The sequence below is a fragment of the Engystomops pustulosus genome, chromosome 4, assembly GCF_040894005.1.
Source record: "Engystomops pustulosus chromosome 4, aEngPut4.maternal, whole genome shotgun sequence".
NCBI classification, from domain to species: Eukaryota; Metazoa; Chordata; class Amphibia; order Anura; family Leptodactylidae; genus Engystomops; species Engystomops pustulosus.
In genome coordinates, this window is record NC_092414.1 from 19,479,794 (window position 1) to 19,768,151 (window position 288,358).

Sequence of the window (288,358 nt, forward strand, 5' to 3'; positions counted from 1 at the left end):
TATATATACACACATTGGTATTACTATATATATATATATACACATTGGTATTACTATATATATATATACACACATTGGTATTACTATATATATATATACACACATTGGTATTACTATATATATATATATACACATTGGTATTACTATATATATATATATATATATATACACATTGGTATTACTATATATATATATATACACACATTAGTATTACTATATATATATATATATATACACACATTAGTATTACTATATATATATATATATATACACACATTAGTATTACTATATATATATATATATATATACACACATTAGTATTACTATATATATATATATACACATTAGTATTACTATATATATATATACACACATTAGTATTACTATATATATATATATATATACACACATTAGTATTACTATATATATATATATATATATATACACACATTGGTATATATAATATATATATAAATTTTAAAAAAATATTGAGTATTTGTCAAATAATAAATTCTGTGGCATAGCATTTTCCCAGGGTGCCCACGTGAATTCCCTTTCCTTAAGTATTCTATGTCTCAGGGCTCTCTTAAATTTCTGCTGTTACGACAGAAAGGATGTTCATAACAAGTTTTTCCTGTGTGATGTCACTGTGCTCCTCGCCTTTATATATACTGCAAAAAAGTTGGGAAAGCATCGAAGCCTCAGAGTTGAGGACAGGAGAGAGATCATATTTCACCAGCATCTATCCCAAGAACAAAAAAAAGTCATGTCCAGCATCAGACAAGGCAATAGATTTGCACTTCTAACTTTTTTTCTGACCAGTCTAAGGGTCAATGTCGCATTTCCCAATTCGTCGCCGATTATCAATTCCGGATGGGGGAGCCCAGACCGACTGATGCACCTGTACACGGCCACCGAATGGAACAGCTTCCACCTGCAGATCAACCATGACGGACACATTGATGGATCTCCCCACCAGACCATCTACAGTAAGTCCGGCTATGAAAATTTAAAAATTCTATTTTTTTTTTTTCTAATTTAAATTTTTTTTTTTTTCATTTTTTTTTAACACTGCATAATTTTGTTCTTGCTCTCTGCTATCGGCAATACCTAATTTTTAATTTATCAGTAGATCATTTTTTAAAATTTTACATTTTTTAATTTTTTTTTTTACCTTATTAAAAAACTTAAGCCAATTTTTATCACTTATATATTATTATGTGGTGTGACATATCACATGGTATTGTAATAACCTCAACGTGACCTCAACTAGTCCCAAATCAGTTGACTAGACAGTTGCCCCCTACCCCAATATTTATTTTTTACTCACTCCTGTTTCTGGTAGATAATGCCCTGTATCATGTATACACAAATGACTCCTTCTGTATTCAGTAATGTATAGACATTATACAGTACAGGCGGTCCCCTACTTAAGAACACCCAACTTACAGACGACCCCCTGGTTACATACCGACCTCTGGATGTTGGTAATTTACTGTACTTTGGTCCCAGAATACAATAAACAGCTGTAAGAGTTAATAAAGATGTCTGCAATGAAGCTTTATTGACAATCCTGGTTTTTCTGACAATCCAACATTTTTCAAATCCAATTGTCACGGAAACCAAAAAAAATTGGCTGAGGTTATAATTAAAAACTATACATTTCCGACTTACATACAAATTCAACTTAAGAACAAACCTACAGAACCGATCTTGTACATAACCCGGGGACTGCCTGTATATGATGCCTATGATGAATATTTTAGGCTCTATACTAAGATACAACATCCCTCATTCAATTAATGATGAATCAATAAATTCATCCAACATTTCAAAGTTTGGTGAAAATTTCCCAAAAAATGACTAAAATTGACATTGGGTCTCAGACTTTAGATATTGTCAGATACCAACTATTTTCTCGGGGTTAATGTTTTCTTTGTGCCTTTTTTTCCTTAGTAATTAAGAGAATTAAAAAAAAAGATTCTTAAAAACAAATAGAACCTTCTATTTTATGGAATGTGGGACCAGGGTCGATCCAAAAAGATCATACAGAGGGAACACAACGTTTGACACCCCCCTCCCCCCCCTGGGGCATTACTTGGCTTATTTAGTGTCATTTCATGTTCTTCACCTGAATTTTTTTTAACATTTAGGGGTTTTTTTCTTGCCTACAGGTGCATTAATGATTAGATCCGAGTCCGCGGGCAAGGTTGTCATTACGGGAGTCAAAAGTGGACGTTTCCTGTGCATGGACCGATTCGGCAACGTGTTTGGATCAGTAAGTAGTAAAATCAACAATTTCTTACATTTTTGTATAAAATCTAATATAACGTGAGACAACCAATCTTTATATAGTTTTAAGGGAACATGTCACCAAGTTTTACCCTATCATACTAGTCATACTGGAAATGTCCTTTCTAGAATTTTCTGTTTTATGTGAAATCTCACCTGTTTACCTTTAAAACTAAATATTCTCCTTATTTGTGTGAAAATGAGCAATGAAGAGTCATAGTTGCCTGTAATGAGTCAAGTTTAGATTCTTTACTTTAGACATCTCTACCTTCCGTTCTATAGCACCTAGAAACATGCTTCTGGTGTCATATTAAAGAGAAAAATCTAAAAGATGAGGATCATGTAAAGACATAGGCGAGAATGTGAGCTAAAGATAGTTCCCACCGCCCCTAGCCCCTAGCCACGCCCCAACCCCGCCCCCTCATGAATACGTTGGACAGCTTTGTAAGCTGTCCGACAATTACACTGTGCCCTGCCGCAGTGTTAGGTAGTGTTACTGGAGGTTTCCGGTAACGCTATCACTCTAACACTGCGGCGTTTGATCAAGCACTAGGAGCTGCTTACTTTAGTAACATCTCCTAGTGCCGATAAATTGGGTGACAGGTCCTCTTTAAAGGACATCTACCACCAGGATCAAGGATTGTAAACCAAGCACACTGACATACTGGTGTGTGCCCCTTTGGCAGGATCCACTCTTCTTTTAGCTTCTTATGCCCTTGTTTTCAAGAAACTAAAGGCTTTAAAATTATGCTAATTAACACCTATGGAGCTGGGAGCCCCCTCGGGCTCATTTGCATAATTTTGCATTCTTTGCATAAGAAGCTAAAAGAAGCACAGATCCTGCCAGAGGGGACATACACCAGTATGTCAGTGTGCTTGGTTTACAATCCTTGATCCTGGTGGTAGATTTCCTTTAATATGCCACCAGAATCATTTTCCTTGGTATTATAGAACCAAAGATACAATCACCTGAATTGATTCTCCCTCTGCAGCCTCTAAATTTGACTCATCCCAGGCAAAATATGACTCTTCCCTGCTCATTTTCATATGACTTTGGGGGAGATTTTAAATAGGAAACGGGGGAGATTTCACATCAATAATAAATCTGTAAAGCGCTACGGAATTTGATGACGCTATGCAAATGAAGATTATTATTATTAATGAGGGAATTCTAGAAAGGACATTTGATACCCTACCTGTAGAGGCTGTGAGCTTAGAGGGGTAAAATTGGGTGACAGGTTCCCTTTAAAATTAGCAGTGATCTAATTGGTTACTGTTGGGATCAATGTAGTCTTATGATGAAGAACAATATCTGTGAAGAACACATTGCAGATGTATGGAAACATCTGCAATGTGTTCTTCACCCATATTGTTCATCACATACTATTGTGAAGAACACCGTTCGGCACGCGTGTCTTCGGATAAGTTAGCAGATGTACGGAACATCTGCAATGTGTTCTTCACTGTGTTCTTTTAATGTGTTCTTTCAGTGCAAACATCTGCAATGTGTTCTTCTTTAAAGTTCTTTCAATATGTTCTTTCAGTGAAAAATGCTCGAGTCTCCCATTGACTTCAATGGGGCTTGTTATTCGATACGAGCACTCGAGCATTAGGAAAAGTTCGACTCGAGTAACGAGCACTCGAGCATTTTAGTGCTCGCTCATCTCTACTGGTAGTAGGTAAATCAGACCAGCCAGGCAAAGCAACTGATCTCCAAGTAGACATGACCATTCCTTGGAGCTTTCTTAATCCATAAACCATTACAACTTCACAAAGTTACCCATATATCTTAGATGTTGTTCAACTGCTCATTTGGTCAAGTGATATGCCCCCCATCTCCCTCGTGTACAAGCACGCTAGATTTGACTAATCAGGTTTATCTTTGTCAATGTGAAGAAAGATCTAAGACACTTCCAAAATCTCCTGATGTGGAGCAGGAAAAAAGCTTTGGCCATGTTGACACCCAACATACCCAGTGCTTATTCCCCCCATTATGGTGGGAACATAACCTCTGGGCTTCCACCTCCATTGCTAGAATATGGGGACCACCGCACTGGAATGACACCTTGCATAGATGGCATCTAGGACAATATGAGTGCAAGTTGTGTGGTCTACAAAAAGTCTAGAGAATGGATCCCACTGATTCAAATATGAATCTATAGCTCTGTTTTTGGTTCGAACAGTTATCATGAATCTGATATCTTTGGAGGCATCACAAACATGTAGATGTCTTGAGAGACCCTAGACACATATGTGGTATTATTTTTTAATTGACTAGGGGGCCTTCTCAAAAATGAAAACAGTCAAGGGTCTGGTTGTCCTAAACTACCATGGATTAGCTACCAGGACTATACTTGATAGCCGGCCATTTTTCGGTTAGACACCATAAACCATAGATGGTCGAGTAAATCCATCAAAGTTGACCAGTTGACATCTAACATGTCAAGTCAACTTCACATTTGAAGAGTTACCCACTCACTCCATATGTGGTGAAGAACTGGGACCCCTTAGGTTGACTCACACGAACATCCCATGTATTATCAAAGCCTACTGTAAGAAAAATTAGGAAATTTTTCTGTAATATTCTTGATAAATTGAGTTATTAACGAGCATACATATTTCTCAGCACTACTTTAGCTATGACGACTGCGTCTTCAAGCACGAAACCCTCGAGAACCGTCATGACGTCTACCATTCTCCAAAGCACAACTACCTTCTAAGCCTTAAAAAGCCAAAACATTTTTTCCGCCCCGGAATGGACTTGCCTCCCTATTCCCAGTTTTTGTCTATGGAGAACCAAATCCCTATCACCAGATTCATCACTCCCGAGCCCGTTCGACATACAAGAAGCGCTGACCTCTATCCAGATCCTCTCAACGTCAGTAGAGGAAAGAAGCCGACTCTGAACTACCCAACTCCCAAGGATGCTCAAGACGTCAAGCCCTCCGACCCTCAAGAGCCTTTAAGACCTAACAAAAATGAAAAGGAAGACCCTGAAGACCCAAGGGGCATTATTATCACAAGGAAAGAAAACCCACGTGAATATTTTTATAAGATAGCATCCCAACTCAGTGGCTTCAACTGATATGTAAGCTTTACAAAACCTAGAGTAGGTACTATAACCTTAAGGGATAGTTTTTTAAAAAAAATCCTCGATAAAATTATCGATCAAGCCTAGTTATTTTTATAATGCCCCATGGTTGAGGTCGAGCACCTCTGATTTTTCACCAATTTTTCTAAGCGTGCACTTGGTTTCCTTGAGTCATGACCTTCAGTTGTCTCATTTTAGGGCATGTGGATGTCAACTGGGACTTCCACATTTTGGGGCCTCCCTCGTTGAGCTTGAAGGGCCATCATGTAACACCAACATTTCTGGCTGGCTATGGCCATTGTCTAAGGTCTGGACAGGCAGTCCTACAGTGATCCACTTAGTATCACTGCATGAACTGACAACTTTGTTGATAAGTAGTCTAGGGCAACTGGGTGACAACTAACATGATGACTTCTTAAAAACAACCCAAAAAAGTATTGACAACCCTATGGGCAACCAAGTATTTTTTTAGGGGTTTCTTATAACTTTATGATGAAATTTTTATAATTTGGCAAAGTTGCAGGTGGGTGCTCTATTCCTATCAATAGAAAACATTCCAATGAAAAAAATCATAAATCCAGTACCTTTAAGTTATCAGTTATAGCCACAATAAAACTTGATGAGGATTTTTTTTTTAAATCTGTTAGTACCAGCCATAGTCTATCCCTTTAACAAGGATCAAGGTTTTTTTAAGGGGATGAATTTATTTTCATTTTTAAGATTGCACTACATTTTTTCGAGGGAATTCTTATGTACGAACTGCCTTAGAGTGGTAGTAGCTTTTTGTTTTCTTTAGCAACCAATTAAAACTAAGCTTTAAAGTTAAAAATTACACTGGAAAAAAAAATATTTTTGTTGGTTGCTATGGGGAATTAGGTTATGTTTGCTCTACCATAATACACGAGACGCATTGGGGATTTATTGTCTTACCTTCACTAGGGGGAGCATGCATACTATTTATTTATTAAACCTAAAAATAAAACACAGTCTACAGTATATTCTATGGCTCCCCCTAGTGGTGGTCACAGATAATCAAAATGTAATATTTATGTCTCTAACTTATATGATTTTTAAAAAAAATATAAATTCCTACAGAATTTTAGCTCTGAACCAAATTCGGGTGACATAAAGCCATCAGATGTATTTATCACCTGCAAGTCACAAGTTATAGGTAGATTATTATTTATGGCTTGTACCAAGGACCAAAATCGTAGTTTTTAAACCCAAACATTCTAATTAGCTATAATTAACAGCAGATTTTTAACCCCCAGGGCCATTAGTTACTGTTTTATGAGTTGTATAAGAGAATATTGGCAGCTTCTTCAACCAAATGGTTAAACTGATGATAACATTTTGCACTATTATATCGAGAGTGTATTATATAGAGTGTGTATTATATAGAGAGTGTATGCCTTTATTATAATGTCATCATGATGACTTTTTGGGGGTATTTTTGTAACTTTGTGCCTTACAATACGCCTTAAAGAAGGATCTATCACCTCCCCTGACATGTATGCTTTAGTAAATACTTGCCTTACCTATGAAATGGCAATTCTGTATTAAGCGATCCCTCAGTTATTCTTCCTGGAAGTATGTACATCCCTTAAGGAGCAGGTGTTGTCAGTAGGGAGTGTCTCTTGCCAATCTGACAATACCACACCCTGTTGACACCCACTTGTCAGCTTCTTTATACATTTCCAGGAGGAATAACGGAGAAATTACACAATGGGGGAGATTTATCATAAGTCTCTTAGATCAGAACTGTTCTACCAATCAGAGCACAGCTTTCATTTTCCCACAGCTGTCTATAAAATTAAAGCTGTACTCTGATTGGTTTCCATGGGAAACTAGAACAGTTTTACCTCAGAAACTTGATGATAAATCTCCCCAAATGAAGATACTGTCCAGAGTTGTCATTTTATGAGGCCAAAAGCTTTAAAGGAATTTTGACATGTGATAGGAGCCATTAGAGGGGATCTAATTTCCTACTTATGCCTTTTGTAGTCAAAAACTCCTTTCTGTTATTTAAAGGGGTTGTTCAGGATAAGGAAAACATGGCAGCACCATATCTGTCCATGAGGTTTCATCTCGTTTTCCAGTGAGGATGTGGTGCACTACCATACACAACCTGTAAAGAGAAGTGGCGCTGTTTTTGGAACAAACATGTCTTCCTAATTTTGGACAACGCCTTTAATGTTGACTTTTCTTTGCATGATGTTTTTATTAAGCTTCAGTACTGAATTCACCACAGATGTTGGACAATATTGTCCTTGGAAGTTTATGTAAACGCAGTGGAGGCAGCCATTTTGTGGCTGGGTTAACATACTTAAAGGGAAAGAGATGGCTGTCACTTTGCGGTCAAATTAGAGTTCATTGGTTCATACCCCTTAACTCTTTAGAATGAGATCCACTTTACTTAGGTTTAGGGTCTGAACTATGAAGATATAATCTTGTCATAGGCAAGAAGGGGGAAGCCATTTTGATTTCTGCTATGGGTTCGTAGCCTAAAATGGCAGCTTCCACTGCGTAAGCACTGTTCTTCTACAAATAAGGATGGACTGGCTTGAATATGTTTTGCTTTTTTTTAATGTAGGATTTTTGTCCTACGGGATAAGGTTGCGATATTTATTTATTTATTTGTAGTGTTGCTGGGATGGGATCATAGCTTTATTTATAGATATTTATGAGGCGTTCCACTAAGACGATGCTTTTCTCCTATGCAAATAAAATTCTTCATCACAACACCATGGAGTGTTCTTTTATTTATTTTTCTTCATCAAAATTAGCATTTTAGTGGGTTGACCACTTATAGAAAACTTTAACAGGGTAGGTATAAGACCCTGTTAAAGTTTCTTGTTCACTGCCACGAGGCTTGGGTCACATGACCACTTACAGCAGGACCTGAGACTTCCTGTCACAACCTGTGTCCTGCTGGCTTCCGGTGGATAGAAGGGGCGGTGCAGACATTACTGTGTGCATGCTGGGTACACCACTCTCATATTACTGGTAAGAGGGGAGTGACAAAGATATCCACACTGATATGGGAGTGGTTATGTGAGTGGTTTTGACTGCACAGCCTCCTCCATCCACCAGGACAGTGTGCACCACAGGAATTCTCGAGTCCTGCTGCCTCGGGGGCAGACATGCGGCTCCCGGCAACTAACGGGAGTCTTTATTAGGGTAAATATGATCCTAATATTAGTCCTATACTTACCCTGTTTGAGTTTACTAAAATTGGCCAACCCTTTTAATATTAGATTGGTTGGGGTCCGACCATGACACCCTCACCGATCACCTACCAAAAATTTGGTAGGTTAGTGACATCAACTTTATTGGTCAATGGTCAGGTTCCAATGAATTAAGGCTGCAGTCTCCCATATTTAACCCCCCTTCCCGGATTTAACGGTCTGAAGAGCAATTCGGGACAAGGTACATTCAAATTTTCATCCAGTAGGTGGCAGCATCACCCACAGCAACAAGGGAATTCATCTCAAGATGCTCTGCTTCATCTCCCGATTCTTGTGTTGCTCCATATTCTGGGAAGAAGGTTCATGGGGTAACGGAATACGCTTCAGACAACGAGTGGCTACCTATGACCACAGGAGATCACTTCCTCCATCACAAGTGAAGTCCTGTGGTCGGCGGAGGTCCCTTTTGGCCAAAGTGGGTCCTATGACCCCCTGAAAATCAGGCGCCACAGACCACACAGTCCTGGAACCACACAGGAACCGTGGGAACTAAGGTGGCCAAGTAAAAGAAAACATATTTTACCTTGTTCAAGCTCCTCGTTCCTATAGTCCATAAATAGGCAAGGGGCCAGGAGGTTAACTGAAAGGGGTAGTCTGGTCACACCTTGTCCAGGAGAACATAGGGGCCTTAAAGTTTTTTTTCCCCTCATGATACAACCATGGTATAAAATATATCCCACTTTGATATATGTTTACATGACAAAGCATAGGCCTCATAGTAAAACTACCCATGGTATTGTAGCAACCAATCACAGCTCAGATTTTATTTTGCCACAACTATTTTAGAAATGAAAGGTGAGTTCTGGTTGGTTGCTATGAGCAACAATAACAGATTTAAAATAAGAGACATGATAGAGTAGGCCTATGTCCTACCTGTGTATATACTGCCCTCCTGTGAGCTATGCTAGAATGACATTGTCAATTACATTAAATTTAACGAAGAAATTGTAGCATAATAACATAAATGTTAAGAAATTGCTTTAAGGAATCAGAAGATTAAACTGCACATTTGACACTATGGGGCACATTTACTTACCCGGTCCTGTCGCGGTCCCTGATCCGGACGGTCCGACGAAGATGAAGTCCGGCACGAGTCACCAAGATCGTGCGCCGATATCCTGCATGTGTCGCTTCCCGGCTGAGGTCCGCCGGAGTTCACCTTCTTCTTCCCGGTGTATGTAAGTGCATGTCTTGCGACACTATTTGCGATGTTAAATTCCGCGCGTTGTCTGAATCCGCCGGATCGTCCGACGGCCCGCCCCCGATTTGTGTCGCGTGAAAGCCGGCGCCGATGCACCAAAATCTGATTGCATGCACCAAAAAACCCTGTTAAATGTGGCGCAACACGGAAATCGTCGGGAAACTCTACGAAAATTCGGTCCGGGGATCTTTAGTAAATGAGCCTTTCCAGGTTGCCAGATTAAAGGGTTTTTTCCCACCAAACAACTTAGGCCCTATCTACACTTAGACGCCCACATATCAGCAAGTATGGATACGGTCTAACTTGTTTGGTGGAAAACCCCTTTAAGACCATAACTCTAGAATATACAAGAGGATTCTCCTCAGACTGTACAGCCCCTTTAAGGGATATTCACAGTGGGCGGATAAGAAGGATTTTTGGAGCGTTTTTTTGCAAGTGGATGAGAAAGTCCTCAACCTGTGACACTAGTCCACTCAGCTGTATTTGGAAACTGCTAACTGCTGTATGATTTGGGGTCCCACACATTTTGGATAAATATTGGAATCAAGAAAGAGAGACCCTTTCTCTGTGTCTCCCAGACTATAGATAGGTCAAAAGTGGAATACGCCTTTAAGTTTTCCAAAATTTCCTTTCACCTTTAAGAGGCCACGGAATTTTCCAGTAGCTGCTGCATATAAAGTAACATAACATTTTGCTTTTATCCTTCTTAGAACTCAGCGATGTCATATATTCCTGGCTTCTTATTTTCATTTTGATTTTATTCCCGCCAAATGCCGTCCCTCCTCATGTTTCCGGCCGTGTGCCATGTGCCCCGCGCTGCCTTAGAAGAGGAACCCGTCATATAATCCAGTTAGGCCAAATATACTTCCTGTGAATGTGTGCCAGGGACGTATTAATATCACTCATATAATTATAAGGAGCGCGGCCGGGGCACCCTGCTATAAATGGCTGCCAAGAGGAAGACTTACCTGCGCACATCTGTGCTAGCGACATGACATCCACTACATGAACGTCCTGCTAAGGGGGCCGAGATTGGTTTTGCTGGTATTGCAATACATGGAGAGGTGTGAAGATGTTTTTGGAAGAAATCACACGTTTTTCCAAATCCAGACAACCCCTGCAATAATCATATAAACACGGCCCTGCATGGTGTGCTCTATTTCCTCTTTTGTCCCTGGCAGTTTGTCCCTCTCTAGGTCTCGTTGGTCTATTCTCTACGTCTAGGCTCTGTTGATCTTCTCTCTAGGCTTATGCTCTGTCATTCTTCTGTCTAGGTCCCGTTGGTCTACTCTCTACGTATAGGCTCTGTGGTTCTTCTCACTAGGTCTCGTTCTCTACGTCTAGGCTCTTCCGATCTTCTCTCTAGGCTTATGCCCTGTCATTCTTCTCACTAGGTCTCGGTGGTCTATTCTCTAGGTGTAGGCTCTGTCGTTCTTCTCACTAGGTCTCGTTCTCTACGTCTAGGCTCTTCCGATCTTCTCTCTAGGCTTACGCCCTGTCGTTCTTCTCACTAGGTCTCAGTGGTCTATTCTCTATGTGTAGGCTCTGTCGTTCTTCTCACTAGGTCTCGTTGGTCTATTCTCTATGTGTAGGCTCTGTCTTCCTCTCACTAGGTCTTGTTAGTCTATTCTCTATATGTAGGCTCTGTCGTTCTTCTCACTAGGTCTCGTTGGTCTATTCTCTACGTCTAGGCTCTGTCGTTTTTCTCACTAGGTCTCGTTAGTCTATTCTCTATGTGTAGGCTCTGTCGTTCCTCTCACTAGGTCTCGTTAGTCTATTCTCTACGTGTAGGCTCTGTCGTTCTTCTCACTAGGTCTCGTTAGTCTATTCTCTATATGTAGGCTCTGTCTCGTTAGTCTATTCTCTATATGTAGGCTCTGTCGTTCTTCTCACTAGGTCTCGTTGGTCTATTCTCTATGTGTAGGCTCTGTCGTTCCTCTCACTAGGTCTCGTTGGTCTATTCTCTATGTGTAGGCTCTGTCTTCCTCTCACTAGGTCTCGTTAGTCTATTCTCTATATGTAGGCTCTGTCGTTCTTCTCACTAGGTCTCGTTGGTCTATTCTCTATATGTAGGCTCTGTCGTTCTTCTCACTAGGTCTCGTTAGTCTATTCTCTATATGTAGGCTCTGTCGTTCTTCTCACTAGGTCTCGTTAGTCTATTCTCTATATGTAGGCTCTGTCGTTCTTCTCACTAGGTCTCGTTAGTCTATTCTCTATATGTAGGCTCTGTCGTTCCTCTCACTAGGTCTCGTTGGTCTATTCTCTATGTGTAGGCTCTGTCTTCCTCTCACTAGGTCTCGTTAGTCTATTCTCTATATGTAGGCTCTGTCGTTCTTCTCACTAGGTCTCGTTGGTCTATTCTCTATATGTAGGCTCTGTCGTTCTTCTCACTAGGTCTCGTTAGTCTATTCTCTATATGTAGGCTCTGTCGTTCTTCTCACTAGGTCTTGTTAGTCTATTCTCTATATGTAGGCTCTGTCGTTCTTCTCACTAGGTCTCGTTAGTCTATTCTCTATATGTAGGCTATGTCGTTCTTCTCACTAGGTCTCTTTGGTCTATTCTCTATGTGTAGGCTCTGTCGTTCTTCTCACTAGGTCTCGTTAGTCTATTCTCTATATGTAGTCTCTGTCGTTCTTCTCACTAGGTCTCTTTGGTCTATTCTCTATATGTAGGCTCTGTCGTTCTTCTCACTAGGTCTCGTTGGTCTATTCTCTATGTGTAGGCTCTGTCGTTCTTCTCACTAGGTCTCGTTGGTCTATTCTCTATGTGTAGGCTCGGTCGTTCTTCTCACTAGGTCTCGTTAGTCTATTCTCTATGTGTAGGCTCTGTCTTCCTCTCACTAGGTCTCGTTGGTCTATTCTCTATGTGTAGGCTCTGTCGTTCCTCTCACTAGGTCTTGTTGGTCTATTCTCTATGTGTAGGCTCTGTCGTTCTTCTCACTAGGTCTCGTTAGTCTATTCTCTATATGTAGGCTCTGTCGTTCTTCTCACTAGGTCTCGTTGGTCTATTCTCTATGTGTAGGCTCTGTCGTTCCTCTCACTAGGTCTCGTTAGTCTATTCTCTATATATAGGCTCTGTCGTTCTTCTCACTAGGTCTCGTTGGTCTATTCTCTATGTGTAGGCTCTGTCGTTCCTCTCACTAGGTCTCGTTGGTCTATTCTCTATGTGTAGGCTCTGTCGTTCTTCTCACTAGGTCTCGTTAGTCTATTCTCTATATGTAGGCTCTGTCGTTCTTCTCACTAGGTCTCGTTGGTCTATTCTCTATGTGTAGGCTCTGTCTTCCTCTCACTAGGTCTCGTTAGTCTATTCTCTATATGTAGGCTCTGTCGTTCTTCTCACTAGGTCTCGTTAGTCTATTCTCTATATTTAGGCTCTGTCGTTCTTCTCACTAGGTCTCGTTAGTCTATTCTCTATATGTAGGCTCTGTCGTTCTTCTCACTAGGTCTCGTTGGTCTATTCTCAATGTGTAGGCTCTGTCGTTCTTCTCACTAGGTCTCGTTAGTCTATTCTCTATATGTAGTCTCTGTCGTTCTTCTCACTAGGTCTCTTTGGTCTATTCTCAATGTGTAGGCTCTGTCGTTCTTCTCACTAGGTCTCGTTGGTCTATTCTCTATGTGTAGGCTCTGTCGTTCTTCTCACTAGGTCTCGTTAGTCTATTCTCTATATGTAGGCTCTGTCGTTCTTCTCACTAGGTCTCGTTGGTCTATTCTCTATGTGTAGGCTCTGTCTTCCTCTCACTAGGTCTCGTTAGTCTATTCTCTATATGTAGGCTCTGTCGTTCTTCTCACTAGGTCTCGTTGGTCTATTCTCTATGTGTAGGCTCTGTCTTCCTCTCACTAGGTCTCGTTAGTCTATTCTCTATATGTAGGCTCTGTCGTTCTTCTCACTAGGTCTCGTTGGTCTATTCTCTATGTGTAGGCTCTGTCTTCCTCTCACTAGGTCTCGTTAGCCTATTCTCTATATGTAGGCTCTGTCGTTCTTCTCACTAGGTCTCGTTGGTCTATTCTCTACGTCTAGGCTCTGTCGTTCTTCTCACTAGGTCTCGTTAGTCTATTCTCTATATGTAGGCTCTGTCGTTCTTCTCACTAGGTCTCGTTAGTCTATTCTCTATGTGTAGGCTCTGTCGTTCTTCTCACTAGGTCTCGTTGGTCTATTCTCTATATGTAGGCTCTGTCGTTCTTCTCACTAGGTCTCGTTAGTCTATTCTCTATATGTAGGCTCTGTCGTTCTTCTCACTAGGTCTCGTTGGTCTATTCTCTATGTGTAGGCTCTGTCGTTCTTCTCACTAGGTCTCGTTAGTCTATTCTCTATATGTAGGCTCTGTCGTTCTTCTCACTAGGTCTCGTTGGTCTATTCTCTATGTGTAGGCTCTGTCGTTCCTCTCACTAGGTCTCGTTAGTCTATTCTCTATATATAGGCTCTGTCGTTCTTCTCACTAGGTCTCGTTAGTCTATTCTCTATATGTAGGCTCTGTCGTTCTTCTCACTAGGTCTCGTTGGTCTATTCTCTATGTGTAGGCTCTGTCTTCCTCTCACTAGGTCTCGTTAGTCTATTCTCTATATGTAGGCTCTGTCGTTCTTCTCACTAGGTCTCGTTAGTCTATTCTCTATATGTAGGCTCTGTCGTTCTTCTCACTAGGTCTCGTTAGTCTATTCTCTATATGTAGGCTCTGTCGTTCTTCTCACTAGGTCTCGTTAGTCTATTCTCTATATGTAGGCTCTGTCGTTCTTCTCACTAGGTCTCGTTAGTCTATTCTCTATATGTAGGCTCTGTCGTTCTTCTCACTAGGTCTCGTTAGTCTATTCTCTATATGTAGTCTCTGTCGTTCTTCTCACTAGGTCTCTTTGGTCTATTCTCAATGTGTAGGCTCTGTCGTTCTTCTCACTAGGTCTCGTTAGTCTATTCTCTATATGTAGGCTCTGTCGTTCTTCTCACTAGGTCTCGTTAGTCTATTCTCTATATGTAGTCTCGGTCGTTCTTCTCACTAGGTCTCGTTGGTCTATTCTCTATGTGTAGGCTCTGTCTTCCTCTCACTAGGTCTCGTTAGTCTATTCTCTATATGTAGGCTCTGTCGTTCTTCTCACTAGGTCTCGTTGGTCTATTCTCTATGTGTAGGCTCTGTCTTCCTCTCACTAGGTCTCGTTAGTCTATTCTCTATATGTAGGCTCTGTCGTTCTTCTCACTAGGTCTCGTTGGTCTATTCTCTATGTGTAGGCTCTGTCTTCCTCTCACTAGGTCTCGTTAGTCTATTCTCTATATGTAGGCTCTGTCGTTCTTCTCACTAGGTCTCGTTGGTCTATTCTCTACGGCTAGGCTCTGTCGTTCTTCTCACTAGGTCTCGTTAGTCTATTCTCTATATGTAGGCTCTGTCGTTCTTCTCACTAGGTCTCGTTAGTCTATTCTCTATGTGTAGGCTCTGTCGTTCTTCTCACTAGGTCTCGTTAGTCTATTCTCTATATGTAGGCTCTGTCGTTCTTCTCACTAGGTCTCGTTAGTCTATTCTCTATATGTAGGCTCTGTCGTTCTTCTCACTAGGTCTCGTTGGTCTATTCTCTATATGTAGGCTCTGTCGTTATTCTCACTAGGTCTCGTTAGTCTATTCTCTATATGTAGGCTCTGTCGTTCCTCTCACTAGGTCTCGTTAGTCTATTCTCTATATGTAGGCTCTGTCGTTCTTCTCACTAGGTCTCGTTGGTCTATTCTCTATATGTAGGCTCTGTCGTTCTTCTCACTAGGTCTCGTTAGTCTATTCTCTATATGTAGGCTCTGTCGTTCTTCTCACTAGGTCTCGTTAGTCTATTCTCTATATGTAGGCTCTGTCGTTCTTCTCACTAGGTCTCGTTAGTCTATTCTCTATATGTAGGCTCTGTCGTTCTTCTCACTAGGTCTCGTTCGTCTATTCTCAATATGTAGGCTCTGTCGTTCTTCTCACTAGGTCTCGTTAGTCTATTCTCTATGTGTAGGCTCTGTCGTTCCTCTCACTAGGTCTTGTTAGTCTATTCTCTATGTGTAGGCTCTGTCGTTCTTCTCACTAGGTCTCGTTAGTCTATTCTCTACATGTAGGCTCTGTCTTTCTTCTCACTAGGTCTCGTTGGTCTATTCTCTATGTGTAGGCTCTGTCGTTCCTCTCACTAGGTCTCGTTAGTCTATTCTCTATATATAGGCTCTGTCGTTCTTCTCACTAGGTCTCGTTGGTCTATTCTCTATGTGTAGGCTCTGTCGTTCCTCTCACTAGGTCTCGTTAGTCTATTCTCTATATGTAGGCTCTGTCGTTCTTCTCACTAGGTCTCGTTAGTCTATTCTCTATATGTAGGCTCTGTCGTTCTTCTCACTAGGTCTCGTTGGTCTATTCTCTACGTCTAGGCTCTGTGGTTCTTCTCACTAGGTCTCGTTAGTCTATTCTCTATATGTAGGCTCTGTCGTTCTTCTCACTATGTCTCGTTAGTCTATTCTCTATGTGTAGGCTCTGTCGTTCTTCTCACTAGGTCTCGTTAGTCTATTCTCTATATGTAGGCTCTGTCGTTCTTCTCACTAGGTCTCGTTAGTCTATTCTCTATATGTAGGCTCTGTCGTTCTTCTCACTAGGTCTCGTTAGTCTATTCTCTATATGTAGGCTCTGTCGTTCTTCTCACTAGGTCTCGTTGGTCTATTCTCTACGTCTAGGCTCTGTCGTTCTTCTCACTAGGTCTCGTTAGTCTATTCTCTATGTGTAGGCTCTGTCGTTCTTCTCACTAGGTCTCGTTAGTCTATTCTCTATATGTAGGCTCTGTCGTTCTTCTCACTAGGTCTCGTTAGTCTATTCTCTATATGTAGGCTCTGTCGTTATTCTCACTAGGTCTCGTTAGTCTATTCTCTATATGTAGGCTCTGTCGTTCTTCTCACTAGGTCTCGTTGGTCTATTCTCTACGTCTAGGCTCTGTCGTTCTTCTCACTAGGTCTCGTTAGTCTATTCTCTATGTGTAGGCTCTGTCGTTCTTCTCACTAGGTCTCGTTGGTCTATTCTCTATGTGTAGGCTCTGTCTTCCTCTCACTAGGTCTCGTTAGTCTGTTCTCTATATGTAGGCTCTGTCGTTCCTCTCACTAGGTCTCGTTAGTCTATTCTCTATGTGTAGGCTCTGTCGTTCCTCTCACTAGGTCTTGTTAGTCTATTCTCTATGTGTAGGCTCTGTCGTTCTTCTCACTAGGTCTCGTTGGTCTATTCTCTACGTCTAGGGCCTGTTGATCTTCTCTCTAGGTTTAGGCCCTGTCAGGCTTCTCTCTTAATCTAGGCTCTGTCTGTTTTCTTACTGGGTCCCGTCCCTGTTAGAGTACTCTCTAGGTCTAGGCCCTGTTGATCTTTTCTCTAAGTTTAGGCCCCATGAGTCTTCTCCCTGGGTCTAGGCCCTGTCAGTTTTCCCACTAGGTACTGGCCCATCAGTCTACTCTCTGGGTCTAGGCCCTGCCGGTCTTCTCTCTAGATCTAAGACCTGCCTATCTCACAATGTCTAGGCTGTACTACTCCTATCTTTAGGCCATGTCAGTCTTCTCTTTAGATCTAGGTCCTGACACTCTTCTCTAAGTCTAGGCCTTGTTGGTCTTCTCTGTAAACTTGGTTCCTTTCAGTCTTCTCTCTATTTCTAGGCCTGTGGGTCACTCTAGGCTCTGTCGGCCTGAATAACTGTAGCCTTTCAGCCTTTGCATTGGGGCTTTCACCCAGCTGCTACTGGGGATAGTGCAACACGTCTTCATCCCCCACGTTGAGGTGGTGATCCACCTACAGCTGCCATTGGTAGTTGTGTGTATCATCTCCACTCAGCTCAGGGATGAAACAAGACATGTTTCTGCCTGCATCAGTGTCGCCACAACATTCACAAGGTATGTTTGGTTCACAATGCATGAAATCAAACGGTAGATTTCCTTAAAATCATAAGAACCATGGGGAACTTACTTGATTTAGCCTTGCGAAGGAATGTCTGATGGGAAATGATCGACTTGTATAAATATAGAAATTACCTATACAAAAAGTATGGTGAAAAGCACTTCCACTTAAATATCTCTCCCTAAAAAAATGGTGGCACATCCCGCATAAATCCAAAACCAGACCCTTTTAGCAAAAGAATTATAAATCTGTGTACTGTAAAGTAAAACTGGGGAACTTCTAAAGAGCAGTGAATCTATGGGAATTCTGGTTCTTTACTGTTAGAGCTGTAAATCTATGCAATAGCCTCACAATCTGGTTCTTTACTGTAATTCTATAGATCTTCTGGTTCTTTCCTGTAAGAGCTGTAAATCTATGAGCCTTCTGTTTCTTTACTGTAAGAGCTTTCTGAGAAAACTTTAGATTCAAAGCTCTTACAGTAAATAACCAGATTGTGAGAAAGCCTATTACTTAGATTCAATCTGGTTCTTTACTGTAAGAGCTGTGAATGTACAGGGGCATCTGGTTATTTACTGTAAGAGCTGTAAATCTATGAGACTTCTAGTTCTTTACTGCAAGAGCTGTACTTCTATAGGTCTCCTGGTTCTTTACTGTAAGAGCTTTGTGAGAAAACCTTAGATTCAAACCTTAGATTCTTTAGAGCTCTTACAGTAGAGAACCAGATGTCCCATACATTCACAGATCTTACAGCAAAGAACCAGATTGTGAGAAAGCCTAATGCTTAGATTCAATCTGGTTCTTTACTGTAAGAGCTGTGAATCTGTACAATAGGCTTCCTCACAATCTGGTTCTTTACTGTAAGAGCTGGGAATGTAAGTAACATGCTTGCCCATTATTTGATTCTTTACTGTACTGTAAGTTCCATTGTATCCATTGGATTTATGGTTCTGCTGTGAATCTAAGCAACAGGCTTCCTCAGCATTTGGAGCTACGAACCCATGCAATGTAGCACCTGTACTAATAAAATATATTATATATATACATACATACACACACACACACACATACACATATATACATACACACACACACACACACACACACACACACTTTTCGCCCCAAAGTGTCCACCAATATGCGATGTAAAGTCAGACACATTCAGGGTCAAATGAGGAAACTAGAGAATGTGATTTTGTAGTCATAAATTAAGATTATTTTTTAATTCTAGGACAATTTACATTATAGAAGTCACACGGTTTTAATTTTAATAATGTTATAATGCTACAAATCCATGCAGTATAGTAAAACCCACATTTCTAAGAGAACTTGAGGAGTTGTGGTTATAGTCCTTGATAGATCTTAGGGGGATCTAATAGCATCTTTATTCAGTCCGTCTCCTAATTTCTGACTACCAGTTGCCTTCAAAACCCAAATACTGACAACTAGAGGAGGTAATATACTGGCAGCCTATATTTGCATTCATACATGATTAAACATCACACGGTATCAGTCTCCCAATATCTAATTGTTAAAGGGGTTGTGACAAGTTTGATTTGTTATCTCGTAGCTCACACAGCCTGCAATACAAAGCATAGCCACCACAAAATGTATGGCGCTGCACTTGGAGTAGTGAAGAAACCAGCACTGCGGTCACTTTGTGTGATCTGATTGGGGCCCGAACTTGATTTGATATTGATGACCACTTTAAGATGGGCCTTCTGCACACAAAAGAATCTATTTGGTTAGGGTTTTATAGCTGGGATACTCATAAATAAAGAACACAAATATCCCAGGAACCTTTAAAAATATTGGCCCGATTAGTTTCACAGTACATATTCATAGTAATGAGAACCACTTGCTCATAATCGACTGTGCAATATTAAATGATAAAATACTGACTACCTAAAGCCACCACTAGAGGGAGCTTCCAGTATACATTTCGCTTAATGATTAAATAATAATAGACAAGACCCGGAGCTCCCTCTAGTGGTGGCTGCAGAGACAGAGAATGTTCTCTTTTAGCTACCAGACCCCCTTTAAACATTTAAAAGGCCAATAATCACAATATTCATCTTGGAACTAAGGATTCCTGTGGTTGTACCTTAGGAGGTCAGACACTTATTCCCTTTCCCATGGGACCATTAGCGTATATGATAGCACAACCTCTTAAAAAAAGGGGTTCTCCAGAAAAGAAATAACCCTTTAAGAACAATCTAAACTTCTAACACGTTGACATCTCGTACCTTTGACATGCAGCACGATAAAGATGCAAAGAGGGTACAAATAGCCCTTTAAAATGATTTACAGTATTCATTTCTTTTACCAATTCTGGAAGAATAGAAGGACTCCTCACGCAGGTTAAAAACAAAAGCATAATTGTTCAGGACTAGGAGACAAAATTATTTCTTTGAACACAGCGCCACATCCGTCCACAGGTAGTGTGTGGTAGTGCAGCTTAAGCCAAATTTATTTGAATCGAGTTGTAATACCACATGCATCCTGTGGAGAAGGATGGCGCTGTTTTTTTTTTTATAGTAAAGGACAACTCAAGTTACTACTCCTTATTAGATCCGTACCCTAGGGCATTGTAGGTTACCGTAAGGAGGCAGGAGCGAGCCCCCAACTATACAGTTCACTTCCAAACATAATTTATATACTGCACTGATATAGAGAAAACGTTGAAAAACTTCACACTACTGCATTACAACAGTGTATTGCTTCCTGCAGACACTGACCCAGCAGGGGGTGTCAGATCCTGAAGACTAAGAGCTTAAAAGGGGGAAACGGAAGACTTTAACCTCGGAAACCAGACGTCTCAGGCCTTGGTGGATCTTCTACCTTGACTAGGACTCCCCTGGCCAACAATAGCAATGGATTGGATTGGCTGTTTCAGCTGTATGGGGGTTATTTATCATTGATTTTCCTGGTATTTTTTTAGAGTTAAAAAATGTCTCAAAGAAGTCACATTGAAGGATTTTCTACGGCTCAAAAGTCTCACAGGACTATATACACCTCTTCATTAATCTGGCCTAAACATAGAACTACTGTGAAAAGCCACATTCATGACTTGAGACTTTTGCAAAAAAAAATCTCATAAAAGTCTCATAGTTCCTCTAGTCCCCTGCTGGTCTATGTGCTGAGACTTTTTATGCATTTTGAGACTTTTTTGGGACTTTTTGAAAAAAAACCAAAAAAAAATCCCAGACAGAAAATAAACCATATGAACACTTATTAAAGGGCCAAAGCCACTTCAATGGATCTGAGGGGCAGTGGAGCTCCAAAAATAGACATAGAACTACCCCAAGGAGCTGGTCTAATGATTAATAACCCCCTATGTCCAAGTCAGGTGGCCAAACCCAAACCCCCTCCATCGGGTCCACTCATCTCTAGTTGCCAATGCTTTTCATCCCACTTTTGATAGGTCCACTCCGAGTCCACCCGAAATCTGTTGCCAGACTCTACAGCGCCACCACAGGAGGAATGAGGCATTACATATTGCCCATTCAAATCAATAGGATGTACCTCATGCGTGGACATCATGGGGTCTCAGGGATGAGAGAACTTTTTAAAGCCTTTCTAGGCTCTGGTTAGTACATGAAGGTCTTTACTAGTCTACCACTTCCCCTTTAATTGATATTCGATCAATGAAAAAAGTTCCTTATAATCAGGATGAGAATAACTTACTATAAATTACACACAACAGCAAGGAAAAGCATAATGAGGCCATCCCCTTCACGACAGACAACTCCCAGCATGCCCTTAGCAGCCACTGAAAAAAAGAGAGTCAGCGAATGTCATACAACGGCGTAATGGCCGGTGTCGGCGTTGAGGTCCGCTAAGTGATCGTGCCGATTGATGCAGATGCACCGGATGTCGGGATGACCGATTTCTCCCGGATTGAGACGGATGATAAAATGGCTGATGCCCGTGTTTGGGCTGACGGAGAGTTCGCGGGACTTCTTCAGGTCGGGAGGAAACGCGAAGCTGAGATCTTCTACAAAGTACTTGATCCAGTTCCTCATGTAAGCGCCGTGGCTGACCAGCAGTATACTGGCGTCGAAGGTGACATCATCGTCTCGGCGCCCATCTTGGGTTTCACCGGTGCGACGTATAAACGTGGAGAGGTCTTTGGCGGTCACTGGCTCGCGGCCTGCCGCACCATGAGCCGCCTCCTCCGTGGAGCTTTTTTCATCCAGGACCATTTGGCAGAGGAACTCAAAGAAGTCCTTGGCCCGAGCTCGGACCTAAAAAAAACAAAAACAATTTCTCAACTACGCCACCCCTGTGCACAGGTTGTGTGTGGTACTGCAGCTACTAGAATGTCAAGTAACACATACAACCAAACTCAAAACAAGCTAAAAATCACATTCCTGGTGACAGGTTCACTTTAACCCTTTGACTGCTGCCAGCCATATGGACATTGACCGTCGTTCCTCATGACTTCAATCGGTGAAACAATGTTCAGATGCTATGACAGCCTGGAGTCTTTGTAAGACTTCAGGACCTGTCATTGCTGACGATCTGTAACAGTGTGCCAGTGTCACACATCTATAGAGAATCCCCCATATACTACACTACAGTAGTATTGCAGGATATACGGTAGTAGGAGCTATCAGGGGCTTTACGGTCACCAAAAGGTCGTACAGTCCCAAAAATGGCAGCAATGGAAAAGTAATTTCATCCTGCAAAAAAGTTATACCTTACACAGGTCCATGGACCGAACCATGCAAAAATTATTAGTGTCACTAAATGGCGAAACAAATGCATTTTTTTCCTACAGGATGTTTTATTTAAAAAAAAAAAAAAAAAAAAAAAAAGGGTGGTTTAGCATCCAAAATCACATTCACTGGTTTCCTTTAAAGGAGTTTTCTTACTTTTTTCTAACTCATTGCTCCCATAGAGTTGAAAGGAGATTGGCCGCGTAACAAACTCTGTTCGGCCTGTCTGCAGGAAGGGACTCTCGTTTTCGAGATAGTTGCAGCTCTCAGAGGTGGGATAGGTCATGAATATCAAATCCAAGAAAACACCTCAGGTGCCAAGGGCTCTCTGCGCCTTAAAGGGGTTCCCCTTTGTTGACTCCTCTAGGTCCTGCACTTATCTCGGGAACAGGAGAATTCCTTCCTGCAACCGGGAATAACGGAGAATTGACCAGCGGCAGGAAGGGACTCCTGTTCCCGAGATAAGTGCAGGTCCTAGAGGAGTCAACATGGGTAACCCCTTTAAAGGAAACCTACAATTTGATTTGATGCATTGTGAAGTAAACATACCTTGTGAATGCTGTAGCTACACTGATGCAGGATCATATCTTGGTTAATCTCTGAGCTGAGTGGTTTTGCTGAAAAACAATTATAACATTCAGGACCCTGGGAAAGCTGGGTCAGCCTGGCTGCCTAGATCAACACAGACACTGAGCTTGTAATTACAAATGGAGGTTAGTCAAGACAATGACTAATCAACCTGAGCTGGATCACTCATACACAGCAGCTGGGGGATGGTGCAGCAATTGATTATTCTGTCTGGCTGGGAGAACAGTGATTGATTGCATCATCCTCTCCTGCAGTGAATAACTCACGTGCTACGAGAAGCACTGAAGGAGCCATAGAAGCGACAGAGCTTCATTATCATAATTTTATATCTGTTTTATCAGCAAAACCACTCAGCTCAGGGATTAACCAACATATGATCCTGCATCAGTGAAGCTACAGCATTCTCAAGGTATGTTTGCTTCATAATGCATCAAATCAAATGATAGGTTGCCTCTAAGGCACAAAGAGGACTTGTCATTAAAGTGGTATTCAAGTCTAATGTGACATATGACACCTCTGGAACGGGAGTCCCTTCCTGCAGTCAGGCAGAATGGAGAATATGACGTGCATGCTCGGCCAATCTCCATTCACCTCTATGGAAGCAAAGGACGTAGGTCAGCATATTGGTGTTCCCATACACCTGTATGGACAGTACCTGCCCATGTGTGAGCAGCTCTCATTCTAATGATAGTTGTGGGCCCCAGAGGTGGCATCTGTAGTTTGTATTGCACAGTGCTGTGTTCCAGCTGCTGCAGAACTTCATTTTAAATAGTAAGACCTCATTGTATATCAATCCATAGTGGGCAATTGACTCTCTTCTACCCCCAAAGAATTACCTGCTGCAGGGTTTCTCCTCCTGGGGGAGTGTATGACGGACACTGCTCTCCAGATTTCTTGGCCATGATCTTCAGCTCGCCCAGAGGCTGCCCCTCTGCAATGCCGTATTTCTACAAACACAACACTTTCATTATAACTTTTTAAAATGCAAAACAGATGATACCGTGTATATCGGGGTATATCACCCTAGTGCCGCAGCCATCAAGACATCACGATATCCACTGACTACTAGTGACGATCAAACTTCCCTCTCTAATGTCCCTCTTTTACTGTCAACTTAGCTGTATGAGGGTTTGTTTTTCTTGTGACACTAGTTTTCTATACTATATTTTCTATATACAATATATATTCTATATATGTACTATATTTTCACTGCACTTTAAAGAAAATCTACCACCAGGATGAAGGAGAGGCTGAAAACCCCTTTTTTTTTTTTTTTTACAATTTATTTGGAACCTTTTGGGATGCAAACTTTTTTGGAGGGGGGCAGAAAAAAGAAAAAAAACACACTGGGGCAGATTTACTTACCCGGTCCATTCGCGATCCAGCGGCGCGTTCTCTGCGGTGGATTCGGGTCCGTCCGGGATTCATCAAGGCAGTTCCTCCGACGTCCACCAGTTTCGCTGCTGCGCTGAAGTTCCCTGAAATGCACTGAAGTTCACGATCCTATCCTGGATGAAGGTAAGTGCAAGCTCCGCGACACAATTTCCTTTTTTAAATGCGGCAGTTTTTCCGAATCTGTCGGGTTTTCGTTCGGCCACGCCCCCCGATTTCCGTCGCGTGCATGCCGGTGCCGATGCGCCACAATCCGATCGCGTGCGGCAAAATCCCGGGGCAATTCAGTTACAATCGGCGCAAATAGGAAATATTCGGGTAACACGTCAGGAAAACGCGAATCGGGCCCTTAGTAAATGACCCCCATTGTTTTTTTAAGAGCATAATATGAATTTTCTTTTATTATTTTATGTATTTTTGGGTTTGAATTGACACGATATTCCACATCTGTAACACCTACTATATACTCTTCCGGTGTTTCCCCGATAGTAAGACACCCCCGAAAGTAAGACGTAGCAGGGGTGTAAGGGGGGGGGTCGTCTAATGTAAGACGTACCCCGAAAGTTAGACGTAGTAAATTGTACCTGCTTCAGGACCATGGACAACATACAGAGGCAGGGGGGGAACCGGAGCGGAGGGGGGATTGGTGGCTGCTGGCTGGAGTCGGCTGGCGGGGGCTCGATCTCGATGCAGGATCCGGGAGCGGAGGGGTGGAAAGCGGACGTATGTGGGGGGCGCGTTGGAGCCGGCTAAAGGGTGGGCGGGAGCTTGATGCCGGCTGGAGATCGTGGGGCCGGGGCATACAGAAACACGCAGCCTCCGTGCCCTCATGTGCAGCCTCTGACTGGACCAGCAGCTCCTTCACGAGGAAGAAGAAGCCACACCTCTACCCAGCACCACAGAGGAATTGATCCGATCGCCATTACGGTACCAGGTACTGCAACCCTATGGGAGAGAGTGTGTGGGATACTGTATGGGGCTGCAACCCTATGGGAGAGAGTGTGTGGGATACTGTATGGGGCTGCAACCCTATGGGAGACTGTGTGGGATACTGCGATCGGATTTTGGCGCATCGGTGCCGGCATGCACACGACGGAAATCAGGGGGGGGCGTGGCCAAACGAAAACCCGACGGATTCGGAAAGAAAAAAAAAAAAAAAAAAGGTGTTGCGAAACTTGCACTTACCTTCACCAGGTATAGGCCCGGTGAATTTCAGGGCATTCCGGCGGGCCACGACGGATGTCAGCGCAGCAGGGACAACTGGTGGATGGCGGAGGAACTACCTTAGTGAATCGCCGGAAGACCCGAATCCACCGCTGGATCGCGAATGGTCCGGGTAAGTAAATCTGCCCCATTGTGTGAATGCGCCCCAAAACTTTCCCTAAAGAAGTTTTGCAGCTTCAGGGATGAGAAGGTTGTGGCGATTAAAGTTTATCAGTCAAAATAAAGAAAACCAGGGACACTTACTCATAGATCCAGGCACTGTGAATGTTATCAATGGCCTCCTTCCATCTAAAATCAAGTTTTAAAATTATGCTAATGAGCATCAACGAAGAAGGTAACGTAAAAAGATGACCACAGTCATCACGGTGCCGGGATCTATGAGTAAGTGTCCCTGGTTTATCATGATACAGATTTCCTTTAAACACTCCTGTGCACCTGAAGATCTTGTGATCCTGGATCACAGCGAAGCGTTTTTACATCTCCCGTTAACTCCTTCTGTTCTGGATTCCATTATCAGGATCTGAAACAATCAGATCCTGATAAGGGCACTAAGACCAGAAGCTAGACATTTCTAGCAGTGAATCCAGGATCCCTGCAGGAAGGGGGCCCTAAATATACAGAAGTTCTGCAAATTGCCCTATATTTACAATACACTTTCAGGAAGGGGTTAATCTCTGAAACATCCCCTATCTGGGTCCATATTTTAAATGGATTTTTGGAAAGAGAGATGGAAACGGTTCACTCCATTCATTGGCCTCCAGGACCGGTGCACCCCTTATCTCAGAGCACTTACCCTCTCCCGCAGCCTGGCATCATACTTTATGTCTACCTCCTCACTCAGCTTATTGTTCTTCATAATGGTGGACGCCGTCTACGAGAGGAGAGAATAATTCAATATTGTAATTACGTGTATAACCTTCCATTATAATCTGCATTATATGATCTGATCATTGCATTAAGGCTCAAACAGAAGCCCAGGTTAAAAACTGCTCCTATGCAGACCTATGTGTCACCATGGTAACAGACTACAAATAAAACTCTGTGTAGTCTGACTCCGAAGTGCTGTTTGATTGTTATCCCCTATCCACAACATAGAAGATAACAATGTGAGCAGGAAGAAAGGGGGGGGGGGGTAATAACTGCTGGGACCCCCACCGATCACTAGATCAGGGATCCTGTTCTCGCCAATTCCAGGGTCGGCAGGTCGAGCATCATTCTGCTCAATTCTATACTAAAGGAACACCAGAAATCTTCAAGAACAATGCCCAGGTTGCATGCTTGACCTGCCGCTCCTTCCGTAAGTGAAAACAGGACCGCAGGAGTACCGTATTTTTACACTTGTAGTCCAGTGCGCCTTATATATGAACCGTACTTACAGACAACAGCTGCCTGGAACTGTGCACAGGTCTGCCACCTGCTGGTCATTCATCCTTATAATCCGCTGCTCCTTATATATGAACCTAGACGTTTTAACAGGCATTTATTGATGGAGCGCCTTATAATCTGGTGTGCCTTATAGTCCGAAAAATATGGTAGATTGTACAAAGGAAGAGACGACTGAAGCATCAGACTACACAGGGTTTAGTTGTAGTCTGTAACCATGGAAACATATAGCTCCACATGGAAGTTGAAGGCACATAACAATTATGCTTTAATTGGCCGGCTAGAATATAATTACCCCATTACTGCTCCCTATGGACATGAATATATGGATTTGAACACTGAGAGAGGTGTAAGTATTGTATATCGGAAGAGCACTTACCTGCTTTGCTCGGATCAGGTCACTGGAGAACACATGAGTGAACCTGACATCACTCAGGAATCTGCCGGCAGCCTCCGCCTGCATGAACCCTATTTCAGAAAGGGGTTCATCTATGCCTTGACCTGCGGAAAAACACAATGCAATTCAGGAAGGCAAAACGGCAAACTTTAGGATGCTCCAAATTTTATAAGTTAAACTAAAAAAAAATAAAGTAAAGTATATTACAAAAAAAATGTAATCATTACCGTCACTGCTTGACTGTTATTATGATATAAGACACGTCCTAGTCAGGGTGGGCAGGGCTTTGCTCATGATTGGCTGCATTCAATTAGAATTTGGGCACATGACCTGATCACAAGGATCACGTGATCATTGGGACCGGTGAAGGTAGAAACAACATACAGAACGATCTTGTGTAGAAGGAATGTGCAGTACATGTCTGATAGATGTGGGTCCTGCACCGAGCTCAGGGTTGATCTTAAATGCTGCATCTACCAGGCATTTACAGTACGTCCCCAAGTAAAATATTTGGGCAGCACGGTGGCTGAGTGAGTAGCACTACAGCCTTGCAGCGCTGGAGTCCTGGGTTCTAGTCCCACCCAGGTCAACATCTGCAAAGAGTTTGTATGTTCTCTCCATGTTTGCATGGGTTTCCTACGGTTCCCCCGGTTTCCTCCTACACTCCAAAACATACTGGTAGGTTGTTTAGATTGTCAGCCCCATTTGGGACAGGGACTGATTTGGAAAGCTTTGTGCAGCGCTGCGTAATCTGTGTGCGCTATATAAATAAAGAATTATTATTATAATAGAGTCATGTGCCTTTAAAACCAGGTTAAATGTCCAGCACTAATCACAGTCTTGTTGCTTCACTGATAGTCGAATGCAATGACACTTATGTATGAGAAGGCAGAGATCCTGGCGCCACGCGGGTCTGACCTTTCCATGTGCCAACTCGGAGGGATCCGACCCCGTGCGGCACCGATAACCTCACATAAACCCGGATGAGTGCGATTATAATAGCAGTAGGGACTGTAATAATACAACTGAGCAGGTCATGTCCCTACATAGTGTTAGGTATACGCACATGCATCTTCATGCTTTGCAGCAAATTAATTTATTTAAAGGGATGGTCTTGTCACAACAAGTTATCCCCTGGTGGGCCCCCCACGGATCATGAGAACAGGGGTCCAAGAATAAACACTGCCGCTCCAATCATTCTCTGTGGCACTGATGAAGGTACCATAGAAGCAGAGAGAACTTCGTCCAGATATTTCCAACAGTACCATAGAGATGTACGACTAGTCGCTCCTTTGATATGAGAGTACAACGCACCCCCGTTCTCCGGACCCCACTGAACAGAAAGTTATATTATAGAAGACAACATGTGGCGACCTTTAAGTCCGGTATATTCATGGTAACGATATTGTATAAACTTTGCAAGTTGTACCCTATCGAACAATCTGATGGCTGTGGGTCCTACTAATGGGACCCCCCAAAAAAGTGTAATCATTACCGTCACTGCTTGACTATTACTATGATATAGGACACGTCCTAGTAAGGGTGGGCAGGGCTTTGTGCATGATTGGCTGCATTTAAGTATTTAGTATTGTGTCACGTGACCTGATCACAGGGATCGCTTGATCGTTAGGATCTGTGAAGGCAGAACGATCTAGTGTAGAAGGAATATGCAGGAAAGGTCTGATAGATGTGGGTCCCGCACCGAGCTCAAGACTCATCCTAAATACTGAATCTACCAGGCATTTACAGCACGTCCCTAAGTAAAATAGAGTCATGTGCCTTTAAGACCAGGTTATGGGGTATCTATTTGACGCTCACAGGCTGTGAATAGGAGGATCTTGCGACACAATTTGAAAGTTAAATCCCGCTCTCAGTCCGAATCAGTCAGATCATCCGACGGCCGCGCCCCCCGATTTCTGTAACATGGAAGCAGCGCAACTGCGCCAATAACTGATCGCGGGCAACACAATCCCAGAGCAGACACTTGTTAATTACCTGTGCATAGTCCGACCTGCGACCCTTAGTAAATGAGCCCCATAGTGATGAATAGAATGGAAGGAAACATGGTGGACCTGACAACTCCACCCATTAGTTGGACCCTCACCAATGAGATTGTTATCTCCTAACTTGTGGACTTGCAAAGTTGATAGAACCCCCTTTAAGGACCAGCCCATAAATTTATGAGATATTTGATCTCCTGTTCTTTCTGGAAGACTCTAAGCAGTCCCCGAACATAATCGGTTCTTGTCCCCATGGGGCTCACAATCTAAATTGTGGGAGGAAACCGGAGGAAACCCACACAAACACGGAGAGAACATACAAACTCTTTGCAGATGTTGACCCTGGGTGGGACTTGAACCCAGGACTCCAGCGCTGCAAGGCAGAAGTGCTACCCACTCAACCACCATGCCACCCATAACAAGTATGTTTTCCAAAATCCCCTCCACTTTCAGTATAGGGTGAGGTGAATTTACCAGGATTGTCGCCCCCTCCCCCCCCGAATAATAATTAACATAATTTCCTACCTTGAAGTAACTTTTCTTTGTTGTATCGCGTCTCCCCACTGAACAGGAAGAAAAAAAATGAATAGTATATTAAATTTACTAATAAGATTCGAATACATTTTATAGTAAAAATCTGATTATTAGCGCAGGTGGGTAAAGGAATGACGCCAAGCTGTCAGCCCATTGCCTTTCCAGCTGTGCCAGGGGAGGGGTCACGACTTCACCGAGGACCAAGATCTGACCTCTGAACCCTGGAAGAGGGCGATCAGGGGTTTGCAGAATTCTGTTCCTTTTTAAAGATGATGAATTTGACTTTTTTGACAGATGCTGCAGTGTAAAGCATGGTGGACTAACTGTACAAGCACAATAATAGATCTATAATCAATATCCGAAAGCTCAATAAAAGTCTCTAGTGTGGTTCAGGTATCGGGTCACATGACGTATAGATGCGACGCCACCCGCTAATGCAACACCGCCCCTTTAATTGACACGATGCCACTGCAAATGCAATGTAGCGCCACCAAAAGGGCATTATTAGCCAATACTAGCAAAATTTGTATATATTTGCATAGGTATATGTGATAATTGATCAATGACCCCTATGATGGGCACATATGATGCCAGTCTACACGCCCACCATAGTCATGCCCTTCTCTGCAGACCCCCAGGCAACATCTATGACCTTTCCCAGCACAGATCCCTGTATATAAGGACCTGGGCATACAAAGGGGACTTACTGTCTGACGATGGTCAATGCAAACCTAGCCATGGCTTAGAGGTCGGCGGCCACCTGACAAACACAGCTCCGCATTGCAGGGCGACTCCGGCTCTGGTACAATGTGTAGCTCTGCTTTCCAGAGAACGGCCAATCATCGCGCCGCTTAGAAGGATTTGCCAGCAGCGGAGATGTTACGCGGCCGCTGATTGGCCAGCGCACACAGCGTAGGGGGATTAGGAAGCTCCTGCGCGCCGCCCTCTGTGTGAGGGAGAAGTGTCTGAGGTAACAGGAGAAGGGACCCGAGGACAGCGCCGGTACACACAGTAACCATGAAAACTGCATTTATTTGCATGTTTTACCTGTAAAATCTGAAAATACACCCAAAACCTGCAGTTTTTATTCATAATGCACCAATTGAAGCTAACCAATCAGGGCTCAGCTTTTATTTCCCCACAGCTGTTCATAAAGTGAAAGCTAAGCTCTGATTGGTTGTGGAGAGCCACACTTTTGGTCTCAGCCGCTTTTGATAAAATTAGTCCCAAAAGTGTTTTTGGCGGAGGAGTTTGACTTAAAATCAGGTGGGGCTGCAAATTTTTGGTAAGTTTTTAAGAAAAACTATCATATCATGAGTAGCGGATGCACGGCGTGACTTTTTATTAAGAAATTAATAATATTAATGTGAAAAAAAGACAATTGTGAACAATGTGTGGTGAGAAATCAGAGCGGAGTATGAAGGCGCGTTCACACGTTGCGCTTAGGCTGCGGTCACACGTGGTATTTTGAACCCGATTTTGGTCCGTTTTTAAGCAGTCCGTCAAAAAGTGCGTGCGTTTTTGAAAAAGCATCTGTTTTTGACCAGTTTTAATTAAGATAATTGGTAAAACCTGTCAAGAATGGATGCGTTTTTTTTTAACGGACGGCTTCAAAACGGCCAAAAACGGGTTCAAAACGCCATGTGTGACATCACCCTCAGGGTGCGTTCACATGTTCCGCTTGCTCCCCATTCATAAGGGGGGCGGGGCTCGGGGCGATTGCATATGGGTTTCCAAAGAAACGCATGCGAACAGGTTATCAATCGCATGCGTTTTTGTCTGTTTTTAATTTCATAAATTTGGAAAACCGGACAAAAACGCATGCCTTTTTTACGATCTGAAAATGCACTAAAACTAAACTAAAAACGGCCCAAAAACGCCCTAAAAACGCCATGTGTGACATCACCCTTAGGCCGTTGCCACATGTGGCGCTTTGTCTGCGCTTGCAAACGCAGACAAAGTCGCGCCCACCGGGGCGGGCCTCGGCCCGATCGCATCGGTGTTTCTATGGAAACGCCTGCGATCGGGAACGAGCCGCCAGTGTTTCACGATCATAGGGGAAAGACTCCCATAAGAAAGTTAAAATGCAGCAGTCGTGCTCAGCGTCCGATGTATCCGTCGCGTAGTAGGAAGGGGTTAAGACTCTGTTAACGCATGCGTACAGGGTTGTGGACACAATATGTTTCGCAATACGTTATGAAATGCAATGCAAGCAAAATGGGGAGGTGCAGATTTGATCATTCCCTTCCCCTCTGCTGTGGGTGACAGCTGTGGTCATCAACCAGAAACCTGCTACTGCACTTACCCCGGGGCAGAGTAGCAGAGAGCCAGGATCAAAGTCCCACAGAGCACTTGGAGAAGCTACAAGCTATAAATCCATAAACCACAATCCTGCTGCTACTAACAACAAACTCAAAGGTATGATTACGCAACTCTCTATTGTCGAAGGTTGCTTTTGCTTGGGTTATCATTGTGTTTTGAAAACCATTACACCAGCTAAGGGTGAAGACACACGTGGCGTTTTTAGGCTGTTTTTGGGCCTTTTTTAGTAGAGCGTTTTCAGATCGGAAAAAAACGGCCCAGAAACAGCCTAAAAATGCCACGTGTGTCTCCACAACTGAAGGGAGATTTGCCTAATTAAACAGCTGTTAACACCTGCGTTTGCAAAACGCATGTGTTAACCGCGATGTTAATGCATGCGTTAACAATGTGTTAACAACTGTAAGCGTTAACAGCTGTTTAATTAGGCAAATCTCCCTTCAGCTGTAGCAATGCGTTTTTAAACGCACCCTAAGGCCGGCGCCACACGAAGCGCTTTGTCTGCGCTTGCAAATGCAAACGCAGACAAAGTTGCGCCCACTGGGCCGGGCCTCGGCCCGATCGCATCGGCGTTTCTATGGAATTAACGCAAAACAGTTTCCGATCGCAGGCGTTTCCATAGAAACGCCGATGCGATCGGGCCGAGGCCCGGCCCAGTGGGCGCGACTTTGTCTGCGTTTGCATTTGCAAGCGCAGACAAAGCGCTTCGTGTGGCGCCGGCCTAAGGAGGGGAGGTTTGCCTCACTTGTTGCTGTAAACATTTGCGTTTACAAAACTCATCCATTGAGGTTGCGGTGAAGCGGTGTGTTCTTGGTCTGCTCTTGGTGCGTCTTTAGACGCATGCGTTTGGTTGGTTTGAATGCGCGTTTCTTCATTTCTGAAAGTGTGAGGCCGGCGGCACACGTGGCGTTTTGAATCCATTGTTGGGCCGTTTTCAAGCAGTCCGTTAAAAAACGGATGCGTTTTTTAACAGACTGCTTAAAAACGGCCCAACAATGGATTCAAAACCAGCAGCTGAGGCCGGTGACACACGTGGCATTGTCATTCCATTTGTGAAACGCATTAAAAGGGCTGAGGAAAGTTGATTTGCCAGATTACTGTTAACATTTGCGTTTACAAAATACATTGTTAACATGTATTTACTGTTAACATGTGCATGCGTTAACATTGCATTAACAAATGCAAACACTAATGCAATTAGGCAAATCACCTCTCCTCAGCTGTTGCTGTTTCAAAACGCAATGTGTGAACGCGCCCTCAGAGCTTTGATATTGGGTTAAAAATTCAAGTTTTTGTTGCATGGATGCTGTTGCAATTTTTTTTAAAAATTCCTTATTTGTTTTTTGTTTTTTTAAATTTAGATGTGGATTAATCTATCACAGCACACGTGGCGTTTTGAACGCGTTTTTGGACAGTTTTTAAGCAGTCCGTTTAAAAAAAGCATGCGTTTTTGACCTGTTTAAATTAAGACCGGTCAAAAACGGATGCGTTTTCAAAAAAATGCATGCGTTTTTTTAACGAGCTGCTTAAAAAAACGGTGCAAAAACGGGTTCAAAACACCACGTGTGCCGCCGCCGCCCTTAGGTTGATGCCACACATGGCGTTTTTGGTCCGTTTTTTATTCTTAATAGATAAACGGGTTGTAAGCAGCCAAACGCATAATAAAAGGTAAAAAACTGATGCGTTTTTAAACGGACTAAAAACGCATGCTTAAAAAACGGACCAAAAACGCCATTTGTGACATCACCCTTACTCATAGATCTGTGGTAATCTTCTTATATGTATCATCCATGGCATTATTCCTTTAAAAAAAAAAATCTACTTTTATCATTATGCTAATGAGCCCAGAGGACTGAGGGGGCGTTACCAGGGCGCCTTAGTGCTATAGCTTCACCGGCTGTTACACTGTGCAGGAGCACTCTCATCCCCCCCCCCCCCCCCCCCACTGTGAGATTATATCAGGCAGAGGTAGGAGGGAGTGGGGTGGGTGAGACAGTGTAACAGTCTGGAGGGGCTCTGGTAACACCCCAGTTTTAACTGAACTATGGAAATGCAAATCACATATGTTGATGGAGTTTGATTGTAGTGGCCACCATAGTGAAACACTGAAAATAATCCGTAGACCCCCACACAATCCGGCATCTATCACTTACGCAGCTCATATAATATGGAAAAAAAACTCATAAAAATACAAAAAATCCATCCAATTGATGTTCACCCTCTACGCAACCCAAAACTGTCTTCTTCTTCAGAAATTTTGCAATGTTAGACTGCCCTCTAGTGGCTACTTGTAGGCAATGCAGCAAGAAACTGAATGTGTTGAAAAGGGAACACTGGGGAAGTGACGAAAAGAAAATGGGATGTTTTATTTTATTTTTTTTAAACCCACCTCGGCTAATTTTGTGGTGCTAAAAAAAAAACCAAAGGTTTTTTAACAAGGGTGCATCCTTTTGTGTCTCTGTAAACAACACGTATATGTGCCTCCTGTGTTGTATCCAAGTGTTTTTGGTTTATTTTTGATGCTCCATGGTCATGGTCATGTGATGTCACACAGGTGTACGGCTCATTATACCCCTGGTCATGTGATATCACACAGGGGCAAGGCTCGTTATATCCCTGGTCATGTCACACAGGTAAACGGCTTGTTATATCCCTGGTCATGTGATGTCACACAGGGGCACGCCTCGTTATCCCTGGTCATGTGATGTCACACAGGTGCACGCCTCGTTATACCCCTGGTCATGTGATGTCACACAGGTGCACGCCTCGTTATACCCCTGGTCATGTGATGTCACACAGGGGCACGCCTCGTTATACCCCTGGTCATGTGATGTCACACAGGGGCACGCCTCGTTATACCCCTGGTCATGTGATGTCACACAGGGGCACGCCTTGTTATATCCCTGGTCATGTGATGTCACACAGGGGCACGCCTCGTTATATACCCCATGTCATGTGATGTCACACAGGTGCTCGGCTTGGTATACCCCTGGTCATGTGATGTCACACAGGTGTACGGCTCATTATACCCCTGGTCATGTGATATCACACAGGGGCAAGGCTCGTTATATCCCTGGTCATGTGATGTCACACAGGTAAACGGCTTGTTATATCCCTGGTCATGTGATGTCACACAGGGGCACGCCTCGTTATCCCTGGTCATGTGATGTCACACAGGTGCACGCCTCGTTATACCCCTGGTCATGTGATGTCACACAGGTGCACGCCTCGTTATACCCCTGGTCATGTGATGTCACACAGGGGCACGCCTCGTTATATAACCCTGGTCATGTGATGTCACACGGGTGCACGCCTCGTTATATAACCCTGGTCATGTGATGTCACACGGGTGCACGCCTCGTTATATAACCCTGGTCATGTGATGTCACACGGGTGCAAAAACCCAGAAAAACCTAGTCCTGTAGGGGTTAAATTGCACACAGAATATGCTCAGGGAGCGTTCACACGTTGCGTCTTGTCCTGCGTTTCATTGCGTTTGAAATGCATTACAACAGCTGAGGAGAGGTGATCTGCCTAATTACATTACTGTTTACATTTGTTAATACAATGTTAACAATGCGTTTACAATGCATTTGGTAAACGGAACGTTAACAGTAATGTAATTAGGCAAATCACCTCATCTCAGCTGTAATGCGTTTTTAAAATGCAACCAAAGCGCAACGTGTGACCGCTCTACACCTTCCTGCAGTGCATGCTGGTCCTGATATGACAGCAGGGACTGTCTGGATTTGACATTGTAGAATGAATTCCTTGAATTGAATTAACATTCCAAACGTCACAATTGTTCAAGCCATCGGAAAAAAAAAAGACCAAACAATTTTTAACATTTTGTAAATCGGCTTTATAAGAAACAAATGAGAAAGTATAAACCTAAACATTTTTTGAACATATATATGAATACTAAGCATTTCCCATACCGAAGAAACCGGGGGAGGACACCAGGGATGGCGTTGGGTCGGCCGGTGTCTGCTGAGGTCGTGGCTCCTGTGGTAGTGATAAGGTTCTTGCTTTTAGAAGGTGCTGTTGTTGACGGAGACGAAGATGGTCCCGAATTCTCTGCAATTGCTGCTGTGAAATATGCTGCCCATGTTCCTGCGTCTGATGGTGACCACTCGGTCCGTTAGGGTGGCCCGAATATACATTCAAAGCCAATGGTGCTACTTTGCAAGGCCCAGGCCCATAATCTTCCGTTTTCAGTACAGTAAGTGGTGAAATCGGTGACCGTGGTGGTCGCTTAACTGCAGAAGGTTGTGTCGGAGAAGGGGCAACCACTTTACCATGAAGGCGAAAATGATCTATAGCCCGGAACAGCTCCGAAGGGTTATTCGGAGGTATTGCCGCCTCCAGCACGTTCATCAGTGCAGTCTGGGTGCTAATTTGCAGCTGATCCGGAACCTTCCATAAATGTGGGATTAGACTTTCAAGAAATTTTTGATGAGCCATGTCCTCCAAATTCTCCTCCGAAGCCAAGAGTTTTCTCTTCTGACCCCGAGAAGAGATTGACTGCAAAGGAGAAGCTCGAGAGGATGGAGGAATATCTGGACCGGCTTCTTCCACCTCTGCAGACTGTTGCATCTCTACTGCCTCAACAAGGCTGTCGCAGGTTCTGCCAAAGAATATTCGAAAAAAAAAAAATTTTTGGGCTGGAGGAGTAGTAAGATCATGGAGGTACTGTGATGCTTTACATCTAAAGAAAGACGAATTGGCCTGTCCTAAAAACGATTGTGAGGGCTTTTTCTGAAATAATGGGGCAGATTTACTTACCCGGTCCATTCGCCATCCAGCGGCGCGTTCTGTGCGGTGGATTCGGGTCTTCCGGCGATTCACTAAGGTAGTTCCTCCGCCGTCCACCAGATGTCGCTGCTGCGCTAAAGTTCCCCGAGGTTCGCCGGAATGCACAAGCCTATACCTGGTGAAGGTAAGCGCAAGTCCTGCGACACTTTTTTTTTTCTTTTAAAAATGCGGCGGGTTTTCGTTTGGCCACGCCCCCCCCCCCCCATTTTCGTTGCGTGCATGCCAGCACCGATGCACCACAATCCGATCGCGTGCGCCAAAATCCCGGGGCAATCCAGGGAAAATCGGCGCAAATCGGAAATATTCGGGTAACATGTCGGGAAAATGCGAATCGGGCCCTTAGTAAATGACCCCCATTGTATACAAAGTACTTACGTTCCGGGCTCCATGATGTCTTTGAGGAACATCAGCTGGTTCAAGTATAAATATGGCCTCTTTTTAGATGTATTGGCGTCGCCTCTTTTAGGCAAAACCTCCCGTCGAAATTGGTCCCGGCAACTACGCCATCTAGTCTGAATACCAACGACTACAAAAGAAGTAACACCAAAAAAAAACGAATTAAAAAGAGAAACTGTAAATATAGGAAAAGTTAGTACTCGCTTACGAGCTGGAATTTGTGCATGTTAACAATCTGTACAATGTCATCACTAATGTCTTCCATCTCTTTGTTATACTATGTTCAATAAAGCTTATTTACCCATAAATATGGGGAAAAGTTATTATAGAAAAAAACACACAAAAAAAAAAAACCAAGGGAAAAAAATGGGGAATGTCCTCATCCAAGCAAAATCAGAGCTTTAAGGAAAAGCGCATGGAGAAAGGCACCATGTAAAGATCATTCATAAATGCACTGGGATTTTTGCGCACCCAATCCCTTTTTGGCGCACCTGCGCTGGCTTTTTTTATGCGTCACAATTTAAGGGGCGGGCCGTCGGACTATCCGAATGATTCGGACTGATCGCGGGATTTAAAATTTCAAATTGTGTTACAAGAACATGCACTTGCATGCACCAGGAAGAAGAAGGTGAACTCCTGCGGACCTGAGCGGGGAAGAGACACATGCAGGATTTGGGGCGCTCGATCTTAATGAATTCCGACACACGGACAATGCCCTTTTGATGAACTCCAGCAGCTGCGTAAGTAAATGTGCCCCATTGTCTCAAAAAACAAAAGGGATCAGGGGGTAAAAAAAAGGACATGATTTCCCCAAACGGGATCGGCATAAACTCGAGGGACAGATACGGGGATTAAAACTTACAATACAAGGTTCGTAGAAAGGCTCACCATGAAAGCGCACCCTCACGTTGGGGTGACTACACAAACTCTAGAGTCAAGCAAAAAATCGAATCTACTCCACATAAAAAGTCCAAACAGGATAATGATACGAAACTGCGTAGACTAAGGTGACATTAAAAAGTTGCTTCGTTACTTACGGAGTTTGGACTTCTCCGCTGAGGTACTTGTGGACCACACGTCTGGCACCAGCCTCTGAGCAACGGCCTCCCAGGCAGAGCCCCTCTTCTTGCGGTCACAATACGATTCTGACCGCTTGTCCCATAGCTCTGGCTGCTCTTGGACCAAAATAATCAATTTTTCGACATCAAATGACATGTTGGCACAAGTGAGTCGTGTGGACATCTACTTTCTTTTTATCCCTAGCAACATCCGTAAAAAAAAAAAAACGCTCCACGCACAGATGTCACGGAAGTCCATAGTCCACAAACGTGAGAAAAATAGCAGTGCTTTCCCAGCGGACGGCGTACGGACGTGAAAAATACCGCGCAAATGAGCACTTAATGATTTACCAGACGTGCTGACGTTTACATGGCCAAAGGTCTCCGAATACTTCTGTGTGCAGAGCGCCCAATACATAGAGATGGGCCTTGGGATTTTCTAATTACCGTGACTTATATATGGAATTTTAAAGGATTTTAATTGAATCAAAAAACCCAAAGGGGACAGGTTTTGTTACCCTCGACCAGACTTTTTGTATTTTTGCATTTCAGTTTTTAACTCCTTGCTCCAAAACTTTATCTTTTTAGATTTTTTTTTTTTCTGGTTACAGAGCCATATAAAGGCTTATTATCTGCTCACTGGCACCTTTTTACCCCTTAAAGGGGTTTTCCCCAGGAACAAAAGTTAGGCCCTATTCACGGGATATACTAGTATACACTAGAGGGGCCGGCGGGCTGTATGCGCTGGCGGAGGGGCCGGCGGGCTGTATGCGCTGGCGGAGGGGCCGGCGGGCTGTATGCGCTGGCGGAGGGGCCGGCGGGCTGTATGCGCTGGCGGAGGGGCCGGCGGGCTGTATGCGCTGGCGGAGGGGCCGGCGGGCTGTATGCGCTGGCGGAGGGGCCGGCGGGCTGTATGCGCTGGCGGAGGGGCCGGCGGGCTGTATGCGCTGGCGGAGGGGCCGGCGGGCTGTATCCAGATTGTCGCTCCCTGATGATGTCACGGGAAGTATCAATCTAAGCCAATATGGCAGCGGCTTTTTACCGCCGTGGGCGATTGAAAGGTTAACAACCACGATTGTTGCCAGCCCCAATCGTGGGTGTTACAATTTTTTTTATTTTTTTTTTACAATTTTGAAGACCCCCTAGAGTACTGTAACCCTTGGTTGTCTGATCCTATCACATTCTACAATACTACAGTATGGCAGTATATGGGGATTTACCACATCATCTATTACAATGTGCAAAATGTAATTGGGTCTTTGTATGACCCGAGGCTGTCATAGAAACAGATCATGGCGTGCTGCCAGCTTTTTAGTGCGGCCAGGACTGGGGGCATACCGGGGCAAGTGCCAGGGCCCAGGGCTGCTGGGAGGGCACACAGAAGGCTAAAAATAAGGAATCCATAGTGGGTTAGGGGGACTTTATATGAAATAACCATGAGGGGATGTTTGGGATGATAAACTAGGGAATATTTTGGGGAACAGGAGACTGTTTTAGTTTCTGAATTTTTAATGCCGCCACTTGAGTTCACTGCAACGGGGCCTACTGAGGCTCTGTCGCCTACTGAAATCTGCAGCTGACCCTTCTGGGGGCGATCGAAGGGTTAACACTGATCACTGGTGTTACTGGGGGGGAGTTTGCTGCAATATGCAGCAAATGCTCACCGGCTGTGGAGAGGGTCAGCCCGCGAGCCCTCTCCGAATAGCTGCGGCCAACGCATGACGCAGTAATACATTAAGAGGTTAGAGGAAATCTACCACCAGAATGCATAATGATAAACCAGGGACACTTACTCATAGATCCAGGCACTGTGACTGTGGTAATCTTCTTATATTTGTCCTCCATCCTTCTTCTCTATAAGATCAACTTTTAAAATTATGCTAATGACCCAGAAGTGCTCTGTGCTTGTTACCAGACCCTCACTGATCCCTAAATTGGAGCAATATGTGCTTTTTCTTGCCCTTCCAAGTCTATGGAAATACAGCACAGAGCCCGATGGTTTACATCAAGAGACTCCTATTTTCCTGGACGTGGACACCCATCATTAATCCTCCTTTCAATAGAAAATAACGGGCAAATCTTTTTTTTAAAGAGAACCCGTCATGCAAAATAACCCCCCTAAACTAAATATATTTTCATACACTGCCATTAGAGAGCATTGCCTCTATCCCTTCATTGTCCCTCTACATGCCTGTAAACCTAAGCAATGAGGTCCTAAAGCTGTATGCAAATGACCTGTGAAATGCCCAATGAAGCATTAGCATATTCAAGCTGTCCACTCTATTCATGAGTGGGAGGCACAGCCACACCCCCAGTGCATGACTGACAGCCTGTATAATGATGTGAGGCTGTATAATGATGTGCTTCCTGGTGCTGGTGGCCACGCCCCCTGCAGCCTGTGTGTGTGTGTATAGGAGAGATACAGCAGCTCCAGGCAGCCATGTTATAGCAGAACAGGTCAGGTACTTGTGTAGCTGATGTCTGTGTCTCTCACCTGTATATTAGGAAGATGCAGCATGTCAGCAGATGCAGCACACACACTAGCCATGCTTTACTATACATTACACACAGACATGAGCAGGGGGAGGAGAGGGGAGGGGTAACAGGGGTGACATCACTGCCTCTGACCATGTGACCAGCCTCATTTACATGATAAAGAATAGATGATTTTACAATGAATAATGTATGAAATAACTAGATAAAGGCTGGGATGGGATCCTTGTGAGCTGCTCCAACAGGAAGAGGTGACAGGACAAGTGACACAGACCTGATGACAGGTGTCCTTTAAAGGACATTTACCATGAGTGTTACTGATTTGTAGACGTGTCCTACTAAGAAGTTCCTGAGGAACATGATGCTAATTAGTCCCGTTCCGATACAGTGCCACAGTGCATAGTGCAGGTACTGGGGCGGGACCGGGGAGACTTGTATCGGAACGGAATAAATTTAAAAGATGAGACACTTATAGTTATATCAAGTTATAATAAAAGAAGTCCTGAGGAACATCATCCTTTAGGATCTTCTTAGTAGGACACGTGTGCCATCTGTAAACTGATGGTAGATATCCTTTAAAGTGATTGGCCACTTATCCTAGTTAAATTTGGATAGCTATTATCTAGTAATAGAGAGGCCAATGTCTGAGCCTGCACCAGCCAAGTGTTATGCCCGTCATAAATGGAGGCCACAGAACCAGCATGTGTCACGCGGCTGTAGTTACAGCTTTTGGACACTACAATAACAATGGAGCCACTGTGCTCCCTGTTTGTGGCACCATTCTTGTTTATCAGTATAAATCCTTGGCCAACCCCTTTAAGACGCCAGTGTTCTTACAGCCGCTTGTCACAGGGAGGCGTCCTACTTCTTCTTCGCGAGGACCGTGCCTTCAAGTAAAACAAGATCAACAAGTAGCCTTTAAACCCTGTATATATAACTTCAAGGAAGCTGACGGGACTTTATAAAGTCTTCAGATAACACGTCGGCAGCACAATGGTTGGCGCAGGATGAAAGCAAAAACACCTTTTTATTGAGCGCACTATCTCCCCAGCGATAATAACCGCGTGGTATAACTGGAAGAAAGGAAGAAGGGAAATACTTGAAATATTTTATCTGGAAAAGGATAATGCGTTCAAGATTTGAAGCAGTTTACTGCGTTGTCTACATATGTCTCGGAGATGTGCCTAAGGGGAGGCATTCTTAAAGGGGCAACAAAATATAGTTTCCATACACCATATAAAAAGACACACATGGATGTTGGTCTCACGTTGCGATTATTTTACCCTTTGGCAAGTGGACGTGGACGTGGATGGGCATGAAGGGGGGTGCAGCCGGTGGTGGAGTGGGCTGCTGAGGGACACTCCCACTCCGAGCATGTACGATCCCTATAGCCTGTGACTATGCAAGCCCAACCATTGTTGGCTAATGGCACAAATAATACAAGACCCGGTGTACAATTGCATGTGCACAGCCCGGCCGCCCGTTTTAGCTCCTCCGAATGATAAATCCCCTCCTTTGTTTGTATCCTCACCATCGGCCTGTTCTATAGTCCGAATTCCAGAACCACATTAACATCAGTCACACTGGGGAACCCAACCGACGGACCCCAGTTCCCAATACCTGGCCTGTGGTCACTGGGAAGACCCTTTTAAAACACCTTTAAAGGGAACCTGTTACCAGAAAACTGTTTTTAGGTTCTCCCACGTCCCCACAGTCAATGCCAAGCATATTCGAAAACAGTTTTCATTGGATTTCTAGCATGTTTCTTTCAAACAATAACTTTTATAAAATTTTCCCTGGCTCCCTGACTAGTCGTCCCCTGCTCAAAGTAAGTGCCCCCTCCACAAACAGCTCCAAAAACCACTCCCACATCCGTCCGCTACATTTCTTCATGCCTCCACCTCCCTTCATACTCTCGTGGAACTGTTCTTTCAACTCGTTGAGCACTGGGTTGAGGCGGCTACGCAACTCGCTACGGAGTTTGCGTACCTGTATCCGCCTCACTGTCTACCAACCCTGTGCTGAACCCGGCGCATGCACAGGTGGAATGGAGATCGCCGGCGCTTCTCCACTCCTATGTGCGCATGTCCGCAATCTGATGCTGACATCGCAAGCGCTAGAATCGCTTGCTCGGTCTGCGAGAGTATGCAGGGAGGCGGAGGCATGAAGAAATGTAGCAGAGGGATGTGGGAGGGGGACGACGATGACCACGCCCAGGGGACGACTATGACCACGCCGAGGGAACGACTATGACCACGCCCAGGGGACGACTATGACCACGCCCAGGGGACGACTATGACCACGCCCAGGGGACGACGAGGCAGGGAGCCAGGTAAAGTTTTATAAAAGTTATTGTTTGAAAGAAACAAGCCAGGAATCTCATGAAAACTGTTTTCGGATATGCTTGGTATTGACTGTGGGGACGTGGGAGAACCTAAAAATGGTGCAGGACTATGACTCACCAATGCCAAGATTAGAGGGGTCCACAACTATCTCAAAAAGATACAGTCTCATCAAACCCAGATAATCAACGCTTGTCGAGTTTTGTCGAAAACGGCGCAGAGCACTTCTACGGAAACGGATACGAACTAACCTCCACTTACGGTCTGGATTTGACTTTCAACCGGGACAGAGAGGCAACACAAGATTTGGAGGTTCATAAAACCTAAATTCCTATCTCAAATAAGTACAATTCTGCTACTCGTACCAGAGAGCAATGCATTGTGGGAGCTGAGCTCACACAATTGTGAAGTTGATTTGTTCGTTTCCTAAAGCAACCAACAGAATAAGAATATTTTGGAACTTTGAATCGCCCTTGACTCTTTTTGTCTCCGTTTGACATCTTGTCGTCAAGTCTTTCGATGTTCCTTACGGTGAAAAGAAAGAATGTGAAGCATTCCCCCGCGAGCAGTGACCCGCCAGCTGCCGACCACTGTCATGGAAGTCATAAAGCTTTATTGACTACGTCCTACATTGAACAAGGCGAGAAGCTGTGTAGACCCAAAGCAACCATCCTGAAGACCACCAACGTACATGATCGCACAAGGCGACATTGACAGGTCCCCGGGCGCTAGGCGATGGGTTAACGCCGATCAAAGTCTTGTCCTTGAAGGAACCTTGTTTTATGTGAAACCAATGCCCCACGAATTTGACAAAGCGGCAAATTAAGCGTCTTAACGTTTTGTGTCACATAGTTGGCAATAACCTGGAGGGGCGCTAAGCAACTGGGAATGTTGTTATTAAAAGTTTTACCCTTTTGTGCACGCGGAGGAAAAACAACAAGAAACATTTCTATAAACCCCCGGAGAAACTTCTGCTGGAAGGAACCGGAATTAATGGCATGGCCAAAAAAATTCTTTTTAAATTCCTAAAAATAAAAAATAAAAATTTTTTTTGGGGGGGGTGAAAATCATCTGAGAGAAACTAAATGCAATGTCCAATCATTATCTATTTTTTTGGTTTTCAAGTGGTGCTAACATTTAGGAAAGCTGAGCTGTGATTGGTTAGTACTGATTCCTACTGATCACAGCCATGGTTTGATGCCTTAGTATCTTCAGACTGGACATGTAATACCGGACCTCCTAAATTGAATGGTTTTCTACACAAAAAATACGAATCTGAAGTTCTTGAAATCAAGTTGGGGGTACAAAATCCAGCAACCCCTTACTCGTAGATCTAGGCACTGTGACACAGTGGTAATCTTCTTTGGTTGCTAATAAGGTCTGAAGGGCTCTGGTGGATATATCCAGAGCTTCCCAGTGTACCTCAGTGCTGTAGCTTCACAGGATGTTACAATGAGCAAAGCAGGACTCCCCCCCCCCCCCCTCCCCTGTACTTCCTGCCGCAGCTGTTGGAGAAGGGCGAGAGCAGGGGGTTTGGTGAGACATGTTCTGCTCATTGTAGCAGCCTATGAATCTGCAGCACTGAGAGTCTCTGATAACACCCTCCGAGCCCTTCGGACTCATTAACATAAGTTGATTTTAGAAAGTAGGAGGCCATGGATAACAAATATAAGAAGATTACCACAGGCACTGTGGCTGGTTCTATGCGTAATGTCCCTGGTTTATTATCATGGTAGATTTTCTTTAACGTGGAAAAACCCTTATAAGATTGTAGCTTAAAATTTAGTGTCACTTTTTTTTTTGGGTTACTGGGACTCTCTAACCAGCTTTTACAACACTGAACTGCCACCAATCTCCGATATGAAATGCAACTGAGCTGAGTCACTTTTTTCTTTAAGTCACTTTTTAAGCTCTATAGCAACTCCATGTTTCTGGTGTCATTGTAAAGATGAGAATCTCGTCTTTCAAAACTAATCTTGTGCTATCAAATTAGAGGCTGCTAGAAATAGATACAAACTGCACCTATTGGGGCTTTCTGGTGCAGATTTTGACCATACGCAACATTTATTACTGCGACTCCACAGAATTGCACGCTCTATGTTAAAGGTGCACCAAAAAGAAGATGGTGCACACTCCCCGAGCAGTGCAAGGGGTGCCAGATAACTGAAGAACGTGCAGCAATAATCTGCCATACCCTGCACATTGGGGAGGGAACCTGCACATCGTAGAGATTGCACTAGTTTTGATAACTGTGGGCCAATGCCTCTACAAAATTTGGAGAATTCTATCTTTACAATGACACCAGAACCTTGGATCTAGCTGCTACAGAATCCAATATAGAGGCTTCTGAAGTGACACCCACGCTCCAGTGACTCTTTTCAGACACATGATGACTCTTCTCAGCTCATTTACATATGAAATAGGGGTGGGGTGTTTTTTTTTTCATAGGTTAAAGGGTGAGATTCTACATAAAAGAGGGAATTCTAGAACAGATTTTTCATCCCTGACCTGAGGGGTTTAATGCTAGTTGAAAGGGGTAAAATCTGTGGTAGGGTTGCTATACAATTATAGGGCGGCAGAGTGGGTAGCACTTCTGCCTTGCAGCGCTGGGGTCCTGGGTTTGAATTCCACCCAGGTCAACATCTGCAAAGAGTTTGTATGTTCTCTCTGTGTTTGAATGCGTTTCCTCCGGGTCCTCCAGTTTCCTCCCACACTCCAAAAACATACTGTTAGGCTGTTAAGATTGTGATCCCCATGGGGACAGGGACCAATTTGACATGCTTTGTGCAGCGCTGCGTAATCTGTGTGCACTATATAAATAAAGAATTCTTCTTCCTTCTTCTTTCTTCTTTCTTGTTCCTTCTTCTTTCTTGTTCCTTCTTCTTTCTTGTTCCTTCTTCTTTCTTGTTCCTTCTTCTCACTATACAATTATTATATATATATTATACAATTGTATACAAACTATACAAGTTATTCCTATACTATTTGCTATGTGAAAGTTTTTACTTTCTAAATTTGGGTATTCAGAAAAATGACGGCATCTGTGGCCAACAAAGGAAGTTTCCCTTATGTAATGTTAGGATTTAGTAATTATCCATTGTCTCCCAGCTCCCCCCCCCGCGCTATTGTTTTCCCAGGTTTTTTCCCTCTAAATGAAATCTCCAGATACAGAGAAATCCTGAATGTGTTTTCCTCAGACTGAAGGGGTCATCGTTCTGTAACAAATGATTTTTCTCTTTGCTTAGTTCTCGTCTATTCCTCCGTTTTCTGCCAGCTGAAACAATACCAACTCCTTGATTTTTTTTTTTTTTTTTTTTCCTCGACAGTTTTGGAAGGGTTTCCTGTTTTGCTGGGAGAATTGGCAATGTCCCCTTAATTCGCAAACCATATTTTGCCTGGAGACTCAGCAAAAGGGGGATTAGAACACAAAGCGGCGGCTGTATCTAGCGATATAATAATAAAAGTGATCGAGAATCTCTGGAAAAATGTAAGCGTGACGCTGAGCGATCCCACCACAGCCAGGAAGAGACACGTGAAGGTTTATTTTTTCGCAGAAGAAATTATACTATAAAGGAAAAGTGCAGTAGCTGCGTGTTAAAGGGGGTCTCCAACCCCCCAAAATCGCCATACATAATAAACCCAACGTCGTGTAGTGCTTTTTATAGGCTTTTCCGAAAATAGCTTTCCCGTTTCAGAACAATTTGTCATTTCGGAAAAAAAAAAAGCCAATTTTTTTTATCTTTATGCAAATGAGCTGCTTTGTGTTCCAGGGGCGGGGCCTTCCCTCCTGGTGCACTTGGTATCTATACTCTGAGTCATCTAGTACCAAGCCTGTACTCAATAATAGGGATGAGCGGACCCAAACGACAAGAGGTTTGGCATTTGGGATTAACGCCACCAGTAACACCCGTGATCGGTGCAGGCATCGATAGTGGGTGTTAACCCTTTAAATGCCACAGGTAAAGCCATTATTTTCAGTATGTTCATCGCTCCGTGTGACGTCTTCCTTGGGGAAAATGGTAGCGTGGATGTGCCGTCAGCATTTAAAGGGTTCACACACCCGCGATCAGTGCCGGCACCGATCCCTGGTGTTGAATAGAGACGTATGTGGTTCCATACCTTTAAATGGCGCCAGTGGGATTCAAAGGGTTATCTCCCATAATAAGGTTACCGGTGAGTACCCAAACCAAAGTTTTGCTTGTAACATGTTTTGTAACTGTCCTCTACTTAAAGGGGTTTTTCCACAAGCAACAGTTAGGCCCTATCCGCGGGATAGGGCCTAAAATATTGATCAGTGGGGGTCTCCGTGCTGAGAACCCCACAGATCACGAATATCTGTGGGGTTGGTCCGTCAGACTAAAGGAACAGATGGCCAAGCGCGGCGCTCGGCAAATTCCATCAGCTCCATAGAGATTAATGGAGCAGAGCGGTCATGCGCGGCCGTCTGCTCCATTAGTCTGACGGAGCGACGAGGGGTCCAAAGGAGGTACGTGGGACCCTAACGGACCCCTTGTTTTCGTGATCTGTGCCCCACTGATCAGAAAGTTGGACCCTAGAACTTTTGTTTGTCGGAAACCCGACTTACAGACAATCCCTAGGTACAGACGGACCCCTCTGCCCACTGTGATGTCTGGTGAAGCTCTCTGGATGTTACTATAGTCCCAGACTGTAATGATCAGCTGTAAGGTGTATGTAATGAAGCTTTATGTATAATCCTTCTTCCAGTTACACCGGTTCAAAAAAAAAAAATTGTCTGCAGTTACAATTATAAAATATAAGGTTAGTTCTGACTTACATACAAATTCAGCTTAAGAACCTATCTTGTATGTAACCCAGGGACTGCCTGTATATCACATTGATAAGACAATAACAGAACAACCCTCCTCCATGGAGTAGTATGGTGCGCCAGAGTATGATGTAGCCCCCCTGCCCTACTGCGTGCTGGACAGATCAGTAGGCTCGGGCCTCCTGAGGTATCCGACCGGTGGCTGCACCCGTGCGCAGTTGTGGAATTGCGCTTTGACCCGCTACTGTTTAGACCTAGAGGGGCATAGTCTATGGTTAGGGGCAGGGACGGTAATGCGCTGTCCCGTCCCATGTTGCAGCAAGCCACGCCCCCCTTCATGCCCAGTTGATCTGAAGGTGGCCTAAAGGGGGGAATTGCGCCACATTTACTTACCTGCTCCTTGGAATTCACAGAAAGTGCGTTGTCCGTGAATAATACACTCTGCCGCGATTCACTAAGATTGTGCGCCCGATATCCTGCATGTGTCGCTTCCCCGCTCAGGTCCACAGGAGTTCACCTTCTTCTTCCCGCTGCATGTAAGTGCATTGTCTTGCGCCAAAAAAAACGATTGTGTGCGACTCAGTATGTGTTCGATACAGGTTTTGCCAACACTTTTTATGACTGGTTTTTATGGCTTTTTATAACAGTAAAATAGACTCTTTAACAAAAACTTTGATCCTGCACCGAGAGTTCCTTTGTATAAGGGAGAAAGTCGTCCAAAGGCGTCCTCCCCGAATTGCCACTTCCTTCATTTCTGTACAGGCAGATTAGTGCCACTTATATGAGTAGATAAATCCTGCTGAAGCTGGAGGGGAACGGTATCTTTACACACCCATATCTTGGGCTTCATAGCATAACCCATAAACCTGCTTCTGGTGTCATTTTAAAGATGAAGATTGCAGTTCCATGTGGCGGCCATAGAGGCAGTTAAAGACTATAAGAATGTAAGCTGTCGATCAATATCCTTATTATGTCTTTAACTCAAATCAGAGGTTTAGAAGCACAAAGAATCAATCAAGCGAAGATTCTGATCTTTGAAATGACACCAGAAGCATTTTTCTAGGTAGTGTAAAGTTCACGATAGCAAAGATCTCTAAGGTGACACTTCCACTTTAAGCTCTTTACCCATTTTATGCAAGATTGGTTTTTGAATTTTTGAACTCTTTTTGCATATTATTTGGATGCAGTTGTTTATTATTTATTTATTTTTGGTAGTTAAGTGGGCGTGCATGTAATGAGACCTTAGAAACGCCTGCTTTGGTTCTAGTTCCTATGGATTAGCAACATACTGGGGGTCATTTACTAAGGGCCCGAATTGCGTTTTTCCGTCGGGTTTCCAGAATATTACCATTTTGCGCCGAATTGCCCCGTTTTTTTTTGGGCGCACGCGATCGGATTGTGGCGCATTGGCGCTGGCATGCATGCGACGGAAATCGGGGGCGTGGCCGTCGGAAAAACCACGGTATTTAAAAAAAAAAATAATAAAGTGTCGCTTGACACGCACTTACCTGCACCCAGCATAGGATAGTGAACTTCAGTGGACTCCAGCGGACTACACCTGGTGGACATCGTGCGCCCTACCTTAGTGAATCGCCGGAAGACCCGAATCCTCGACGGAGAACACGGCGCTGGATCGCGAATGGACCGGGTAAGTAAATGTGCCCCATTATGTAACTATGTTGTGGCCAACTGGATGTTTTTATTCTCTTTGTGGCCTCTTCAAACTCCGTCTTGGAAGATACTGCAACCTTTTCTAACAGCTGTGGAACTATAACTTCATGGCAGCATCACCCCAGCTTCATAGTACCTGAACCCCTTTCCCTCTTTTGTCTCATTTTGTTAGGAATTACACTTTCCAGGCAGACCCTAATCTATGGCAAATGGGAAGAGAAAAACAATATAAAGGTAGGAAATTTAAATTTTTTTTTTTTTTTTTTTTAATTCTATTTATAACTTCACCAAAATTTTAATTAGTAAAAGGAAAATTAGCTATTAGTTCTTATGTTGTTTTGTGTTTTATGAAGTAAATCTCCCCATCTCCAGCATTTCAGAGAGTTTTCCAAACTTCCACTTCAGTTGTGTTGGGGAGCGGGTTAGGCAGGGGCATGAACACCCCATCCCACCACATTTATTATAGTCTCAGCTGGAAAACCGCTGGAGACTATAGCCAAAATCTCCACCAGGTCAGAGCTGGTATAAAGGGGTCTGACCTGGTCGAGATTGCGCCCAAATCTACTAAGAGGCCGGAGATTGGCATTTAAAATGCAAGTCTTGAAAGGTTCCCCCCACTGCACCTTGGATAATAACCTGGGCCATGAAAATGGTTAATATCTGTTATGGTCATCCAACAGCATGTGAACTTTCTTAGCAACAACCTAGACTGTTTTGCATGGTCTAAAGTATACTCTGGTATTCACCCTTACAAGGGTATTCCCAAAAGACAAGTTTCTTAAATGTACTCAGGATAACAAAATAACAAATTCTCTAATTCACTGTGATTCACAAAAATACAGCATTCCAAACTGTCTCTATCAGTCCGAGTGAGCACAATTTTGGTTGCCCATAGACCCGACCCTGGAACAGCAGTGTCGGTAGACATCTTGCTCTTCTATGTGACGCCGCGCTGAGCTCCTCTCTGCCTCCTGCCCCCACCCTTGCATTCCAGGACGAGCTCACACAGACACTGACTTCCTGCCAGCTACAGCAGCACATCAACACATTCTGAGGAGAGTAAAGCTACAAGCTAAAGACAGTTAAGATCTTTAACCAGGGGAGGCGGAGGGAAGGAATATAGAAGATCTGTGTGTGTTATAGGTGAGTTAGCAGAGCTGAGAGTGTCATTGTGTGTTATGTATGATGCAAAAATAACACTCTATAGTTATAGTCATGGATCTCATCATCTCTCATCTCTGATCCGTCTCATCTCTGTGTCAGATACTAGTACAATGTTCAGAAGGTAAATGGAAGTGTATATAAACCTGTACCCTGATAATCTTAACACCTTGTCAGCACACAGAACTAGAGGAATAATGAAGTGTCTGCTTAGAGAGTCCTGGCCAATACTCTGGAATTTTGCGCTGACCATCACTGAATTCTAGGAGCTAAAACAGTAATAAAACTGAGAAAAATTGAAAATTAAGGGATTTTGATGATCTTTATTGCATAAACATCCCTTGCGGATTGAAATCTGAGAATTTTCTTTCATGGGAAAGCCCCTTTAAACCCAACAAGTAGGTATAGACTTTTCTACAGGTTGCAATCTTCAGAAAAGTCATGGATGGGAAGCGGAAGCACTGATGGCACTTGACCATGCTGCTGCTCCAAGTCTGTGGTCTCCATCGGGAGATCAGTCCGAATGTAACTGGTCAGAGGAGAAACCAGAAGAAGCCTAGGAGTAAGTATGAGGATTATGGAAGCAGGGACCAAGCAGAGAGTGTGGTTAGGACCAAGACCACGGTAAGGATCTAACGGGAAGTCAATAGTGATGCCAAAGTAATCAATAGATAGTAGACCTCCAGGCCGGCCATCATCTTCTGGGGCACGTTTCTTGACGCCATCTAGCAGAGCCTGTTGTTTCGACTACATTGAAGAACAAGAGCCGCTGCAGGAGTTGAGGCGGCGTTCGGTAACCTAGCAGCCAGACTATGCCATCGGCACAAACCACCTGGCCAGCACATGGCTCTGGAAGCGAGACGCGGATGAATAACAATATCCAACGATGCAAAACATTACATAAACCAGGTTGAGCAAAATACTGTACAAATCGGGGGCCAATCTGACCACTTTGAGAGCCAAAATTTTAATTCTTTTTAAGTTGCCAACTAATAAAACCAACATAGACTTTTATAGGAAATAATGCAATTTTCTAGGCACGTTGACTACCTGACTCGGGGGATTTGTCATGTCCTAGGATAAACTAATGTAATAATTCTGAAGATCTATATAATAAATATAGAAATGAGACAGTACAAATCCTCGCCATCTTTTTGAAAGTTGTCTCGAGCCAAGAGTTTGAAACGCTAATTCAATTTACCAGAAATTGTACTGAGCTAAATTGTCTCTTTTTGAAATTGTCAGCGAAAGCCAGGAATCTCCATTATAGCTCCCAGTGAAATAAAACACAAGTCGGATTGTGTTATATACCTTGTATTTCGGGCAGTACATTTCGATCTGCCATTTATTTCCATAGATGTTGGACAGGAAATATTAAGCCAGGTTCTGCGATGAATAACAGTCCAGCCCTGTCTGAACTTGCCCGTTGCCAATTTGGAGCCACAAAGGTGTCTAAATTAGCGGAGGAGCTGAAACATCGACACAGGAAAAGGCAACCGGCTTATTAAACAATATATCCTGTTTTTCGTGCCAGGAAATTGTGAAAAACCCCTATCACTCTTACTTTCTAGATGATAAAGTTTTAAAAGTCTTGTGTTATGGTCGCAAAAATTTCCAGGAGAGGTTTCCAAATTTTGACTAGTCGGGGCATTGTCTAAGCGACTGGTGTAAAGCTAAAGAGCCGTAAGCGGAATAGAGTGGACTAAATAATGTAGCGTCAAGAAGTCAAGTCATAACAATGGAGATCTCATATAAAGAGCAACGGATGGCGTCGACCCTTGGGAAATGTCATCTCGTAGAAGTCCATGGAAGTGAAAGTAGAACCTCGGTGAGTCAAGTAATACTTTTGGTGCCACTTGGCTCCAGGACCTTATTTCACCCCATGGTTTACGGAAAAGTCTTAAAGTTGAAATGGCTCATAAAGATTAAGATAAGACTTTTTTTGAGGTAGTTTGGTGATGCGGCAATCTGATGGAAGGGATGTGGGCGTATTGATGTGTCTACAGGTTGCAGCGTTCACGTTGAAAGGTTCTTCTGGTTAGAAAAGCTCCTTCATGGCCATAACGTTAACAAGTTTCTAGGAGAAGTTTCCAAAAAATTACCATATATGTACTTGAGTATAAGCCTAGTTTTTCAGCACAAAAAAATGTGCTGAAAACCCAAACTCGGCTTATACTCAAGTAAAAAAAAAATATAAAACCTCACTTATCCGTCTTCCCCCGCTGCTGGCTATATACTGGGGCAGGGGGCTGGCTATATACTGGGGCAGGGGGCTGGCTATATACTGGGGCAGGGGGCTGGCTATATACTGGGGCAGGGGGCTGGCTATATACTGGGGCAGGGGGCTGGCTATATACTGGGGCAGGGGGCTGGCTATATACTGGGGCAGGGGGCTGGCTATATACTGGGGCAGGGGGCTGGCTATATACTGGGGCAGGGGGCTGGCTATATACTGGGGTGTATGGGCTGGCAGGCTATATACTATGGGGCAGGGTCCGGCAGGCTATATACTATGGGGCAGGGTCCGGCAGGCTATATAATGGGGAGGCTGTGACCAATGCATTTCCCACCCTCGGCTTATACTCGAGTCAATAGGTTTTCCCAGTTTTTGTGGTAAAATTAGGGGCCTCGGCTTATACTTGGGTCGGCTTATACACGAGTATATACAGGTAACTAAATTGGGATATTATCTAAATGGCTAATGTAAAAGCTGTAGGGATGTAAGTTGAGGAACAGTCAGTATAAAGTTAGGAACCCCACACGGTGTCAACCGAAAGAAGTCATCAATTCACGGAACTGGTGTTTGAACCGTAGTGGTTAAGATTTAGATGCCACCTGGCTCTTGGACCACATAGTTTATGGACAAGTTTAAAACTAATTTTTGACAATGGTGGTTGTATCTCTCCATGGTTAATGTTAGATAGACATTTGGATCCTCTGCTACTCTGCTTCTGAAGATGCCTGGTCATGTTGCTGCTCTTCTTGGTCCAGTAATGACATCCTGATAGAAGGGACAGTCGTCGGCGCTGCCGGTTTGTGTTGGGACATGGACCACAAAATGCAGAGCGATGGAGAATTGGGTGGTGCCGAACACAGAATGATCATATAATACATACACTGGTTTGGCTATTACTCTGCACTATGCATACTATGCATGTTATTAGGTTTTCTGGCATACTTCTTATGTTAAAGAGGTGGTCTTACAAAGCAAGTTAGGCCCTATCCACAGGAAAGGGGCTTACTTGCTGATCGGTGGGGGCTTCAGTGCTGGGATTCAGTGCAGTGTCCGGCTGCTCCAGTCATCTTGAGGTGCAACAGGAGTACATCGAATCACCCGTCCCATCACTGAGACCCCCACAGGGCTGCTTTACAATGTAATCTAGAGGTAATGTTTTCCTCGGCACCTCCCCAACCGGCCTAGAGGGCGGAGAAGTTGCAATTGCCAGCTCTGTGTATGGAATTGCAATTAAATTGTGGTTTGTACGCCTATTTTCAGGCATACAAGCTGTGATAAATGTGGCCCAACGTCCATTCTAATAAATTTGGTCGAAAGTCGGGTTTCATAAATTTTTTTTAAAAAATTTATACTGTAGAAAACCTCCATTTTGCGTTTGTAAAATTAATGATTCGTAATTTTCGATTCTGATTAGACCCTAAACCATTGGCAAAATGGGGGCTAAAATTCCCCTGCCTTCAATGGGTGAAATGACCCAGAATCGACTTTTTTTTTTTTTTTACGTCCCGAAACAAAAATTTCATTTTCTGGTAGAATGAGGCTTTTTTTTTTTTTTTTGTGTCCTGGTTATTGAGTAAATCTTTATTGTTCTTATTGCTTGAAGCTGAAACAATTCGGATAATTCTCGGCTGTGACTTTGTAGTCATAGATACCTGATAAGAAATGTACTTTGAAATGTTGTTTGGCGACCGACGCCTTTTATAAATGCCAAAGACACAAAAGGAGCAATTTGAACTATTGGCAGCCGTGCATCACCGCGCGTCGTCACTGTCGAGAAACCAGGGTTTATGCAGGTGATGGCGTTCCAACTGGCAGCGCTGTGTGACCGCTAATGGGCTTATTCTTCAAGACAAGGCAAGAAAAGTTGACCTGTTGCACATCCCCCTCTGTACCCAATTACATTGTCTAAATTTCCAATTCCAGGCCACATCATTGAAGAGAAAAATGTCCATAAATTTTAATTTATTCCTTATTTTTTGGGGCACTTAATAAGCAAGACACCACCAATATCATAAATAGTACATGGTAGGAGTGGGCCCTTTTATCAAATTTGAGATGAGTAACTTCCAGTTCAACCATTGAGGGTTTCTTAGTATCTGCTACGCAGCGGCTTCCACAGGACGGATGAAGGTAGCCGAGCAATAGAGTGGCACTACGCCTGTTGTTCCGTCTAGATAATGGTCCCTGATCATGGTCAAAAGAGGTCTCTGGTGTGGGTGGGGGGGTTGAGAGTTTCATTGTTTGGAGATAACAATGGGGCAGATTTACTTACCCGGTCCTGTCTCAATGCTGCGGTGCGTTGTCCGACGTGGATTCGGGTCCGGCGCGATTCACTAAGATCATGCGTCCGAGTTCCTTCCTGTGTCGCTGTTGCGCTGATGTCCGCAAGAGTTCACCTTCTTCTTCCTGGTGCATGTGAGTGCTTAATCTTGCGACACAAAACCTTTTTTAAATTCCGCGGTTTGTCTGAATCTGACGGGTTGTCGGCCACGCCCCCCGATTTCTGTCGCGTGCAAGCCGGTGTGCCAAAATCCGATCGCGTGCTGCAAAATTTGTAAATATTCGGGAAACCCAACGAAAGTGCGGTGTTCAGACCCTTAGTAAATGAGCCCCAATGTGTTCAGTGGAGGTCCATCATTGATGAGGAGAACACCACATACCCCGCAGTTTAAGGGGTCCAGTTCTCACTAATAAGAGAGTGATTCTGCCGCTCCATTCATTTCTATGGGTGCTCCCAGAAATTAGTTAGCAAAGCTCTCAGCCATAGACGGTGAAGTAGTACCAGTGCTCCCGATGCATGCTCACCCTTCTGCTTTATCCAATTAGAGAGAAGGGGATCCTATTTTGTGAACTATGAGGGCCATGCTACGGATTACGGGGTTCCCAGCAGTTAGACACCCATGGACCAGATGATTTAATAACAATGAAATATGGGATAACCCCTTTTACCACTATCTTGTGGGTAGCAGGTAAGTTGTTTTCATGGTAAAACTACTTACCAAAATACTCAAATTACCAATTAACTTGGTGTACTTTTGATTTATTATATGTCCATTTAGGCCGCATGTTGCTTCAACTAATGGGGCACGCCTATGGAGAGGTCATTAGTACTTAGAGAGCCTCAGGGATGACTTCTCCGAGGCCTGTCCTGGTATACAAGATGAGGACTTCATAGCAGTCACATTTGCAGGAGGAACAGGCCAGAAGTTATGTGTGAATACCTCCCACCATACACGAGACATCAAAGATTTGCATCGCCCATTCAGCTGTCAATCAGATCTCCAATCCGCGAAATGTGAGATTTCAAAAGGGATTTCTGGTCACCGCTGATGAATTTTCGACATAGTGGATGATCTTGGGTGAGGGGAGAGAGAAAAGCCCTTTACAAAGAAAGCATGAAGCTTCTCAGAATGGCTCCTTTCTAGCTCTAGTTAACGAGATGTATTTCTTAGAGGAAACTATTGTTGCCCTTAAATGCCCCCTATGTGAGCCTTCAATTGATCCCCCTATTCCAAAGGTGGACTTTTACGGCAATTTCTCCTTTTGCAACAATTATTTTTTTGCTATAATAATGTTTGATGTACACAGCTCCCATGCAGACTAATGAGCATTAAGTTGATGCAGCTACCTGTATTTTTACACAAAGGGAGTCATTTACTAAGGGTCTGAATCGCGCATTTTTGTCGGGTTTCCCGAATTTTTCTGATTTCCGGCGAATTGCCGCGGGATTTTTGACGCACGCAATCGGATTGTGCCGCATCGGCGCCAGCTTTCACGCCACAGAAATCAGGGGGCCGCGGCCGTGGGAAAAAAAACCGCAGAATTAAAAAAAAACGAATTGTGTCGCAAAATCAATCACTCACATGCACCGGGAATAGGTTGGTGAACTCCGGCGGACCTCGGCGCAGCAGCAACACCTGGTGGACATCGGGCGCACAACCTTAGTGAATCGCCGGAAGACCTGAATCCTCGCAGGAGAACACGACGCTGGATCGCGACAGGACCAGGTAAGTAAATGACCCCCAATGTTTGTTGTTTCCCTCTATGATAATCAAAGAGGGGGGGGGGGAGGGGTTCTGTAATTTGCATACAAGTATTTGATCCTATTCAGGTGTATTTGATGTCCACCATGGTCAGGAATGTTGAGGTTTCCAGTGCTCAGACTCCCACTAGTCAGACTCTTGCTGTAGAGACCAGTGGGCAACCAGAAGTCTTGGGCAGTTGTTGTTACAACATCTATCCGTGTACACAGATAAAGGTTTTTTTTTTTTTTTTCCACCACCTTCGGCACATTCGGCAAAAAAGTGGCATAAAAGAAGGCTAAGGTCTCCGTCGGCACCATTGGCCTCGATGGATGCATGTCCTGCCGAGACCCTATAGAGGTTGTTAATGTGCACCATCAGTCTTAAAGCCTATAGAACCAGTGAAGCGTGTGCATAAAACTTGACGAGGCACATATTTCATCATAAATTATCCATTTACGCTCAAAATATAGTGCGTAAAATACGCTGGTCATGATACATACCACCGTTGACACCCCATGGCCACATATGCCAACAGAAAACCAAGGGTAGACTTTGGTCATCTTTCACAAGTTATTTAGCGTAAAAGATAAAACCTGGCAGGTTTCACTAAAAGGTAGTTTTGCTACCTGCCCAACCCCCCATTTCACTAGTGAGGTGGAATACAAAAGAAGAAACCATAGTATGTGGATGAGATCAGTGTCGGACTGAGGCTTCTTGGGCCACCCACCATACCTGGTCCCATTGGGAAGTAGACCATCCTAGCATGAAAATGTGGCTTCCAGTGTAATCTGGGATCCACTATTGTTCGGAGTCTCGGTTCATCGGGGGATCCTCTGGTAGGCCGGTTCCACAGTGTCGGAGATGGATAAATACATGGGCAAATGGTGAATTTTTGTACAGCGCAGCATGAATAGAATTCAAATTCCCATAGTAGGAATAAAAAATGTATAACTACGGCCGATGTAGGGAGATTGGGTGTCGGGTCAATGTGCCCTGAACTAATATATTACATGGCCTTGAAGTTTTGTTTGCGATAGCCCTGAAATCCACAGACTATCCCGAGATCATTGGCCGCATTCCTCAGCACTTAGGTGATGTCATAGCCATGTATTTATCTATCTTCCCGTCCGGGATATCCATCAGAAGATCGCGAAGCGGCTGCCAAATCCCTCTTGTTGAGATAATTTCTTTTATTTGCTCAAGTCGAGGGCCTTTTATAGAAACGGCGCGAATAAAAAAGCGAATGGAGTCAGCTTAGGTCAAGGTGTATTTATTGCCCAAACAGCATTCTTGTTCCCCTCCAAAAACACATTTCATGAATCCATCTCGAAACTAAGTCAATTAACATGTTAATAATAAAAAAAAAAAAAGTAACCACTTTTAACACTGAACAGACAAGACCTGTGCCATCATGTAATAGATCCGACTACAAAGCCATCAGTCTTCCCCCACCATAGGAAATCTCACGTACGTTCTAAAAAGTTCATTTATTTAATTTAACCCTACACGTTCTATCGTTCCCTGACCATGTCATTGTCACAACTTTTTTTTTTTTTGACTTCTTAAAATTTTTATAAAGTACATTGTGAGAGAACATAGACTTGATATGGCATCACACTCTATTAAAGCAACGAGGAAATGAGACGGTTGTGCAGAGTGATTGAGGTACTTGGTGAAAAATAAATTAAACAAAAACATCCACTTGCCAATGGGGGGAGTGTTTAGGGCCATTGAGGACGTGTTTTGAAATTAAGAGGAGACAAAAAATTGTGGCCAGCAGCATCACCTTCCTCACTAAGGTAATATTTATTATTAGGATTTAGCTTATAGCCGTAGAATACTGGTCACTGTGGAACTGGCCTTCGGAATGTCAAAAACTGTTGTGTTTATCATCAAAGTCCTTAAAGGGATTGCCACAGAATCGCCTAAGTGCTGGATAAGCGATGAGTGTTCCATCACAACAACAGAGATCTGATGTCCTGTGTATAAATAATTCAATGACCACCCGTGAGGTGGCTCTTCATTTAAAGGACTCCAACTTCAAGCCTATAAGCCACCTTTGCCCCTACTTTCCCTTAGGCTGCATTCACACGACCGCAAGGGGGACGTGTATATATATACACGATATAGACGGCAATGGGCGCGCAACGTGTGCGGCACCGTACCCCGTGAAAAAATAGGACATGTCCTATTTTTTCAGGGCATACGGCGCCGTGCGCCATGTATCCCTATGGAGAGGGGCGGGGGTGAGCAGCGCTCTCCCCCTCCTCCTCTCCCCGCGCGCTGCCGTGTGCTACGGTACGGCGGGCACCGGTCGTGTGAATCCGGCCTTAAAAGCTAAAAATATTTCTAAGATATATATATATATATATATATATATATATATATATATATATATATATATATATATATTAGATCAGATTGGTGCAAGGTTCAACACCCAGAACCGCCAAAGATCAGCTGTTCTCAGCAGCCAATAAACAAATAATGTAACAGGAAAAGAGAATAGCGGACCCAAAGTCCCAATTCGGTGTTCGGGTTCAATTGGCCAACCTGGATGTCTTGCCAGCTAAACAGCCAATCTGGCAAATCCACACCCCTATTTCCCAGCCATGACTATAGTTGGCCAACGGGAGTTCATTTTCTGCAATGCATTTTCTGAATTGGCTGTTATGCGTTCGGACGTCAGGTCCGCTAGTCTATAAACAGGAAGTAGGCAGTTTGACTTCCTGTCTTGTAGTCAGATCAGGTTACTGTAGTTTAGATTCAGATGCAGAGTCTGTTTCCTGTTCCATTCAATGGTTATCAAGTTCTGAAAAAAGATGATCTGTGCTGGGAGTGGGACTACTACCAATTTGATATAAAACATCTATCCTAGATCATTAACATTTTAAACCTCTTGGCAATTCTGGGACAACCCCTTTTGAAGAAGTTGGCCAAAAAGAATACTAGGTCTACTTGAATTCCCGGGGGTTTGTCTATGATTTTGCAACAAAGTGGGTATTCCCAGGTCCCGACCCTTATACAGAATGTAGCTTCTAGTTTTTATCACAATTTTTGTGTGACAGGATGTGCGTTTATTATTTTTCTCTACGCAGTAATTTAGGTTTTTTCGAAAAGTTCATAGGGAAAGAAAGACGTAACTTCCATGCAAGAAAAATCGGTCTTTCGTTTCGTTATGTCCCCAATGTTACAGAGCGAATGTAATGTGACCGTCAAGTTGCCCCCACCATGATCTGATCGTAATGTCAACATTTACCCCCCCCCCCCATTAAAAAAAAAACTCCACAGACTGGGATAACATAAGGTTCTTGGCAAATGACACGTGTCTTTAATGTGCTTTGGACAGTGGGTGCCATTACATTTGTACAAATCAATATTAACAAAAAAAAACATCAACTTTGGAAACAAGACAGAAGGGAAATCGTGCACAAACATTCCCCCGTTCCTGCCCCGTAAATACACCTAAAATGGGCGTCGGCAGCTTTTTTTTTTTTTTTTTTACATTTCCAAAATATTTGGAATTTGGCATCTAGCCGCCATTGAGTTACCAATAAATAGCGTGATGTCATATGAAGATCTTTAACACCCCCCCCCCCCCCCGACTGCTATCGTTTTTGTAGAGTAAGCTTTGGGATTTCTATTGTCTTTTAGATTACTCCAGTTACAAATCAAAGTTGTCATGAAGAAAAAAAAAAAAAAAAAAAAAAACATTGGTCATATTAGTTTTTTTTTTATACCATATGACGCCTGCTGGAATTTTATTATTTTTTTTATTATTTTTTAATTTTTTTTATTTTTTCCCATTTCAAGCAGCATTACAGAATAGCAGTCTTATAAAATCAGCCCTCGGACAGCACGTTTCAGGAGGTCAGGCTTTGGCAAACTTTTTAAGGTGTACCCGTCGTAATACCGGCAGTGGGGAGGCGGCCATCTTAACTGCAGCACTAATGGAACCAAATTTATAGCGATTCCTTTATAACCGCTGCAATTTGTGGCCCGTTTACCGCCACTGTGTGTATATACAACAGATAACGTTTTCATGAAATACTTAAAAAAAAAAAAAAAAACACAAAAAAAAAAAATTCTAATTTTTTTTTTTCTAAATTTTTAAATTAAAACATGTTTTCAGCATTTACACAATTACCACAAAAGTCTAGTACATTTTATAATGTCCTAAATTAGGCTATGGCCACCCGAAGTTCACCACAGCTATGGAGGCCGATCCATAAATCTCTCTGAGACGTGTAGTTCGCCAACAGCTGATTTAAACTCAAGTTCGTTACTTGTCTCCTAAAATACAGGACTTCCTGCTACCTAATGGTGAATAGGCCACAGACAAAAACAACAAAAAATTAATAGACCTCGTTTCTATCGATTTAGATCCAATAGACAAGGTTATTGTGCTGGTGTCATTAAAATAACAAATTCAAATACCTTATATTGTCACTTTCATGCTAATTAGCATAAATTTAAAGAGGACACACATTTTGCATCACTTTCGGTAAACACCCTTTAAATCCCAGATCATGGTGTATCGGTACTTGCCCTACAAGACTTCTCCAACTGAAATTTGTGATCCATGTCTGGTTACAATAGACCAAACGGGAAAGGTCATGTACAACCGAAGTCGTTTGCCGCCCCTCGGAGGGCGAGACAATACACGCGTCTCTTAACTTCCGTACTACCCTCCCTCTAGAGTTCACGTGGCAAGATTGGATCTGGTTTGTCTAGCAGCTGTTTTAATAGCTACATACACGAGTACATAACTAAACTTCTTCCAATCCAGAAATGCACAAGACGCAACGTAACTGTCCATTTTTACAAAACAAAACAAAAAAATTTCAAAATTTGAAAATCGATCAGTTTTAACTGACGCTATTGCTCACCAAAGCGGTTTGTGAAATGCCATACATATCCATAAGAGCGTGAGATCAGAGTATCTTCATGCCTTTTAATATACACGGTATGCCTTTCCCTTAACTCCCAAAACTAAAAATATTTTTTTTTAAAAAAGGTGATTTTTCTTTTTTTCTTACTAAATACCATAATGACGATTTTTTTTTTTTTTTTTTAACTGAAAGTTGAACCTTAAAAAAATGGTAGTATAATAAAAATAACAAAAATAATGAAAATAATAATTCTGGTAAGCATGTGCTGCTCCTCAATCCATTTACTCTCGCTCTTCCCATGATCTAAAACCCCGAGATTTTGGCTGTATTCCGAGTTTCGTGGGATTCCAGACTACTTTAAGGGGCACCCCACCTATCTAAGTACCTTTTTAACTTTAATGTCACATTAATCCAAAATCGGGACACGCCCTACTATGTTTACCACATGCATAAGACAGATGGTGAACATGCTACAGTGACCTGGTTGACATCATCTGGCCCAGCCTTCAAAATGGCCGCCTTAAATGCAGCAGAAGAATTACGTGGCTCATTCCAATTGATCGTAGCCTCAACAATGGGGGACACCTATCAAGACAGTCTTTAAATTCACTGCTCAGGCGCCTTCTTTATGGTGAATGGCTCCGATAGCCATGTGACTTTTTTATCTACACCCAACTCGTAGCCGGCGTAGGTATCAGTCAACAAGTGGTGGTTGGGTCTTAAAGCCCCATATGGAAGCATCCAGACCCATTAATACAATTTTTTAATTTAAAGGGGCACTTTGGTAAACGCCGTTTTGCCAGAATGAAGGCCCCCCCACTATGGTCACTGCAAGATGTTTGTCCATCATGACCAGTCAACACGGCCATTTTTATTTTCCATCTAAAAAAAAGATGCAATTCCACCGTCCCCTTCTAACCTGACAAAACCTTAAAGGGAATGAGTAGCAAGACGTCAAGCGCAAACACAGATCCCTGCTGAATTTGCACCATTGCACTAGGCTCCCAGAGGAAAAACTGTAAAGTGTGAGGTATTGTGAGAGCAGGAACCATTTTGTATCCAGTAAACCTGAGGTAAGTCTACCATCTTTAAAAGGGTGTGATCAGAAAAAAAACAAAAAAAACAACCCACCGACACGGCTATTAGAAGAAAAAACAAAAACCTGTACAAGGGCATTTCCAGTAATCCAAAACAAAAAAATCCTCAAACGTCCAACTTAACCATCTACTTTACTTCAGGATTGGAAAAAAAAATTTTAAGCAGTAAAATAATATATTATAAAAATGTTTATAAAATAGCAGCACACTCAGTGAAACAATACAGCTAAGTACTGTTAATGTGAATAAGAATGAAACAAATCAGAGCTCCTTAGCAGCGCAAAAAAAAAAATAATAAAAAAAATTATATATATTCACTTAGTCCTCACCTCGCCACATAACCCCATTTAATTGTCTTGTACTTTTTAATTGGAAAAAAAAAAATTAAAGATAAAACTTGCAAACATTTTTAAGCAACAGCTCAACAAACGTGTCAAATAACTGTGCGGAGAAAAAAATAAAGTTGCAACAGCATTAAAAAAAAAACAAAAAAAAAAAACTAACAAATTGCTGGAGAAAATAAATTCAAGTACAACGGTGTAACAAGATAACTAGTTGTCTACCGTTTCTCGCGCAAAAAAAAAATAATTTGAGTCTTAACGTGGATCGATAATGATCGATCGATGATCGAATGATCGATAAAGACAACCGAAGGGGCGGGGCATCCTTCAGGATCTTTTTTTTTTTTTTTTTGTGTATGTATTCGGAATGTCGTTCAAGGAATGTCATCCAAGGCAGGTGTCAAAAAAAAAAAATCCAGCAACACCGTAACATAAAAATCGGCAGTGGTGTGCGCAGAGGCGGGACAAAGGATGCCACGTGGTCAGCAAAGTTTTCGTAAACCATCCCATCTTATCCCTTAGGAACAAATTACAAAGTGCTTTTATGAATGGAATGGTTTACAATAATGCTAATGGCGGACCAACCATATAAACCACTAGTGAAGACAAAAATTTTTTTTATGGGAACAGGGCATATTATATATATATATATTTTTTTTTTAACCCCACTTTTTTTAAGCTACACTTAACATGTAGCTAAATGTCCGGCCATTAACGAGCAGCCAAAACAACATAAAAAATTAAAATATTTCAAAATGGTCGGACTAGCTTTGTACGGTTATGAAAATTTTTGGGATGCGTTTAAAACAATTTCAAAAAATGTATTTAATTACATTTTTTTTTTCTATGCTAACATCTAATATTTTTCCCCTAAACTTTTTGGAATGGGAATTTTTTTTTATAAAAGATAAGGAGGTGTGAAGGAGTACCTTTCTTTGTTTTTATTTAAAAAAAAAAAAAAATTTGTTTAGCTCACTGGGACTTTTCAAAAAATTAAAAAAAAAAAAATCTAAAATTCTAAATCTAAAATACATTCTTGTGTAGTTTACATGTCCACAGCTGGCTAAGCGAGCCTCCTTCTAATCCCAGACATGCTTATAATAAAAACACTTGTTTAGGAACGAAAAAAAAACTATAAAGTAACAAACAAAAAATCATTTAAGAAAAAAAAAAACAAACACCTGCCTAAGGCTTGCAAAAAATAAAGCATCTTTTTTTCTTTTTCGGTAGCAGCTACCATAGACAGCAAAAGTAAACAGAACTAAATAGGAGATTCAGAAAGCACCTCTCTTTTAGATTTAAAACAAAAAATAAAATAAAAAAAAGTTACATCCGATCCCAAATCATTCAAAAATAAGCTTCAGTCTAATTTAGGGATCGCACCTCCCGTTGCCCTCTAGAATCCATTAGTCTTTTGCTTTGCAATCTAGATATATTTGAAAACCACATACATGGCGCCCACTCCTCTCTGACATCTAGCGAGAGGTGTAAGCGACTACAAATAGAAATAAAAAATAAAAATTACCTACGTTTTCATCCCACAGATGCAGGCTTACACTTTACTCTAGCTACGGTTTTATGCTTACATAAGCACTTAAATTTAACAATATATAATAATAATAAGAACAGCAATTATCAAATATATTGTGGGATTCCCTTCTAAAAGGACATCACAGGCACCGAAAAAAACAAAATACTTTTTTTTTCTTTTTTTTTGTATTTAAAATAGTTTTTAAATATTTTGTTTTTGTTTTTTTTTATCTAAGTGGGAGAGCAGATATAAACAGGTTTTGTTCTAGAAAATACAGAACAAGGGTGAGAGACTCTTTCGCCGTAAGAACTCCTCACAAGTTGATGTCCCGCACGTCTGTAGGGGTGCTGGCCTGGTCCAGTTCGTCCACAGACTTGACGGCGTTCCTTTGTTGGGTCGGCGGTCTGTTTTGTCTAAGGCTGCTGACTAGAACGGACTCGATCTGTTCTTGACAAGCTTTAAGGCAATCCTGGGGAAAAAAAAAAAGAATTTATGTAATTAGTATTTTATAAATCAGATAATTTTATATTTAATATACATTTGACTATGGGCTAGAATTTTTTTGATTACACTTCTTGGATATACTCTAGGAACCGCACCGATCATCGAATATGTTTCCTTCAATGCTAGGTGTTGGGGGGGAGGGAAGAAAAACTAGTACAGGCAGTTATGTAAAAGGTTCCATAGGATTGTTCTTAAGTTGAATTTGTATGCAAGTTGAAACTGTAAACTTCATAATTGTAGATTCAGACAAAAAAAATTTTTTTTGCCCCATTGACAAAAATTTGGTCAAAATTTTTTGCTGTATTTTGACCAAGGATTATCAATAAAGCTTCATTACAGACACCTTACAGCTGATCACTGCAGTCTGGGACTATAGTAAAACATCCAGAGAGGTCACAGGGGGCAGAGGGTCTGTCTTTAACTAGGGGTCGTTTGTAAGTCGGGTGTCCTTAAAGGGAACCTACCACCACGAATCTACCTATAAAAGGTTGGTGGTAGGTGGATCAATAGGACGCGAGAATAGCCCTTTTAGCCCCAGTAGCCTCCTACTCACAATCTTCAGTGCGCCTGTGTGATCACTGCGCCGAAGCTGCACAGTGGGCTGGCCTGCTGTTCTGTGCATGCGCAGACGGCAGGTTCGTCAGACAAGGGCGCGCAGCTACGAGGAGCTGCGCACCGAAGATTGTGAGTAGGAGGAGTAAAGAGGCTACTGGGGCCTCCAAGCACCAGTAGCCGCATAACAAAATTTACATATAGAGATAATAAAAGTTAGAGAAACAGTGCGGGATGTGAGGATTAGCCCTTACAAGGGCTAATCCTCACGTCCTATTGATCCACCTACCACCCGATCTACCTTTTATAGGTAGATTCGTGGTGGTAGGTTCCCTTTAAGAAAGGGACCGCCTGTAGTTGTATTCAACATGCCCAATCCTTTTGGTTCCCCATAGAGATAAGCCAACGCCAGAGGTATATGGCAATGAACGTACATCAGTAATGGAAAGTGGGTTTGAGGGAAAGTTCTCCAATGGGTATGGCAACAATAAATGGTGGTTTCAAAAACATCTATATTATGACCTCTTCAATCAAACACAGACCATCACAGAACCATATAGGGTTCTAATTTTGGTTGACCCCCCAACCATAAAAAGATGGCAAAAAGTACTAGAGGGAGTTACAGACCAAATGTCTGGGACATGTTGAACAACATTGGCCAGTGTGAATCGGGAAAAAATTGAGAATCGATTCAGTGCCAGAAAATCGGCATATTCGTAGAGAATTTACAAATTGATTCACTCTTCTCTAGTCGATGGCGTTTGGATGAACAGCGATCACTCGTGAGCCCCTCATGCACAAGAAGAACAGCCTTTGTGAAAGCGTATGTTTAACAGCACCCAAGTCTTCTGGTAGAAGATCATCTCCCAACTACACGAGGATCGGGCAGCTGAAATCCAACTTGCACAATCCACATTTTGGGAAGATTGGGAACACCCCGATGCACATTAGATGAGTGGCCAAATCTGCATAAATTGGATTCTAATGTGTTCCGATTCTGATCGAGGAATTCCGAGACAAACAGGAAACGACGTAGAGTGTGTCACAATTGAACTCTATAGAGGTCAACTCTGCACCTAAATTGGGCACCATATTTCCATAGCCGTGCCATATGAAGTGTAGCCACCATCCGGGAAACCTCTAGAAGTCTACGGCCGCCGTTGTGTGTTCGCTAACATTGCCGGCGACAAACTGAATTTGAGGTACTTAAATCCATCTGCACTCCAACCTCCTAAAGCAAATAATCAGTTCATTTAAGATACATTTAGACAATTTAGGAAAAGGAAGCCGAACAATGGCGGATAATCCCTCCAGCGGCCAGTTATCGCGGATCCATAGAATAGGGAGGATTAGGTATTGTGCGCCTGACAAAATACTTGATATTCTATTGAGACTTGGTATAATCAGTCTCTTCCTGCAGAATCCTCTCGTCTTTCCTAAGGAGAAGTCGGTCACACTATACGCCCCCCCCCCCCCCAAATTATATTTCATTATGTGCCTCGTGAACCTCATTATGTAAAAAACAAAAACTACATCACTTTGCCAATCCTCCGTTTTTTTACCCCATAAGATTTTTGACAATAAGAATCAATTGTTTTCCACTCCTAGACAGTCATAAAATCTCCCTCCACCCTTGGGGTTGGGGGATAAGAGTAAGGGGGGGGGGGAGATGAGAGGGGTAATACCTACTTTTTGTAACCCATTGGGTTCCAACAGTGCCCTAGAGGCATTGCACAGCAATCGATGCCTTAAGGATAGGGATGGAGCTGAAAGAGTTAAGCATCTGACATGTTTTGCATCAACTTTCATGGTACAAGATAAATGAGATTCCAGAGATTCTTCAGCATTATTTGCAACTAGAATGGATCTTGTGAACTAGCGTGGGAACGGTGCTGTGTGCACAGCTCCCCAGACTGCTAGTTTAACAACGATTAGGGCATGGAAAACACTGAAAACCTGCTGGTTTTCTCCTGTGTGTCTCCTAAATGTAGAAGAAACACGAAAATGAAAAATGAAATATTTTAATTAAAAAAAAAAAAAAAATAGTTGGCTGACTAAATGGCAGATAATAAAGAAAATTAAATATTTTAATTTAATTTTGAGAATTTCTAATATTACTTTACAGTTTATATTGAATTTTGTTCAAGCGTGTGTGTGTGTGTGTGTGTGTGTGTGTGTGTGTGTGTGTGTGTGTGTGTGTGTGTGTGTGTGTGTGTGTGTGTGTGTGTGTACGCGCAACAGTAGAAGGGGATGCCCCATACATTGGTGTGCACGCAACGGTAGAAGGGGTTGCCACGCACATCTGTGCACGTGCAACGGTAGAAGGGGATGCCACGTGCACATTGGTGCACTCGCAACAGTAGGAGTTGCCACACACATCAATGCACGCACATCGTTATGGGGTTGCCGCACACATAGGTGCGCACGCAACGGTAGAAGGGGTTGCCACACAAATAGGTGCGCACGCAACGGTAGAAGGGGTTGCCGCACACATAGGTGCGCGTGCAACGGTAGAAGGGTTTGCCGCACACATAGGTGCGCGCGCAACAGTAGAAAGGCTTGCCACACACATTGGTGCGCGCGCAACAGTAGAAAGGGTTGCCACACACATTGGTGCACACGCAACAGTAGAAGGGGTTGCCGCACACATTGGTGCGCGCGCAACAGTAGAAGGGGTTGCCGCACACATCTGTGTATGTGCAACAGTAGAAGGGGTTGCCGCACACATTGGTGTATGTGCAACAGTAGAAGGGGTTGCCGCACACATTGGTGTGCGCGCAACAGTAGAAAGGGTTGCCGCACACATTGGTGCGCACGTAACAGTAGAAAGGGTTGCCGCACACATTGGTCCGCGCGCAACAGTAGAAAGGGTTGCCGCACACATTGGTGCACACGTAACAGTAGAAAGGGTTGCCGCACACATTGGTCCGCGCGCAACAGTAGAAGGGGATGACGCACACATCGGCACTAGACAGAATCATGGTGGTGAAGATGGAACCAGCCGAAATGTGAGGAAGAGGCAATTAACATCCCAAGTATGTGATTTCGGGCTGTGACGTCATGGCTAGAGGCAGTTAAGTCACCCGTTATGGCTAGTTATTTCTTATATGCCTATCAGGATCTACTTTATAACCACTTTCCTAGCTCTACCACATAAATGTCGGTCCATGGATCCCTTTGACACCATCATTGAAAAACTCAATAAATGCCCTTCAAGAAGATGGGGGAAGATGGGGGATGGTCTATCTGTGAAAAGAAGCAATGACCATACCGGTTTTCATCCAAATTTTCCAAAAATATAATAAAAATTGAAAGGATTTGCAATATTAAGCCCCAACATGACTGATAAGAGTCATACGCTTTCTGCTGTATAGCCTGAGACACTGATTCAAGCAGGATTCAGGAGTTAGGACGCCCACCATTGTGATACTGATGATCTACATTGTGATGATACACAACAACAATCTGCTGTAATTCCAATTAAAAATAAAAACACACAGAATGTGACAAATCTATTCCGTGGTAAGAAAATGCTCAATTTCCATGAGGAATTTTTCCTTTTTGGGAGCACAGGGAACAGTCACCATGAGCTGTATTGGAATTTTTAATTGCCAATGTACACAGTTATTATCCAGAGTCGGGTATACACTGTACCAGTGCCTCAGCCCTACCACACACACGTTAATCATACAGCTTAGCCTTGCCCACCAGCTGACTCGCAGCACATACAGAACGGGTTGCTCATGCCATAAATGCCATTCTTCATTGACTTATTTCCTTGTGAAATGCCAGTGGTTTATTTGACGCGTTTTATGTGGTTGCGGTATGATCCTCGCTTTTAAGCCAAAACACAAGATTGTAGAACGTTCACACACGCTGGATACAGTAAGCAGTAAGTTCTATAGCCAAGGACTGGATTAGAGATCTCTTAAAGGGGAGGTCTAGTTTATTTTTCTTTTGGAGGACTGAGTCCTTCCACACATTACATTGACAGCCAGTTGCAATTCTCGAGCTCTCCTTTAGGGGAGCTGTTGGAGAACTGAAAACTTATTGCCAACCTCACGACTAGGGTTAATCTACAGTGGAATCTCCCGTGATATTCTGATTTGGGGAGAATTGTTTGATTTAAGGGATAGTAAATATTGGACAGCTCTGCTCTACTCCCTTAACAGGCACCTTTAAGTGTCAGGCAAGGCACTCACTGACCCCCTTCAATCAGCTGTTTGGTGGGTGGGCCAGAAATCACAACGATATCCTATACTCAACACTCTCTTCTTTTTAGAACTTTTTCACCAACTCTTTGACCCACTTATTCGTGGGTTGCTAGAGATTTTTTTTCTCACTGGCGGTAGTTTTGGCCCCCATATGCTAATTCAGCTAACTGGGCAGTCGAAAGATGGGACTGACATCCTGTGACCGCCCACCTGTCAGTAGAGAGCCTAATTAGAATATTGGATACTGAAATTGACAGCACGGATCTATTGGGAACGGTGGGGGCTAGAGATGAAATTCCAACTTCTTCAGTATCACGGATGTGATCCCGATTTATGAATCTGAAGAGTTGGATTTGGTCGAGTCGGTAAAAGTTAAAAAACGTGATATATAATTGAAGATAATTTGATATAGAAGAGCAAAATTAGCAATAACTTCCTTTACAGATTCTTCCAATCCCATTAAGAAGCCTTCCGGTCACAGGAAATAACCACTATATTGCCAATGATTGGCTGAGCTGTAACTTCCTGTGTAGTGGGAGGGAACAGGAAGTAGAAATAGACGGGAGAGATGGAAAGTGTAAGAACGGGAGTGAACGATATATATATATTTTTTGTGATCTGATCTTACCAGACAACCCTCTTTCATCTGTATTATGTCATTGCATCGGGGCGTGTCCAGTGTCTTAAACAATTGATCATCCCATTTAGAATAGTCGAGATTGTAGCGCTGCGTATTCCCCTGTGGCAGGCGAAGAGGGTTAGACAAAGTGCATGGGAAATGCTAGGAGGCTTCAATATCCTGTTCTAAGATCACAAGGAAACCATGCGGCAGGGCTGTGAAGCGGGGAATGTGATTTGCTTTCTCCTGACATTCTCAAATTACTGCTAAGTGCTCTATTATTTCCCGATATCACAGATCCTCTGAAGTGCCGGGGTAACATTGTTCACCTCACTTTATTACCTTTGCCAGGGAAGAAGTGAAAAAAAACAACACCGATTTGTCCCAATTAATTCTCACTGCTTTAAAAAAAAAATGTATTGAGTTACAAAAAAAAAGACTCAGAAATTGTCCTAACATGCACCTGCCGGTATCGGTGATCTAAAGTGAATACCCATCAATACAAATTGGTCCAATATTTTTCATAAATGGTTATGGGCAAAGTAGCTCCATTTTTACCTAATAAAGGGCTTCAGATGACACAGAGTTATAATAATGGAAGGTCCTTGAGTCTTCATACCGACCCATCCACCGATTTATAAAATATCCATTTACAAAGTACTGATAAAATAAATACCGTATATACTCAAGTATAAGCCGACCCGAGTATAAGCCGAGACCACTAATTTTAACACAAAAAACTGGAACAACCTATTGACTCGAGTATAAGCTGAGGGTGGGAAATGCATTGGTCACAGCCTCCCCAGTATATAGCTTGCCAGCCCCCAGTAGTATATAGCTTGCCAGCCCCCAGTAGTATATAGCTTGCCAGCCCCCATCAGTATATAGCCTGCCAGCCCCCATCAGTATATAGCCTGCCAGCCCCCATCAGTATATAGCCTGCCAGCCCCCATCAGTATATAGCCTGCCAGCCCCCAGTAGTATATAGCTTGCCAGCCCCCTGTAGTATATAGCCTGCCAGCCCCCAGTAGTATATAGCCTGCCAGCCCCCTGTAGTATATAGCCTGCCAGCCCCCTGTAGTATATAGCCTGCCAGCCCCCAGTAGTATATAGCCTGCCAGCCCCCAGTAGTATATAGCCTGCCAGCCCCCAGTAGTATATAGCCTGCCAGCCCCCAGTAGTATATAGCCTGCCAGCCCCCAGTAGTATATAGCCTGCCAGCCCCCAGTAGTATATAGCCTGCCAGCCCCCAGTAGTATATAGCCTGCCATCCCCCTGTAGTATATAGCCTGCCATCCCCCTGTAGTATATAGCCTGCCATCCCCCTGTAGTATATAGCCTGCCAGCCCCCTGTAGTATATAGCCTGCCAGCCCCCAGTAGTATATAGCCTGCCAGCCCCCAGTAGTATATAGCCTGCCAGCCCCCAGTAGTATATAGCCTGCCAGCCCCCAGTAGTATATAGCCTGCCAGCCCCCAGTAGTATATAGCCTGCCAGCCCCCAGTAGTATATAGCCTGCCAGCCCCCATCAGTATATAGCCTGCAGTCCCTGCCCCCAATATAATGCTTGTAAAAAAACCAAACCGTGTACTCGCCTTCCGACGCCCCTGGTAAATCCTCTTCTATCCATCGCGGGTCCAGCATCGGCTCCGTGTTCCTGCGCCGTCCGTTGCAGGCACCATGACGTCAGCCGCTCGCTCACATCATAGTGTGTGCCGATGCCGGCGCACATAGTAGAACATCAGTGAGTGGCTGACGTCACGATCCCTGTGACGGACGGCGCGGGGACACGGAGTCGATGCCGGAGCATCCCTGTATAGAAGAGGACCTGCCAGGGGGCGTCGGAAGGCGAGTACACCGTTTGTTTTTCTTGACTCGAGTACAAGCCAAGGTGAGGTTTTTCAGCACATTTTAGATATAGATATTTGATGTGAGAGATGGATATAAGATTGATCATTAAATGGATATTGGATATATGATCAATCATCTATTTGATATATATTAGATTGATAGATATCTATGTCTGATATCTATCAAATATCCATCTATCTATCCATCCATCTCTCTCGCCCTCCCGATCTATTCATCTATCTAATCCGTGTATCTATGAAATATTCCCCCATCTATAAAATCTATCATATCCAATATCTCTGATAGTCGCTTATGTCCTGCAAAAATTTCCATGAAAGACGGAATGAGTTGTTTTTGGGGGCCCAGGAACCTGAATGCATCTTTAAAGATGATTAATTAAACACTCCGGTTTTCTAGAACCGAGCCATCTGGGGACCTGCATTTAGCCTCTGCCAAAAAGCTAATTATGCTAAAAATAAAACTAAAAAGTTTATCTGGATACAAATCTCTGCTGCTTGTAATAAATGCTCTTTGTCAGCGCAGAGAGAAGGCATCTGCTGTGCTTGTCATAGGGAGCCGCCGATTGTGGCGCGCTAGTAGATCATGGGGCGGAAACAAAAGTATGTGTACTGCCGCTCATTAGCCGGGGCCCTTACTTCCTCTGCTTGTTGGCTCCGTCACAAGCCATGCACCCTTCTCTGGACTTATGAATGGGGACGACGGATCTCCGGCATCAGACTGCCGCGTATCTGCATCACCCCATTGTAACCACACACGCAAAACACTCACGGGGGAACAAAAAGCTGAATGGACTTGGAGCAGCTGCCAAATCAGGCAAAAAAAAAAAACAACTTTAGGAAACTATCTCATTATCCTTTTCTCTCTGGGGCTATTCTGTCTGATGTTTCCTTGCATACAAAATACGACCCGACACCGGAGGCAGTATACGGGCTTTTAAACATGGCCGCTCGCTGATGCCACCCACCGTGGACTTCATTATGGGAGGTTCTCCATCATTGACCATTAATTTTTATTTTTTTTGGGGGGGGAGGGATATCTGATAATCCAGAATTTTTGATTAGATTAAAGGAATTTAGGAAACAAAAATTTAGTTCAAAAAGAGAAATTTTTTATCTTTTCCCTAATGTGCACTATCTACCATAAATCCTCCTACTTAAGACAAAAGATATTACCAATACTTGCCCTCCCCCCTTCCCCGCCACTTCCTGCTTCACTGTTGGTCTTGACTTCCTGTCTCAACACACAGGAAATGTCATTCAGCCAATCGGTGGCTTTGGTGAGACACCACATTGGCGAGTGATTGACAAGGTGGTACCGTATATATACGGTCCTTATAAATCGACCAGCTGCAGTCTCTCTTGTTATATATATAAAAAAAAAAACAAATACTCACCTCCGCTGCTCCATGCAGCTCCTCTTCCATCTTGGTTTCCCGTGTAGCAGCACGGTTACAGACAGGTCCATGCGCTCTGCCTGCGCACACACACACACCAGGACGTCAACAGGCAGCAACAAGGTCGCATCAGTGACTGTGGGCAGAGTGCAAGGACCGGTCTCTATCCGTGCTGTAACACAGGAGGATGAGAGGGAAGAGAAGAACTGGAGGCAACTACTAAGCAGTGCTGAAAAACGCAACCAAACACAGCATTTCCTTTGTGAGTAGGCAGAAACAGGAAGTGCTGCAGCGGAAGTAGTTGGGGGGGGGGGGGATGAAATTAGTAAATTCACTTACTCCATCATCAATGGAGAAATATTATGCAGATGATAGATATTCTGGGTCAATGGTCAGCTATAGCAGAAACGTGTGGAATTTCTTTAGAGACCCTCTCCGGTATCTCTGGTAATCTGCCCATGATGCAAAAAAAAAAAAAAAAAAAGTTGCATGGTTGGGGTTTTAATGTTGGGGAAAAAAAATAGTGGCAAAAGGGTAAAAAGAAATTTTAAAAATCTATATTTTACCAATGCAAGTCATTCCCGTTCCAACATGGTCAAGATATTTGCTAGTCTCTAGCTTCTGGTCCTGTATTAAAGCACAGGAATTGCCCACCAGTCGCTGGTTGTAGTGGTGACCCTGCTCAGCCAGTGATTGGCTAACTCGCACTGCATGTGTATGGAGGCGGGACAAGGAAGCAGAGCCAGTTGGGACCAGAAAATTGGCAAAACGGGAGCGGTGGAAGGTCAGTATTATCTGCTTACTTGTTATAACCTATTCTGGACACACTGCTAACAATCCTTTTTACATTACAGAAACCCTCAATTTAATTCTAGCAGATTATCCGATACTGTGTTTTTGTGTAAAATCTTGGAAAAAAAATCCATAAAATTATTTTGTTTATATTGCACAATATTAAATAACCTGCATCTATCCTTGATACTGGATTAAAAGGAATTTCAAAAACATATCCCTAAATTATATCCTTAATATTAGACTTGAACAGGAAGCAGACAGCGCCATTCTCTGTGTAGTGGCTGAAAGAGTAACAACAGATTAGCCTCTATTAACATAAATCTGCACTAATATAGTCTGACCACAACACTGAGAATGGCGCTGTGTGAACCCCATCAATACAACATCGAGGACTGACTTAAAGTCTGGGAAAATCCCTTTAAATGGCATCTTTGCACGACTAGATGTGAATAACGACAAGAGTAAACCACACAGGATATGGCGATATCAGTACACGCTGGACTTGTTGCCACACAACAACCAGATATTTTCTTATACTTGCATAACAACCAAGTTAAAGGGGTTGTCTTGTTCCAAAATAACAGTACACCTATGCAATGCTTGTGTGTGGTATTACAGTTCACTTTAAAAAGAGCTAAACTGCACTACCAGACACAACCTGTGAACATAGGGGGGCGCCAAACCAGATTCAAAAACCTAGCAAAATCTTGTAAAGGTACAGTTTAGACCCATTACAAATGGTGCTATTTAAAAAAATGTTTTACATAAAAAGAAACCAGATTTGGCCGGAAGGCAGAGACACAGTTAAATTGTTTTGTCACCCCCCCCCCCCCCTCACTCTTGCGGAAAGGAGTCTCTGAAAGATTAACAGCTGACTTTATTTAAAACCCCCTATGAGTCAGTAATACAGTATGCCGTTCTGTTCCAATAAAACTCTGCCGCTGTACAGACCCATCTCCGTGCAGAGGCCGATGTGAGAGTCCGAAATCTAGTCAGCCCAGTAACACACAGGGAAATAGGTGTCGCGGGCCAAATATTGGGGCAGATTTACTTACCCGGTCCAGCGGCGCGTTCTCTGCGGTGGATTCGGGTCTTCTGGCTATTCACTAAGGCAGTTCCTCCGCCGATTCACTAAGGCATTTCCTCCAACGTCCACCAGGTGTCAGTGCTGCGCTGAAGTCCGCCGAGGTCCGCCAGAGTTCACGATCAGTTGCTGGGTGCAGGTAAGCGCGTGTCCAGCGACACTTTTTTTTTTTTTTTTTAAATGCGGCGGTTTCTCCGAATCCATCAGGTTTTCGTTCGGTCACGCCCCCCGATTTCCGTCGCGTGCACGCCGGCGCCGATGCACCACAATCCGATCACGTGCGCCAAAAACCCAGGGCAATTCAGGAAAAATCTGCGCAAATCGGAAATATTCGAGTAACCCGCAGTAAAAACGCGATTCGGGCCCTTAGTAAATGACCCCTAATGTCTCGCCTACAAATTCCTAGATCTTGTACCTAGTTTATTAGTGATCGGGGGTCGCTGTGTTGGTGCGGGTGTTGAGCTGACCACCAAAACCGCTACGATATTCATATTACAGCTGACGGTAACATTAGGTTGTCCATTTTCAATGAGTCATTGACAGGAAGCAGCCTACACTGTGTAAAAATAAAAAAACACACACACAAAAATCTATATAGAGCAGCAGTACGTCGAAAGAGACCAGAATTTCCAGGAGTTCGGGACCTCCCCCATCGGTATGTGGTGAAATTTTTGGTTTCACAAGTAGCTCTCAACAGATGTTACTGAGAAATGCGTTTAAAGATGCATTCACACATTATGCCCAAAAATACAGGACAAACGTTATCAAAAAAACATCAAAATGGAAAAGAAATGATAAAATATTGAACATAATAAGTAAACTCATCTTAGCGTGTCAGTTCATCGACACTCGGCCGATGAACACACCCAAGAATATGAACTTCTACGATCCTGGGCATAAGTTTCTGAGGTAAAACTTTTCAAATTTTGTAAGAAAAAACAACTTGTTGGCTTAAAGGGGATGTCTTGATGTCAGCAGATTAATTTAAGCACAATCTGGGCCGGTCAGACATGTTCACCGTCTGTTATGTAACGTAAAGACAGTTGAAGTTCTCGAAAATGGCCAGTTCAAGTTTAGGGTGAAGGACATCACTATGACATCCATTCACTTTAAAGGGAACCTTTATAAAAGGTAGATCAGGTGGTAGGTGGATCAATAGGACGTGAGGATAGCCCTTTTAAGGGCTAATCCTAACATCCCCGCACTTTTTTGATAACAAAATTTACATATAAGGCTAATAAAAGTTATGCGGCTACTGGGGCGTGGAGTAGCCGCAGCTGGGGCTACACGGTGCGGCTTCTCCACACCCCAGTAGCCTCTCTACTCCTCCTACCCAAAATCTTTGGCACACAGCTCCTCGTAGCTGCCCGCCCTCGTCTGACGCATTCGCAGAACAGCAGACCCGCACCTACATGGTCACTGTTCCGAGGCCGGAGATTCACAGGTTCCCTTTAATTTTTTCTAATTCTAACCCCTTTATCATGTTATACCAATTTCCACCGGGAACAACTTCTCACCAATCTCCTATCCTTCAGTTAAGGTCACAAACCTTCAAAAAGTTCAAAAGTTAAATAACTGACGGAAGATTCCAGAAGGAATGCATAAATCTTTATCATAGTCAATCCCCGAAAAATGCCCAACAGTGGTTGTAAAAAAAAAAAAAACTTGATCTGTGGAGGAACTCCTTTCTTAATTATCATTGGTTATATTCCCAGTAGAGGCAGTTTCATGACACCATGACAGAATGGGTGGTGTTCCCCTTTAACGGTATACATCTCTCTCTATAGGTCAACAACATCTAGTCTCGGCCCTTCAACAAAGGAAGCTAATTTTCCCGTAACCGGCATCACCGCCGGTTCTCGGGAGGAAAAAAAAAAAACTTTTGAAGGACCTTTTCAAAGTCAGTAGAACCTTGATAATGAAAGCCAGGCGAGGGACATTTTTTTTTTCCCCCGGCCTGCCAGCCGCACTCTACCAATATAGACATTTACCTCACATGAACCGCGCGCTCCTCCTCGCCAGTCCTATGACAGATACAGTATTCAAAAAAAAGGAATACAAACATTTTGCCAATTAGAGAGTCGGCCCGTTCCAAGAATGATTAGAATTTAACATCTCGCAGGCGCTCGGCAGCGGCGGAGATAACTTTCATGTGATTTTACTTCTTGTTTTTTTTTTTTTTTCCCCTGTGAATTTTTTTTTAAATGTCCGTCAACGTCACAATGGACGGATTATCTACATAAAGGAGAGCGATGTAAACTGGAATATTTTATGTGTATTTATTCCTGGGTTGGCATGAGGTTGGCCAGAGTAAATAAAACAACCTTATAGGGTCATCTATATCATATATACATGGGTAAACTTCCCCCTTCTGCATGGTGGGGGGGCCACCAGTTTCGTGACCCTTCGGCAACCGCCTTCAGGACATCCTGTGTCCTATAGACTACCAGGTGGTCGCGCGCTCATTACTGAACTCCAGGACATCCGCACGACCCTCTAATCAGGGACATGGCAGTAACGTTCCCAGAGGGGGGCATACGCACAGTAGTAAACAGCCCCTAATCGTAAGTCTGGAGGACACTAGGCGTCATAGGGAGTGGCCACTGGTAGGAACCTATCACCAGGCTGACATATTATGAGGATGAATGGGTGACCCTATTAGGGGATTTTTACTTAACCTGATAAACTTTTTATATGGCCTACCCCTTTAAGGGAGAAGTCGAAAGGAAGAAGGGGATAGCCACCATTATCCACATATGACATTACCAATCCAAGGCAACCCAAAACGGTGTATTCTTTTGATGGCAATCTTGCCAAAGTTCAAGGCACCCTGTACAGTAATACCTTCAGTGGGACAAACACAGCAGGTCAGGGATCCATTCTTCATAGTCAACTCTTAAAATTTGCAAACACTCCCCCCCTCCCCTTTGGGTTTTTAAGGAAGTCACCCATCTCGCATAACAACGTGGGCCAAAGAAAAGCATTACAGAGAGGATTTTATTCATAACAGGTCACTCTCTTGGGCAGTGATCTCAGGATGTTCACTAACCCGTGGGGAATGTCCTGAGCGTGAATCATCCAGTCTTCGTCTATGGAAAAAATTTCTGTACAAAAAGATCTGATTCACACAAGTGGCAGGGTGGACAGCAGGTAACCTGCAGGAGTGTAGGTGGGGACCCTACCTGGGGCGTAACTGTGAGACCCTGTACCATATTCCATTACAAGGATGCCGGAAGCACTCGTCCTAAAGTAAATGCCCTATTCCCATCTACTTGAAGGGGGCTGGTTGCCAATTTTAAGAGGAAAGGGGTCATCTAAAATTAGGAGCGAATGCAAACAAACTACATTGTGGGAATCAAGAGGTTACTGTTCAAAAGGTCAGATCTAGGGTAGGGGGGAAGGGACGCTACAAGACTGTAGTTTTAATCCTGGTAATAAAAAGAACCCCAGAATTTAATGCTTTTACGTCAACTTCTCCACAGCGCTCTGCTTTAGTTAAAGGGATCCTGTCTGTTTTAGTAAATATTTGTATTCCCCATAAAATAACACATCCAGTGGGTGTTGTGTACATAGTTTGTAATTCCTATTTGAATAAATAGACAACTAGGCAGCGTTCGCTATAGGTTTCAGTAGGCCCCTTAGCTCGATGGGCCCCTTTGCAGTGAACTCACATGGCGGGATTAAAAATTCAGAAACTAAGACAGCCTCCTGTTCCTTAAAATATTCCATAGTTTATCATCCCAAACAGCCCCCTCATGGTTATTTTATATAAAGCCCCCCTCAGTTTTATGTGGCCCCCCCCCCCCCCCCCAGCAGCTCAAGGCCCTGGCACTTGTCCAAGTATAACCTGCGCTGGTGCCGGCCCTGCGACTAGGTGTGTCCCTTAGGGGCATATATCCATATAGCATTGACAGTGTGATACCCAGAAATGTGGTAATGCCCGTTTATTCATAGTTTCTCTAAGGAACATAATAGGATAATTTCACGTCACATATTCATTAATAAAAAACTAAGTTAGGAGAGGTAACCGATCCTCCTTATAGAGGTCATCTAGCTGAACCATAGGGCTCAGGGTAGAACTGGGTGATTATTAGAATTAATTTGATTAATAAGCCGATTCAGAGTCGCTTGATTCTAATGTAGGGGGCAACATAGAAAGCAGAGGGGCTTAAGGAAATAAGTAGGGGGTGACAAAGTGCAGTGCACAAACTCAAAATTGTATAGAAACATCACAGATACCGTCCTGCCCTGCTCTGTCAATCAATCACCAGGTAACTTCCTGTGTGTGATCATGTGACCAGGAAGTAAAGCATCAGGGCTTCGGTAAACAGAAGAAACAAGGAATCTGTTTGATAAACTCTTACTAGATTTTGCTGTTAACACTTCCCCAGTTAATTTTATCATAATTATTTTTGTATCCCAGTGCTGCCCCTTTAAGTCCACACCGCTTACAGCTTGAACAGAAAAACCGTCCCAAATTCCTCTAAATACCAGTTGGTGAACCGAGCTTCTAACGCGTTTTGGAACCACATGTGACATTCCAAGCACCTCGCTCCGTGTGACGTCTTCAGGCGCACGGGCTCCCAACTTGGCCGGCGTTCCCCTTTAAGCGTTGGGTTTTGCACAGGAGACAGTCTGCGCTAGCAGCCGGCCGCTCCGTGCCAAATGACAAATGCTCTTTTAAGGGCATTGATTCAGCAGTAAGAAATACCGAAGCTAAACAAAACTCTTAAGACTCATCAAAAACTTAAAGTGGCACAAAACAATCCCTCAAAGCAGCAGCAGCTGCGGCGGATAGAAGATGGAAAGCGAGAAAGTCAGGGGAATTCCAGAATTTTTTTTTTTTTTTTACTCCTTCGCATGAGTTAATATTTTTCCATGAATACTGTTAACTCTCGAAATTATCATGAGGGGGGGTAAAAAAAAAAGAAAGACGGCTACTCACCACATCTGTGTTAGTGATCTTAGCCAAGTGCTCCGTCAGGCTGTCACCGGAGAGGTCGCTTTCTGCGTCGTCCAACTGCAGCCCACAGATTGCGGCTCCCACGCTTCCAGTCGCGATCATAGACGGTGGGTACAGGGCAAAGTTAAAATCTGCAAGAGAACAGGATATACAGTCAGGAAGCGATTGCGCCGTGCCAAGAGGAGGATTAAGCTTTACTTCTAGACTTTATAAGGTTTTTGGCTCAACTTTTTTTTTTAAAGGGATGCTTTTCAGAGGGGAGTGGGTGTATAGCACAAGGATTAGTCTATAAATGACCAAAAAACTCGTGCTTATGCCCCGCCTATTTATATAACACATACCCGACCTAAACTATGGCATAAAATTATGACCTCTCCTTCAGCGCCAAAGTTAAAAAGACGTTACAGACTACATCCCTTTTGGATAACTCATAAGCACCTCAACTTTTTGAATTAATGTAAGTAAATGTAAGACCCCCCATTTAAGGTAGAAACCCACTAATAAACATTGATTTCTATACTTCAAGTGTCGTACGATTAGAATGCAAATTTTGGTTGCGCGCCAGGAGTCACGTCAAATATCAATTTGTAGCTCCAGCATAATTATTAAGAACCAAGACCCCCTCCATCTGCAGTATATAGACCCCAAACCCCTCCTTTATATCCATTCCAAACAAGCCCATAATGGCCAAGCACAGTGGTGGCGAACCTATGGCACGGGTGCCAGAGGTGGCACTCGGAGCCCTCTCGGTGGGCACCCAGGCCATCACCCAGCACAAAGGTCCGAATTCAGGACTCCTCCTCCTGCAGTCACAGGCAGCCTAGAACGTGCCATGTTCAGCACTATTTGTCATTGAAGCCCCTTCTCAGGGCCTGTGATTCATCCTGTTAAGGGGACCTTAGAGGGAAGCTGCAATAATAATCCAAATTTCTCCATCTTTCTACTGTATTGGTGTCTTCAGTACGCCAATACGTTCAAATCTGTGACACAGCAGGGAGCAATAAGTTACATTAAACTGGCATTTGGCACTTCGTGAAAAATATGTGGCTTTCGGTTGTAATTTGGGCACTCAGTCTCTAAAAGGTTCGCCATCACTGGGCTAGCATTTCCCTCATCCCCAGACCACTGAATACCAGCTGGACTGAAGTGTTTCAACTAGGTCAAACTGCAGGTCCCATAGGATGCCTCTTATCCATAGGAATGATAATGATAATACAGACTATAAGCCCATGCCCTACAGACCCAAGACCAGACTTCTACGCTATACAGACCCCAATCCAAACCCCATGATTTGTCAAACCTTACACCAGACCAAAGCAATAGACAGATCTCTCAACAAATCACTCCATCTGTGAACACAGATCTAGTGGGTGTAGTGTGCCCATGACAGGCTGGGAGGGGAAGAAGATTTTCAATGGGGGGGGGGGGGGGTGTTGGAGAATACCAAGTTTAGGTGGTTTCCAAATGATGGGTTAGAGAGGTTTATATATGGTGGTAAGGAGGAAATGTATCCTCCTATGTATCACAAACAAAAATAAGCTGTAGTCGGGGGGAGGAGGTGTTATACATTCAAAACATGGGAAATGTGCCTTCTATTGAGGGAACCCAAAAAAAAACTTTTTTTCTGGGAGATCTTTTGAATATTCCAGGAGAGTTTTCAAATACAAAATAGGCAGATCGAGTGTAAAAAAATTTTTGTAGTGGGAGATGGGAATTACCTTACAAATAAAGTTTCAAATCTGAAGTTTCTTGTGATGTTTCGGAGAATTGTTATCCATGGACAACCGGATCGGCTGTGTCGAAAAAAAAAATGTATGGCCAATCTTCTGCAAGAGTTTTGATGATTACGCGTCGTTCCTGAATAAGGAGGGGTAGGTAATGGTACCCACTGTGCCCAGCCTGACAAATGTTGTGCAGCTACATTTTATACATCGACGTGAAAAAAAAATACTAAAATTCTTTACAGCTTTTCTTGCTTATGCGAATCTTCATGTTACATGAGAACGTGTACGCCATCGCCGAGTCCTGCCAAACGCCATGCATTATAGGATATGTAACTCGCGCTGTAATTCTCCTTTTGGATAAAGAATCTCAGTGCCCATGCCAGCCAGCACTGCTGTAGGTCCCGCTCCACGTGTGGTCACAAGAGACCCCGGGGCAAGGTCCAATCACCTAGTTATCCTCCATGTAATGTCATTCCGAATGCAAATGAGACAGTGAGTGAATGGACGAGAGGCCCCGGAGTGACTGAGGGATCAGCATTCACAAAGTCCCTGCTTCTCCTCCAGCTAACCTCTCCAGGCAAGCGCCATAAACTTGGCCATCAAAAGCTCTCGTGTGCATGCCGCCGCTTTGTATAACAAAGGGGCTGCGATTTGTATTGGTGGCTCTAATTTTTTTTCTAGCATATTAATTAACTATTACGAAAGGGGTGGGGAGTGTCTTCAAGTGTAGAGTGTGTCCCCTACTGTTAAGAGCCCCCTCTTCTCCTCAGGCCATCGAGAGTCACATCTAAGACCTCCAACCCTACTAGGTCAGACTTCTCCATATATCAAGGCCAAAAGATCAGTTTAAATTGAAGACTTCATCCCATTGTGCTGCGAACCTTAAAGGGGTCTTGGGCACCTTTAAGAATTTGGAATTTCTGAAATACCACATGAATACCGCCGGCAGCTACAATATTATGCCCAGGGCAATAGTGAAGATTTTAGAGTGTCTCAAATTGCCAAAAAATCTGGCAGTCGACGGGTATTTATTTGTGGTTAGAATTGCAAAGTTCACATTTTTTTACCAAGGAGACACATCAAATTAAAACTTCAAGTCTTGTATATTTCATGCGGATATCAAAGGAAACTGTAAAGTACTGGGGATGGTATCCTTCCCTATAATTCACATTTAACAAAGCATCTCTCTTTTTCTATCTATATAACTAAAAAAAAACAGCCACGGTGTAATAATAAGCCTATAAAGCCAAATTTTTGTGCTACCGATTTGCGAAAGCTGGGATGTTCATAACGGCATCCAAAGAGATGGTCACCCAGATTTATTTTGAAGGCTACGTCAAGGAAAAGTCGAAGAAAAAATGTAAAAATTAGTAAGTTTTTATAAAATAAGTTTTTTTCTTGTAAAGGGGAAGCTATTTTCTACCTAGCAACAGTGCCTAATGCCAGTAAATGTGATGACGGCGTACGCAGCTGTAGATTTTTTTAGCGCTTTGTATGTGTGACATTTCACAGTAATCCAGGAAAATGAAAAAAAAAAAAAAGGTATGACTAATCTAAAACACAAATTTTGCTCAGCACTAAACGTGCAAGTTTGGTTAACACCGAGCTCCACCTTTCCTTACAAAGAAAAGAAAAAAAATATTGAGCGACACTGAAAGAAAACGTGACAGGAGATATGTGCAATCTTCCATCAGCTACAGCTATTAACACCATATGATTGCCCCAAACGTAGGGATTTGGGAGTCCAATGTATGGCCACAATTCCTTGATCCAAATTGAGTTGTGGTCTTGAATTGAAGTGACATTACTTATCTCCTCGCAGATATCCGCAAGTATCATATTGGAGGAGTGACATCACTAATCTCCTCACAGATGTCACTCCTCCAATATGAGGTGATGATATCTGTGAGGAGATTAGTGATGTCACTCTAGTGATATCATCACCTCATATTTGAGGAGTGACATCACTAATCTTCTCACAGATATCACCACATCTCATATTGGAGGAGTGACATCACTAATTTCCTCACAGATATAATCACATCTCGTATTAGAGGAATGACATCACTAATCTCCTCATAGGTATCATCACCTATCATATTGGAGGAGTGATGGAGGAGTAACCTCACTAATCTCCTCACATATATCATCACATCTCGTATTAGAGGAGTGACATCACTAATCTCCTCCCAGATATCATCACATCTCATATTGGAGAAGTGACATCACTAATCTCCTCACAGATATCATCACATCTCATATTGGAGGAGTGACATCACTAATCTCCTCACAGTTATCATCACCTACCATATTGGAGGAGTGACATCACTAATCTCCTCATAGATATCACCACATCTCATATTGGAGGAGTGACATCACTAATCTCCTCATAGATATCACCACATCTCATATTGGAGGATTGACATCACTAATCTCCTCATAGATATCATCACCTATCATATAGGAGGAGTGACATCACTAATCTCCTCATAGATATCACCACATCTCATATAGGAGGAGTGACATCATTAATCTCCTCACAGACATATCATATTGGAGGAGTGACATCACTAATCTTCTAGTCAGATATCACCACATATCATATTGGAGGAGTGACATCACTAATCTCCTCACAGATATCATCACATATCATATTGGAGGAGTGACATCACTAATCTCCTCATCGATATCACCACATATCATATTGGAGGAGTGACATCACTAATCTCCTCACAGATATCATCACGTATCATATTGGAGGAGTGACATCACTAATCTCCTCACAGTTATCATCACACATTGTATTGGAAGAGTGACATCACTAATCTCCTCATAGATATCACCACATCTCATATTGGAGGAGTGACATCACTAATCTCCTCATCGATATCACCACATCTCATATAGGAGGAGTGACATCACTAATCTCCTCATCGATATCATCACATCTCATATTGGAGGAGTGACATCACTAATCTCCTCACAGACATATCATATAGGAGGAGTGACATCACTAATCTCCTCACAGATATCATCACATATCATATAGGAGGAGTGACATCACTAATCTCCTCACAGATATCGGCACTTATCATATTGGAGGAGTGACATCACTAATCTCCTCACAAATATCATCACGTATCATATTGGAGGAGTGACATCACTAATCTCCTCACAGACATATCATATAGGAGGAGTGACATCACTAATCTCCTCACAGATATCATCACATATCATATAGGAGGAGTGACATCACTAATCTCCTCACAGATATCGGCACTTATCATATTGGAGGAGTGACATCACTAATCTCCTCACAAATATCATCACGTATCATATTGGAGGAGTGACATCACTAATCTCCTCACAGATATCATCACACATTGTATTGGAAGAGTGACATCACTGATCTCCTCAAAGCCATCAAATATTGTATTAAAGGAGTGACATCACCACTCATAAATATGATGTCATAAATACATTTCTCACAAAAATTACCCACAGCAAAGCAAAAGTAACCCAGTGGTTAAATAAATGAAGAAGTGGTGACTCACAATACCCAGATTAAAATATCTCAGTTTCTTGGCTAAGAATACACAGAAAAATCTTGTTTAGTTAGTGCAGAGAGGCCTGTGACATTTTATAGATCCCCCAGCACTTCAAGGAACTTCACACAAAACATGTCCAGTGGACTCCACTGACCTCATCTACAATTAAAATAAAATGCCTCAATTATGGCCAAATGTCATCACTATGTCATTGTCACATGCACAGAAATAGAGAAAAAGGGGCTATTTTTAGCCAAATGTGGGGTCATGCAGCAGAAATAGATGATATGCTAGTACAGAGTAAAATGATGGGAAGTCCTTAAAGGGGTGGTCCATCGGTTAACATTTTTTTTTTCTAAAGACTTAAATTCTAGAAAGATAAGGGACACCTCTTAGAAATCTTCAGTGTACAATACCACCATTGTCTACAGAAACAAGTCTACCGCAATACCCCAACAACAATTTCAAAGTCCCTAAATAAAATGGCCATACAGTGCCCTAATATAATACATGCCAGAATCCTGAGTCAAATTAATTGACCTATCCACAAAAAAAGGGAGTGTCACATCTTGAATGGGCGTGGCTTAAAAGGTGGCGTAGTCTGGCTGTAAACTTTGCAAAATGGTATAATAGATGGCCTTCTGTGTCTCCATCTGTAAAATTTGGCAAGAATTAAAAAAAATGTACAATTATGCAAGTCTAAATATCCAAGCACCAGAGACTGGTTTCACACAGATAAGTTTGGGGCCGGGAAACTCAATTCGTATATCATGTGTTTTTTCCAGGCCCAATGCAATATTGTAAAACTGTCCTAAGGAAGTTGGTGGACGACCTCTAATGGTGGGAGCCGAGCCTCTCACCTGATGTTTCGGTTCTTCCCTAGGTCTCGGGGAAGGCCAACACAGAACTGCATAGTCCTTCCTTAAAAACATTTTTTCAAAAAAAAAAATATTGAAATGCCACCGGTCTCCCTTGGAAACAGACTACGTTAGAAAATCAATCACGTGACTTTAACCCAATGTCTGTAAACTGTCTCGTTGGCTCCCAAGACTCACTTCTCCCTTGTAATAGGGAAGTGGCAAAGATCTAAATGGTGTTTTGGTGGCAAAACTCCAAAAATTTATCCCATTATTTTCAGTAATAATTAGTCCAAAAGTTTTATTTTTTTTTTAACTCGATGATGATTAAAAATGGTCTTCCGAAAAAAAAATTTTTTTTACCTCAAAACAATGAATTCTCCGACGTCTAGAGAGATGCTGCGGTTGAATACAGTGATCGCATTCAGTAAACAGAACGAGGGTCTCCAGACCACCGGAGTGACGCAACCAGACGTCTTGCGGGTACTCAACCGGTTAATATTCGGAGTGCCCATAATATTACCTTAATAGAGCCCTTGTCAGCAGATATTCTCCTGGACGGCAGTCCTCCTTTCCAGTGGGCACATTTCCCAGTAGAAGACAAATCTCCCAGTCCATAATTTGTTTTATGAAAAACCACGAAAACCATAAGTGGAAAAAAAACATAACTTGTTGACAGTAAATCAGCTGATAGAAAATGGCAGCTTGTTCTTTGCTCCAGATATCCAACAAATCAGACGCATTCATAAAAAGGTCCCAATAGCTACCAGGAGAATCTGGCGCACTGGTCCTGACACGAAAAGATGGTGTAGGCCATAACTACCTAACTTATTCCCACTTTTACCTCAAATTTACAGAAAAAAAAGCTAGAAAAACCTCTAAAAATAAAATTCCTGTGTACTGACCCATATCAACAAACACAGCAATGTTCACTTATTCTAGTCATAGGTGGGGGAGATTTAAGTCTCTTCGAGCAGAACTGTTCTAGCTGCCCATGGCAACCAATCACAGGTCAGATTTAATTTTCAAACAGCTGTTTATAAAATGAAAGCTGAGCTCTGATTGGTTTCCATGGGCAACTAGAACAGTTTTACCTCAGAAATTTGATGATAAATCTCCCCCATAGTGTCTTTTTTTTTTCCACACAGACAACACCACATCTGACACAAACCATGAACAGACATACAGTAATTGTTGTCTCGGTAGTGCAGCCTCAGGCTTTAGGCCTGTAACTAGTGTGCTCAGACACAACATTTTCAAAAATAGCTTTCACTTTAGAGAGAGTAAATGCACATTTTTGGCCTCTCCTACAAGAAAGTTAGGTTCGGTTTTTCTGTGAGGGCCTTTCAATCAGTGTTCAACCTCAGAAATACCCCAAATTCCCGCCAGCATTATCCGAGGGTCGCTGCGTGCTATCAGCATGACATAATTTACTTTCTTTTAATACCCCAGAGGACGAGACATCAAGTGTCATTCTTAAGTTCATAAAATATTGTTGCCAAGAGATCCCAAGGCAGCAGAGGCCAGATACTGCTTGGCAGAAAAATACATTATCTTGGCAAGGCCTTGGCCAGGGGGTAATACAACTTAATGATCCAATATTGGCACTGGATGAAAATCTTGAAAGAGATAACATAATAAAACATTACTTACAACTCCATAACCCCTGTCTTCCATTATCATAGATGGTCTTAAAGGGCCAGCATCAAATTTACATCCTGTATTATACCCCAGAGCAGCACTCACTATTCTGCTGCTGCAGTCACTGTGTACATACATGACATGACTTATCCTGTACTGATCCTGAGTTACATCCTGTATTATACCCCAGAGCTGCACTCACTATTCTGCTGCTGGTGCAGTCACTGTGTACATACATGACATTACTTATCCTGTACTGATCCTGAGTTACATCCTGTATTATACCCCAGAGCTGCACTCACTATTCTGCTGCTGGTGCAGTCACTGTGTATATACATGACATTACTTATCCTGTACTGATCCTGAGTTACATCCTGTATTATACTCCAGAGCTGCACTCACTATTCTGCTGCTGGTGCAGTCACTGTGTACATACATGACATTACTTATCCTGTACTGATCCTGAGTTACATCCTGTATTATACTCCAGAGCTGCACTCACTATTCTGCTGCTGGTGCAGTCACTGTGTACATACATGACATTACTTATCCTGTACTGATCCTGAGTTACATCCTGTATTATACCCCAGAGCTGCACTCACTATTCTGCTGCTGGTGCAGTCACTGTGTATATACATGACATTACTTATCCTGTACTGACCCTGAGTTACATCCTGTATTATACCCCAGAGCTGCACTCGCTATTCTGCTGGTGCAGTCACTGTGTACATACATGACATTACTTATCCTGTACTGACCCTGAGTTACATCCTGTACCGCGCGATCGTGACAGGACAGGGTAAGTAAATCTGCCCCACTGTGTACATACATGACATTTAGACTAAGCCCCTGCAAGTGCAATTTCACGACAACTTTTTTGGGAAATCTTTGAAAGACTGAGAAATGATTTCACTTCTAGCTCAGCTATATAGAAATTTTGCAAACTCATTAAAAGGGCAATTCCATTTTTGCAGGCTGGCATCAAACATGGCTACCATTTTCTATAGCATTTTCACTGCTTTGAAAACCCATATTTCTATCGGTAAAATGGAAAACGTGGGTGACAATCGAAAACTACAGTAGGCCATACTGGTCGTCTCCAAGGTTCTCAGAAATGTTTCAATTTTTTTTTCCCCTTTTTTGATAATGTAATCTAGTTCAATGAATTGTGAAATGAAGGGCAATTGTGTAAAAACAGCAGGTTTTCCCCTCGGGTTTATTAATATGACATTTTTTAAAGGCCAGTGTGGTGCGATGTCGTCACCTCTGACATGCAAATGTGGTCTGTGTTTCTCTGAACTGTCGGGCCTCGTATTTAGACTTTGCCTGTAACCAAAGTTTAACATACACCATGCACTTTACACACAGAAATGCGTCTTTACAGCCTCGCTTCATGTATCGATGTGACTCGAGTTCCTCGCATGATTACCATAAAAAGAAATACATGACCAAAGGTATAGACCCCACGCAAATTCCTTTATCTGTACGGCTGTATCCACCTTGAGCCACTGTGTAGAGTACATTACTTATCTGCTGCTGTGCCTCAGTTAAAAGAGCTGCATTTAGTGTTATACAAACTTCAGAGCAGAAATCTCCCAACACGCCCCCCATTCCCCTGGAGGTAGCGTAAAAGGGGAAATAAATCGCAAGTGCTAGCAATAAGCAATTATTCAGGGCTTCTACCCCAGTATCTAGACACAGAAGCCCTGATAAATACCCAGCAGCAGAATAGTGAGTGCAGCTCTGGAATATAATACAGGATGTAACTCAGGATCAGTACAGGATAAGTAATGTCATGTATGTACACAGTGACTGCACCAGCAGCAGAATAGTGAGTGCAGCTCTGGGGTATAATACAGGATGTAACTCAGGATCAGTACAGGATAAGTAATGTCATGTATGTACACAGTGACTGCACCAGCAGAATAGTGAGTGCAGCTCTGGAGTATAATACAGGATGTAACTCAGGATCAGTACAGGATAAGTAATGTCATGTATGTACACAGTGACTACACCAGCAGCAGAATAGTGAGTGCAGCACTGGGGTATAATACAGGATGTAACTCAGGATCAGTACAGGATAAGTAATGTCATGTATGTACACAGTGACTGCACCAGCAGCAGAATAGTGAGTGCAGCTCTGGAGTATAATACAGGATGTAACTCAGGATCAGTACAGGATAAGTAATGCCATGTATGTACACAGTGACTGCACCAGCAGCAGAATAGTGAGTACAGCTCTGGGGTATAATACAGGATGTAACTCAGGATCAGTACAGGATAAGTAATGTCATGTATGTACACAGTGACTGCACCAGCAGCAGAATAGTGAGTGCAGCTCTGGGGTATAATACAGGATGTAACTCAGGATCAGTACAGGATAAGTAATGTCATGTATGTACACAGTGACTGCACCAGCAGCAGAATAGTGAGTGCAGCTCTGGAGTATAATACAGGATGTAACTCAGGATCAGTACAGGATAAGTAATGTCATGTATGCACACAGTGACTGCACCAGCAGCAGAATAGTGAGTGCAGCTCTGGAGTATAATACAGGATGTAACTCAGGATCAGTACAGGATAAGTAATGTCATGTATGCACACAGTGACTGCACCAGCAGCAGAATAGTGAGTGCAGCTCTGGAGTATAATACAGGATGTAACTCAGGATCAGTACAGGATAAGTAATGTCATGTATGTACAGTGACTGCACCAGCAGCAGAATAGTGAGTGCAGCTCTGGAGTATAATACAGGATGTAACTCAGGATCAGTACAGGATAAGTAATGTCATGTATGCACACAGTGACTGCACCAGCAGCAGAATAGTGAGTGCAGCTCTGGAGTATAATACAGGATGTAACTCAGGATCAGTACAGGATAAGTAATGTCATGTATGCACACAGTGACTGCACCAGCAGCAGAATAGTGAGTGCAGCTCTGGAGTATAATACAGGATGTAACTCAGGATCAGTACAGGATAAGTAATGTCATGTATGCACACAGTGACTGCACCAGCAGCAGAATAGTGAGTGCAGCTCTGGAGTATAATACAGGATGTAACTCAGGATCAGTACAGGATAAGTAATGTCATGTATGTACAGTGACTGCACCAGCAGCAGAATAGTGAGTGCAGCTCTGGGGTATAATACAGGATGTAACTCAGGATCAGTACAGGATAAGTAATATCATGTATGTACACAGTGACTGCACCAGCAGCAGAATAGTGAGTGCAGCTCTGGAGTATAATACAGGATGTAACTCAGGATCAGTACAGGATAAGTAATGTCATGTATGTACACAGTGACTGCACCAGCAGCAGAATAGTGAGTGCAGCTCTGGAGCATAATTCATTATGTTAATCTAGATCAGTGCCAACATACCGAAAGTGTAAAATAGTTGGTAGAAAAGCTTAAAAAATTTGCCTTAAAGCTATTGGATCAAATAATCAATTCAAACAGCACTTGGTAAGACGTAAATACACATGACTTCACAGCATATAATAGTCATATAAACAGCAGATAGTGCCCTTTAAAGTGTGTCCATTACACAAAAACCTGCCAAAATCACATCATAAAGGCTTTACATCATCAATGCAAGGCATTCCAACATAAATCTCGTCTTACTTGTGTTATATTGATCGCTTAATTTTTAGACAACACAACGCTTCGAAAAATACTTCACTGATCTACCGGGCTGACACTGAGCTACGGGAGGGTAACCACAGAATGGCCCAAACAATCTGAATTGCCGATTTGCATATTACTCATAAAATTTACCAGAATTGCACTTTCCCAACAATGTAAGGAATTTTTTTTTTTAAATAAAGCAGCCTCTACCACAAAAAGTACAAATTGCTCTTATTCTATCCCATAAGGGTTAAGTTTGAGGAATGGCAAACCTCAGTTTCATATGTGGATAAGAAGTCTAGGTGTGGTAGAGAAATATGCGCTCGCTCCGCCACACCTAGCCATTCTCATAAAGTTTCTGTAAGCTGCAGTCAGACGCCTCCTTCTCCAGAGCTGAAAGTCAATACGCCGCCGCACATATACAAACTCGGACGACGCCATCTTTCTTGACCAATACTCCAATTCCCACGACCGATCGTTGTAGTTCCCTGACACCCAAAAGATAATCAACGGTGGATCATAGGGATTCTCTACTCCTATCTGTGGTACCTGCTTAATTTTTTTTTTTTTACTGAAGAAATTGACAAATGGGTGTCACCTTTTGCCAAAGTCTGTCAACACTGATTGGACGATGCAAGATAGTTTAAAGGACAAGCCCCAAATTGTTTACACCCATGTTTCTATGAATTTCGAAGAGAATATACAGAGTTATAAGAAAAGATGAGGTAAAAATTTTTAGATTTTTGATTTTTATCATTATAATTTAAAACATGCAAGTCTAGAGTCCGCTTTAAGCCCCTTATTGAAGTTTTCTGTGAAAAACCCTGGGCCAGGAGAAAGGAAAAGCTCTGTGCTGCGGCAGTAGGTGCTTAATCTATCGACTCCCCTGACTGGCCACACAGGTCATGTGACTGCCGATACCTGCGGACCAGCTGGAAGTGGCAACAGATCCATTCGAGAGGATTTTCAGACAATATCAGAACATACCATTAAATACACATGGAAAAATTTGTAGGCAAAACCGTAGACCAACCCCTGGCGCTTACCTGTAGCACAGAGTGCAATAAACGTCTGTGCGTGCTTCCGGACCATGAGCAGTTTATCTTTAGGTAATGGCAGCTTTCTTAATATGTGTTCGATAAAGTCGTGTGGTGTAACAGCAGCAAGGTTCCACTTCAATTTTCCTAGCACCACCAGTTCCCACTCCTGGAAACCAAGAAAAAAAAAAAAACTAATTTCAGTTTGGTTTTTATCGAATATATTTATTCATATATATTATTTTTTGGCTTTATTAAATTAAAAAAAAAAATTATACATATATCGATAAAAAAGAAGTTACTACACCTATTTGGTTTGCCCACACAAAGGTTTTGCGTTTTTTTAAAATTAAAATAATTAAAAAGAACGGACGGAGACATTAGGCCCAATGTACATCAGTTGCCCATTGGGTTGTCCAGTAGGTCCTACCATTGTAAATATCTTTAGGTTTTTGCTAAGACATATCCATCTATATAAGCGACAACATGTATACTATATGTGACAACGAGCCTGTAGGCCAATGCCTATGGCCCATCATAAAAGTGAGGCCTATCAGATCTTCAGACCTTATAGACATGGGGCCCATAGGTCATTGCCTATGGCCCATACAGAAGTGCGGCCTATCATATCTTCAGGCCTTATGTAAGTGGGGACAATATAGCAGTGAGGGATCTCAAACCTTCAGGCCTTACAGACATGGGGCCCATAAAGAAGTGAGGGCCATCAACCATTCAGACCTCCCAAAATTGGGGCCCATACAAATATAAGGATTATAAGACCTTCAGGCCTTACAGACTTGGGGCCCAAATAGAAGTGAGGCCCATCGACACTTCAGACCTTGTAGACAAGAGTCAGGTGACCACATTGGTTTAGCTGGTGATAATACATCTCCCTCCAAGATATCCAAAAAAAAGCGACCACCATCTCAGCTGTTTTGAAAGATGGAACACATGTAGGGTTACCACCTGACAAAAAAAAAAAAATTTTGGGTTCTTTGGTCAATAATGTCTTATGCCATCCACACAAGGGGCAGCACAGCACACACAAAAATTATTGGCACAACCTCTAAATAAAATCTACTCCTAGCATCTTCTAGCTGATGACAATTCCTGGGGTCTACTGCAGGTCAACATATTACGTTGGGGTTAATGTGCACCACCAGAAAAATGGAGGCCCGGCCAACAACAAACGATTAAGATTCCAGCTGTAACTTTTTCAAGGCCCGATTGCTACGGACAATCAATAAATCAAGAGCTTTACAAAGGTATGAAACGTGATTGATAAACAGCCCAGGTCTGTCAGGGCAAGAGATGTTCATATGACTGAAGACCACCACCACAGAAATTGCCAAGGGGAGATATTATTTTGTCCATATCTTTTTGCAGCAGGGGGGGTCTGACTAACTGAACCCCCACGTAACAAGAGGATGTGGGTCTCTGTCCCTTTTAGGCCTCATGCACACCGCCGGGATGCAAACGGGTGAAACTGATCCTATTTGGGGCCCGATTCAGTTGGGTGGACAAGGACGTGTGAGCACCGATTACCGGTCCATGACCGAGCACAATAGAAGGGGGTCAAAAATTACGGTGGTGTGCATGAGGCTTTACAGGGAGGTCAGTTGGCCATCTTCAATTTCTAATGGCTGGCGGATCCAACCCCTTATTTTGCCCAATGAGGACATGTGTGGACCCGATGTTCAGGTTTGGCCGGATTGGCTGTTCTCGCGCCAATCTATCTGGTTTGAGCAGCCGTACACCGAAACCTGGATGTCCGGTCCACTCATCTCTAGTTGCTGCCACAAGTGGTGAAGCAGTGAAGAGATGTGGTGGCACCGCTCCCCAGCAACCGGGGCCACCCCATGCCAGGGCCCCGCCACCCAGGGCCCCTGTGCCACTCCCCATTCTGCTCTGTTCTCTCCTTTAGTCTGTAGTTGTTCAGGAAAAATTGCTGAGCACATCCACTGCTGGAGAGTTATTTATTAAAATGATAAAAGCTCCTGGAAAATGCACACAAAGCACAAACAGTTTGGTATTTTGCAACCCGTGGACAGATAAAAATCAGATAACTGTTTATATAAGCAACACTCGCTGCAAACATTCCTACCTAGCTGCAGTCTTAGGCTGGGGGGTCACATCCCGTTTTGTGCCAATACGTTGTTAGGACATGTCAGGGGGAGGTTCCGATGCTTATACAGTGGGATACGTCGCCCAGGCTCCTCTCCTCCCCCTGAATGTGATTGGCTGCTGCTGATGTATGGGGTGTTTCCCCAGTGATGTCACTGTCCTTATATGGACAGTAACCTCCCCAGGTCCCCTCCTACTGCCAAGCTCAGCGATCCTGAGGAGGGATGCAATGCGTTGTATGCAATCCTCATAGGCTTCTATCGCCTCCGCTGAGCCTATACAAGTTTCCTCCCTCCCGTCTGCCGGTATACGCTTAGCGTATACAAAAAACTAAATGTGAACCAAGACTTAAGGTGCCCTGTAAACCAATATTATCCGGAATGTGGACCATTATTCTTGTACTCAAAGACCTTCACTCCCTTCTCTTAGGATACATGCACACTCTGCCAAGCTGGGTTTGCATGTGCATGGGGAGGTAAGAACAGAAGCCATTAGCGTACAGCGTAACAAGTGTTTATCAAAAGATATCAAAGGTTTTCTGGCCACCTTAAAGGGCTCCTCTAGAAGGGTATATTCCTTCTGTAAGCAGAAGGTGGGCAGCTAGAGCCAAGTATGCGCTCTGATCCGGTCCCGCGAGATCAGGACAAAAGCAAAATCACCAATCTCTCCAAGAAATTTACACTTCCAAAGTTACCACCAGTCTCTAATTTGTAAGGTTGGTCAGAAGTCCCCCCACCCCCCAATCTTCATGAAGATTGAAGTCTAAGTGGACTTTTACTACACTTGCCCAGTTTTTTTTTCTAAAATGGCCAGCAGTGTGGTTCAATAGGTAAAATTGAACATCATGTTCAACGTTGTAAGACCGCCCACTGGGTACTTCCACAAAACAGCGCCACAAGCTGTGTAATGGCTGCTCAGAAGAACTGCAACATAACTTCTATGCAAGTCTGAGCCATGTACACTTCGCAGTTTCAATGTGGGAGGTCCATTGGGGGTTCTGGGTGTCTAAAGGCGCCCCATAGCAAGCATGCTGTATAAGTATGGAAAGGAACATACATAACATGTAATATATATATATATATATATATATATTATAGAGAGAGAAATTGATAAATATACATACACATGCTTTATATAAAAATAATTATATATATTAAAATAATATAAATAATCCCATTATATTACCAAAAATGTGCACTGAGAGATCAAGTCCATATCTTCCCAACTTATAGTAAACTTAGCCCAACTAATATCATAAAAATATATTAATAAATAAAAAATAATTAAATACAAAAATAACAAAATATTAATAATGAAATAGCAATCTAAAAAGTGCCAATATAATGAATGTTACATAGAAATTTTTATATATTAAATGTATGTATGTGTATGTATATCTATGTATGTGTATGTATATCTATGTATGTGTATGTATGTGTATGTATATCTATGTATGTGTATGTGTGTGTGTGTATGTATCCATGTATATCCGTATGTGTGTGTATGTATCCATGTATATATGTATGTGTGTATGTGTATCCATGTATATATGTATGTGTGTATGTGTATCCATGTATATATGTATGTGTGTGTATGTGTATCCATGTGTATATGTGTATCCATGTATATGTGTGTGTGTGTGTATCCATGTATATATGTATATGTGTGTGTGTGTATCCATGTATATATGTATGTGTGTGTGTATGTATCCATGTATATGTGTATATGTGTATGTATCCGTATCCGTGTGTGTGTGTGTGTGTGTGTGTGTGTGTGTGTGTGTGTGTGTGTGTGTGTATATCCATGTATATGTGCATGTTTGTACTAGTTACCATCATTGCTAAAACTAGAATCATGGTTATCTATGATGTCATCCTTTTAATAAGAAGATTAAAAAAAATGCTGAATAATTCTAAGCACCACTAGGTGGCAGTAGATACCACAAAAGGAAAAACAGCACTTTATATCACACACACACACTAAAAAAAAGTTCCACATAATGAGTATGTTGTATACCAAAATAAAAAAAAATGTAAAGAAGCATTATTAAGATATGCATAACTATAAGTAGCATACCACATCACTTACATTGCTGACTTACATGTTTACCAATTAATAATATATAAAATTCTAAATGTAAATTTTTTTAAATAAAAATTACAGGGATCTATTAAAAAAAAAGTATATAAATATTATAATAAAATGTAATGGAAAAAAACAGCATAGCTGAAATCCAGATACCTTTCCCATGGAAGAACACAAAAGGCTGTAAATATTTAGTTTAGGAAACAGGGGCTGCTTACCAGCAGCTCTTGGGGTTTGATTGAATTGTCAGTGTATATGCAAAGTTTCTCTGCAGTTAATGGAATAGTCTCTTTGAGTTTGGAGGCTAGGAACATGCAGACAGCCCCCAGGAGCTGCAGATGGCACTTTCTGGTGGGGATAACAGCTAAAAACCTGTCCAGATAGTTCATTGCCAAAGGGAATACTTCCTCCTCACACTTCTGCTCTTCACAGACCTGCAGGAAAAAAAGGGGGTGCAGAAGGGGAAAAAAAAGAGGGGAGAGGCAAAGAGAAATGGGGTAGAAAGGTAAGGGGAAGAGGAAGAAAAATTAAGATGAAAAGCAGAATACAAAACAAAAAAAGGAAAAAAAAAGAAAAAATGTATAAGAAGCAAAAGAATTTTTTTTAATTTAAAATATTAGAAATAAAAAAAAAGCATAAAAGGACATAAAAAAGTAAAGTAAATATTACAGGAATTATTACAGCAGGCAAAGTAGCATGGAAGGGAATAGAGAGGATGATACAATGAAACGGAGGAATGGATTTGGGGTTAAAGGGGTTAAAAAACAATAAAGGGATATATTAATAAGTTACAGAGCAAATTGGGGTTTAAAGGAAGATTCCAGAAATAAAGGAAGAAATGTGGAAGATAGAAGGAGAGAGCGAGAGAGAAGAGGAGAGGGAAGGAGAGGGTTAAATAATGCACTTTAAAATGGCATATAAAGTCATCATATTTTTTTATTAAAAATGCTGAAATACACGAGGGTGGTCCAGATGATGGGGGGTCTTGCAGCTCCACAGCCCCCCTGCACCCCCATGTCCATGAGGCACAGAGAGGAGCCATAGATCCAGGTCACACTCCACCCCAAGAAAGACAAACTGGGGACAATTTCTGATTTCGTCATTTTTTCAAAAAATATTTAAAAATACTTAAAAAATCCCCAGGCGCCCGCTTTTTGCGGGGACACCGACCTCAGACCCTCCTGCACCTTTCCCGACAATTGTGGGGAGGCTCCGACAGCGTTTTGGGGTTCAAAACCATCGATGAAAGGGGGGACAGGAGGTCCCAGGACTGAGGAGAGAGCATGGCTGCCGGAGGAGAGGGGAGGGGGGGCTGGGAGCTTTCTGGGGCTCTTCATGTGGACTAGGGGTGCAGCTAGGGGGGGGGGGTTATTGAGACATTTGGGGGTACACATTGCACTAGTATGGGTCACCCCCTAAATAACAGGCAGACAGAAACTGGGTGACGTACAAGAAACTGAACTTGTAAACTTGCAAAGGCGACCTCCACCCTACACAGGATACATCAGACATTTCCATGAACTTCTGCACCCCAATATGTAACAGAACCCCCCACTTTGCTAAGGGAAAGATTTAACCCTTTCTCTCCCATATGACATTCTACTAAAATACAGAATAGAAGCCCCCCGCCGACAACAACACCAAAGTCGGGGGTGAATTAACGCATGCAAGTTTTGCAGAGCACCCTAGTGCACCCCCAGACAATGCAAGATGGGAGCAGAGACCCCCCTCATAGTGGAGGGGGTGGGGGGGGAGACCACCAAAAGAGCAGAGGAACATGGCGCAGAGCGTGCATGTAGCCTGTGTGCATACGTGGGCATCAGTGCGACCCCCCAAAATATTCTGCAACACGTGTCCCTCTTGTATAAAAGACATACACACATGTCAGGGACTGTCCACCAACCTCCAGCATCCAGGTGGCCACCATCTTCCTCATGAAGGGCTGGATGTCCTTCTGGACACACTTGAAGTAGGAGCATTGGGGCAGATACCTCTCCTCCACTGTCAGAAGGTTGTGCAGGACCCGCTCATCAAACAGCAGCGTGGGGTCAGCCTGAGCCCTGCGGACAGCCTCCACCTCCGAGCACAGCAGCTCCATGTGTCGTTACAATGTAGCAGTGTAGTAGAATCCTGCACAGGGCTCTGTCTGTGCTCCCAGCCTCGCTGCACAGTGACGCAGCCTGCACTAGGGCTGGCCCAGCCACTTGGTCTTATTATGTACAACAGCAGCTGGCCAGACTTTTTAAGTTCTTTTTTTTTCCTCCTCTCTCTCTCTCTCTCTCTCTCTCTCTCTCTCTCTCTCTCTCTCTCTCTCTCTCTCTTTCTCTCTTTCTCTCTCCCCACTCCTAAAGCAAGAAAGCAGGAGGCCCTAGTTCAGGGCACACATGACAGCTCAGCTCACAGGCCCTCCCCCTGGCTGCTGGCTGCAAGGGGAAGAAAAAAAATCTAGGTAATTAAGTCACTTGGAGGTGTTATCAAGAGCAAGCAACAAAAAGAGAAGAAAAAAAAACCTACTTGTGAGAAGTGCAAAGCTTATAAAGGCAAGGGAAGGGGGTGTAGCTGGAGGAAGAGGAGGAGAGGGCAGCTGCTCACTGTACTGCACAGGCTCACCAATATGCTGAGGCATCATCTGCTCTGTCATAGAACAAATAGATAAAACTATATAAATTCCAAAATAATTCTATCTATCTAGCTATCTCATATCTATCTCCTATCTATCTATCTATCTCCTATCTATCTATCTATCTCATATCTATCCATCTCATATCTATCTATCTATCTCATATCTATCTATCTCATATCTATCTATCTCATATCTAATAATAATCTTTCATTTATATAGCGCACACAGATACCGCAGCGCTGCACAGAGTTTTGCCAGTCCTAGTCCCCAATGGGGCTCACAATCTAATCAACCTACCAGTATGTTTTGGAGTGTGGGAGGGCACCGGAGGACCCGGAGGAAACCCACGCAAACACGGAGAGAACATACAAACACTTTGCAGATATTGACCCTGGAACCCAGGTCCCTAGTACTACAAGGCTGTAATGCTAACCACTGAGCCACCATGCTGCTCTAATGATCTATCAGTCTCCTTATCTATCTATATATCCATATTTCTATCTATCTCATATCTATCTATCTATCTATCTATCTATCTATCTATCTATCTATCTATACAATGTGATGCCTAAAAGACTAATAGGTGCATAATAATATATATACAGGCAGTACAGGTTGGTTTGTTCTTCATGTGAATTTGTATTTAAGTCAGAACACAAATAATTTTCCTATTGTAACTTAAGAAAAATGTTTTTGTCCCAATGACAATTGGATTTTCAAAATGTTGTGCTGTAATGGAACCAAGAAATTAATTTTAATAATTCTTTATTTTTACGCAGCGCTGCACAGAGTTTTGCCAAATCCTGTCCCCAATGGGGCTCACAATGTAATTATCCTACCAGTATGTTTGAGTGTGGGAGGAAACCGGAGGACCCGGAGGAAACCCACGCTAACACAGAGAAAACATACAAACTCTTTGCAGATGTTGACCCTGGGACTTGAACCCAGGACCCCGGCGCTGCTAGGCTGTAATGCTAACCATGAAGCCACCATACTGCGATTATCAATAAAGTTTCATTACAGACACCTTACAACCGATCATTGCAGTCTGGGACTAAAATGAAGCATCCAAAGAGCTTCACCAGAGGCCACAGGGGGACAGAGAGGTCCATCTGTAAGTTGGGTGTCCTTAAGTCGGGGACAGCCTGTACATAATTGTATTTTTTCTTCCTCTAGATCGAGATATATATCTTTAGCCTCTAATTCCCACCACTGCCTACTCTGTATTTTTGTTCATATCCTATAGATACCATTTTTTTTTTATCTTGGTATGTTGAATTGTATCAATTATTTATCTTTATGTAAACTACATTTTCAGATAGGGTGAGTGGGTGTATATCCATCTATCATATATAAAGGCAGTCCTCAACTTTAAAAAAATCTCCCATCAAATCCATCATGATAAACCAAGTCCAGGCACTTGGTAATTATCTTATAATTGTTATCTATGTCCTCCTTCCTTCTAAAATCAGCTTTTAAAATTATTCAAATGAGCCTGTAGGGCTCTAGGGGCGTCACCATTAAGGATACCGGACTTTTCCTAGTTACAGATCGACCTCTCTGGATCTCTGGGGAAGATATCTGGATGATGGGGATTTACTGATCTTCAGCCTCAGGCGTCAAATCGATCAAAGTTGAGAGTCCTCAGTTGTTGATACCTTTTATCGGCTAACTAAAAAGGATGATGTTAGTTGCAAGCTTTCAAGGCTACTTGGGTGTCGTCATCAGGCATGGTATCGGTTAGCTAAGTACCATGCCTGATGAAGAGACCTGAGTAGTCTAGAAAGCTCCCAACTAACATCATCCTTTTTCGTTAGCCGATAAAAGGTATCAACAACTGAGGACTCTCAACTTTCATCTATTTATCCACTAACTAACACGGTACAAAGAATCTTTTAGTTTGTAATGAAGCTTTATTGATAACCCTTGTTCCCATGTCAGCCCAAAATTTTCAAAATCCTATTGTCACAGGGACAAAAATACTTTTGAAGTTAAACTGAGTAAAATATACAAGATCCAACTTAAGAACAAACCTATCATGTACGTAACCCGGAAACTGTCTGTACAGTGAAACCTGGACTAAGAGCATAGGTTTGATCCGGGAATGTGTTTGTAATCCAAATAGCTTGTATGTCAAAGCAAGTTTTGCCATAGGAAATCATTGAGACCCAGTTGATTGGTTCCACAATGACGTAATACCTTGGATTGGAAGCAGAATTTGTGCTCGTAATCTAAATCGATCAGACAACATCCAATTTTTTCCATAGAAAATCATTGAAACGGAGGTACAGTACAGTAGAGAGTGGGGAGGGCTCACATAATGTGCTTCAAAGTTACTATGTCCTAGAAATGTACAGTTCTGCTCCAAAGTGGCAGAGCAGGGAGTCTATTGCTTCCTGCCCCACCATAGCTTTACATTTCATGGTGGTTTGTGAATCAGCAACCGCTATCTCCCCACTACCATCTGCAACCCATTAGTTTGGTACCCCCTGATCTGTGGGGCCCCACTTAGTTACATGGGATGAGTTATTAATGAATGTCCCACACGCAAACCCTATGAAGATGTTCCTCCTGATCCGATCCGAAACCAGCACCCCAGAGAGACTTGGCAAAACAGCTAACTATCACAATGTGTACACACAAATACATACATACACATACATACATACACACACATACACACACATACATACACACACATACATACACACACATACATACACACACATACATACATACACACACATACATATACACACATACACACACATACATACATACATACATACATACACACACATACATACACACACATACATACACACACATACATACATACACATACACACACATACATACATACATACACACACATACATACATACATACACACACATACATACATACATACACACACATACACACACACACACACACACACACACATACATACACACACACACACACACACACACATACACATACACACACACACATACATACACACACACACACATACATACACACACAAATACATACACACAATTACATACACATACACACAAATACATACACATATACTAATAGTTAAAAACTGGATGTAAATGAACATTTCAACTATTATAGTGCCCAAATATTATAGATTGTGATTTAGGATCTGCAAAGTTTAGATTCTAGTTACCAATACAGTGAAACCTCTTTGAAACAATAATTTTTGCAAATGGTCTTCTAGATGATGGTCATGACACCAAGAATAATATATAGCGGGGCTGAAAAGCTGTCACAGTGTAATTACCGGTAGCTTAGAGACTTTACTGCATTATATTTCACATAGTACACAGTCTTCTATCTGCAGGCAGCATGTTATAGAGCAGGAGGAGCAGATGCATATAGCATCCTATGTGCAGGCAGCATGTTATAGAGCAGTAGGAGCTGAGCAGATTGTACATAGTGTCCTATCTGCAGGCAGCATGTTATAGAGCAGGAGGAGCTAAGAAGATTATACATAATGTCCTATCTGCAGGCAGCATGTTATAGAGCAGGAGGAGCTATGCAGATTATACATAATGTCCAGCATGTTATAGAGCAGGGGGAGCTGAGCAGATTGTACATTGTGTCCTATCTGCAGGCATCATGTTATAGAGCAGGAGGAGCTGAGTAGTTTGTACATAGTGTCCTAACTGCAGGCAGCATGTTATAGAGCAGGAGGAGCCGAGCAGATTGTACAGCTTACATGTTACATTCAATACATGTATACTTTTTAGGAGGTCTGGAATAAGATTGGCTGCAGTGATGGCCGTATGGTTAGTGATGTAACTTTCTATGGAATATTCAAAACTTGACAGAAGAGGAAGCCTTGGGACTTACGTAACTTCATAATAATGTGAATAAAAAATTCAGCATCACACGATCCTGATGGGCAATTGTAGCCACTAACAAATACAGTAACAAAAAGGCAAAGACATGTAAAAAATCTATTGAATAGAACTAAACAAAAATTTTTTTTAAAAATGAAGATTCCAAACGTTATTTATCAGGTAAAGATGGGTTTTCGCCCTGTTTTTTTAAAGAAATTAGAGGCGCTAGTAACAAATTACCAGGTCGGAGCCTCAGATCATGTAGTCCAGGTCCGGTTTTCTGCTATTCCTAGAGGTCGCAACAAATGTTTGGACAGATAAGAGATCCCGAGGAAATTTTTGGAAATTTTTCTTCCTTTTTTTCAGTGTACCCTATGGATACCCCCTAGGGGTACGTATAACTGCACGTGCCCCCGCAGCTGGGGGCACAATAATCAATATTTAAATCTCAAAATTTTCCTGGTTCTACAATTTGAAATGCACTGAAATTTAGCAAATGTTGCAATTATTGTTTGATTTTAGTGGGAATTTTTAGAAGTTTTTTTTTTTTTTGCTCACCTGCCGCCTGTTACCACTCCAGTCATGTCCTAAACATCTTAAACTATATCCGTTTTTTTTTTTTTGTTATGTTGGGCGACTTTCAACAAGATGGCCGCCATTTCGGCTTTCACACGAGTTGTCAAAGTTTTATTAATTTTTTTTTTTTTTAGAGTTTTTGTCTCCAATTCGGCAGTAGAATCTATATACATTCCATTCAGGAGTCTGGGAAAGCTGGGTAATAACTTCTGTATCATAGGTGACGGGGGTTTTGATTGCTTTCACTCAACTTTCCCTGAAAATTATATAACTGAGTATAGGCAGTCCCCTTCTTAAGGACACACAACTTACAGACGACCCCTAGTTACAGACAGACCCCTCTGACCTCTGGTGACCTCTCTGGATGTTACTACAGACCCAGGGTGCAATGATCAGCTGTAAGGTGTCTGTAATGAAGCTTTATTGACAGCAAAAAATTTAAAAAATCCTATTGTCACTGGGACAAAAAAAATTTGTCTATAAAGTATAAAATATACAGTTCCGACTTACATACAAATTCAACTTAAGTACAAACCCAAGGAACCTATCTTTTACTTAACCCGGGGACTGTCTGTATTTTTAAAATATATTTAACTATTTTAAATTCATTCTTAAAGGGGTTGGCACTGTAAGTTGGAAACCGTTACCAAAAAAAAAAAAAAAAAAAATTTGCTTTAAAAACCTAAAGTGTGACACCCTGAATTATCAGTGCATATTTGTACAGCGGGTATGTAGATTTTGCTAGGTCTAAACATGTCCCCGTTGAGCTGTAACTCTCGGAAGATTGGAACGTTTCCTAACAGATAAACCGGCCCCCGATCCGAAAGAGACAAAAAAATTACATTTGCAAAAATATTCAACCCCCAAGTTGCAGAGCGTCGCTCCCTACACTGCCAGGAGCTGCAGAACGTGGAAATATCACTTTAAGTGTGAGAAAGAGTTTAGCTTGCAGTTGACTCCACTCCCCCTGCTGTATTTGCATAGCCAATAGTTGTAGTGTCCTTGCTACTGCGCGATGATTGTTACCGGGCAGATTTTTTTTTTTTTTTTTTTTGGGAGAAAGCTTTCTCTCTATATCAGTAACTAAGAAGGCGGAGGGAAAAAAAAAAACTTGCTGACTATCAATTGGGTAACACATTAGTTAATCTCTTCACAGGTTAAGAAGGGGAAAAAAAAAACAAAAAGAAAAAAAAAAAATTCAAGGATCGTGGCAGAAAAGCCCAAGTCGGGGGAAGTGACAGCTTCAAAGTCCTATAAGAATTTTTTGGGCATCATTTTATTGTAAAACTTTGTGCATAGAGAAGATAACTTTTTTTTTTTTTTTTTTGGTATGTTCATTTTTTTATTGAAAAAAAGAGCAATTTTTGTACTTTTTTTTTTTTCTTTGTAGGTAAATAGAAAAATGACAATATTCCCATTATTAATAATTAATAATTCTTTATTTATATAGCTTGCCGGTCCCTGTCCCCATGCTTTGGAGTGTGGGAGGAAACCGGAGGACCCATTATTATTATTTTTGATATAATAAAAATATTATAAATAAAATATTTTAGAAAACTTTATTGGTAGGAAGTGACCTACAACAGCTGCAACCCTTATCCATAGCCAAACCGTCTTTTCAAAGTGTTAACCCTTTCGTAGACAGCCAGCTAGATCTGCATTCCCGTCATTAAGAAGACAGAGCTTTACCTATCCACGCCCCCCCCTCCCCATTTACAATGAAACGCAATGAACTTAGACCTACTCGAGCAGCATGCTCCTCTTACTAAAATGCTCTCAAGTTCCCAATTCATTTCCTCGTTCCTGTTGCCTCACTGATCCCATATACAAGGAGTAGGTTGTTTAACACTTCAGTGGAGAAACACTATTGTGCTGAGTAACATCTCAAGCATCGAGTATCGTTTTTATCGTTTTTTTTTTTTTTTGGTAAATTTGCGTTCATAAATAATTATAAAATAATAAAAAAATTTAAAAAGTTATTATAATTTTTTTTTTTTTTTTTTTTAAGTGGCTTATGCCATGTTGAATTAAAATAAGTCGGGGGGGATTGTCTACTCATGTTTACTTTGAAAATTTTTTAAAAATGTAATAAAAATACAGTTTTATATCTATCTATATACGGTATATAATAAAGTAAGTCAGGGGATTGTCTACTCATGCTTACTTTGAAAAATTTTCAAAAATTTAATAAAAATACATTTTAATATCTATCTATCTAATATATAATGTATAGCATATAGTTGGGGGATTGTCTACTCATGTTTACTATGGAAAAATGTCAAAAAATTTTAGAAAAATACAGTTTTATATCTACATATAAAAATAAAAAAAATAAGTTGGGGGATTGTCTACTCATGTTTACTTTGGAAAAATGGCCAAAATTTTAGAAAAATACAGTTTTATATCTATATATAATAAAAAATAAGTTGGGGGATTGTCTACTCATGTCAAAAATTTTTGAAAAATGTATATATAAAATAAAAAAAATAAGTCAGGGGGTTGGTATTCCAAAGTAAAAAAAAAAAAAACTTGGACAGTAACAAATAGGTTATAAATGATATATAAGTAGCCCCCCCCCCTATAGGCTATGTCTGATGACCAATAGGAATGTAAGCAGCAGATGTGTTATCAGTTTGGTCCAGTTCTTCATTTCCCAGCTGTTCAATACAAAAAAAAAAAAAAAAAAATTCTAAAATTGACTCATTAATTCAGCCCCCAAGGCTAAAACAAATCTAAGAAACATTTCTTACAGAGCCAATTGTCTTATGATATTACATTCTGATTCAAATAAAACAGTGTTGAAAGAAATCGGTTAAAAAATAATTTTAAAAAACACTAAAAAAAAAAAAGCTTTTCCCCTTTCCTGGGTGTGATCAGATGACTGTAGACGACTGCTTTCTGGGTGGCAGAAGGTCTGATCCCTTCACGGATATCCACAACCCAACTCTTTGCCAAATAAAGAAGATGATGTGTAGTGACCCTGAATAACAGGCAGATCCCATATTATCTAGAGGCAGGCAAAAAAAAACAAAACCCCACACCTTCTTCCTTTATCTCACCCTCCTGAAGGCCTTCATTATAATTTCAATCCTCAATAGGACCTTAAGACGTGTGTTTGAAGTCTTAGCTAACTACCAAATTCCACTCTGTTCGAGTCTTCTTCTTCGAGAGAGAGAAAAGTCGACAAAAATGACCCACAAAACAATAAAGTTTTTAAAAAAACGAGAACGTGTCACTACTTCTAACCAACTTTTCTCGTTCAAGAACAAATTTCTAATTCTTTACTTTGAATTTTTATTAAAAAGTTGGAAACTTGGTGGTCTGGTGTGTGGGTACTTAATTTTCATAGCTTGTTCACCCTTGGGAGGGTGAGTGTGGGGGTGTGGGGGGTGGAAATAAAAAAAAAACAAAAAACACACACACATAAAGAGACTGGTACTTTAATGAGGTCTGTTTGAAGGAGATTCAGTCCCGTTAAGGCAGTCTGCTCTACGTTTATTTCCTTCCTTTAATCGCAAAAACTTTCACTTTGTGCAACTTCCCCCCACGACCTTTAACTGCTTACATGCCACAGCCCTATCATCTCTCTCTCTCTCTCCCTCTCCCTTACAACAATGCTGCTTTTAAGCATTTTTTAAATTCCTAACCAGGTTCTATCTACCTCCGCTCCACTTCCTGCCCTGTGGTGAAAGTTTTTGTTTTAGCTTAATGCCTTTTTTTTTTTTGTTTTTTTTTTGTTTTTTTTTATATACAATATAGCTGTACTTTATCAAAGATGAAATAAGTCAATTTCCGGAGAATTCACATGGAACCCCCCCACCCCCCTCCCCTAGTATTGGTTTGATTTATCACCTTTTCCATCATTAGAGTCTTTTTCAAACATTTGGGTGGATAAACTATCAACATTCTGATTCTCGAGAGTCTGTCATCTTTTTTTTTTTCTATATTCGAGAAGATCTGTCTTTTACGATATAAAGTAAAAACTTTCAAAATGTAAAGGTTTTTTTTTCTCCAAAGTTTACGAACAAGTTCTGTAATACGTTTGTTATATAACATTATAAATCCCCTCAAAGTAAAAATTTTTTTATACCCTTTTGTGTTGTAAATTTGACATTTTAGGACGCATTTTCATACAAAAATTTTAAATTTTTTTTTGTATAAAAATACATCTTAAAACATAAAAATTACTGCTCTTCTCAGGTTGGCCGAATAGGTAATTAGGCAAAGTGTATTTCGATCAAATTTTTGTTAATCCAAATCTATGATCTCGACAAACTTTATATATATATCTATTAAAAAAATGAAAATAAAAAAGATAAAAAAAAAAGAAAAGAGATTAAAAAAAAAAATTATGCATCTTCCACTACAAACACTCGACAAATTTATGTAAAATTTGTGTTGTCACTTAGTTCCGATCATGGATTTCTAATCTTTCATCGTGAAAAGACAAAGTAAAAAAAACACACACTTTTCTAATCATCCAAACATCCCTGAAATAATAATACAAAAAATATCTAAAATATGTTCAGAGCTTACACGTGATGCACTTTTTAGATATATTTTTCCGATAATTTTGTGAACCATTTTTATGGGCATACATGGTGTGAAAAAAAAAATCTTAAAATAATTTGGGGAAAAAAAACTAAATAAATAAAGGAATAAAATTTTGTTTACAATATTCTAGAACGGGGAACCTGAGCTTGAATCATGTTTTGTATTAAGATTTTTTTTTTTTTTTTTTACACATTTCATTGGCCATTCCATAAGGCCCCAAAGTGAGCAAAGGTCACAAGAAATGCTCTCTAAACTTCCTGGGAAGGAACTTGGAAACTGAACTTTTAACCTTACAACCCGTTTCTTTACCTGTATCTCAAATGTTTGCCTTTCTGTGAAACTTACCAATATTATCAACTGAAAAACATGTTTTTTTTGTTTTTGAAACCCAAATGCTAAAAATATTTGATATGTTCATTAAGAAAAAAAATGTAACAAAAGAAAAGATTCTAAATTTACAAGAAAACCATTGTCCTCTGTATAAGAAATTTGGATTTGTGCTGAAAATTTAACGGGTAAAATATAAAAAATTTCAAAAATTAGGTTCTCAAGTATGTTATAGTTACTTTTTTTTGTTGTCTTTGTCTCTAAAAAGATGTAATATTCAAGTATTTATCCATTAGGTTACTAAGCCGTGCTAAATCTGTGCACACAACGTAAAAAAAGCACTACAAACAGTATAAACAAGATAGTGTAAATTTTTGGGGGGCATTAATAAATGAACCATCTCTCTGTGGCACACAGCCATCCTGATAATACAACTTTTTATTGTCATTTAGACTATTTTATATCCTCTTTTTATCTGATTTGACCCTAAAAAAAAACACAATTTGGCGAATTTAAGTTCCCAGAATCGACAAGGTTTGTCATTTCCTCTTTATACAGTTTGATGTCAATACAGATGATGTGCAGAGATAAATCTATCACTTTGGGGATGCCTAATTTTATATAATTTCATAGAAATAGGGTGATTAAAATCAGAAATGTTACAGGTCGTGAGTACAATATTGTATGCGATTTCTTTCATAAATTGATATCAGGAGGAAAAATATGACTTTTTCCTTTGTAATCCAATACACAAAAAATACCTAAATGTTAGTCATAAACACTCATCTATCATCCTCATACCTAAATGACATGAAAATCCACACCAAAAAAACGTGTTTTTATATCCCTACAAGAGCCATTATTGGAGGCATTACCCCATAAAACAACCTGTCTACAAAAAACAACAAAAATAATATAAAAATATAGGAGCAAACATGACTTTATAGCCACCAAACACACACAAAAAAATCATTTCGGCTAAGAGATAGACCCCACAGTTCTTTGTAGTTTTATTTCAATTGTAGTTTATTGTAATTCGCTTTGGTTTTAATATGATTAGTTTTACTAGTATCACGGTGAAATGTTTAAAACCAAGCTATATAGGAAGACGAGCAACAAACCTAACCAAAAAATACAAAAATTTCCCTTCTAGGCTAATATATGTAGATGAATATGAGTAATAGAAATTATCCCCTAAAATGTTAGTTCCAGTACAAAAACTGGGGAAAATTTTGATTTTAGTTTTTATTCTGTAAATGATTTTATAGTCATATCATGATATAGAACTCCCATGTCAACAGTGTATACATTAACCTACAAAAAATCTATATAAATGTTTATGTTTCTATTATACAGGTTAATGTATATGGACAACAGAATCTGAAAGTTAATTCACTCATGCCAAAAAGCGATTGAGCTGCTTGATTATCGTAAAAATCACCTTAAATTTGACCTAAAAATTGACTAAAAGGTAAAAAAAAATGGCCACCTGTCGTTAGTAGACCGACATTTTACACCTTAATGATAATTAGCAGGTTCCTTACAAAAACATTTTCAATAAATTGCAACAACAGGGAACCAAAATCAGATATACTCAAAAGTGTAGGAAATTATATGTAGTAGAAAATGTTCAAAATTTTACTTCCCGAGCTTCAAAAACAAGACCTTGTTGGGTTGAAAAATGTTAATACTAGGTGTTTTTGTACCCAGTAAGTAATAATGAAGCCTTATTATTAGGAAATGGAACTCAAATCTAGTTATTTTTTATACAAAGAACCTAAAAGAGTTCATCCGAGATCGATTCTTAGACTCCAAAAACATGGAGGTAATAAACAAGTTCCCCAGGTCAACAACTTATAGAGCGATTGTCAAAAAAGTGTAGAATGTACGACAAAATAAGTGTCTACTATCGGTCTCACGGGACATTGTTATCTACTAAGTAATAGAAGCTCCTGGAATTGATCACAAATTTCTAATACGGAAAGGTCTAGCGAGTTGGTCGGAAAGTGTTCAGTTGATTGTTTCGGCAAAACCCAACAACATAGAAGTGAGAAACAACAAGTGAACCTTAAAAAAAATCAACTAAAACACTAAAATGATTAAGAGGATATAACTGATTAATCTATCTGATTATATTTCACCGACTCTTCATTCTTAATAACCAAACAAAATCGTGAAGAAGCTGGGGGAGAAATTATCGAATTTGAGTAAACCCATTTAGTAATAGAAACTTTTTGATTATTAGGAAATTAGGTAATAGAAACTCTTGAATATTAGGAAATCTTAAATTTTTAGTATCAAAAAACTGCATAAAAGGCGCATATGTACAGTTCTTTAGACTGATTAAACAACATAGAGATAATAAGCAAGTGACATAGTTCTGCCATAGATCACATAAAAAACAATTCCTCAATCATCAAAGCCAAAGAAACCGAATATATATAATACAAATTTCAGAATATACACTAGAAAAATCTTTATTCACAATTCACTTCTAGCAAAAAAGACTGAAAACAGTAATAGCAAAAACAAAAATTCAAGTTCTGTCTACACATCGGTTGTATATAGAAACACTTTGGACTGCCACTTTTTGGGCATGTGAGAGCCTTACATTGCTATAAAAACACATTATTATAGCCCCCCCCACAACTTTTATCAATAGACCCCCCCCCTACAACTTTTACCAAGATACCTTCTCGTGGAGCATGGTAGCTATAGAGAATATTGCACATTGAACAGCTCATATCCACCTTCCAGAGCAGATTTCATACATTCAATCAATTGATCCATCGGAGAGAGTCTAGTCAGATAGGATTGATAATACAGGTGACCACTAATATAGAGAAGCAAAGTAATCAATAACACAACTGCTTTGTGCCTGCGCCGAAACATTTACGACTAAAGTGAGATACGACTCAAATCTTAGAATCAATCTTAGAATCAAAAGATGTACAAAGTCAAGCGCTTAGATATTCACCGGTGGCCAAGCCACGTTTCCGATACATTTCCAACAAGATTTAGAACGTACGTCGAAGCCAACCGACAGAAACGTAATAGAAATTATACTAAAATTTACTGTAAAATTGTCTTCTTCTACAAAAAGACTGAACACAGTTGGTCACATATTCTACGGTAAACCCTTGGATGTGTTGCATTTTAGAAAAGATGGACACAGTAACAAGCAAAAGGGGGAACAAAAGCTCAAAACAAAGGTGTGTTGGCTGACCGCAACCAACTTTCAAGAATATAGTACCGGTAGACCCTTCGAATACAGTACCGGTAGACCCTTCGAATACAGTACCGGTAGACCATTTTACAATGCTCTCTAACTTCTTGGTGGAAAACCTCTTCAGTGATCCAAAGAAACATGGAATAAATATCAAAAACATCAAAACGAAGTATAAATTTTCGAGCTATAGAAGTTTGTTTTAGGGCATTCATTAAGGCTAGAAACTAGAGGAGGGGGTTCACCCTTTTTAGCAGTAGCGCTGAAGACCTTCTTGGATGTCAACTTTGTAGGGAGAGTTGTAAAAATCTTACCTATGACTCCACTTATCACATTTTTAATAACGTAAAAAATTTTTTTTTTTACCCTATTTTGAGAATTTCTATTCGGATACTGTGCTTGCATTGTAATATAAGCATCATCCACCTAATGGGTCCCATCTACGTACCCATGAGCGTCCTGTGATCTGGAGAACTTATTAAAAATACATTTTAGCACCTATTGTGTTGTATGGGTTTTAGTCTTCAGGTTTGTCCTCTTATTGGGTCAATGCTGTGATATACAGGCGGTCCCCTACTTAAGAACACCCGATTTACAGACGACCCCTAGTTACAAACGGACCTCTGGATATTGGTGATTTACTGTACAGGCTGCGATAATCAGCTGTAAGAGTTATCAGCTTTATTGTTAATCCTAGTTCTTAACCCAACATTTTTTGAATCCAAATGTCAAAAAGATCAAAAAAATTCGGCTGGGGATACAATTATAAAATATACCGTTTCGACTTACAAATTCAACTTGAGAACAAATCTAGAGAACCTATCTTGTACGTAACCCCTGGGACTGCCTGTATAAACTAATTATCCATCTGCAAATAGATATGACCAATGATATTCCTTGTATGCTTTACTCTCAATATATAACCAGGCATAAAAATCATAAACCGATCGAGTAAAAACATTTCAAAGCTGAATATATTACACTAAAACAAATACATCCTCTACTTTATGAGACCTATCGCCTTTCTTCTAATGCCAAAAGGACCCAATAGTTGGTCAGTTGTTGCTTTGTATATGATATAACACGCAAAGTAACAACAACATTGAAACTGAAAAGCAAACAAAAAAAGCCGACATAAAAACCAAAGCAAAAGTTATAGAAAATGGCAATTTTTTTCGTTTTTGTCCTTGAAGTTAGACATTGTTCATGTCTAATTCATAGTTTATACGGTTGAAAAAAGACACTTGTCCATCAAGTTTAACCAAGGAAGGGAAGGGCTTGGATGAGGAAGAGATTTATGGGTTAAAAATTCTATATTACAGAACCATCAATGTTACTTAGGTGTAAAAAGGCATCTAGACCCTTCTTGAAGCTCTCTGCTGTCCCTGCTGTGACCAGCGCTTGAGCTCAGCTATTCCACAGATTGACAGAAAAAAAATCCCTGTCGCCTTTGAATAAGTTCAGTAGAAAAAGTTCAAAAATACTTTTATAGTAAGAACAAACAAAAGCAAAAACAACAGCAAAAATTCACCCAAAAATTAACATCTAATACAGAAAATCTGAACATGTCGGTCAAGTGTTGCTCCATGACCAATGTTGTGGTATCTAGCATCACAGATGAATAGTACTGTAAGTTATCCAGGTAAACAGTGTATTAAATTGCAAGTATAAATAATAACGAAAAACACTACCAAAAATAAAATTTGGTGAAGATGGAAACAGTTTAAAAACATAGATTTCATACATACAAAACATCAATTATCACTAAACCCTCGAAACATCTAAAATCTCAGCAAAAGAAGGTCAATAAATTCTCCGCATAATCTGGGAGAACGGACATATTTACACGACTGCACCTTATTTTTCCCTCCGACGCCTCCTACAATTGGGTTCCTATGATATTTTTTTTTTTTTATTTACTAAAAACATCACATACATTCCAAAGACGAGGAGATGCCCCCATACTCCTACTTCCAGACGAGTGTTCCTTTACTAAAGAAATAAGACCTCGGATGTGTGAAATAATCCACGACTACTCAACCAAGCAACTCCAGGAAGGACCACATTTCTTTAACACTTCATTTACACCTTGAAACGTTAAGATTTGTATCTACAACTTTGTGTTTTTTTTTTTTAATGGGTCATATATAGTGACTATATGGTGAGCCTTGTTATCTCGTAGAGCCATTCCACATGGTTAACACAGCAATTAATGGTATTATTCCGTCATTCACAGGATCATGACCCCCCCGAAGATTGGGCTTTCCCCGATAATGGAGTGGTGGCATCTAACCAAGTTTGTGGAGTCGGAGTCCGTCTCCACAAACATATAAAAATGTATAAAAAATGTTAAAAATTTCCTTTAAATGTCTGTGCTATTCCTGATCTAAGGATTTAGGCCAGGGGTGAGCAACATTAATTGGTCCAAGGGTCATATTGTCAACTAAACTCAACTATAAGGGGATGCTCCAGCAACCACAGTACAGCACAAAATGGCAACCCAAAAATGATAAACACCACGGTACAAGCAATACATACCATCCCAGAAACCAAATACTTCATTCAGAGCTGACAATAATAGTGCAGACCCCAAAGCAGATAATAATAGTACTGGAGGCCCCCAGAGCATAAAACTACTAGTACTGGAGACCCCCAGAGCATAAAACTACTAGTACTGGAGACCCCTAGAGCATAAAACTACCAGTACTGGATACCCCTAGAGCATAAAACTACTAGTACTGGAGACCCCTAGAGCATAAAACTACCAGTACTGGATACCCCTAGAGCATAAAACTACTAGTACTGGATACCCCTAGAGCATAAAACTACTAGTACTGGAGACCCCTAGAGCATAAAACTACCAGTACTGGAGACCCCTAGAGCATAAAACTACCAGTACTGGATACCCCTAGAGCATAAAACTACTAGTACTGGAGACCCCTAGAGCATAAAACTACCAGTACTGGAGACCCCTAGAGCATAAAACTACCAGTACTGGAGACCCCTAGAGCATAAAACTACCAGTACTGGAGACCCCTAGAGCATAAAACTACCAGTACTGGAGACCCCTAGAGCATAAAACTACCAGTACTGGAGACCCCTAGAGCAGACAATAATTCTGGATGCTCCTCTTGTCCTCCCTCCCCACACTGTAGCTTCTTCTCTTCTCCATGTGCTGCTCTGCTCTGTGTCCTCTGCTGGTTGTATGTGGTGGCATCAGGACCCGGAGCAGAACTGTGTCAGGAGCAGGAGAGGACCCAGAGCAGAACTGTGTCAGGAGCAGGAGAGGACCCGGAGCAGAACTGTGTCAGGAGCAGGAGAGGACCCGGAGCAGAACTGTGCCAGGAGCAGGAGGGGACCCGGAGCAGAACTGTGTCAGGAGCAGGAGAGGACCCGGAGCAGAACTGTGTCAGGAGCAGGAGAGGACCCGGAGCAGAACTGTGCCAGGAGCAGGAGAGGACCCGGAGCAGAACTGTGCCAGGAGCAGGAGAGGACCCGGGAACAGTACAGTGCAGCTGACAAGTACTTACCACCCCCGGGGCCGCTCTGCTCTGGGTTCAGACCTCAACGCATACAACCGGTATCAGGGTGTCAGAGCAGAGCGGCAGAAGAGACGCCGGGAGCAGTGAGAACTTCTCAGCTGCACTCACACCTACCCGTCCTACCTAGTTATGGAAGTGCTCATTGCACTCATTGACTGTCAGCAGGGTATGGACCTCTACTTATGGCTTCGGAGGCTGCATCAGGGCTGTCAGCGCGGCTTGTGCACCCTTAATCCCCCTTTTAGTTGAGATGAATGTAGCTGCACTTTATGTACATGCTCAGTAGTGAAGCTCCTCTGCTATAGCTTAGAGGCATAAGACACTGGGAAGGAAATCCCATATTTATTTCAGCACAGCTAGAGGGACCAGGAAAACAGGACTGTGGAGTCTGAGTCGGTGACCATTTTGAAAGACCTGGAATCGGAGTCGAAGTTCAGGAAATTGAGGAGTCGGAATTGGAGTAGGAGGTTTGGCTTACCGACTCCACAGCCCTGCATCTAACAATGGGCTGTAACAATATCACAGACAAATCTCATTGTACAGGATAATAATTTCCACCATAAACTGCAAACGTGGCGCTCACTTTATGATGTGCTACCCAGATACCCATGCATTTGCCCATTCACTGCACAATCCATCACTTTTGAGGGTGCACTTACATGTTGCGTTTGAAACGCAATTCACCAGCTGTGGAGAGGACATTTACCGAGTTACATTGGTTAACGTAAGTTGCTTTATGTCATTATTATCACGTTGTTAATATCGTGTTAACATTACATTTTGTTTACGCAATGCAATCAGGCAAATCTCCTCTCCGCGGCTGTTGAAAATGCATTGTAAACGCAACATTTGACCGCACCCTCCGAGCAGAAGTTTGTGCTCCAGAGCTGCACTTCTCAATTTCGTAAACCTTTAGTCTGCTCTGCCTTTTGTTAAGAGATTAGGATTCCTTTTTTGCGATAAATGGGCGTCCCATACCCCGACTAGAAGGATCTTGAGTCTTGTTGGGTAGACCTTCTAGTCTGGTTAGGACCGGCTAGCCTATAATTTGTGTAGGTGTTTCCTTAGTACTCTGTGATGGCAAGACATTAGGGGAAGGAAAGACCACCAGCTGGATGTTGTATGCCCGATTCTCTGTAAGCAAATTTCCCACCTCCCCTTGAAGCCTAAACCACGCCATGTTTGGCCAAACAAACATGGTCAACCTTATTCCCATGTGGGCATACCCGTATACAAGTCCCCGGGTTATGTACGAGATAGGTTCTGCAGGTTTGTTCTCAAGTTGAATTTGTTTGTAAGTCGGAACTGTATATTTTATAATTCTAAGCCCAGCCAAATTGTTTTGGTCTTTGTGACAATTGGATTTTAAAAATGTTGGGTTGCCATAAGAACCCGGATTAACAATCTTCATTACAGACACCGGTGATACCTGTTATAGCTGATTATTGTAGCCTAAGGCTAAAGTACAGTAAATTACTAATTACCAGAGATCCGTTTGTAACTAGGGGTCGTCTGTAAGTCGGGTGTTCTTAAGTAGGGGACCGCCTGTTATATAGTACCATATGGGGCTACACAGATAACTTGGGTATATGATATGGATCCAGGGCAGGTCCATGTGCCACCCGATTCTAGCACAATATTCCATTCATTATTTTGAATCCTGGATTCTATGGATCATCTATCCATCTCCAGTTGGTAAATCTTCTTCTGATTCCGTTGGACAATTAGACAAAAATAATTTGGGGCAGCATGGTAGCTGAGTGGGTAGCACTTCTGCCTTGCAGGGCTGGGGTCCTGGGTTTGAATCCCACCCAGGTCAACAGCTGCAAAGAGTTTGTATGTTCTCTCCGTGTTTGCGTGGGGTTTCCTCCGGGTCCTCTGGTTTCCTCCCACACTCCAAAACATACTGTTAGGTTGTTTAGACTGTGAGCCCCATTGGGGACAGGGACCCATTTGTCATGCTGCGTAATCTGTGTGCGCTATATAAATAAAGAATTATTATTATTAACCAATACCAAAGTCTTGAAGTCATCCCTGAAATCCTAATCCCATCCACCGGATCAGAGCTATTAGCGGACAAGCATCTCTTCCTACACAATTACAGCAAGTCGGCTCTTGACGGCCACATTTTTGAGAAAATACTAATATTCCTCCCCCCCCCCCTTTTGAACATGCAAATAAAGGATCGTGAGTCATAAAACTTAGTCATCTGGGCCTCCACCTGTTCCATACGGGCACACACCACACACACTTTTTTGCCTAATACACCGAGGACTATGGAAAGTAGAGGCATCATTTGTGAGCGGAATTTGTACGGTTGATGTAACTTTTTTTGCTTTTCTATTTTTTTTTTTTTTTCTCTCCTTGAGAAAGCAGCACATTCTTGTCAAGCATCTGTCTGGGTGTCTTCAGCCTCTCTCATGTTGATACTGATAGCACTTGAGTTTTTGTGTCAGAGACCAGCTGCTAGCTGATACCACGGCTGAATTTTTCTGTCCTCACCCACCACAAAGCTTGTGAACGGAGGTTTTTTTTTTCTTTAGAGAGATACCGAGAAACCAGCGAAGGTTTGCAAAAAATAAATGCAGCCTGGAAACTTCTGCCAGAGGAAGGTTGTTGTGGCCAGAGGCTTTTTTTTTTCGTTTGTTCTTAGAAACTCCATAAAAGGGTTTCCTGGTGGTTCGATGGCTAAGGGGTCGTTTCTGAAATTCACCGTTTTTTTTTGGGCGCGTGAAGTCATACCACTTCATCAAGACCACTGGGTTCCTTAGCTTAAACCAGATCAACCCCTACAATTTAGATACTAAAAACCTCCACATTGGATTGTCTTCTGCTGGACCTCGGTAATCCATTGTTGTGGTAGACTTTGGGTCAATGAAATAAAGTGGGCGGAGCCAAGCAGGGATAAATCTAAACTCTCTGCTGCCGGAGACGAGTTATTGAACGGCGCCCCCTCCAAGAGTAATATATCAAGTTCTCCATACATTGGGGCAGATTTACTTACCCGGTCCATTCGCGATCCAGCGGCACGTTCTCTGCGCTGGATTCGGGTCCTGGCTGGGATTTATTAAGGCAGTTCCTCCGACGTCCACCAGGTGGCGCTGCTGCGCTGAGGTTCCCCGGAACACACTGATATACACCGAGCCGGGCTGAGTGAAGGTAAGTGCAAGCTCCGCAACACATTTTTTTTAAAAATGCGGCAGTTTTTCTGAATCCGTCGGGTTTTCATTCGCCCACGCCCCCCCGATTTCCATCGCGTGCATGCCAGCTCCGATGCGCCACAATCCGATTGCATGCTCCAAAATCCCGGGGCAATTCAGGGGAAATCGGCGCAAATCGGAAATATTCGGGTAACGCATCGAGAAAACGGGAATCGGGCTTTTAGTAAATGACCCCCATTGTTTCACTATTTTTAGGTGGTTAGGTTCCGCCCCCCCCCTCTTGCTACAATTGGTGCTGCCTGAGGCTAGAGGCTCAACTTGCCTCATGGATCGTGCACCACTGGAGCCTGTGCAACAGATTAAAAGTGGGTTACCTGTCTTACATTATTTTTGGCTTAACAGGCCTAGAACATCAAGTCTCCTAACTCTTCTGGACCAAATGGAAAAGTCCCAGATATTGGAAACTAACTATTACACTGTCCCGGAAAACCTTCCAGATGTCTTGATTGCAACTTTATTTGCTTCTCAACCTATTGTGAATAGAGAGAAGAAACTACATATGTTTGTGTGACACAAAAGGGCACCAGTACTTTAGGCAGGATTGGGCATGTCCGGTTCGTTATTGTACGGGGGTCAAGAAGTGGTTCCAATCTTTTGAAATTTGGGAGGTATGGAACTTGTTTACTCTGATTGTCCATTGGAATCCGCCTGGATCCGACAGGAAGGACCAACTCCATAATAAAAAAATATATATATAACTAATGATCATCAAAATCTTATCTACTGAGGACCATCGTACATGGTCGGTCTACGACAAATATAGAGCACAGAGGGACAGAGACAGAATCTATAAGTGAATTTTCACTTCTCCTTACTCTCAGTACACGATGACTACAAACACTGAGGAGTCCGGTGGCCAGTTCTGATATCAATGGTCTATCCTGTGTATTGATAATTATGATTAAAGGGGTTGTTCCAGGTTTTCCGTTATCCTCTATACACAGTTTAGGTGATAACAATATGATCGGATTGAATAAGACTGCTGGTAGCCCCCAATGAACACGAAAACAAGCCCCCACCAATCCCGAGTTAAAGGGTCCTGTTTGTACTTATGAATGGAGCAGAAGGTTGAGGAACTTTCAGTACTATGGGAGCATCGGAAATTGCTGAGCACAGCACCCGGCAATCTCCAAAACTCTCATACCGGAATCTATATGTAAATTTTCACTTCTCCGTATTCTCAGTTCACGATGACTACAACCACTGATCGTTCAGGTGGCCAGTTATCTGTGGCCACCAGACATCGATGGCCTATCCTATGGATAGAGGATGATTTAAAGGGTTGCTCAAATTGCTGGAAGCTCTCACTGACCATGAAATCGGACCCTCAACAATCACAATATCAGGGGTCCTGCTCGTACTGTTGGACTATCGTACTATCTCTGAAACTTCTCAGTTGTGCTGGAGATACCTGAGCACTGTGCTCTGCCATTTCCGACAAAGGTGGGGAGACTAAGGTTAGGGTCAGAAATTGCAGAGCACAGCGCTTGGGGAACTCTCATAGTTGTACCAGGGTTTATAAGTCATTTTCACATCTGTGTACTAAACTTGACAGGTATAACCAGATATTGATGGGCCATCTTGCAGATAGATATTTATGACTAAAGGGGTAGTTTCAGGTTTGTTGTGATCCCCTATCTACAGTTTAGGGACCCCAGCGGGAACATGTTGTTCCGTTCTTGCTTACTGATGGAGTGCCAGGTTGGGACACTAAGAGAAAATTACAGAGCACAGCGTTCAGCTATCTCCGGAACTCACATAGTTGTACTGGAGATGCCCAAGTTTTGTGCTCGGCCATTTTCGAAACTCCCTTTGATGGAGCACAATGTTGGGACACTAAGAAAGTGCTGTAAATTGCATAGATCAGCGTTTTGGCTATCTGTGAAGCTCTCATAGTTGTATTGGAGATACCCCAGCGTTGCGCTCTGCAATTTCCGATACTGTCTTTGACACTCCATCAATAAGCGAGAACGTGACTCCGTGTTCTCATGATCAGTGAGGGTCCCAGCAATCAGACTCCCACCAATCAGATTGTTATTTCAGCCATAATCGCCCTATAAACGTGAGATGTCCACAAGCCGATGTTAAGTAAAGAACGTAAGGCACGTGCACCCAAACTGCAAAAATATGGAGGAGGGGAGGGGTCCGCGATACGATAAAACGAGTCTATGTTCATTATCCGGGGAGAACGTAACCCTACAGACAATACAATCCGCACGAGGGGTCCTGTGATTTACACCGCCGGCACATATGCACCTAATCACCGCAGAGCCGGAGACATTGGCGTATTGGGGGGGCGGGAGGCGAGGTCGGGGTGATTTCTTTGCGCACAAAGAAGCTATTATTACCCAAATTCATCAAACTTTTGTTTTAAATCGGCTGCAGACGTCTCATAACCTGCGAGTATTTACTGGGCTGTGAAAGTGCTGAGCTGGCGCTGGATCAAAAGGTGTTTACTTCTGCTAAAGTTCCATATCTGTGGCTGGGAAAGCTGGGTGGGTATCGTTATGGCTGCCTTTATGAGAGAGAGAGAGAGATTTTTTTCATTTATCTCTATAACTGAAGGACCTGACCCTCATAGGCCAAGACCCGCTTTTTACTCATTGTGTGTTTTTATAGTGATGCTTGGATCTTTTCTTACTGTAGATAGTTGGATAGATATCTATTTATCCTTCCAGCAGTGTATCCCATAACGATCTATCCATAAATATCTCCTATCTAACTATCATCTATTTTATATCTATCCATCTATTAATCTAGCCATTAGTCTATCAATCCATCCATCTCATATCTATCTATCTCATATCTATCTATCTCATATCTATCTATCTATCTCATATCTATCTCCTATCTATCTATCTCATATCTATCTATCTCATATCTATCCATCTATCTCATATCTATATCTATCTCATATCTATATCTATCTCATATCTATATCTATCTCATATCTATCTATCTCATATCTATCTATCTATCTATCTATCTCATATCTATCTCATATCTATCTCATATCTATCTATCTATCTCATATCTATCTATCTATCTCCTATCTATCTATCTATCTATCTATCTATCTATCTATCTATCTCATATCTATCTATCTATCTCATATCTATCTATCTATCTATCTATCTATCTCATATCTATCTCATATCTATCTCATATCTATCTATCTCATATCTATCTCATATCTATCTATCTATCTATCTATCTCATATCTATCTATCTCATATCTATCTCATATCTATCTATCTATCTATCTCATATCTATCTATCTATCTCATATCTATCTATCTATCTATCTATCTCATATCTATCTATCTATCTCATATCTATCTATCTATCTCATATCTATCTATCTATCTCATATCTATCTATCTATCTCATATCTATCTATCTCATATCTATCTCATATCTATCTATCTATCTATCTCATATCTATCTATCTATCTCATATCTATCTATCTATCTATCTCATATCTATCTATCTATCTCATATCTATCTATCTATCTCATATCTATCTATCTATCTCATATCTATCTATCTATCTCATATCTATCTATCTATCTAGAGTTGAAAAGTTCAAGCAGCACACATAAATCAAATTAAATTCGGCGGGTGCAAGCTGTCAGGACTGGGTGTAGGTCCTCCATTGGTATAAAATTTGAAAATAAGCAGCACTCCAACATCCAGTAAAGGTGAAAAAAAGTGGTTTTCTTTTTATTCCATGTGTAGCAACGTTTCAGCCCGTGAGAGCCTTTGTCAAGCTAGCTTGACAAAGGCTCTCACGGGCTGAAACGTTGCTACACATGGATGTTGCTTTACTGGATGTTGGAGTGCTGCTTATTTTCAAATTTTATATCTATCTATCTATCTATCTATCTATCTATCTATCTCATATCTATCTATCTATCTATCTATCTCATATCTATCTATCTATCTATCTATCTATCTCATATCTATCTATCTATCTATCTCATATCATATCTATCTATCTCATATCTATCTATCTATCTATCTATCTATCTATCTCATATCTATCTATCTATCTATCCATCTATCTCATATCTATCTATCTATCTCATATCTATCTATCTATCTATCTATCTCATATCTATCTATCTATCTCATATCTATCTATCTATCTATCTATCTATCTATCTATCTATCTATCTCATATCTATCTATCTATCTATCTCATATCTATCTATCTATCTATCTATCTATCTATCTCATATCTATCTATCTATCTATCTCATATCATATCTATCTATCTCATATCTATCTATCTATCTATCTATCTCATATCTATCTATCTATCTATCCATCTATCTCATATCTATCTATCTATCTCATATCTATCTATCTATCTATCTATCTCATATCTATCTATCTATCTATCTATCTCATATCTATCTATCTATCTATCTCATATCTATCTATCTATCTCATATCTATCTATCTATCTATCTATCTATCTCATATCTATCTATCTATCCTATCTATCTATCTATCTATCTATCTATCTCATATCTATCTATCTATCCTATCTATCTATCTATCTATCTATCTATCTATCTATCTATCTCATATCTATCTATCTATCTATCTATCTATCTATCTCATATCTATCTATCTATCTATCTCATATCTATCTATCTATCTATCTCATATCTATCTATCTATCTATCTCATATCTATCTATCTATCTCATATCTATCTATCTATCTCATATCTATCTATCTATCTCATATCTATCTATCTATCTATCTCATATCTATCTATCTCATATCTATCTATCTATCTATCTCATATCTATCTATCTATCTATCTCATATCTATCTATCTATCTATCTATCTATCTCATATCTATCTATCTCATATCTATCTATCTATCTATCTCATATCTATCTATCTATCTATCTCATATCTATCTATCTATCCTATCTATCTATCTATCTATCTATCTATCTCATATCTATCTATCTATCCTATCTATCTATCTATCTATCTATCTATCTATCTATCTATCTATCTATCTCATATCTATCTATCTATCTATCTATCTATCTATCTATCTATCTCATATCTATCTATCTATCTATCTATCTATCTATCTCATATCTATCTATCTATCTATCTCATATCTATCTATCTATCTATCTCATATCTATCTATCTATCTCATATCTATCTATCTATCTCATATCTATCTATCTATCTCATATCTATCTATCTATCTATCTCATATCTATCTATCTCATATCTATCTATCTATCTATCTCATATCTATCTATCTATCTATCTCATATCTATCTATCTATCTATCTATCTATCTCATATCTATCTATCTCATATCTATCTATCTATCTATCTCATATCTATCTATCTATCTCATATCTATCTATCTATCTATCTCATATCTATCTATCTATCTCATATCTATCTATCTATCTATCTCATATCTATCTATCTATCTATCTATCTATCTCATATCTATCTATCTATCTCATATCTATCTATCTATCTATCTCATATCTATCTATCTATCTATCTATCTCATATCTATCTATCTATCTATCTATCTCATATCTATCTATCTATCTATCTCATATCTATCTATCTATCTATCTCATATCTATCTATCTCATTTCTATCTATCTATCTATCTCATATCTATCTATCTATCTCATATCTATCTATCTATCTCATATCTATCTATCTATCTCATATCTATCTATCTCATATCTATCTATCTATCTATCTATCTCATATCTATCTATCTATCTATCTCATATCTATCTATCTATCTATCTCATATCTATCTATCTATCTCATATCTATCTATCTATCTCATATCTATCTATCTATCTATCTCATATCTATCTATCTATCTATCTCATATCTATCTATCTATCTATCTATCTATCTCATATCTATCTATCTATCTCATATCTATCTATCTATCTATCTCATTTCTATCTATCTATCTATCTATCTATCTATCTCATTTCTATCTATCTATCTATCTCATATCTATCTATCTATCTATCTCATATCTATCTATCTATCTCATATCTATCTATCTCATATCTATCTATCTATCTATCTATCTATCTATCTATCTCATATCTATCTATCTATCTATCTCATATCTATCTATCTATCTATCTCATATCTATCTATCTATCTCATATCTATCTATCTATCTCATATCTATCTATCTATCTATCTATCTATCTATCTATCTCATATCTATCTATCTATCTCATATCTATCTATCTATCTATCTATCTCATATCTATCTATCTATCTCATATCTATCTATCTATCTATCTATCTATCTATCTATCTCATATCTATCTATCTATCTCATATCTATCTATCTATCTATCTATCTCATATCTATCTATCTATCTCATATCTATATATCTATCTATCTATCTCATATCTATCTATCTATCTATCTATCTCATATCTATCTATCTATCTATCTCATATCTATCTATCTCATATCTATATATCTATCTATCTATCTCATATCTATCTATCTATCTATCTCATATCTATCTATCTCATATGTATCTATTTCCATAGATATAACCATCTTTTGCATAAGGCAGCCCTCTAAAAATGTGATCAGTGTAATACGTGTGATTATTGCCCCTGATGCAGGTGATGATTCAGTCTCTATTGATACCTGTGGACTTTCTTTTTGGGCTGTAGGGTCTGTGGTTTGCACCCATGAGCTATTCTGCGGTCTGTGCCTCTGTTCTTTTTCCAGGTTATCTATGTATCTATCCATTATTTCCTGGCATTTCTCATTCGGTAACATTATCCCCTTTGTTGGATAACGATTTGCTCATGTTGTTTCATGAGATCCTGTGTAGAAGTGTGAAGGGGTTAAAAAAACATCCGATAGAGATAAAGCCTGGTGGTGGGCGAGTGTCCCCTTTAATGCCAACGCCAGGAGTATACGGAGCACAGGAGAGCTTTGATTTCTACAAGGATACGATCAGACGACACATTTTGGGCCAGAAGGTATCTAGATTAGGTGGCGCCTGCGGGTGACATGGACTGCGTGGGTGGCGGAGAGTTCACATTGCAAAAGAAAGGTAAGCAAAAAAAAAAAAGAAGGTGATAGTATTGTTCTTACTTCTCTTTGATCTCAAAATCAAAAAATCTCAAAAATGGTCTAAATTTGGTGTGTAATGAAAATATAAAAAAAAAAAACGGAAGATATTTGATAGAATATTTTGAGATCAAACAGTTATTCTATTAGTGAATATGGAGGTAATATATTGGGGGGGGGGGGGGTCCTGGGTAAGAGGGTCTCCGATCCCCTCTCCTATTAGTCAGAGAATTTGAGCCGCCCTTCCTCTGGAGGACTGTCCTTGTACCAATCCTGTCCAATTTGGTCACCAATTCTTACTGTAGTCAGATGTAATACCCCATTTCGCCACTAGTGGCCTCTATAGGGAAAATTCTCAGCCAACTACAACTAAAAAATCGGCTTTTTTTTTTTAAGAAGGTGGTCCCCATACCATAGAGATTACTCCACGAGATGACCAGACCTAAACAGCTAGCACCAACTATCTTATGATAATTGGGGTCCAACAACTTTTCAACCAAAAACTCTTTTAAAATCTAAAAGAACCACATGGATACCAAACGACACCCCCTGCTGCAGCAGTGTCAAACCTCAGAAGTTTGGTAGTTCGCAAGCCCCACTAATCACTTATTAATGACCTATCTGGATTAGTCGTTTGTATTATAGGAGACCAGAAAACCATATTAAGTCATAAAGAGCCATGTGGATTCCCAATCAACACCCCCTGCTGCAGCAGTGCCACATCTCAGTGTGTTACGTGAAGTTGGGCATTTGCAGCCCCACTAATCAAGTATTAATGACTTACCGGTATATGGATTTGTCATTTGTTGAATAAGAGCCCAGAAAAATATTTTAAGTCATAAAGAGCCATGTGGACCAACCAACACCCCCTGCTGCAGCAGTGTCACATTTCAGTGTGTTACGTGAAGTTGGGCATTTGAAACCCCACTAATCACTTATTAGTGCCCTATATGGAAAAATTATTTGTAGAACAGGAGCCTAGAAAACCCTTTTATACCTTAAAGCCATGTAGATGGCAGCCGACACCCCCTGCTGCAGCAGTGTCACATCTCAGTGTGTTACGTGAAGTTGGGCATTTGTAGCCCCACTAATCACTTATTAGTGACCTATATGGAAAGGTTGTTTGTAGAACATGAGCCTTGAAAACCCCTTTAAACCTTAAAGCCATGAAGATAGCAGCTGACACCCCCTGCTGCAGCAGTGTCGCACCACAGTCCGTTGTGTGAAGTTGGGCATTTGTGGCCGCATTAATCACTTATTAATGACCTATATGGATTTGCCATTTATAGAATAAGAGCCCAGAAAACCATTTTAAGTCTTAAAGAGCCATGTGGACCAACCAACACCCCCTGCTGCAGCAGTGTCACATCCCAGTCTGTTACATGAAGTTGGGCATTTGCAGCCCCACTAATAACTTATAAGTGACCTATATGGAAAGGTTGCTTGTAGAACAGGAACCTAGAAAACCCTTTTAAACCTTGAGGCCACGTATATATAGCAGCCGACACCCCCTGCTGCAGCAGTGTCACGCCTCAGTCCGTTGTGTGAAGTTCGGCTTTTACGGCCCCACTAATCACTTATTAATGACCTATATGGATTTGTCATTTATAGAATAAGAGCCCCGAAAACCATTTTAAGTCTTAAAGAGCCATGTGGACCAACCAACCAACACCCCCTGCTGCAGCAGTGTCAAACTACATACATTTGGCATGATGTTTGGTTACATACATTTGGCGTGAAGTTGGGAATTTGCAACCCCACTAATCACTTATTAGTGACCTATATGGAAAGGTTGCTTGTAAAACATGAGCCTAGAAAACCCCTTTTAAACCTTAAAGCCACGTATATGGCAGCCGACATCCACTGCTGCAGCAGTGTCACAACTCAGTCCGCTGTGTGGATTTGTCACTTGTAGAAAAAGAGCCCAGAAAACCATTTTAAGTCTTAAAGAGCCATGTGGACCGACCAACCAACACCCCCTGCTGCAGCAGTGTCAAACCTCATTCTATTGGCATGAAGTTTGGTTGCTCTCAGACCCAGTAATAACTTTATTAATGATCCTTTACATAATAACAGTCCCAAAAAAATCCCTGTAAGTCTTATGTATGGATAGGTTGTTTGTAGAACATGAGCCTAGAAAACCCTTTAAAGCCTAAGAGCCACATGGAAACCAGTGACACCCCCTGCTGCGGCAGTGTCGCATCTGACTTAACACAACAAGTTTCTAGTTATTTCACCCAGTTTATGAAATCCTAAAGAATCCCTTTAAGGCTGAGGGGCCCCTTATGGTATTTGCGTTCTCCTCTGGCCCCCGTGGCAGTAGTACAAGCTGTGATATCAGTGGAAGTGTCCAGGCCCGGTTTTATCTCCTCACCAGCAGATAAGTCGTCCATTGCTCAAACTTTATACGTATTTGGAAGCTCCTGTGTGCTCCTCAGCGTCCCCTAAGCAGGGTTAATAAACCCAATTATTTCAGCCTTTCTTAATAGGTCATATGCTCCAGACTCCTAATCATTTCTCTGTCTGTCCTTTGGACACGCTCCAGTTTATCCACGTGTTTCTGTAGCTGCGGTGCCCAGAACAAGGCAAACGTTCCAAGCGAGGCCTCACCGATGCTGAGCCTAGTGGAAATGTAACTTTAATACGTTCCCCCTTTTTGAGGTCTTCGGACAACAGATGGGCGCTCATACAAATGTAGCCGAGCCGAGGTCTCGAGATATTATTGTGATTGTGGCAAATGACAAACTCGGCTCTGCTACATCTACATACGCAACGTGTTGGGTTCCTTTATTCTTTATTTTTCTTAGAGCCACCAGCATAAAATGTCGCGTTCTGCTATGTGCCACTGAACAGGAAGCGAAAAACATCCAGTGCCGGTAACCTATCGGGATGTTTACATAGTCGTGGAGAAATACGAGTCCTGGGTTAAAGCTACTGGGCCCCGATGAAAGAGTAGGACATAACTAGAACATCCATATTATCACTTAGGACATCTACAGAAGACTCAGACTACACTATGACTCTATGTAGTCTGTTACCATGGAGATCTGGCATGGCATACCTCCCCACTTGTGGCAGTGAAAGAGGGACAAAAGATGTGCTAGGCCTGTGGCAAATTTATTTTATTTTGCCCTATGCAACACCTTTTGCTCCGCCCCAGTACTCCACCCTTACAAAGTATGATTTCCCCTTCGTTGACCTCCATCTCCCCCTCACAAAAACACAAATGGCCAAAATGAGAGATGATTAGTATTTTGCACCATTTTTCAGTTTAGTTTGATAACATTGTAACACTTTAGCAGTTATGCCTTTTGCTCCGCCCATTAGACCAGTCCTACACGATATAATTTTCCCCTTCGTGCCCGCCAACTCCCCCTCACATTGGGGCTCATTATTTACTAAGGGCTCAGGGGCCGCACTTTCGTCGGGTTTCCCGGATTTTTCCGCTTTGCGACGAATTCCGTCAGGATTTTGGCGCACGAGATCGGATTTTGGCGCATCAGCGCCGGATCTCACGCAACAGAAATCGGTGGGAACGTGGCTGTCGGACAACCCGACGGATTCGGAAAAAACACGGAATTTAAAAAACGAAATGTGTCGCAAGATCAAGCATTCACATGCACCGAGAAAAAGCAGGTGAACTCCGGCGGACCTTGGCGCAGCAGCGACACCTACTGCATATCGGGTGCACGACCTCAGTGAATCCCGGCAGAACCCGAATCCACGTCGGACAACGCGCCACAGGATCGCGACAGGACCGGGTAAGTAAATGAGCCCCATTGTGTCCCACCAGCTCCCTGTCACATTGTTGACGCTTTGATATTGTGCCCCCCAGTTCCGGCTCATATGAAGCCCCGCTTATTGTGCCCTCCAGCAGTGACCCTATTATTGTTTCCCCCCCACCAGCTTCCTCTCGTATTATTACCCCCACTGCAGTTCCCCCTCGTATTTTGACCACCACAGCAGTTCCTCTTCAAAATGTCTCCCCCCACACTAAAATAATAAACACAGATACTCACCTTTCCCGGTTCCCCCATAGCAGCTCTTGCCTCCTCTCCTTCTGCTGTATGTAGCTCTGAAGTCAACAGGCAGATGACATCATCACATGGCGCCAGCCGTCTCTGCTACACAAAGTAGAAGCACAGGGGAAATACAGGGAGGTCCCAGCTCTCTCCACTATCACTGTGAACTGTTCTGTTGAGGTCTGGATGATGCCACCAGAGTTGATCATTCTGGGTCATTACTCCCGATGGGTAGGACAGCTGGACAGAGCCCAAAAACGGGACTGTCCCGCTGGATCCGTATGTCTTTGGTCTAAAAAAGAGCTGCTTATGCAATATGGCAAGATATTCCTAATAATCAGTATCTGTCAATCCCCTTAGAGTATTCGGAAAATTAATGTTCTCCAGTAGTGTGAAGACCCTGTAAAAACATTTAAAAATTAGAGGGTCAAATTTCCTTTTTTTTTATTTTTTTTTTTATACTTTTGAACTTTTTTATACTTTTGAATGTAGTTCTTCAGGTATGCTGGAGTGTTCCAGGGTTGCAATTTTTTTTTATAATTGGCCCCACGTGATATAAAAATAAATAAAAAGTTCAGAAGTTTACTGTCTTTACCTCCGGATGAGGATGGCTCCTCCCATAACCACCAGTCTGTGTTGGGATACAGAGGCTCAGCCATGGGGTCATTTTGAATGCTTCTCCCACTATAGCTTGTTGATGTTGACAACCTATGTGTTATCTAAGCCATTAGACATTTGCCTCCTGCTTCTCCCTCTCCCCTCTCACAGCACGCAGATTCACAGACACAGAGAGAATGACTGCAGCTCCATCCCCCTCCTCTTCCCTATATGTTTTGTTTAGCACTGACACTAAGAAATGACATTACCACCACCCATGTTTCATCTACACTATTAGATATCTTCCTACCCTCCCACACAGAATGCACTTTATCCGACACAGTAAGATATTGACTGCAGCTCCATCTCCCTCCTCTCCCCTCCACATTTATTTTGTCTTCTATTTTCTCTTTTACACCACAAATCTTCTTTGTGGAGCATTTAGAGAGACCTGGCCATCGTGGAAAGTTGAGGAAAATCCTCTAAGATGTTGTTCCACAAATTTCAGGTATCCACATGTACGACAGATATAGTAACAAAATCACACAGGTATCATCAGTAAGCAATGTGTCCCGATCCTGACGGTAATCTCTGGGGCCTCCAGGAACGGCTCTTTGATCGAGTCATCGACTTGAAGGGGGTTGGCATGGTAACAGATTATAAAAGTGAAAATAATCGCCAACTTGATGATGGATAGGGGCCGCCATGACTATCACCAAAAACATCACATGTTTTCCTAGCAACAACGTTCTGCCATTTCCAAGCATCTGCCTCACGTACGTGATAGGAGTCCATATATACGCTACAACTATTTCAAGCATTGGAAACATCTTGAATATCCGGCTTCCTCCATTTTTAAAAAAAGAAAAACCCGATATAAAAGCTGCGGAACGTCGCTGGTGTTTTACATTCCGCAATTAAAATTGTTTTCATAGATGAAGCGTAAACTCCCTCGCTTTAAACGTTCTTCGCGTCTTTCTTAGAACTTAGAAAATCACATAAAAAAAACCTCACAACTTATTACATCAGCCTCCGACATCTGCAGGTGTGCACTCACTGAGATATCGTTCTGTGCCGATCCACTTTTGTATTATTATCACAGCTCTATTTTCCCCATCCGGAGCTCCAAACATGCGGACACAGTCCTAAAGATAAAATGTCAAATTCTGCTGCCACTAGCATTCAGTTTAACCGACACAGTAAGATATTGACTGCAGCTCCATCTCCCTCCTCTCCCCCCTATTTTTTGTTTAGCACTGACACTAAAGAAGAATTGTTACTATAGTCATCCATGTGTCATCTACACTGTTACATTTACCTACTCCCCCACACACAGCATTCCGTAAACCGACACAGTAAGATATTGACTGCAGCTCCATCTCCCTCCTCTCCCCCATATTTTTTGTTTAGCACTGACACTAAAGAAGAATTGTTACCATCACCATCCATGTATCATCTATACTATTACATTTACCTACTACCCCACACACAGCATTCCTTAAACCGACACAGTAAGATATTGACTGCAGCTCCATCTCCCTCCTCTCCCCCCTATTTTTTGTTTAGCACTGACACTAAAGAAGAATTGTTACTATAGCCATCCATGTATCATCTACACTATTACATTTACCTACTCACCCACACACAGCATTCAGTTTAACCAACACAGTAAGATATTGACTGCAGCTCCATCTCCCTCCTCTCCCTTCCACATTTATTATGTCTTCTATTTTCTCTTTTACACCACAAATCTTCTTTGGTGAGGTGAGGAAGATCCTCTAAGACAGTGATGGCGAACCTTTTAGGGACCGAGTGCCGAAACGATAAGCAAATGCCATATATTTTTCACAAAGGCCAATTTAAAGTAACAGGTTTCAAATGTGTTGGCGCCCCGAGGACACCAATACAGGAGAAAGGAGGAAAAATTTGTATTATTATTGTAGTTTCCCTCTAAAGTCCCCCTTAATAGGATGAATCACAGGTCTAGAGAAGGGGCTACAATGATAATCAAGCTCTGTCCACACCTCCTTGATTCAGGTCTTGAGTCCTGAATTGGTGACCCTTGTGCTGGGTGATGGCCTGAGTGCTCACTGAGAGGACTCCGAGTGCCACCTCTGGCACCCGTGCCATAGGTTCGCCACCACTGCTCTAAGATGTTATTCCACAAATTTCAGGTATCCACATGTACAACAGATATAGTAACAGAGCTTACTTTGTATAAATAGTATGCTTTTAGCTCCTAAGCTCCCCCTGGTGGTGACTACATGAAAACAGGATTTTTTTTGCTTCACTATAATCTAGGAAGGGAAGTTCAAGCTTTATTATAAAGTTAGTACTGAATATCATATAATTTATGTATCAATTCATCTTTCTCCAAGATATTTGGTTGCAGGCAATGAATAAAAACATCGCTGTTTATCAGAAGACTGAAGCTTTATCTTGATCATCACATCTGTCGGCTCTCAATCCGATATAAAACGCCCTGGCCTCTAAAGGAACACTCGGTAGATACAAGTTTTAAGCTTTATGTCAAAGACCACTTTTCTATATATCAAGATTTTCATTCACACGCCCCTATCTTTAGCGCTGTAAAACCTAGAAACATGCTGCTGGTGTCATATTATAGGTAAGAATCTCATCTTGTAAAATGCATCAGGACTGTGGTTCTGTAATTTTCAGAACCGGAGATGCAGGCAGTTAAAGAAAAGGTGGGAACTGGATCGTTATCAGCAGCTCACAATTCCAACTACGTCCTCAACTGCCTGTATCTTCGGTTCTGTAGATCACAGAACCACAATCTTGATGCAATCTAAAAGATAAGATTCTTAAATAGGACCTGTCAACCATAAAAAAGCACTAGGAAATGCTTACTAAGCAGCTCCTAGCATTATCTCAGCTGCAACAGAACCCTCTGATAACGCTAGCAGACACTAGTACAATAGGAACGCCGAACCACACACAAAGTGGTCCTCCGCATTCATGAGGGGGCGGTCCAAGGCACTGCCTCTTCCCAGGAGCGCCCCACCCACTCGATAAGCCAGCGGTGACTGCTGAGCTTCATTAGGCAGTCACCGCCTCCTAATCCCGCCCCCTCATGAATATGCCAGACCGCTTTGAGCGCAGTCCGGCGTATTCATGAGGGGGCGGGACTAGTAGGCGGTGACTCCTATTATACTTCGCAGCAGTGTCTGCTAGCTTTATCGGAGGGTTTCCGATAACGCTAGCAGTGTAACACTGTTGCATCGGAGATAGCTCCTAGTGCTTTTTTATGGTTGACCGGTCCTCTTTAACTTTAAGCTGACACCAGCAACATGTTTGTAGGTTCTATAGCATGACCCTCCCCCTGCAGCCTCTTGACTCATCTTAGACAAATATGACTCTTCTCTGCTCATTATAAAATGACTTTGGAGAGTTTTTATAGGCAAACAAGTGAAATTTTATATAAAAGAGGGAATTCTAGTAAAGACATTTCATCCCCTACCTAGAAATTAGTATTTTTATTTTCTGAAACAGTGCCACTCTTACATACGGGCTATGGCTGGTATTGCAGGCCAGACCAGATTAGGGGAGGAACGGAGGGAGGAAATTCTCTGTTTTCGAAAACCCCCTTCAATATCCTCTGGGCTGTTATATGGGGGCTGCTCTGAATGACTGGAAGTCAGAGCTGGTAGCTGTAGGACTAGATAACATCAGGATGACAGATCCAGAGGAAGACACCAATTATGCTAGGTATTAATTTTGGAGAATGCACTGAAGAGGGGCCTGTGTTATCTACCTGCAGTGAGTGGCTGGGAACATACTTGGAATTCCTCAGGGTGGAGGATCAGAAAGCGAGCTGCACCCTATTGTCTCTATACGTCTGATCTGAGGCTTTAATGGCTTTAGTGAAGGAAGTATTTAGAAGTCCTGGAAATATCTGTGTCAGGTCGTATCCTTTTGTCTGCATTGAATCATTGCCTGGGAGGCAGGGGCACCGCAAGGAACCCCACTCACCGTAAGGGTCAACGCTTAGATGGGATGAAGACATCCGTGTGATCTTTCCAGGAGCTCACATGAAGGATTTGGTTGCTGCTGTCACTTTAAGACATGAACACTTGTATAGAGTGTTGGGGGGGGGGGGGGGTGAGAAGTTGTCGGGTGGCTTCTTTGATTTTTCGGGCCCCATTGAAGTCTATGAAACTTTATAGGGTCACGTGACCAGGAGCGAAGACAACACCAATATGAGACGGCCCTAGATAATGGCCTTAGAGATGTGGTGTGATGTCACTCCGGGAGTCACTGACCCATAAAGTGAGGAAAGAGACAATTATTCGGATTGTTGCTCAATTTTCCCATTTAAATACATGATCGGTGTCTGATCTGCATGTGATGTCAACAGCAGATAAAGCCAAGGGGGTGTCAAACTAATTTTCATTGGGGTCACATCAGCCACACGGTTGCCGTAAAGGGCCGGATGTCATTTTATTACTGTATACATGTATCTACTCGATCCATTTGAGGGCAACCTAAAGCTGGGCATACATTTAAATAGCATGGCCATTATGTGCCCCTAGAGAAGCAAAGTCACAGTGTCCTTACACAGTAGCAGAGAGAAACAATGCTCCACAGTAGCCAATAGTCACAATGCCGCTAACAGTAGTAAATAGTCACAATGCCACCAACAGTAGCAAATAGTCACAATACTGCCAATAGTCACAATGCCCCCAACAGAAGCCAATAGTCACAATACCGCCAACAGTAGCCAATAGTCACAATACCGCCAACAGTAGCCAATAGTCACAATACCGCCAACAGTAGCCAATAGTCACAATACCGCCAACAGTAGCCAATAGTCACAATACCGCCAACAGTAGCCAATAGTCACAATACCGCCAACAGTAGCCAATAGTCACAATGCCGCCAACAGTAGCCAATAGTCACAATGCCGCTAACAGTAGTAAATAGTCACAATGCCGCTAACAGTAGCCAATAGTCACAATACCGCCAGCAGTAGCCAATAGTCACAATGCCGCCAACAGTAGCCAATAGTCACAATGCCGCTAACAGTAGTAAATAGTCACAATACCACCAAGAGTAGCCAATAGTCACAATACTGCCAATAGGCACAATACTGCCAATAGTCACAATGCCCCCAACAGCAGCCAATAGTCACAATACCACCAACAGTAGCCAATAGTCACAATACCGCCAACAGTAGCCAATAGTCACAATACCGCCAACAGTAGCCAATAGTCACAATACCGCCAACAGTAGCCAATAGTCACAATACCGCCAACAGTAGCCAATACTCACAATACCGCCAACAGTATTCAATAGTCACAATACCGCCAATGGTCACAATGCCCCCAACAGTAGCCGATAGTCACAATACTGCCAATAGTCACAATGCCGCCAATAGTCACAATGCCCCCAACAGTAGCCAATAGTCACAATGCCGCTAACAGTAGTAAATAGTCACAATACCACCAAGAGTAGCCAATAGTCACAATACTGCCAATAGTCACAATACTGCCAATAGTCACAATACTGCCAATAGTCACAATGCCCCCAACAGTAGCCAACAGTCACAATGCCCCCAACAGTAGCCAATAGTCACAATGCCGCTAACAGTAGTAAATAGTCACAATACCACCAAGAGTAGCCAATAGTCACAATACTGCCAATAGGTACAATACTGCCAATAGTCACAATGCCCCCAACAGTAGCCAATAGTCACAATGCCCCCAACAGCAGCCAATAGTCACAATGCCCCCAACAGCAGCCAATAGTCACAATGCCCCCAACAGCAGCCAATAGTCACAATGCCCCCAACAGCAGCCAATAGTCACAATACCACCAACAGCAGCCAATAGTCACAATACCGCCAACAGTAGCCAATAGTCACAATACCGCCAATGGACACAATGCCCCCAACAGTAGCCAATAGTCACAATACCGCCAATGGTCACAATGCCCCCAACAGTAGCCAACAGTCACAATACCGCCAACAGTAGCCAATAGTTATAATTAAAAATTGTAAGAATTTTTTTTCAGAATTTCTAAAGCCCTTCATCTAATACATCTCAGACGAGGCCTGCCTATGACTGTAAGACATCTTTGCTCTAGCAGGAGCCCTCCCCCACTCCTCTACCTGCTATACGAGACCTTCGAGCACCCTTCAGTAAAGCTCCATGCCATTAGGAAGAATTAACTCAACAATTGAGCAATTAAGTCACGTTCTTAAAGGGAAATGGTCATCAGGTTTTGCCCCCTCAGTTAAAGTATAAAATGTCCTTTCTAGAATTCCTTCTTTTATGAGGAATCTTACCGATTACCAATAAAAAAAAAAATCTCCAAAGTCAAGAAAAAATGAGCTGAGAAGAGTCACAATTGCCTGAGATTAGTCAAGTTAAGAGGCTGCATGGAGAGAGTCACTTCAGATTCCCCTATATTTAGTTATATGGCACCTAGGACCATGCTTTGGTGTCAAATTAAATTAAGAATCTCATCTTTAAAACTGCATCAGGCTTGTGGCTTTGAGATACAGAGCAGGAGATACTAGAAATTGAAGACAATGTAAGCAGTGGATAAAGGTTCAGTTCCTGCCTATTTCTTTAACTGTCTGTACCTCTGGTTCTGTAGCTCAAGATGATATTCTTATCTTTAATATGACACCAGCAGCATGTTTCTAGTTGATATATAACAGATGATACAGGCTGCTGAAGTGACTCTCCCCCCTGCAGCCTCTAAACTTCACTCATCTCAGGCAAAATATGACTCTTCTCTGCTCATTTTCACATGACTTTGGTAAAATTAGAAAGATCTAGATCTAGAGCTTGTGGCTCTGAGATACAGAGCTGGAGATGAAAGGAACTGAAGACATAGTTAGAAATGCGAGCAGCGGATAGAGGTTCAGTTCCTGCCTATTTCTTTAACTGTCTGTACCTCTGGCTCTGTAGCTCACAGAATGCCTTAGGTCAGTGGTGGCGAACCTATGGCACGCGTGCCACAGAGGGCACGCAGAGCCCTCTCTGTCGGCACGCGCATCGGCCCCGAGGCACAGGTTCAGTTCATAAGCAGAGCTCCGGCCAGGCAGGAGATGCTACAGCACGGGCGGAGCTGCAGAGAATCCCCGGGGGCCTCTCTGTGCTGTTAACTGTACTGGTGTCCCGTGACACCAATGAACTTAAAATAAGTGGCAGCACATAGTTATACACACTCTCTGCTGCTGCCACTACACACAACAGCATATGATACAAGTAGAGAGAGGGGAGAGGACTTACGGCAGCTCTTCATGATATCCTCCGGGACCTTCCTTCCCTGCTCAGCATGCCTTCCCATCAAAGCATTGCTACAGGTGTCAGTGCTTCTCCTGTGACATTGAATATGTGCTCCCAGAGCAGCACTGACAGTGATTTCCTCCAGCAGCAGTGGGGTAAGTGCACGCTCTGCCTCAGTGCTGCGCCCTGCCCCCTCATCCTGCTAGCAGCAGCCTCCCGGGCTGGAGCTGTACAGCTATACACACAGCAGTTCCCTGGCATCCACCCTCCTCCATAGACTACAGAGAGTGGCAGGGGATTATAAAGGTGAGGAATAAGGAGATACACTCCATTTCTGGTTACTATTCCTCTTTTCCTCTGTGTATCTATAACTCCCAACACTCCCTTAGGGACCTATGGATCTGCTGGGAATTGTAGTTTCCTTTTCTGCAGACCACCATGTGAGTACAGCAGTTATGCCCACAACAGCACTGGCTGCTGGAAGCTTATTCATACTTGTATTAGAATTTCATATAAAATAATTAAAAAACCTATAGTCACTCCAACACTTTCCTAGTCAATCCAGCAGAGATCAACACTTTCCTAGTCAATCCAGCAGAGATCACCGATTTAGACAGTGGCCATCTTATACTTGGCAATGATTGCGGCTAAAAGTAAACAATGACAGTAAGCGTGGTTCTGATACGTGATTTTGCCACTATTTCCCAGAGCTGTTTTTATTATATGTATATATATGGCCGTAACATATATCCCTTTATATATGACAGCAATATTTATCCCTGTGTGTATGGCTGTAATATTTACCCCTGTGTATGTATAGCGGTAATATGTATCCCTGTATATACAACAGTAATATTTATTCCCGTATATATGGCAGTAATATTTATCCCTGTGTGTATAGCTGTAATTTTAATCCCTAAATGTATGGCTGTAATATTCATCAGTGGTATTATTTATCTCTGTATGGTTGTAATATTTATCACTGTATTCTGGTATTATTTATTCTTGTATAGCGGTAAAATGAATCACTGTTTGCTCTAGGTTAGTTATATTATTTTATTATATTATTTGTATAGTAATCTTTATTATCAGTATTGTGGTATTTATATTGTTGTAATGGTGATGGTCATCATGTACCAGTATTATTTGGCCTTTGTATAGTGATATTGATGGCAATATTGGGCTAAATTCCCGTGTTGGCACTTTGCGATGATTACATGGACTTTGGTTTGCAATTTGGGCACTCGGTCTCTAAAAGGTTCGCCACCACTGCCTTAGGTGATCTCAAAGATGAGATTCTTATGTTTTAATATGACACCAGAATCATATTTCTAGTTGATATATAACAGAAGATAGTGACTCTCCCCTGGAGCCTCTAAACTTCACTCATCTCCGGCAAAATATGACTCTTCTCTGCTGATTTTTACATGAATTTTTTAATACGTAAACGGGTGAGATTTCACAAAATGAGTTCTAGATGGAATATTTCCTCCCCTACCTGAGGAGGGTGGGAGGTTAATTAGGTAAAATCTGATGACAAGTTCCTTTTAAAGAAGTGAATAGAGATATTCCATGGAAGAAGCAATCACACACAGTTCGGTGGATATCCAAATTATCAGAAGGATTCCTAAATAATAAGCTCATCTTAATAATAAACGCAGCCACATTTGCTACCTTCCCTTGCAGTGCCCCCGCAGGTGATATAGAGTATTACACGATGAGTATTGAAATGAATAATAAATTATATAATGTGAGTATACAATAAGTCCTCCAGGGTGATAGACGTCGTAAACTGTCCATCCTACAATGAGATGGGGCAACAACACAGAACCAATCCCATTTGTGACTCTAGTATGTAATGTATATACATAAGAAGGAGATCATGACAATGACTTCTCCTCCAAGTCGCTTGCGGTAACCTTGAAATCTTCAGAGGAACATCTGCCCGGCTTCCTCTTTCCTAGCAGACAATCTGCAATGGTTCTCTTCTGGCGCTGTCATGTTCTTGGACCCGTCCAGGCAGTTTTTGGACACTTCAGTCCAGTCTTACCCCACCCATTACTTGCCCTTTCGGTTTCCTGGGCTGATTGCACGCTGACCGATTTCTAACAATTGATGGACTGTGTTGAAATCGCCTCCTTTGGAGAAGAGGTTATAGCGACGTGTAATGTAACAGACCTCTTCTGCATTTCTCTATTATTTCATTTTTTTGTTTTTTTTGCTGATTTCCTGCCTTCTTCACATCCGTCTGCTTATAGAAAAATACTACAATTTTACCATTTCCCACATCATATATTATTGTGGTGGTGAACTTCCCTATATGTGTACTGATCCTGAGTTACATCCTGTATTATACCCCAGAGCTGCACTCACTATTCTGCTGCTGGTGCAGTCACTGTGTACATACATGACATTACTTATCCTGTACTGATCCTGAGTTACATCCTGCATTATACCCCAGAGCTGCACTCACTATTCTGCTGGTGGTGCAGTCACTGTGTACATACATGACATTACTTATCCTGTACTGATCCTGAGTTACATCCTGTATTATACTCCAGAGCTGCACTCACTATTCTGCTGCTGGTGCAGTCACTGTGTACATACATGACATTACTTATCCTGTACTGATCCTGAGTTACATCCTGTATTATACCCCAGAGCTGCACTCACTATTCTGCTGCTGGTGCAGTCACTGTGTACATACATGACATTACTTATCCTGTACTGATCCTGAGTTACATCCTGTATTATACCCCAGAGCTGCACTCGCTATTCTGCTGGTGCAGTCACTGTGTACATACATGACATTACTTATCCTGTACTGATCCTGAGTTACATCCTGTATTATACCCCAGAGCTGCACTCACTATTCTGCTGCTGGTGCAGTCACTGTGTACATACATGACATTACTTATCCTGTACTGATCCTGAGTTACATCCTGTATTATACCCCAGAGCTGCACTCACTATTCTGCTGCTAGTGCAGTCACTGTGTACATACATGACATTACTTATCCTGTACTGATCCTGAGTTACATCCTGTATTATACCCCAGAGCTACACTCACTATTCTGCTGCTGGTGCAGTCACTGTGTACATACATGACATTACTTATCCTGTACTGATCCTGAGTTACATCCTGTATTATACCTCAGAGCTGCACTCACTATTCTTCTGCTGGTGCAGTCACTGTGTACATACATGACATTACTTATCCTGTACTGATCCTGAGTTACATCCTGTATTATACTCCAGAGCTGCACTCACTATTCTGCTGCTGGTGCAGTCACTGTGTACATACATGACATTACTTATCCTGTACTGATCCTGAGTTACATCCTGTATTATACTCCAGAGCTGCACTCACTATTCTGCTGCTGGTGCAGTCACTGTGTATATACATGACATTACTTATCCTGTACTGATCCTGAGTTACATCCTGTATTATACTCCAGACCTGCACTCACTATTCTGCTGGTGCAGTCACTGGGGGTCATTTATTAAGGGCCCGATTCGCGTTTTCCCGACGTGTTACCCGAATATTTCCGTTTTGCGCCGCTTGTACTTAAATTGCCCCGGGATTTTGCCGCACGCGATCGGATTGTGGCGCATCGGCGCTGGCATGCGCGCGACGGAAATCGGGGGGCGTGGCCGAACGAAAACCCGACGTATTCGGAAAAACCGCCGCATTTAAAAACCGAAAATGTGTCGCATAAGGACCGCTTACCTTCACCTGGTCCAGCTCGGTGCATTCCGGCGCGATGAGTTTACTTTCAGCGCAGCAGCGCCACCTGGTGGACGGCGGAAGAACTACCTTATTAAATCCCGGCCGGACCCGAATCCAGAGCGGAGAAGCCGCCGCTGGAACGCGAATGGACCGGGTAAGTAAATTTGCCCCACTGTGTACATACATGACATTACTTATCCTGTACTGATCCTGAGTTACATCCTGTATTATACTCCAGAGCTGCACTCACTATTCTGCTGCTGGTGCAGTCACTGTGTACATACATGACATTACTTATCCTGCACTGATCCTGAGTTACATCCTGTATTATACTCAAGAGCTGCACTCACTATTCTGCTGCTGGTGCAGTCACTGTGTACATACATGACATTACTTATCCTGTACTGATCCTGAGTTACATCCTGTATTATACTCCAGAGCTGCACTCACTATTCTGCTGCTGGTGCAGTCACTGTGTACATACATGACATTACTTATCCTGTACTGATCCTGAGTTACATCCTGTATTATACCCCAGAGCTGCACTCACTATTCTGCTGCTAGTGCAGTCACTGTGTACATACATGACATTACTTATCCTGTACTGATCCTGAGTTACATCCTGTATTATACTCCAGAGCTGCACTCACTATTCTGCTGCTGGTGCAGTCACTGTGTACATACATGACATTACTTATCCTGTACTGATCCTGAGTTACATCCTGTATTATACCCCAGAGCTGCACTCACTATTCTGCTGCTAGTGCAGTCACTGTGTACATACATGACATTACTTATCCTGTACTGATCCTGAGTTACATCCTGTATTATACTCCAGAGCTGCACTCACTATTCTGCTGCTGGTGCAGTCACTGTGTACATACATGACATTACTTATCCTGTACTGATCCTGAGTTACATCCTGTATTATACCCCAGAGCTGCACTCACTATTCTGCTGCTAGTGCAGTCACTGTGTACATACATGACATTACTTATCCTGTACTGATCCTGAGTTACATCCTGTATTATACCCCAGAGCTACACTCACTATTCTGCTGCTGGTGCAGTCACTGTGTACATACATGACATTACTTATCCTGTACTGATCCTGAGTTACATCCTGTATTATACCCCAGAGCTGCACTCACTATTCTGCTGCTGGTGCAGTCACTGTGTACATACATGACATTACTTATCCTGTACTGATCCTGAGTTACATCCTGTATTATACCCCAGAGCTGCACTCACTATTCTGCTGCTGGTGCAGTCACTGTGTACATACATGACATTACTTATAATGTACTGATCCTGAGTTACATCCTGCATTATACTCCAGAGCTGCACTCACTATTCTGCTGGTGCAGTCACTGTGTACATACATGACATTACTTATCCTATACTGATCCTGAGTTACATCCTGTATTATACTCCAGAGCTGCACTCACTATTCTGCTGCTGGTGCAGTCACTGTGTACATACATGACATTTCTTATCCTGTACTGATCCTGAGTTACATCCTGTATTATACCCCAGAGCTGCACTCACTATTCTGCTGCTGGTGCAGTCACTGTGTACATACATGACATTACTTATCCTGTACTGATCCTGAGTTACATCCTGTATTATGCTCCAGAGCTGCACTCACTATTCTGCTGCTGGTGCAGTCACTGTGTACATACATGACATTACTTATCCTGTACTGATCCTGAGTTACATCCTGTATTATACTCCAGAGCTGCACTCACTATTCTGCTGCTGGTGCAGTCACTGTGTATATACATGACATTACTTATCCTGTACTGATCCTGAGTTACATCCTGTATTATACTCCAGACCTGCACTCACTATTCTGCTGGTGCAGTCACTGTGTACATACATGACATTACTTATCCTGTACTGATCCTGAGTTACATCCTGTATTATACCCCAGAGCTGCACTCACTATTCTGCTGCTGGTGCAGTCACTGTGTACATACATGACATTACTTATCCTGTACTGATCCTGAGTTACATCCTGTATTATACCCCAGAGCTGCACTCACTATTCTGCTGCTGGTGCAGTCACTGTGTACATACATGACATTACTTATCCTGTACTGATCCTGAGTTACATCCTGTATTATACCCCAGAGCTGCACTCACTATTCTGCTGCTGGTGCAGTCACTGTGTACATACATGACATTACTTATCCTGTACTGATCCTGAGTTACATCCTGTATTATACCCCAGAGCTGCACTCACTATTCTGCTGCTGGTGCAGTCACTGTGTACATACATGACATTACTTATCCTGTACTGATCCTGAGTTACATCCTGCATTATACTCCAGAGCTGCACTCACTATTCTGCTGGTGCAGTCACTGTGTACATACATGACATTACTTATCCTGTACTGATCCTGAGTTACATCCTGTATTATACTCCAGAGCTGCACTCACTATTCTGCTGGTGCAGTCACTGTGTACATACATGACATTACTTATCCTGTACTGATCCTGAGTTACATCCTGTATTATACCCCAGAGCTGCACTCACTATTCTGCTGCTGGTGCAGTCACTGTGTACATACATGACATTACTTATCCTGTACTGATCCTGAGTTACATCCTGTATTATACCCCAGAGCTGCACTCACTATTCTGCTGCTGGTGCAGTCACTGTGTACATACATGACATTACTTATCCTGTACTGATCCTGAGTTACATCCTGTATTATACTCCAGAGCTGCACTCACTATGTACATACATGACATTACTTATCCTGTACTGATCCTGAGTTACATCCTGTATTATACTCCAGACCTGCACTCACTATTCTGCTAGTGCAGTCACTGTGTACATACATGACATTACTTATCCTGTACTGATCCTGAGTTACATCCTGTATTATACTCCAGAGCTGCACTCACTATTCTGCTGCTGGTGCAGTCACTGTGTACATACATGACATTACTTATCCTGTACTGATCCTGAGTTACATCCTGTATTATACCCCAGAGCTGCACTCACTATTCTGCTGCTAGTGCAGTCACTGTGTACATACATGACATTACTTATCCTGTACTGATCCTGAGTTACATCCTGTATTATACCCCAGAGCTACACTCACTATTCTGCTGCTGGTGCAGTCACTGTGTACATACATGACATTACTTATCCTGTACTGATCCTGAGTTACATCCTGTATTATACCCCAGAGCTGCACTCACTATTCTGCTGCTGGTGCAGTCACTGTGTACATACATGACATTACTTATCCTGTACTGATCCTGAGTTACATCCTGTATTATACCCCAGAGCTGCACTCACTATTCTGCTGCTGGTGCAGTCACTGTGTACATACATGACATTACTTATAATGTACTGATCCTGAGTTACATCCTGCATTATACTCCAGAGCTGCACTCACTATTCTGCTGGTGCAGTCACTGTGTACATACATGACATTACTTATCCTATACTGATCCTGAGTTACATCCTGTATTATACTCCAGAGCTGCACTCACTATTCTGCTGCTGGTGCAGTCACTGTGTACATACATGACATTTCTTATCCTGTACTGATCCTGAGTTACATCCTGTATTATACCCCAGAGCTGCACTCACTATTCTGCTGCTGGTGCAGTCACTGTGTACATACATGACATTACTTATCCTGTACTGATCCTGAGTTACATCCTGTATTATGCTCCAGAGCTGCACTCACTATTCTGCTGCTGGTGCAGTCACTGTGTACATACATGACATTACTTATCCTGTACTGATCCTGAGTTACATCCTGTATTATACTCCAGAGCTGCACTCACTATTCTGCTGCTGGTGCAGTCACTGTGTATATACATGACATTACTTATCCTGTACTGATCCTGAGTTACATCCTGTATTATACTCCAGACCTGCACTCACTATTCTGCTGGTGCAGTCACTGTGTACATACATGACATTACTTATCCTGTACTGATCCTGAGTTACATCCTGTATTATACCCCAGAGCTGCACTCACTATTCTGCTGCTGGTGCAGTCACTGTGTACATACATGACATTACTTATCCTGTACTGATCCTGAGTTACATCCTGTATTATACCCCAGAGCTGCACTCACTATTCTGCTGCTGGTGCAGTCACTGTGTACATACATGACATTACTTATCCTGTACTGATCCTGAGTTACATCCTGTATTATACCCCAGAGCTGCACTCACTATTCTGCTGCTGGTGCAGTCACTGTGTACATACATGACATTACTTATCCTGTACTGATCCTGAGTTACATCCTGTATTATACCCCAGAGCTGCACTCACTATTCTGCTGCTGGTGCAGTCACTGTGTACATACATGACATTACTTATCCTGTACTGATCCTGAGTTACATCCTGCATTATACTCCAGAGCTGCACTCACTATTCTGCTGGTGCAGTCACTGTGTACATACATGACATTACTTATCCTGTACTGATCCTGAGTTACATCCTGTATTATACTCCAGAGCTGCACTCACTATTCTGCTGGTGCAGTCACTGTGTACATACATGACATTACTTATCCTGTACTGATCCTGAGTTACATCCTGTATTATACCCCAGAGCTGCACTCACTATTCTGCTGCTGGTGCAGTCACTGTGTACATACATGACATTACTTATCCTGTACTGATCCTGAGTTACATCCTGTATTATACCCCAGAGCTGCACTCACTATTCTGCTGCTGGTGCAGTCACTGTGTACATACATGACATTACTTATCCTGTACTGATCCTGAGTTACATCCTGTATTATACTCCAGAGCTGCACTCACTATGTACATACATGACATTACTTATCCTGTACTGATCCTGAGTTACATCCTGTATTATACTCCAGACCTGCACTCACTATTCTGCTGGTGCAGTCACTGTGTACATACATGACATTACTTATCCTGTACTGATCCTGAGTTACATCCTGTATTATACTCCAGAGCTGCACTCACTATTCTGCTGGTGCAGTCACTGTGTACATACATGACATTACTTATCCTGTACTGATCCTGAGTTACATCCTGTATTATACTCCAGAGCTGCACTCACTATTCTGCTGGTGCAGTCACTTTGTACATACATGACATTACTTATCCTGTACTGATCCTGAGTTACATCCTGTATTATACCCCAGAGCTGCACTCACTATTCTGCTGCTGGTGCAGTCACTGTGTACATACATGACATTACTTATCCTGTACTGATCCTGAGTTACATCCTGTATTATACCCCAGAGCTGCACTCACTATTCTGCTGCTGGTGCAGTCACTGTGTACATACATGACATTACTTATCCTGTACTGATCCTGAGTTACATCCTGTATTATACCCCAGAGCTGCACTCACTATTCTGCTGCTGGTGCAGTCACTGTGTACATACATGACATTACTTATCCTGTACTGATCCTGAGTTACATCCTGTATTATACTCCAGAGCTGCACTCACTATTCTGCTGCTGGTGCAGTCACTGTATACATACATGACATTACTTATTCTGTACTGATCCTGAGTTACATCCTGTATTATACCCCAGAGCTGCACTCACTATTCTGCTGCTGGTGCAGTCACTGTGTACATACATGACATTACTTATCCTGTACTGATCCTGAGTTACATCCTGTATTATACTCCAGAGCTGCACTCACTATTCTGCTGCTGGTGCAGTCACTGTGTACATACATGACATTACTTATCCTGTACTGATCCTGAGTTACATTGTGTATTATACCCCAGAGCTGCACTCACTATTCTGCTGCTGGTGCAGTCACTGTGTACATACATGACATTACTTATCCTGTACTGATCCTGAGTTATATCCTGTATTATACCCCAGAGCTGCACTCACTATTCTGCTGCTGGAGCAGTCACTGTGTACATACATGGCATTACTTATCCTGTACTGATCCTGAGTTATATCCTGTATTATACCCCAGAGCTGCACTCACTATTCTGCTGCTGGAGCAGTCACTGTGTACATACATGGCATTACTTATCCTGTACTGATCCTGAGTTATATCCTGTATTATACTCCAGAGCTGCACTCACTATTCTGCTGCTGGAGCAGTCACTGTGTACATACATGGCATTACTTATCCTGTACTGATCCTGAGTTATATCCTGTATTATACTCCAGAGCTGAATTTTATGTGAGCCCTGCCCAATAGAGGGCATTTCTTTGTGGATCCTAGAGGGTGGCACTTTTAAAAATGTTAATATCTAAGTATTCTATCAATTGCATTCAGTTTCATTAAACTGATATGTAAATTCTGTAGCTGATCTATCAACACATATAGATTATTTTATATATATATATATTTATTTTTTTCCCTGGAAAGACTGGGCAGTGGAAGCTTTATTCTCCATTGTAAATGACTGCCAGATGGAAGCTCTTGGTCTATAACCTTGAACTCCCTTCACTCTGTGTAACTTTAAGTGTAGCCAAGATTACTATACCTTGTATCAAACCCAAAAATGTAGCTGTGATATTGCTGAGGAATCCTCTTGTTTAGCTCTAGAGGTGGAAACATCTGTTTGAAGCGGCATGGGGGACTTGTGTATTGGGAAAGCACATCCAGTACTGTCCGGTGGGGGGGGGGTGGAATCAACAACAACTAATCCCAAAATTCCCAGCTCGGAACATTTACTGTGGGCTGCAGTCACAGAGACAAAATAGAACAGACTTGTTTCGTGTTCTGGTCAGTCTATACCACCCATAGATGTATGTTTTCCATAGTATTTTTAAGGAGGAGAAGTAGTCACGACCCCTCCCTTGTTATAAATAAACCCAAAGATAAGCCATAAATGGTAGATGCTGGAAACAGTTACGTCTCTTAAACTACGGTTATGCGGAGGTGCCTTCCGGGGTATGAACTAATAATCTAAGGTTGGATGTATCCTCATATTCATGGCACATCCAAGTCTGGACTTTGAAGATATGTAATAGGGACCACTGCTTCAATATTCAAGCCCTTATCGCGACTCCCATATAGGACTACAGGATGCTTGCGCTGTACCTAACTATGGGGACTGTCAAGGCCATTTATTGACCGAAACGGATCCTGTAACCATGGCACTTCTGGCCAAGATGACATTAAGGAAGATCAGGAGACCACCACCATGGCGGCTCCTAGAGAGGCTTAGGCCTCTTGATGTATCTGGCAGGTGCCTCGTGCCCACCCCCTTCCACCGTCCATCGGGCCCCGCTACACCTCCTTCAAGCCAACCAGAAAACTGGCGTCGAAGCAGTGATAAATCTTCCCCCACAATGTCTATCAGCCTCTACTACATCCAGTAATCCCAATAATCTTCCTTCCTGATCCCAAAGTTACTGGAAATAGAAAGACTGTAAAATTGGGGCAACATGGTGGCTCAGTGGTTAGCATTACAGCCTTGCAGCGCTGAGGACCTGGGTTCAAGTCCCAGGGTAAACATCTGCAAAGAGTTTATATGTTCTCTCCGTGTTTGCGTGGGTTTCCTCTGGGTCCTCCGGTTTCCTCCCACACTTCAAAACATACTGGTAAGGTGATTAGATTGTGAGCCCCATTGGGGACAGGGACCGATTTGGCAAATTCTGTGCAGCGCCGTGTAATCTGTGTGCGCTATATAAATAAAGAATTATTATTATTGTATGAGTGAAATTTTTGTTAGCCCAAACCATCCCTTGAAGACCAGACTGATAATATATCAAAGTTCCCGTCTATCTACAGTTTACATTTCATTGCGTATATACCAGTCATAACGGGAGCAGATTTCTCAAATATACCACACACACGGCAAACGGCGACCAGACACCGTGTAAATAACATTTCACAAAAATTTACATTTCACCAGCCATCCAAAATTCTGTATATAAAAGAGAACTTCAACATCTCGCTCCTAGGGGCACAGGTGCCCACCAGGGAGGGGACAACCAAATCAATTGCGTAAAACAACCAGCTGAATTATGAATGCTGCTCTGGATGTGATTGGAGTAATTCACACGTTACATAATATTAAGGGGACACTTCTAGAATTAGGCTCAAAACCCTCCATATAGAAGAGCTCAGATCTATCAATGTATCTGACATGAAACATTCCGGAACTTTCTTTCTTCATAGTTCATGACTTACTGGAACAATACGACGGCGAATGCGTTTGAAGTGAAGGTGCAGAGGAATTGCCCTGGAATTTTATGAGTAATTATGTTATCTCAGATCATAGTTATAACCTTCATAACTTTATATCACTGCCAGTAACCGGCTCTAGAAACTTCTATCCCCTATACAGCTAATAACACCCCTGAGCAGATCTTAGATCCGACCCCCAGACCAGACCTTAATACTAATTTTTAAACCCAGCCCCCCTAAATTGACTTCAGACCCCAGACTAACCAGACTTTAGACCCTCTATATTAAAATCAGACCTGACTATAAAACTCCAGACCTGCTAAATAAAAGCAGACCCTATCGTATCAATCAGACCACAATGTTAATTTCAGACCCCAGATCAAACTTTCTGAACATACTCAGTCCACCAAAATATTATAGAGATCCATAATAGATCCCTATTATATGAAATCCCAGAAGAGATCTCCTAAATGTATTCAGATCCCTAAAGTAGTTAGACCCAAATAGATTGGGGTTAGTAAGAGCTCTTCGTACGGAGACTTGAAGCTCCTCTTGGGGATTCCACCTCAGATCCAAATAATGATTTTAGACCCCAGACCACCTCCCGAATATAAATATATGACACCAGATTAGAAGGTGTGGGCCAAACATGACCAGGGTAAGTACAAAAGTCTAATAGGGTCTTCTCTATTGTACCAACTCACATTTAAGTACCTCAGTTGCCGGTGGGAGCCGCAGGTCACGTGACCCTACGGCAGCAGGACTCTGAACAGGACTTCCTGTGACATTACGGTTCCCGATGAGGAATTACTGTATGAGCCATTACTGTATGTACGTCCCCGCTGTAATAGCCAATCCCCTATTATTGGTTGGGAGGGCGGATGTCCTTGGCATGCTCCTCCAACCACTGATATGAGAGCTTGCATACCCTAATCCATGGAAGACAGCAGGACATGGGACATCACAGGAAGTCATATGTCCTGCTGCTGGTGGGTCAAGTGACTCTGGACTTCCTGTGATGACCTGGGTCTTGTGGGGACCCTGCAGTTATTACTGTATGTAAGCCCCCTCCGTAATAACCACTCCCATACTAGTGTTTGGAAGGGCATGCAGATTTCCTTGGTATACCCCTCCAGCCACTCATGTAGGAGTGGTCATCACAGAGGGGGTTCTCATACAGTAATGACAGCACGGCCCCCTCCATCAGCTGGAAGACAGCAGGACATAGGTTGAGTCCCGAGTCCTGGTGCCATTGGGTCATGTGACCTACAAGCTGGCGACAATACAACATCAACAATATAGATGTTCCTCTAAGGGTCTTGTACTTTACCTGGCCAACCAGACAAGAGGCCTGTACGAATTTCTAAACCTTTATAATAATATCAGACCCTAGACCTGATCTCCAAAATATATTCAGAGGTCTTAAAGGACATTTACAGTACTACCAGTTTTACTGATGGCAGATGTGTCCTTCTAAGAAGGACTTCTTTAATTATAACTCTATACGGCGCGATTGCAGCAATATAGAGTTATACAAATTATGCTAATTAGCCTGGGCCGCTCCATTCCCGTTATTTACCCCCCCGCCCCGTTCCGATACAAGTCCCGCCCCGTTCCGATACAAGTCCCGCCCATCACCATTTCTATAAACTATGGATGGTCAGGACTTCTTTAGGAACGAGAGGGAGTGAATAAATTAAAATATGAGGCACTCTGAGGCTCCCCGGTGATGGTGGATGTCCTTTAACATATTAGACCCCAGACCTTTAACTTAATCCAGACCCCAGACCAGATTATTTAACTTCCAGAAATGGACCCTGCCACTTATTGCCAGGACACTGTGTGCACTGCCAAACACTACATCCTGACATTGGGCTGGGTCATGACCCAGTGCGGCGGCGCCTGCAGTGGCCCAAGTGTCAGGAGGGTAGGGGGTAGACGGGTTATCGGTTAAATCAATCCAATGAATAGTGGGTAACCCCTTATTTAAAAAAACGTTAAAATCTTTCGTACATGAAACGTAAAGCGCCTTCTTTCTGCTTGTGGAATAGGTTAACACATTCACTGCCAGTGAGAAAGAGAGCAGCGCGTTGCTGGATCACCGGGGGTTAATCATTGGCCCATTGAACAGCTCAGCCGCAGCCTCTTTGAAGTGGTATTTAGTAGTGTAAAGTTCAGGGCTACTGCGGAGATTAAAGATACGAGTGGCAGACGGATCTGCGCATTGCAATGCACAAAAGGTGCATAAAATCCAGGACTCCTGGGAATCGGTCAAAACTGTGAAATTACCTTAATCCGAGGATTCTTACCATATTACAAGCGCTGGAAATCTATCTGCGCCCGTGATAAGCCGCTCACAGCTGAAGAGTGGCAATTTCATTTTTTACAAGCGTGGATATTTTTTAATTTTTTGGGGGGTTTTTAAATAAAAATTCCTTTTGTTTCCATAAGAAAAAAGTTGTCAAAAATTTTTGGAGAATTTTCTTTTTTTTTTTTTTATTAAACTTTGAGGATGACAATACCTCACCCTTCTTTTGATGACTTACTCTGAAAACAGAGCAAACACTTTAGAGTAAACATATTAGATTTTGCAAAAAATGTTCAGTTTTCTAAAGAAAAAAATATTTTTTTTATTATTTCCATAGGCCAATGCAGAGCTTTTTCTGGTGTGAGGTGTACTGTATACCCAAAGCCAATCAGACATCCCTTATTGCTCCCTTTCCCTTCTCACAGCATACAATACCGGGGGTATCCTCTGATGCTCCTTCTCCCCTCTCACAGCATACAGTCCCAGAGATTATCTCTGCTAGTCCCTTTTTATTTATTTTTTTCACAACATACAATCCCAGAAATTAACTCTGCTTATTCCCCCTTCCGTTTCACATGACGCAATACAAGAAATTTCCTCTACTGCACAGCATACAATCCCGAGGGTTTCCTCTGCTGCTCCTTCTCCCCTCTCACAGCATACAATCTCATAGTTATGTTTCTCCCTCTCCACTCTCACACCCTGCTGTTCTAGAAATTGCCTGTGCTGCTCCCTCTTCCCTCACACCAATCAGAGACTATCCCTGCTGCTCCCAACCCTCTCTTCCACTATGCAATCAGAGATTTCCTATGCTGCTCCTCCCCTCTCACAGCATAAAATCCCATATACTTGCTCCATTGCTTCCTCTTACAGCAAACAATCCTAGAGATTTCCTCTGTTGCCCCCTCTCCTCTCTCATAGCCTGCTGTAATAGAAATTGCTTCTGCTGCTCTCTCTTCCCTTACAACAAACAATCACAGCGCTCTCCCCTGCAGCTTCCTACCCTCTCTCCCAGAATGCATTCAAAGATATTTCCTATGCTGCTCCTTCTCCCCTCTCACAGCATAAAATCCCAGAGATGTCCACTGCTGCTCCCTCTCAACATCTCAGAGCGAACAATTCGAGACATTTACGTTACTAGTCCCTCTCCAAGAAACTTCCTCTGCTGCTCCCTCTCCCCTCTCTCAGCATACAATCCCAGAGATTTCTCTCCTTATCCATCTTTATAAAGGGTTTAATAAAGTTTCATCCCACAAAATGGCTGCCTACGTTATTTTCAAGCAAAATTTTATATCCAGGATTTTTATTTGTTCTTTATAACCTGAATTTCAAAATTTAAAGCTAAAGGTTGAAGAGTCAACCAACTTATAATGAAATCCAGCAGCGTTATCAATATTCTTAGGAAAGTCTAAAACTGAAAGTCATTTATGATACGGTGGCCTTTGACTTGAAACAATTTTCACCGCTTTTATTGAAGCTATAAATCACATTTTTATGGTTATTTTCATTTTCTTGGTCGCTATATAAACGATTCGATGCTGGGAAATGACTGAACTGCAATATTTTAATTCTGGAACTTGGATTTGTTAGGGTTAGTAGGTCCATAGACGTAGCTATCATGGTGATGATATGACCATCTGTAATCTGTACATAGGGTCTAACACTTCTATGGCCCTGTACCTCGTTATGTGAATAAATCTTAAACAAATATTCAAATAACAAGTGAATACATGTTTTGACACTGATAGAACTCCCACCAATCAGCTGTAATCTGTAAAAGAACCTTCCACCAAGTGTTTCATATTCCTACAGCTCCCCCGCAGGAAATAGTAAGAATTACACTATGAAATCACTAGTTTCCATATTACATACTACTTGGTCCTCCGATGTGTTAATTAATGTATTTCTTGAAAACTTGACTGGATGTTCCAGCTCATTTTTAAGACCTCCGTTTCCTGTCTGTGAACCAAAACATTCTTGTTAGCATGTAAGAGCTGGAGACCTGCACAGACCTTGTACTTTACATAAAGTTCATCCACGTAAGCAATATGCTGTCAGTATCAGTAAAATTCCCTCCGGGCTGATATCTTTTCACCTAGAGACATATATAACTACCAACATTTGTATATTCAGGACATTTTCGAGTCATTGCTTGGCCCATCGAGAATGCCAACAAACTATTGTGCGATTCCCAATTTGGAATCCAGGGGTGTTACTACAGAGGTAGCAGCCATAGCTGCTGCTATGGGACCTGCAGTGTTAGGGGGCCCCAGCATCTGGGTTATTAGGTCTGTATATGCTGTATGTGTGTGTGGTGTGTATATACTATATGTCTGTATATGGTATTGTGTATATATATATATATGTGTGTGTGTATTTGTATATGTGATGTGTAAATGCTTTAGATGTGTGTGCATATGTCATGTGTATATGTTGTATGTGTGTGTATATACTGTGTCTGTAGTTGGTATTGTTTGTGTGTATTTGTTGTATGTGATTGTATATGTGATGTGTTTATGCTATGTATGTGTGTGCATGTGTGTGTATATATAGAGTCTGTATATGGTATTGTATGTATGTGTGTATTTGTTGTATGGGTGTATATATGTGATGTGTATAAGCTGTATGTCTGTATATGGGGCTGCATGGTGGCTCAGTGGTTAGCACTACAGCCTTGCAGCGCTGGGGACCTGGGTTCAAGTCCCAGGGTCAACATCTGCAAAGGGTTTGTATGTTCTTTCCGTGTTTGCGTGGGTTTCCTCTGGATCCTCCGGTTTCCTCCCACACTCCAAAACATACTGATAGGATGATTAGATTGTGAGCCCCATTGGGGACAGGGGCTGATTTGGCAAGCTCTGTGCAGCGCTGCGGTATCTGTGTGAGCTATATAAATAAAGGAATTATTATTATTATTATTATTATATGGTATTAAATGTATGTGTGTTTGCGTATACATGTATGTATACATGGTGTGTATATACTACATGTGATTGTAAATCACCATTCAAAAGTCTGCTATGGCCTTTCCTAGTTACGCCCCTGTTGGAATCTATTCTGATAGTCAAGAGGCATGTTTTTCCATTCACTGACAGCAAGCATAAACAGGGGATAAAAGTTTGACAGGGTTAAGATCACACTGTCAGATGCTTACAAGACTGCATAGTGTAAATTTGCTAATTAGGCAAATTTTCTTTGGCGCACTAAACCACAAAATAGGCCACACCCTCACCCCCTTAAGCCACACCTTTAGTGGAAGCCACACCCCTTGTGCAAACTTATTAAAATATCTAAAAAGTTTCTATAACATTACCTATAGGTGGCACAAAGCACATAAGGCCGTATTTTGGGTAAAGATTAGACAAAGAATTCTCCCACATTGTCTATTATAAAGCGGCCCCACTTTCTACATGTAACCAGCTCCGGTGCTGGATTTTTATGGCCTGGCTGTGCGAGTATGGCAGGATCTTTTGAAGAATGCGCTTCCTCAATAAAAATTTGATGGAGCTGAATAACATGAGGGCAGAAGTGAAAGCTGTTAAGGTTTATATAGGCTAGGCGCAGTCCTGTAATTTATGTTAATGAGAGTACATTAGCCTCGTGAGCGAGATATCGTAAAGCAGGATCTGCTTCATTTCCAATCTATACATTACTCTGACGTGGAATTAAACAGTCCATACACCTTCAATAACTTATGGCGAGACACTGAGAAATGTCTCCCATTCACCGGTGCGCCCCATGCACGCTTGGTTTGGCTGAGCGTTCATGTGCTTTTTTCATTCAGAGAGGGGGGTGAACATCTGGGAGGAGCTTATGTTCCCTTAGAACAAAGGATCGGCCATGCTGAAATGCAACATGCCCAATCTTTCAACATGTCAACCGTTCCTACCCCAACTGGTCAACTCCTGGTCACTTCCTACCCCGGTCACAACTCAAATTGATCAAGGCTCTATTGGTTAGTTCACAAACCCCTCCCTTGCCACACCCCTAGCCCTGCCCCCAGAGTGCCCACAACGTATAATACCCCACACCCATAGGCCCCCGTTGAAAACGTTATAACGTCCCCCTCCAGTAGCACACCCATTTATAGGTATCCCATGATTCCAGTAGATAGAACACAATGGTAAGACATTACATCAGCAGAGAGACAAAAGCTTCAGTGGAAACTACATTACCTTCTTTGAGTAGATTGGAATTAGTTGCAATACCTTGCACACCCTGTGAATAATGGTGGTGCTGTTTTTACATTTATGCATATATGGGGGATACACATATCTGATGCAGGGTCCAAACACTGGATCGGTAAAACAAGGAACCACAAGTCAACTAGGCTTCTCTATAGGACTTGTAGGATCGACGTTTGTGCAAGCCTGTCCCCGAAATGCCACAGAGCACTGGATCTCACTTCTGGTAGGGTCACAATTCCTCTACTCCTTCCTAAAAAAGGAAAACTTTTTAGTACTTACCAACGGGAGCTTTCATACATCTGACCCTTGATGATGGTCAACTGGTCTTGCACTCCATTGACTTCTACGGGGGTTCCGGTGCCCATTCCAGAAAGTTCCAGGCATTATTGGGCAGCCCAATACCGGAGGTTCCAGCCGTCAGAGGATCTGGGATGGTCGGGAAAGTAGGTCTCCAACTCTTCGACATCTCATTCCACCATTCAGGACCCTACTCTGTACTGATGAGGGGCAAGAACCGGAAACGGTGCTATCTACAAATGGCAGCTGACTGGCAGGAGTTAATTTGCATAGTTTTCATCTCATGAGGCACTGAGACCTTTACCGAATCTTAATATTTTAGAACAATTAAAATAAACTGTAGTAATGGGTGTTGGTGGCCATCCTCTTCTGCCAGTCTCTTTAATGGTTGGACATCAAGACTATGAAATGTTACATTAGGTTTATTTAGATGCCCTGTAGAACACGGCTGAATAGGGCAAAGTCTTGGATTCCAGAGATAGCTCTCCCGTCGTTTCATTCGATTCCCTTTGATCCTTCCTTGTAAAGTGCTGGTAAATATCAGGATATCGATAAACGTTTAGTCAGAAGTTGCCGGGTCACCCCCGCACTGTCCTCTTTGACAATCAATGACAGATACTGTACAGGGGGAATCTCTCCAGCGTCGCTAATCAATCATTAAAAATCTCTTCAAAGTTGGCCAAATGTTAAAGGAAGATTTGCATTTTAGAAGTTAAAAAGTGGCAATTTTTTGAATCTTTTATTGTTTTTTTTTTTTAAAGATTTTGCCAAATTATGTAAAATTTATCATAAGACTATTGTCAAATAAATAAAAATTTGAAATGTATTTTAAAACGGTAATTTATAGGGGTTGCAATTTCCCATCACTTCCATAGTAAAAGCAGTCCCCGTGTTACGTACAAGATAGGTTCTGTAGGTATGTTCTTAAGTTGAGTTTGTATGTAAGTCAGAACTGTTTATTTTATCATTGTAATCCTTTTTTGGTCTCTGTGACAATTGGATTGTCATAAGAACCAGGATTAACAATAAAGCTTAATTGCAGACACCATTTATAACTGTTTTAGCTGTGTATTGTAACCTGGGACTAAAGTACAGTAAATTACCAACATCCAGAGGTCCGTTTGTAACTAGGGGTCGTATGTAAGTTGGGTGTTTTTAAGTAGGGGACCGCCTGTATTCAATAGAATGGAAGGTGAAGCTGCTTCATTGAATTAATTCGTGAGGGATACCGGTCTTGTCAATGGTGGTGATCCGATCTCATGATCGGTTGGGAGTATTTTTGGGCTCTCCTATCCACAGGAGAGGGAGTCCGACTGCTGTGATCTCTACTGATCAACAGAATCTCCATTCATGAGAACAGGGGTTCCATTCTCGCTAATTGAACTCTCGTCACTGTCTATAGGAGTTCAATAGAACAGCAGGTGGATCTGCTTCATTCAATTCGTTGGAACAGGATACCGTTCTCGTGAATGATGGTGGGCCACTCTTGTGATCGATGGGAGGTCCAGTAGTAGGACACTCACCAATAAAAATGGTTATCCTCTATCCTATGGATAACAATAATTCTTATTATTGGAGTTTTCCAGGAGTTGCTCCTGGGTCCGGCATGTGCAGCCAAAAAAATTAGAGAAAGTGCACTTGCCCCGGTCCAGCAGTCTACCGTTCTTCCATACCGTTCTTCCATACCTTCATCAGGGAACATGATATCTACTTTGGCCAATCGCTGCTTCAGCAGACCATGTGACGTTTCTTCCTCTATGTCGTGATCCCAGAACTTCCGTTTCCATCAGAGGTGTGGAAGAATATGGGGGGTAATTACTAAGTACTGCCCTGACCCCCAAGGGGTTTTCCCAACATTTTTAGGAAACCTTGATTAATATTTAATGAGATTAATAAAATTCTTGGATAATTATTACTAATACTATGCAACAATGAAACTATGATTTTAAATTTATAGTATCATAGTTTATACGGGTGAAAAAAGACACATGTCCATCAAGTTTAACCAAGGAAGGGAAGGGATTGGATGAGGAAGAGATTTATGGGAAACAATTCTATATAACATAACAATCAGGTGTAAAAAGGCATCTAGACCCTTCTTGAAGCTCTCTGCTGTCCCTGCTGTGAGCAGCGCCTGAGCTCGGCTATTCCACAGATTGATAGTTCTCATAGTAAAAAAGCCCTGTTGCCTCTGGTGATTAAACCTTGTTTTCTCCAGGCAGAGACGGTGCCCCCTCGTCTTTTGATTTGATTTAATCTGAAAATTAATAGTTTATAATAGTGTTCATGCAATTTAAAAGCAAACACAGACAAAGCCCCCCTACCCATTTTAACAACTATATATATTACATAATAATAAATGAATATGACATATACAGCGATGATCCTGGTCTATGATATTTTCCAGGGGTCATCACCTATGAAGTAACAGATTATTGGCAGCCGCATCAGGGAGGGGGATCAATGACCTCCAGTAGATTGCCGTTGAGGTAAAAATACTTTTTTTTTCCGTGTGACATAATAAAAATAGATGGTTACCGCAGATCCAAGGAATTCTGGGCCGCCGCTCAAACTGAAAATGAAAACGGACTGAACGATGCTTTGTCAGAACACAATGGTAGGATATTACATAAGGAGAAAAACAAAAGCTTCTGCGGAAACGACATTACCTACAACCATATTTTTATATCTTTCACATAAGATAAGACCGAAATGTGATAAGAGAAAGAGATATTTGATTCCCAGGAACAGCGCCCGTCCCTTGTGCGTGGGCGACACTAGGTATTGCAGATCAGACCTCTTTGAATTGAGCTACAATACCTGGCACAGCCTGTGGATAATGGGGGAGTAGTTTTTGGTTAAACCATAGGAGCTATAGAGCAGGGTTCCAAATGAAGGATCTTCTAAATGGACAATTACAAGGTTTTTCTCAGGAAATACATATATGCATGTACGGGGTCTATCAATATCTGATGCAGGGTCCAAAAACAGGACCAGTAAGACGAGGGACCATAAGTGCCTTATACCACACTGGACTTGTAGGATTGGCAGAAGTCAACGGAGATCAGGACAAACTCATAAAGTTTACTTTACATGGGAGAAACTTCTGGTAGGGCAGCAACGCCTCAACTATTGGCCCCCAACCCTCCCTAAAAAACCCCCAACTTGTATGTACTTGCCAACAGGAGCTTTCATAAGTTGGACCCCCCCAATGATGGCAATTAGATTGTGTCCTCCACGGACTTCTATGGAAGTCCTGGAACGCTTAAAAGATGGCCAATCCTAGAAGTTCTGGTTGTCATAGGGATTGCATTCCCCAGTTCTGCTGATCATTGGGTGAACCAATCGTTAGATCTCCACAATCTTTATCCCCTGAAATGAAAGTATAGTAAACATTTGGATTCTGGACATTTCTTTAAAGTCTACAAGTCTACGTAATGTGTAAGATGTTGTTGGTAATCATATCCAGACACACTGCAACTCTTATCAACGAGACGCCAAGCCTAGAGTCACCGTCACCCTTTCGAGAACTTGGGTGGTGGTTGTAATCTTGGTGTAGTATAGCCCAAGGTGTGCCATCAGTAAATATTCTGAACTTCCACTACCGATTTATTTTGACTGGATCTTGACACCTGATCATATCTGCTCAATTATTTATGCTGGTCAAGGACTACTGCCATCAAGCCTGGTAGTGCCGTCAAGCCTGGTAGTGCCATCAAGCCTGGTAGTGCCATCAACCCTGGTAGTGCCATCAAGCCTGGTAGTACCATCAAGCCTAGTAGTGCCATCAACCCTGGTAGTGCCATCAAGCCTGGTAGTGCCATCAAGCCTGGTAGTGCCATCAAGCCTGGTAGTGCCGTCAAGCCTAGTAGATCTACCACCACATTAGAGAGTGTTCCATGGGAAATAATTTTGTAGAATTGGCAGCTACCTACCTATATCTGCGAACCCCAGACAGTACCACAAGGATTCTCAATGAGTCCTTCATAAACAATTCATGGTCTTTAGATAAGAGGTAATACTCTACGTGATCATCAGAGAATCATTCATGACGCACCTACAGAGAAGCAGCCTAGATCCTTCCAACACGAGCATCATGGAGCCCCTGGCAGCCTGGGAACGCAAACAAGCACCAATCACAGCTGACACGAGTCAATATAAGGGCGGCAATAAGCAAGCAAGACCCAGAAGGAATACCTGAGTGACTGGAAAACCAACACAAGATACATCTCAGAAGCTAACAGAGACTACAGATTGGCCTTCAGCTCCATGGTGGAGGTAGGGAAAATCTGCATCCTGCCGGTGGAAGAAGAGACCCCGTTGACCATAGCGGCACAATATGTAACCGCCTGCCATGGGCTTTGAGATGTGATAAAACATGGACTGTTACAATCTACTGCACCTCATCTCCCCAACACTCAACCCCTCTCTCGAATCCCCTATTCTCCAAATGCTACGGCAATGCTTTGTTTCTGCCAATAAAGCTTCTTTGAATTGAAAAAAGTTTCTCATGGATTCCATACCCTGTATAATATGGATCCTTAAAATGATATGGGGTCATAGAACTGATACTAACATTGCTCCATTGACCAGATTGTTGGCCTAAGCCATCTAAAGCTACATATTCCAGGCTTGGTCTCCTCCTGCAGGTCATAGGTGTTTGAGATACCTTCATCAAAAAAGTTGGCCAACTGAAGACGGAAGTTGGTCTTCACATGGAATCTAATTATCAATGACCCATTAGAGGGTGTAGCCTGATTCTATATACATACGGCCAAGTTGATAGACCATGGTCAACCTCATCATGGATACATTTTACGGTTAATGAGATGTTCTCCATATGTTCTTTAGAGGTCGGGCCTCTTCCTACAGACTTTCTGTTATCTTCTATGGCAACACCAGGAAAAAAAAAAAAAGGCCTCTTGGTCCCGCAGACAAAATGTTGCTTGTTCTTGGAATACGTCTTCTGTCATTCTGTGAACCATCATCCTTCGTGCCTGTCTCCAGCTGATTGTTTGGCCGTGTCTTGCCCTGATAGTGCTCGATGTGGTTTCTGGTGATAACTTCTGAGGTGCTATTCTTACTAAGGGAGTTTCCTAACATACAGCTTCATGGGAGGGGGGGGGGGGGACTTCAAACGCGCCATGGCTCCGAGCCAGTGAAACATAACACAACATTCTTTAAAGAAGGAGGAGACCCTTGAAAATTAGTTTGACTTATTTCCTCACATTTGGGAATGATGAAATTGTCCTTGGTGATATCACTTGGGAGAAACGTGGAGTAGAGGAGCCAATCCCTATGCTTTTGGCCCCTATTAGTCATGTACTAATAGGAGATTTGCAATTTACCAACAGCACCCCCAATGGCTGGTCTGTGTAGGTCCTCCTGAGCGAGGGACACTCTTTGTAACCACTGTCAATGGAAAGAGGACCTCCAAGACAAACCCAAAATTAGGACATATAGCACATTTTGTACTGCCTTTACCTGGGTTTTTAAAGCCCAAATTATTTTGGTAAGACAGTGAATGGCGGTATTGCTATTTTTTCATGGTTTTATTGTTTGGGTGTTATATGGGCACTATATGGAAGGATTATTGATATACTGTACGGTTATTACCCACTGTATGGCAGCATTATATGAGCAATGAATAGCAGTGATGAATGGGGGCTACTGTGTGGCTGTATTATTTAATGAATGAAATGAATACGAGCACTGAATGACAGTATGCTTAGTACTTTATAGCAGCATTATGCATGGTATGGCGGTAATATTTAGATACCATATGCAAGTATTATGCATTATTATATTGGGGAAGAATGGCAATGGTATGGCAAGTGTAAGCTAGTACATTATTTTGTGTGGCAGTATTATTTGAGCCATGGATATTAGTATTGTGTGAGCAATGGATGGTAATTGTATTTGAGACATGCATTATAGTATTGTGTGAACACCGTAGGGTAGTATTATTTGAGCCATGAATATTGCTATTGTGTAAGCACTGTATGGCGGTATTATTGGGGACATGAATAGTAGTATTGTACAAGCACTGTATGGCTGTATTATTGGGGTCATGAATAGTAGTATTGTACAAGCACTGTATGGCAGAATTACTGGGGTAATGAATAGTAGTATTGTACAAGCACTAAATGGCAGTATTATTGGGGTAATGAATAGTAGTATTGTACAAGCACTGAATGGCAGTATTATTGGGGTAATGAATAGTAGTATTGTACACACACTGTATGGCAGTATTATTGTGGTAATAAATAGTAGTATTGTACAAGCACTGTATGGCAGTATTATTGGGGACATGAATGGTAGTATTGTACAAGCACTGTATGGCAGTATTACTTGGGTAATTAATAGTAATATTGTACAAGCACTGTATGGCAGTATTATTGGGGAAATTAATAGCAGTATTGTGTGAGCACTGTATGGCAGTATTACTGGGGTAATGAATAGTAGTATTGTACAAGGACTGTATGGCAGTATTATTGGGGTAATAAATAGTAGTATTGTACAAGCACTGTATGGCAGTATTATTGGGGACATGAATGGTAGTATTGTACAAGCACTGTATGGCAGTATTACTGGGGTAATTAATAGTAATATTGTACAAGCACTGTATGGCAGTATTACTGGGGTAATTAATAGTATTGTACAAGCACTGTATTGCAGTATTATTGGGGTAATTAATAGGACTACTGTACAAGCACTGTATGGCAGTATTACTGGGGTAATTAATAGTATTGTACAAGCACTGTATTGCAGTATTATTGGGTTAATTAATAGGACTACTGTACAAGCAATGTATAGCAGCATTGGGGTAATTAATAGTAGTATTGTACAAGCACTGTATGGCAGTATTATTGGGGTCATGAATAGTAGTATTGTACAAGCACTGTATGGCAGTATTATTGGGGACATGAATAGTAGTATTGTACAAGCACTGTATGGCAGTATTATTGTGGTAATAAATAGTAATATTGTACAAGCACTGTATGGCAGTATTACTGGGGTAATTAATAGTAATATTGTACAAGCACTGTATGGCAGTATTATTGGGGACATGAATAGTAATATTGTACAAGCACTGTATGGCAGTATTATTGTGGTAATTAATAGTATTGTACAAGCACTGTATTGCAGTATTATTGGGGTAATTAATAGGACTACTGTACAAGCACAGTATGGTAGTATTATTGGGGTAATGAATAGTATTGTACAAGTACTGTAGAGCAGTATTATTGGGGTAATGAATAGTAGTATTGTACAAGCACTGTATGGCAGTATTATTGGGGTAATTAATAGTAGTATTGCACAAGCACTGTATGGCAGTATTATTGGGGTAATTAATAGTACTACTGTACAAGCACAGTATGGTAGTATTATTGGGGTAATGAATAGTATTGTACAAGTACTGTATGGCAGTATTATTGGGGTAATTAATAGTAGTATTGTACAAGCACTGTATGGCAGTATTATTGGGGTAATTAATAGTACTACTGTACAAGCTCATTATGGTAGTATTATTGGGGTAATGAATACTATTGTACAAGTACTGTAGGGCAGTATTATTGGGGTAATGAATAGTAGTATTGTACAAGGACTGTATGGCAGTATTATTGGGGTAATTAATAGTAGTATTGTACAAGCACTGTATGGCAGTATTATTGGGGTAATTAATAGTACTACTGTACAAGCTCAGTATGGTAGTATTATTGGGGTAATGAATAGTATTGTACAAGTACTGTAGGGCAGTATTATTGTGGTAATAAATAGTAGTATTGTACAAGCACTGTATGGCAGTATTATTGGGGACATGAATGGTAGTATTGTACAAGCACTGTATGGCAGTATTACTTGGGTAATTAATAGTAATATTGTACAAGCACTGTATGGCAGTATTATTGGGGAAATTAATAGCAGTATTGTGTGAGCACTGTATGGCAGTATTACTGGGGTAATGAATAGTAGTATTGTACAAGGACTGTATGGCAGTATTATTGGGGTAATAAATAGTAGTATTGTACAAGCACTGTATGGCAGTATTATTGGGGACATGAATGGTAGTATTGTACAAGCACTGTATGGCAGTATTACTGGGGTAATTAATAGTAATATTGTACAAGCACTGTATGGCAGTATTACTGGGGTAATTAATAGTATTGTACAAGCACTGTATTGCAGTATTATTGGGGTAATTAATAGGACTACTGTACAAGCACTGTATGGCAGTATTACTGGGGTAATTAATAGTATTGTACAAGCACTGTATTGCAGTATTATTGGGTTAATTAATAGGACTACTGTACAAGCAATGTATAGCAGCATTGGGGTAATTAATAGTAGTATTGTACAAGCACTGTATGGCAGTATTATTGGGGTCATGAATAGTAGTATTGTACAAGCACTGTATGGCAGTATTATTGGGGACATGAATAGTAGTATTGTACAAGCACTGTATGGCAGTATTATTGTGGTAATAAATAGTAATATTGTACAAGCACTGTATGGCAGTATTACTGGGGTAATTAATAGTAATATTGTACAAGCACTGTATGGCAGTATTATTGGGGACATGAATAGTAATATTGTACAAGCACTGTATGGCAGTATTATTGTGGTAATTAATAGTATTGTACAAGCACTGTATTGCAGTATTATTGGGGTAATTAATAGGACTACTGTACAAGCACAGTATGGTAGTATTATTGGGGTAATGAATAGTATTGTACAAGTACTGTAGAGCAGTATTATTGGGGTAATGAATAGTAGTATTGTACAAGCACTGTATGGCAGTATTATTGGGGTAATTAATAGTAGTATTGCACAAGCACTGTATGGCAGTATTATTGGGGTAATTAATAGTACTACTGTACAAGCACAGTATGGTAGTATTATTGGGGTAATGAATAGTATTGTACAAGTACTGTATGGCAGTATTATTGGGGTAATTAATAGTAGTATTGTACAAGCACTGTATGGCAGTATTATTGGGGTAATTAATAGTACTACTGTACAAGCTCAGTATGGTAGTATTATTGGGGTAATGAATACTATTGTACAAGTACTGTAGGGCAGTATTATTGGGGTAATGAATAGTAGTATTGTACAAGGACTGTATGGCAGTATTATTGGGGTAATTAATAGTATTGTACAAGCACTGTATTGCAGTATTATTGGGGTAATTCATAGGACTACTGTACAAGCACAGTATGGTAGTATTATTGGGGTAATGAATAGTAGTATTGTACAAGCACTGTATGGCAGTATTACTGGGGTAATTAATAGTAGTATTGCACAAGCACTGTATGGCAGTATTATTGGGGTAATTAATAGTACTACTGTACAAGCACAGTATGGTAGTATTATTGGGGTAATGAATAGTATTGTACAAGTACTGTAGGGCTGTATTATTGGGGTAATGAATAGTAGTATTGTACAAGCACTGTATGGCAGTATTATTGGGGTAATTAATAGTACTACTGTACAAGCTCAGTATGGTAGTATTATTGGGGTAATGAATAGTAGTATTGTACAAGCACTGTATGGCAGTATTATTGGGGTAATGAATAGTAGTATTGTACAAGCACTGTAAGGCAGTATTATTGGGGTCATGAATAGTAGTATTGTACAAGCACTGTATGGCAGTATTATTGGGGTCATGAATAGTAGTATTGTACAAGCACTAAATGGCAGTATTATTGGGGACATGAATAGTAGTATTGTACAAGGACTGTATGGCAGTATTATTGGGGTCATGAATAGTAGTATTGTACAAGCACTGAATGGCAGTATTATTGGGGACATGAATAGTATAAGCACTGTATGGCAGTATTATTGGGGCAATGAACAGTAGTATTGTACAAGCACTGTATGGCAGTATTATTGGGGACATGAATAGTAGTATTGTACAAGCACTGTATGGCAGTATTATTGGGGTCATGAATAGTAGTATTGTATAAGCACTGTATGGCAGTATTATTGGGGTCATGAATAGTAGTATTGTATAAGCACTGTATGGCAGTATTATTGGGGACATGAATAGTAGTATTGTACAAGCACTGTATGGCAGTATTATTGGGGACATGAATGGTAGTATTGTACAAGCACTGTATGGCAGTATTATTGGGGTAATTAATAGTACTACTGTACAAGCTCAGTATGGTAGTATTATTGGGGCAATGAATAGTATTGTACAAGTACTGTAGGGCAGTATTATTGGGGTAATGAATAGTATTGTACAAGTACTGTAGGGCAGTATTATTGGGGTAATGAATAGTAGTATGGTACAAGCACTGTATGGCAGTATTATTGGGGACATAAATGGTAGTATTGTACAAGCACTGTATGGCAGTATTATTGGGGTAATTAATAGTACTACTGTACAAGCACAGTATGGTAGTATTATTGGGGTAATGAATAGTATTGTACAAGTACTGTATGGCAGGATTATTAGGGTAATGGATAGTAGTATTGTACAAGCACTAAATGGCAGTATTATTGGGGACATGAATAGTATAAGCACTGTATGGCAGTATTATTGGGGCAATGAACAGTAGTATTGTACAAGCACTGTATGGCAGTATTATTGGGGACATGAATAGTAGTATTGTACAAGCACTGTATGGCAGTATTATTGGGGACATGAATAGTAGTATTGTATAAGCACTGTATGGCAGTATTATTGGGGTCATGAATAGTAGTATTGTATAAGCACTGTATGGCAGTATTATTGGGGTCATGAATAGTAGTATTGTATAAGCACTGTATGGCAGTATTATTGGGGTCATGAATAGTAGTATTGTACAAGCACTGTATGGCAGTATTATTGGGGTCATGAACAGTAGTATTGTACAACTACTGTAGGGCAGTATTATTGGGGTAATGAATAGTAGTATTGTATAAGCACTGTATGGCAGTATTATTGGGGTCATGAATAGTAGTATTGTACAAGCACTGTATGGCAGTATTATTGGGGTCATGAACAGTAGTATTGTACAACTACTGTAGGGCAGTATTATTGGGGTAATGAATAGTAGTATTGTACAATCACTGTATGGCAGTATTATTGGGGTCATGAATAGTAGTATTGTACAAGCACTGTATGGCAGTATTATTGGGGTCATGAATAGTAGTATTGTACAAGCACTGTATGGCAGTATTATTGGGGTCATGAATAGTAGTATTGTACAAGCACTGTACGGCAGTATTATTGGGGTAATGAATAGTAGTATTGTACAAGCACTGTATGGCAGTATTATTGGGGACATGAATGGTAGTATTGTACAATCACTGTATGGCAGTATTATTGGGGACATGAATAGTAGTATTGTATAAGCACTGTATGGCAGTATTATTGGGGTCATGAATAGTAGTATTGTACAAGCACTGTATGGCAGTATTATTGGGGTCATGAATAGTAGTATTGTACAAGCACTGTATGGCAGTATTATTGGGGTCATGAATAGTAGTATTGTACAAGCACTGTACGGCAGTATTATTGGGGTCATGAATAGTAGTATTGTACAAGCACTGTATGGCAGTATTATTGGGGTAATGAATAGTAGTATTGTACAAGCACTGTATGGCAGTATTATTGGGGACATGAATAGTAGTATTGTACAAGCACTGTATGGCAGTATTATTGGGGTCATGAATAGTAGTATTGTACAATCACTGTATGGCAGTATTATTGGGGACATGAATAGTAGTATTGTACAATCACTGTATGGCAGTATTATTGGGGACATGAATAGTAGTATTGTACAAGCACTGTATGGCAGTATTATTGGGGACATGAATGGTAGTATTGTATAAGCACTGTATGGCAGTATTATTGGGGTCATGAATAGTAGTATTGTACAAGCACTCTATAGTAGTATTATTGGGGTCATGAATAGTAGTATTGTACAAGCACTCTATAGTAGTATTATTGGGGTCATGAATAGTAGTATTGTACAAGTACTATATGGCAATTCAGTATTTGTTTTTGTTTAATATCTCTATACTGTGTTTCGTAATATATATATATATATATAGCAGTATTATATGAGAAAAGAATTGCAGTATTGCAAGGAGACTATATGGCAGAAAAGTATTGTGTGAGAACTATATGGCGGTATTATATGAACAATGATTAGAAGTATTGTGTGGGGAATGTATGGTAGTTGTATTAGAACTATGAATATATCTCTAATATGCAAGTACTACATGTCAGTATTATCTGGATACCAGATGTAGCATTTAATCACTGGATAGAAGTATAATTTGTGCAAAGAATAACAATACTGTATGGATGTATCACATGACCAATAAAAAGCAGCATTGTTTGGTGATTACGGCAGTACAGCATCGTATGATCTTTACATGGCAGTAGTAATGGAGCAAGTACCATATACAAGTATTATGTAGTAGTGTATGGCAGCATTATTTTAGTACTGTATGGCGGTTGTATCTGTATACTGTATGTAATTATTATTTAGACACCGTGTAGCAATATAAATTGAGTAAATAATGGCAATATTGTACGGGGGGCAGTAGAGCAGTATTGTATGAGCACCGTATGGCAGTATTATTTGTACAGACATTCTAGAACGTTGCCTGGAATTCCAGAGAAGTGGTAGAACATGTACCTGCACAATGTGTCACCCACAGATCACCTTGTACAGCCATATAGTTCCCCATATAGCAGCTGTCTCGGCAGCTGTGTCATCACCTTTATCTCAAAGGAAAAGCAAAAACGCCGTTAAAAACCCCCAATTGAGTGAACAGTTGCTTGGCGCGGCACCGCACCTCTGTCCCCAAAAACAGAAAGCAACTAAAATAGCAGTGACTGACAAAAAGTGATCAAAGTGCCTCCCCGCTGCCTCAGGCTACGAGGAAACCAGAGTCGCCGACCTCAAGCCCAAATAATCTAAACTGGAAGCCACGTGCAGGTGGGAGCCGAAGAATAATACCCGTTATCCCAATACAAAGGGCCACGGGTAAAAAATACCCAAAATATTTCAGTTCGTAAAAACGGAACAAAAGAAATGCAGTACAAATACAGGAACAGTATTCTATTATTAGCAACAGATGTACCACAGTGTATAGCAGTATTATATATACAGGGGGCACAGTGTATAGCAGTATTATATACAGGGGGCACAGTGTATAGCAGTATTATATACAGGGGGCACAGTGTATAGCAGTATTATATACAGGGGGCGCAGTGTATAGCAGTATTATATACATGTACCACAGTGTATAGCAGTATTATATACAGGGGGCACAGTGTATAGCAGTATTATATACAGGGGGCACAGTGTATAGCAGTATTATATACAGGGGGCACAGTGTATAGCAGTATTATATACAGGGGGCACAGTGTATAGCAGTATTATATACATGTACCACAGTGTATAGCAGTATTATATACAGGGGGCACAGTGTATAGCAGTATTATATACAGGGGGCACAGTGTATAGCAGTATTATATACAGGGGGCACAGTGTATAGCAGTATTATATACAGGGGGCACAGTGTATAGCAGTATTATATACAGGGGGCACAGTGTATAGCAGTATTATATATACAGGGGGCACAGTGTATAGCAGTATTATATACAGGGGGCACAGTGTATAGCAGTATTATATACAGGGGGCACAGTGTATAGTAGTATTATATATACAGGGGGCACAGTGTATAGCAGTATTATATACAGGGGGCACAGTGTATAGCAGTATTATATACAGGGGGCACAGTGTATAGCAGTATTATATATACAGGGGGCACAGTGTATAGCAGTATTATATATACAGGGGGCACAGTGTATAGCAGTATTATATACAGGGGGCACAGTGTATAGCAGTATTATATATACAGGGGGCACAGTGTATAGCAGTATTATATATACAGGGGGCACAGTGTATAGCAGTATTATATATACAGGGGGCACAGTGTATAGCAGTATTATATACAGGGGGCACAGTGTATAGCAGTATTATATATACAGGGGGCACATTGTGTAGCAGTATTATATATACAGGGAGCACAGTGTATAGCAGTATTATATATACAGGGGGCACAGTGTATAGCAGTATTATATACAGGGGGTACAGTGTATACAGTATTATATACAGGGGGCACAGTGTATACAGTATTATATACAGGGGGCACAGTGTATAGCAGTATTATATATACAGGAGGCACAGTGTATAGCAGTATTATATACAGGGGGCACAGTGTATAGCAGTATTATATACAGGGGGCACAGTGTATAGCAGTATTATATATACAGGGGGCACAGTGTATAGCAGTATTATATATACAAGAGGCACAGTGTATAGCAGTATTATATACAGGGGGCACAGTGTATAGCAGTATTATATACAGGGGGCACAGTGTATAGCAGTATTATATATACAGGGGGCACAGTGTATAGCAGTATTATATACAGGGGGCACAGTGTATAGCAGTATTATATACAGGGGGCACAGTGTATAGCAGTATTATATACAGGGGGCACAGTGTATAGCAGTATTATATACAGGGGGCACAGTGTATAGCAGTATTATATACAGGGGGCACAGTGTATAGCAGTATTATATACAGGGGGCACAGTGTATAGCAGTATTATATACCGGGGGCACAGTGTATAGCAGTATTATATACCGGGGGCGCAGTGTATAGCAGTATTATATACCGGGGGCGCAGTGTATAGCAGTATTATATACAGGGGGCGCAGTGTATAGCAGTATTATATACAGGGGGCGCAGTGTATAGCAGTATTATATACAGGGGGCGCAGTGTATAGCAGTATTATATATACAGGGGGCGCAGTGTATAGCAGTATTATATACAGGGGGCACAGTGTATAGCAGTATTATATACAGGGGGCACAGTGTATAGCAGTATTATATATACAGGGGGCACAGTGTATAGCAGTATTATATATACAGGGGGCACAGTGTATAGCAGTATTATATATACAGGGGGCACAGTGTATAGCAGTATTATATACAGGGGGCACAGTGTTTAGCAGTATTATATATACAGGGGGCACAGTGTATAGCAGTATTATATATACAGGGGGCACAGTGTATAGCAGTATTATATACAGGGGGCACAGTATATAGCAGTATTATATACAGGGGGCACAGTGTATAGCAGTATTATACACAGGGGGCACAGTGTATAGCAGTATTATATATACAGGGGGCACAGTGTATAGCAGTATTATATATACAGGGGGCACAGTGTATAGCAGTATTATATATGCCCTATCTTGAGCTATATGTTCTGTGCAGTTTTTCATGTGATATCCGCGGCTTCTCGTTCCATGTTGTGGGCGCCCGGGAGTATTTCTGCTGTGTCAGACATTGATGAGGAAGGAAGATGAGGAAATGGTCTTGGTCAATAGACTCCATAGTGTTTAGACAGAAGACAATAGTGAATTGGTTTGACAGCTGCAAATGTTGTAGAAGATCCTAAAAGGTTGTGATTTTTCATGCACAATTCCCCAAGATCAGGGGGCCAGGAGCACATTGTGAAAGACTACAATTCTCTCGGGGAAGAAGGGGGGGGGTCACCATTTTTTAAGATTCCAACATGGACAAGGAACTCCACTTGTAGCTAATGAGGTGTCACTCATGGAGTCTTCTAAGCATTCCTCACATAACCCCCTAAATCATCAAAGAGCGGCCATTCTCCAGAGGACTGAACGCTACATTTACAACTGCACAGGCCCCCCCTGACACCATCATCATCATCCCAGACCCGTAAAGATGTCAGAGCACCCGGGTGGTCCAATAATATCCATACATTACCCGGATCTGCTCTGGTATAAATACCTGCTACAGTGCCGTAAATTACAAACTTTTTAAGTAAAAAAATAAAATATTTTTAAACATTTTTTAAAAAATATTATTTCTAAAAAACATTGGAAATATGTCTAAAACAAAAGGATTTCTAAAAATGTAAAAAAAAATTTCCAAAAAAAAAAAAGTGTGTTTCTAAAACATTAGTAAAATATTTAGCAAATATTTCTAAAAAAAATAAATTTGTAAAATTTCTTCAAAACATTTGTAAATATCTCTTTAAAAAAATTGCAAATTTTATTTAGAAGTGATAAATAGATTTTTTATTTTATTTTTTTAAATTAAAGAGGACCGACTCCCACTTGCTGAGATATCTGTCCCAGTATCTGACCATTATAATCCTCTCTACTGTCAGTAAGCAGGGGTTAGAGCAGAGGAGGAGGCATATGTTATGATAATCTTCTCTTACATGTCCCCATATTTGTAAAATTTCTTTAAAACATTTGTAAATATCTCTTTAAAAAAATTGCTAATTTTATTTACAAGTGAAAATAGATTTTTTTTTTTTAAATGAAAGAGGACCGACTCACACTTGCTGAGATATCTGTCCCAGTGTCTGACCATTATAATCCTCTCTACTGTCAAAAAGCAGGGGTGGGAGCAGAGGAGGAGGCATGTGTTATGATAATCTTCTCTTACATGATCGTAACACATGTCCCCTGCTCTGCTCAAGTACCTCCTCTCTGACAGTGGAGAGGATTATAATGGTCAGATACTGGGACTGATATCTCAGCAACCGTGGGAGCTAGAAAGAAAATTTCAAGATGTCCTAAATCTTTGTAGCTGCCCCTACATTATGTATTTTTAAGTATTTTCATCTCCACATGCGTGCTTTGGTGAAAGATTAACCCTTTAACAATAAATGGTTATTCCGTTAGTATACCGATTGTGCCCCAACAGCCTTCTTATGGGTTTGTTAGAGCCAAACTGCATGGAACTGCAATTTTGGGCCTGGGTTTAGACAAAAGCCGCCATTTGTCAACCAAGAAATATGCAAACATACTGATATAACTTGGGAGAGCGCCGGCATATTTCGGGAAAAGGTTGGGATGTTTTGTGTGTGCATTCTAGATGCATCGGAACCATAAAAAGCTGGTTGCAAAAGTATACACGCCCTTTAAGTGCATAATAAACGGCTGTTAGTTGCCACTTATCAGCGCGGGGTTATCTGTGAGGCTGATGGTATGCTTGATGTGGTCACGTCACATGAGTTATAGTAAATCGGATAATACAGGAAGGAACATGAACTAGTTTAGAATATACATGAACCCTTATATAATGGAGGTGAGGAGTCGGCTGTTTTCACACCTGCCAGATACACTTGACTTGTCAACCAAAAATGCAAAAATGTAATGAAGCAGCTTTGGTAAATGGGCTTCAGTCACTCCTGCCGTGCCTGCTGTATTAACCCATTATACTCTTACAATATGCAGGACGGTATATGATACTCTCCACCACTTAGATAATGGCCCTTACTCTGACACATGGGGTGGTAGTAAAGGGCTTTACTATATAACGCTCCCTATAAAATCAGCTACTGCTACTCCTGCACCCCTATAATCATATTCCTGACCGGTGACAAAATTTGGAAGTTGTAGTCAATAAAACAAGGGTTCATGCATTCACCGCACAGACGTAGCCTAAGGGGGTCTGTTATTATCTACATACACCTAAGGAGGTCTGATAGTCATCACATAGCCTTAATCTAAGGGAATCTGATAATCACAGCATAACCGTAGCCTAAGGGTGTCTGGTAGTCACTGGATATCTCTGGCCTAAGGGGGTCGGGTATTCAGCAAATATCCCTGGCCTAAGGGGGTCTGATGGTCATCACATAGCCCCAGCATAAAGGGATCTGGTAGTCACCACATAGGCTTAGCCTAAGGGGGTCTGTATTCATCAGATATCCTTGGCCTAAGGGGGTCTGATGGTCATCACATAGCCCCAATCTAAGGGAATCTGATAATCACAGCATAGCCCTAGCATAAGGGTGTCTGGTAGTCACTGGATATCTCTGGCCTAAGGGGGTCTGATGGTCATCACATAGCCCTAGCATAAAGGGATCTGGTAACCACCACATAGGCTTAGCCTAAGGGGGACTGGTAGTCACTGGATATCTCTAGCCTAAGGGGGTCTGATGGTCATCACATAGCCCTAGCATAAAGGGATCTGGTAACCACCACATAGGCTTAGCCTAAGGGGGACTGGTAGTCACTGGATATCTCTAGCCTAAGGGGGTCTGATGGTCATCACATAGCCCTAACATAAAGGGATCTGGTAACCACCACATAGGCTTAGCCTAAGGGGGACTAGTAGTCACTGGATATCTCTAGCCTAAGGGGGTCTGATGGTCATCACATAGCCCTAGCATAACGGGATCTGGTAACCACCACATAGGCTTAGCCTAAGGAGGTCTGGTCGTCAGAGCATAACTCTAGCCTAAGGGAGTTTGGTAGTCACCACATAGCCCTTGCTTAAGGGGGTCCAACAGTCAATACATAGCCCTAACCTAATGGGGTCTGGTAGTCACTGATGAGGTCAGATGCGTGAAGTCATTGCACAGCTCTAGCCTAAGCGGTTTCGGCAGTCACTAAACAGCCCTATCCTAAGGGGTTTTTGGGGTCTGCTTTAAAAACAACCCCAATATGTATATTTTTCGTAGTGCCAAAACTTCTTCAACCAAATTTCTAAGTTCTACTTAATTTTAACCACCATATTGTGCACCCGCTGCAGGAGGGCGGGCCTCTAGCTACGATGAGTTGTCCTAGAAGTGAACACAAGAGGGGCCTACCCTGCGGACGTACCCCACTACTCCAGAAAATATGGTTCTAATATTGTGTATTAGAAGGTTCTACATGTATATAATCTACCTCTATACCACAGGATTACCCCCATCATCTGCCAGACCAAATACTTATGTGCAAATTTATGTCTGTGACATATGTGACACCCAAAGCCTTCACCCAATGAGAAAGAACAAATGTATTGTATCCCGCACCCCCCGGGGGTCTCGCGGGCCGCATATGTTACATTCTGCCGGAACATTCTTACATTCTATTCTATGGAAGTCATATAGAGACAGCCCTACGTGCCTGACACACTTCTAACAGACGCCCCATTCATTCCTCCGACCGATACAGGATCAGAGGACCACAAAGGGTTTGTTCACCAGCGGGGCTCCGTTCTCCGGAAATGATATATTATATGGTATTTGTCTCACCATATACAGCTGAACGTATCATGTCCACAGGCAACTCTGTATATACGTTATACAACGTGTGCCCGTGCTTAGAAGTATGTATACATCAGTTCTCTATTAAAGCGATTTTTAAGAACTTTCTCCCAGAAGATCTGCATAGAACTGTAAAAAAATGCATTCATATTTCAGTATTTTGGCCAAGTCCTCACCCTGTTGTGCTCCCAGCTCTCTGCAAGCTCCTCCCTCCTGCTGCAATATCCAATCCAAAGTCTTCTACAACTTTCATAGAACTAAGAGCACAGCAGTGTGAGGACAGGCTGCAATCCTGGAATATGATAATATCTTCGGTCTTTCAGACAAAAAAATGCGGACGTGTGATTTCCGGGTTCGGTCGGTATCGTACCCGCATCAGTTTATTTTAGAAAAAGTATGGTTTTTATCACATCTACGAAAAAAAGGGATCTATTTTTTTGCCCTGCACAGTTGGACCGGATACAGAGGTCATCCGTGTGCCGTCCGTTTTTCTCACGGATCCATTGACTTCTATGGAGGTCCGTTGTCTGCTTGTGAGAAAAAAATAGTGCATAGTGAAAAAAAAAACGGATTTGTGAACAGACCCATAGGAATCAATGGGTCACTATGCCATCTGCAAAAAAAACGGTGGTCTCTATGGCAGCCCTGAGGTCCGATCAGGACCTTATAGGTCAGATTATTATTCCAGGGCTAATAACGAATATGGTGCATGCAGGGTCAAACCTTCCCTTTAGAAAACCTGTCACCTCTACTGTCCTTTCTTGCATTTTACCCATATAACAGGGAAACCCCTTTAACAACTGAATCCCACACTCCAGGACATTGTAAATATATTGTAAAATCTTCCAAAAATATTAGCTTTTACTGTATTTGATGTTTCAGTGCTTAAACAAACAAACAGCGCCACCACATATGGTTGTGGCTGGGAGTGGTACTGCAGCACAGCCCAATTGCATTCCCTTATATTATACTGATCAATGGTGGTCCCTGAAGTTAGATCCTCCTAGAATTAGTGAATACAACAATCTCCAGTGATGAACCATCGAGCGAGTCCTGGACTGACCCTCTCCATGGTCCCGAATCGTGTGTATAGTGTCTACGCCCTGGTCATAAGGGCATGTAATAATGTCAGGCTCTCTGGACCATGATGATAAGGGAGCTGTGAAATAACCGTTGAATACTTGATCATATGATGAAACTTAATGTAGACTAAAAAGGGGAAAGGTAGATCAAACACCAAAAATAGCAAAAATCTTCAGACTCTCCCATCGCCTAAATTATACTTATGTGTAAAATTTCCCTGGGAAAACCCAACGGATATTGTGGGATTAAAAATACCTATAAATATAGATATATTAAAAAAAATACAGCAAAAAAGTTGTCGTCCACATATTTTGGGCTTTTAGGATAATAAATTGTTTGGACCTTTTTTCTGTACACATTAGGCTGGATCTTTTTGGCTCTATTTTGCTTTAGTCCGGATTCAGTGGCCCTGCTGTTCTCCACTCCCCCCCCCCCCCATGTCTATAAAAAAGTGGCCTTCCTATAGGCACAGCGGCCTCACCGCACCATGTCCGTGTCTAACAAAAGGCAAGAAAAGGCAGGGCATCATAAATGGGGGGCAGGGGGTATTCAGAAAGGGAGGGCATCATAAATTGGGGGGGCAGGGGGTATTCAGAAAGAGAGGGCATCATAAATGGGGGAGTAGTGGGTATTCAGAAAGGGAGGGCATCATAAATGGGGGAGCAGGGGGTATTCAGAAAGGGAGGGCATCATAAATGGGGGGGCAGGGGGTATTCAGAAAGGGAGGGCATCATAAATTGGGGGGGCAGGGGGTATTCAGAAAGAGAGGTCATCATAAATGGGGGAGTAGTGGGTATTCAGCAAGGGAGGGCATCATAAATGGGGGAGCAGGGGGTATTCAGAAAGGGTGGGCATCATAAATGGGTGGAGATGGTGGTAAATAAAAGAGTGCACAATAAATGGGGGACCAATGGTGAAGGTTGCATTATAAGCGAGGGGCCAACTGAAAAGGTGGTATTAACAGTGGAGGCAAGGGAAATGGGAGTTTTAGGAGAGGGGTTAGAGCAAAAAATGTATTAGGAATGGGGTTACTGAAAGTGGAACTTCATGAAGGGGGCACTTAAGTGGGGGCTAAAATGAAGGTGGACATTATAGTGTACCCCCCTAAAACATTAGGGAGTACAATATATATGGTTCACAAGGATTGGGGGTGGCCACAGGACTGGAGGAATAATACTGATATCAAGAAGGGTAGCATGTTGGGGCCACTAATTGAACTCTATACAGTGTGGATGGCTCACAAGAAAGACATTATACAGGGTGGAGGTGTCACTGTAAGGGGGCATTATACTATCTGGGGGTTACTATGGGAGGAATTTGACAATGTGGGGGCCACAGGAAGGGGGAATTATACAGGGTGGAGGTGTCAGGAAGAGGCATTATGCAGAGTGGAGACCTCTAGGGTGGGTATAATAAGGAATCCTCGGGGGTGGAGTTCCCATATAACAAAGGAATGTCTAATAACAGAGATTTAACACTGTGAGTACCACATCTTATGTCTCTCTCAGTTACAAAAGTTGGGAGCTAGAATTATCTAAGAAATAAGAAAAACGTATGAGAGGTAGAGAGAGGCACGAGGAGACATAGAGCAGTCGGAGTTCGGTTTTAATTTTGTATCTGCAGTTTCTGCAATTCTTAATCCATAAAACTCTAAACTGAGCCTGTCACAACAAAGTCGCCTGCAGACGCAGCTCTTACGGCTCTAACTATACGAAGATGTAGAAACTGGAACCGGCACATCCCCACATTCATTAAAATCACATTTGCTGCAATTCACCATACATGAACTATTCTCCATCCTGAGCCAAAAATTCTATTTTCATTGAAAACATATTTTTTTTTTGTACAGGAAAAGTATTTTAATGCTACATATATTATACAAATATTGATTCAAAGATTTCCAACTTTTAGGATATGGCCACCTTCCTGCATGTCTCCGATTTATAGACGAGAATCCTGGTGAGCGTAAAATAAAGTATTATTAAGAAAAGATAAAAGTCAAATAAAAAAAACTCCTCTTCCTGTGCACCAATCACAAGCTGCGGTGGGTCACTACTCTTACAACTGATTGGCTACCGTTTTCTGTGGTGTTGGAAGTCACATAGGATTGGCAGGGCCGGGACTGGCGATACCAGACTGCTGGGGTGATTGGAAAGACCCCTTTAAGAATAATTTACAGCATCCTTTAATTCTTATGGGGCCCATTTGAATTCATCTCATAAACGGGGGCAAGTTGGGTTTGTTCCATGTAATACAGTATATAACAAACAAACAGAATGGACCTAGAAGCACAGCTCCATTTTCCATATGAAGGTGAAACCAGGTTACTACAACTTCAGGGAATCTGGATCGGGGTTGGAAAACAAAAATAAAGCATAATTACCCATCTCCGTTTCCTGCTGCCCGCTTCGCTCTGGTTACTTCAGGTTATTCGGCCTCCATCCGGCCAGACATTGAGGGGAGTCACAGGAACTGCTGAACCCAATAACTGGACTCTTGTGACCCCTAGACTTCATTGACCACCGGACGTCACTTCCTTTGCTATCCCATGGTCGAGGAGGCAACTCATTGGCAGGAGCTGGGCCTCGACTTTCCTTCACCAACTCCTCACCCCCTCCTTTCCCGAAATTATGGCAGGCCAAAAAATTGGAAGCACTTTTATCCATTTTCCAGATTTTTTTTCTTTTACCCCTTTAAAGGGACTAACTTTAAAAAAGCATAGACAAGTTGCCGTATCAGGCTGTAGGGCATCATTGTCTAGTTAAATGGTGAATTTGGGATATTAAAGGACCAGTTCCTTGACAAGCCCAAAAGTAGGAAGGGCTACTCCACTTAGGGCGTAATTTGCCTAGACCATGCCCTAATCAAGTCCTATGACCAGCCTAAAAGTAGGAAGGGCTACTCCACTTAGGGCGTAATTTGCCTAGACCAGTGATGGCGAACCTTTTAGCGGCCGAGTGCCCAAACTGAACCCCAAACCCCCCTTATTTATCATGAGGTGCCAACTAAAAATTAAAGCAGTAACTTATTGCTCCCTGTTCAACAACTTTCAATCATATTGGCCTCCTGAGGACAGCAACACAGTAGAAAGATGGAAAATTTACATCACTTCTTTCCAGTGTCCCTCTGTACACAGAGAATCATGGGGCCAGCAGGAGGTCCTCCAAAGATAATTCAGCCCCGTCTACTCATTCTCCCTCTTCCTACAGTCCCAAGTAGCGAAGGAAGTATCAAAATATGAATGAAAGCAGCGTCTTTTAAGTTGCTTGGAACTGCAGGAAGATTCTTAGAGTTCTGTCTGGTGCGCTGGGGCGATGGACCGGGTGCCCACAAAAAGGGCTCTGAGTGCCGCCTCTGGCACCCGTGCCATAGGTTCGCCATCACTGGCCTAGACCATGCCCTAACCATGTTCCTATGACAAGCCCAAAACTGGGAAGGGCACCATTCTAAGGTTGTGGTTTGCAAAGACCCTGCTCCTTCATTACTTAGGCCAGGAGATATTTGGTGGAATTCTTCCTGAAGAATCCAGGCAAATCCAGGATCCTCCATAATAACTAGTAATCTAACCACCAGGGACTTCACTGACGTAATCATTTCATATCACACAGTCTAACCCCAAGAGATGAAACCATTCCTATAAGCACCGGTCTGCAATGGTTAAGCGGAGTACACAAGCCATACATTTCCATTGACAGGAATCTATATATACAGTATCCGCCAAGGTCTGAGATAGCGCAGGAGCATATCAACAATAGCATGCAGAAGGAATCCATTCCCATGATGTCATCAAACATGAAGAGAGTCAACCCTGCTGGGATAAGTAATCCAGCATGGGATCTGCTCAGAACATGAAATCTAGATATGGGGTACGTTGCGTCTCAACTTCTGCTTCATTTTATATATACGAAACCGACTTACAATTCCTGCTTCAGTCGCTTCTCCTCTAGTCAGTATAGATGTAGCATCACAACGTAGTTTTAACCCTCAAGGGTGGGGAGCAGGGTTTGACTCCCAATCCCTACCCCCCTCAGAACACAAAAAAATTTCCCAAGGGCCCTTACAATCATTTCCCTTAGTAGGCCAAAAATGAGCAACTCTCCAGAAAAGTCCTGAATGCTCCCAAAGAAGGAAGAGTGGCCAAACCTTGTGTGGAGTAGGCCAAGTGCTTCTGCACGCCCCAGACTTCATAGTAATTTAATGTGTGATATGGACACTAAAAAAGCGTCCTCAAAAAAAACAGGCATGATTAACATCTATATTGCCCACAAAAAGTGGAATGTCATGACCTAAAAGTGTGTATGGCTTATGAAAAACGTGACCAGCCCTTAAATGTGTAGAAGCTTGAGGTGAAGATTTGTACCGTGTTAGCCATAGAGAGCAGAAGAAGATCGAAGAAATCGGGTGAAACCTTTTTTGAGTACATGTCTGAGGGACATGTTGGTCTCCTGATCCCACCTTAGAACATCAAGTACCAGGTGTTGGAGAGTGCGGTGGCTCCCGTATCACATATTTATGGTGGTGGATACTTCCCAAATCTGAGTGTAAAAGTGAAGTCTTCCTAAACTGGACTGGTGTTCCAGTCACGGGCTGAGCAGGGGATGGCCTACAGCTCCATAAACGTAAATGGTGAAGGCCCAAAGCTGGAGCTCAACTAGAGGCGAAGACAGTAGGACAGATTGATAGGAATTCAAGAGGATGGATCTACTCGCAACAAAGGGATGACATATCCTAATCATGTGCCCTCAATTTTTGATAACAGAATGTACCTTTAAGCACTCAAATTTTTGGCTTCTCTAGTTTTTACACAGACGGCCTAATAATGTTTCATTCAGTAGACAGGTAGGTGGCCTCGCATTCAGTATTGCATCATTGACAAATAGTATAGACAAATGAATGCCATCAGAATTTTTTAAAATTTTAGACAATTTTATTTACCATATCAGTAATTTTTTAGGTGTGTGGGTCAATAATGCGTAACGATACTGCAACGTAGAACCAGGGTTGTCAAGAATTAACAAATATGTCCGCCTTCTTCTAAAAACAGCACCAGAGCTCAGAAGAAAATCCAGGTAAAACACCAACACCAACCATTAGACTCAAATTTCTGTACATTAGACCATATACAGAGACTACAACCATCCAAAAGCGAACAATAATAATACTGAACAAAAGATTTCCAAAAACACTGAAGTAGCAAGGCTTTGTCCAATGACCACGCTACACTTTATTCAGCAGAAGAGGAGACCTCCATTTTCCATCCGCCACTTCAGACCTCAAAATGTTCATGGGTCCTAAAAATGACCCCTTCCGTTGCTCTTGAGCAAAACTCTTTCACCTCGAAGAGATCACCAACAAGTCTTTCTCCATGTTCCCCCCAGAAGAAAGATACTTGTCTCTTTAGTACCATCTAATGGAGAACACAACTACTCTGTAAGTCAACGTGCGACCCACTAAAGAGCCTCGAACCACGCAAAACGAGTAAGTAATATATAACTTACCAGTATAGAAGATTGTGCTGAAGACACCTAGATCCATCCCCAGAATTTTTATCCATAACTTGACGTCTGTTAAAAACAAAAGTGATAAGAGGTATTTAAGTTATTGTATGGATCTTGCAGATCTCTTCAGGTGAATAGTTCTACTCCTTAAAAATTGTGACCCACACCGCAAAAAACAAACCCTCATAAACAACATAAACAGAACACAAAATCAGTCAGATAAAGATAAAAATCGTAATCGTATTGTGGAAAGATAGACAGATAGATGGATATGAGAAGCAATGGACTTTTGGGGATCTCAACAAAGTAATGTGTTGGTGGTCCCTCAATGCTAAACTCCGCCCAATGGTCCAGTTTTTCCGCCTCTGAAGAGCACATGAGATTTCAGCAGTAAGAAACAATAAGACTATTAAAAGGAGAACAGAGACACTGGGAAGCTTTGAGCAACATGAAGGGATGGACAAGGAATATAAGGGGTCTACATCTTGCGCCTACTTGGTTCCAAAACTGGTTGTTACTTTAAAAGCCAGTTCAGATGAACCTACATGTCACCACTAAGGGTGCTGTGGCCATTGTGGGTAAATCCACCATTGCATATGAGGTAGGTAGGTGATTCACTACATGGAGTGCTGCTGAATAGATAGATAAGAGGTCAATATGAGATAGATACAAGATAGATAGGTAGGTACAGGGTCGGCTCAAGGTTTCAGTAGGCCCCTGGGCGACAGAGCCTCAGTAGGCCCCTTTGCAATGAACTTACATGGTGGCATTAAAAATTCAGAAACTAAAACAGTCTCCTGTTCCTTAAAATACTCCCTAGTTTATCATCCCAAACAGTCCCCTCATGGTTATTTATATACAGCCCCCTCGCGCCCTATGGATTCATTATATACAGCCCCCATGGATTCCTTACTTTACATCCTTATGTGGGCCCCCCAGCAGCTCTGGGCCCTGGCACTCGCCCAGCTATGCCCAGTGCTTGCCCCGGCACTGGGTAGGTATACACAAAATAGATGAATATGAGATAGATAGAAGATAGGTAGGTAGATATAGAATATGAGATAGATAGAAGATAGGTAGGTAGATATAGAATATGAGATAGATAGAAGATAGGTAGGCAGATATAGAATATGAGATAGATAGAAGATAGGTAGGTAGATATAGAATATGAGATAGATAGAAGATAGGTAGGTAGATATAGAATATGAGATAGATAGAAGATAGGTAGGTAGATATAGAATATGAGATAGATAGATATGCATAGGTAGATATGAGACAGATATTTTCTGGCTTTCTTAAGCCGCACTCCATGAAGATGTCTGTAAATGTTGATCTTCCTATTTATAAAATGCAGAGGAAGGATGTCTATTTTGGGCACATTTTATCATAATGGTACATTTGGAACTCCACAACATTCATCACTTCCTCTGAAATAATTTAGCAATGTATAAAATCACTCAAAAAATCATTTCCTCAGTTATCTAGAATCCCTGACAATAGAATACGTGGAAGATGGCCGTGTCACTAAGGATGGATGAATTCCACGTGGGAATATCCTGGGATGCATGGCAGCTGCCTCCCCACCATTTACATGAAGTCATTTGTACTAGGAAGACTATTAAAAAATCTATAAATATCAGGATCCAGGTAGTTCTAAGAGAAATTCCTGACAAAAACATGGACTTATTTATTTTGTTATAATTCCTTTATTTATATAGCGTACACAGATTGCGCAGCGCTGCACAATTCAGTCCCCATGGGGCTCATAATCTAATCACCTACCAGTATGTTTTGGAGTGTAGGAGGAAACCGGAGGACCTGGAGGAAACCCATGCAAACTCTTTGCAGATGTTGACCTGGGATTTAAACCCAGGACTTCAGTGCTGCAAGTGCTAACCACTAAGCCCACGGTGCTGCCCCTGCTGGACTTAAAGAAGACTTGTCACCAGAATTTTACCACCCTGACTAACAATGCCGGCTGCTAAAGGGTTACAAGTAGAGATGAGCGAACACTAAAATGCTCGGGTACTCGTTATTCGAGACGAACTTTTCCCGATGCTCGAGTGCTCGTCTCGAATAACGAACCCCATTGAAGTCAATGGGAGACTCGAGCATTTTTCAAGGGGACCAAGGCTCTGCACAGGGAAGCTTGGCCAAACACCTGGGAACCTCAGAAAAGGATGGAAACACCACGGAAATGGACAGGAAACAGCAGGGGCAGCATGCATGGATGCCTCTGAGGCTGCATAATCGCACCATTATGCCAAAATTATGGGCAACAGCATGGCCATGACAGAGTGACAGAATGAAGCTAGATAGCATCTAAAACATCCAATAATTGACCCTGACACTATAGGGGATGGCATGCAGAGGCAGCGGCAGCAGCGGCAGGCTAGAGAGTGTCATGGCGACATACCCTAAATGGACTCAGGCTTCAAACCAATGGGTGGCAGAGAGGAACCAAAGGAGGTGAGCAAGAAGCGCTCAAATAATATCGGTACATGATAAAAGTTTGCCAGTATATTTTGTGGATTACACAGCAGGGTGGCGACAAAGTTAACATGGAAGCCATGAAAACAACCCAAAATTCTGCCTGACACAGCTCATTTGATAAGGGGACGATGTATGGAGGCAGTGAACTAGTAGTAGATTAAAGGTGCTGCAGTTAAAACTATGTTAGTTGGATCTTGGCATGGAGCTGGCGCTCCGCTGCCAGGCGAGCTTTCGCCAATCCAAGCCCCTGTCTCTAGGCTACTCCCCAAACAGCACTTCTAAGAACCTTTTGTATAAGATCAAGTGTAGTAGCGTTCTTATAAGTTTAGGATATGCCGGGTGAGGGGAATGTAAACAGATGCGCAAGAAGCGCTGAAATAATATCCCTAAATGGTAAAAGTTTGCAAGTATATTTTGGGGATTACACAGCAGGGTGGCGACAAAGTTAACAACTTTGATGTGGAATGCCCTGTAATAGCTCTTGGGCGGTGTGCCTTTTATCGCCTAGGCTCAGCAGTTTCAGCACCGCCTGCTGTCGCTTAGCGACGGCACTGCTGCTGTGCCTAGAGCTACCGACTGATGGCGCCATGCCCACGGATGGTAATTCGGAGGAGGAGGAGGTGGAGGAGGGGTGGGAGGAGGTATAGTAGGCCTTTGAGACCTGGACCGAGGTAGGCCCCGCAATTCTCTGCGTCGGCAGTATATGACCAGCCCCAGGGTCAGACTCGGTCCCAGCCTGCACCAAGTTAAGTGTAGTAGCGTTCTCATAAGTTTGGGATATGGCGGGTGAGGGGAATGTAAACAGATGCGCAAGAAGCGCATGATGCGCATGGAGCTGGCGTTCCGCTGCCAGGCGAGCTTTCGCCAATCCAAGCCCCTGTCTCTAGGCTACTCCCCAAACAGCACTTCTAAGAACCTTTTGTATAAGATCAAGTGTAGTAGCGTTCTTATAAGTTTAGGATATGCCGGGTGAGGGGAATGTAAACAGATGCGCAAGAAGCGCTGAAATAATATCCCTAAATGGTAAAAGTTTGCCAGTATATTTTGTGGATAACACAGCAGGGTGGCGACAAAGTTAACAACTTTGATGTGGAATCCATGAAAACAACCCAAATTTCTGCCTGACACACCTCGTTTGATAAAGGGACGATGTATGGAGGCAGCTATATGGACGACTTTTGGAGGTAGCAATGGAGACAACGTGTGGAGGCTGCTATGGAGACAATTTAATTTGGATAGTGCCTGTATGTGGCAGTCCCAAACATTTTTCAAACCAGAGGAGCAGGTAGGTGGCCCTCCAGTAAAATGGGATAGATTGAGTGCCTGTATGTGGCAGTCCCAAAAATGTTTCAAACCAGAGGAGCAGGTAGGTGGCCCTCCAGTAAAATGGAATAGATTGAGTGCCTGTATGTGGCAGTCCCAAAAATTGTTCAAACCAGAGGAGCAGGTAGGTGGCCCTGCAGTAAAATGGAATAGATTGAGTGCCTGTATGTGGCAGTCCCAAAAATTGTTCAAACCAGAGGTGCAGGTAGGTGGCCCTGCAGTAAAATGGAATAGATTGAGTGCCTGTATGTGGCAGTCCCAAAAATGTTTCAAACCAGAGGAGCAGGTAGGTGGCCCTCCAGTAAAATGGGATAGATTGAGTGCCTGTATGTGGCAGTCCCAAAAATGTTTCAAACCAGAGGAGCAGGTAGGTGGCCCTCCAGTAAAATGGAATAGATTGAGTGCCTGTATGTGGCAGTCCCAAAAATTGTTCAAACCAGAGGAGCAGGTAGGTGGCCCTCCAGTAAAATGGAATAGATTGAGTGCCTGTATGTGGCAGTCCCAAAAATTGTTCAAGCCAGAGGAGCAGGTAGGTGGCCCTGCAGTAAAATGGAATAGATTGAGTGCCTGTATGTGGCAGTCCCAAAAATGTTTCAAACCAGAGGAGCAGGTAGGTGGCCCTCCAGTAAAATGGAATAGATTGAGTGCCTGTATGTGGCAGTCCCAAAAATTGTTCAAACCAGAGGAGCAGGTAGGTGGCCCTGCAGTAAAATGGAATAGATTGAGTGCCTGTATGTGGCACTCACAAAAATTGTTTCAAACAGAGGACCGGGTAGGTGGCCCTCCAGAAAAATTAAATGCATGAAGTACTATAGCAAGAGCCAGTGGGCCCTGTCAAAAAATAGCCAGTTTCCTCTGCTTTACTGTACAAAGAGGAGGAGAAGGAGGAAAATGAGGAGGAGGAGGAGGAGTGGATCAATTATTCAGGTTGAGCTTCCTTCACCTGGTGGAGATTGGAAATTCTGAGAAATCCAGCCTTTATTCATTTTAATAAGCGTCAGCCTGTCAGCGCTGTCAGTCGACAGGCGTGTACGCTTATCGGTGATGATGCCACCAGCTGCACTGAAAACCCGCTCGGACAAGACGCTAGCGGCAGGGCAGGCAAGAACCTCCAAGGCGTAGAGCGCCAGTTCGTGCCACATGTCCAGCTTTGAAACCCAGTAGTTGTAGGGAGCTGTGTGATCATTTAGGACGATGGTATGGTCAGCTACGTACTCCCTCACCATCTTTCTGTAAAGATCAGCCCTACTCTGCCGAGACTGGGGACAGGTGACAGTGTCTTGCTGGGGTGACATAAAGCTGGCAAAAGCCTTGTAAAGCGTACCCTTGCCAGTGCTGGACAAGCTGCCTGCTCGCCTACTCTCCCTCGCTACTTGTCCCGCAGAACTACGCACTCTGCCGCTAGCGCTGTCAGAAGGGAAATACTGTTTCAGCTTGTGCACCAGGGCCTGCTGGTATTCATGCATTCTCACACTCCTTTCCTCTCCAGGGATGAGAGTGGGAAGATTTTGCTTGTACCGTGGGTCCAGGAGAGTGAACACCCAGTAATCGGTGCTGGAATAAATTCTTTGAACGCGAGGGTCACGGGATAGGCAGCCTAGCATGAAATCTGCCATATGCGCCAGAGTACCAACGCGTAAGAATTCACTCCCCTCACTGGCCTGACTGTCCATTTCCTCCTCCTCCAACTCCTCCAACTCCTCTTCTTCTGCCCATACACGCTGAACAGTGAAGGACTCAACAATGGTCCCCTCTTGTGTCTCGCCAACATTCTCCTCCTCTTCCTCCTCATCCTCCTCCACCTCCACCTCCTCCGATATGCGCTGAGAAACAGACCTCAGGGTGCTTTGGCTATCAACAAGGGAATATTCTTCCCCCGTCTCTTGTGACGAGCGCAAAGCTTCCGACTTCATGCTGACCAGAGAGTTTTTCAACAGGCCAAGCAGCGGGATGGTGAGGCTGATGATGGCGGCATCGCCACTGACCATCTGTGTTGACTCCTCAAAGTTACTCAGCACCTGACAGATATCAGACATCCACGTCCACTCCTCATTGTAGACTTGAGGAAGCTGACTGACCTGACTACCAGTTCTGGTGGAAGTTGACATCTGGCAGTCTACAATCGCTCTGCGCTGCTGGTAAACTCTGGATAACATGGTCAGTGTTGAATTCCACCTCGTGGGCACGTCGCACAACAGTCGGTGAGCGGGCAGTTGGAGGCGGCGCTGCGCTGCCCTGAGAGTGGCAGCATCTGGGCTGGACTTCCTGAAATGCGCACAGATGCGGCGCACCTTCATGAGCAAATCAGACAGATTGGGGTATGTCTTGAGGAAACGCTGCACTATCAGATTTAACACATGGGCCAGGCATGGCACATGTGTCAGTCTGCCGAGTTGCAGAGCCGCCACCAGGTTACGGCCGTTGTCACACACAACCATTCCCGGCTTGAGGTTCAGCGGTGCCAGCCACAGATCAGTCTGCGCCGTGATGCCCTGTAATAGCTCTTGGGCGGTGTGCCTTTTGTCGCCTAGGCTCAGCAGTTTGAGCACCGCCTGCTGTCGCTTAGCGACGGCACTGCTGCTGTGCCTAGAGCTACCGACTGATGGCGCCGTGCCCACGGATGGTAGTTCGGAGGAGGAGGTGGAGGAGGGGTGGGAGGAGGAGGAGGCATAGTAGGCCTGAAACACCTGGACCGAGGTAGGCCCCGCAATCCTCGGCGTCGGCAGTATATGAGCAGCCCCAGGGTCAGACTCGGTCCCAGCCTCCACCAAGTTAACCCAATGTGCCGTCAGCGATATATAGTGGCCCTGCCCGGCAGCACTCGTCCACGTGTCCGTGGTCAGGTGGACCTTGTCAGAAACGGCGTTGGTCAGGGCACGGATGATGTTGTCTGACACGTGCTGGTGCAGGGCTGGGACGGCACATCGGGAAAAGTAGTGGCGGCTGGGGACCGAATACCGAGGGGCGGCCGCCGCCATGAGGTTGCGAAAGGCCTCGGTCTCTACTAGCCTATAGGGCAGCATCTCCAGGCTAAGCAATCTGGAGATGTGCACATTAAGGGCTTGGGCGTGCGGGTGGGTTGCACTATATTTGCGTTTCCGCTCCAGCGTCTGGGGTATGGAGAGCTGAACGCTGGTGGATGCTGTGGAGGATCGTGGAGGCGACGATGGGGTTTTTGTGGCAGGGTCCTGGGCAGGGGGCTGACTAGCAGCTGACACAGGGGAAGGAGCAGTGGTGTGCACGGCCGGAGGTGAACGGGCTTGTTGCCACTGAGTGGGGTGCTTAGCATTCATATGCCTGCGCATACTGGTGGTAGTTAAGCTAGTAGTGGTGGAACCCCTGCTGAGCCTGGTTTGGCAAATGTTGCACACCACAGTCCGTCGGTCATCCGGTGTTTCCTTAAAGAACCTCCACACTTCTGAAGATCTAGCCCTCGCCGCAAGAGCCCTCACCACGGGAGCTTCACTAGTTGACAGTGGCGCTGATGCACCAGCTCTGGCCCTGCCTCTCCGTCTGGCCCCACCACTGCCTCTTCCAACCTGTTCAGGTCGAGGACTCTCCTCCGTCTCAGAAGCACTGTGTTCACCCGGCCTCTCAACCCAGCTTGGGTCTGTCACCTCATCATCCTCCGATCCCTCAGTCTGCTCCCCCCTCGGACTTCCTGCCCTGACAACAACTTCCCCACTGTCTGACAACCGTGTCTCCTCATCGTCGGACACCTCTTTACACACTTCCACTACGTCAAGAAGGTCATCATCACCCACAGACTGTGACTGGTGGAAAACCTGGGCATCGGAAAATTGCTCAGCAGCAACCGGACAAGTGGTTTGTGACTGTGGGAAGGGTCCAGAAAACAGTTCCTCAGAGTATGCCGGTTCAAATGCCAAATTTTCCTGGGAGGGGGCAGACTGGGGGGGAGGAGGCTGAGGTGCAGGAGCTGGAGGAGTGGCGATTTCGGTGACATGGGTGGACTGCGTGGAAGACTGACTGGTGGTGGACAAATTGCTCGAAGCATTGTCAGCAATCCACGACATCACCTGTTCGCACTGTTCTGGCCTCAACAGTGCTCTACCACGAGTCCCAGTAACTTCAGACATGAACCTAGGGAGTGTAGCTCTGCGGCGTTCCCCTGCTCCCTCATCAGCAGGTGGTGTCTCACCCCGCCCAGGACCACGGCCTCTGACCCCTGCAGTAGTTGGACGCCCACGTCCCCGCCCTCGTCCTCTACCCCTAGCCCTCGGGTTAAACATTTTTAAAATGAGAGTTATAACTTTATTTTTTTTTTTTACTTTTTTTTGTTTTTTTTTGTGTTTTTTTTTTTTTTTTGTGTTTTTTGTTTTTTTTTGAGTTTTTAAAACCAAACAATGCTATCCTATTGCTATGGCTATTTTCTAGCCAAGTATCAAAGGAAGCACAGTACTATGCCAGATGAGATGACACTGAGTTATTGCCTAATAGAAATCCAACCCCTACTGAATTTTGCCACTTCGGCCTTTGCTATGGATATGTGCGCCACTAAGCGCAGAACACAGCGGTCGCAAGTCCCACTACAAATTGCTCAGAATTGGCAAGTACATGCACTGCAGAAACTACAGCCACCAGCAGATCAACCAGAAATCAAATATATAGAACGCTACTGTAGGCTTCAAGAAGCTGTTTGTATTCTCCTATGGCTATTTTCTAGCCAAGTATCAAAGGAAGCACACTACTATGCCAGATGAGATGACACTGAGTTATTGCCTAATAGAAATCCAACCCCTACTTAATTTTGCCACTTCAGCCTTTGCTATGGATTTGTGCGCCACTAAGCGCAGAACACAGCGGTCGCAAGTCTCACTACAAATTGCTCAGAATTGGCAAGTACATGCACTGCAGAAACTACAGCCACCAGCAGATCAACCAGAAATCAAATATATAGAACGCTACTGTAGGCTTCAAGAAGCTGTTTGTATTCTCCTATGGCTATTTTCTAGCCAAGTATCAAAGGAAGCACAGTACTATGCCAGATGAGATGACACTGAGTTATTGCCTAATAGAAATCCAACCCCTACTTAATTTTGCCACTTCAGCCTTTGCTATGGATATGTGCGCCACTAAGCGCAGAACACAGCGGTCGCAAGTCTCACTACAAATTGCTCAAAATTGGCAAGTACATGCACTGCAGAAACTACAGCCACCAGCAGATCAACCAGAAATCAAATATATAGAACGCTACTGTAGGCTTCAAGAAGCTGTTTGTATTCTCCTATGGCTATTTTCTAGCCAAGTATCAAAGGAAGCACAGTACTATGCCAGATGAGATGACACTGAGTTATTGCCTAATAGAAATCCAACCCCTACTTAATTTTGCCACTTCAGCCTTTGCTATGGATATGTGCGCCACTAAGCGCAGAACACAGCGGTCGCAAGTCTCACTACAAATTGCTCAAAATTGGCAAGTACATGCACTGCAGAAACTACAGCCACCAGCAGATCAACCAGAAATCAAATATATAGAACGCTACTGTAGGCTTCAAGAAGCTGTTTGTATTCTCCTATGGCTATTTTCTAGCCAAGTATCAAAGGAAGCACAGTACTATGCCGGATGAGATGACACTGAGTTATTGCCTAATAGAAATCCAACCCCTACTGAATTTTGCCACTTCAGCCTTTGCTATGGATATGTGCGCCACTAAGCGCAGAACACAGCGGTCGCAAGTCTCACTACAAATTGCTCAGAATTGGCAAGTACATGCACTGCAGAAACTACAGCCACCAGCAGATCAACCAGAAATCAAATATATAGAACGCTACTGTAGGCTTCAAGAAGCTGTTTGTATTCTCCTATGGCTATTTTCTAGCCAAGTATCAAAGGAAGCACACTACTATGCCAGATGAGATGACACTGAGTTATTGCCTAATAGAAATCCAACCCCTACTGAATTTTCCCACTTCGGTCTTTGCTATGGATATGTGTGCCACTAAGAGCTAAACACAACGGTAGCAAGTCCCCCTGCTAATTCCTCACAAAATGGTAAAAGATGCAAATTAAAATAAAAAAAGTAGAACGTTATTGTAGCCCTAAGAAGGGCTGTTGGGTTCTTTGAGAATCACTCCTGCCTAACAGTAAGCTAATAGAACACCCTAACGCTTTCCCTGAGCAGCAGCAGCTCTCTCCCTAGCGGCATCCAGAGACAGAATGATCCGAGCAGCGCGGCCAGCGGCTAGTCTATCCCAGGGTCACCTGATCTGGCCAGCCAACCACTGCTATCGACGTGTAAGGGTACCACGTCATGCTGGGTGGAGTGCAGAGTCTCCTGGCTTGTGATTGGCTCTGTTTCTGGCCGCCAAAAAGCAAAATGGCGGGAGCTGCCATTTTCTCGAGCGGGCGAAGTATTCGTCCGAGTAACGAGCAGTTTCGAGTACCCTAATGCTCGACCGAGCATCAAGCTCGGACGAGCATGTTCGCTCATCTCTAGTTACAAGTCCTCCCCATATCACCTAAAATTAGTTGCCAGTGAGGCCCTATATCTTAATAATAGCCATTTTTCTGATATGCAAATGAGCTTTTCTGACTCATGTCTGCTGGCTGGTATTTAGACCAATAAAAGAAAAAAAAATCTGTATAATTTATGATTCTATTACATTATTTATTGGAGCACAATGGCTGACCATAGGGACCACTACATAGAAACCCTCCTGCCATCCCTTGGCCTAGGTGCTGCCACCAGGGGGAGCTTAAGAGTTATTTGCATACTGCCTGGAAACAATCCTACAGCAGTATGTAGGAAGCTCCCTCTAGTGGTCATTGGATGAAGACAGAATTTACTACGTCTTTGCAGGGAATTGGTGTTCTGTTTTTTAACAAATATATAAAGTATATTAGTCATGGTGTTAATGTGTGGAAATTCCACTGACATTCAATGAACTTTTTGTATAAAAAAATTATTAGTAATTTTATTGTTCCCAGAAATCTTTAACCCTCAGAACACCTCAGTCAGTATCCCCTATTGTAGGGTTGGGAGACAGAGTCTTATTTTCATTGCACTTTATACATGAGTCAGTAATTATAAAGCAGACGTCATGGCCTTACTGGACACAGGGGAGTATGACTTACCTTATACCAACCCTCTGACTTATCATGATGTCTCTGTGGGTTGGGATATACAGTAAATTTCTACTTTGAGGAGGTAAAAACAACTATTCGCACAAAGGTGAACCATGAACTGGGCCACAATGAAAGCTATGGCCTCCAGCTACTATGTGTAATTTATACCAATTGTCTCCTTATGTGGGAAAGAAGGAGCTTTTGGATAATCTTCAGCTTCTCCGAGTTAGAATTTCTCTTGAAAGTTGAGTACTACTACAGCTTCATCAACCAATAGCTAGAGAAGGGCCACCTCACTCTTCGGGCTCCATAGCAGCTCTATGTTATATACATTCTTCTCGTGATACCTACCAACAGGAATCTTCTTCTTCTTCTTCTTCTACCTAAGTCTTATAGGTTCTCCTACCAGGCTCATTTATCCTAGCTGGTTAGAGGTGCCCTTTGATTCCTTAAGTACTTGAACTTGGCCTCATTTCATGACTACGCTCCTGTCCGGTTCACAGAGGACCATCTTTGGTGCTTGCGTTACTGCTTTTGATCATGACTCTTGGCATCTACTGACTAGGCTCATGCAATGTCTTCTAAATATTATTTCTGGTCCCTGGCTTGCTCCATAGTTCATTCCTGACTCATCCCAAAGTCACATCCTGACCACTCCTCGCTTCCACCATCCATCCATGATCAGTCTTGGTTCTCTGACGTGACAATTCTCCTGCAGCAAAGAACTCAAACATATCCTACTATGCTGCAGTTCTGATGGGTCTTTTTTTCCGACACCTTTCTTGTAGTCCATGTGACTTTGCCATAGTTCCTTACTATGGTCCTCTGTTGTTCCCCAAGTGACATGACTGGTACTTGTAGTACTACTTCTGGTCCTGACTCTGGGTTATTCCTGACAACACTTCTGTCTTGTCCTCTAGATACTGTCCCTGGTCCCTAGACTTCTTCAGGATTCATTCCCAACTCATTGAAAAGCCTATCACATCTTATCTGACAACCACCACCTCTAACATCAATCCATACATCATCTGTGGTCTTTGATTTGACAATCCCTCTGCAGCAATGTCCACAAGCTTCTTTACTCCTTCTTTTGGTGTTGGATATAGTCCTATTTGCTTCTTCCTTCCCAACTTTCTGTTACTGCATTGTTTGAATTGCTATTTGATTTTTCTGGTTCCTTACCTTGGCTTTGTTTCCTTACCAGCCTCCTTTTCTGCCCCCTGAATACTATGCCTGTAGTATTATTGATTTGGTTCTGACTAAGGGCTATCCTTGACTATGTCTATATCTTGTCTACTATGTACCACTCTGGGCTCTTGTAGCATTACTCAATCTCCTGACTACGATTCTGTCTTGTCCTCTTGGTCCCGACTATGATCCTGTCTTGTCCTCTTGGTCCCGACTAAGATCCCGTCTTGTCCTCTTGGTCCCGACTAAGATCCCGGTCTTGTCCTCTTGGTCCCGACTATGATCCTGTCTTGTCCTCTTGGTCCTGACTATGATTCTGTCTTGTCCTCTTGGTCCCGACTAAGATCCCGTCTTGTCCTCTTGGTCCCGACTATGATCCTGTCTTGTCCCCTTGGTCCCGACTATGATCCTGTCTTGTCCTCTTGGTCCCGACTATGATCCTGTCTTGTCCTCTTGGTCCCGACTATGATCCTGTCTTGTCCCCTTGGTCCCGACTATGATCCTGTCTTGTCCTCTTGGTCCCGACTATGATCCTGTCTTGTCCTCTTGGTCCCGACGAAGATCCCGTCTTGTCCTCTTGGTCCCGACTATGATCCTGTCTTGTCCTCTTGGTCCCGACTATGATCCTGTCTTGTCCTCTTGGTCCCGACTAAGATCCCGGTCTTGTCCTCTTGGTCCCGACTATGATCCTGTCTTGTCCTCTTGGTCCTGACTATGATTCTGTCTTGTCCTCTTGGTCCCGACTATGATTCTGTCTTGTCCTCTTGGTCCCGACTATGATTCTTTGTCCTAACTATGATTATGTCTTGTCCTCTGGGTCCTGACTATGATTCTGTCTTGTCCTCTTTGTCCTCACTATGATTCTGTCTTGTCCTCTTTGTCCTCACTATGATTCTGTCTTGTCCTCTTTGTCCTCACTATGATTCTGTCTTGTCCTCTTTGTTCTCACTATGATTCTGTCTTGTCCTCTTTGTCCTCACTATGATTCTCTCTTGTCCTCTTGGTCCTGACTATGATTATGTCTTGTCCTCCTCGACCTGACTATCATTCTGTCTTGTCTTCTGGGTGCAACTCTTGAAACTCACACCATTTTTCTAGCTTCTGACTATTTTTGACTATGCTCCTTTTTTGTTCTGTGACTATGATTATGTCTTGTCCTTTGGCTAGCACTCTAGGTAATAATCACATTACTCTTACTCCTGAATAAGCTTAGGTCTTGCTGTCAGGCACCACCAGGTACTTTTTCCAGCATCACTCTTGCTCCTGACTACACTGCTGCCTTGTTCTGTAGACATAGTTTTTGGTCCCAGAATTACTCCAGAATCAATTCCTGAGCAAGTTGCAATACTCTCGTCAACAATCATCAGCTGTGGTCTCGATAACATCTTGCTCCAACATTTGCCACCGCCAATTCTATGCTACTCTGGGAACTAGAAAGAAGTCAGAACTCCGTAAGGGCGAAGACCAGGGGACTCTTTAGACACAGCATCGCCGTCTTGAAAATGTCAAACGGATTGCACCTTCCACATACCAATACACATTCTCACATCAACAAATCAAGATTTGGAGAAAGATCTGGACCGCACATCTATACATTATACAAAGATCTATTGTCGCTAGGCTACATTAACAAACTAAACTTCTTGTTATATTTTGATCAAATTGTGTAAGCCACTAACCACTTCACGGTGACCTCTTTTAAGTGAGTCCCTACGCTAGTGGCTGCGGCATCACATGGCGTCCACCATAGGAGAAACACAGCGCAAACAGGGACCAAGACCCAGCAGACCCCGCAGTACCCATACTGGCAGGCTAAGTCCCCTTTGCTCTCAACCCTGGTTCCTTATCATGTAGTGATCAGGTAGTGATACTGCAACTACTAGCATAGGAACTCGCAAAAACAAGGTCACCATGAAGTTTTGAGTGGACGCATACAATTCGATCAAAAATGTAACCAAGAACCTCAAGCTCGATTTGTTGATGTAGCCTAGCGGCAATAGATCAATGTGTGAAGTATGGAGGTCCGTTCCAGATCTTTCTTTCACCAAATGTTGACATATGTAACATATATTTCTTCTCGATGACCATGCCAGCTGCAGTTTTTGACTGCTAAAAATTTTTGGAATTGGCCAAAAACGGGGAAGAAGGTGGATCTTTACAACTGGGGAAAAGCAAGTTCTGGTCTACGAAGCTTTCAATGCTCGAACCCATCTCAGACTACACCCTCGCACACAGACTATTGTACAAACTGCTTACTAATAGTCAGCCCTGTCTAAGCAGATTTCTGGCATTTACCAGTTAGGAAAAAATGACGGTTGCCAGTAGAATGAATCAATTGACTCACATGAAATTACCCGCAGCCTTCTGATATTCACGGTGATGATATAATAATAACACCGGTCTTATTATACTAGAAATGTATGAACAAACTAGGTTAAGCCACAACAGTACAGCTAATACTTTCTAGTATGTAAAACATGTTTCAGACAAAAAAAAAAAATCATAGTTTTTAATTTTATTTTTGTATGTAAATTTTTTAGGATTAAAGTTCTTTTTATTACTATAATTATTATTGATGTTGTTGTTCTTTTTATGTACTGCTAAGGAACATGACCCGTTTCCCACCGCTGCCAGTTTGGGCCAGGTTTTTTCGGTAACTAACGTAGTATGACATTTTTGTGAATTGCGCGATGGGTGCCAGAGATGCCTGGTGACTTATAATGGGGGTCTATGGGGCTTATAGGGTCCGAATGCCGCACTTTCATCGGGTTTCCCGAATATTTCAGTTTTGCGCCAAATTGTCCCGGGATTGTTGCACATGCGATCGGATTTTGGTGCATCGGCGCCGACTTGCACGCGACAAATGGGCCGACAACCCAACAGATTCGGACAAACCGCAGAATTTAAAAAAAGATTTGTGTCGCAAGATCAAGCACTTACATGCACCAGGAAGAAGAAGGTGAACTCCGGCGGACCTCGGCGCAGCAGGGACACAGGAAGGAACTCGGACGCACGATGTTAGTGAATCGCGCCGGACCCAAATCCTCGTCGGACAACGCACCGCGGGATCGCGACGGGACCGGGTAAGTAAATCTGTCCCAGTGTGTTCTTTGCAGTCATGCAAGGCCTCTTTACCATAGAGCTAACCCATAATGCTGAGGGGAAGGTCCGCATCTTATTCCTCAGGGGTGGGGCAAAGCATTGATCTATGGCTCCGCCTCTTCTGAAATACTTATTTAAACGAGGAACTGAAACTTTTAGAATGAGCATTCAAAGTGCCACTGACCCACAATAAATATAGTTCAGTTTATAAAAAAGCATAACCTCAGTTGTCTAAAGAGCAAAATGGGATATCGACCCCCAAAATTCCCACAGATTTTGAGAATGCATTAAATTAGACTAGTTAATTCAAGTATTAAAGGGAGGTATCCACTCATATCTACTCAGATAAGCTATTTTACTTATACAAGTCCAATACCTCTTGCTTCTGTAACATTGAACATTTCCAACGAACAGTCCATGGACTGTCCAACTTTGAACAATCCCTTCTTGTTGGAGTAATAAATTGGTCATAAAATATGTGACCCCCTCCTCCTTTACCCAGTGATCAACTGTGTTCAAACTCCTTCCAGAGCCACCACCGGGCAGATAAAGCTTACACATTGCTCATTCAAATATGGATAAGGTAGGTCCTCCAAAGAAGGGTGTAGGAAAATGGGTTTTCCAAAGAAGACAACCCCTTTAACAATTATAATAGAGCACCATTGAATTTACTGTGGTAAAAGTACTGCTTGCAGGATTAAAGGATTTCACCCTAGGGACCAAAGACCAAATGTATGGTCAAGGTTGAGTAGTAGAAACTGGGCAGGTGTGTGTCGCACCTTTTGGCCATGGCGCAGTGAAACAATTCTGTTGATGCATACAGGCTTCTATCAAGGGTATCCCCAATCCACAGGAATGGGGCAGGGGTCGGGACAATTTTCCAATTGATGGGAATCTGCTAGCTGGGTCTCCCACCAATCCCAAAAACAAGGGTGAGTGTGCAAAATCCACCGAAGACCAGACCAAGACCAGACCAGACCAGTAGGGCTTCCAACAGTGAAACCATCATTGATCAGTAAGGTATCCCCTCTACTGCGGATAACGAATACTGTATATACTCGAGTATAAACCGACCCAAGTATAAGCCAAGGCCCCTGATTTTACCACAAAAACCTGGTAAAACCTATATTTTCTCGAGTATAAGCCGAGTTTTGGTTTTCAGCACATTTTTTTGTGCTGAAAAACTAGGCTTATACTCGAGTATATATGGTAATTTAGTCTTTATAACTTGGGCCAACCCAACGAGATAGGCTGCATTATAGCATTGTAAGACAATATGGCTGCCACCATGCTGTGCATGTGTATCTATCAGTCTCAGCAGCTGTTCCAGAGATAATAGACTAACCTACTATGTCACAACAGACGTTGCGGTGATAAATGATGGTTAAATATGGTGTAGTTAATGTTTTACGCCCATAGAATAAATAGGATGCCTTGTTCCTAAATAAAGAACCTTGAGCTATTTAAGGCGGACTGTTCTCATCCAAAGGTGAGACTGTTATAAACAACCTGGACGCTCGGATGACACGCCGTGATAGATAACTTTACATTAGCTTCCCAGAGGAATTTTTCCCACGTACTTAAGCTTAAGGAGGCATTCGCAGTAAGTGATGTCATTAATGGCTCAGCTGGCGTTAATATATGTGGAACCTTTATATCTTCTGCCAGTTAGGATCGCAAACGACTAATCAATGTCATGGAGGATCTCCCGTGGAGTAATGTAAAGAGACACTTTTGCCGGGAGATTGGTGTTCCCTTTCATCTACTGCGGTGGGATTTGTGTATATTAGCGTTCTCCTTTTAGTACTAATGAAAGCAACGCTGCGTACAGATTTATGGCAGAGATATGAAGGAACTTTTTCAGGTTCTTAAATACTGAGGAACTAAATGAAAGGTCAATAAAGGGCTTTTAATAGCAAGATGATACGTGGGCTGGATGAAGTAAAAGGGTGAAGGCCTTAAAACAGGATCAAGCATGGGGAAAGGTGGCCAAGTACGTTGGTTGGAAGTAAGTTGATGGTGGAACAACCATCAATCATTCATTATGTGGACCAGATTTAGAGATGGAATCAATGTAAAATTTTAGGTTTGGATAACAGAAAGAAGGATACCCTTACAGGACTCTAGGAACCTTTATACACTCACCGGCCACTTAATTAGGTACACCTGTCCAACTGCTGGTTAACACTTCTAATCAGCCAATCACATGGCGGCAACTCAGTGCATTTAGGCATGTAGACATGGTCAATTGAGCATCGTTGCAACGCCACAGCCTACCTGAGTATTGTTGCTGCCCATGTCCATCCCTTTATGAGCACAATGTACCCTGTAACATCTGATGGCTACTTTCAGCAGGATAATGCGCCATGTCATACAGCTGGAATCATCTCAGACTGGTTTCTTGAACATGACAATGAGGTCACTGTACACAAATGGCCTCCACAGTCACCAGATCTCAATCCAATAGAGCATCTTTGGGATGTGGTGGAACGGGAGATTCGCATCATGGATGTGCAGCCGACAAATCTGCGGCAACTGTGTGATGCCATCATGTCAATATGGACCAAAATCTCTGAGGAATGCTTCCAGCACCTTGTTGTATCTATGCCACGAAGAATTGAGGCAGTTCTGAAGGCAAAGGGGGTCCAACCCGTTACTAGCATGGTGTACCTAATAAAGTGGCCGGTGTATGTAGGTGCTCCTTTAATTATAAGGGGTTGTTGTAATTGGCAGGAGAAAATTAGAAGGATGCACCATGATCCTTTATCCGGAAACGGGCAGGAAATTCTGACTTTTGGTTGAGACACCACAGAACAAGGTATAGGAAGCACAATGTTCGGAGACACATAGCAAGGTAGGGAAAGAAGATGTCCTTATGGTCATGCCTACACATTGTTGGCCCCAGATTTAAACTTAAACTTGACCAGTAGGCATCTAACCAATGGGTTGAGACACCACAGAAGAAGGTAGAGGGAGTAAGTACCCCTGGAGACACATAGCAAGGCAGGGAAAGAAGTTGGCCGAAGGTTTAAACTTAAACCTGATCACTAAGCATCTGACCATCTGAAAATAATGGCGGTCTTATTCCCTTGTTTGAATGGATCACCAGGTGTTCTGTGTAGTGTACTCATATAGAACGATTGGAACATCATAGTCATGCAAGCTCGAGAAGGGTAGGAACCCTAATGGTCAGACTTCAGCTGATCAATGGTTAATCCAGGCCCATTCCCTTTTAAAGAACTCCACTATTTCAAAAAATGTCCTCTTCCTAACTGACCTGAGTGTTATAAACGAAACCTCTCAGGATAAGGAATCTTCCAGAAGAAGCTCTCATGTGTTGTGCAAATTAAAGAAATTCCAAATATACAACCTAATCTTCTTCCTCCTTACGGAAACATAAAAATTCCCTGTTGACCCAGGATGACAGTCTGATTTCCTCTTGGATAGATACATTTCCTATTTTTTTTTTTCATAATCTATAATACATGGAAAGATCTGCAAACTCTGCATTCGCCAATGTCCTAAAACATGCTAAAAATGGTGGAAAATGTTATGTCTTCTGGATGTCCTCCTCTGGAGGCCACTGGGCCTACAACAAATCTGAAATAGTGACCCCCAACTACCATACATAACTTATGGTGCTTCTCATAAGAGGGAGATGGACCTGTTGGGCTCTGATGGTCTCCAAGGTCTAGGTGGGTTGTCCTTACAGCACCCCCAATGTAATCTCCTCTTCTCCAATTGCTATTATAGTCCATGCAATGTTATATCTTTCTTTATAAACCAACTGCTAGAGAAAAAAAAACTAACTTTACCAGAATTTGTTGGATTCCCACCATCAAAAACCCACAAAGAAGACTTTCTTAATCAAATTTTTGCAAAACCTAAAACTTCCCTAAATAGTCATCTCATTGATGTTCTCATTATGTGTATGAATCATTGAATACACTGTGATATTACTGAATAGTGAAACCATATATATAGCCTATAGTGGTTGTCTGGTCTAGATAAAACTATTTTCATATTGGATCTCTCAGTGTTTCTCTGAGGACCTTCTCTAAGAGGTCCATTGGCATTCACTCTTCTCCCCCTGGTGGGGGGCAGCGACATACCAGCAAGTAACAACCAGGTTGCAACCTCAGTTTAGGGTAGAGAAACTGGTACAGAGCATCAGTAATATCATGATAACTGAGAGAGGTCCACCCACATTAGGTGGTCCGTATGGGACTGCACAGTGGCAGGAAACGAGGATGAGGGGAGTTGGCTGCAGTTGGGTGCACCGGGTGCTATAGTTCTCAGTCAATCACTGTCTAAGCAACAGTGAATGGCTGGGTAGGAACCCAAGTATTGTCAAGCAGGAGATTGTTGAGGGTGGGTAAACTAGAGTCCGAAGAACTAAGCCTTCAGGCAACGGAAGGCAACACTGGACAACCTAAAAAAAATGCTAGATGAATTCAAATGTTTCCGCAGGAATGACTGAGGAACTGTGCCTTGGATTCCTCTAGGACTTGATGCTTTATGGACCTCATTGACTTACTGCCTGGACCATAAGGTTCCAACATGGTTTCAGCCATTTAACAGAAGAGCAGTGCAGCATTCAGCACTAGGTTTCAGTCAAACCTGCTGAGATTGTTCACAGAGGGTCTAAAGAAGTCGGGGTCCATCAGGTTCCTTCGTGAGACAAGCAGAACTAAGTTCTCAGTTAAAAGTCTAGAATCTAAATGTAGATTTGTGGGCACATATAATATCCCTAGAAACCAAATTAACCTTGCGCAACAAGTTAACATTTCTTGGTAGACTATGGCTTTGGTGAAAGTTCTACCTACGATGTCCAGCCATCTTTGGTTACCAGGAAGTCCTCTACTTGTGGCTCCACCAGTTGACCAATGTACAATGTGACAACATGAGGGTTTAATACTATGAAGAAGGAGCAAGTGCGTACGCCACAGAAATTTTTGGAATGTTCATTCAAGGACAAGTCTACCTAACCTCTCCTATCTTTGACCATGAAAATAGCCATAACATCCCAGCCTGGTGTTGATCATTCATGGATGTACACAAGCCCTTTAATCGAAAAAACAAGTGCGCATCGCACTGGCATTAAGATGTTTGATGTCATCATTTGTTATACAGCTTAGAGCTGTCTGGTTCTCAACACTGTATCAAACAAACAGTGAAACGCGTCTGTGCTCTAGCCAAAATACCAGCACTGCCATACGAAGTCAATGTGCAATGTCACCGGAGGAAGTGACCCATTCATAGAATGGAAGAGAAAGAACAGGCAGGGTGGGATTTTACAGGACCAAGAACTGATACAAGGATGTTCTGTAGTCTCGACACGACAATTACATCCAGTTTTACAGTGAGGTCATGTAAACATCTCCACTGTAGACGGAATCACATCAAGTCTTACATCCTGTCTCTATTTTTGGATAGATCTGTGTATAGAAACCATATGTTCCCGAAAGGGATCTTTTTTTGTTTTCTGTATTTCTAGAATATTCAGTCACTGGACATCGACATAAAACAAAAATAAAATTTCACATCCTTCAACCGGGCCTATTTCCTTAGACTGTGCCCAAAAATGAGGAATTGTCCCAGCAGATTCGGGACTATTGGCAAGCATGCCGTGGCTATATATGATACTAATTTTGGTAAAAGTTTTACACAATGGGGATAGGGGAGTGAGTTTGCTGAGGGGGAGGGATTGTTTTTTTACCTCGGAACATAAGCATCAGACATGTTGCAATTCAATGAGTTTAACTTTACCAGAATATATTTGATTCCCACCATCAAAAACCCACAAAGAAAACTTTCTTCATCAATTTTTTGCAAAACCAAAACTTCCCAAAATAGTCATTTCATTGATGTTCTCATTAAGTTATCTTATACAATATTGTTACATTCTACCACCATTCATATGGCATATAAGGTACCTTTAAAGGGTAGTCCAGCCTTTTCGAAAACACTTCACGAGTGAAACCGGTAATTTGTAGGATATATTCACTGGCACCCTGGTGGCCGTTCAACCGTGTATCAGGGTAGAGGAGGGGTCCCCAAACTTTCTACATAGGGGGCTGTTCACTGTCCCTCTCAGACTGTTTAAAAATAAATAGCGTTACATGTGACCACATCCATAGTACACTAGGCACCTCCTCAATTATTTAATATACTGGGAACCCTCTCCATTAATTATTGAATAATGCTTCCTTCACCCCCATTAATCACTAGACTGCCCTTCATAATTATTTTCTATGCTGCCCCCCACCATTAATTATTTTGTATTCTGCCCCTCATTAATTATTTCCTATTCTGCCCCTCGTAATTAACTATTTCCTATTCTGCCCCTCCGCCATTGTTTCCTATGCTGCCCCTGATAATTAATTATGTTAGATATTGGGCCCCCGGCCGCCACAATCTTTCTACTGCCGTTTAAAAAAAAAAAAAAACACGTTGTACTCACCTCAGTCTCCTGCCGTCGTCACGTGGCTGTGCAGCCCAGTTCATGGAGCGAAGTGCGCGGGGTTTTCTTACGCCCACATTGCTCCAGTAATAGTGCTCGAGCGACTGTTTCCAGCTGCATTGAGCACTATACAGTGACAGGCAGGAGCTTCCCCTGCCTGACAGTCGAAGGCTGCGGGGGCCTGGCGGTGGTGCTTTAAGCCACGGGGTGGCGGTTAGAAACTGTCCGTGGGCCGTAGTTTGGGGACCCCTGGGGTAGACAATCCAAAAGTCGAGACAGGGGCATATTACAGTCAAGTTGAGAAACAGCAGTTTGTAGCAACGGGAAACAGTCGGGATGCCGTCTTTTGCCACCAATTGACTTGGCAACCATATTTTATACAGAACCTAAACCACCAGAACCACAGTCCAAGGAAGGAGTTGAAGTAGGAAGACAAAAAGCATTGGGTTTCCTAACAATTAGGTGTAACTGTATTTGAATCTATGGTGGGCCAAGATCCCGTACTGGAATCGGGCATCTTCCACAGAAGACATTATGAGGCTTATTTACTTAGGGTCCCGTGGCCGCGTTTCGGGGATTGCGCCACTGAAACAGGTATTTAGTAGGTGATTATGTTGCACAAGATCGGATTTCGTCGCAATCGCGCCGGCATTCATTGGACACAAATCGTGGGGCGGGCCATCGAATGATCCGAAGGATGCGGACAGACCGCGGGACTTAACTTAAAAATTGTGTCGCAATCCAAGCACTTACATGCACCGGGAGGAAGATGGTGAACTCCCTCGGACCTGATCGGGGAAGTGACACATTCAACAAATCGGGCACACGATCTTCTTGAATGGCGGCACAGTGCATTGTCGTAGGACAATGCCCTTTCGGGATCTCCTCCGGACCGGGTAAGTAAATGTGCCCCTATATGTCCATCACCAAACTTGGGGTTTATGATCTATAAATGATGTTGATATGGGTTTTACGAAGAAGAGAAACCAAGTTTGGTGGTGGTTATGTTGTGGTGGATATGAAAGTTGAGTCTTAAGAATGTGATGGAGGCACTAGGACCTTCTGTAGAAGCTAACTAGATGTCTCCTAATTTTTTTCCTTGCTATGGTGATGACTCCATTAGGCCCTTTGTTCCCGATGTGACTGCTACTGAATTCCATCTATTCTTTTTTTTTCCCCTCTTTTTATATAAGAATAAGACAATCTCAAGTCACAGAAAGTTCACGTCCGATACTCTCCCAAAGAGAGAAAGTCGTCTGCCATGTGATACAGCAAATTCCATGGACTTGAGCAGAGTCTAGTGAATGGATGTGGTTTATGAATCAGCCCGGCCATCTCACCATCCATCACATTTCCAGGACAATGAATAAAACTGCAACTAGCCCTCATGGATACAAAACATTGTGGTGCCGGAGGAGCGGGCCTTCTGGGTTCCTGTAAGAATGTTATAAGTAGTCATGTTTTCTGCAAGTAAACAGTGTAATCTTTAATTCAGTAATGCTTTCCTTATGTTCCTCCTCTGACCTCGTCTTCCTGGTTTTCTCTCCCTTTTCCTGTTTCCTTTCTCTGGAGTTAAACAAAATCATGTATCTGTTTGGTGTGGAAATGAAGAACTTGTGATGTGAGGAGAAGCCAACACCAGACAGACCCAACAATACTGCGGGGAAATCCAGGTTATCTGTATGGAAAGGCCGGTTATGTCATTCTATATAATAGACATCTAGTGGTGTCCATGGATGAAATCACACAGATATCCATCTCTCATAGATATCAATTCTTTATATTCTATCTTCTATCTATACACTCACCGGCCACTTTATTAGGTACACCATGCTAGTGACGGGTTGGACCCCCTTTTGCCTTCAGAACTGCCTCAATTCTTCGTGGCATAGATACAACAAGGTGCTGGAAGCTCCTCAGAGATTTTGGTCCATATTGACATGATGGCATCACACAGTTGCCGCAGATTTGTCGGCTGCACATCCATGATGCGAATCTCCCGTTCCACCACATCCCAAAGATGCTCTATTGGATTGAGATCTGGTGACTGTGGAGGCCATTTGTGTCCAGTGACCTCATTGTCATGTTCAAGAAACCAGTCTGAGATGATTCCAGCTTTATGACATGGCGCATTATCCTGCTGAAAGTAGCCATCAGATGTTACAGGGTACATTGTGCTCATAAAGGGATGGACATGGTCAGCAACAATACTCAGGTAGGCTGTGGCGTTGTACCAAGGGGCCCAAAGAGTGCCAAAAAAATATTCCCCTCACCATGGCACCACCACCACCAGCCTGAACCGTTGATACAAGGCAGGATGGATCCATGCTTTCATGTTGTTGACGCCAAATTCTGACCCTACCATCCGAATGTCGCAGCAGAAATAGAGACTCATCAGACCAGGCAATGTTTTTCCAATCTTCTACTGTCCAATTTCGATGAGCTTGTGCAAATTGTAGCCTCAGTTTTCTGTTCTTAGCTGAAAGGAGTGGCACCCGGTGTGGTCTTCTGTTGCTGTAGCCCATCTGCCTCAAAGTTCGACGTACTGTGTGTTCAGAGATGCTCTTCTGCCTACCTTGGTTGTAACGGGTGGCGATTTGAGTCACTGTTGCCTTTCTATGAGCTCGAACCAGTCTGCCCATTGTCCTCTGACCTCTGGCATCAACAAGGCATTTCCGCCCACAGAACTGCCTCATATCTATCTATCTATCATCCATCTTATATCTACCCCAAATCTATCTATCTATCTCCTATCTATATCCTATCAATCTATCTCCTATCTATCTATCTCCTATCTATATCCTATCAATCTATCTCCTATCTATCTATCTCATATCTATCTATCTATCTATCTCATATCTATCTATCTATCTATCTATCTATCTCATATCTATCTCATATCTATCTATCTATCTCATATCTATCTATCTATCTATCTATCTATCTCATATCTATCTATCTCATATCTATCTATCTATCTCATATCTATCTATCTATCTCATATCTATCTCATATCTATCTATCTCATATCTATCTCATATCTATCTATCTATCTATCTATCTATCTCATATCTATCTATCTATCTATCTATCTATCTATCTATCCATCCATTTCATATCTATCATGTTAGACACAACACATTTTCCTCATTCTGTCTATCAGATGTGTTGCAGCAATCTGTTGTTATCCCCCCTTTGCTAACATTTCCACATATTTCTAGAAAACATTGCTGCATACACAACACGGATACTTCTAGAAGGATATTTATACTGATTACATTACAAACACTTCAGCCGCTAATCGCGATACTGAAGGGTCATAAAACCCGGGCAGAATAAATATCCCTCAGCGGAAAAAAGAGCAGATAAATATAAAGAATGTACAAAGAGACATAATAAACCTTGAAATAATTTGTAGCGTTTGTTTGCACATAACAAACAATTTTAGAATTCCTTCGATGTTTAAGATGTCAACAGAGAGCGAGAAAAAAAATCTAGTCATTTGTCGGATGTTGGGAAGCGATCACGTCTTAAACCTCGCCTGAAAACAAATATCGCCGTCTCCTCATACTTGCCAATTGACCCCCCGACCTCTGCTCAATTTTTGTCTCCCCTTGACAGGTTAATGAACTATAATTTAGCAGATGAAATAGTTTGCAGGTTATGGTAATAACACGGACGATTTCTCTATTTGATCTCTGTTGCTTATTCTCTATTATGTGTCTCTTGCCGAGCAGCTGTTTTGGTTCTTTTTGGGTTGTTTGTAGCCCGAAAGCTAATAATTTTTTGTAAGGAGCTGATCATAGGTTGTCTTCTTACTGTGGTCACCAGCGATCAGTTGTGATCTGCTTGGAACATATGAAGCATTACATGGCCTCCATCCAAATCAAGCTAAGTACTGGGTCCTCCAAGGCAAGAGATACTTTTTGTATCTTAAGGTAATAGAGGTCCTGAAGAAGGGTGAATTTACCCATAATTCAACCTAAGTAATTATTTGGATCCTACACCACAGCAGCAGATTTTCCATGAACTGTTTCCAAGAACTGTCAGAGAAGCGTGTAGTCAATTGACATCCTGCATAAATGTAAGGCTACGCACCTGGGGGCCAATAATCTACAGGCAACATATGTCTTTGGGGGAATAAATCTGGGGGAGTCCCTCCTTGAGGTGACAGGGCTTTTTTACTGTGTAAATCTGTGGAATAGCCTGCCTCAGGCGCTGGTCACAGCAGGGACAGCAGAGAGCTTTAAGAAGGGTCTAGATGCCTTTTTACACCTAAATAACATTGAAGGTTATGTTATATAGAATTGTTTCCCCTAAATCCCTTCCTCATCCAATCCCTTCCCTTCCTTGGATGAACTTGATGGACATGTGTCTTTTTTCAACCGTCTAAACTTTAATATAATGATAAACTATGAACTATGTACAAAGAACTGGGGAGAAATGTGTTGCCAATTTACATCCTTACATCCATGGGACGCCAATACAGTTTAAAGTTACGTAACTAAACAGACATACGAGCCATTACATGGCCTCTGTTGAAATCAAATTATATGCAGACCAGTTGGGTCCTCCAAAGCAAGAGATACATTTTGTAGCTAATCCTTACTCAAGGTAATAGAGATCCTGAACAGGGGGTGAATTTACCAAAATTTCACTCAATTGATTGTTTGGGCCCTAAACAGTAGCAGGATGCAGTAAATTTTCAATGAACTGGTTCAGAGAACGAGAAAGAAACCTGATACCTAGTGATACCCTTAAAACTGTATTGGCCTCATGGGGCATCAATACAGTTTAAAGCTACATATACTCTTTTGCGCTGCCATATGGAACTGAGCTGTATATTAGGGGGGGCTTTAAACATAACTTTGCTTAGGGTCCCAGAAAAGCCAAATATGCCTCCTCTATTAACACATTGGGGCACATTTACTCAACTGCCCCGTTGCGTCCGCCGATCCGGAATGTCCGATGAGGATTCGGAGCTGCCGCAATTCACTTACATCGTGCGCCCGATTTCTTGAATGTGTCGCTTCCCCCGCTCAGGTCCGCCGGAGTTCACCTTCTTCTTCTTCCCGGTGCATGTGAGTGCTGATCTTGCGAATTTCAAATTCTGCATTTTGTCCGAATCAGTCGGGTTGTCCGACGGACACGCCCCCCGATTTGTGTCGCATGAAACCCGGTGCCGATGTGCTACAATCCGATCGTGTACGCCAAAAACCCCTGTGCAATTCAGGGCAAATCGGAAATATTTGGGAAACCCGACGGAAATGCATCCGACGGACCCTTAGTAGATGTGCCCCATTAAGTCACATCAGCAACCAAAATGTCAACAAAACCGTTTTTTTGCAATACAGTATGCAAATTAGCTGTCAATTGGAGCCCCATTTCAATGGGTTGAGCCTAATTAGCCTATCAAACTCCTCCCACCAGCCCATCTTTGAGCTATTTCATGGCATGTCATAGAGCAGCTGTCACCAATGTGCAATTTCCCCTCCCGATGTTAGACTACAACTCTCAACATGCCCTTCGTTGTAGCTACGCACCATCTGAGCAGCTGCAAGTGACACTGTGGCAGTTTGCAATAAAGTTTGATATCTGACAACCACATTTTGCCACTTCCCCTCCCCTGCTCCCTTTCGTAATTCACACAAAGTGCACTCTCCAGGAGAGGGCGCCATTATCAACCAATGGATTTGTTGGGAATGTAAACGGAGCTAACTCCGTATTCCAAGAAAGCTAAAATTATTCAGATCTTTTCAGGAGATGGGACTAGTCGCCGGCACACAGAGCTGTATCCGTCTCTATCCAACACCCACAGATTTCCTGTATGAATCCATTAGGTCATGTGCGTTCCGAAGGAGTTTGGAGAAAAAAAAAACCCTATGTCATCTAATGTATTTTACAGGAGCAGGGAATTTCTTTGTGAATTTAGGGGAAATATAGAAGCCTGTGCTAAAGATGAATCATAAGTCAATCTGGACATAAGATTATTATATGTAGGTGGCAGATTCCTGTGTAATCATACATTTGCTTGTAGTAGCAGCAGGACTGTGAAACATTGATTTATATTGTAACTTCTATTGTGCACTGGGGGATGTGTCCTCACACTGCTGCGGTGAGAGATCTCTACTATGAGCGGCTTCCAGGCCCTCCCCTTCTGCTTTGAGTGACTGCTGTTACAGCTTTTACTCAGAGCCAATAAGTGCTGTAAGGAAGCACAATGCTGAGAGCTAAGAGCACAACTGTGTATGGATCAAACTTGGTGAGTGGTTTTGATCCTCATGGATCCTATTGGTAGTGTACTGGCCGAAATGCAGGTAAGTGAATGGCAGCTGTATGTACGGTGTAGTCAGACAGCCTCTGATTGGTGGAGGTATCCTTTTAAAACCTATGACGATAGGGGGCGCTATGTTTCTTCCTTTGGAACCAGCTGGATTGCCAACTGAATCCCTCAACTAGTAATATGGCCTTTCCTTCCCCCCGGTCTGCAAATCTAATACAGGATGATTTATACTGAAGTCAGGAGACCCCTCCTCTACCTCATGATTTGCGAGAATTTTTCAAGTAAAAGAACTTTTTTTTCTATTCCGCCTGGAATTCTATTCTGTAGGATTGTATCAGCCTGTCTGGGACTGAAAGGTGTTATGTATTTATGTGACATAGCGGCTTTAAGCGGCTGACATTCCCATGTTTTCAAGTCGAGAAGTCGAGCTGGGTTCATTTCCTAGGCTGTCTGGGAGATGTTTGCTCCGAAAACTTCTGCTCTCGGATCTTAAAAAGACAATTGTGAAACTTTTTTTTTTTCCCCTTTCTTTTCGCCTTGTGAGAATAAGGGGGCACAAGAGGCAATGGCTGGCTTAAGTCAGAAGGAGGGCACCCCAGAGGTCAGATTCCATTCAGATGAAATCATATCCTTCTGTTCTGATAAGAGGAAACCCTTTTCATCGGGATCGGAGCTACATAAAAATATACACGGATATTAGAGCTCCCAGTGTATTACCAGTGCATACTGTAATTGCCAAACAAAGAGCTGAGTGACAGGGCGGCATCTGCCAGCTTTCAAGCGGTGGAAGATGGTGTCGGTAGATGGTGACCCACGCTTTCGAGATGAAAGGCCTCTCCTGAGAAAAGGAAGGCAGGGTTTCCTTTCTCCTCGCTAGAATTCCTCGCAGAAGCAGCTGCACTACTACCCCCTGTGTCAACACAAAATTATGACAAATCGGACAAGGAGATGTATCCTTGGCAAAACGTTGAACAATAAGGCACTGAGAGGGACAGAAGGGCCGGGAAGCCGGCTGCCCACATTGTGCTCGCCGAAAAAAGCCAATTCTTAGAAGAGCTCGAAGATGGAATGCGGCAAACGAGAGGCATTGACCACATGTTATTGAGACGCAATAAAAGGAGCCCTCGCTGCTCCACTATGAATAAGGAATCGAGCTGGGCCATCAGATGGCATGCTGGAGGAACCCTCCCCGCCAAAAGCCGTATTTGTCATGCTCCGGCCTGACCAAGTGGAAATGAAGAGAGGGCCTGTCAGAAAAATTAATTAGCATGTCCAACCAGAAGGGAATCCAAGGGGGAAGGAATCTGTGCTAGTATTATACAAAAAATACAAACGCTAAAACAGTTACTGGATAGGTAATAAGACAAATAGAATCTGTTACAAAGAGGCCTAGAGGTGACAAAAGAAATACTCAATGGTAAAGCCCTGGTAATGGGGTCAAAATACGGCTGGGGAGAAGTGATGAATAATGTAGTAGGACATTTTGGGTTTACGTCGTGTAGATAAATCAAACTTTTTGAGACCTTTTGGGTTAAAAATAAGGGGTGTTCATTCGACAAGTACTTAACCCTGGTGCAAAGATTCTTAAATACCCTGACTATACCACCCCTATAGGTGGTATTTGGATCTGATCCAAGGTGGGGGTCTTAAAGGCCTCCGTAATACGCAATAGAGTAAAGTTGACCCAACACACCAATTTCGGCGAGGCTGAACAACTCTTCTTTAATAAAGGATAAGGGACAGAAGAATTGGGTTCTCAGGAAAGCTAAATAGCTTCTTAAGGTAGTGGCTCAATCACGTTCTAAATACATAAGAGCCACGTGTGAATATCAAGCCAATGGTTATGAAACATTACCACCATACTTAACAATTGCGAAGGGACATTTCAGTCAATTTCAGACATGTCCCGATCTGAAAAGAGAGCAGGATTTGTGAAACCACAGGAACCATCCAATTTAGGGGTGAGATTGGTTAGTCAGTGGGCAGGTCTATTTGGTGGGGTAAACACTTTCCCATTTTACTAACTGTAGAATGGGTTTGTTATATGGCTTTGATTGTCTTATATTTAATCTCCTAGCTTGACTATGTACTAGACCAAACTTTGTCTTATGAAGTATCATCCACCTAACTACGATGATGCCTTTCCCTCTGAAGTAGTTGACATTCATGCCGAAAGAGAGACTCATTCCTGTGCCCATCTACTGAAACTTTATGAGAAGTAAATCCTGTGCCAGAAAAAACATATCTTTCTTCCAAATCGGAAAAGCCTGGTAGGCAAGCCATATCAAGCCATAGTGTGCCTCACTAGTAGGACCTGCCTTACGTTTCTTGAAGGATTGATGTTGACCATCACTAGGAAGCCTTGTATATAATAACAGTACTGCATCAATCCTAAAATTGTATACCACTCATGAATTTGTGAACAAATTAAAGTGGGTGTTACCATTCCTACTAGTGTGTCCCTACACAAACTTACAGTACAAGCACTGATTGGACATGGTGAGCAGATGTTGTCAAGTGTCCTATTTACTAAGGAAATGGCAATACAAATTTTACATTTTTTCTGGGTTCCTTTACAATTTTTTATACTATGAAGTATTAAGTATCTACAAAGAGAAAATGAAACTCAAGTATCCTGGTCTCAAGGCAACAGCTGCTATGAGAACTGGGGTGATGACCATATCTCAGAGGGACACGGTCATCCAAGAAGATCCAATTATGTTGTAATGTTCTGGTTTTCGGTCTCTTCCTCTGGTTTCCTTCTAGCATTCTCTACACATTGAATCCATTTAAGTTTAGTTTAATTTGTTCTAAAGAGCTCCTCAGACTGATGACTGGCCACCACCATCCCTGTGACTCAGCCCAGTATTTATGGAAGGACATTCCAGGCTAGTCACCTCATTGTGAACAGTAAGATCATGTTCTGATGATTTGATGTCTTACAGGACTAGAATCAAATAAAATTTGGGATGTTTCGGTCTTCTTACTTTGTCAATGAAGATGGTCTCCGAAAAAGACTCGTACCAAGACTTAACGGGAATGATAAGAAGGATACCGTCTCCGCTGATCTAACCAAGCTGTTATCTGTTGGAAGGGACAGATTCAAACTACATTAGACCCTGGGATCTACATTTTTTTGCCGTTACCTGGACAAAGTACAAGGATCAAGTTTACTAAATCAAAACTGGGTCTAGTTTGTCCTCTCTAATTCAGTGATACCGGTACCTTTTATCGACATTTCTTTTTGATCTTCTCAATGTTATTTTAGAAAAACATTTTCCTCTTCTATTTGTAACCTCACAACTCATCCTACACCCCCAACCAGATAGCAACCCAACATTTTTTGGGGCCAAAATTAAAGTGATTGCCTAACTTTTTTGAATACATTTTAATGGTCTATTGTAAACCATATTCTTTTTTTATGCAAAGTAGATTGAGGCTCTTGCTCTGGTAGACCGGACATCCTGGTGAACTAGGAAATACAGCTCATTGATTTGTGGTGGTACCGTAGGAAAAATGAAAATTTGCTATTGGAATCTCCTACAGAATACCACCCAATGAGTAGACTACTGTGTGACCAACAGGGAAGCCTTTAAAAGGGTTCTCCCATGAGCAACATTAGTCCTACACACACGACCTCCACCGATCACAGGTGGCTAAGCATGCGTACCGCTGTTTCACACATTCATTGATGTTTGGTACTTGATCTAGTGATCAATGGGAAGGAGGTATGAGAATACAAGGAGAAAGAGAAACAAGTCAAAGTATAAAAACATACATTAAAAAATGCATTTTTTTGGTTGAATTTTGACAAAATTTCTCTAGCTTCTTCACCCCAAATTATACTTATCCATGGTTAAAGTATAAAGGTAACCACAGAATGTCTATAGTTTATAGGGTAAAAGTATTCTAGGGTAGGGGGGCGAAACAGGAAGCAGAATGTATTGTGAAAACTCACTTCCTGTATCTACTTTATTTAGTCAATGCCATCACATGGAGTAAGAAACCTCACCTCTAGATCTCCAACCATACTCCAAGATAATGGTGGAAGATCAAAGCAGACATCAATCAAAAATGGTAGGTGGTAAGTACGACAAGCAGTCATCAAGGTGTCTATCACAAGGTGTCTTGTACCACCAAAGTATGTTGCTCTTTTGTCAAGAAGTCAAACAAGTTTATTTTCCATAAAAAAAAAAAAAACATATTTAAGATAGAAAAATACTTCCTGCTATACTGCCGAACCTGGAAAAAATTACGAAGGACCACTAATTTTTCCATGTGTAAACTCCACTAAAACCTCATACCAAAGTGTCCAACCTTATGTTTGCAAAAAAAATCGCTATACTATTGTGACACGTTTGTAAAATGCTTGACAAGCTATAGGAGAAGCTGAATACCTCAAAACCTTATTTATTTTGTACAGTTCCTTATAGGCCGGCTTCTTTGTGATATTCCTCTACTGGGACTCCTAGTAGTCAGGATTAGTCCACCATGGAAAGAGGTAGCACCAGTGAAGTGAAGTGAATGAAATTGACCTCTGATGGTACTGCCTATGGCAGTGATGGCGAACCTTTTAGGGACCGAGTGCCGAAACTACAAGCAAAAGCCACATATTTTTACAAAGGGCCAAATGCCAATTTAAAGTAACAGGTTTCAAATGTATTGGCGCCCGGAGGACACCAATACAGGAGAAGGAAGGTGAAATTTGTATTAATATTGTAGTTGAGTCCTTAACAGGATTAATCACCGGTCCTACAATGATAATCAAGCTCAGTCCGCACCTCCTTGATTCAGGTCTTGAGTCCTGAATGGAGACCTTTGTGCTGGGTGATGCCCAAAGAGAGGGCTCCGAGTGCCACCTCTGGCACCCGTGCCATAGGTTCGCCACCACTGGCCTATGGTATGAAGCAAGGAAGTATCTTCTGATTGAAGGTGATGTTGAATGAGGAATTCCATGTAACCTTCAATTATTCCCTACTAAATTTTTCTCTTAAAGACTACATTTCCTACATTGATTGTCAACATTTAGTTAAGCTCATCTATCTTTTGATGGTCCTATTCACCCATGGACTGGGGTTTTTCTGGGCCCACAATAATGTATTGTTTCCATCTAGAAAATAGACCCTAACACCTCCCAAATTAATTTTATTTTCTGCTAGACCTTTGTTTGAGCATGTGCCTGTCTAATGTTCCTCTGGTTCTACGGTGGGCCAGTATGATCATAGACAGTCCTAAATTGGTGAGATTGGTTCTTCTCCATTGGACTTGTGTCTACTGATTCAGGTGATGGCTGTCCCTGAAGGGTCTACCTTAAACTTGCTGAAATATTCAACTTTTATGAGGGTTCACTGCACCATGTGTAGGGGGAATTTTAAAACATAGGGCAAGCATAGGTGATGAATAAGAAGAATACCACAACCTATACTTTAATAATAATCTCCCCACACACATCGAAGCCATGTTTTTTTCCGCTCTGGCCATAAAAGGCACACAAGAATTCGACCTGCAATAAAAATGGATCACTTAATGTAAAAAAGTCGGAGCAGCATATGTTCCTTACCGAGGGCCTGTCTGAAACGTTCACAGACCCCGGGCCATGAAATATAACAAAGCACAGAGTAGAAGCGAGCGCCATTATATACACCTGCTGCAGACTAACACCTCCGCTTCTGTGTTTGCAAAAGACATTAAAAATCGCAGCCAACCATTCTAATTTATTGTATTTGAAAAGCAAAAGCCCCCGAACACTTACTCAAGGAAAATATTTTTATTCTACTCCGTAATTAACTTGTTGCCATTAAAAACATTTCACATTCGAGGGGGAATAAAATGTTATTAATATTCTTCATGTTTATTTTTTTTCCACTGAACTCAATGGACAAGAATTTACCCAATTTCTCTTTGCCCGTTTTTAACTACGTGAGGTCAAATGTCACAAGGTACAAAAATAAAACGCCAAAATCATACATTTGGTAAAGCCATAGTTCTCTTTTGCTGTTTTAGACTATGTAGCCAGCCTGCATCGCCAACCTTGCCTCCTCCTGTGCAAAAATCTTGACTATCTATCTCAAAAGCTTCCAGCTCTGTAGCATCGAGAGGCCCTCACATGATGGCAGAAGATGCCTGGGATGAAGGAGTCTATTTAATAGCCCTTTTTTGCGACTGTGCATCATCTAGTAATTAAGGTTTCTTCTATGTCGACCCTTTGTGTCATTAATTTTGAATTGGAGTTAAGATGGGTCCTGAACAGTGGTGCATAGCTCCGATCCGACCAGCCAAGGTCAAGGTTGACAGAGTAGCACTGAAAACGTGAATCCAGGAAAGTGTCAGGGCAGGAGTTGCCAGTGAAAAAATTCAATGCCCTGGAGACACAAACCTGACCAAGTACCCATATGGTGAAATAAGGGCAGAACTTTCGGGTATGGCCTACAGAATGTCCCACACAACAGGGTAACTTATCAAAATGACCATCTTGTGACGAGCTCTCTCTCGATGGGACTCATTTATTAAGGGTCCGCGGACTGCGATTCCGTCGGGCTTGCATATTTCCATTTTGCGTCGAATTGCCCCGGGTCGGCGGTGTCGGCTTGCATGCGCCAGAAATCGGGGGGCGTGCCACCGGACAATCCGACAGATTCGGACAAACCGCGGAATTTAAAAATGGAATTGTGTCGCAAGATCAGCACTCACATGAACCAGGAAGAAGAAGGTGAACACCTCAGAGGGGAAGCGACACATGCAGGAAATTGGACGCACGACCTTAGTGAATCGCGGCAGACCCGAATCCTCGTTGGACAATGCACCACGGGATTGCGACAGGACTGGGTAAGTAAATGTGCCCCAACGTCTCACCATGGGAATATGCCTTTGAGTTTGTCATACAGTCATACACTACCCAAAAGTGGCCTGTGAAATGTTGAAGCCCTCTTTTGGCAGGGCCCAGTGTCTATCCAGACCCCACCTGGAATCATTTACCTGTCTGGTAGAGACCTTACTGCCGAGTTTATCACCAATTTCTATTTGAATTAATTTGTTTCATCAATTAGTCTAGATCGATAGATACGGAATAAAGATAGATCCAAAAGAGAGATCCAGGTAGATAGATACGAGTTAGAAAGATGATAGATTTTTAGATAATTTAAATACTTAATAGAGATGTATATCTAAGCTCTAGGCATGTTTAGACCTGTAATCCTCATGTAATCTAGAATCTGCCATAATAGTTTAGTTAGCATGGAGGTGATCATGGAGGGTGGTCTTTTCGAATGGGAGATGGAGGTCAGTTTTGGGGCACGGTGCCTGCCAGCACCATATTTGGCATCAGGATAAATAGTTCCCCCATACCCCAGCTTGTCAACACTTTAATCTTCCTCCTGCGTAAAAAGTACAACTAAAGATTAAAAGGCAAATCAATTTGTCATGAGCGAGAACTTAGTTTTTACAGCGCCTTCACTAAAGCACGTTCTACAGGTTCAGAAGAAAGACAGATCGCGCGGCTAAAAATAAGTAGTGGCCCTACATTCCGGCATCTGTTTCCTCAAAGCTATTATCTGTTTCAACGTCTTAAGGCCAGATGGAGAATATTTAAGGTTCACTTCACCTAAAGGCCCCCGGCTCAGAGTTTCATTATGATGAGGCAGAATGGCAGAGGTGGGATTCTCATGAGCCTTGTACATGACACAAGGGCTTTCCCCGTTCTCCGATTTCCCCTCTGTAGAGAGAAAACATCCTTTTCTTAAAATATTATTCACAAAACCAATATTTCCTATCAGTATCATCCCCATAGTGCTAATTTAACTGGGTCCGTCTTCCGACATATACACAAACATCTACTGAATTGCTCAAGCCAATGACCATGGGTGAGGAGCCTTCTAAGATATGTACAACTCCTCTCAAGAAAGCTCACCCTCATAAGACCATGCGTGGTCAACCATACCATACATGTGCAACCACACACAAGCTTCGCCCTGCACAGTGATCCGGCCATGTATGCTCAGCCTTAACACCAAGACATAATCACTCATAATATTGCCTAGCCAAGTGATCAAGCAATGCATGATCCCAAGCAAACTTTACAACCCATACACAACCACCCGTAATATTGCTTAACCCACTGATCAGACCAGGTATGGCCAGGCTTTCAATCAATTATCAGCCACCCATAAGATTCCCAGCCTATCAATCAGAAAAAATATGTTCATCCATTCCACTCATATGTAACCACCTATAACAGTGATGGCGAACCTTTTAGAGACCGAGTGCCCAAACTACAACCGAAATCTACTTAATTACCGTGAAGTGCCAACATGAAATTTTAAGCAGTAACTTGTTGCTACCTGTTCTTTCACATCTTTCAATTGTATTGGCCGCCTGAGGCCACCAGTTAAAAGAAGGAGGGCAAATTCAGATCATTGTAGCTTATCTCCAGGGTCTCTCTGTAAAGGAACAATGGTCGGGTCCAGCATGATGACCTCCAAAGATAATGCAGTTCTGTCAAAACCTTCTCACTTTTCCCGCAGTTCCAAACAGTCAACGAAGTGTCGAATAGAGAGAGCAACATCCCTTAATTTGCCTGGGACTGCAGGAAGATTGGAAGTGTTTGTTGAAATCTGTCCTGGCCTGAGTGCCCATAGAAAGAGCTCTGAGTGCCCCCTCTGGCACCCGTGCCATAGGTTCGCCACCACTGACCTATAAGATTCACTGACCAGAGAGACGGAACATACATTCAGCTTGGTCAGATCTACGACCCATGTACAAATACTTGGTCTAACCAATGATTACCTAATTTATGGTCAGCTTTACCTAAGATTGCCCAGTCCAGTGATATGACCATTATGAACCCAAAAATCCTCAACCTTCAGGGTAAATGTATATTCAACACTCAGTATTACTGCTCAGAGTTCAGAGGACCACAATAAATCCAATTTTTTCCTATTATACCTCCATAGAGAGAGCACACATGACAAGCTCAAATAGCTAAATATATCAAATCTTTATTACATATCATAACATAATTCATCACAAAAATAACATCTGATAAAAACAACCCCATTAAAAGAGACATAAAAACATGTACAAAAAAAACAGACAGTGTGCAAGTCCAAAATGTATTATAAGAATGTATAGGGCGCTGGTTACAAAAATACAACAACTCTGACCTGGATGCAAATGAGTTTCAGTTGTCACTGCAATTCAGGGTGAATACCGCATCACGGACACAAATATCCAAAATATGCCACCAGACGCCATGTTGTCCCCTAGCACACACTGTCCGACACCCCAACGTACATTTCGCACCCTGCTTCGTCAGGGGGGTAATATGACCATGCATGGTCAACCATATCATACATATACAACTACCCTCAAGACTCCCTAGTTCAATGTTCAGACCATGTATGGTAAAGCCTTACCAATATACAACTTCCCATTATTTTTCCCAACTTAAAGATGAACCCATAAATGTACATCGTGGCAACCCATCAGATGACCCCCCCATAGGCAAACAATGTAAAGTAAACCTTACAAACTATAGGCTTGTTAGGCCCATTGATCGACTTTACCACCCATACGGAACAATCCATAACAATATACAAAACACACAAGCCAAAATACGGCTAAGAGAGTGGGCAGTCTACCAAAATGAGCAAACATCAATATCATGTTTATGTAGATCATATGAGTTTGCCTACAGTCCACTGGAAAGTTCTATGGTATGACCTTTAATGAGTAGTTATGCCCATGATTGGTGGACGACAATGTGTTACTCATTCAAAACAAATCTAACGTCAAGTGATTCCAATCTTTCAGCAGAACACTCATTTCGAGTCATTCATCTTTGAGGTCTTTCATCAATGATCTGTCTCTGAATAGAAGAATGCCATGGAGGGGATGTTTTTCATTTGTCACACTGCTTTCACTCAACCAAAAAAAAAAAAAAAACTTTCCTGAAAGAAAACTGGGTATGAAAAGCTCAGGACAAGATTCTTCTATCTTCCAATCAGAGAAAATACAGTTATTAAGGACAAGCTACCGGGGGGGGGTCTACCAGTATTTGGGCGGTGGTTGTGTAGGATGATTGTCCTCGTTTGTTTTATACATTGAATCTAGCTGTATACCAAAAATTGGTTAGGCTTAAAGTTCTAAAACCTAGTCAGTTCTTTGAATTTTGTTGGCAACACATGTCCCCGAGTCTACAACAAAAACAAATGTATGATTTCCTTAACCATCATTCAGTCATTTATGGTCACCATTGTTGTTCCATGTCAACAGACCTGATGGGTCGATAGGGGCTCATTTTGGGCAGAAAATCTTCCTGTAAAAAAAAATTACCTTGAGTGTTGACATTCTGGTTGGACTGTTTGGTTCTATTTGTATAGAAATAGAAGGCCAATGTCGCGAATGAGAGATTTCGAGGTGCCCAATTTCTAAGGTATGTCAGTGAGACTTTCCTCTCTAGTAGCCGATATAAGAACCCATACTTCTGGTCCAGTGTTGTTAGTCCTATCATCACTGATGCCAGTCATAGGCTTCAGCGGAAACATGCCATCACCATGGTAGGCTCAGTTCCTAAAATTACGAAAAATCTTATCATCCCTTTTAATATCTAGTGGTTCCACGTTGAGGCTCCAATGTTTGGCACATGCCATAGCTGACATCTATCCTGGGATATAGGTGGAAAAGGTTATGACCTACGATGGAAAGGGCAGGGTTTGGCCACAGGAAGGGAAATTCACATTGTGCCCTTGCTCCACGACCCACTCGCCATCCAATGCAGATGCAGATGCAGATCTTGTTTAGATGTGCCTGTGATCTACATAAAATACCAGGGCAAGGATTATCTTCATACTTTTGGGCAGACTGTAGTTACTAAGCTCTTTAGAGCCGCCTGTAATATCGTGTAAGGGTCATTTTAAGTTCCTGTTTAGTGAAAAAGGTTATGAGCTGCTAATGGTAGTTTCTATTTTATGTGGTCCCAGATTTACAGAAAAAAAACCTACAGCAGCGGGCAGAACAGGCGTATGTTTTTGTGGGTGGGTGGGGGGTTGGGGTGTATGGCGAGGGTATGAAAAAGAATGGTAGAATCACAAACGCTGTTAAAATAATGACTCATTTTCCACCTGTTGCGCGGAGAGGAATGTGACATAATGTAGAACATTTTTTTTTTTTCGCTCTCTTTCGAGTCATTGTATAGAAATTTTCGCTGGGTAAAGCGCTTTTACAGAAAGGGATTTTGTACGCGGCTTCACAGAAATTTTAAGTGTTTTGGCAAGAGTCGTACATGAGTCCCTCGTGGCTTGTAACATGGGGAACTTTCAGAATAAACATTATATAGCCATGGTGGATACAATCCTTTCTTTTTATGACCGATGGCGGGATGAGAATTTCTGTCGATGTTTCGGTGGTTGGGTTCACGCTCAATTCATGCATTTTGATAGTAACAACAATCGGACACTCAAGTCGTCTTCTTCAATAGGGCCACATTACCACAACTACTTTCATTCATGTGACCCCCCACTATGATTATGCTATATAAACCTATAAACCATCTTCGACAGTGTAGAGGCAGAGCTATACCTTTGGGGGCCCACATAGCCAAACTGGCCAACAGTCAGCCACAGGTGTTCCAGTTCTTCTCTGGAATCACTTTTCTACGCTGCCACCTATTTTCGGACTCTTAGTTCGTCACAGCTTGATTTGCATATGCAAAAAACTAAGATAATCTCTGTATTGCTACTCACAAAAGTATGTTTCTGCTCCAATAAACTATTTTGGAGGCATTCTGGACACGACAGCCTTCCTTAATATGGGTTACCCTACTACATATTTTTATAAACCAGTTTGGCATCTGATCATTGAGGGTCTAGCTTTTCCAAACCTGGATGACAGTGTTTTCACCAGAAGAGTATAGATATAAAATTTCTCTGCATAGAGTTGGAAGAAAATATGTTGGCCATACCACTGAATGACCATCCATGAAATGCATGGACCTTCCCTCTATAAAAACAGGCCATACAGACCTGGTTTCTGGTCAAGACATACCAGATAGATTGAAATCTACCAGATGGATTGAGATCTTCTCTAATGGAGGTGGAGCAGTGTTGGACATATCTCCATCTTAGTTTCTGGTATAATACATTGGATCAATGTTTGAAGGCTGCCTACATCATGTGCCCATCTCCTCAGAAGTCTAAAGACCATGCCAATAATTGATGTTATCAAAAGCTCTTTCCTTCCATTTTTTTTGTAAGGTTTGTGTATTTTATTTTTTGTTAAAATCACAATATGAGAAGGATACCTTAGTAGGGAACCGAGCTATACAGTTCCTCAGGGTATAGGCAAGAGAAGAACTTCTGTCTGGTTGGTTTGGTAGAACATAACAGACATAGGGTAGAAATAGGATTGATCATAAAGTTTACGAACCATCTTTCGGAAACTGAAAAAAAGATTTGTCCATAGTCCGTTCCAAATGGGTTGTCCTAAGTCCGTTCCAAATGGGTGGTCCTAAGTCCGTTCCAAATGGGTTGTCCTAAGTCCGTTCCAAATGGGTTGTCCTAAGTCCGTTCCAAATGGGTCGTCCTAAGTCCGTTCCAAATGGGTTGTCCTAAGTCCGTTCCAAATGGGTTGTCCTAAGTCCGTTCCAAATGGGTTGTCCTAAGTCCGTTCCAAATGGGTTGTCCTAAGTCCGTTCCAAATGGGTTGTCCTAAGTCCGTTCCAAATGGGTTGTCCTAAGTCCGTTCCAAATGGGTTGTCCTAAGTCCGTTCCAAATGGGTTGTCCTAAGTCCGTTCCAAATGGGTTGTCCTAAGTCCGTTCCAAATGGGTTGTCCTAAGTCCGTTCCAAATGGGTTGTCCTTTAGTGAAGCGTTGAGATAAGTTATGGAACCAAAGCCCTCTGAAATAGTTTTCATAGTAATACCTTTTCTAGTGCCCGACAAAGATCCCACGTTGGGGTTGAAACATATTGCCTATCTTTGGTCCTAAACTTTCATTCTTATACTTGGTTTGGATTCTCAGACATTGGGTCACCAGTGCCCATCACCTATGAGCAAAAACTCTTTGAGACCCTTGACTCTCTCCTTCTTTCTACTTTAGAAGGAAGTGAATATAAGAGAAAGGTTCCTTTCTGCAAAATAGTTCCGTTGACATCTTTCTTCATTTTCAACCCACTGCTAAGCAATGAGCCTGCAAAACTGTAAAAAGAATGTATGGTAGGTATGATTTAAAGGGCTCTGCGGTATGTTCCTTGAGCCGGCACCTCCTACAGCGGCCTCTAGAATTATAGCTGGAATACCGCAGAACATACACCAGACTTGAATGAATTATCCCCACTGTGCAGGAGATAGAGTAATGGATGTTTATTGGGAATTAGAAGGTTTTCTTTGACTTCTTACAAGGGCCGGACTTCTTTGTCTCTCGAGACAGCTGAAAGATAACATACTCATAGCAAAAATGTTCTTGGTATTTCCCTCAGTGAAAACATGCAGAGGTTTATGATACATATGGTCGTGTACGGCTCGGCAATTATGTTAGGATTTCAGGCCTAGAGCCTTATCCATATTGTAGATCTTATCTAGGATGAAGTTGATGACTATGGTTACACCATTGTCCGTGGGTGGAAATATAGAAGGATTAGGCACTGATCAGAAGGTGGGATTTCTTGGAAACGGGTCGGTGGAGGATTTTCTGTAACTGGTTCATTAATATGGACCTTATCTTAAGAGAGTGTTTCCTGATATATCGTTATAAGATGTTCCAGTAGGAATTATTAGATGATGTGAGGTCTGAATCTCACAACTCGCAGCATTGGCAGTGATCAATGGTGGACAATTAATGTGTCTATGTGGTGTCCAGATAACTTATTTAAAGGGGTTGTCTGAGACTGATAATTTGGAGAGGTCATTGAATGGAGATCAATGGAAGACCCACACCCAGACACCACACCGATTTGCTATATCCGTAGAGTGTACAGAGCTAGAAGTAGATGGATCCATCTATGGTGGCCATGCTCCACAGGTAGTTCCCTTTCATTTGAAGGAGTCTGCTTCTGGCTTTGTATACTGGGGTGTAATCAGCTAATCGGTGTGGGACCTGTGTTGTCAGACTCCAACTTATCTCCTTTGTTAGTGAGGACATGTATAAATATCTGATTTCTGGGCGTTCAACTATTGAGACCTTTTCCGATCTTCAGAACAGGGAAGTGAATGTCCCCTTTAACTGTTGTGAAGTACATGTATTCCCAATAACCTCTAGTCCATCTCAAAAAGCCCTTTAATGCAACAAACCCAAAGGTTTTCACTGGTTTGGAGCCCATTACACTCCTGTATCTAAACCAACATTGTGCATATATGACCCCAGTTCCGAAAAAGTGGCTTAGTACCCTACTCCATTGGACCCTCAGCTGTGGTCTCCTCAGTGATCATACGTACCCTATGGATAGGTGATACATGATATTCATGGAATAACATGGCCTATGCTGGGTAGGCCTTCAGTAATGAGTAATATGTATTACAGTGATGTCACTGGTGGCTGAATCGGGGCAAGGCGGTGGAGATGTTGTCTTATCAGGGGGAGCCTACAGATCTACACAAGCTTTTTGCCTGACAAAGATACCAGCGTATGTTTTCTCTGTAAAAGCTCCTGCACAGCGTAACAGCCTGTGAATCTGCAGCATGGAGGGGGGGGGGCAAAATCATCTGATCACGGGGCTCCCGGATGTCAGATCCCCAGCAATCTCCTTTTTATTACCTATTCTATGGAAAAGTCTGAAAAATCCCTTTAACATCTATAGCACTGATGGAGTTATCCCATATTAGCCCCGAAGAAGTCAACAGCGTGGTCTCTCATGTGTACTACTACTCCGGTCACCCTTGATCTTGTGGAGGGTGGACCCCCCCAAGAGATCAGACACTTATTCCCTATGCTGAGGGCAAATGATTTTGGTTGTCTGTAAGAAAATCCCTTTAATAAAGGGGCTGGGGTCTCTGTTCCTGGTCATTATTAGTTGACAAAGGTGGAGAGCTGTTACAAAATTTTATTCTGGAGGACCTGTGCTGACCATTCATTTGGTGTAATACTTAATTTCCCCTGTGGGGGCACTGTAGGGAGGCTGAAAACTTCAGCATTTGGGAGCCCCCTCGGATTCACTGTGAAAACTTCCCTTTAACTTGTGTACATTAGAATTGTATAAATGATACAGTCAATTACCTTTATGTTCTGACGGCGGAATATCCCTTTAAGGGGTTAAAGCTAATGTATATCTTAAATGGTCAATAAGAAGCAGGGGGGGGGGGATAATAAAGTGTAAACAATGATTCATTCCGGTTCCTGGCATTCGTCCATGATGATTGCGCAAACCAAACTTGGATTCGGGTTTATCTGCGAAGCAAAGTCCATCGATGAGATCTTTCACTTTCGCTTCACGGAACTTTGCACGGGAAAATGCTTTCACTTTTGTTTCTTTTATATCGACCTCCTCCTGACCTTCACACTGTGTACAGTAACGAAATTCTCTATCCCCGTCTTAACATAAGCGTCTTGCAATCTCACACAGTCCCTGTGTCTACACCGACCGTATACAGACGACACGATAAAAAAATATATGTATATACGGAAAAGCAAATAGCAATAAAAGTACATAAAACAAATGCAAAATATAGTGTAAAAAATGACAAAAATTATTAGGAAATATACCATCAAAGTCCATGATGATAAACCAGGGACATTACTCGTAGATCCAGGCACCGTGACCACGGTAATCTTCTTATATTTAGTATCCACAGCCTCCTTCCTTCTAAAAAGCAACGTAAAAATTATGCTAATTTCACCAGAGCCCCTCCATGCTGCCGCTTCATAGACTGTTACACTGTCTCCCCTGCTCCTGCTCGGCACTTTGCTCCTCCTTCTGCCTGATATAATCTCACTGCAGATTAAGTAGTTTCAGCACACAGTGTGAGGGGGATGTGCTCCTGCACAGTGTAACAGTCTGTGAAGCTACAGCATGAAGGGGCTCTGGTAACAGTACTCTTCCTTTAAAAGAGTTTAACCCAAAATGTGCTTTCCCTACAACTACTGCGATGCTAATTCCAGTCTTCACCCAACCTAAAGTATCAGGGAAGGGGGGGGGGGAGGGGGTCAATGGACTTTTTGTTGACCAATCCATGGCCTCCCTGGACCATGGGACGTCAGAGGAAGTGACTTACTATTGGCCAAAGACACATTAGAATCATCAAAGCAGAACCTTTGACCCAACGTTACTTCTGGCTGGGTGCAAGTACGGAAAACCGGAATTATCGGTGACGATACGGAACCGAAGTAAGTACACTGTACGGGGGATTTATCACATGCTGCCCCCCTGAACACACCGGATAAATGTAGAAGATCCAGTCTTCTGATATAACCAGCCGGCTACGCTTCCGGACAGTTCTATGCCAGGTCCTGCCTTGTATACAATCGCTCTATAACCTGAGCCTATAGCAAGTGCGCCATCTGACTCCTCTCCCTGGCACACCCCTCCAAGCCCACTTGACATAGAGGTGGCACAAGGAGGGTAATAATCAAAATTCCTGGCCGCGCACCAGGAATTGTGATTATATTAAGGCTTGAGTGCCAGAAAACCGGCAGACAAACTTTAATAAATAACCCCCACCTTTGCTTTTTTTGCCACCCCGGCCCAGGGGTCATCTACAAATATCTATCCCCGCAAGAGGCCATTAATAGTTCATCATAAATGGACTCCCACTAAGCAGATGTAAGATATGGGTTCCTTAAGTATGGTCTTAAAGGGGTTTTCTAAGAATAATGACTCTCACAATTAATAGTTGCTCATGGGCGGGCCAACACTTGGGCCTGTATCCCTCTAGTGGCCAGGAGCCAAAAAGGTGTGGCCCACCAAATCTAAACTGCTGATCTGTGTGGACCCCCACCATCAATCTCGAGAGACAAGACAGGAAAAGTTGAGTCGTAGTCATAAATCTGGGGTGCCCTGTTACCACACATCTCCTTTCGTTATGGAACTACTAGTGACAGCATGCCCTGAGGCATGCTGGGTATTAACGTTCTTCAAGTAATGCGAAATGAGGAACCTGAAACTCAGGAAGAATAGCTTGAGGTTTCCTATGGTTCGTCGCCTGAGGAGATTATGTGGAGGAAAATAATTTTCCCGCCAATATGTGTGGTAGATTTGTCAGCTGCCCAGTGACGTTTGTGATTGGCTATCTAGGAGAGCCAATGCCATCTTGGTTGCAGGGGAGATGTGATATGAAAGAAGTTTATTGGTGACTGAGGTTACAGGGGAGATTTTCCGCAGCAACCAATGACAGTAGTTGATTGGTGCCCACCTCTCGCGAGTCTTATATTGAAAAAAGGTGTGGCAAATACAAAGTAGGCGTGGTCAAACAATGCACTTCCTGACAGAAATCGGAAGGGTGCATCCTCAGGCCTTGACCTGTCATCTCCAACTTAGTATCTATGACCGGTATTAGGAAATTAAAGCTATGACCGAATGTTTAGGTACATTTATAACTCCGCCTCCCTCCACCGCTGCTTATCACTTCCCGAACAGGAACAACACCCCACCCGAGATAGAACATATCTGATTTCGGCCATTAAAGACCATTCTCGTCTTCTTTGATCTGCTTCCCACCTACCTATTATCTAATAGGGCAGCCATGTCCCGAAAAACGCCTGAAAAAATTAGCCAATTAATTGCATCACATAATTTATGGAATAAAAGGGTGTCTTGGGACCCTGTATATGTATATATCATAGAGCATTATCAATGGCCTCTAGCACTCCCGATGGCCATATGGTGCATTACTAGTGTGAGACCTCCAAACCCCTACTAAGTTATATAATGTATATTGCACACAATTACACAGGTTCCCTTTAAGAGCCTGCTGTTGGGTAAAGGGTGTCGTAAATGCAGAAGAAGGTTTTGTTTCACAATGTACCATTCATAGAACAACTGGCTTGTAACGGACACAATAACTAGAAGTCACATGGCTCTGGGTTCCCGTTGGGCAGACGCCAGAGTTGTGCATGTAGTAAAAGTGTGTGTGCAATGCCGCTACTTCCTTTCATGAAGCAATCCAATAAAAAAAAAAATATACAAAAAGATCTACACAAAATGAGCTGATCCCGGGATCGCACGTGATCACATAAAACCAGGGGGAAAGAAGGAACCAACTCTTCAATTTACCCTGCAGCGCCACCACACCCCGGAGCTGAGTACTGCATGGTGATCAATGAAGGCAATAGGCTGTTAGAGTCCTCCAGGGTGATAGAGACATGTAGCATAAGCCACTCTCTGCTCTAATTTTTAAGGTCCCATGAAAAAGTTTCTGGATCGAAAACGAATTAGGGATTTTTGATTAGATATAACTTTCTCGATATACCAATTCTAGGGTCAGTATTAGGGTATTAATGGCGTAACAATTGTAAAACCTATATATCTTGTTATCGGTTCCTCCCTTCTTGAGATAAGCGGCAACGTGAGTGTCATAACACTTATCTCCGTCCTTCCACCAACAATATATAATTGAGGCTAATGATGGCAATGGCAAGGAAGATCTGCATAGTAACTACTTATAGAAGTCTATAACCCTTCCATAGATATCATTCAACAGCTATTCCTCTTGAGTTCCACGTCCACGTGCATGCTCGGCCATGCCATGCGTGCACATGTTCTAAATAGGAAGAGGTTAAGAAAGAATGGGGCAGATTAACTTACCCGGTCCAGTCCCGATCCCGCGGTGCGTTGTCCGACGAGAATTCGGGTCTGCCGCAATTTACTAAGGTCGTGCGTCCAATTTCCTGCATGTGTCGCTTCCGCGCTGAGATCCGCCGGAGTTCACCTTCTTCTTACTGGTGTATCTGAATACTTGAACTTGCGACGCAATTCCGTTTTTAAATTCCGCGTCCGAATCTGTCGGGTTGGCCGATGGCCACGCCCCCAGATTTCTGTTGCGTGGAAGCCGGCGCCGATGCGCCAAAATTAAATCACGTGCACCAAAAACTCGGGGCAATTCAGAGCAAAATGGAAATATTCGGGAAATTTGGTCCCATTGTCTCGCCTGGCACTCTGCTTCCCTTCCTAATGACACTGCCAGGTCAATTTTGCAATCATAGGGGTCACTAGGGTCAGATTGGGTTATCCTGGTGTCCTGCGGATGTCACTAGGGGTCACAGCAGTTAGACCACCACTCGCTCATGGATGACCCATCCTTTGTATATTTCATCAGTGTGTGAGATAAACCAAAAAATTAGTGTTGGGTAACATCCTTCTAAACTCGCCAGTATTCACCTACCACCTATAGAGGGCGCTCAGTTTCATACCACCCACACAGAAGCAGCATATGGCCAGCTTACTCCTTGGCACTCCCTTTCCTCTGGGCCCCACCGTAGCCTCTAGACGGTGACCCTTAGTCGTATAATGTATGTATGAAAAAAGTATAACAAAAAGATTAAAAAAAAAAAAAAAAAGCGCCGTCCCTTTAAAAGAGAGACAATTAGGAAGGAGACTCGAGTCATTATTCAGGAGCTGACAGCCTGGTATATACAAATGATCTCTATTAGGACCCAAATCCTTAGTTTATGCCCCACTGGCGCTGGAAAATAAAACAGCTTTAACTTTTTGACTATTGAAAAGTTTTAGGAGCGCGGTGCGAGCTCCCCCCCTTATCTTATTGAAAAGCGAGCGGCCTTACCCGCCAGCGCGGCCCTGACACTCGTCCTGGCACACTCAGGATATAGAAGGGAGAAACTGCACGCAGAACAGTCACCTCTGTTTTGTGGGTCATTACCTCCTTCCATATCCCATGTGCCCTCACTCGTTTCCTTTTCATTAAAAAAAACCTTCATGCTAGTTTTTTTTTTTTTTTTCTTGGGAGGCCCCCCCGGACCCCCTTTTATTTTGCAAATCCTTAAAAAGGAACTTGATGGATATTAATGCTCTTGCCTTTCATATCACTTTACCAGCGAAACCTTTGATCTGTCAGCAGCCTTTATAGCAACGCCTAATATAAAGTAGAATATAGAAAAAAAACATCTCCAGCCAAAGTGCTCGACAATGAATAAAACTTTTGATAATCCCCCCCCCCCTTACACTTTTTACCGCTTTCCCATTGGTGGGATATGGCATAATAGTTACATTAGGGTAAGGAGACCCTGGTATAGGCTGGAACAAGAGCATTATGATTCAGCACAGAATAAAGGACAGCTGGAGCAAGCTGACTGGCCGACGACCAATGAAACGCCGGCTTCCTGCGACCAGCTGCTGCGCCGGGGGATGAATGACAAGGGTAGTAATTGATTACTAAACTGGCGTTTCAATAGGAAGAAAGGATTACTAAAAAAAAGCAGAGAAAAAGGAGCGAGAAAAATTCACAACTGGGTAAAAAAACGACCAAAAAAAGAAACAAAAAGTTTTCAAAAAGTTATCCTCACTCCCCCCCCACCCTCCTCCACTCCTCGAGAGAACTTCATGAATAAGTAACAGTTTATACAGATATTACAGCACATAAAGCAGGGGGGGGGCTTCCGTGATCAGGCTAAAGCCCTTGCAAAATCAATTAGCATTATTTCGACCTTTGCGCTAATTTGTGTCGCATTAAAAAAAAAAAACAAAAACACAAAAAATGTATTCCATGTTGAATAGTACTTGGGGAAAAATGGGGAGCTAATTGCTTGGGCGATTGAGGGAATTTGCGGCGCCGTTGTCTGGCATCAAAGTTTGTTATACGGAGAGGTGGGTGATTGGACGATGGCGGTCTGCGAGATACTATGTGGTTTTTTTTCGATGTGTGGAATACGCATCTGTGTCCTGCTAATGCATATTATAGACATTGGGGCTCATTTACTAAGGGTCCGCGGACCGCAATTCCGTTGGTTTACCTGAATATTTCCATTTTGTGCCAAATTGCACTGGGTTTTCAGCGCATGGGATCGGATTGTGGCGCATCGGCGCCGGCTTGCATGCGACAGAAATTGGGGGGGCGTGGCCGTCGGACAACCCGATGGATTCGGACAAACCGCGGAATTTAAAAACAGAATTGTGTCGCAAGATCAAGCACTTACATGCCCCAGAAGAAGAAGGTGAACTCCAGCGGATCTCAGCGCGGAAGCGACACATGCAGGAAATTGGACGCACAACTTTAGTGAATAGCGGCAGACCCGAATCCTTGTCGGACAATGCACTGTGGGATCGTGACAGGACCGGGTAAGTAAATCTGCCCCATTGTGTAAGAAATATACATGTTATTAAAAAAAATTATCCACTGTAGAGTTCTGAGAGTTATATGGCGCCACCTGGTGTTGAGAATGTATACCAATGTGCACGTCCACCTGCTAGGAGAGCTTTGTGCAGGAGGACACACATGCACAGTCATTCACCTCATAGCCATCACAGCCACTTGCCAACAGTCCCTAATTTTCAGCAACTTTCTTTACAAATTTGGATCCCAATCATAAAAGTGGGCAGGGCTTGGGATTCTCAACCCAAAGTGAGTATAGTGGGACTTGACTGTAAGGTCCATGGTCAACCCAGGGGTGAGACTTTAGCCTTACTTTTTTGAGCCACCTTTAACATGGTAAGGGTGCAGCATCTGATCACTGCACAGCAGCCAATAGAAATAGCTTCCTGCCCTGTTTGTCAGGACAGGAGCAAAACCTCTGCAGTACACAGTGGTATAAGAGAGAAAACAGTTTCTAAAGAGGTAGTAAGAAGGGACTGTCTGGTCATTTGCCAGAAGGGCAAGAAGTCCAATTCTGGCCGGAGCCCTACCCCCAGCAACACAATATGGGAAAACATGGAATTAGCAGCAGGGACTATACAGGGGAAGAAAGAAGGAATCATACTGTCAGCTGCCAGAGGGGGAAGGAAACTGAATCTATCCAGAGCCTATCACAAAGGCACATGGAAGGAGCAGAATATTTTAATTACATGGTGTTATAGCTGTAGAGATTCCCACTTCAGGGAAAGTAAGAAGGGAGAATATTGCGAGTTGTCAGGGGGAAAGGAGACTGATTTTGTCCAGGGCCTACCTGCGGCATTGCTAAAAGAAACACATACAATTAGCAAAGTCTTTGCAGTACATGGCACTACAACCATCTAAAGACTCCATCTAAAGAGAAGTATAAAGGAATAGTTTTGTCAGCTGCCAGAGGGGGAAGGAGACAGAACACAAGCTTACTGGTGCTTGTGTGCAGACTAATTAAAAAGTGTCAGCAGAGGTGATAGGCTCTTTTTACATTTAAAATGGATATTTTGGGGATTAGAATACGTAATTGATATAACATCAGTGGGGTTCAAGTTTGTAGAACCACCAGGGATCAGGTAGGGAGGAGTTGCGTTGTACCAGCAGTGAAGTCCTGGAAGTCCCCCATTAATCTGATATTAGTCCCCAACTCCAAAGATAGGTGACACAAATTTGAAACAATACAATCTAATATCCCACAGCCAACATCTGCAAAGAGTTTGTATATTCTCTCCGTGTTTGTGTGGGTTTCCTCAGGGTCCTCCGGTTTCCTCCCACACTCCAAAACATTCTGGTAGGTTGATTCGTTTGTGAGCCCCATTAGGGACAGGGACCTATTTGGCAAAACTCTGTAATCTGTGTGTGCTATATAAATAAAGGAATTATTATTATCCTACGATATATCCTTAGGATTGGACATTAGCATCAGATTTACAGGATTGTGCACATTACAACTCATATGACCAGTTGTTCACAGCAGAATCCAGTACAGGAGACAACCAGAAGGACAGGCCCGTTGTCTGTGTAGTGGCCAATACGGGTTACTGCAGATCATCTACCACTCACATGACTACAGAGTTGTAGTAACCCTGCTTGGCCATTACACGGAGCTGTACATCTGGTTCAATTTCAATAGATCCGTTGGCTTATAAAGGTGGTGTTGGTTGTTGGACCCCCAATTACTATGAGGTCAATCACCTATCCTAAGAATAGGTAATCAATAACAAGGAAAATCCCTTTAATATCAGAACATAACCATCTCTTTATCCAATAAGGTTGTGTACATCTAAGAAGAGAAAAATGTGGATCTTGTCGTCTACGGCCTCTGCGTCTCCCACGCCTTGTTAGTTGTGTGACGTCTGGCGGAGCACCGGGCAGAGGACATCTGAGTACAAGCTGCTTGTGTGGTGTAGTTGGGTTGGGGGCTGTGATTGTACACACACTGGGCCTGTGTTTATCGGATATTTAGATGAAGCAGCCTGTTATGAGGCCGGGTAATCACACACGGCACTCTCGCAGAGAGAACATTTGGCAGAATGCTGCTGTATACCGCATGTCGGATTAAAGAAACAAGACGCACACTTTTCAGTCCAGACACTAATGGCCAATCCTTCGAGGAGTGAGGGGCTTTGTGTCCCGGAGTCGAGGCTCAACGTACATGTTATGTTACATGATGCTAAAATTAAACAGGAACAGATTCATTTCAGGACATCTAAGGGCAACTGCGACTTTAAATGTTTGGAATTTTGTGTTTCGTTTCCATATGGAGCTAAGACTATTGAAGGAAAGAAATCACAAAAAATCTGACCTCGAAGAGGTGGGACTCGAAGCCAATGAAAGATCGGTAACATGTCCCCACTACCTACCAAAATACTACTTTACACCTCCTAGCTTGTGCGCACCCTATTGTGCTGTTATCAGAACACCTTCCTGGTTAGTTTAAGGTAGGTGCCTGAGCCATATAGTATCTACTATATAAAGCCCTACAAAAACAGTAATTCTCAGTCCTGACCTCTGCTTGGTTAACACACTCAGGGGTTGGGGAGGAACCCTGCGGTTAACATGCACTGATTCAGCATTTTAACTAGTAATTTAAGGCATTTTGTTTTCAAGTATAGGTGCCTGAGCAAGATTGTACCCATTCATTGTGTCCTACAAAAGTGTTCAGCACGTACTGAGGCTGCAATTACATAAACAAATGCCCTCTGGGTCATAGGCGGATGGGCATACGTACGGCACGATGGTGAGGAGGAGGGGCTATGCCTCCCCTCTCCATAGAGATGCACCCCGTGCATATGGGGAAAGATAGGACATATGTCCCCCCCCCCATACGGTCGTGTGAATGCGGCCTTAGTCTGTAGTACTGCGGCTACATTAACTCCAAGACTGTTCAGTCTATACTGACGTCTGGTTACTGAATTATATACTAGGTACAATGGTTACGGATATCAAACATGTGAACCATTGTCCCTAACACTATGCTGCTCTAGTCAGGAGAGCAGCATGGGGCAGGGTACTTTGATACTCACCTTTCCTCACACCCATAAAGCAGCAGTAGTCTGGGTGCAGACTGGGTGCAGCAGATGCATGCAATGGCTCTGAAGCCGGCAAACATAATGGGGGTCATTTATTAAGGGCCCGATTCGCGTTTTCCCGACGTGTTACCCGAATATTTCCGTTTTGCGCCGCTTGTACTTAAATTGCCCCGGGATTTTGGCGCACGCGATCGGATTGTGGCGCATCGGCGCTGGCATGCGCGCGACGGAAATCGGGGGGCGTGGCCGAACGAAAACCCGACGTATTCGGAAAAACCGCCGCATTTAAAACCCGAAAATGTGTCGCATAAGGACCGCTTACCTTCACCTGGTCCAGCTCGGTGCATTCCGGCGCGATGAGTTTACTTTCAGCGCAGCAGCGCCACCTGGTGGACGGCGGAAGAACTACCTTATTAAATCCCGGCCGGACCCGAATCCAGAGCGGAGAAGCCGCCGCTGGAACGCGAATGGACCGGGTAAGTAAATTTGCCCCAATGACTACTGGCTACCATGTTCGGGTGCTGTGACTACTGGCTACCATGTTCGGGTGCTGTGACTACTGGCTACCATGTTGGGGCACTGTGACTACTGGCTACCATGTCTGGGTGCTGTGACTACAGGCTACCATGTCTGGGTGCTGTGACTACAGGCTACCATGTTGGGGCACTGTGACTACTGGCTACCATGTTGGGGCGCTGTGACTACTGGCTACCATGTTCGGGGGCTGTGACTACTGGCTACCATGTTCGGGTGCTGTGACTACTGGCTACCATGTTCAGGTGCTGTGACTACAGGCTACCATGTCTGGGTGCTGTGACTACTGGCTACCATGTTGGGGCACTGTGACTACTGGCTACCATGTCTGGGTGCTGTGACTACTGGCTACCATGTTGGGGCACTGTGACTACTGGCTACCATGTTCGGGTGCTGTGACTACTGGCTACCATGTTGGGGCACTGTGACTACTGGCTACCATGTTGGGGCGCTGTGACTACTGGCTACCATGTTTGGGTGCTGTGACTACTGGCTACCATGTTGGGGCACTGTTGTGACTACTGGCTACCATGTTGGGGCGCTGTGACAACTGGCTACGATGTTGGGGCACTGTGACTACTGGCTACCATGTTGGGGCACTGTGACTACTGGCTACCATGTTTGGGTGTTGTGACTACTGGCTAGCATGTTGGGGCGCTGTGACTACAGGCTACCATGTTGGGGCACTGTGACTACAGGCTACCATGTTGGGGCACTGTGACTACTGGCTACCATGTTGGGGCACTGTGACTACTGGCTACCATGTTGGGGCACTGTGACTACTGGCTACCATGTTTGGGTGTTGTGACTACTGGCTACCATGTTGGGGCACTGTGACTACTGGCTACCATGTTGGGGCACTGTGACTACAGGCTACACGTTGGGGCACTGTGACTACTGGCTACCATGTTAGGGCACATACTGGCCATGCAGGTATTTCAGGTTATTTAACAATACGTTCAGTGTTGTGGTTGCCCTCAAATGGCTGATTGTAGTGATAATACTCTACTACTAAACAGCTGGAGTAGATACATTTATACATTAAAAGGCAGCACAAAGCTGTTGTGTTCACCAATGAAAATAAATTTGGTGCCACTGCTGTACAAGCTCCACCACCACCCAAGCTTTTGCCTTTTTGGATACCAAGCTGAGAGCATGGGTTGTAGTTTTGTAATGGCTATTGAGCCACAACGTGGGGAGAGTGGAGAACATTCATGAATGGACTGGTCTAGTTTGTGGGCATATTTTTTTTACCATTTTACTGAACTGTACTTCATATGGAAGCTTCTTGGTCGCCAAATACGGTTCACGTTGGCACATCAAATTAAGGTTTCAAAGCTCGACTGATAGCGTCGCCAGTTTGTATGGTACTTTCCAAAGTTCCAGACGTTAAAAATTGTGGACCTCAAAACTTGACCTTGGATCAGATAAAGGGAAATGACTCCTTGTATATGTGCATCTTCTCACTGGGGATCTTAAGAGAAGGTACACATCACCACAATTGACTTCTTAATTTAAAGGGGTTGTCCGAGAGTTGTGAAAAAAAACTGGCTGGAGGGGACTGCTTAAAAAAATAAAGATCTACTTGCCTTCCGGTGCCCTTTGGTGTCCCGCGCTGTTGTCCCTCCGGTCTGGGCGCTATGTAAACAAACATGGCCGCCGGAGCACACTGGACTCAGCTTCCAGCCGGACCCGACAACCTTCCAGCCCCCATACACAATGCTGTGAATAGGGACGGATAGGCGTATCCGGCCACAGCCGTCCGGAAGCTGAATCCAGCACTGCTCCGGCGGCCATGTTTGTTTAGATGGCACCCGGACCGGAGCGACAGCAGCGCGGGACACCGGAGGGCGCCGGAAGGTAAGTAGATCTTTATTTTTTTAAGCAGCCCTCTCCCAGCCACCTTTAGTTTTTTTTCACAACTCTCGGACAACCCCTTTAATAATTTCTTACACTTCTGGACTACTTTTTTTTTTACCAGCTTGATAGAGGCCATAAGCAGGTGCGGTGGTTACTGTAACGGGTCCACCAACACCCAAACTTTTGCCTTCTTTGGATACCAAGCTAAGAGCAGGGGTTGTAGCTTTGTGACAACTGTTGGAGCCACATGTTGGAGAGTGGAGAACATTCATGGTCTAGCTTGTGGTGATAACTCAAGATGGGACCACATAAAGGGAAATGGCTACTACAGACAATGGCGGCCATAAGGGCTCTAAGGATAGGTTTGAAGTGTTTGGTGGAATCTTGGGCAGTATACACCATAAAGATCTATGTGATTGGATACAATCTGGGGGCTATAGGTCAAGCAGATACATCAGGGGGATTGCATATGCTGGATGTACACCATAAATGGTATCAATAGAGCCTCATACATCTCTGTACATCTCATACATTTCTCTTTGTCTTTAACATTGGAGATGTTGGTTATATGTTGGGGCCGCCCCCTGATTTTTAGGTAAAAACAAAGCTTAAACTGGAATCACATGGGTTGGGTTTAGGCAAGTCCTGCCCAATAGTGGTTATTCCCTGATGGGTTGGGGCAAGTTCAAAAGTTTAAACTAAAAGTTTGATGGAGGAGTGACTTCTGCTTCTATCAGTCAATCCATTGGGCAAGGAAGAATGATCAATACCGGTTATGGCAGAAAAAGCATCATGTAATACTACATTTCCCCTGTAGAGGTCACTGCAGAAAAAAAGTGAGTGACTGGTGGCCACTCTGTCCAGTGATCTACTAACTGAAGGGTTTGCATTGGCCAGGGCTGTAACAAGTAGCATATTGCTTAAAGGACACCTGTCATCAGGTCTGTGTCACTAGTCCTGTCACCTCTACCTGTTGGAGCAGCTCACAAGGATCCCATCCCAGCCTTTATCTAGTTATTTCATACATTATTCATTGTAAAATCATCTATTCTTTATTATGTAAATGAGGCGGGTCACATGGTCAGAGGCAGTGATGTCACCCCTGTTACCCCTCCCCTCTCCTCCCCCTGCTCATGTCTGTGTGTAATGTATAGTAAAGCATGGCTAGTGTGTGTGCTGCATCTGCTGACATGCTGCATCCTCCTAATATACAGGTGAGAGACACAGACATCAGCTACACAAGTACCTGACATGTTCTGCTATAACATGGCTGCCTGGAGCTGCTGTATCTCTCCTATACACACACACATGCACACACAGGCTGCAGGGGCCACCAGCACCAGGAAGCACATCATTATACAGGCTGTCAGTCAAGCACTGGGGGTGTGGCTGTGCCTCCCACTCATGAATAGAGTGGACAGCTTGAATATGCTAATGCTTCATTGGACATTTCACAGGTCATTTGCATACAGCTTTAGGACCTCATTGCTTAGGTTTACAGGCATGTAGAGGGACAATGAAGGGATAGAGGCAATGCTCTCTAATAGCAGTTTATGAAAATATATTTAGTTTAGGGGGGTTATTTTGCATGACGGGTTCTCTTTAAGGTTATATAGGTTTATCATGCTACGACAGACTTCATTTACCCTAAAAAAAAAATTTTTTAACGTGGAACAAACATTGACCTTATTTTCAGCCCACAAATATTAGCGGCTGCCGTTGTGGTTTTTTATTCCCAAGAAATTTCTACAATCTCTCTATGATAAAATATATGAAGTGAGAATTGACTGTTTCATATGTAAGATGACTGGAGATCCCAAATATTCTTACATCCTCTTATCACCGAGATACAGGGGGCAGGTGTTTCCTTTAAGAACTATGAGAAAATAAGACTATAATAATATTTATGTAACACCCGCTCATTCATAGATCCCAGATTAAGGGTTTATGTGGGCAATTAATTTTCCCATGAGGCCACAAGAGAAATTGGAAGTGTTTTAGTGGGCCGGACTATTATACTTAACTCAGTTCCACCCAATACCTAATACCCCCTCTCATTAGGCCTCCTTCTCTCGTTACATCCCCATTCATAATGCCCCCTCTCATTAGGCCTCCTTTCATAATGCCCCCTCTCATTAGGCCTCCTTTCATAATGCCCCCTCTCATTAGGCCTCCTTTCATAATGCCCCTTCTCAATGCGCCCCCATCCATAATGCCCTTGTGCACTATGCCCCCATTTATAATGTCCTCTCTCAATATGCCCCGATCTCTTATTAAATGCCCATTCACAACGTCTCCTCTCATTATGCCCCCATTTATAATGCTCCCTCTCATTATGCCCCCATTTATAATGCTCCCTCTCATTGTGCCCCCATTTATAATGCCCCCTACATTATGCCCCCATTTATAATGCTCCCTCTCATTATGCCCCCATTTATAATGCCCCCTACATTATGCTCCCATTTATAATGCCCCCTCTCATTATGCCCCCATTTATAATGCTCCCATCTCTAATTACATCTACATTCACAACGCCCTCACTCATTATGCCCTCATTTATAATGCTCCCTTTTAATATACCCCTATTTATAATGCACCCTCCATTATGCTCCCACTTATAAAGCCCCCTCTCATAATCTCTTATTACATCCCCATTCACATGCCTCCTCAAATTATGCCCTCCTTTATAATGCTCCCTCAACTATGCCCCTTATTATAGTGCCCCCATTTACAATGCACCCTCCATTATGCCCCCATCTATAGTGTGACCTCCATTATACCCCCATCTATAGTGTGCCCTCCATTATGCCCCCATTTATAATGCACCCTCCATTATACCCCCACCTATAGTGTGCCCTCCATTATACCTCCATTTATAATGCACCCTCCATTATACCCCCATCTATAGTGCCCCCTCTTATTACGCCCCGTGCATAATGCCCCCATCTCTCACGCCATCCCCATTTACAATGTCCTCATTTATAATCCTCCATTATGCCCCCCTTTTCTTATGGCTAAGAATGACCACCTCCACTCCATGGGGTCCTCATGGGAACATACAGAGCCCCAGTATGTTAGCAGTAGAGCCCAATGATATCTATAGTATAAAAATTCTACTTCATGGCGACGTTCTGTCTGTGTAGTGGAAACGTTCCAGCCCGAGTATGAAAAAACTCTGAAGAGATCGACATCCGACAATCCAGTAACCTGCTTACTGATGGTTTCCAAATAACCCTAACGACGCGGCAAACAACAACACCTCAGATCTATGACGAGAAGTTGCTCCAATTTTTGGTTTCCATACTATAAAGAGAAGGTTATATGAAGCCGGGGGGGGGGGGGGGGGGTCGCTCCTTACGACACCTTATCTGTCGGCTTTGCAGATACTTAAATGACCCGTGTAACCCGATCACTTATTTTAACCATGATTTGCACTTTTGTTCACAACAGAGAGCGCTATTTATGACTTGGCAGGAGCTGAGGGCCGTCTTTGGAGTCTCCGCAGAAAGGACCTCTGGCAATAAGGAAGCCGGCCTCCCGGTCTTGTTTTTCCTGAATGGAGAAGCTGCTTAGCCGACTGGTTTCTATTCCTCGGCTTCCTATTCATTAACTCACGTCCCACCTTCATCCCTTGTTTCCTGGCTGCAGGACAAGTATCTGTTTGATGTTTGCGATCTCCATTTGTCGAAAAAGCATCTCTTTTTACTCTCCCCTTCCATTCAACTTTTTGGGCAAAGCAGATCTGATCCTCGAATGTGCCGGGAGACTCATTATTCCCATCATTACAAAACACGATTAATAACTAAAAAATCGCACAGTAAAAATTGCCTTCTCAACAGGATCTAGAATGTTATTCATACTGGCTTGGGAATAGAATGTCAAAATGACAGTAAAGACTGACACATTAGAAACCCCCTTGTTAAGCTTAACGGAATGACTGATCAGCCCCTAGATGAGAAGAGTAATTATTCAAAAAATACACTTCCGCAGGATTCCAAGGCAGGATCAAGTCTTTCTTCTGGAAAAAACTTGGGAACCTAGTTCCCCGCAGCAGATACTTCAAGCGAACCTGTCAGTAAGAATGTCATTTTTAGCTGGTGACAGGTTCCAATAGCCGATAATGTGCTCCTTTGTCAACATTCTGAATCATTTCAGGACTATATATAAGTTTATTACACATTACCTGGCTCCCTGCCAGAAGCCTGTGGTGAGTCACCGAGGAGGAGGCAACAGCAGCAGTCTATGTGAATGTATCCCAGTCTCCTCAGAGGGGAGGAGGATGCTGGATGAGTGTGATGAGTGTGGGGGAGGGGAGACTGTGACACAGGCGTACACAGACTGCTGCTAACCCCCTTCTCTGGCCAGGTAATGTGAAATAAAGTTTTATAAAGTACTGAAGTGATTCAGAATGCTGACAGGCATTATTAAAATCAGCATAGCATAGACCAGTGATGGCGAACCTTTTGGAGACAGAGTGCCCAAACTACAAGCAAAATCCACTTATTTACCGTGAAGTGCCAACATGGCTTTTTAAGCAGTAACTTATTGCTACATGTTCGTCCACATCCTTCAATCGTATCAGCCGCCTGAGGCCATCAATACAGTTGAAAGAAGGAGGACTCATTAGACTCATTATAGATTCTCTCCAGGGTCTCTCTGTAGAGGATGGATGGTGGGTCCAGCAGGATGACCTCCAAAGATATTGCAGTTCTGTCCACACCTTCTCACTTTTCCCGCAGTTCCTAACAGCCAATGAAGTGTCACTTTAAAATAGCGCTGAAAGCAGCATCTCATAAATTGCCTTGGACTGCAGGAAGATTTGGTGGATTTGGTCATACTTTGTGAACTTTGCCCTGAGGCAATGGTCTGAGTGCCCACAGAAATGGCTCCGGGTGCCACTTCCGGCACCCGTGCCATAGGTTCGCCACCACTGGCATAGACTATTGGAACCTGTCAGCCAAAAATGACATTTATGGTGACAGGTACGCCGTAAAGGGATATTCACATATTTAATACATGATACATGAGAGTCCCGCCTCTAGGACCCACACCTATTTCGAATACAGGGGTCTGCCGACCGCATTCTTGTGGCTGGGCTGAAAGGACACTCTCCTTTTAGGTCTGTGGGAGAACCGAAAATAGGCAATATTTTCTACACTCCCACAGAGAGTAGGCGTGCACGCATAGCAAACTCTATATTTGGCGGTGAGAAGGACGTTGGCCTATCCTGAGAAAGCCCCTTTAACCCGAATAAATCCCGAAAACTGGGTTGATGACCCCTTTCAAATGGCCAAATTCAGAGTTTGCTGTGCACGTGCATGACGTCTATAAGAGTGCAAAAAATATTGGCTTTTTTGGCTTTGGCAAACTCTCTCCAAACCCCCACCCCACTATCGAGATAGGTGCAGGCCCTAGAGGTGAGATATAACCTATGGATGTGTGTCGAATATATTCAAGATGACTAAAGATAAGTGGACCCAACGTTCGCGTTCTGGGTCTGGGTCTGCCCGGGACATCTCTGGCCAATTCTAGGCATGGCTAGTTGCTAGCGGCTTCAATATTCAGGAATGGCTGTTCAACCGACAATCCAGCAATATGTCCGGGTTGCACAACTGAAACCCAGAATGTCGGATCTGCTCATGTCTAAAGATGAGAATACCCCTTTAAACAGGGTGTGGGCCATATACACTCACCGGCCACTTTATTAGGTACACCTGTCCAACTGCTCGTTAACACTTAATTTCTAATCAGTCAATCACATGGCAGCAACTCAGTGCATTTAGGCATGTAGATATGGTCAAGACAATCTCCTGCAGTTCAAACCGAGCATCAGTATGGGGAAGAAAGGTGATTTGTGGCCTTTGAACGTGGCATGGTTGTTGGTGCCAGAAGGGCTGGTCTGAGTATTTCAGAAACTGCTGATCTACTGGGATTTTCACGCACAACCATCTCTAGGGTTTACAGAGAATGGTCCGAAAAAGAAAAAACATCCAGTGAGCGGCAGTTCTGTGGGCGGAAATTCCTTGTTGATGCCAGAGGTCAGAGGAGAATGGGCAGACTGGTTCGAGCTGATAGAAAGGCAACAGTGACTCAAATCGCCACCCGTTACAACCAAGGTAGGCAGAAGAGCATCTCTGAATGCACAGTACATTGAACTTTGAGGCAGATGGGCTACAGCAGCAGAAGACCACACCGGGTGCCACTCCTTTCAGCTAAGAACAGGAAACTGAGGCTACAATTTGCACAAGCTCATCGAAATTGGACAGTAGAAGATTGGAAAAACGTTGCCTGGTCTGATGAGTCTCGATTTCTGCTACGACATTCGGATGGTAGGGTCAGAATTTGGCATCAACAACATGAAAGCATGGATCCATCCTGCCTTGTATCAATGGTTCAGGCTGGTGGTGGTGGTGGTGTCATGGTGTGGGGAATATTTTCTTGGCACTCTTTGGGCCCCTTGGTACAACGCCACAGCCTACCTGAGTATTGTTGCTGACCATGTCCATCCCTTTATGAGCACAATGTACCCTGTAACATCTGGTGGCTACTTTCAGCAGGATAATGCGCCATGTCATAAAGCTGGAATCATCTCAGACTGGTTTCTTGAACATGACAATGAGGTCACTGGACACAAATGGCCTCCACAGTCACCAGATCTCAATCCAATAGAGCATCTTTGGGATGTGGTGGAACGGGAGATTCGCATCATGGATGTGCAGCCGACAAATCTGCGGCAACTGTGTGATGCCATCATGTCAATATGGACCAAAATCTCTGAGGAGCTTCCAGCACCTTGTTGTATCTATGCCACCAAGAATTGAGGCAGTTCTGAAGGCAAAAGGGGGTCCAACCCGTTACTAGCATGGTGTACCTAAAAAAGTGGCCGGTGAGTGTATTCTAGCTGCATAAAGCCATTTTGACAATTCAGGGGCACCAAACATCCTGGCGGGTTCCCTTTAAAGCAGGCTTTGTTTGCCGGAGAACCCTTTAGAAGAGTGAAGAACTCAAGCGATACCTTTTTGAGGCTACCTGAGTATATTTGATGGTGAGCTTTCGAGAATACTAGTTCTCTTCGTCAGACATGAAGGGTGAAGAACTCAGCCGATACCTTTTTGAGGCTTACTGAGTACATTTGATGGTGCGCTTTCGAGAATTCTAGTTCTTGAGGTTATCATGTCCGACGAAGAGAACTAGAATCCTCGAAAGCTCACCACCAAATATACTCAGTAAGCCTCAAAAAGGTATCGCCTGATTTCTTCACTCTTCTTCTGCTCTCCATGGTTAACACGGTTCAAATCTACACTACTAGAGAACCTTTTAAGTAGCTTCTCATTGTCCATCTAAGTTTTTGGGGCCTTTTAGGGGACCAAACCCCACTGATAGGTTCACTTTATAGTGAGTTTTTTCTAAACCAGAGAACCCTTTTAGTCGCCTATAAAATACCCAAGTCACGAGTTCTTGTGATTTCACATTTTCTCATGTCCCATCTCTCGCATTCCGCTTACAACATTAAGAAGCAGCTGACGTTCACATGAAGAGCCGCTCCGATTGCCAAATGACAAAGGGATACTTCATTTAAGTCTTTCCATACTTCCGTTACAAAATGACATCAGCCCTCTCAGAATTTTTTTTTCTTCTTCAGCTCTCGGATTCATTTAGATGTCAAGCTTAAAATCTTACAAATGTGGCACGGTTGTTAGGGGGCGAACCGGAAAGATTATTTAGCCGAGAGCTTCCTTCAATGCACACTTGGTCCTGTATATAATCTTTCTCTGGACCTTCTTTTGATCAGAAGAGAAAACCAGCCTCCCCCTTGAGGCACATCCTGATTGCTTTTCATTTTCAAGCATCTAAATCTTCCATGCAAACCACCGTCTAAGAAAATCCAGAGCAGAAATATCGGTCAACCCCAAATTAGAACCACGGAGTGAGCTGTGATTATAGGATCTACCTTATATACTCGAGTATAAGCCTAGGTTTTCAGTACAAAATTTGTGCTCAAAAACCCTAACTCGGCTTATACTCGAGTCAATTAAAAAAATAAAGACAAAACTCACCTTTCTGACGTCACCCGTAGGTCCTCTTCTGTCTGAGACAGAAGAGGACCTATGGGGGACGTCGGAAAGATTACTACAGGGGTTGGGCAGGCTGTATGCTACAGGGGCTGGCAGACTATATACTGGGAGGCTGTAACCAATGCATTTCCCACCCTCGGCTTATACTCGAGTCAATAGGTTTTCCCAGTTTTTTGTGTTGAAATTAGGGGTCTCGGCTTATACTTGGGTCGGCTTATACTCGAGTATATACGGTAGATATTTATCTGTATCTTCTGATACATCCGGATGGGATGAGACTGAAGAGACTACCATAGCTCTGAAGATCCGTGTTATTTGAAGGTCATATTCAGCACATTACAAGTTTTTGTTTTTTTTAAAGTTTTTTAAAGGATTGAATGGGTGCTGGGAGGTCCTCTTTTTTTCGGATACCCATCTCTTGGCTTGAATGCAGAGCAGATACAAAGACCATATTACCCTACATTACACAAAGAATTCATAGAATTAAAAAACATGGTGTAATGCATATTTTTACCTGCGGGGTGCTGTAGGAAAACTGAAGACTTCCTGCCAAGTTTCCTCACACATTACAGACAATTCCAGGAGAAACTCAGCAGAAGGAAACATCTCAATGACAACGTTTCCCCTAAATAAGTATAGTCCGGGGGCGTTTTGTTCCTAGTTTTGAGCTCCAGACCTTGTCGGATGCCATAGATTACAATAGTTACTATCAAATATGTAATCTCAAAGTCTAACAAATACATGTTATTTAATGGAAATCTACCACCAGGATCATGGCTTGTATACTAAGCACACTTACATACTGGTGTGTGTGTCCCCTCTGGCAGGATCAGCTCTTCTTTTAGCTTTGTATGTCCTTCTTTTTACAAAAAAAAGGGTTTCAAAATTATGCAAATGTGCATAAGGGGCGTTTGCCTCCATAACTCAGGCTCATCTGCATAATTTTAAAGCCTTTTTTTTCGTAAAAACGAGGGCATTAGAAGCTAAAAGAAGAGTGGATCCTGCCAGAGGGGGCACACACCAGGATGTCCGTGTGCTTGGTTTACAATCCTTCATCCTGGTGGTATATGTCCTTTAATTTCAGTGATAAAACAGTTGGTGATGACACGAAGGGAAAACATCAATGATATAATAAAAAAAATGCAACAAAAAAAGGTATTTATTCCCAATTTTCAAGGAGCAAAAATAAGTAAGATGGCGGTCAACAGTGTAGACTTTCTCTTATCAAAACACCTAATAGTTTGGTAAATTATAATAGTCAGAAGTAAGTTTTCGCAGATTTTTTCCCGGAAAAAAGCCCAACAGATGCCATATTTTTGTTTCACTCATTTCCAGGAAGTCCAAAATTAAGGAATTCAAAAAATTAAGGAATGTTATCGATAAAATCATCTTCCTAGTTACTGTAAAATATGTCCAAGATCACCATCACTCCTTAAAAGTCTAAAAGGATATAAAAGAACATGAATATAAGATGTCTTGAGGTAACAGAAGGCAATGTGAATAAATGCGAATCAAGTCTACAGCATGGTGAAGGATTAGGACTAGGCCAGTGACGTAGACTTGGAGTTGAAGCTTTCCTTTTGAGGTCATGAGGGCATCATGAGTGTCGATAAGCACAAACAAATTGTAACACACCATGAAATGCCCTACAAAAAGCAAAGACTGGAAAAAAAAAAGATTCATTCTACACCCAGATGACCCCAAGAAACACTTGTGAAGACCGAGACGTACTTATCAAACAAAGAAACTGCTGGTGGTCTCAGAATAAAAGACGGGCCACCTCCGAGTCCAGACCTCAATATCATTGAATGTATTTAGATCCCACTGATTGAGGCTTGTAAATGGAAAACAAGTGTCCCGAAAAGAATGAAAGCCGTAGTAAAGACTAAGGATTTATAGGGTTTTTGTATAATTTTTTCTTACAGGTTCTCTTCTTTCGACTCAACGGCAAACAATGGTCTGTCTTAGTTCCCTACATGCCAATCTATGGTGCCTCCTCATGGCTCTTTATTCACAACTAGAATCAATGCTTCTCAATAGAACCTTTCGGTCATTTAGAATCAATTGGAACGTATGCACAAGCCATGATAGAATAAGGGTCCAAGGATATTTATGGGTGCCCAGGCACATTAAATGGGGCTCCAGGGACTATAGTATCAATGACCGATCCATAAGGTAAATCTTCTGACTTCCGATATCTCTCCGATCAGCTACAGACTTGAGGTTTACTAACGTGACCGTTCTCTACAAATGGAAGAAGGAAAGAAGGACGGAGTTTGTCAAATTTTATCAAGAAACTTTGTTCCCAACTCCCCTGAACATCCATGTGCATGTGCATTTAGAAATTGCAATCCCGATGGCTCCAATGAAATAAATGGATTTCCAGGAATACAAATGCACTGGTGGTTCATTCACAAGGTGGATTTAGGGGGACATTCAGTTCCCACCATACCCGATTGATAGGGTTCCCTATGGTTCCCAGTTATTCAGAGCCTACATGTAATTTTTATGTGACAGAAGCACTTTAAGTGGAGGTCATGTCCCTAAAAAGGGCCACAAAGAGTGGGTGTGCTATAGCCCAAAAGTCAGAAGAGTGAAATTAAGTTTTCTACTCCAGTCTTTGCTCGATTTAAAGGGGGTTGCCTTTCAAGGTAGCAAAAAGAGGCAATGGGGCAGATTTACTTACCCGGTCAATTCGCGATCGGCGCATTCTCTGTGGAAGATTCCGCTCTTCCGGTGATTCATTAAGGTAGTTTCCCTGATGTCCACTAGGTGTCGCTGCTGCACTGGAGCTCACGATCCATTGCTGGGTGCAGGTAAGTGCGTGACAAGCGACACTTTTTTTTTTTTTAAATGCGGCGGTTTTTCAGAATCCGTCGGGTTTTCGTATGGCCACGCCCCCTGATTTCCATCACGTGCATGCCGGCGCCGATGCGCCACAATCCAATCGCGTGCGCCACAATCCCGGTGCAATTCAGGGAAAATCGGTGCAAAACGGAAAAATTCGGGTAACCCGCCGGAAAAAACGCGATTCGGGCCCTTAGTAAATGATGTCAGGACTAATGTTTTGCTTGTCCCACCCTGGAAAATATATTTGCATATTTCCCAGAATGCCCTAGTGTAGCATCAATGGCTATAAGTCTTTACACGCCTATAAGGTGGCCTTCATTGGCAAAGTCCCCGTAAAGAGAACTTTCACTTCCTGATTGATGATTCTTGACTGGGACAACAGCTTTGCTCCACCCATCGGACAGTAGAGATATAAAAGAATTGATTTCTAAGGGAAGAGGTGGGCAAGAAAAGTAATTCCAGCAAAACTAGTGGAAGAATGCCAAGGATGTAAAGAGTTGAGTTTGGTGAAGGATCTATGTTGGGTTCCATAACGTATGGCGCTGTATGATGTGGGTAGTTGAATTCTGCATGACTGGAGATGGGTGAGCGCCAATGGAATGAACCTCACCAGGCACCATCCAACGTGCCAATATGTTAATAAGAAGGCCTTGGCCCGCCTATAATGGATAATATCCCTTTCACAGTACAGTCATGGTGATTTTTGATGGACATCTTAAAATTCTCATAAATATCTCTCATAACAAAAATAAAAATTTCTCACGTGTCAACGAACAAAGTCCCAAGCGTCTGCCAGCTGTCCGTACAATGCAAGATATGTCATGAGGCTCGCAGAAGAACTGTATCTTGCATGCAACAGACGTGAGAAAATCACAAGCAAGAGCTCTCCATTTAATAGACCTGGCCCCGGAGTTACCACCTGTCCCTCCTTCTCTTTCTCTGCTATAATCTTATCTCACGTTTCACTTCTCTCTTATTCAGACTTTCCCCTCAGGCTCATTTTTGTTTTTTAAAACTTGAATGAAGTATGAGAAAAATGAAGATACAAAAGGGAAAATTAGTTTTCTCATAGAATCCAAGATTGTAAAGATTGCGATGATACATGGGTAAGACGTATCGTAGATCATGTATGGAACAAGCACGTGATATGGAGAAGTGGATGGAGGCGAAACATCACGCCATGGGGCCCCACTGTGAAAACTATCATTGCAGAACTGGTCTAGGGACAAATGGGTCAAAACCCTTCTGGGCCTTCTCAGGACCAATTTGTGACAACAGCTTTTACACTGGATACATCAATGACATCCATATTTTAAGGATATAATGGAATTCTATGGTCTTCATGTTCACAATATTCCTTTAAAAGGTTACAAAATTTTTTTGTATCCCATTTTAGATAATTTTATGTTCACAGAATTGATGAGGATCCTGGAAGTTCCAAAGAACCTTCAAAAAGAATCATTTGTTCTAGAGGACCCACCATTTCTTCATTTTACAATGGGAAGTGTGTAATGCTTCATTTCACCTGTGGGGGTGCTGTAGGGAAATCGAGCTGCTAGGTTCTTCCACAGGATCCAGCAATCTATAGCAAATACAAGGTACAATAAGTGTCCAATAGACTTCTGTAGACAATGGATGTGATTCATCATACATTTTACATTAGTCCGGACATAGAATTTCTGATGAAAGCTGCAAATTCCGGATGACAAAGCAAAAAGTTGACATGTTGGGTGCAGAAAGCAAGTCTTGACAAATCTCCAACAATGTTTTATATCTATGTTGTTACAGTTGGGTGCAGGATTTCCTAAGGTGGCCAATGATTATCTATCTGCAGACCATCGACATATCCACATGACATGAACACTACTCAACGTTGCCGATTTTGGTGGAACTGACTGACTTTGTGGTTGTCCTGACTCTCCCCTACTAAAACATGTTCAAAAAAGGTCCAATTCTTTGCTTGCACAGAAGATTTGCTGCCGCCAGAGGCGCCCACAACTTATTCCGTTTCCCCTATGGAGAATCTATGTAAAGTTGGTCAAAGCTACTGTCAATGTGTGTGGGGGACATAAAGGGTATGGTCAACTTTGTTAGACGAGACAACTCGGGTGCCTTGAAGGGCTCTCTAGATAGGTTTATACTGGGGTCCATCCTTGATCAACCCTAGTAAATAGACCCTTGTATCTGTCTTCCCTTGTACCCTTGTATCCGTCAACTGTCTTCTGCTGGACCTGTGGTGTCCATTATAGGGTTAGAGCTTGGGCTCTGGAGGATCCTCTGATTTCTGGTGGGCCAGTCCGATATTAGTTCCTATCAAAGGTGGAATCTTGGGGCATAGATAAGTTCTCTATGGAGAGTTGGAATTAAGTTACTGCCAAACTTATGGGATCGGCTCATCCGATAGCAAAGGATTGGGCAAGTCTAAGACGCCAGGTCCGTCGTTCATTGACCTCTACGGTCAAGCCAATGTCAGAACACCACCTTACACATAAGATAGTTGGCCGGTCAGTACAAATTATTGGTCTTGACTAACTCTATTACCATGAACAATTAAACATCTAACATACCCCCTCCCCATTTAAAGGTGATTTATTATATCTATATAGAATAATCGCGCTCTGAGCACCATCGAACAAGAAGTGATAGCGTTACGTTCGATGTGCGCTTGACTACTAAGCCATTTGAATGGGGAACTAAACTCCTCATAAGCTTCTCCGCGCCCAGATTTTTTTTTTTAACATCAGACAACCCCTTTAAATGTATTTCCCCTCAGGTTACTATCCCCAGGTTGTATGACATATCCTACAGACCACACAGAGAAGGCCCCGGCGGCACAATTTACACAGAATAGATTACAATGGAGATAAATGGATGCATATAGTGACTGGGTGGCGCACTACATTACGCTCTATGATGGGGCGTCTGTATGCCGAAATGTAAACACACAATTAAAAACCTGAGGTGTTCTCTACCGGGGAGGGAAATGATTTGCAGTTATTTAGTCTCAGGAGATGAGGAAGCATCAAATGTCGGTGTCTGCAAACCATCAGCTCATTGTGATTTCCCTTCCTACGGCCTTTTCACAACAAAACGGCTTGTCCTCCCAGGATGCACTGGGAGGTTGATTGCGGGCCAGGCATCTTTAAGTGATCCCCTCTAATTAGGAATATTTGTTTGGCTTGAGTTAAGAAATGCCGAAATTTTAAGTAACACCACAAGGCTAACTTTGTATTCAGATTTGTGTGCGAGCCATCTAATAAGAGATGGGAAAGCAATCATCTGTGGGCGAGCTGCGATTCCAAAATCACCTTTAAATCTGGGTCCTTGGGTGGTCTTTTTTTTTCACAAGTTATTAAAGGGGTTTTGTCATAAAAAAATATTTATCACATATCTACAGAATCAGAGACAAATCATCATTGCCTGGGACATAGTTATAAGACACTAAAGTAGGGGGTCTCAAACCCATCATTCCTTTGGAACCCTGTTCTCAAACCCATGATTCCTTTGGTACCCTGTTCCCAAACCCATCATTCCTTCGTAAACCTGTTCCCAAACCCATCATTCTTTCGGAACCCTGTTCCCAAACCCATCATTCCTTCGTAAACCTGTTCCCAAACCCATCATTCTTTCGGAACCCTGTTCCCAAACCCATCATTCCTTCGGAACCCTGTTCCCAAACCCATCATTCTTTCGGAACCCTGTTCCCAAACCCATCATTCTTTCGGAACCCTGTTCCCAAACCCATCATTCCTTCAGAACTCTGTTCTCAAACCCATCATTCCTTCGGAATCTTATTCCCATGATCCTTGAGACCCCCAGTGAACTTATCATCCTTTAAATATCCCGTGGATAGGTTGTGTGATAACCACTTCATTGAGAGGAAATAAGTAGAGCTGCAGTGTAAAACATGAAGGTGTGACCGGGCCAAAACCTGAACCTCTCCAAAGTGGACATCATTATTAAAGGGGTTTTATTTTCCACCGGATAGGAAATAGTCTGATCGTGGGCGTTCTGACCTCTTGAACACACAATGATTGGCATTGGTGGAGGACCACAAGTCCCCCTTAAAGGGGTTGTACAAAGTTTTCAAGTTATCTTCTTTTTCTGAAAGGATGACAAACTGATCAGTGAGGGTCCGACTCAAGGAACACCCAGCAGTTACTAATGGATGAAGCAGCAAGTAAATGGGAGTGCCAGCAATTTTCGGCAATTTTCCTACACTCCGGCAGGGCCAAAATGCATCAGCCATCAGTGAAAATGGGACCCTCCTTCTTGTAAGTCCCATTCTTGTAACTGGGGGGACGTTCCACACCAATTAGTTTGTACTATACGGCAGATAGGGGATTACTTCAAAACTTAATGCAGCCCCATTAAACTGCTGTATAATAGATAAAACTTTTAGGATATACCTCGTGGAGGTCCATTGGAAATCAATGGAGTCCAGTTTTATGTGACTTACAGGATGGATTATAGGACTGCCCATAGTGGAAGTCCTATGTAATATAGGCTAACACAGGAGGACTTGCAGACCCCTGGTAGTCTGTAAACAGACCCTTTATTTATATAGCGCACACAGATACCACAGCGCTGCACAGAGCTTGCCAAATTGGTCCCTGTCCCCAATAGGGCTCACAATCTTATCAACCTACCAGTATGTTTTGGAGTGTGGGAAGAAACCGGAGGACTTTAGTTTTTCACTTGCACTACCAACGTCTGCCACTATTACAGGAAGGTGCTTTATAGCAAAAGAGTTTTCACATTTTAAACTTACAAATCTGAATAGTAATTTTTTATTTATTTGTTTGTTTTTGTAGGGGGAGATGTAATACAATTGTGAAATCCAGAACAGGGAAGGAAGAGGTAAGAAAACTTGATCATTCATGGTAGGTTACAAAATCATGGTTAGGACGTGACCGTTTTTTTTTTCTCGAAATAGACGACTATTCTGCTTTTTGTACAATGACCATATGTTGACCCCGTAATTGCTCTGTGGTAAGGAACCAATGTATGGCCTATGTTTTTAGCTTTGTGGGAATGAATCTGAAAATGGGGGTACTATCCCCTCTGATGAATGGAGTTACATGTTGAGACCTTCTGCTCCACTGATTGTCTAAGGCACATGCTCAATGCCACATGCCAGTCCTCTTGTTAGGAGGAGTGTCCAGATTTATCAAAGGAGGTCCCAGTAGTGGTAAGTCCTCTATCCAATGGAAACATGGACACTCAGGACTATGTCTTCAATCATTAGGGTTAAATAGACCTTGGTTATTGTGATCAGTGGGTTCCCACCAATCAGCATGATATCGTCAATTTGCTAAGGTACATACAGAAATTGGGACAACCTCTTAAATAATGTTGTCATGTTCCCAGCTAGTCTGAGAAGAAGACAAAAGTTAAAACCTAGAGTAGATTTGCCCAGTTGGCTCTCAGCTGCTCATTAAGCAGTTATTAAAGTTTTATTTGGGTGTGGACTTCTCTGCCGGTGATTCTGAACACCTACACTTTTTTGTTATTTCTTCCTAACTGGGATTTTAGTTGCTTGACCTTCTGCCTTGTTTTCGAACACCCCTTGCCACTTGATTCTGTACTGTGTTGCCATCTGCTTGAGAATTCAGTTTGTAACTTTGACTTTTCGTTGTAAAAACCAGGGGATTGAGTCAGAACAAAAATTGTAAACCAAAGTTTTTTTTCCTCCTCTTTCTCCGCCCTTCTTGTAAGGCTACATGCACATTGCCGTTGCCCGCTGCACGGCAGGCACACGGCAGCGCACAGGGAGAGGAGGAGGAGGTGAGCGCCGCTCACCCCCGCCCCTCTCCATAGGAACATATGGGCCACGGCGCCGTAATACGGGAAAAGATAGGACATGTTCTATCTTTTCCCGGGCTACGGAGCGGTACGGTGCGGCACCGTACCGCTCCCATACGATGCCGTGAGCCCATAGAAGTGTATGGGGGACGTATATCGGCCGTATATACGTCCCCCATACATGTGTGTGAATGTAGCCTTATTCAGCATAGGGAACATCACCCAGTTGGAGACCATCATCCAGGGCAGTCAAGTAGGGACAGCTGGGATGGGATTAGTTTCAGGCCTCACATACCCCTATTCCCCCACCTGATCTGACAAGTTTTAGATGCCATCGAGTTAGCCGTATCCAGGATATTCAATTGTATTTATATTTGTACTTTTTACGTCCATTATTTGAAAAAGGGTCCTGCTTTAACGGAAACCTGTTATAGGACATTATTAAATAATAAAATATTCATAAATTAGTGCATTATATGAGACTCTATCCGGTATAGTGCCCCAATAGAGCCCATTTTCCCCCTCCATTTTTGCCGTGTACCAGCCCTAATTTAGGAAACCGGTTTCTGGAGCTTGGGAGCAGCTTGACACCGATCATTGATTTCAAACCATAGGACATTACCCGGACTACCCTCTTATAAGGGTTACATGCAATTGATGATTGCAGAGCAGGTGAGCACCCCCTACTTGCATCATTTCTACTCACATTATCCGGCGTTGTTACCGAGGCACCTTCTTCTGTCCTCGTCTTTTCACTATTTCTTTGAGCTGACAAGTTTTAGTGAACTGTCTTTAGGAACGCAAGTCCTGTCCATAATTCGACCTAGTGTCGGCCTACTACTCATAGTGCCCCATTCAAGAGCTAGAATGGAGACAACATCTATTGCCCATTGAGGCAGATGGTTTTGTAATACATCTCTGCAGGGCTGGACTGGACCATAGAGTAGCAGAGGAACATATGGTGTGTCTGGGGCCTAGAGGTCCAGCTAAGGACGATGTGGAGTCTACTTCTTTGGGGTCGATGGAAAAATTTTATGTTGCGACCCAAAGAATCTACAGTCCGTCTCATCTCAATGATGTCTCTCTACATTCCTCGATGTATTTCGAGCAATTATAACCTATACAGCTCTGCAGGGCTGGACTGGTCCGTAGAGTAGCAGAGGAACATCTGGTGTGTCTGGTGCCTAGAGGTCCAGCTAAGGACAACGTGAGCCAAAGAAACTCCAGTCCGTCTCATCTCAATGATGTCTCTACATACTTCGATGTATCTCAAGCCAATAGGCAAGGTAAGGAGAGACACATCTACAGACACCATCTAAAACCGCATGATAGTGATACTACGGCCATATGCTTGTCTTGTGGGACTATGGCCTCCTCCAGGCAACATCAGCATGATGCCAAATTTTTATTATATATACACACACTAGTAATTTTATACTGGTTCTATGTATAATATAATGCGGATGCCTCATGGATATTTCCCGTAACATGAAGACAATAGACAATTATATAAAAAAAATCACAGATCTTTAAGAACCCATTATTTTTAGGTCACCCTACATTGACCTAAAACTGACCTAAGAAGGAAACGGAAACAGAATAGGAATAACTGATTCTCTCTTGGAATTTCCTAGGAATAACTCAGCTAATTATTACAAATAAATAACATGACTGATAAAATATATGAAAAAAGATGCAGGTATATAATAAATCATGTAAAGATTAAGCTAATTAAATATACAACGCTAAATAGAAAACATAAACTAGCAAAAAAAATACAATATATATTATATAAAATAAATACGGTATATAAATAATCTATATCATATAATATAAAAATGTGAAAAATCTATTCTAATATAATATTTTAATTGAAAAAAATATAAAATATTGATAAATAACATACAAAAGTGTTCTAAAACTCTGGACAACAGTTGGTGCTTCCCTAACATTTACACACTTAGTAACAAAATTAAAATTAAAAAAATAATTAAAAAAAACTTTTCCTAGATGGAACTAGAATAATCATAGATTATTCTCCTCTCCGCCATGCAATTTCATAAGAATAACTACAGTACTATATATATATAATTTTTTTTTCCAATAAAAACAAATATCTAACAAATAAATAATATGGTAAATAAAATTAATTTGAAGAAAAATTGTCAAAAATATTTGTGAAAAAATAAATATGAACATAATAAAATTCTAAAATAAATTATAAATCTGGATGAATATATGTGCATACTTGGGCATACTCTGAATAGTTTTATTTAAAGAGCAAAAAAAAAAAAAAAAACCCTTAAAACCCTTTCCCAGATCGGTTCCTTAAGAAGATCTCCCGGAGGCATCATTTACTGCAGCATTTCGACAAAACTTCAATTTGTGCCCTCTGTGTAACCTTCACATTCCTGGCTAATTCAAGCCAATTCTTTGTGTATTATAGGGACCACACTGGTGTTGGGGAAGAAGGGCTCTGCCTCGTGTTGATGAAAGGCTTCTACATGCTATAGGTGATCATATAACTATGTATTTAAGCTTGGAGTGACAAGCAAAAGCCCCAGCCAGAAAGCTTTCCTTTATATGTTTGTAGTGTTTACAATGGGAACGTTCTCAGGCGATGAGATCTGCCACTTCCAAGACGGCACCATCTTCACGTGTCTTGTGTTGAGTGAAATTTCTTTAACAATTACATAAAAATATGGTTGGGTCGTCTCCAAGAAAACGTTCAGGAAGTTAGATAAAGGTTTTCTATGTAGAAGGATGGATTATAGCTGAGAATTATGGGTTATTGCCCTAAGGCCTTCACCAGCCCACCCTTCCATCATGAAAAGTTTATATATATATTTTTATAAATGATGTGATCACTTTATAGTACAATTTTTTCCATTATTTTGACACTGTGGGGGAGATTTTGAGGGCTTTTTTTGCCAGAAAACTGGTATAGAAGCCCGGAAATAATCTCAATTGCCATACAACCACTAACAATTGTGATTATATTCCCCCTATACCAGTGATGGCGAACCTTTTAGCGCCCGAGTGCCCAAACTGCAACCCAAACCCCCCTCATTTATCGCGAGGTGTCAACCAAAAAATTAAAGCAGTAAGTTATTGCTCCCTGTTCTTCAACAACTTTCAATTAGATTGGTCTCCTGAGATCAGCAACACAGTAGAAAGATGGAAAATTTGCATCATTTTAGCTTCTTTCCAGTGTCCCTCTGTACACAGAGAATCGTGGGGCCAGCAGGAGGTCCTCCAAGGATAATTCTGCCCTGTCTACTCATTCTCCCTTCCTGCAGTTCTAAGTAGAGAAGCAAAATATGTCTGAAAGCCGCATCTTTTAAGTGGCTTGCAACTTCAGGAAGATTCTTTGAGTCCTGTCTGGTGTGCTGGGGCGATGGCCCGGGTGCCCACAGAAAGGGCTCTGAGTGCCGCCTCTGGCACCCGTGCCATAGGTTCGCCACCACTGCCCTATACCATCTCTACGCCACAGGGTTGTGGAGTGGCGTGAAGGCGGTGAGGCCGATGGAGGAGTAGGCCGGAGCAGGGTATTCCTACCCAAGTGACTGTACAGGTAGGAACTGACGAGATAAACACTGTAGAGTCCAGCCACCAGACACATCAGAAGGCTCTTGATGTATCCGGTGAAGCCAGAGAGGTGGGGCACGAGTGGGGAAGGATCCACAACAAAGGATAAAGTGCCTCCACAGGATAAATGCAGTATTACACCTGCCTTATGTCAACATTTAGTTGGCCATTGGGTCACATTTAGATCTTGTAGTGCACAACCCTTATTATATCTTCCTGATTTTATGGCCTCTCCATAATATCAGGCTGGGGCAGCTAAAGAAAACTAGAGGCAATTATTTAAAGGTCTGTTAGTTCTTGCATTGTAGTTGTTCTGATACCACATTAATTCCCAAACGGAATACTCTTGGATAACTTAACCCCAAAAATCCAAGGTAATAGAGTTCCTCCTTATTGTAAGATGGTTGATGGTCCTCCGATGGGACAACCCAACCGTACATAAGCTTCTACATATCTGGGACACCATACACTCCAAGATGTCATGGTTGATGCTTCTCCAATGGGACAACCCAACCTTGCATTAGCTTCTAAATATCAGGGACACCATACACACCAAACACTGTAAGATGTCATGGTTGATGCTCCTCCAATGGGACAATCCAACCATACATTAGCTTCTACGTATCAAGGACACCATACACTCTGAAACGTCATGGTTGATGGTTCTCCATTGGGACAACCCAACCTTGCATTAGCTTCTACATATCTGGGACTTCATACGCTCCAAGACATTATGGTTGATGTTCCACCAATGGGACAACCCAACCATGCATAAGTTTCTACATATCTGGACACCATACACTCCAAGATGTTATGGTTGATGCTTCTCCAAAGGGACAACCCAACCTTGCATTAGCTTCTACATATCTGGGATATCATACAAACAACACACTGTAAGACATCATGGTTGATGCTTCTCCAAAAGGACAACCCAACCTTGCATTAGCTTCTACATATCTGGGACTTCATACGCTCCAAGACATGATAGTTGATTCTCCTCAAATGGGACAAACCAACCATACATTAGCTTCTATATATCTGGGACACCATACACTCTGAGATGTCATGGTTGATTGTTCTCCAATGGGACAACCCAACCTTACATTAGCTTCTACATATCTGGGACTTCATACGCTCCAAGACATGATAGTTGATTCTCCTCAAATGGGACAAACCAACCATACATTAGCTTCTATATATCTGGGACACCATACACTCTGAGATGTCATGGTCGATGGTTCTCCAATGGGACAACCCAACCTTACATTAGCTTCTAAATATCAGGGACACCATACACACCAAACACTGTAAGATGTCATGGTTGATGCTCCTCCAATGGGACAATCCAACCATACATTAGCTTCTACGTATCAAGGACACCACAAACTCTGAAACGTCATGGTTGATGGTTCTCCAATGGGACAACCCAACCTTACATCAGCTTCTAAATATCTGGGGCACCATGCACTCTAAAAGGCCTACATCTTCTGCTATACAGGCATCCATGATCATTTTGATCTCTGTCCCAGTGTTGGTTTCATCTGGAATAGAATAAAAGCGACCATCCATCAAAGTAAGCTATTTACCCAAGAGCAATATATAAACACAGAAAGAATCGGATATGTTCCGGATACAGTTATCCTAGATTAATATTGATGAGTCACCGGTTAGTCTGAATTCTTTTGTATGTTATCCCCGCCTCTAGCGTATGTCATGGGGCATTCTTTTGTATAGACTTAAAAAAATTAAATAAAAATTAATTGACAATGAATTATTGAGTTGCTCTCCGGGGAAAGATCGATTCTTTTTTCCCAAACAGTTCATCACAAGCCTGCTTCCTTGGAGAACCTCATGGATCCGATCAGAGCGCTCCGCTGTGACTAGCATATATCCTTCTATTACATGCAGATGTGGCAAGTAAGGGGAAGGTGACGGGGATAGTCATCCTGTAAAATAAATATTTGCAAGAATTTCCTGACTTATGGGAGAAGACGTTAGGGATGAATACCCTTTCAAGGTTATTCCAGGTTCGTAACGTGACTCTCTGCAAATATCTATCAATTTGTGTCAGCACATAGTTGGAAAAATTCCATGTCGGGATGAACATGCAACTTACTGAACATAACCCCATAAAAGTCTGGTCTGGACAGTAGACGTTGCGATCAGGTCGGTCAGTGAGGCGGAACATGGACAGTAGACGTTGCGATCAGGTCGGTCAGTGAGGCGCAACATGGTGGTTGCTTAGAAAATTTACTTAAAGGGGTTGTCTAGTCTCAACAAGTTATTCCCTATTACTTTCTGATTAGTGGAGGTCCCGGTTGTGGGATTCCAAACAGGGTTCAGAATGGAGCAACAGAACAGACTTGTGCACTTCCACTGCATTCATCATCTATGGCACTGTCGGAGATAGCCAAGTGCCGTACTTGGCTATCTCCGACAGTGCCATAGAGATGAATAGAGCGGCAGAGAACATGTGCTACTGACTGCGATGTTCATTAGGGTACAACAACCCCCATTCTAGTGATCCATGAAGGTACCACCACTGGGAGCGCAACAGATCAGCAAGTTATCCCCTTAAAGGTGATTGACTGGAACCTTAATAAACTTGTGTGGCATCGTAGAAGAACAACTCATTTGGTAACATATCATGTGACAAACATAGACCAATGGGTTTTATCTTGGTCGATAAATGCTTTATTTTATGTTTTTTACGTTTTTTTCTTCAAATGTGGCCACTGTTTCATTATATAAGTCAATGTGTCCTTTGTAGACTGTTAAAAATGGCCAGTCGCTACACGACAACATAGAAGTTCAGGTCAATGAAGGATGTACACAAATGTAACTCAGTGATGGACTACAAGTTTCTAGGTTTTTATATCTATGTAAATCACTTACATGTGGATAGAGCCGCCCACCAAGAAATCTCTTCGAAGACCATACGATGGAAAGGGCAGTAGCCAATCATAGAGATTAGCCACATCTCGGAAAATGGTGGAGTGTGATATCAATGACATTGTCCAAAGTCTTTGTCTTCTTACCCCAAATAGTTCCTTCTAGATGGTTTCAAAATTCCACGAGTAAGATGAAGTAGGCCTCTGCTAAATTTCTCAGTAACATGTAGATCTTCGTGAGGAGCAAAAGAACCTTTGAGTGTTGACATTGACAAGAGTAAGACTTGACACAGACACTGGTCTTCAGCAAGAAGTGGATAAGGTCCTGTAGATACAAACAGACAACATAAAGGCCATTAGAATAGGGTTCTGGATGGTGCTAAAGTTTGGGAATTGGGGATGGTGGAATAGGTCACCATGATGGTTGGTATATCACGTAATGGGTGACCAGATAAGGACAGAGTAATGTTTGGCGCACTTCTGTCAGAGTTACGGTTGATAGCATTCCGTAAAGATAACTGTGGGTGCCATAAGGTCAGGGTTATGGTTTGTATATTTGGAAAGGATTAGGATGAACAAAGGTTAAACTCTGTGTATTGGGTGAATGTTAGCTCTGGTGTCCTAGGTCAGTGTTAGGACTGATACGATTGCTTAAGGTTATGTTTGGTCTCCTAGGTCGAGGTTAGTGTTGATGCCGAAGTTCAGGATTATTGTTGGTGTCTAAGGTTGGTGTTGGTGCCTCAGGTCAGGGTACAAAATAAATTGAGACATAATATTAATTATAAATCAATGTATTCACTGTGATCCCCACAATGGACATTTATGGTAGGCAGCTGCGACTAGATTCTGCAACACCTTAGGTCAAAACTGAAACGTTTTTCCCAAAGTAAGAAGTAAAGGAGGTGCAAGGACATGGAGGACATTCTTGGTTATTGGAGAAGATGCTAAAGTTGAGATCTCAAACACTTTGAGGACATCTATAAACAGTCTTTCCCTCTGAAAGACCTGCTATATGTCACGGGTGCTCCCGCGATCCCTGTCTCAGATCGCGGGCGCACCCGTGGCTCTCCGCATACCTCCGATGCCCGGTGCCACTTACCTCCCCTGGCTCCAGCGGCGATCTCCGCTGCTCCCGCGGCCGATAATTGGCGGTGGCCTGATTTAAATTCCAGCCTCTTTCAGTTACTCTTGCCGGATCTTCAAACCCCCTGAAGAGAAAGCTCTCCTGTGATTCCTGCGTTCCTGTGTGCCAGTCCATTGTGTGTGCCAGTCCATTCCTGTGTTTCTGTGTGCCAGTCCGTTCCTGCGTTCCTGTGTGCCAGTCCGTTCCTGCGTTTCTGTGTTCCTGTGTGCCAGTCCGTTCCTGCGTTCCTGTGTTCCTGTGTGCCAGTCCGTACCTGTGGTCCTGTGTTCCTGTGTGCCAGTTCGTTCCTGTGGTCCTGTGCTCCTGTGTGCCAGTCCGTTCCTGCGTTCCTGTGTGCCAGTCCGTTCCTGTGGTCCTGTGTTCCTGTGTGCCAGTCCGCTCCTGTGGTCCTGCGTTCCTGTGTGCCAGCTCGTGCGATTCCTGACGTGAGCCCTGGTGTGCCTTCCACTGCTATTCTCCTGCCGCCACTCCGGGTACAGACTCTCTCCTGTGTTACTACCTTGGTAGCCACAGCGGGCTAGTCACACCTGTGGAACGACCCGGTGGTGTCCCGCCGCAGCAAGTCCATCCCGCTTTGCGGCGGGCTCTGGTGAAAACCAGGTGCCACTTAGACTCCGGTCCCAGGTCGGCTAGTACCATCTCCCACGGTGGTCCAGAGGGTCCACAGACTCCCAGTCCTGACACTATATCTTTTATTACATTGAAAACCCATCCGTTTCGTTGGTCCATATGTAATACTTAAAGTGGTATTCTCGTCTGGGCATTCACATTCAGTTTGATTAATCTGGCATTAATAAACATTTCTTCAATTAGATGTTATTAAAAAAAATGTTCCTGTGTGAAGATAATTTTCCATAAATGTAGTCATGTTATCCCTTAGAAACGATATAGCTTCCTTGGATACGGCCACCTCTGCTGGAGGGATTGCACAAATAAACAAAATGTTTTTGTATATGAAATATCCGGGAATTACTACTTGTCCCACAGCCGTCCTGTGGTAATGATCGCTGAATGCATGTGGTCAGGCAGAGCTCAATAGCACATGTCTGCCCACTGCTGCCAAAATGTGATGTGGTCGTAACCGAGGAAGCCACCTCGTTTCTAAGGGACAACTTGGCTATGTTTATGGGAAATTATCTTCACACAGGAACATTTTTTTTAATAACATCCAATTGAAGAAATGTTTATATATGGAAGATTAATGAAACGGAATGTGAATGCCGAGGCGAGAATACCCCTTTAATCATCCCTTACATCTGTAGGTCCCAGTCAAAATTTTTGGAAACACAATTCACGAAAAGTTCTGCTATCAGTAAAAGTCCAAAATCTTGGTCCTTCATGAAGTCATGTCAGATCCTACAGGATACTTGCTCAAGAATATGGGGTTAAAAAAAAAAATCTGTAGAGCTCCCATCAGTAGTGACACATGTTGATCTGCGAAAAGGACTAATATTGGACTGTTATTTGTAATTAGAATGCAATCTACCATGGGAAAAGAAGGAACCGAGGACCAGTGAATAATTTTAGAACCAGAAAAAAGAGCTCAATTATTTCCCACCATCCATTTCCCCTCCCTCAAGTTACTAAATTAAGGAGGGTTGTCCTGAGGTTATCTCCCCCACACTATGGACCAGCAATCAGGCCTCCTCAGACCCAGAGCTGGCCAACGGGGCGTCGGCTTTGGCAACGCCCTCTCTCTCGCCTCTTCGCGTCATGTTTCCCTACATCGACTTGCATTGGATAAGCCAAACATTTAAGTAATGATAACGTCTTGTATATCGCGGAGGAGCTCTCATGCCTGGTGCCAAGTACATGACAGCTTTCCCATCTAGTTCCTACACAACAAACAGAAATAACTGGTATATATGTACAGGACGCGGCCTGACAACCCGCTTTTAATAGCCCTGATTATAATAAGCTCCTCCAAGTATGTGACTTCCACATATTACAAGGAGGAGATTCCAAGAGCTAAACTTTCCCAGGGTAGGGTCAACTTTTCGTTCCGTCGTGAACTTAAAGAAAAAAAAAGAAAAAAAAAAAAAAATTATACAATGTTTTTAGTAGAAAAAAAATAAATCTATGGGCATGACGCGTCTTTGAATAGATATCAGAAGTGGTCACCATTAGAGATAACCGGACCTGAGCTTTAGGTTTGGCGTCCTCCGTGCGGCAGGGCAGATAATCGGGAAGCTTTACACCCCTATGGACTAGGCAAAGCTGTACATGGCCAGGTGTGTCCACCAAGTGTCCACCTGGACAATCACAGGCATGACTAGTTGCTAGGGGTGTAAAGCTATCTGATTGGCTTATAAAGAAACATGTATGCTGAAGGGAGGACGCTGGACCTAAAGCTTGGGTCTGGTCATGTCTAGTCACCATCTTAAGAAAGGAAATGAGAGGAGCCTAGGAGCGAAGCCGTAATCTTTATAGTTATGGAAACTGTATCTAAGCTGCCATTATATAGACATCCACCTTACATAGAGCTGAGCTGCTGTATCTAAGCTCCCATTATATAGACATCCACCTTACATAGAGCTGAGCTGCTGTATCTAAGCTGCCATTATATAGACATCCACCTTACATAGAGCTGAGCTGCTGTATCTAAGCTGCCATTATATAGACATCCACCTTACATAGAGCTGAGCTGCTGTATCTAAGCTGCCATTATATAGGCATCCACCTTACATAGAGCTGAGCTGCTGTATCTAAGCTGCCATTATATAGACCTCCACCTTACATAAAGCTGATCTGCTGTATCTAAGCTGCCATTATATACACATCCACCTTACATAAAGCTGATCTGCTGTATCTAAGCTGCCATTATATAGACATCCACCTTACATAGAGCTGAGCTGCTGTATCTAAGCTGCCATTATATAGGCATCCACCTTACATAGAGCTGAGCTGCTGTATCTAAGCTGCCATTATATAGACATCCACCTTACATAGAGCTGAGCTGCTGTATCTAAGCTGTCATTATATAGGCATCCACCTTACATAGAGCTGAGCTGCTGTATCTAAGCTGCCATTATATAGGCATCCACCTTACATAGAGCTGAGCTGCTGTATCTAAGCTGTCATTATATAGGCATCCACCTTACATAGAGCTGAGCTGCTGTATCTAAGCTGCCATTATATAGGCATCCACCTTACATAGAGCTGAGCTGCTGTATCTAAGCTGCCATTATATAGGCATCCACCTTACATAGAGCTGAGCTGCTGTATCTAAGCTTCCATTATATAGTCATCCACCTTACATAGAGCTGAGCTGCTGTATCTAAGCTATTATATAGAAATTCCCCTTATCTAGAGATGATCTGCTGTATCTAAGCTTCCATTGTATAGGCGTCCCTTTTACATAGTGCTGAGCTGTTGTATCTAAGCTGCCATTAAATAGACATCCACCTTACATAGATCTGAGCTGCTGTATCTAAGCTGCCATTATATAGTCATCCCCCTTACATAGAGCTGAGCTACTGTATCTAAGCTGCCATTATATAGGCATCCACCTTACATAGATCTGAGCTGCTGTATCTAAGCTCCCATTATATAGGCATCCACCTTACATAGAGCTGAGCTGCTGTATCTAAGCTGCCATTATATAGGCATCCACCTTACATGGAGCTGAGCTGCTGTATCTAAGCTGCCATTATATAGTCATCCATCTTACATAGAGCTGAGCTGCTGTATCTAAGCTGGCAATATATAGTTATCCACCTTACATAGAGCTGAGCTGCTGTATCTAAGCTGCCATTATATAGGCATCCACCTTACATAGATCTGAGCTGCTGTATCTAAGCTCCCATTATATAGGCATCCACCTTACATAGAGCTGAGCTGCTGTATCTAAGCTGCCATTATATAGGCATCCACCGTACATAGATCTGAGCTGCTATATCTAAGCTCCCATTATATAGGCATCCACCTTACATAGAGCTGAGCTGCTGTATCTAAGCTGCCATTATATAGGCATCCACCGTACATAGAGCTGAGCTACTGTATCTAAGCTGCCATTATATAGACATCCACCTTACATAGAGCTGAGCTGCTGTATCTAAGCTGCCATTATATAGGCACCCACCTTACATAGAGCTGAGCTGCTGTATCTAAGCTGCCAGTATATAGACATCCACCTTACATAGAGCTGAGCTGCTGTATCTAAGCTGCCAGTATATAGTCATCCACCTTACATAGAGCTGAGCTGCTGTATCTAAGCTGCCATTATATAGACCTCCACCTTACATAGAGCTGAGCTGCTGTATCTAAGCTGCCATTATATAGACATCCACCTTACATAGAGCTGAGCTGCTGTATCTAAGCTGCCAGTATATAGGCATCCACCTTACATAGAGCTGAGCTGCTGTATCTAAGCTGCCAGTATATAGTCATCCACCTTACATAGAGCTGAGCTGCTGTATCTAAGCTGCCATTATATAGACCTCCACCTTACATAGAGCTGAGCTGCTGTATCTAAGCTGCCATTATATAGACATCCACCTTACATAGAGCTGAGCTGCTGTATCTAAGCTGCCAGTATATAGACATCCACCTTACATAGAGCTGAGCTGCTGTATCTAAGCTGCCAGTATATAGTCATCCACCTTACATAGAGCTGCTGTATCTAAGCTGCCATTATATAGATATCCACCTTACATAGAGCTGAGCTGCTGTATCTAAGCTGCCAGTATATAGACATCCACCTTACATAGAGCTCAGCTGCTGTATCTAAGCTGCCATTATATAGACATCCACCTTACATAGAACTGAGCTGCTGTATCTAAGCTGCCATTATATAGGCATCCACCTTACATAGAGCTGAGCTGCTGTATCTAAGCTGCCAGTATATAGTCATCCACCTTACATAGAGCTGCTGTATATAAGCTGCCATTATATAAACATCCACCTTACATAGAGCTGCTGTATATAAGCCCGATATGACGGTATTATTTAGCCTCAGTGAGCGCCGTATACCTGTATATTTTGGGTGCCAATTGCTCTAGGACCAATGCTGTCGCTATTATGTTTCCCTAATCCAGATTATAAAACATTCCTAGCTGCTGCAGAACCTCTTCTGGCCCATAACACCAAGCTGTAACTGATTGTACGTGTATATTCCAGTAGTATGTATTATTGTGCTATATTTTGCACTTGTTTTTACACTACTTTTTGCTGTATTTCCAGAAATCCGTTGCCCTCTTTGATTTTTTCTTGGCAAAGATATTGCTGCAGCTGCTGGAGATGGCAGAAGATACTGTCATGTATGGAGGTGCGAGGTGCCACTATGGGGTCCTAAATAGCACCCCCCCCTCCCAATAGGCAAACGACTCTCTTCCTCTGGGGTGCGGGGTCGTCCAGGTGCTGGGAGCCCAATATAGACCACATACACGGCTGAATGTGTACGGTTAATACAGCGCGACATGTGTTAACTGTACCCGGGGTCGTAAATAGAGCAGATGGCAGGTGACAATAGTTTTGCGCGGGCTAAATTTTTTAATTTTTTTTTAATTTTTTTTACAGACTTCCTAAAATAACTACTTATTCTGCTGCGACATCTGGTTTGCAGTACTGAATATTTAATATAAGCACGTACAATAGAATAGCTTTCTTAAAATATTGGATCTATTGTGGTCAAATCTTGGAAAGGGATGCAAAAAAAAAACTAAAAAAAAGTTATATAGCGCCACCCATGTCCATTGGTTGGGGCGGGTATTGCAGCTCAGTTGTATTGAAGTGAATGGGGTTAGGCAGCAGTACCACACACAACCTGTGGATATGTGTGGCGCTGTTTGAGTAGAATAAAGGCAGCCAAATTTTGCCAATCCTGGACCACCCCTTTAATATTTCCCCCCCCCCCCCCCCCCCTGGGACATAGATATTGAAGACTCGTCGCTATAGGTCCGCAAAATCAGATTGGTAGATGACTTATGCCTGACACTATGAGAACAAAGCATTCAGACAAGGACTGTGGTCTATTAACTGCTCACCAAGTACAGCACCGCACATTGGATAGTGGCTGTTCCTGGTATTGCAGCCCGGACCTGTTCACTTGAATGGGAATGAGCAACAACCAGGCCACATGAGCAAAGCATCTGATTGGTGGAGGTGCCAGATGACACGCCCCTACCGATCCACCTCTGATAACCTATCCTAAGGACAGGCACTTCATATTTTGGTCCAGGAAGCCAAATATACATAGTAACATGGTAAATAAGGTTAGAAAAAGGCATCAGTCCAACACGTCAAACTAATTAAATTATACCGTGTTGATCCAGAAGAAATAAAAAACCACTCAAGGCTGATGCCAATAGCCCTAAAACAGGAAATAATTCCTTCACGACCCCTAATATGGTGGTCAGAATAAATACAAAAGAAGACCAAATCCTGGAGTTTAGTAGATAATGAAACGTTTGAATAGAAGGCAACATAGAAGATCCCACCAAAGCAGCGCTGACCCAATGACGTGTAGCCTCCACAAGACCTCGGAAGGTGTTCTGTGTTCTGGGATGGATCAACCCATAAAGCACCCAAGCAATTGTTTGTGACCCTGAAGATCAGGTCTTCAAGACACCAAAATAGTTTCAAGCTATAGCAAATCAGGTGACATTCGTCAAATGAAGATGTGCATTAGATGACCCTAGAGCATTGCTCCTTCTCTGCCATGTTTCCCATAGCACATCCTGGTCCCATCTCCGGCCCAGGTAAGTGATGTATCCTGGTCCCATCTCCGGCCCAGGTAAGTGATGTATCCTGGTCCCATCTCCGGCCCAGGTAAGTGATGTATCCTGGTGCCATCTCCTCCATAGATAAGTGATGTATCCTGGTGCCATCTCCTCCCCAGGTAAGTGATGTATCCTGGTGCCATCTCCTCCCCAGGTAAGTGATGTATCCTGGTGCCATCTCCTCCCCAGGTAAGTGATGTATCCTGGTGCCATCTCCTCCCCAGGTAAGTGATGTATCCTGGTGCCATCTCCTCCCCAGGTAAGTGATGTATCCTGGTGCCATCTCCTCCCCAGGTAAGTGATGTATCCTGGTGCCATCTCCTCCCCAGGTAAGTGATGTATCCTGGTGCCTTCTCCTCCCCAGGTAAGTGATATATCCTGGTGCTATCTCCTCCCCAGGTAAGTGATGTATCCTGGTGCCATCTCCTCCCCAAGTAAGTGATATATCCTGGTGCCTTCTCCTCCCCAAGTAAGTGATGTATCCTGGTGCCATCTCCTCCCCAGGTAAGTGATGTATCCTGGTGCCTTCTCCTCCCCAAGTAAGTGATGTATCCTGGTGCCATCTCCTCCCCAGGTAAGTGATGTATCCTGGTGCCATCTCCTCCCCAGGTAAGTGATGTATCCTGGTGCCATCTCCTCCCCAGGTAAGTGATGTATCCTGGTGCCATTTCCTCCCCAGGTAAGTGATGTATCCTGGTGCCATCTCCTCCCCAGGTAAGTGATGTATCCTGGTGCCATCTCCTCCCCAGGTAAGTGATGTATCCTGGTGCCATCTCCTCCCCAGGTAAGTGATGTATCCTGGTGCCATCTCCTCCCCAGGTAAGTGATGTATCCTGGTGCCATCTCCTCCCCAGGTAAGTGATGTATCCTGGTGCCATCTCCTCCCCAGGTAAGTGATGTATCCTGGTGCCATCTCCTCCCCAGGTAATTGATGTATCCTGGTGCCATCTCCTCCCAAAGTAAGTGACATATCCTGGTGTCCTCTCCTCCCAAAGTAAGTGACATATCCTGTTGTCCTCTCCTCCCTAAGTGAATAACACATTCTGGTGCCCTCTCCTCCTCAAGTAAGTGACACATCCTGGTGCCATCTCCTCCCTAGGTAACAGATGCATCTTGCGGCCCTCTCTCCCTTAAGTGGTGCATCCTGGTGCCATCTCCTCACGAGGTAAGTGACACATCCTGGTGCCCTCTTCTCCCTAAGTAAGGGACGCATCCTGGTGTCATCTCCTCACTAGGTAAGTGATGCATCTTGCGGCCCTCTCCTCCTTAAGTAAGTGGTGCATCCTGGTGCCATCTCCTCCCTAAGTAAGTGACGCGTCCTGGTGCCCTCTCCTCAGTAGGTAAGTGACTCATCCAGATGCCATCTCCTCCCTAAGTAAATAACGCATCCTGGTGCCCTCTCCTCACTAGGTAAGTGACACTTTCTGGTGCCATCTCCTCCCTAAGTAAGTGGCGCATCCTGGTGTCATCTCCTCACTAGGTTAGTGACTCATCCTGGTGCCACACAACATCCTGAGGCATCAAGGTCTATAGAGTCTCCATGGTGATACATCTTTCCTTTAGGTGTAGAAGACACTTCTTGTCTTGGCTACGGTTTTAAAATGGCCATTAGAAAGTTCTCTGTATTGTACATTTCAATTACATCTCCATATAAACTTAATAATCTGAAGTTTGATAACCTTTCCTTGTGCTCTTATCCTCCCATAACCTTGAAGCACCTGGTTGCTCTTCTCGTCAACAATTCCATGTGGAAGACAATGATCTAGTGACACAGCAGTAATGGCGGGACCTGACATCTCCCTCATATCTTCATTCATGGCTATATTTAGAAGACCAAATCTTTGCCTTTGATTGTACTGTTTTGAGTTTGTTCATGGTATATGCTCCACTGAGCAAAGCTAGAGGGGCACCAAAGGACCTACTTCTTCTTTTCGGCAGGAAACAAGTATATTTCACCATACACTTCCCTTAATAGTACTGGTTATGTCATCTTCTTTATGAAGAAACTGTGTTGTTAAAGGGATATGGTTGGACACAAATAAGTACAATTGTAAGGGTAAGTACAATACCCCAATTGTCCGTACCCCTTCTGCCCACTGGAGCCGTGGTCATGTGACCCATCTGAAGCCGATTTCCTGCAATATCCTGTTTACTGACCCGTAGGTCAGGGGGGCGTGCACTCATTTCTGAAAGTACAACCCCTCGGTGAACACCACGGAAATGTGGCACAGCCCTCGAGCAGTAACATGGAAGTGGTGTTCCTTGAGTGCATTTAGTAATGAGCGCAACGACCCCGGACCCAACGGAAGTCTGTAGGACATGGGACATGACAGAACGTTCCCAAAGACGGCTACCGGTGGGTCATCTGACGAATGCCTCCAACAGGCGGAAGAATAAAGTTTACAGGGGTAAGTATCCTTAAGTTATTGTACTTACCCTAGTAAACTTTATGATTCATGCCCAACCCCTTTGAGATCCGTATAGGTCTGACAGCACGTTGGGGGCAATTGAGGCACTTTTGTTTCAATGAACAATGCCTGGTCTATTTACAACATGTCCTGTGTGTAGAGTGGAGCTGAGCTGCAATACCAAGCATGGCCACTGCATTGTTCGGATACATGTTGTGATTTCTTCAAACAGTTGTTTTAGGGCTGTTGGACCCTTAAAAGGAACCTGGCGTTTCAATTAAAATCTAAAATCCTTTGAAACCAGGAGGTCTTCAAACGTAGAGGCCTTCTAACGTAGAGGTCTTCTAACGTAGAGGTCTTCTAACGCAGAGGTCTTCTAACGTAGAGGTCTTCTAACGTAAAGGTCTTCTAACGTAGAGGTCTTCTAACCTAGAGGTCTTCTAACCTAGAGGTCTTCTAACGTAGAGGTCTTCTAACGTAGAGGTCTTCTAACGTAGAGGTCTTCTAACGTAGAGGTCTTCTAACGTAAAGGTCTTCTAACGTAGAGGTCTTCTAACGTAGAGGTCTTCTAACGTAGAGGTCTTCTAATGTAGAGGTCTTCTAACGTAGAGGTCTTCTGAAGTGGTGGTTTTTCATAGCCGAAGACCCCTCCAATAAAGGCGTTAAACCTTTGCCCTGCTTCCACCTGCCTATCCCTCTACGTTCATTGGTAGGCAGCTCAGGTCTCCGCACTCTTCAAAGCGTTGTGCCTATCAAAGGGCGGCACATAGTTTAAAAAAAAAAAATGTGGTAACGTTTTGTGACAAGTTCTTTTCTGATGTTAAAAAAACACTACTTCAAAGTAGACGGGAACACTCGAAGTTTTTTTTTTTTTTTGGAAAATTTATATCGTTAAAAAATGCAAAGCTCCTTGGTCAACTGACCCGTCGCTTTCTGGTCTCTTTTCTATTCGCGTCCTCTTTTATTGTGACCTTATGGGTGGGCACCATAATAGGAGACCCGCGACTCATTACTTTGGAGTTGGCAGCTGTGGATTTTTTTGCATTTACCTGATTTCTCACGAACATTCGGACGATACGTTTCCGCGTCCCGCTCTTCGAGCGACTGTATGCCTGAATAGAAAATTCTCAAGGACACATGGATTCTCATTCCTTTGTTGAAGATTTGGGTAATAGGGCAGGTTTTTTTTTTTTTATTTAATCGGAGCTTTTTTTTTACCACTTTCCCGAAAAAAAGAGCCTTATTAGCATTCCCTATTCATGTAGATTTCCGTATCACAGCTGCTACGACTGCAGCGAAGATTTAACGAAACCGAAGGGGATGCAAAGTTGGTGCAGTTGCAATTCAAGGAAGGAGATGAAAAGAGGAAAATGTGAAGGTTTTTTTTTTAATCAGAAGTTGAAGAAAGGGCTCCAATTAAAAAAAAAAAAAAAAAAGAGAGAAAAAGTGAAAAGGAGACCAAGCCGAAAACACAAGACACAGAGGAAATGGGGAAAAAAAAGGCAAATTAGAGGGTAACACAAAATAAAGAAGGGAGGTAAAAGGCGATGCAAATACATGTACAAAACAAAGGATCAAAGAGAATTTTACAAAAATTTAAAATGGCAAATGAAAAAAATATATTTTCTAAAAAAAAAATTTCAAAAGAATTTTTTTTAAGATAAAGGAAGGTAAAACATGATGCAAAAATATGTACAAAACAACAAAAGGATCAAATACAATTTGAAAAAAATGAAAAAAAAAAAGATATATATATACAGGCGGTCCCCTCCTGAAGGACACAAGACTTAGGACGACCCCTAGTTAAAGACGGACCCCTCTGCCCCCTGTGACCTCTGGTGAAGTCTCTGGATGTTACTATCGTCCCAGGCTGCACTGATCAGCTGTAAGGTGTCTGTAATGAAGCTTTATTGATAATCCTTGGTCCCATTACAACAAAAAAATATGAAAGTCCAATTTTACTGGGACAAATTTTTTTTTTTTGTCTGGATCTACAATTATAAAATATACATACTTACTTACGACTTACATACAAATTCAACTTCATGTACAAACCTATGGAATGTATATATGTATGTAACCCGGGGACTGCATGTATATATATATTCAGAAAAAAATCCCCAAAAATTTAATTTAAAGAAGGGAGGTAAAAGAAAATGCAAAAATGTGTACAAAACAATAAAAAGATTATAAAGAATTGGAAAATGGAAAAATATCTAAAATATATATATATTTTTTTTTTTAATAAGGGAGGTAAAAGAAGATGCAAAAATATGTACAAAACAATAAAAGGATCAAATAGAATTTTAAAAAATTGAAAAAATGGGTAAAATAAAAAAACTGAAAATATTCTAAATAAAAAGCTTTTCAGCGCCACAGCTTTCCATGGGTTGTATCTGGTATTGCAATTCATCTCCAGTTAAAGGGGGTTGTGCAAGGTTTTATGGTTACCCCCTATCCACAGGGGGATAACAATCTGATCACTGTGGGTCTGATGCTGTAGATCCCCAAGCGCTGTGCTCGGTATGGTATCGAGTGGAGCAACAGGACCTTTCGATCCATCTATTGGTGAGAAAAGGACCCCAATTCACAAGAAAACGGTCAGACCACAACCAATCAGATCTTGTGAATAGGGGATAACGATAAAACATGGCACAACCCCTTTAAGAGAGACTAAGCTGCAGTACTGCACTCAACCTGTAGACAGGAGAGGTGCTGTATTTGGAAGGAAACAGACAGTTTTCTTGGAGGACTAAGATTGTTCAGCCCATTGATTTCAAAAGAAGTGATGTAATACCTCCTTTGCCCTGTGGTGGTGCTGTAGGGAAACTTTACACACACTGTCAGGTTCCTCCACAGTCGATCACTGTGATCAGTGAATGATCAGAGGTCAAAAGTAGAGAAGATGTGTAACACATTTATGAGCAGAAGTTTTGTGGGTTGTGGATGACCTCCGGATCCTGTTGTGGGTTTATTAAGGGACTGTCTGTACTGTAACGTGATTAACCTCTTCCATGTGATGTAATGAGCCTAGCATCTGTGGGGACTAGATGGATTGTCTCTATTTTGGACAAGGTCTGCTATTGTTTTTCACGATATTTACAGAAATATATCCGGAAAGAGACAAAAAAAAAAAAAAAAATTCTGAAAAAAAGTTCTATTCATAGTAACAAAAGAGACCGAAGTTTAAGAATAACTTTAAAGTAGAATCAAGATATCATCACCGGAGGTCCTGGATCCAAATTTCCTTATTTTGTGTGATGGGACTACCCAACTTTTTAGATGGAATTACCCTGAATGACTCCATATTCAGAAAAAAAAACATGGCTGCCTCCAACCACAAACACCCCCCACCTGTCCATGGATTTTGGGCTGAAACAAAATATAGAATTGGACCACGATACCACACAGAACTTGTGGATGCCATTTTTGGAAGAAAAAAGCCATGTTTTGACATGTCATATTCCTCCCCTCGAAATGATGCAAGGAATTAAAGGGGATCTACCACCTCCCAAATTACCCCAGGAGTAAAACCCCTATTGGGTAGGGCACTTTATAAGATTTTAAAGCATAACTTTCATGTGTTTCCTTGATCTGTCAAGTTTCGAGAAATTTCGGTTTTAAATTTATGCAAATTAGCTTCTCTGTGCACTAGGGGTGTGGCTACATTTTCCAATACACCGTTCTCCTTCTTTCTCACCACTACCCAGCACTAGAATGATTAACACCCTATATCAAAAAAGCGGTCAAAAAGTAAAGATTTAGTGCAACAGCAGACAAAGCCCCGCCCTTGGTGCCCCAAAAAGCTCATTTGCATAAAGATACAAATAGAATTATCTCTAACAGGACACATCTCTGGAAGACGGGAAAGGTATGCCTGTAAAGCTTATAAAGGGCCCTATTGGATGCTGCTTTTACTTGTCAAGTGCTTTAGGAACCGGTAGACTCCCTTTAAAGGGAAAGTATAGGGTAATAAAGACATAGCTGTGTTCTTTGGTAAACAGCGCCACCCCTGTCAATAGGTTGTGCATGGTATTGCTGCTCAACTCCATTGAAATAGCGGTGTAGCTAAAAAGTAATACCACATACAACCTGTGTACAGGGGTGGCGCTGTTTGGTGTGAAACATCCTGGACAACCCCTTTAATTACTATAAAACTTCACATCGGGAGGAAAGCCTCTAATGATTCAAAATGTGACGTTTAGAAAGTGTTTTTCAGCTGACAGTTCAACTCTGAAGTCATCTTGAAATTTTTTTTGTTGCGTTCCTGAAATTTTCATTGATGGTTTCCAAAAAGTTCATCTCATCATCTTCCAAGGCCCCAGAATACACTAAGCTCTTGTAACACACTAGCTTTAGCAGACCCAATTTAAAAAAAAAAAAAAAAAAATTTCAACCTGAATGGATAAGAAAATTTTTTGGGGGGATTCAAAAATATTTTCCTTTAAATCCAAAAATCTTGTAAATTAGGGAGAGACTCAATGGGAGATTTCGAGCGCTATTCACACTCAGGCACACTTGTCTCGGTGTGTGTTCGTCAATGAGCGCGGCACAAATCACCCCCTTTACAATAAAAGATATTTCGGCCACTTTTTTTCGGCTGTGAAGAGCCCTTCTCGGGCTTTTACCCCCTCCTCGTCTGACCCCCAGGCCTCCACGCTCGCACCTTTCTCTCATAATGACCCTGAGATAGTTTATTGTACATTAAAATACATTGAAAAGATGGCCGCCGCCCCCCTTAACACCTTCCCTGTTCCATTCCGATCTTTTTTTTTAGGTCTTTCAGGCGGCAAACAGCGGCTGAATGAAATGAACAATATATCATGCTGTAGCATTCACATGAAAGCATTCTCCGAGCCGGCGGCGCGGCGCTGGCCGCATTATCTTGTGTGCCGCATCTTCTGGCCAGAATAGGCAGAGGAATTCTAATTAAGCTTCTCGCCTATGAATGGGAATGCTGGGAGTTTTCTGTATATATTAGCTCTATATAGATGGGTCCCTTTTTTTCCTCTACAGCACAAGTATCTGCTTATGGACTGACATCACTAAAGGCCGGGTGGTGAGAGGGTCAGAGCGGAACCGAAAAGTTTGATGCACAAAAAAAATAAAATTATGAAGTTGATTTATCAACACAATTTCAAGTAAATTTAAGGAATGTAAAGAAGTCGTGGGAAAAGGAAAGTAAATCCTGTTCAAATTTTAGGATTTTATGCATCAGGACGGTGATTTATTGATCATCGGCAGGTGTGACCGCCTATATAACTGCAGAAGTTATGGCAGTTTCCCAGTCTAGAGCATTTAGGTGTGTATTAGCACAGTGCTAAGGAGATCACACATCAATAATGATCTAAGAGAAGCCAATCCCCCTCCAAAGGTCAGAGCATTTGATGTTCATAGAAATTTTCCAAGAGCAAATCTATCCACCACACATCTTCTATCTATACACTATCTATCCCATATCTATCTGTCTCATATCTATCTATCTCATATCTATCTATCTCATATCTATCTATCTATCCCATATCTATCTGTCTCATATCTATCTATCTCATATCTATCTATCCATCTCATATCTATCTATCTATCTATCTATCCATCTCATATCTATCTATCTATCTATCTATCTATCTCATATCTATCTATCCATCTCATATCTATCTATCTATCTATCTCATATCTATCTATCCATCTCATATCTATCTATCTATCTATCTCATATCTATCTATCTATCTATCTATCTCATATCTATCTATCTATCCATCTCATATCTATCTCATATCTATCTATCTCATATCTTTCTATCCAATATCTATCTATCTATCTATCGATCTATCTCATATCTATCTATCTCATATCTATCTATCTATCTATCGATCTATCTCATATCTATCTATCTCATATCTATCTCATATCTATCTATTATCTATCTCTCTATCTCATATCTATCTATCCAATGTCGGACTGGGTTTTCTTAGGCCCACCAGAAAAAAATCAATCCGGGGGCGCACTCTTCATTATGCCCCAGGAAATATACTATAGCAGCCTCCAAATTGTGGTGTTTCCTAAAGGACCTCTGGAGTTCAGTAATGGATTGAGCCAGGGCCCATCGGAGGATCCTCTGGTACTCTGGTGGGCCAGTCCGACACTGTATCTATCTGCCCATGTATTTCTATGCCCCCTCCCCGGTCCAGGACTGGTTGGCTCATGGCTGATGGTGCATACTGTACATATACTGTATGTGTCAGGTGTGTGTTTGCTTTGTGCGGTACAGACTATCAGCAGCTGACGAGACGCAGGACAAATGGAAAAGGTAACCCAGCGTGAATATCAAACATTAAACATGTTCACTTTAAAACTCCTGCAGAGCGCAGTCACATCCCGGACGTGTCCTCTGCGCTGGAGAGGAGGCTTGAAAGATGTCTATCTGCCTCTGCTTGTTTTAGGGTGTTGTGTTATTTGCTCAGGTGTTTCATGCAATTTCCCTCGTAGTATCCATGGGAAATGCACAACAAGCAGAGAGAAGTATTGAAAGAATGGTTTTCTGTATCTCCTCGTGTTATCAGAGGACAGAACAATGAGCGTTAGTGGATAATCAGGTTCTGGGGAGAAGTCCGGCCAACATCTGGAACAATCACCTCTATTAGGAGACAAGACTATCCGATATCATTCCGGATCGGGACATGTGTCCGATTACACCTCACATAAAAAGATTTTGGGACAAATTCTGCATGTAGTCCTCACAAACATCTGCATTGTTCTACATGGGACCGTTAAAGGGGTCTTCTAGGGACAGTCTCTACATGAATCTGTTCTACTGCCGGTTCAGTGTCTAAGAATTTCACCTCCTTTTACCCCAGGACAAGGATCTGGACTTCACAGCAAGGAACCACCAAGTTGCCACTTCTAGGTGTAGTGTCCATGCAGTGGCATCCTGCTGACCCACGTAAGGAGACGACACAGTCAGTGGACAAGCCAAGGTCAAGGCAAGCAGAGCTTGTGCCTAATAGTCATCCAGGCAGTGGTCAAGGCAGGTGGCACAGAGCTAATACTTTAGTCAGGCCAAGGTCAGGGCAGGCAGATTTTGTGGTTAACCGTTATCCCGGCAATGTTCAGGGCAGGTTTCACGTAGCTAATACTTTTGTCAGGCCAAGGTCAGGGCAAATGGCACATGGTCACTATGGTAGTCAATTAACTTTAGGGAAAAAAATCTGGAGGTTCGGAGCCGCACAGGGATAAAAAGTAGCGATTTTTTCTTCATTTGATGACAAAGCATTTTGGGGAAGGAATTTCCTGTTTGTCAGATCAGTTGAGGTCAGGGCAGGCAGAGTTTGTTCTTAATGGTAATCCAGGCAATGGTTAGGGAAGGCTGCACAGAGCTAATACTTTAGTAGGGCGAAAGTCAGGGCAGGTAGATTTCAATCCAAAAGGCACAGTGCCACTATGGAAGTCAGGCTGAGGTTAGGGCAGGTGGCACAGAGTCAATACAGTAGTCGGGCCAAGGGCAGGCAGAGAATCGTTATCCAGGCAGAGGTCAGGGCAGATAGCAAAGAGTCAATACAGTAGTCAGGCCAAAGTCAGAGGAGGTACATTTTGTGCTTAATGTTAATCCAAACAGAGGTTGGGACAGGTGGTGCAAAATCAATACAGTATCGAGTCCATGGTCAGGGCAAGCAAAGTTTGTGCTTAATGGTCATTCAAACAAGGGTCATGGCAGGTGGCACAGAGCTAATACTTTAGTCAAGCCAAGGTCAGGACCAGCAGATTTCAAGGCAAATGGCACAAAGCGACTGTGGTGGTCAGGCTGAGGTTAGGATAGGCAGCATTTGGTCTCTATGGTTATGCAGGCAGATGTCAGGTGGAACAAAGTCAATACAGTAGCCAGGCCAAGGTCAAGGCTGGCAGATTGTGTGTTTAATTGTTATCCAGTCAGTGGTCGGGGCGGACAAAACAGAGGTAGGATGGAATTACACAAGACAGATCAGCATTAGATTGAGGTAAAACATGCAGAGATTGAAGTGAGGAGAAAGGACAAACTATATTTGGACTTCTTTGCCAAATTCTAGGGACAAGGCCATTCCTGTGGGTGGTCAGCCGGTAAGAGGAGGCCACTTACAGATCCTTCAGATACTTTCACCAACATTAAGACGTTAAACAATTAGTTCCCCCCCCTTGGCACAGCTAACTTTGGATGAGACTTTGGGAGCCCTCATAATTATATAGAATATCTATAGTCACATGTAGAACAACTGTGTGAACCAGAAGGCAAAAGATTTGGGGTTTACGCAAACGTCACCTAAAAGTGGTCATTTTGGGTCTACGAAGTACTGATAGAGCGAAAGGACTAATATTGGGTTCCCTGGTGGTCTAGGCCAGTGAAGGGATCATTAGAAAATTTAGGTTGCAGGTAGGCCCGAAGCAACAAGGATAAATGTGTCCACAATGTTAAAGCAGTCAGACAAAAACTTTCACCTTGAACTTTAGAGGAACATCTAAAAAGTTTGAGATTTTATTTCATGAAGTTCTGCGTGGGAAGCAGGTTAGATGTCTGAATGCTATCATGTTATCATAGACATATAAGAAACCAATTAAGAGACTATTATTTACACGTCAAAACCCTGATATGTACCAGGGTCTCCTTGAACGGTGTAGAGGAAGTTTTTGTGTTTTAGGACTTTATACTGTATTGTTCTGCAGATCCCACAGTTGACGGTTCACTAATTCTGTAAAGCTCAAGCTGAATAGTTCAGTAAGTATGCAAAATCAAGTATTTAGTTAGGTCTTAATATACCGGCGCTTGATCTAGACGAGACTTGTCTTCATGGCAAGGTCATTGCGTCATGGTCACAAACAGAAATGTAAATGTGAACTAAATAATTGCCTGGATCATTGATTCACAACTTCTGTAGGCAGTACTGAGCTGAGAGTTAACATCTAGATTGGTTTTGCTAGGCTGTCCACCAATCCACTCTTTAGCCAGCTATAAAGCTTCCTTGGTGCCGGATTTCTCTGCCAGTTATTTGGTTACCTACCTTTCGGTTTATTCCTCCTGATCTGGCTTACAGTTGCCTACTGTGTGCATATCGTTTGACTAGTCCTTGCCTCCTGATTTTGTACTGCGTTGTCATCTGGAGGCAACTTTTGTTTGTACCTATGACTTTTCTCTATTAATTCCGAATTGCCTCCCGTGTAGGCTCATGGTTTGATTATGGTTTGGTTTGATCAGCTTACTGACCTAGGACTTTGGCTTTCTGTTCTCACTATTCCTCACATCAGTCAGGTAAGAGAACATTGCCCAACTTGGGGTCGATCATCCAAGATGGTCATTGAGAAGGTAGGGATAACAAGATGGAGTGCGTTCACTCTCCATCTCCCACTGCTCCAGATGCTCCAGACTAGGACCACACATCTCACAGTTAAGAACCTAATATACTAATAATACTCAGTTGAGTAAGTGTAGCTCCACTTATCTGACAATGGGGCAGATTTACTTACCCGGTCCAGTCGGGATCCAGCGGCGCGTTCTCAGTGGAGGATTCGGGTCTTCCAGCGATTCACTAAGGTAGTGCGCCCGATGTCCACTAGGTGTCGCTGCTGCGCTGAATTCCGTCGGAGTCCACTGAAGTTCACCGTCCTACCCTGGGTGCAGGTAAGTGAGTGTCAAGCGACACTTTTTTTTTTAAATCCGGCGGTTTTTCCGAATCCGGCAGGTTTTCTTACGGCCACGCCCCCCGATTTCCGTCACATGCATGCCGGCACCAATGCGCCACAATCCGATAGCGTGCGCCAAAATCCCGGGGCAATTCAGGGAAAATTGGCGCAAATCGCAAATATTCGGGTAACGCGACGGAAAAGTGTGATTTGGGCCCTTAGTAAATGACCCCCAATGGGTCAGAAAAAAATAACACTAATTTCTTGTGGGCTAGAGGGAGGATAAGTAGACCAACACTTAGTAAAAGTCACAAAGTTGGAGATGATGGAGATGGTTGAAGGCAGTTTCCATACTGATGACCATTGTTCAGGATAGGTCATTACTAGAAGATGACATCAGATTTCTTTTAGGTGGCACTTTTAGATTACAACATGATCCAGTGCCAATATATTGTCTATGTGTCCACCCAATGTCCTACCAAGAACCATCAATCCTCTGAGATGACACTGATCTATAGAAAAATGAACAGGTTCAACTTCATAATCAACATCAACGAAATTGACGTCGACATTTGGTTGGATAGATGGGTGAAATGCTATAACCAGATGTTCCTCAAAAGGTGGACATCATCTGACCTAGTAGACAATTCCTATCTATTGTTCCAGTGGTGGCATCCTGAGGAATGTCAGAAAGTTCTAGAACCGAGATTCCCAAGTTCCTCTAGTTACGAGATCTACAAGAATGTTAGGACCTCCCCTTTTATTTTACGAAAAAAAACGTAAAGATCTTCTTGGAAACCGAAGATCTGACGTCAACAGAAGGGAAAGCAGAAGCTTCGATACCCAAGGAACTTATGGACCAAGTGGTTAAAAAGAGAAAGATCATCAGCAGGTATGACACATCCGTACACGTGTATCCTCCAGAGAAATGGAAGATCAACTTCTTACCCCAAAGGAGTAACCAAGCCTCCCATGACAATGAGGATGGGATGACAGTCTTTGTACCTCTGAGCAATCACTAACTAAGGAGAGCAAAAAAAAAAACTTCTCAAGGAGGAAGACGACTGTCAGACCTTTGATCTTCTGAAGCTTTTCAGGCCGTGGCTCGGAGCACAACCACATGGAACAAAGTGCTTCCTACATAAACAGGAACACCAAAAACAGAAGTATGATATCGCTTTAAAGGCTTCTCCACCATCTAAATCACAATGCAAACAGGTGGACGGAGAAGGTGGAATCACATCCAACCTTTTCATGTGACATCCTATTAATCTTATTAGAGTGCTTTCCCCGTAAGACGACACCGCTCCGGATTGTTTACATTGCATGGCTTTTCTTTATGGATTCCTGTCGTACCGCCGAGAGGTCCAAGTGCTTTTTGTCAAGTTTTTTTTTTCATCTTCACCTTTTGAAAACCATAACTTAAAAAAAATGTTTTTAAATTCAGTCAATACAGTCCTATGAGGGCTTGTTTTTTGTGGGTCGGGAGAGATTTAAATGATCGCTTACTCTCCATCTCCGAATGTTCCAGACTAGAGGGCCACACAACTGACAGTGGAGAAACTCATACAGGAATTGGACTCGGTTGAGTGGTCCTGGATGGGATGAGGGTAACTCCACGTATCTCACAATGGGTCTGAAAAAAATTACATTAATTTCTTGTGGGCTAGAGGGAGAGAAAAAGTAGACAATTTTTGAAATTATTTTATTAAAGGAAATCTTCCATCAAAATCCATCCTGATAAACCGGGGGCACTTACTCATAGATCCAGGCACCGGGACTGTGGTATCTTCTTATATTTATTATCCACAGCCAGCTTCCTTCTAAAATCAACAGTTAAAATTATGCTAATGAGTCAGAAAGGCTCAGTGCGGCAATACCAGAGACCCTCCGTGCTGCAGCTTCACAGGCTGTTACACTGTTACACTGCTTCCTCAGCACTTCTCCCTTCCCTCGGCCTGCTGTTATCTCACACAGTGGGAGGGGGAAGTGCTCTAAAGGGTTAACTGCTTGCTCCACTATCCTTACCTGGCTCCGTGCCCACTCCTGACATAGTGGGTAGGAAGCCGGCTAGAAGAGGATTCACCCTAGGACCTTATAGTTTGGACCGGATAATAAAGATAAAAATAGGCAGTTAAACAAAAATGTTAAAATTCCCACTATGGATTTTCTATAATTTCGGAATAACAAATGTTCCTCTGTTATTCTTCCTGGAAATAGACAACTAGTTGGGTGAGACGACTGCCTGTACAGTCAGAGCTGCCAGTGCGGGGCTTTATAGGGCAGAAACTAATGCAAAGCCCTAGACCATAAATGCAAACACTTAAAGGGGTTTTCCAGCTTATCTGCTTCAGCTGTGACATCACCGCCCCTGCTTTTATGACTACTGCAGACCGCCAGGAGTGTCAACAGAAGGACTGGAGTACGTGTCGTGGGAACATGTAGCTGTAAGTAGAGTAAAAGTAAGTAAGAGAGTTTAAATTTTTTCTTCCCTTATGACATGGGCGGCAGGGTGGCTCAGGGGTTAGCACTACAGCCTTGCAGCGCTGGTGTCCTGTGTTCAAGTCCCATCCAGGTCAACATCTGCAAAGAGTTTGTATGTTCTCTCCTTGTTTGCGTGGGTTTCCTCCGGGTCCTCCGGTTTCCTCCCACACTCCAAAACATACTGGTAGGTTGATTAGATTGTGATCCCCATTGGGGACCGGGACTCAGACTGACTCAGTGCAGCGCTACGTAATCTGTGTGCGCTATATAAATAAAGGAATTATTAACAGTAACACTTTGCTTGACAGGAGGAATTACAGAATCACACACAGTTCACAAGAGGGTTATAGTTTTGGGGGAAATCCAAGGATTTTCCAAAAAGAACAGGTTATGGAGAGCTGCCGTGTCCATTTTAGCACAATTCACTGTTTATCCACGGATTTCCAGGAGGAATAATAGAAGAAGGACAATGGAGTGCAAAGTGCGCCAGAAATGATGTAAAAAGTGAAAAGTATTTGCTAAAGACTGCAGACTCCTTTGTAATGTGTTGCTCCCCATTGTTTATTCACAGATTTCCAGGAGGAGTAACACAAGGACAACGGATAGCGAAGTGCACCAGAAATTCTCTAAGATCATAATTATGTTATGTGCTTAAAAAAAAACAAAGGCAGAAATTTTCAGAAGTCCATTGTAATGTGTCGCACCTCTGTTATTCCCCCTGGAAATCATGGTAATGTTCACAGGGTCAGTGAATGTAGCTCTCCTCCACAAAGAAGAAACTGTCTCTCTAGCGCCACCTATCAGTAACCATACTGTAAGTCAGTGACCTCTAGTTACCTATAGGTAGCAGTCAAGAGACTTGTATAGAAGGGACTTATAGAAGAAACTGATATAGAAGGGTCTTATAGAAGAGATAATTTGCCGACTTTTTACCCATAAAGAACTGTCACAGCTGAATGAGAACAAGCGCATCCAGTCTAACACCCCCCTATTGACAAGAGCAATGGTACGGCCCGGGTGTCACTTTTCCAGGAGGAATAACAGAGGGTATTTCAGAATTTGCATTTTATTACTATATATTAATGAAACCAGACATAAAGGAAGATCCATAACTCTCCGTATTGGGGGAGGAGTTCTCCCCCCACTTTTAGCTTCTTCCATTACTACAGGGAGGTTGTGCAAGTTTTTATTCCTGAACACATTTTTTTTTTTCTTAACCTAAATATCCGTTTTTTTTACCCCAGGATTTGAGCGGCGAGGTTTGTGCAGAGAGAAATGCTTTCACAGGAATGAAGCCTAAATCAATTTATGTAGCTCCACTGGAAGCGGGCCTGACCACCTGAGGTCCAGAACTCCCCCCAACACTCTGGCACCAAAAAGGCAAATACTGTACTCATTATTAAATATTTTATGTCTATATTTTGTACATATTATGAGGTTCTGCAGCAGCTGCGGCGTGTATAATGATGTTCTGCAGCAGCTGAGGTGTGTATTATGAGGTTCTGCAGCAGCTGCGGCGTGTATAATGATGTTCTGCAGCAGCTGAGGGGTGTATAATGATGTTCTGCAGCAGCTGAGGCATGTATTATGATGTTCTGCAGCAGCTGAGGGGTATATTATAATGTTCTGCAGCAGCTGAGGAGTGTCTTATGCTGTTCTGAAGCAGCTGAGAACTGTATTATGATGTTCTGCAGCAGCTGAGGTTCTGCAGCAGCTGAGGTATGTATTATGAGGTTCTGCAGCAGCTGAGGTTTGTATTATGATGTTCTGCAGTAGCTGTGGTGTGTATAATGATGTTCTGCAGCAGCTGAGGCGTGTATTATGGTGTTCTGCAGCAGCTGAGGTTTGTATTATGATTTTATGCAGCAGCTGAGGTGTGTATTATGAGGTTCTACAGCAGCTGAGGTGTGTATAATGATGTTCTGCAGCAGCTGAGGCGTGTATTATAATGTTCTGCAGCAACTGAGGTGTGTATAATGATGTTCTGCAGCAGCTGAGGTGTGTATTATAATGTTCTGCAGAAACTGAGGTGTGTATTATGAGGTTCTACAGCAGCTGAGGTGTGTATTATGGTGTTCTGCAGCAGCTGAGGTTTGTATTATGATTTTATGCAGCAGCTGAGGTGTGTATTATAAGGTTCTGCAGAAACTGAGGCGTGTATCATGGTGTTCTGCAGCTTCTGAAGTGTGTATTATGGCGTTCTGCAGCAGCTGAGGTTTGTATTATGATGTTCTGCAGCAGCTGAGGTGTGTATTATGATGTTCTGCAGCAGCTGAGGTATGTATTATGAGGTTCTGCAGCAGCTGAGGTATGTATTATGAGGTTCTGCAGCAGCTGAGGTATGTATTATGACGTTCTGCAGCAGCTGAGGCGTGTATTATGGCGTTCTGCAGCAGCTGAGGCGTGTATTATGGCGTTCTGCAGCAGCTGAGGTGTGTATTATAAGGTTCTGCAGAAACTGAGGTGTGTATTATGATGTTCTGCAGCAGCTGAGGTGTGTATTATGATGTTCTGCAGCAGCTGAGGTGTGTATTATGGTGTTCTGCAGCAGCTGAGGTTTGTATTATGATTTTATGCAGCAGCTGAGGTGTGTATTATGGTGTTCTGCAGCAGCTGAGGTTTGTATTATGATTTTATGCAGCAGCTGAGGTGTGTATTATGATGTTCTGCAGCAGCTGAGGTGTGTATTATGATTTTATGCAGCAGCTGAGGTGTGTATTATGGTGTTCTGCAGCAGCTGAGGTTTGTATTATGATTTTATGCAGCAGCTGAGGTGTGTATTATGGTGTTCTGGAGCAGCTGAGGTGTTTATGATGATGTCCTGCAGCAGCTGATGTGTGTATTATGGTGTTCTGCAGCAGCTGATGTGTGTATTATGGTGTTCTGCAGCAGCTGAAGTGTGTATTACGATGTTCTGCAGCAGCTGAGGTGTGTATAATGAGCTTCTGCAGCAGCTGAATCCTTATAAGTTTTATGCGGTTCCATCATTTGGCCTAACAATTAAGTTTTTATGAGTACACGGGTGTTCCAATTGCAATGAAAAATGTCCTCACACTGCTGTGCTCTGTCCATTGAGCTACTCCACAGCCAATCACCTCTGTATTAAAGTTGTAACAGACATTGGACGCTACAGTCACTCAGAGCAGAGCGATCAGTCAATGCAGCACCTCAATACACAGGGCACAGCAGTGTGAGGACACCCCCCCCAATGCACGATCGTGAAGCACAAATCAATTTGTCACAGTCCTGCTGCTACTAACAACATAAACAAATGTTCAGTAACTAACACTCCGAACACTACGGACAGATCCCCTTAAGGAAGCATAGCGCCACACGGAAGGTGTGCATCTCGGTTATCTCGTGATAACACGTCGTATCTAAACTCTCCACCGACTCCAGACGTTGGGCGAATGTTCACGGAGCGAGTTTTATCACGTCCATGAGCCGAAATATCACATCCTCTTATCAGGAGATAGCTGGATTTGTTTGAAGCTGGACCGTATACCTGTTATCTAACCCCTGTAATGAGCTTGACTTCCGCTCACGCCCTGCACTTACATCTACAGATCCGCTAGCACAGTTTGCACTGCAGGGTTGGTCCGGAAGGGGGCGGGGGGAGTTATTCGCCCATCGGAAGTCAACACGATGCTCCCGAATACTTTCACTTTTAGGAAAAGCCCTGGAATAAATATTTGTTTTCAGCCTCGCCTTGGTTTATGGCCGATACAATTAAGGTAATCCATCATGGCGGAGAAGGCGGCTGAATGGAGATATTGTTCTACCTCTACGCGCTCAAGGTTGGGGTTTGGGGGGGGGTAGTTTAATACGAGATTTGCCTTTTATGGGGATTTGGTTAAGCGTTACTTTTCCTTTTGATTTGGAATATTACGGCCAGATGTCCTTGATTTACCATCACAATTTCTTAAAAAACAAAAAAAGTAACAGTCACCTAAACCGGCCAAATTAGATCCAGACGTTCCTCGGTTTTTTTCCTCTCCCCCCCCCCCCCTGTTTGCTGGAGATGGCACCGGGCCATATCGGATAAGGCTGCGGTATGCACATAGTTACAGAGACTTACCTTATATAACACTTCAGGACGTCATGATGTAAGTCCCAGTATATTGTTTTAGCGAGGAACCTACAGAATTATTTCTACCTCTACAAACCGTGTTTCCTACAAACCGTGAGGCTCTTAAATCTGTGAGATTATTCCAAAAAGTCCAATATTTTTTAGACCGCAAAGGAACACGATCACTATCCAGCCAGTGTGGGAACCAACGTGCCGAGAGTCAAGCCTCATTGGGTGCCTTCAAGACCATTTGGATGAAGTTCTAGATCGTTCCCAGTGAGGTTTGCTTCCCCTAAGCCAGTGACGGTGAACCTTTTAGCGTCCGAGTGCCCAAACTACAACCCAATACCCCCCTTATTTATCGCGAGGTGCCATCCAAAAGTTAAAGCAGTAACTTATTGCTCCCTGTTCAACAACTTTCAATCATATTGGCCTCCTGAGGACAGCAACACAGTAGAAAGATGGAAAATGTTGCTCATTTTAGCTTCTTTCTAGAGTCCCTCTGTACGGAGAGAATCGTGGGACCAGCAGAAGGTCCTCCAAAGATAATTTGGCCCTGTCTACACATTCTTCCTCTTCCTACAGTCCCAAGTAGCGAAGCAAGTATCAAAATATAACTGGAAGCCGCATCTTAAGTTGCTTGGAACTGCAGGAAGATTCTCTTGAGTCTTGTCTGGTGCGCGGATGCACTGGGGCCATGGCCCGGGTGCCCACAAAAAGGGCTCCGAGTGCCGCCTCTGGCACCCGTGCCATAGGTTCGCCACCACTGCCCTAAGCCTTCACGCCAGAAGGTCTTGCAAGAGTCAGGGATTGGTGGACTCCTCTTGCCAGTCATGAAGAAAGATCAGTTTGCTTCCAGCCTCTAGGTATGGTCCATCATCTAGGTGCATTATCCATCCCAAAAGAGATCAAAGGTTGTAGGGGGATAAGAAACCTAAGGAGGACACAACCATACCAAAAGATCTCAAGGGTATGCTCATAATGGCCATGAAGAAAACAAAAAACGCGATGTGAATGCCCAATCAAACAATTATTTCAGCTGTGGACGGTGATGACCGCCTAGACACA

The 288,358-nt window shown here is 42.6% G+C and overlaps 4 protein-coding genes and 3 long non-coding RNA genes across 7 annotated transcripts in view; 3 read left to right on the top strand and 4 right to left on the bottom strand.

Moving 5' to 3' along the window:
* Positions 1 to 681: 681 nt before the first annotated feature.
* FGF23 (fibroblast growth factor 23) lies at positions 682 to 8,125 on the top strand. Its single transcript, XM_072145418.1, has 3 exons — positions 682 to 989; positions 2,175 to 2,278; positions 4,919 to 8,125. Exons 1-3 carry the CDS (start codon positions 767 to 769, stop codon positions 5,375 to 5,377), a joined length of 786 nt encoding a protein of 261 aa, XP_072001519.1. The 5' UTR covers positions 682 to 766; the 3' UTR covers positions 5,378 to 8,125.
* A 10,766-nt stretch (positions 8,126 to 18,891) lies between these two features.
* Positions 18,892 to 30,789, bottom strand: TIGAR (TP53 induced glycolysis regulatory phosphatase). The gene is made up of 6 exons (XM_072145420.1): positions 30,634 to 30,789; positions 29,918 to 29,955; positions 27,375 to 27,496; positions 26,406 to 26,483; positions 23,833 to 23,943; positions 18,892 to 21,934 (listed from the first exon to the last, which is right to left on the bottom strand). The coding sequence occupies exons 1-6, from the start codon at positions 30,663 to 30,665 to the stop codon at positions 21,485 to 21,487; spliced, it is 831 nt and encodes a 276-aa protein (XP_072001521.1). The 5' UTR covers positions 30,666 to 30,789; the 3' UTR covers positions 18,892 to 21,484.
* Positions 30,790 to 32,192: 1,403 nt separating this feature from the next.
* LOC140126219 (uncharacterized) lies at positions 32,193 to 206,135 on the top strand. The gene is made up of 3 exons (XR_011854785.1): positions 32,193 to 32,344; positions 49,979 to 50,040; positions 205,839 to 206,135. It is a non-coding gene; the product is annotated as an uncharacterized lncRNA (long non-coding RNA).
* Positions 36,167 to 38,671, bottom strand: LOC140125836 (uncharacterized). Its single transcript, XM_072144711.1, has 3 exons — positions 38,494 to 38,671; positions 37,436 to 37,586; positions 36,167 to 36,872 (listed from the first exon to the last, which is right to left on the bottom strand). The coding sequence occupies exons 1-3, from the start codon at positions 38,669 to 38,671 to the stop codon at positions 36,167 to 36,169; spliced, it is 1,035 nt and encodes a 344-aa protein (XP_072000812.1).
* Positions 58,483 to 100,212, bottom strand: CCND2 (cyclin D2). The gene is made up of 5 exons (XM_072145419.1): positions 99,631 to 100,212; positions 97,946 to 98,161; positions 93,528 to 93,687; positions 81,067 to 81,215; positions 58,483 to 65,558 (listed from the first exon to the last, which is right to left on the bottom strand). The coding sequence occupies exons 1-5, from the start codon at positions 99,823 to 99,825 to the stop codon at positions 65,403 to 65,405; spliced, it is 876 nt and encodes a 291-aa protein (XP_072001520.1). The 5' UTR covers positions 99,826 to 100,212; the 3' UTR covers positions 58,483 to 65,402.
* An 8,770-nt stretch (positions 206,136 to 214,905) lies between the features above and the next one.
* On the top strand, positions 214,906 to 241,225 carry LOC140128881 (uncharacterized). Its single transcript, XR_011855169.1, has 2 exons — positions 214,906 to 215,005; positions 241,059 to 241,225. It is a non-coding gene; the product is annotated as an uncharacterized lncRNA (long non-coding RNA).
* Positions 241,226 to 260,614: 19,389 nt separating this feature from the next.
* LOC140126218 (uncharacterized) overlaps positions 260,615 to 288,358 on the bottom strand; it is a 210,943-nt gene continuing 183,199 nt past the window's right edge. Inside the window, exon 4 of the long non-coding RNA XR_011854784.1 lies at positions 260,615 to 261,142. This is a non-coding gene — a long non-coding RNA (uncharacterized lncRNA). The remainder of the gene's footprint in view (positions 261,143 to 288,358) is intronic.

Coding starts and splice junctions, on each gene's coding strand:
- FGF23 (XM_072145418.1), top strand. CDS start 767: ATGTCCAGCATCAGACAAGGCAATAGATTTGCACTTCTAACTTTTTTT. Junction 990..2,174: donor TCCCCACCAGACCATCTACA/GTAAGTCCGGCT, acceptor TCTTGCCTACAG/GTGCATTAATGATTAGATCC. Junction 2,279..4,918: donor TCGGCAACGTGTTTGGATCA/GTAAGTAGTAAA, acceptor CATATTTCTCAG/CACTACTTTAGCTATGACGA.
- TIGAR (XM_072145420.1), bottom strand. CDS start 30,665: ATGGCTAGGTTTGCATTGACCATCGTCAGACA. Junction 27,497..29,917: donor CAAAGAAAAGTTACTTCAAG/GTAGGAAATTAT, acceptor GTTTTTCCGCAG/GTCAAGGCATAGATGAACCC. Junction 26,484..27,374: donor ACCTGATCCGAGCAAAGCAG/GTAAGTGCTCTT, acceptor CTCCTCTCGTAG/ACGGCGTCCACCATTATGAA.
- LOC140125836 (XM_072144711.1), bottom strand. CDS start 38,671: ATGTCATTTGATGTCGAAAAATTGATTATTTTGGTCCAAGAGCAGCCA. Junction 37,587..38,493: donor AGCGGAGAAGTCCAAACTCC/GTAAGTAACGAA, acceptor CTTCTTTTGTAG/TCGTTGGTATTCAGACTAGA. Junction 36,873..37,435: donor GACATCATGGAGCCCGGAAC/GTAAGTACTTTG, acceptor ATTCTTTGGCAG/AACCTGCGACAGCCTTGTTG.
- CCND2 (XM_072145419.1), bottom strand. CDS start 99,825: ATGGAGCTGCTGTGCTCGGAGGTGGAGGCTGTCCGCAGGGCTCAGGCT. Junction 98,162..99,630: donor TGGCCACCTGGATGCTGGAG/GTTGGTGGACAG, acceptor TTTTTCCTGCAG/GTCTGTGAAGAGCAGAAGTG. Junction 93,688..97,945: donor TCAAACCCCAAGAGCTGCTG/GTAAGCAGCCCC, acceptor CTTGGTTTCCAG/GAGTGGGAACTGGTGGTGCT.